Raw genomic sequence first — 288,358 nt, 5'->3', positions numbered from 1 at the left:
CAGGACCAGAGCTGAGCGTCATTTCTGGGCCATGTTGCTGGCCTTGGGGAAACACAACCAAGTCTGACTTTCAGGGGCTGAGGCTGCCCTGCTTGCCCTGGACCCTGAGGTTGTGTGGCTAGAGCAGGAAGGAAGCGGCTCAAGGAAGCCCACACAGGCGACAGGCTCCAGTGAGCAAGCCCGTGGGGGATGTCCAAAGTGGGTGTCCAGATGGTCATGGAATGGGAGTGATTTCCTCGGGGAACGCAGGCATGGAGAGGGGTGTGGAGGGAGCACCTGGAAGCAGCCTTGCCGCTGGAACTCAGCAAGCGGGTGGGTCCTGTGTACCCTGTATTGTATCCACAGCCTGAGGTTGGAGGAGGGGCCTGCAGGTCAAGTTCTATGTGTGTGTGAACAGCCAGAAGCTGGGAGAGCAGGGAAGCAGTTGTGTTGTCAAACAGGGAACTTGGCACGTCCCTTGGAAAGTTCTGTAAATCTCAAACTTCTTGTCCCTCTGGCCAAGGGAACTGAATACTTATCCCCCCATCTTCCTTTCGTCAAAATCAGAGGAGCTTATTAAATTCCTGGGACTTTTTTGGGACAGTGGAAATGTGCTACATCTTGATTTGGATATCGGCTACAAGGAGGCATATAATTGTCAAAACTTATCAAACTATTCACTTAAGATTGGTAATTTTTTGTTATATGAAAATTATACCAATTTTTTAAAAAAGAGAGGCAAATAAATTTAAAGATATTTAGTAGTCGCTCCTAAGGATATGCCATCATGATTGCAAGAGCTAGATGTTGGTATACACAAGCCTTTAAAGATTGTTTTTACAAAGAAATAGTGGAAAGTGAATAGTAGGATGTAGGTAGTGGGGTTACAGGTGTTCGTGGTGAGATTCAGCTTGACTACATGTTGGAATTTTTTCATAATGTTGGAAAAATACTAAATTACATTGTGGACATCACTCACAGATATGTTCTTAAAGGATGAGTGGAAAAATAAAATAAAACGAAATAAAGAACAGCACGTCGAGCCGGCACCGTGGCTTAGTGGTTGAGTGCACGCACTCTGCTACTGGCGGCCCGGGTTCGGATCCCGGGCGCGCACCGACGCACTGCTTGTCCGGCGATGCTTAGGCCACGTCCCACATACAGCAACTGGAGGGATGTTTGGCTATGACATGCAGCTACCTACTGGGGCTTTGGGGAAGAAAAAGGAGGAGGATTGGCAATAGATGTTGGCTCGGAGCCGGTCTTCCTCAGCAAAAAGAGGAGGATTAGCATGGATGTTAGCACAGGGCTGATCTTCCTCACAAAAAAAAAAGAAAAAAAAGAACAGCACGTGAATGGTTATATGCAACAAGGCATCACGTTTCTAGTGAAGTTGTGTTAGTTTCCTAGAGCAGCTGTAACAGTACTACAAACCAGGTGGCTTAAAACAACAGAGATTTAGTCTCTCACAGTTTTAAAGGCTAGAAGTCTAAAATCAAGGTGTCAGCAGGGTTAGTTCCTTCTGAAGGCTCTGAGGGAGAGTCTGTTCTTGCCTCTTTCCTAGCTTCTGGTGGGGCCGGCAGCCCTTGGTGTTCGTGGCTTGTAGATATGTCACTCCGGTCTCTGCCTCCATCTGCACAAAGGCATTCTTCTCTGTGTCTCCAAATTTCCCCTCCTCTTCTGAGGACACCAGTCATATTGGATTTAGAGCCTACCCTAATCCTCATCTCAACTTGATTAAAGCAAAGACACTATTTCCAAATAAAGTCACATTCACAGCTTCTGGGTGGACATGAGTTTGGCTGGGGTCAGCAGTGGGAGATGCTATTCCTCCCAATCCAGATATCATTAAACAACTTCTGCCACTCGAACAACCTAGATGGAAGTGAATATAATGTGCACTGGAGAACTTTGTTATACTTCAGAAAAATGACTCTAGTAGCGACAGAGAATCCAATATTTAAGATTCGTGTGAAAAGTTTGATATTTCATTTAAGTGAAAAAAAACACATGTAACTAAATTAAAGAATTAATTAGCATAAAGATATACATATATATATATCCGTATTCTTGGACCATTCCCCAAATCTACAAAATCAGAATCTCCAGAGGCAAGCCCCCAGAAATCTGTATTTTTAATGAGCACTCTTTATGGCTCAGAAGCACCATCAAGTTTGCAACCCACTGTCCTAGAAGAGCTAAGGGCAGAGGTAAAATGGAGATGGAGAAACCAGGGGCACTAAAAGTGGCTCAGTGGGCAGATCTCTTGGCATTACTAGAGAACCAGCATCCCCAAGATCCCAGCGTGGAGCTTAACACAGAGCAGTCACGCAGTGGGCGTTGAATGGGCAGCCCACTCTGTTGCCTTCAGGGAGAGAGGAGGAGCCTGGGATCTGCAGCCCGAGACCCACGCTCTGGGTCTAGCTCTGTGTCTCATTGGCTATGTGACACTGAGTGGGTCATTTAACCTCTCCCAGTCTTGGTTTCCTTATTCCCTGCATCACTACAAGACTTGGCGTGGCTGCAATGAGATCATGTGAGATCTGTAAAACAGAACATGTAGATTACACTGAAGCAGGATGACTATAGGCCCCTTCAGCCCCACCGTCTGCTAAGAAAAGGTAGACTCCTATTAGGTGATGAGGGATGGATGTTTTCAGAACCTGAGTTGCAGGTGCTCAGACTCTCTTGGGCAAGACCACTCACCCCCTGGAGGAGCTGGAGAGTGGTGCCCTTCTGGTCTCAGAGTTGCCACTTGCCCTGGCTAGGCTGTGTAGTGTCTGTACCAACCTGCTGCCCTCATTCTGTCTTCACCTGGACAAGGGCAATGCTGGGAGCACTCACCCTGGTCAGGAACAGACAGTCTCCGAAGTTGAGGTGGGCAAAAGCCCCAAGTAGTCCCAGGGGGTTGCAGGGCTGCCTTCTTCTTCACACCATTCCTTCCTCTATTCAACCACAAACACAGTGGACGTCTCTTCATGCTGGGACTTGGTGCTTGGTGCTGGGGATAAAAAGATGACTGGCCGTTGCCTTTGTGAGGTGTAGCTGCCAGTGGAGGAAGGGAGACAGGACAATTACAGGTAGCAACAACAGAATATATCTTTTATATATATGCATATATATTTAAAACAGTCTGTGTATATATATTATATGTAGTATAATAGATAATGTATTTCAGAATGGTGCTGCAACAGAGGGGCAGCTGCAGCTTTTGGTGAGGATGGTCAGAGAAGGCTTCTCTGAGGAGCTGACATCTGATGGATGAAAAGGAACTGTCATAAGAAGAATGGGGTGAAAAAAAAAAACAGTCTAGGCAGAGGGAACAGCACATGCGAAGGCCCTGGGCTATGACAGGTCTTGGTGACATCAGGAATCCAAAAAGAGGCTCTGGTGTTGCTGGAGCATTGTGGATGTGGGGAGCATGGTGTGGGGTAAAGCGGGGAGGTAAACAGAAGCCCTGTCTCAGTAGGGATGACGGGTCGTCGTAGGGGGTTTAGGTCTTATTGTGAGAACAATGGGCAGCCACTGGAGAGTTTTAAGCAGAAGACTGACAAAGTTGGTCTATGTTTTATTAGATCATTCTGGTTGCCATGTGGAGGACAAATTGAAGAGCGTCAAGAGTGGAAGCAGGAAGAGAGTTAAGAGGCCATCCCTGTTGTCCAGGTGACAGAGGGATGTGGCCTGGACTAGGTGGCCACTGGGATGGAAAGAAGTGGATGAAAATTGGAAATGTCTTGGCGGTAGAACCACTAGCACTTGCTGATGGTCTAGATGTTTAGAGTTAGGGAAAGAGGAGTTGAGAATGATGCCAAGGTTTTTGACTTGAGCAACTGGGTGGTTTTATTTATGGAAATGATGAATACTGAGGTGGGGGCCCAGGTTTGCAATGGCACAGAGTTTTCTGGGGCCACATTAAGTTTCAGATGCCAAGGAAACATCCAGGTAGAGATTTCAAATAGTGGTTGAATATATGAGTCCAGAGCGGGGCTGTCCAAAGTGGTAGTCACTAGCCACATGCCACTACTTAATTTTAAATTAATTCAAGTTAAATAAAATAAAAATTCAGTTCCTCAGTCACACTAGCCACATTTCAAGTGCTCAGTAGACACATGACAAGTGGCTACTATATTGGACAGCATAGATATAGAACGTTTCCATCATGGCAGAAAGTCCTATTGGGCAGTGTTGGTCTAGAGCTGTGGCCCAGAGTCACAAGACATTTCTTTTCATTTCATTAAGGATAATGGCATCTTAATCTGGTAATTCTGACCCAGGAAGCTGATGTGTTGTTCACAAATGGCTCCCTCTTGCCCTCTCTGCTTGCCATACCAGATCGTCTATTCAGTAATGTCCCTGACCTGTGGCAATGTTAGAGAGGCACGGACCACCCAGAAGGACAACTTGCCTTGGGGTTGTTCAAGGACGTCATTCCCTGGTTCTGAAGCACCGTTATGGTGACAAATATAAGACATGGTGTTTAAAAAGCATAAAAGATGGAGTATAGGCTCACGAGGAGACTTCAGTTCTAGAGCTTACTGTGTGAACTTTGCTAGTTTAAGAAATGAGAGTGGAAAAGAACACACAGGCTTAGAGTCCAACAGTCTTGTGTTCTAGAACTAACCATACTACTGGAGACAAGCCAGTCAACTTCTCTGAACATAAACACCCTCAACTATAAATGGGAGAAGATTGCAGGGAGAGAGGGAATTGTTTGAATCAGTAAAAAGATGTAGTAGGTGTAAGGCAGGTTTTTTTTTTTGTTATTGTTTTGTTTTGTATATAAAACAGTTCAGTGCCTTTTATTGTTTTCAGCAGTGTAATCATTTGCCATTTTGTAAACAATGATGAGAACAATTATTTCTCTTTATTAAATTATTAGATTGTAAAAGGAAAATTTAGGAATATTGTTTCTGAAATAATGATATATGAGGTTATTTGTAAATCAATGCTCGTTTTTCCTTTAAAAAAACAGCAAAATACAGTATTTTGAGGATAATCCTTACAAATTGGAGGGTTACATGATAGATGTGAAATTTGTTTTATTATAGAAGTTGGATCAATGAGGAGATAATATATTTTAGATGGCTTAAGTGTATTTTCCTTGTAGATAGCACATTCTATAAGCCTACCTGAGGTGCCTTGAGGTCTAAGTCTTGATAGACTATGGTCTAGAAATGTCTCATCAAATCTACAAAAGGGTAAATCTTGAAGAACTCATTTCCTGCAGGCTACTGATACTCTTCATCAGAGTTGAAACTCCGATCCCACCCATCCTACCACTGCAGCGCAAGGCAGGATTTTCTAAGGCGGGACCCAAGAGGTGATCCTCAGAGAGCTGCCCCTGTCCACTCAGGTCCCGCTCCCAACCCCGGGCTCCCAGCTGGGATTTTCCCTTTGGGCTGCTCCAAATCCCCGAGTCAGGCTTTCATTGGGAAAAACCACATGTCCACTTACTCTTGGTGCCTTCCTGGCAACGGTGCCCTAATCTGAGGTTGGAGGCTAGAGAGGAAAAGATCCATGTGGATGCAAACCGTTCGTGGCAGGATCTGGTAGAGAATCAAGTCAATAGCCTGAAAACTGGTGAGCACACTCTGGTGAGTTTTGAGCGATAATTTAGTACTTTCAATCCACTGGCCCCCTTTTCTGATGTCCTGGATTGCCTAGCTATGCTGGCTTCTGCTTCTGGTGACAAGGTTGCTGGTGATGTCACCCAAGGGGGATCATTTCATGAATAGACGCAGTGCCAGGCCCATGGCGGACTGATGTCAAGGTCCCAGGAAGCTGGGACTGTCTTGTCCGGATCCCCACGTGTCCAGAGCAGGAGAAGGTGCTCACACCTCAGGCACAGGGATCTCGTTTTCTCATTTCCTTTCCTCTTCCTACCGTGAACACTGGTGTGGCCTGCCCAGCTGATTGCCTTGCAGAGACTGTGGGCCGGCGAGAAGTGAGTGTGCTTTTGGGGTTCTGTGGCTTGTCACTTGCCAGGTATGATTTTTGTTTTGTTGTTTGTTTTGTTTTGTTTTTGCACATAAAGGGTTTATTTTAAATGTTTTAAGGATAGGCGAGGCCGCTGGGCCTGGCTTCTGATTTGGACCTAGTCAGGCAGAGGGCAGCTTATTAGAAATGGAAGCAAGCAGATCCTGCTGCTTTCATTTTAGCCCAAAATTTCTGGCTACTGAAAACCACCAGCTCTGAGGAGACTGCTCCCCGGGGGCCTCGGGGATGGGCTTGTTAACACAGAAGGCTTCCTCCCAAAGAAGACACTTGGTGCAGCTGTGGCTCTGGCACCATCCTCTTCCTCCCTGGGCCTGCCCCTTCCTACCTGCCCAGGGCCCGGTGCTCCCAGGCCTGCTGAGGCACCTGGAGCCCCCGCCTTCCTGTGGGCCTCCATGGTATGGGGGCAGCTGGACACAGGGCCTGGGCTACCATCTCATTTCAGAAAAGGGGTTTTCAGGCCAAACCCAGGCTGCAGGATAAAAGGCCATCTGTCCGTCCCTCGGTGCCCAGCCCCGGCTTTCTCGAACAACATTCCTTTATGCCGGCTCCCCCGCCTCCTGCAGCCCCCGCCCCTCAGCACACTGCCTCCTTTCACTGCCTCTGTGGTCGGCTTGTTTGTTTGTTGTGCAGAGTGCAGGCTTTCTGTTGTTCTTCTCTTTTCTCCCCCTCCTGCACTCTCCAAGCAAACCCTTTCTGGGGACGACAGGGTCGGGGGCACTGGAGGAGGGCTGGTGGCTAAGGCAGAGTCCACGCCAGGGGCTTGCGAGCATCCCAGTGAGTCCTCTGAGAGGGGCAGCGGAGGGCGCATGAAGAATCTTAGCAGGGACAGCACTGGAAGTGGGTTCCTGCCCAGCTTGCCCAGCAATCATTTGAGAGTTCTCGAATCAGTGACTTGGTCCCCCTGTGCCTCAGTTTCCCCCATCTATGCAATACCTCCTGCCAGTCTCTCAGAGGGAATTGTGTTGATACCAATGAGGTGCCAGCCACAAATGCGGGGTGGTAATGGTGCTCACAGTGGAGGTGGCATGGCTGTCCCAGGAGCCACATGGCCGGGGATGGGGAGAGGTGCGAAATAGGCCAAGGTTTGTGCTAAAGAGGGCTGCGATTTGCCTCGCCCACCCTCCCACCCCCGCCCCAGTTCAGCCTGCCACCCACACGCAGCACTTCCATGTGGGGAAAACTGGGGAGTGACTTCTCAGACCCTGAGGAAGGGGAACAAGGCCACCCCTGGTTGGTAGACAGGAGACGGTGGGCCAGGAAGGGGGGGTACTTGAATCCCCCCCCAACTATCTATGTGGGCTCCCACAAGGGGCCTGGTAGGAGGGCTGTTAAGTACAAGACTCTGGTTTCTGCTGCCTCATCAGTGCAAGATGAGAGGCAGAATCTTGTCTCCACATCTCCTTGGGTGCCTCCCTCGATTGTTCTCTCTCCTTGTTGAATTCCTTCTCCCTCTGTGGCCCCATCTTGATCCCAGGGGAACTGGTTCAGGCCTTGTGTTAGTTTGCTGGGGCTGCTGTCACAAAGTCCCACAAACTGGGTTGCTTAGACAACAGAAATTTGTTGTGTCACAATTCTGGAGGCTAGAAGTCTGAGATCAAGCAGTCGGCAGGGTTGGTTCCTTCTGAGGCTGTGAGGAAGGATCTGATTCAGGCCTCTCCCTAGCTTCTGGTGGTTTGTTGGCAATCTTTGGCATATCTTGGCTTGTAGATGTGCCACCCCGGTCTCTGCCTTCATATTTACATGGAGTCGTCCCTGCGTGTCTCTGTGTGCCTGCATCCCTGTGTGTCTCTGTGTACAAATATACCCTTTTGATAAGGACACCAGTTGTATTGGATTAGGACCCACCCTAATGACCTTGTCTTAACTAATTACATCTGCAGCAACCCTCTTTCAAAATAAAGTCACATTCTGAGGTCGTGGGGTTAGGACTTCAACATAGGAATTTGGGGGTGGTAGGGACACAATTCAGCCCATAAAAGACCTCTATTCTGGGAAATGAGACCCAGGAGGTAACATCCTTGGTGCAAGTCCTCCGTCTCCACTGTGATTCCTGACCCTTCACAGATTTTGTCTCCTTTCCAGATAACTACAAGGGGAAGAGAACCAGTACAATCAGCATCCACCACCCACTTCTGCTCCCCGACCCCCTGCTTCCTCTTAAAGTCAATCCTCTTGGCAAAACTGGAGGGAGGAGGAGGCTCTGTATCACTCATCATTGAACTTCGCTGGGTGAACTTCGCTGGGGGTCTGATCCCCCTGGTGCCAGCCTGTCACCACCCCAATCCAGGGCCTTGGTACAGCTGACCCTGCAGGCCTGCCCAATGGGAGTGCAGCCTGGATGGGGGCTCCCATCTGGATTCCTTGTTCTAGGAATTGTGTAGGGGAGCATAACCCATGCTCTTGCCTGTCTGTGCCCGTCCTTCTCTGCGGCTGTACCTGGGGCAGGAGGCTGCAGCTCACCCAGATGTTTCAAACCGGCCGACCAAGGGCTGTGTTTGTATTCAGACTGGTTGGTTTGACCCCCATCATTTGTTTGTTTTAAATGCAAGTCAAATTTTAACATCTGGAGATTTCACCATAGAAATCTAGTTTTCCAGCTTTTGTTAGAAATCAGAAGGTCTGACAACACTGGGCCCCTCCTTACCTCACCCTGGACCTAAGTCAGGGCTGCCCCCTGTTAACATTGACTGTTTTTCTCAAGTCCAGTTGTGAGATTTCAAAAGGTCTAAAAACCTTCTCCACGTGCAGACAGGACAAAGACCCCCCTGAAGAAGGTCTACCATTCCTATTCGGGGGGCTGCTCCCATCTGAACCCTGACCCCTCTACTTCACTGCAGTCCGCTCCGTGCCCCACAGCCTCCTTGATATCAAGACCAAGTGACAATGACCGTTGATTACTGAACTCATTGCATTTCTTTTTTTCTCTGTGCCAACGTCTCTAGCTAAAGGGTGCCTCATGGGTTTGTTTTTCTGTTTCTTCGTGCCTCATGTTTTAAGAAAAATGAGAGTGAACATCTTTCCTTGTAGGAGTGAAGAGTACTCTCATATGTTTAATGTGCAAACAAAATGTGTCTGTTTTATGAACCACACCCTGCCTGCTTCACTCATTGATGTCACCTGCCCAACCTGTGAGGACAGAGCAGGAACTCGGGGTGCCCCTGCCAGAGAGAAGCAACTTCTTGTTTCAAGAGGAGGGTCCTCAGGTCACACAGCAAGTTGATAATGGAGTCTAGTAGAGAACTATGTCCCTTAGCCTGGAGTTGAATCTGCAGCGTCTAGAATTAGATGGCTGGCCCTGGATTCTTCCCCCTGCCCACTGAGGGCTGCCTCCCTGAGGGACAGGTGTGTTGGGGACTGGCTGGGAACCTCGGGGAGCTGGCAGGGAACAACTCCTGGGTCCTCTGTGAGTTTGGATCTGAGGATGCTGAACTCAGTGTGAGGGAGGTGGGTGGAGGAGGGAGGGCAGCAGAAGGGACAGTGGTGTCAGCAGAACCATCTCCTTGAGAGGAGAGCTGTGGCTTGGGCTGACCTGAGAGGAAGTAATGCTTCATGAGCAGCCAGAAATTGGCACTCTGCTGGGAGAAGCTAGGGTTGACCCTGCTATCTCACTGGCTTCTTTGCCTGCAGCCGTGGATTGTGGCTAGGAGGATCTAAGGGCATCCAAATGCCCTCCTCGCTGCCCCCACCATATCGCCCAGCATGTCCAGTGGTTCTCAGCTCAGAACTGGCAGGGCTTGCCTACCCCATCTCCTTGGCGGAGCACGTTGGCCTTCTCTCTCTAAGAACAGACAGCCTTTGGAAGGCACTGGAGCAGCTTTCTTCCTGCCTGCCCTGCCCACACTTTGGTGGCCTCCCCAGACCTGGGCCCCAGAGCCTAAAGAGGCCACCATCTATTCATGAATGTATCATTCAGTAAGTATTTGAGTGCTGACCCTGTGCCAGCTACTGGGAACCTAGTGGTGAGCAACAGCAGGGTCTCTACCCTCATGGAACTTAGGTTCCAGCTTGACAGACAATCACAGGCAAATGCATGAGGAGCATGAGATGCTTTCAGCCCTCGTGCTACCCTGCCAGACTCACCGGGCTCCTCCCCAAACAGCCTTGGGCCTGCCCACAAAAGTGCTTCCAGCCAGCCAGTCTCCTGCCTGCCTGCCCAAGGTGGAGAGGTCAGGAGGGGCCAGGATGAGGGGTTGAGTCTTCAGCTCCATTCTTGTTGCCCCAGGATAGTCTTGTATCCCTCAGGTGGACTCTCTAAGAAAATATCACCTGACACCGGAGGGTTGGGCACCCCACATCCAGCCACATCCATTAATACTTGGGCTGACCGTTCTTGTGAAAGCCCGTATGAGTCTGACTACAGAATTACTCACTTCCCTTACAAATACGGAAACTTATCCAGCCCGAAGGCATCCCTCAGAACAATTTTCACATACTGGAAAAGAGCACACATATTCTTCATTTTCTGATGCCTTTTGATTTTTAAAACTCCCTTTGGCTTCCTTTCAGGATCAGGAGAGTATTTTTACGAATTGTAGAAGTTTCCAAGAAACTTTTTTAACAAGTGTTTTAAAGTTTGAGTTGTACCCTAGTTCCCAGGAATGACCTTTATACACTTCTGATTCATGGATGGTATTTGCCTGTGGAATTCAAGGGTGAGCCCAGTGCAACTATAAAATAAACACTGGGGCGTGGAAGTCTGGAAAACGTGGCCCAGATCAGTGTGTGTGGTGCAGCGGCTCCCAGCAGGACTCAGTTTGTGGAACCTCCCGCCCCCCTAGGTTCAGATGGGAGCAGGCCCAGATAGGAATGGGAGACCTTCTTCAGGGGGTTCTTTGTGCTATCTGCATGTGGAGAAGGTTTTTAGACCTTTTGAAATCTCACAACTGGACTCGAGAAAAACAGTCAGTGAAAGACGTGCTAGAGGACACTTTCTTGTACCTGAGGGACTTTCTGCTCCTGGCGGCACCAACGTGCCACTTGCTCTGGCTCTCCTTGAAGTCTCCTCCCGGATTGGAGGTGTGTACAGTCTTCTGACTAATAACCTGGGCTTCTGCCAGCGAGAGGTGTGGTCCTGATGAGGCCACCCAGAAAGCACCTTGCTTATATGGTCAGTCTGGGATTTATTTGCCAAAAGCATATCACCCACGACATTACTGCCTGTTGGCTCCAGGACTCTCAAGTTGCAATTAAGCTGGGGCAGCAGAAGGAGAGTGAAGGACAGGAGGAAACACGAGCCAGCCTTGATGACCTAGTGGTTAAAGTTTGGCGCACTCCGCTTCAGAGGTCTGGGTTCAGTTCCCTGGCACGGAGCCACACCACCCGTCTGTCATACCCCCGAAGCCGTGATGTAGCAGTGGCTCACACAGAAGAACTAGAAGGGCTTACAACTAGGACATACAACCATGTACCGGGGCTTTGGGGAGGGAAAAAAAGAAAGCGAGAGGAAGATTGGCAACAGATGTTAGCTCAGGGGGATTCTTTCCCAGCAAAAAAAAAAAAAGAGAGAGGAGGAAATGGTACCTACTCCTTTCTCTTCCTCATCCTCCATAGACGGTGTGCCCCCAGTGCCAGGCCTCAGACCGGCACTGGTCCATGGGTCAAGGGAGCTACCTTGAGAGAATCCCTGACTGCTCCGTGCTAGGGGTGCCAGCCAGTGAGCTAGGCCCTGGGTGTGAGCCGTTCTCCTTCCTCCTGGCTCTCAGGAGGGAGGCAGAGAGCCACGGGGCTCCTCCACTTCCCTCATTTCACCTGGAAGATTTCCAGTTGAACGAAAAAACTTTAAAAATTCTGTTTCCATTTTTAGCCAACATCTCTGCAAAAGTGGATTTTTTAGTAATATTTTTAAGAAAACTTCAGAATTGGAACAAAGTGAACATTTGATCTACTTCCTGTTACACATAGATTTTAGAGCCCCACATCCACCACTTTGAACCAAGAAAACAATTATGTACGATTAATGCTCACAGAAAATTTTAAGTTGTAATTTTTCTGCGTTAATAAACATTTTTAAATAGAACATATTTTTTTTTAAATGTCAGTGTAAAGTTGCCAGATGCCCTTCCTTGGGAAGAACTGCCTTTTATTCTGAAAGTATGTGTTTCCTACCTATTTGGTATTGAAGTGTCCTTTCATTTATGAAATGCTGCTGATGGTAATTTTTTTTTTTTTTTTTTTGTGAGGAGGACCAGCCCTGAGCTAACATCCAATGCCAATCCTCCTCTTTTTTGCTGAGGAAGACTGGCCCTGGGCTAACATCCATGCCAATCTTCCTCTACTTTATATGGGACGCCGCCACAGCATGGCCTAACAAGCGGTGCGTCGGTGCGCACCCGGGATCCGAACCTGCGAACCCCGGGCCGCCGCAGCAGAACGTGCGCACTTAACCGCTTGCGCCACCGGGCTGGCCCCTGATGGTAATTTTTTTTAAGTATTTTTATTTGGCAAAATAAAATGCTGCCACTCTGGTATCGGTCTCACGTACTTTCAGTTCTGCTCATGCCTGTCCTGTGTGTGGCCAAAGGGCACTGAGAATCTATGGCCCAGATTATTGCAGTTTTGAACCTTGTATCTGAGCACTGTCCTGTGCAGCCCAGAGTGGCCTTCTAAGATGGTGTGTTCAGTATCCTGGGCCACCCCGCTCGTCTAAGCAGACGTGTCCACCCCTTTTGTTTTACATTCCCAAGGAGCATGAACCCTGCAGAGCTTCAGAGCTCTGTCCCCAGCAGCCAAGCCCACGGCGCTGCAGGAGTCTCAGGGGACCCTGGCTGTTTTGCAAAGATCCAACATTGAAAATGGTCCACTCAAGAAATATGAGTGGAGCATCTAATATTTTCAACAGCCAGTCCTAGGCCCCCTGAGAAAGAGGAAACAGTGGTTACCTGCCCTACTGGAATCTATAATACCATTGGACAAACGAGATAATTGCCCAAACATACAAAAAGAAGAGGCAAGAAATTATAAATACCGACTGAGGCAGTGGGACACATGGAATGTATGATTTGCTTTAAAGTTGGAAAATGAAGAGATCATTTCTGGCTAGAATGGTTAGGGAAGAAGTACATGGTAGTCAAGAGAATATTCTGGAGTCCAGCTGCTGGCTCCACCCCTTGCTAGCTGTGGGGCTGCTCCATGCCTAGGTTCTCTCATCTGTCAAGTGGGAATAATGATTGTGCCTACTTCATACAGTTGTTATGATGATTAAAGGGTTGGGCACATAGTAAGCATTTGTGAATATTAACCTCTGTTGTCATCCTGGACAGGATGACATTATGAAGGAAAATGCAAGGAATGTTTGGAAAATGGCAAGTCCATGCTGACTAGAGGGAAAAATTAGGGTTAATCCAAATGTATAACAGGAGAGGAGTTTGGGAATACAGGATATGGGGGAAAGACTTAAAATATAGTCATACGTCAGAAGTCAAGGCTAAGCTGATCTGCAGAGGACCATAGTAAGTTCACTTTTAGGAATGTGATATCAGAGGGGACAGCAGGGCTTTTGGGTCAGTCTATGATGTGGGCAGTTGGAAATATTCTCCAGGGGCAAGGAGTAGGGCCAGTGTCAGAGAGAGAGATGTTGGAGAGTCTTCTGAGCTGTTGCTCTGACACACTGCAGATGTTCAAACATGTATGGCAGTGGTTGAGTGATGAAAGCAGTAACTATGGATGAGATCCTTGTAGGAAGGAAGAATTGAGAGACAAGAGAGGGGACCATAGTGATACTTCACTGGGACCACCAGCTCCTGAAGAGGAGGCTGATATGGAGCCAGGGCTCCCCATCCCTGCAAACTTCTCTTTAATATCCCTTTTCTCAGGCTTTCTCTGGTTTCCACTGCCTACTGCTCTCCCATTCATCACCCCTCTGGGCATCCCAGTCTTCATCACACATCTTTTGTGACCCTCCAATGAACAGGTCTGCAGGTCCAAATCACCTCCTGGACCACACCAGCTCTCCTCACTACACCAGCAGCAGTAGTCCACAAAAAAGGCTTCAGGTGGCTATAAGCTAAGTGAATGAGCTGGGTAGGATGGCAGCCAGCAGGGCCAATGGGGGCTCAGTTCCCATGACCTGAAATATGACATTCCCTACGAGGGAGGCATGAGCCTTGCAGGGTTCTGCCCTGGTTCCATCACACCTGCCTTGGAAAAGGAACATGGACCAACTGTTGTACTTAGGGACCCTGTTGTGTCCTAAGAGGGTCTTGGGGAAGAGCAGACAGCAGGGGGTGGGGGTACTGGTTGTCCACATATATGTATAAGTCTTCCACGTGAAAAAGAAAGAGCCTGTATAGTCCTAGAGGGGAAGAACCAGGAGTGATCTCTGGAAACTGAGGCAGCCAGCTGAGCAGAAAGGAGGCTTTCCCAAGGACTGGAGCTCTCAGGAAACAGTCCAGACGAGTGAGCAGAAGAGTGGGTTGAATAGATGAGTGCTTTATGCCCAGTGCCGAGAGGCAATGACCCTTTCCTCTGCTTCCGGTGGTTGTTCCAGCAGATGTGCCCAAAACAGATCTGTGTCTGCCACTGAGGGGTGTCTAAAAAGTGTAGCATAGACAAAAACATTAAATAATAATACATGATAGGGATAGGCCCGGTGGTGTAGTGATTGAGTTTGGCATGCTCCGCTTCAGCGGCCTGGGTTCACAGGTTCAGATCCCAGGCGCGGACTTACACCGCTCATCAAGCCATACTGTGGCGGTGTCCCACATGCAAAATAGAGGGAGATGGGTGCAGATGTTAGCTCAGGGCCACTCTTCCTCACCAAATAATAATAATAATAATAATAATAATAATAATAATAATAATAATAATACATGATAACTCCTTCTCTGCTTGGGATGAGCGGGCTCCAAGATGAGCCTTTTTCTGAGCGAGATGGGTAGAGTTGCAAGGAGAGGGGTTGGGAGTGCAGAGAAGGATTAGATCACCCTCCTTAAGAAAGGACTTTGGGTGACCAGGAGAAAAGAACTGTCCAGGGGGGAAGGAGACTCAATAGCTCAGTGACGGGGGCACTCTGGAGTATTTTGAGGTTAGAACAGAATTGGAAAGAACAAGATTATTATATGATGTTTACACTGGATATTTAGGGCGTTTCATTGTATGATATGCTATAAAATCCGCTCTTCTTTGTCCTTAAGAGATCATCAGAGATCCTGTTTTAGGAATTCAGACTGAAAATACTGAGATACTTGGGGCCAGCCCTGTGGCATAGTGCTTAAAGTTCAGCACGCTCTGCTTTGGCGGCCCAGGTTTGTGGGTTTGGATCCCAGGCACAGACCTACACCACTCGTCAGCCATGCTGTGGTGGCGACCCACATACAAAATAGAGGAAGACTGGCACAGACGTTAGCTCAGGGCTAATCTTCCTCAAGCAAAAAGAGGAAGATTGGCAACAGATGTTAGCTTGGGGCCAGTCTTCCTCAGAAAAAAAAAAAAACTGAGGTACCCAGACCAAGACAGGAAGGACTCTGAAAGCTTCCTTTTATTTGGGTTACATATGGGTTTTCCCAGAAACTGCCAGCATCACTGTTACCATCAGGTTCTCTTGGTTCATTTGGAAGCAAAAATGTAAGAATCGTGACAATAGAAACCCCAGCTGACTGCTCAGTCCCCTCAGGCTCTCGCCAATGCCCAGCTTCCAAGGGCACCTCCGTGGCCGCCAGCACCACGGTTTCCTTTAGTCACAGGGATGCAGAGGGCAGGCCCCTCGTTGGCAGGTGCTCTCCCCACCCTTCCTGCAGGGAAGCCTGAGTTTTACTTACGTGCTGGCCTGCCCTCTCCGGCCTCACCCCATGTGACGTCAGGGCCGGCTGAGGCCATGTGATTTTCCCTGCACATTCCATTTCCTTCTGACTCTGCCTCTTTGCTCTTCGATTTAACCTTGAGCCCATTTGGGCTCTCCTCTGCCAGTTCTGCCCCAAGTGTGGCTGCTGACCCACACTGGGAGTTCCTGGAGGGACCATCTCCCTCACTCTCTGCTGCCTTTCTTTCTTGTGGGCACGTGGACGTCAATGCCCCAGCCTGTGACCCACAGGCTCTGTTGAATTACCAGGGAGGGAGGGAGGTGGGGTAGTCATCGGGCATGCCACAGTGAGCCCGCCAGGTGACTCCCTGTGACTCCGTCTGCCTGACACCTGCCAGGGACCTGGGGGAGGCTGGCAGGGCCCAGAGCAGTCCCACTAACAGCTCTCATTTCCTTGCAGTCTCTGCCAGCTTCTTTTCTCTCCCAAATCTTTCTGCCTCTTGTTTTTGCAGAAATTATTTTTTTAAGGGAGAAGAAAAGTTCAGAGACTAATACCACCCACATCAGTGTCTGCCTGTTTTCAATGTGCTCAGTCCCCTTGATTTCTGCCCACCCTGCCCCACCATGGGGCCCTCACCACTCCTGGCTGCCTCATCGCAGGACGGCTGGGGGCTATCTTCCCTCATTCACTGTAGCTAATCACCTTGTATCTTCTCTCTCCAGGGTTCCGTGGAGAATGGGGCTGTAGCCTCTGTGAACACTCAGGAGACAGACCCTGCAATGGAGCCAAAGCTCAAAGTGGTGGACTGGGACAAGGTAGCTGGCACAGGACAGGGTGGGATGATGAGAGGGGGTTCCCGGGGCCGAGGAGAGGGTGCGTGGAGGCAAAGGCTGTGGTTCTTCATGACATTTGCCCAGGGAAGATAAGGACAGGGAAGGAGGTGCCCACAGCTCACAGACGTGACATGGGGCAGCAAACCTGGGCTGAGGTTGTAGTGAGTGCGAGAGAACTGCACAGGGAGTGGTCTGTGCAGGGCCAGGCCCCAAACATCCCAGAGAAGAAGAGGGAGGTCTCCCACAAGGACCCCTGGAGCTGAGGAGGGCACAATGACAGGGCCAGCTGGCCCAGACATGTCCCGCTTGACCGGTGTACAAGGCAGAGGTGCCCCAGGCACCAGCAGTCCCTCGCAAGAGTCACCGGCTGATCTGGGCCTAGAGGGCCTGCTGAGGCCAGGCGGAGACGGGGCTGGGCCATCTGCAGCAGATTGTCTGCTGAGCCCAAGGACAAACTTCTCTTGGTGCTCAGAGGCCGGCATCTTGCTCTGAATAAGCAGACCCTATTTGATGGGTAGGGGAGTCCTGGAGTTACTGAGTCGTCACAGGTAGAAGTGGAACCCTCAGTGGGGAGGGGGAGAAGCAGCGTGGCCCGGGGCTCTGGAGGGAACTAGACTTGGGTGACATTTCCCTCCAACCTGGGCCTATCCCAACGTCGTGTTGCCATTTCCTCCTGGAATAGACACAAGTGTGTATGTCCATGAATGTCCCCTACCTATGCTGGACACTGGCGACAAGAGGCAAACAGGTCAGGCCCCTGCCCCCAGGGAGCTCACAACCTGGTGGGGAGGACAGACTCCCCCCATTAACAGTTATTACAACAGGGGGAGATGCAGGAAGCACACTCAGGGAACACAGGTGACCAGAGGAGAGGTGGGGACTGACTATCTACTGGGCCCGTGTAGCCAGGACTCCTGAGGCCCTGACCCCAGGAACTCAGAAATGGCAACTGTCACATGGGAATTGCCACTGCCTCTGGGGGAGCCCGTCAGCCATGGCAAAGATGCCTTTGGGTGCTGTACTAGAGAGGCCGGGATGGGTTTTCCGTGCCCCGTCCTCTTCAGGGAGGCACATAACTAAAACAGAAACAGAAAGCCAGGGAGGGGAAAGGCTTGCTCAGGCCAGACAGTGTCCGAGCTCCAGAGGGCTTGCTGGAACCTGGTCTCCTGACCTTGACCCCCTAGGCTCGGCCACGACTGCTCATTGTGCAGGCCAGGGGCCGAGGGTGGGGGGTCTTGGTACAAATGGCAACTTCTCTGGAAGTTCTGGGGACTTAGGCTTGTTCTGCACGTGGACAGGACAGAGGGGGAGACAGCCAGCTTGAGGACAAGGACCCTGGAAGCTGGTGAAGTCAAGACCTTGTCCTGAAAAAGGAGGAGCTGCCGTGGGAGGCAAGGAGGGGGTGGGGATGAGGCAGGACCAGAGAGTGAGCTGCGGTCCCTCTGGCTCAGGGCTCAGTGGCCAATGGATGGTACTGAAAGGGGCCGAGAAGAGGGGTCCTTGGGGCCAGCCTCTGTGGGCCTGCCTTAGGTGTTGAATGTTAGAAAGAAAATACTCTCAAGAGAGAGGTGAGCAGGGCTGGATAGAGGCAGCCCTCAGGGTGGAGTGGCAAGAAGGAATCGTCCTGGAGGGGAGGGGGCTGTCGTCTGAGGCTGGCTGGGGACAGGCAGATCCCACATTGCCAGCCCTGCTCTGGGGAAGGGTCCTGCTAGTCTCCCTGGGCTGCAGGTTCAAGTCTCCCTGACCCTGGCCCTGTCACTGCAGGAGACAAGGGGATCAAGTTCCGCCAATCTGTTCTGCCTCCCTTCCCCCCCTTCCCCGAGGGCCGGCTCCTGGCTCCTTGTCAGCACATCAGGCAGCTCAGGCCTGACTCAGCTTCCCCGCCTCTGTGTCATTCTCTCTTCCACACACACTTTCTCTCTTCCTCCTCCCCTCCTCCTGTGTCCCTGGGCTGAGAGAGGGAGGGTGTGGAGATCCCCTCTGGCAAGGAGCCCCCAGCCGCACCGGGGGCGATGCAGCGTGGGCTTCATTCCTCCGCCAGCGCCCTGAGAAGACCCAGCACGGGGAGCTGGCCTTCCCAGGGAGAGTGGACAGTGGTTTGCTTGCTTTTTTTTAATTCCTCCACTACATGGTCAATCCCGGCTCCTTTGCAGGGAGCAGAGAGGCTGGGAGAGCCCTTGCCTAAATTTAAGCCCTGCGTCTGTTTCTGACTCAGGCCAGGGGCCTGGGTGGGTCCGCTGGGTCTGGACCTTGAGGAGCTGTGGAGAGAGGCCAAGTGGGCAGCAGTTTTGTCTCGGCCGAGGGTCCCTGGGCCTGGGGTGGATTTGCACACCGGGTCCTGGGACAAAGGAACATGCCAAAGTTAACCCTTTGAGTTCTGCATTCAAGGGGAGCCCCTCTGGGTGCTGCTGAGAAGGGGAGTGTTGGGCTCTCATGGCCCAGCCTCTCCAGCCATAGAAGCTGGGGACAGAGTGGGCCATGCTGGAATGAGTGAGGGGAAACGGGGATGGGGAGCTGGGGCAGAGGGTAGAAGGTTCTGAAAAGATAGCAGAAGGGTCCAGGAAGCAAGCTGTGGGTGCCCTGCCCTGCTTAGAGGTGCGGTATGGTCTGATTTTTTGGCTCTGCCTAGAATTTTACTGGAACAATTTCTGAATCATCCCTAGCGGGTTGTAGCTCCTCACCCCACACCACACCCTACATGTCTCTCTCTTTCCTGGAACCCAGCCGGCCTGGAGCTTGCCCCAGTAGAGGTGGCAGGAGCTACCCACTGCTCCTGGTTTCTGGGCACACCTATCCCATTTGTCCCACGGCCTCTTTTCGCTGCTTCACTGTGTCCTTTTCAGAGTGCTGGCAGCCACCTCCAACCTTCCCACTTTGGGGGCCAGCATCCCGGAACCGGACTGAACTGGTGTGATTTGAGGGGTTTGCAGAATTCCCTGCCCAGATCCCCCTGGTCAGCAGCCTTAGCACCGAATTAACACTTCTTTTATTCAGCTCTTGCCATGTGCCAGACACTGCGGGCCAAGCACTTTAACTATAGTATCTATTGTGTGATTTAATCATTACAACAACAGGAAGAGATGAGGGTTATAATGAGCCCGATTTAACTAATGAGGGAGAGCATTAAGTCTCCTGCCTAAAGTCCAAGTCACTCTGCTAGTTAGCTTAGCAGCTTACTTAGCAGTTGCTGCCGAGCCCCTCTCCCCTGCCCTGCCCCTTCTGTGTGTCCCAGGGCTTCCACCCTGACTGCTGGCCAAGAATAAGACCCTAAGGCCTGTGACTGGGAGAGGGAGTAGCAGAAGGGGAGGAGGAGGCCCAGCAGCTACCAGGAGGTATCTCCCAAGCGTTGCCAAATCCTCTCCCTATCCTGCCCTGGGCTAAGCCAGACTCCAGCAGAACCTGCTCCCTCCAGCTCCTGGAGGCACCAGTGGGTGTGGGCTGCTCTCTTCCCTTAAGAGACAGGTAGAATTATCCAGCCAGATGTGTCACAAAGCAAAATGCAGCTCTCCAAACCCCCTGGCCTCCATCCATCCAGACACACACACACACACACACACACACACACACACGCATACACGCATAAACATACACACATATATGCATACTCAACCCTTGGCATCAGAGGCTGCTCCGAGGGTCCCCAGGTCCTGGCAAAGATGTTGATCTTGGCCACATGGGTTTTAACCTTTCAGAACCCTCAGATACATCCCTGAGAACTTTGGAAAGTAGCACCTGGGTGAGAACAAGGACCCTTTGGATAGCCTACCTCTGGGGAAGGGCCAGCCTCGGTGCTGTAGGTACTGGCTTGGCACTTCCCAGCACTCTGCCCCCAGTCGCCTGGGGCCACCTTAGGCCTCGTTTCTCCCCTTGACCCGCCCCAGAACAGGAATCTGGAGGGTCTGGCTGCCCGGAGGGATCTATAGAGATCTCCCCAGGACAGTCCTCGGCAGCCCAGAGCCTCTTGAGTCTCCACCCTGCTTGTCCCCTTTCCCGGAACTCCTGGTCCCTCTTCCAAAGAGCTCAGCAGTGCTCAGAAAATACTCACCCCCCAGAGAAACCAGGCAAGTGGGCTGGGCACTGTCCTTTTTGTCCCTGCGAGGGCAGGGGACAAGGCAGGCTAGGGGGCAGGAGATGCCCCTGGGTGACCACAGATAGCTCCCATCTGTTTCTCCATCAATAAGATGGAGGAAGTTACTCCTGCCCCATGTTGTGTGGGGTTCTCGGGAGCATCTGATAGAACGTACAAACGGGTATCAGAAAGTGAGCTGCCAGTGAAAGACCAGCCCACCTTGCCTTAGGATGAGGGGACAGGCAGGCCCCCTGCTGTTTACAGTCCGAGGACTGAAGTCAGGCTGGCTTTCTGCCTGGCATGGCCATCCTTCCTCTTTCCCTGGGCCTCAGGCCCTTCGCCTTCTCCCTGTCCACTCTCATCTCCCTGAACCCTCGCAGCGGGGAGCCTGCGGCCACCTCCTCTGGGTGCGGGGAGGGTCACAGGGCATAGGGGGAGGACGCAGATGGTCCAGAACTGTCTCTGTGGACTTGAGCTTGTCCAGGTGGGAGCTCCGGTTAGACTGCACAGGACAGGCCTGCAGCCATCCCTGCAGGGCCACTAAGAGTCCCCCCCGGACTGCCACACCAGACACCCCACCAGACTCCCCTGCTGGGTCCCTCACAGCCTCTGTGCTAGAGAACTTGTAGCCATGAGGGTCCTAGCCAGCTGATAGGAGACCTCCTGGCCCTTGGTTAAGACTCTGGGCTTTGGAGCTGGACGGCTCAGGGGCAGGTCCTACCTGCAGCATATATAGCTGAGCCTCTGACCTCAGTCTCCTTGTCTGTAAATGAGGTCATCAAGGGCCCTATCTCTCAAGATACGGCTTACGAAGGATAACGGATGTGAAGTCTGCACCCAGGGGCCTGTGACCAGGATGCAGAAACAGTGCCTGGGATTCTTGCCAGCTTCTTGTCCTTACTCCCCTCTCTGCTGGTCCCTGGTGGTTGCAAGCCCATCCCCCGCCTCCCTGCTCAGAAAGCTGCCCTGGAGCTGTGAGTTCTGGAGTTTGGGTGCACATTTCTTTAAACAATTGCCTTGGCTCAGGGCTGTGGTGGTGGGAGGAGCTGCTGGCACAGAGCAGCTGCCCCTTCTCCCCACAGTTGCCTTTTGCCTTGCCTAGGAGAAGCATATTTCCAGCTCACCGCTCCTGAGCTGGGGCGGTCCCTGGAGAGAGTTCTGTGCCACCTGGCCCCTGTGCTGCCCAGGAGGAGGGGGACCTGAAGAGTGGGTGGGGAAGCAGAGGAGGCCCCCTCCCCACCCTGGCAGCACACCCTTCCACCCACCCTCTGAACAACAGGCTGCCCTTTCTCCCTGCTGGCCCTGCTGCAGCTGCATTCCTGGCATAGCCCGGGAGAAGCCCTCCTCCTCCCTCCCGTTGGGGCAGGAGCAGAGCTGGGTGAGGGAGGGGAATGGGACACACAAGGTTCTTTGGCCAAACTTTCCCTAACTTGCAAGTGCTTTCTGGGACCCAGCCTGTTGCACAGGGTCTTTGAGTTTACCCAAGGACCCCCCATCTCCAACAAGCCTACTCCAGAGCAGTTTCTGGCTGTATCCTCATCCTTATGCACGCAGTACAGCTTTAGCTGGGCAGCCCTGAGTGAATCACTTGCCCTCTCTGAGCATCAGGTTCCATAGCTGTAAAAGGAGGATTTGCTATTGTGAGGGTAGCTATGGAAGCCCCCAGATGCCTGGGAACCGAAGGCATGATCAGTGGCCTGTTACGCCCTCCTTCCCTCCACCCAACCTCTTACAGAGGCCAGCAGGCCCTTGCCGATGCCTTCCCTGTGTCCCCCGAGCCTTAGGAAGTAGGGATGGGAAGGGGCCAGGACCAGGCACCAGCTTGGGAGGAAGAGAGCCATTTGTGGGGAGGGTTAAGGAGCCAAGGGGTCCTCGGCCAGGGAAAGTAGGAAGTGAAATTTATCCTGAGTCCCTTCTCACCTCGTTGGATCCCGAGCCATCATCTCTTGCCATCCTCCCTTCTCAAACCAGTTCCCAGCTGGCTGCCATGTTGCAAATGACCAGCAAGAGAGAAGTGTTGAATGTATTAGCACCTAGCTGAGACTTTCTCGTCAGTGATCAGGACTGGAAGAGAACTGAGAAAAGACACCCTGTAGGTGTATGTACCATCTAACTGAAGATGGAGCGTACGGTGAATGTCCCAGCTCCTGGGAGATTGTGTGGAGGGTGCTACGGCTGGGGGGAGGGCAGGAGGGAGACTCCCACTTCAGGACCAACCGACCCCATCTCAAGAGTTACTTAACACCTCTGGACCTCAGTGTCCTCGTCTATAAAATGGGGAGGAAGTTAGCAGGCCTGGATTTCTGTACTTATGTGGAAGGCTCACTATACTTCCCCTGGAGTAGCAGGACTGAGGGTCCACTGGTAGAAGTGTAGGTCTCGGCCTTTGAGTACTGAGGGGAATGTTTGCAGAGGGTAGAGTGAGGCTTCTTGAGATTCCTCCAGAGTGGTCCTTCAGCCCCCAGGGAGAAGTGGCCCTCCCTGGGCACCAAGGCGGGCTACCTCACAGAAATGCTCTGTGGGCTCAACACAGAGCCTGGGTTCGAGGCCCTCCAAGGCCGGAGAGCAGATCAGAGGACCCTTGGGACTGACTCTAGACAGCAAGTCCACCATTTGTACAGTGGCCAGCGCCCACTAGTTTACCCAGGGAGGAACCAAATTCATGTCCAAAGATCAAATGGGCAACAAGACGTTGAATGAGAGACCTCTGTGTTGGAGGGGGGCTGGCTCTGTTCCCACCATATCTGTAAACAAACACCTCTTCAGCAGTCTAGTTCCAGCTTTCCACACCTCTTCTGTCCTTTTGTTCTCTTCTCTTCACAATAGGGTGTAAGATATAGGCTGGAATCCCTGCTTGCTGCTCACCTAGACATTTATTCCTGGGTCTTCACTGAATTAATTATGGATCCTATGCTATTTTCTACTCACTTTAAAAAATAAGGGCAAATGGATGAACAGGTAAAAATTTGCCCAAACCACTGCTTGGCTGAGAGAGAGCCCCACATAGCCACACCCCCACACTATAGTTGGAAATGTTCATTGTATAAGGTAGCTAATTCCAAATTAAGTGTACAAATGAAAAAGGGTCATAGAGTGTCATGTATAACATGCAAAAGTAGAACATGTAAAAACCAGAGGAAGTTTCATTTGAGATATATGGTGATAAGTTAAGGATGAATATATAGCAAGATGGTAGAACTACCCCAACATTAAATGTAAATGGACTAAACACTCCGATTAAAAGGCAGAGATTGTCTGACTAGATAGAAAAGCAAGACCCAACCATAAATGTCTGCAAAAGATGCACTTTAAATGTAAAGACATACACAGGTGGAAAGTAAGAGGATGGCAAAAGATAGACCATGCAAACACCAAGCATAAAGAAGCCCAGTGTGGCACTATTAAAGTCAGTCAACATGGGTGTCAGGGCAAGGAGTATTGCCAGGGACCAAGATGGCTATTTCCCAATGATAAAGGGGCCAATTCATCAAAAAGATGTAACTGGGCAGCCTCGGGCAATTTACTCAGCTTTAATTTCCCCATCTGCAAGATGGCAATAATAGTAGGACCTGCCTAGTTAGGGGTATGGTGAGGATCAAATGATTGAATTCACGTAAAGTTTTTAGAACTATGCTTGGCACACAACTAATTCTCTATGAGCGTTAGCTCCCAAGGTTGTTGTAATTGGGACAAAGCCTTAAGCTCTCACTGTGACCCTGGCCTAGCTTCTTCTAAGATGGGGCTCTGCCGGCTGCGGCAAGATAAGATGTAAACACAGGCCACTAGCTGGTTCCTCTAGTTTTTTTCCTGGTGGTGGTGGTATGGGGTGTGTGTGTATGGGGGAGTGTGTGTGTGTGTGTGTGTGTGTGTGTGTGTGTGTGTGTGTGTGTGTATAGAGACCTAAGGCAGAGGAATGTAAGGAATGAGTCAGCATGCACCCAATGAATCCGTTTGCTACTAGATCCAAGGGATGAAGTCAAGGAGGCATGGGGACTGGGGCCAGGAAGAGAGCAGTGACCAGGTGTGGTTTGGATGATTGTCTGGTTTAACCAGTATTGGATGGGATGGCTCCAGGCTGACCTGGGTCATCTTCCAGCCTGAGAAACAGGAAGGCAGCCAGCACCTGGGATCTGCCAAGTTCACATGGCGGGAACCACAGCCATCTTCGGGCCTTTCCCCTGGTTGCAGACACAGAGAGAATGCTTCCCTGCTTGCCCCGAGACCCCCAGGGCAGGCCCTGCTCCAAAGCTTGATGGTGGGGCTAGCTTCACTTCTAGCAGGGCTGAAAGACCTGCTGGGGCCAACCCAGCTTTGGTGTGGAGGCCTGTGCAAGGATGAGATTCAAGCCAGGGATGCGGGAAGGCAGGTTTCTGAATTACTGTGGACTCTTTCCACATACATCTCTTTCTCCTCTCCTGTGTTTTCCTGACACCACCTCCCTTCTCACCTGCAGTGGCTGACTAACTCCTGGTATTGGAGATTTATTGACACCCACCATGCACCAGACACTGAGCACATCACTCCCTCTCTCCTATCATGGGTGGTGGGTCCAGGCACACCCGGCTTTATGGATGAGAGAGCTGAGGGGATCTGAGAGGTAAAGAATTGCCCAGGATCCCACAGCTGATAAATGGCAGGGCCAGACTTTGAAAGTCGTCCCCTGACTCCAAGGTCATTGTTCCTTACTGGTTTTGGTTTGCTGATTTTGGTCTAGATTAATCTTCTTCACTACACTGACTCATCAGAAATCTTCAAGGGCTTCCCATTGCCTAGACCTGCAGCCTCCAAGCTTTCTTGACCTTGTATCCTTATAAGCAAAATGTTTTGAACACATTCTCCATTATATGTCCATTTTAATTATTTATAAATTATTTGCATGTGCTAATATGCTCTTGTATTATGTGTATTAGAAAACATTCAAATATGGTTTATAGATGCAATGAATATGTCAAAAATACAGTCTCTAATATTTTCTCCCCACCTCTGGGAATCAGCCTGTGAACACCCCTGGAGTATACATACATCCCTACCTTGGAGACAACTGGCCTGAAGAGTGAAGTGCCAGCTCCGGGGGCTGGTACTGGGTGTTCTGTCATCTAAAGCCCTCAGCAGATTTCTCCCTGCTGCCCTGCAGATAAGTGTCAGGGTACCAAATAGGCCACAATCATTCTCAATTCCACATCTACGTCCACACTCCCTCCCCACCTCCTTTCCCCTCTCCCTCTTGCCAAGTGCTCCATGTTGTGTGAGCTCCAGCCCAAACCCTAGCTTCTCTGCAAAGCCTTCCTCGCCTACCCTGGACCCAGGCATTTGTATCCATCATTCTACCTCCTGATCTCAACCTGCCTACATCACCATTAAACTGTCTTGCCTGGCACGTCTCATCTTGCTGAGGACTTTGTGCAGGTACCCTTATTATTACTTCTGTTTCATAGCTGGTGAAACTGAGGCTTGGAGAATTCAAGTAATTTGCCCAAGGTTACACAGTAAGTGACGGAGCCAAGATTTGTACCCAGCCTGACTCCAGAGTCTGAACTCTGGTTAAGCACTAAGCTGTGTGAAGCAAAGATGGTCTCTTACATTCCTGTTTATTCTTCCCAGCACCTAGCATATAAATATAAATGTGTATATGTATATTATGTCAAGCAAAGTGTTGAATGAATGAATGTTTGGATGAATGAATGAATTTCCCAGGTCAACACTAAAAAGAAAGCCTGTGGTGGAGGGGAAAGGGCCTGCTTCATTCCTAGTACAGAATGTATTGGCTCCCATACGTAAAGAGTCCCAGTGAAGACTTCAAGCTTCAGGCTGGCTGAATCTGGGTGCTCAGATGTTATCACCAGGATTTGGTGTCTCTAGTTCCTAGTCTGGCCGTCCTCTATGTTGACTGAGTCCTCAGGCAGGCTCTGCTGGCAACTCCAGGGTCATGTCCTGCCAACTTAGCAACTCCAGCAGGAAGAAAGGGTGTCTGACAGCTCATTGCATCAGCTTAGGTGCGTGGGCCTGTCCTGGATCCCATTTCTGTGGCCAGGAGGCTGCGATGAGTGGTTTGGTCAGTTCTGGATCATTGAAGCAGGAGGATGGGTAGCTCCATACAGACCACATGAGCTGAGGGGGGTGGGGGGAAGACTGGGATACTGTAACCAGGAGATGGAAGAATGAATGTGCACAGGTGTGAATATCAACTGTCCACTTGACTTTGTCTCTTGCAGGACCTGGTGGACTGGCGGAAGCCCCTACTGTGGCAGGTAGGCCACTTGGGAGAGAAGTACGATGAGTGGGTCCACCAGCCGGTGACCAGGCCCATCCGCCTCTTCCAGTCAGACTTCATCGAGTCCCTCACCAAGACTGTCTGGTGAGCCCTGCTCTGAGCCCATGGTGGGCTGTCCCTCTCTCCTGATGGTGCCATCCAGATACCAAGGGGAAGGGATAATTCAGTCCCTCTCTTGAGCCCAGAGGTGTACTGTAAGCTCTTGGGGATAGTGGAACATGCCATAGGCATAATCCCTTCGTGTGCATGGTTTTGTCCACTGAGTGAGTGACTACCCAACATGTAGCCAGAAACCACTTTGAGTGTCACTCTTCTATTTCACATACCTATGAGGGATTCCCAGCCTCCAACACTCATGGGAACAATTCTGCCTGCAAATAGTGCCTCTGCCACAGAGCTCAGTATCCATCAAGCTGCACAGAGTCAGTAGCCACAGGAACACCTTTCTTTTCTGCCGATAACTCATCTCAGAGACTGGGGCAGATGGACTCACAGCCTCTCTCTTCTTTTCTCCTCCTCCCCTCCCCACCCCCCGCAGCAGTGTCCCTTTATCCCCAGGTCTCCATATGCTTTCTGCACATGCTTTGGTATCATGTCATCCCCACTTTAGTTGAGAGGTGTTTTCTCTAGGGAAGCTGAACCCTGCTGAGCCCCTGTGCGTGTATCTTTCTCACTCTGATGGCCCTCCTGCAGGTACAGCGTCCCCATCATCTGGATGCCCCTGATACTGTACCTCAGTTGGTCCTACTACCGAACCCTCGCCCAGGGCAACATCCGACTCTTCACGTCCTTCACCACAGGTAATGTGGGTTCCTTCCTGAATTGTTCCCGAGGCTCCTGGAGGTGGGAGACCTCAGTACTCACCTTGGTCCTGAGTTTCTGAGAACACAGAACTGCAAACCACATCACAAACATTTTAAAATGAAGCCCATCTATAGAAATAGTCTTCCAAAGAAAAATGTCAGACCCTCCCCCCACAGAGTGGATAAAAAACCCAGCAACACATTAGCAGAAACTAAATGAAATCATTTCATCAGGTGGCGTAGCAATAAAGAAGGGCAGTTTCTCTCTGAGTCTAATACCAGAAAATGTATGACCTGGGATTGTTTGTCAAGAAACTAAATGAAATCCTTTCAGCAGGTGGTATAGCTGAGAGCTGGACCCAGAATGGTCCAAGAACATAGCACAGACTAGAACCTGGAGAGGAACATCTGGGAGTGTCCTACAGTGTTTCCTAGGCAAAGGCCCATGGGGCAGAAGCCCTGACTCGGAGTAGCCACCCCATTGACCTCTACTGAGCACTTACCACATGCCTTGTGCTTTCCAGGGACCATCTCTTTAACGCCTCCCAACAGCCCCACGAGATGGGGGCTGTCATCATGCCCTTTTAGAGATGAGGAAACGGAGCCTCAGAGAAGTCAAGCAAGCGACTCAGGGTCATGTGGCTAGGATGTGGATGCCAGGTGCCCCTCAGCTTCAGGGGACAGAGACAGGGGCTGACATGGGGTGACTTCCAAAGAGCCTGTGGGACTGAGTCTCTCAGGGCAGCCATGGGCTTGGGTGTGGCCTCCTCTGCCAGTCTGCCTCCCAAGCTCAGCGCCTACGTTGGGCCTCCAGGTTCATGCCACCTGCCCGGGTAGTCTGTCCGTCCTGGCAGAGCTGGCCTCGAGGAGGTGCTGGCCCATGGCAGGTGGCTCATATAGAGGCCAGGTGAGGGGACAGGCAGGAGAGGGCTGCTGAGAGTAGCTCAGGTGGGCTCTCCTCTCCTGATCACACACCATGTTCCTGGCTGGAGCCTTCTGAACCCCCCTCTCTCTGCCAGGCGCAGGTTCCTTCTCCTCATGCTCTGAGGCTTTCTCCTACCTGCCTCTTCCGGGAGCAGCAAGTCGAGGGCTGAATGGTTTAGATGAGAGGGGCCACGGCCACAGCGATGGGGCCCGAATTTTCCCACCTGGCCCAGGATGGGGCAGGGATGAGCAAACTGCAGGAAGTCCCCCAGAGCACAGAGTTGCTCCCGGTCACCAAGGGTTAATGTGTGCACCCTGCGAGCCAAGGTTACCCTTTTCTGCCCACACTGAATAGCTCAGGCACAGCACAGGGCTTGTTGCTCAGAAGGCCTGCTCACTGAATCGCCCACTGTCTGCCCGGTGCTCCCCTAACAATTACCAACAGAGGCAGGGCCGCCAGGCCGGCGGCTGGAGGGGGAAGGGGGTGAGGGAGCTTTGGCCCAGGTCCCTCTGCATCTCCTCCAGAGATGCCACTCGGTACCAGCTCTAGCCTTATGGGCCGACAGGGGTGATGCTGGGGTGAGGGGGTGGGCAGAGACTTGACCTATAGGAGGGGACTCTTCTGCGCGGCAGGGAGGGTGATTTGAGGGCTTGGTCAGAACCGCAGGCCTCTGCAGAGAGCTGACATGTGCTGTCCAATAAAGGTCGAGTGTAGAGGGTTAATGGGCCTGTGACATGATGCCAGCGATGGTGGCATGAGAGATATGCACAGGCCTCCCTCACCCCCAGCACGTCAGGCAAAGCACTGGCAACAGGCAGAGAAAATAAGAGACACAAAGCAAGATGAGGGGACTCAGCAGGGTCCCAGTGGAGCTGCTGGACAAAGGGCACACTGGAGTAAATGCAGAAGAGTCAGAGTGCCAAGAAGCAATGGAAGCTGAATGGAGACGCTAGTTCAAGGCTGAAACTCCTAGACGCATGTGTGAAAATGGTTGGAAAAGCAGAGGGGTTCTGCACATTCAGAATGGCCCCAGAGCAGTTCCTGGGAGCCGGTTAGAGTGACTCCTGAGCTGGAACTATTGCCAAGCAGCATCCTAGGTGAGGATGCAGGCCTCCACCGGGATTGTGCTGTGGGAGCCCCAGAAAAGGTCAAGCCCAAAGTCTGTGGCCAGGGAATGCTGCTGGGTGTCCAGTCCTTTCCCTGCTGCCAAGAGAGCTAAGCAGCAAGGAAGGACTCCTTCCCTCTGGGCAGTGGGGAGGCAGGGGGCTGGGAAACTCCTTCTCCCCAAGACAGGGACCCTCCAGAGCTCCACAAGGAGAAATGAGAGAAGGTGGGCAAAAGGAGGACCGCAGGTAGGAACATAGATATATTTGATTCATTATATTTAAAAATTATAGTAGCTACTTGTTATACATGAGGATTATTATATTATTATGATAGGTATTAATATATAATAATATATTATTCTTATCATATAATATATATACTTATATGATCAAATGTTATATTCCCTCCATCCTAACAACAGCCCTTCAGAATGGGTAGGATACTTGACTGTTGAGAAAACACGTAGATGCTGCAGAGCCAGGATTTGAACCCCAGTCTGTAAATCCAAAGCCCATGCTCTCTGCACTTCGCTAGAGTGTTTTAAAGGACCCCAGATGTGTCAAATCTTCCCTGGAAGGAGGGCCTCTGGCCAACCAGAGCAGCCCAGCCAAGGCCGAATGGCCACTCGCAGACAATGCTGTTAGGCAAGCATCTGCACCAAATGTGGACACAGCAGGCCCCACTGATGAGAGATGTCAGACCAACTTAACAGCTGATTTGAGAGAAATGGGCATTTTAGGGATTGAATCTTAGCCTCATCACATGTTAGTTTCCAGGAGAGGCGTGAAAAATCTTTCCATTGCGTGGAGACTCATTGGGAACGATTTGTCAGAATGGCACTGGGCTTGGAATCTGGTCCGAATAGCTGCAAGGTCACCTCCCCACCTTCCTGAGCTTTCTTCCTTCCTCAGCAGCCACCTGTGGTCTTCCACATTGGGCACACCCCTTCAGAAGTGCTTCCTTAAACAGACCCAGAAGCTGCCTCCCTCTGGGTCTGGTTCTGCCCAGAATAGCACCAGTCAAACGTCATCCTTGTACAGCCCTTCAGAGAAGCTCATGTTCGCCCATTAATCTCCCAACACGTGTCTGAGCACCTGCTGTGTTAAGCACTGGAGATATAAAATGAATTCTGCCCATAAAATGCTCATAACCTAGTGGGGATGAATGAGTAAAACAGCAGCCACAGTTCAATGTGACAAAGGTGATGTGGAGGGCGGGGCGGGAGCCTCCAACCCAGCCCAGGTAGGGCCAAAGGGCATCTGCAGAGGCTTCTCATGGGAGGAGACACATGGGCTGAATCTCCAATAATAAGGAGGGCAGGGAGGGAATTCCAATGAAGAAAAGCATAAGCAAGATTAGGAATATACAGGGGAGGGGTGAGGAACATGGTGCATCTAACGAGCCACAAGTGGTTCAGTTTGGCCCCAGTACAGGGTGATGGGGAGATGAGGCAGGGATGTGGCTGGCAGGGCTGGGTCTCGAGGGACCTTGAGTGCTGTGCTAGGGGTTTGGTCTTTGCCTGAGGGTAATGAGGCATCATAGAAGAGTTTAAATAGCGTGTGGAGGCAGGGAGTTGGGGTGGGAGGCTGAAGCAGTCATTGGGCCAGAGATGATAAGGCAGTGGGGGATTAAGAGCAGTGAACTGATCCGATAGATAGATAGATAGAGGGATAGATAGATAGATAGATAGATAGATAGATAGATAGATAGAGGGATAGATAGATAGATAGATAGATAGATAGATAGATAGATAGATAGAGGGATAGATAGATAGATAGATAGATAGATAGATAGATAGATAGATAGATAGATAGATAGAGGGATAGATAGATAGATAGATAGATAGATAGATAGAGGGATAGATAGATAGATAGATAGATAGATAGATAGATAGATAGATAGATAGACAGACAGATAGATAGACTTTTTTTAATTGAGGTGAGATACATATAACGTAAAATTAACCATTTTAAAGTGAACATACAGTGGCATTTAGTGCATTCACGATGTTGTGTAATCACCACCTCTGTCTAGTTCCAAAACGTTTTCATCACCCCAAAGGGAAACCACATACCCATTGAGCAGTCACTCTCCATTTCCTCCTTCCTCAGTTGCTGGCAACCACCAATCTACTTTCTGTCTCTATACATTTGCCTGTTCTGGACATTCCATATAAACGGAATCATACAATATGTGGTCTTTTGTGTCTGGTGCCTTTTACTTTGCCAACAGATATTAAGGAGGGGAGCTGACAGAGCTTGGTGACTGGTTGGACGCGGGAGAGGGGGATAAGTTAAGTCTTGTGTAATGTGTGGATGTCGATACTCCTCATTGAGGAAGGAACTCAAGAGGAACAGCCTGGGGTAATGGAGTGGGTAGGAAGAAAGAGGAAGAGGATTGGCCTCATCTGGAATCTGTTGACTTTGGGAGGCCTGTGGACAGCTACGTGGAGATGCCTAGTAGCAAATGGCTGTCGAGGGCTGGGTTGGAGGTGTAGATCTGGGGTTCATCAGCACGTGGGTGTGGCTGACATCCTGGACGGAGCAGAGAGCATGTGAGAGTGGAGGGTCAAGTCTTTGACCCTGGGAGAGAGGCAGAGTTTCCACAGTGGAGCCTGACACAGGGCATCTAGAGAAGAGGAGAGAAGCCAAGTGTCCCAGCAGGCAGGGAGTGGAGATGTGTATTCTTACCTTATTGGTCTCTGATCCTTTGAGAATCTGAAAAGTTGTGGACTAGCTTCCCATAAAAATACACACAGATGTAGTTTGGGATATCATTTTAGCAGGTTCACAGACACCCTGAAATCCAACTGAGCACCCTCTGGGTGTTCATAAACCTCACGTTAGGAACCTATGCAGTTGCAGATTCAAGAAGAGTGTGGTCACCAATGTCATATGCCACAGCCAATTTAGAGATGAATTGAAAAAATTACTTAGATCTGAAGGTTTGCAAGAAATGCATCATGAATGGCTTTCACAGTTCTTCTTTGCAGAAGACAGGCTTTAGGGGCTTCAGGAGTGAATGGGAAGCAGTGAAGTAGAGATTTAAGACTAGCCTACATTTTTAGTAGGCTTGGCTGTGAAGGGACAGAGTCTATGATAGGAACATTTTAAAGATGAGCAGAAGAGCCAGTGGATAAGAAGTTGAAGATGCCCAGAGGGGTTGGTTGGGACGGAGGGGCTTTCGGGGAGGCAGGCTGAGGGCTGTGCACTGCCTAGCAGGGTGAGCCAGGCAAGTAAGGTAAGTTGTCTGTACCTTCACATCCTCACTCATATGGGCAATGCTCGTGCTTCTCTCGTAAGGTTGGAGTGAGATAAAATATGGAGGAATCCATGTAAAGCACTTGAACAGTGCCTGGCATGTAGGTACTGATCAATACACATCTGCAATGATTATTATTGTTACTACCACCACCTTCCAGTGCCCAGGTGCCTGGGTGCACACCTCTTCCCTGAGGAGCAAGAAGGAAGTTCCAGGGTGGGGGCAGAATTTGATGTGGTTGAAGGTGAAAGGGAGGTTGTGAAGGGGGTCATTCTCCCTCTCCCTCTCTTCCTCCCAAGGCCTCTTTTCTCTGTGAAATAGGAGGCTGGGTGGAAGGAGAGGGTGATATTTGAGGGCAGTGGGGAGGGAGCTGGATCTGGAGAGAGAAAATGATCACCAGGCAGTGTTTGAAGTCTAGCTGAGGCTGAAGGTGCCAGACCCATGCATACATGACTCTCCTTCCATGCTCAGTACTGATCAAGGTTTGGGGGTTCATGGGGGCAGGTGAGGGAGATGGAGTAAAGGTCAAAATAGAATGGCTAGCTTTGGAAAACAGTATGGTGGTTCCTCAAAAGGTTAAACATAGTTATAATATGACCCAACAATTCCACTCCTAGACATATACCCGACAACTGAAAACATATGTCCACACAAAAACTTGCATGTGAATGTTCATAGCAGCATTATTCATAATAGTCAAAAAGTAGAAACAACCCAGATGTCCATCAACTGATGAAGGGATAAATATAATGTGTAATATCCATGCAGTGGAATATTATTCATCCCTAAAAAGGAATGAAGTTCAGATACATGCTACAACATGGATGAACCTTAAAAATATTGTAATTAAAAGAAGCCAGTCATAAAAGACCACATATTGCATGATTCCATTGATATGAAATATCCAGAATAAGCAAATGCAATAGACAGAAAGTAGATTAGTGGTTTCCTGGGTCTGGGAAATGGCAGGGGTCAGAGAAAATGGGGAGTGATGGCTCATGGGTACAGAGAGATAAAATATTCTAAAATTGTGGTGATGGTTGCATAACTCTGTACTAAAAACCATTGAATTGTACACTTGAAATGGGTGAATTGTATGATATGTGTTATATTTCAATGAAGCCATTATTTTTAAAAAGAAAAAGTATGGCTGAAGCAATGGCTTGTGGAGAAAAGAAGTCAAGGTAAGAGGGTGAAGATGGCCATGGAGTAAACAGTGACAAGAGCTGAAGTCCCATGAAGTCAAAGATGAATGAAGTGGAGAACAGAACTCGGATCCCCAAGGACTGCAGGCTGTTGCCAGAGGGTTGGGTGTTGGGAAACTCGCACCTGTTGTAATTCCGTTTTTTCACATCTTCCTCATAGGCTATGATTTCAAGTCTTGTCCATTGAGATTTCTCAAGTAGGGGTTTCCTGTTCCTTCTGCCCCCAGTTCCTGGCTGTTAACGTCTTCCATCAATAACCCCCTGGCTTTACTGGCGTAATCGGGGTCACCTCTCCCTCTCTCCCATGCCACTGAGGCAAGGTCACCCTTCCCCAGTGTCTTAGTCCGTTCAGGCTGCTATAACAAAACACCACAGACTGGGTGCTTATAAACCGCAGAAATTGATGTCTCACAGTTCTGGAGGCCAGAAGTCCGAGATCAGGGCACCAGCATGGTCGGGTGAGGGCCCTCTTCCCGGTCGCAGACTCCTTGTTGTGTCCTCACGTGGCAGAAAGGGGAGGGAGCTCTCTCAGGCCTCTTCTATAAAAAGGGCACTGACCCTATTCACCTCAGGACCCAATCACTCCCATCACCTTGGAGGTTACGTTTCAACACATGGATTTGGAGGGACACATTCAGACCATAGCATTGGACAACGGTCCAGCACCAGCCACAGCGCTCCTCTTATGGTCCCTCTCAGGAAGGTCTCAGATCTCTGGCCAGTGGCCCCATTCTCTGGAGGACCCCTCCAAGCCCAGCACAGACCCTCACAGCCTCCTTCCCATTTTGACTCAGGGCCAGAACAGTGAGGCCTGGCCCCATAGCTGCTGGACGGAGGGCAGCAGCTCCCAAGGTGACCGGGGCGGTGAGATGTCTGGAGCCCCCAGGCGTAGCCACACAGCCGGCCGTCCACCCTGACCTCACCTCTCTCCTGCCTCCTGCAGAGCACTCAGTGGCCATGCCTGAGTCCGTGTTCCCGGGCCTCTTCGTGCTGGGGATATTCCTCTGGAGCCTGGTGGAGTACCTCCTCCACCGCTTCCTGTTCCACATGAAGCCCCCCAGCAACAGCTATTACCTCATCACGCTGCACTTCGTCTTGCACGGCCAGCACCACAAGGTGAGTGGGGCGGCTCCCACCTGGGGCCTTGCAGCTCTAACAGACTCGTAGGAGCTGCCCATCTTTGTGGGAGTCAGGTTGGGAGTGAGGGGAAATCAAGGGTATTTGATGTTGCTCAGAGGGGTCACTGGGTCCTAGTTTGAACCGGGTGCGGACAGAGTGAGCTTGTGTGTCTGCATGCCATCATGTTAATACCAGGCACTCTGAAGGTACGTTTCATGTATCATTAATCCTCACAACAACTTGTTCATTCCTTCCTTCCTTCCTTCCTTCCTTCCTTCATTCAACAAATGTTCACTGAGTGCTATGTGCCAGGCATAGTTCTAGACACCACTGATCAAAACAGTCAAAAATCACTGCCCTTGTGGAGCTTTCTTCTGAAGATGCTGCTGCAGTTCTCCCCATTCCACAGAGCAGCAAACTGAGGCTTGGGGGAATTAAGGAACTGGCCCAAGGTCACACCTGGCACAGCCAGGATGTTGTGCCCTGTTCTGTGGACTCCAGAGTCTGTGCTCTCAACCACCCACCACCCTAGGGCTCTTCAAGGGCGACATGACAGTTCTGGTGGCTGTGACTGGAAGCCAGGTCTGCCCAGAGGAAGCTGCATCCCCCTGGCTGCTTCTCTGTCCCTGCACCATGCTGTTCTCAGCCTGTCCCAGGGCATCCCTCCTCTCTCCCTCCCTCCCTACCTTCTTTTTCCAAGATCCAGTTTCCTGTCACACCACTAGTCCAGTTGCTCCTGGTCTGAGAGGAGGGAGGCCCACATCAGCATATCACTCTATGACTGTCACCTGCTTTCTCTCTCTCTTCTCTTCCAGCCCAAAGAGGGTCTCTCTCTTCTCAGAATACTCACCAAGCAGTGTCTAAAATCTTACCTCTATACCAGGTCTTTGGCTTTTTTTTTTTTTGCTGAGAAAGATTCGCCCTGAGCTAACATCTGTTGCCAATCTTCTATTTTGTACGTGAGCCGCCATCACAGCATGGCCACTGATAGACAAGTGGTGTAGTTCCACACCTGAGAACTGAACCTGGGACCGGAGTGTGCCGAACTTAACCACTGGGCCACCAGGGCTGGCCCCAGGTCCTTGGCTTTTAAAGCTCCAGAGCCAGTCTTGGCTCTTTTGTTCTCTGGTTCACTGTGACAACATCCCCTTGGAACAAAGAATGGCTCCTGTTAGGACGTGGGGGTGGGGAGAACGTATCTGTTAACACTCCCAGTATCATCCCACCATGTGAATCTGCATTACGCTCAGCTTGCTGCTGTGTTGCCCTCCCAGACAATACCAGGCCTTGGTCTAGGTACCCGCATGGTATTTAGTGATGGGGCTCCCCTCTAGCACCTAACAAGATCCAGAGCCAAAGTGGCCTCTTGTATCTACAGCAGGACTCTGAACCAGGAGCATCCTGCCCATATCACATCCACCCTCGTGTTCTTGGACAGTTTTCCAGGTCCCGTCCTGGCTTGGAAATTGGGAGCGGGACAGTCTCTCTAAGCCTTGCAAGCATGGCGGTTTGCCCTCCCCAAAGCCACTGAAAGTGCCAAGCTTACCCACGACAAGTCACTGCCCCCTCACTGGCATGTCTGGGCTGCTCTGCCCCACCCTCCATGGGGAGCGTCTCTGGCTTGGCACGCTGTGACTACAGACGGGCCCTGGGGACCTGGGCTGTGTTCTGACTCATGAGCCTCTCCATCCACAGGCACCCTTCGATGAGTCCCGCCTGGTCTTCCCCCCTGTACCAGCTTCTCTGGTGATTGCCACCTTCTACGTGGTCTTACAGCTCCTCCTGCCCGAGGCGGTGGGGGGCACTGTGTTTGCTGGGGGCCTCCTGGGCTATGTCCTCTACGACATGACCCATTACTACTTGCACTTCGGCTCGCCGCGCAAGGGCTCCTACCTGTACAACATGAAGGCCCATCACGTCAAGCATCACTTTGCACATCAGAAGTCAGGTGAGGACCGGCTGGCAGCTCCCAGCCACTCTTATTTGTTCGTTTACTTATTTGACAGCTACAACTGAGCCCCTACCAAGGACCAGGCACTGTTCTGAGTACTGGGGATACACAGACAGCAAGGCAAGCCTGGGCCTCCCATCCTACTCACTGGTGCAGGGGGCTGTGCAGACACAGACAAATAAGGAAATCCATAAATAGCAAAGATAACAGCAGACAGTGATATGTGCCACAAAGAAAATAAAGCAAGATGATGTTAGAGGAAGCATGTAAGTGGGGGGAGGGGTACAGCACTGTCTAATTAAATATAATGTGAGTCACAGATGTGATTTTAAATTTTCTAGTAGCCACATTAACAAGTAAAAATAAACAGATGAAATTAATTTTAATAATGTAGTTTATTAGGCCAAATATAAACAAAATATTATCATTTCAACATGTAATCAATGTAAAAAATCGCCAGTGAGGTATTTTCCATTCTTTATCTTATACTAAGTCTTCGACATCCAGTACATATTTTGGACTTAGAGCACATCTGTATTCAAGTGCTAAATTTTCATTGGAAAATACTTGATCTGTATTTAGAGTTTATAACATTTACAATCAAAAAAGTAGATTCACATACGTGAGTTGCTCCAAATGTGCTTAAAAGTTTTCTAGTAACTGAATGGAGTATACATTTTTTAATTGAAATTTAAGTTAATTAAAATTAAGTGAATTAGGGATTTAGCCCCTCTGTAGCTCTAGCCACATTCTCAGTGCTCAGTGGTCACATGGGCTAGTGGCTACTGTGTTGAACGGCAGAGTGCTAGGAAAAAAAGTGGTCCAGGAAGGTGTGCTGCAGACCTGTCATTAGAGCTGAGACCTAAATTAAAAGAAGCCAGCATCCAGTGTCTGGGGAAGGAGCATCCCAGGAGCAACAGGTCAAAGCCTTGAAGCAGGAATGAACTTGATGTCCTTGAAGAGGAGGAAGAGTCTGAAGTGTGAGAGAGAGGGAAGAAGAGGCAGGCAGGGGCCAGGATCTCCCAGGAACTCAGGCCCAATAAGGAATTTGGGTTTATTCCAATGACATTCTTGGAAGACTAGAAACACAGGTGCCCTGCTCTTGACTTCTACCGGGATGGCCCTGAGAGTTGGGAAGGCCAGCGGGGACAGATGTTGAAATCTTCCCCACATGCTAGGCTTCTCCACCCAGACTCCCTTCCCAAGCAAATTTCCCCCACTCCTTCAACAGTGCCTCATCTTCTCCCCATTTGTCTCTCTCTCTAGGATTTGGCATCAGCACTAAACTTTGGGATTACTTTTTCCACACCCTTATGCCGGAAGAACCCCACCCGAAGATGCAGTGACAACTCCCAGCCCTGCTGTAGCCCCTGCCCCACCCCCAGCCCCATCCAGACCCTGCAAAGAAGATTTGCTTGGCCAGGCAGGACGGGCTTTGTCCGGCCTTCGGGCTTGCTGGGGGCTGCTGAGAAGACCCTGAAGATTGAGACTGACCCTGCGACTGCCCTCCTGACCCACCACAGGAAGGTCACGTCCACTTGGTGACCAAATGGCCCTCAGGGACTAGCTCTTTCCTGGAGCATCCCAGCTTCTCCACCAGCATCCCTGCCCAGAGTCTTAGCCCACAGGACTGCTTTAGGACCCGGCTAATGGGGAATTTCCCAGGGGAATGAAGGAAACTGACCCCTAGAGCCAGGCCTGTGTCCCACCTGTGTCTTAGCACCTCGGGCTCTCGAGCCAGCCCCCACAGTGGAGCTGCCAATGTTCACAGCAAAGAGTGGGGTCTGCGAGGCCGGTGGCCCTCATCTTCCCCACCTTCCTGGGGAGGATTTGGTGGCTCTGGCTGTTCTCCTAATGAATGGAAAACACTGAGGTGGATGAAGGGCTCTCACAAGAAGAGACAGCATGATACCTCCCACAGGCCACCCCGAGATCCCAGGGCAGAGCCTTTGTCCCCTGCCAATCACGAATGCCAGCTGTACCACCAGGTGCCTCAGGCTGTGACACATCCTGGACCCACACGCCCGGCCCTCACCTGCCTGTGCCAATGGGCCCAGAGTAGCTGGCGTCACCTCAACACTGGCAGGAGCCCAGGCCCCTTTCTTTAGGAACCACCAGCTGCTCTAGCCATGTCTTGCCTGCCTCTAGAATCACAAAGTCTTTCTCCAAGGGAGGCTAAAGAGGCCTCTCCATGGGTGGGAGCCCCACCCCATCCCCAGCCATTCTGACCTCCACCTGGTATAGGTGGGTCCCTGTGCCCCCACTGAGGACCCTTCCAGCCAGTGCCACCTTAAGCCAAGAAGGGGTTTTCATGCAGTGCCTTATCTTTCTTCCCCTTTGCTTCCCCCACCCCAAGCAGATGAGGTTCCAGCCCCTTCTTCCTTGTAACCAAAACTCTCACTGCTCATAAGAGGGTCTTATTTATGAACTGTATAAATGCCCTTAGTCTGACCCCAGACCAAGTGGCTGCTCTGATTGTCCTTTCTAATTCTACATGTGGAGCTTCCGTAAAAAAATTTTATCCTGTTTTTGTTCCCTTCTTACCCACAAACCGTTACTACTTGAAAGTTTTAAAAAACTCGATGTGCGTAAAGGCTAAAGAGAAGCAGTTTGACGGATCCTATGATTTGTACTGTTTACTGCAGAGTTATTTAAAGATTTTGGAATAAATATAAAAACTACAGTTGTGAAATAAAAGTGTAAATAAATTGTATATTTTGAAAAATAAAAACAGTGAAAAAGAAACCAACAAACATTAATTGGCTACTTGTTGATGGTGACTCACCAGACTTCACCATGACTGGGGAGGGGCAGTGGGGGGGGCGGTGGTCGGACCAGCAGGGAGGAGTGTTTATTCTATCACTGACCAGGTTGTGTAGACTTGCTGTGGCATGGTGATGATAAAAAGCTGACCAACTCTTATCCTCTTACTTGGTTTTATTACTGTTTTAAAATCCTCTGCAGACAGCACCTCCCCTCACTGCCAGCACCTGGTGGGGGGCATGTCACTCCCACCAACCGCCTTTGTACACCACTGGGAAGATGTTTCTTCTGGAATTTATCAGACCCCAACTGAGATTCCAGGTGACTTTCCTAAAACAAGCGGGGAAGACTCGAGCAGTAAATGCCCAGAGTGGGAACTAGAACTTCAGGCCAGCTTAGTCCAGGTGAGACAGTTTCTCAGGATGTCTTCTCAGTCACCACATCAGAATCACCTGGGTAACCTGTCAAACTACAGATCCAAGTCCTCAACACTCAGAGTCTAATTCAGTAGGCCCGGCAGAGGTGAGCTCTGGATTAGGCTGCCCAAGGATGCAGAAGCGGAAGCGGAAGCAGACGCAGACTCGGAGGCAGAAGCGAGCAAATGTTGGTGAGACTCTGGCATCATGAGGGAGCCCCCACCGCTGCTGCCTCTCCCTGCTCCAGCAGCCATCCAGTGGCCTTATTCCTGCAACTCTCAGCCTAAAGATACATGCGACTTGTCTGAGCCACCCATCCCCCAAGCTCCTGGAACCTGTCCCTGGAATTGGGCCCATCGAAGCAGCAGAAATCACAACCTCCATTTCCTAGACAGTACTGGAAATCTGACCACGGAGCATCACACCCCAGGAGAAGGAGGAAACAAAAAAGAGGAACAAAGGAAGAGATCAACTACATATGTTGTACATATGCAAGTCCACCAGAGAAAAGTTTGAGATGAGCAAGTTGGAGCAAAAAATTAATTTAAAAAAAGACTTTGGGCTGCCCCATGGCTTAGCGGTTAAGTGCGCGGGCTCCGCTGCTGGCGGCCAGGTTCGGATCCTGGGCGCCCACGGTCGCACCGCTTGTCAGGCCATGCTGTGGGGGCGTCCCACATAAAGTGGAGGAAGATGGGCACGGATGTTAGCCCAGGACCGGTCTTCCTCAGCAAAAAGAGGAGGATTGGCATGGATGTTAGCTCAGTGCTGATCTTCCTCACAAACAAACAAACAAACAAACAAAAACTTTAAAAAGATTGAAACACAGCTAGTAAGAAACACCAAAATCTAAGTTTGTAGCATGGTAATGAGAAGATTTAGGGGAAAAAAAATAGTAGGAAAAAATCCCACAAAACCATGTCAACCTATTGATGAAAAGGTCCACTCAGTGAACTTTGGACAGTTTCCCCCAGAGCTTCCAGCTGTGTCCACTATAACTTTCCAAGGGGTCAAGAATTTCCACAAGGCCTTTGGAAGAGAGCGAGTGAGCCCCACTGTACAGAAGAGAAGAATATAGGAGGTGCCAGGAGGCCCTTAACCTCAAACTCATGGTGCAGTCCCTACTCAGTGACCATCTGGTTGAGTCAGAGAATTTTACAATCAAGTGCAAGAGAGGTAAGTAAGAGTCAAAGATTAGATGCTAAAGCAAGCATGGAACATTATCAAAATGCCGCCACACCTACCACGAGGGGAAAGCCTGGAACTTATGGCACGTGATTATGTTTTTTTCTGTAGTGGAAGAAGACACAAAAATCATCAGGAAAATTTAATGTTTGCTCAGGCGAAGGGCCATTTAAATTCTGATCAGTGTAAAGTAAATATGCAGGTTGACTGACTCTCAATGATCCTAGTAACTGACCTCACCTGATTCTCTAGCAACATCTCAGCTGCCCTTAGCAGACCCATAGCCCTTATATTTATTTCTGGCGTTGTGCTTGTCCTTCCAGACTAGCTGTCTTTGGGCATTTCCTGGCTGACCTGAAGAACTGCCCTCTTAACTAGGCTCCGTTCCACTCCTCCATTGGCTCTGGCCTCCCATCTCTGCCTTTGAGACTTGTACGATTTCTTATCGTGCCCGGCACAATGCCCAACTTGTAACAGGCCCCAATAAATATTATTCCTGTCTCTATCGGATCTCTGGCAGGTTCCGTCATTTGGGCCTCACTTCTCCACCTGTTCCCTGGCCTCTGCTGCCCTCTGGTGACAGCACGAGGCCCTGCCCCCTTATGACTGACTTCAGAGTGACTTGGAATCAGATGTCTGCGATTGTAAATTCCAGCACTTTTCCACCTTACCTGTCCTCTTGACTTACTGTTTTGTCTCATCTACTTTTTTGAGAGGAAGATAGAACAATGTATATGAACTTTCCAGTTATAAATTTCTATAAAGATATGATGGCTGCAAAAATTCGACTGGAGCTTTCTTTACAGTTAGATGATACAGCACAATGAATAAATTTTATCTATTAAGGATGCTACAGGATGAATGTTAAACTTGGAAAATACCAGAACTCTCATCTTCACTCCATCCCAGATACTTTATAAGCTTGTAGCAGGGAAAAAGAAGAAATGATACGGAAACGAACAAATCTTGTTTTGACAAAAGCATAAAGGTGGGATTCCGACTTCATTTAGGTTCCCTAAAAAGCAAAACCTAAAACAAGAACACGGATGCAGTAGTTTACTTGGGAGTCAATTGCAGAAATAAGGAGTGAAAGATTGGGGAGGATTAGGAAGGGAAAGTGGGGAGCCACAGACGGATGAATATGTGAAGTTCTCATATGAATTCTGCAGGGGCATCTTGAGAAACAGAATACCGGCCAGAATTGTTCGCTTATAGGACGAGAGGCTGGAACACTTATCCACCAGCTTCCCCTCCTGTTGGTTGAGGATTGTCTTCAATGGCGTCAATTTCCTCCTCATTTATGGACTGCCCTGGCATGCAAGCCAGACAGATTCATTGGATTTGACAAAGGTCGTGGAGCAAAAGCAGAAAGATAGATGTGTGCACTTGAAGTGGGATGCAGTCAGTACAAGTTGAGTGTGAGCTTGCTAGGAACTATCTGCCAGAACTGTGGCTGAAATCAAAGCTGAGACAGTGTTCACACAGAACTTTCCACCACAGCTGAGGGTAAGACCAGAGGTGGACAGAAGGGATATAACAAGGCTTACCAGATATGTCTCCTACAGACCCCAAAGGGCTATATTCTCAATGTAAGAGTGAACCGGAAATAAGCCCACCTTTCCTGGGCACTGCAAGTAAAATTGCCGGCATGGAGTGGAGAAAGGCTCTTTTGAGAATATAGATCCACAAGCATAGCCCTCATGGAGGTCCGAAGCCTGAATTCATACAAACTGGATGGTCTGAAACACCTTAAGTCAAAAATTTAGTGTAAAACAGACCTGATTGGTGGAACCACAAGGCTCTCCAAAGGAGCACTCACAAACTTCTGTGGAGAAATGCAACTTCAATCCAGACCTCAAAAAGTTCCCACAGATAAAATTCTGAGGACTATAAGCTCACAATAAAAACAAAACAAAACACACAAGGGAAGAAGGCACCATGAGTAAAAGCTGATAGAAACAACATGCAACAGAAATCCAGCCACAAAGACCACACACTGGAATGAGATGTGCTGGATATCTTCCATTAGCTCTCCAGATTCACTCTCCATCTTTCCCCATCCCACTTGGTACCCTGAGGGACTGATCTGTGTGAACTGCATCAGAGTGTTCTTTTGCTCACTGGCTGCCAGTTGTTCTGCAAATACAGACACTGGCAAGAGATTGGCATGATGGAGGAGAGTGAGATCCAGGTGTTTATTCCCACAGCTCTTTAATTTCATTCAGCAATGTTTTGTAATTGTCAGCGTACCGGTCTTTTCACCTACTTGGTTACATTTATTCCTAAATATTTTATTCTTTCAGATGCTGTTGTAAATTGAATTGTTTTCTTAATTTCCTTTTTGTATTTTCATTGCTGATGCATAGAAACACAATTGATTTTTGTGTGTTAATCTTGTATCCTGCAATTCTGCTGAATTCATTTAGTAGCTCCAGGAAAAATTTTTTATAGATTCTTTGAGTTTTCCGCATACAAGATTATATCATCTGTGAACAGAGTTAGTTTTGCTTCTCCTTATCCAGTTCAGATGCCTTTATTTTTTTCTTGACCAACTGCTCTGGCTATAACTTCCAGTAAAATCTTGAACAGCAGTGGTAAAAATGAGCATCCTTGTCTTGATCCTGATCTTAGGGGGAAAGCTTTCCATCTTTCACCATTAGGTATGATGTTAGCTGTGGGTTTTTCATAAATATCCTTTTTCATGTTGAGGAAGTTCCCTTCTACTCCATGCTGAGTGTTTTCATCATGAAAGGGTGTTGAATTTTGACAAATTTCTTTTTCTGCATCAAGGGAGATAATCATGTGGGTTTTTTCCTTTGTTCTATGAATGTGGTGTATTACATTGATTTCATATGTTGAACCACTTTTGCATTCCTGGAATAAACCCCATTTGGTCATGGTGTATAATCCTTTAATATGCTCTAAGATTCAGTTTTCTGGTATTTTGTTGAGGATTTTTGCATCTATGTTCATCAATGATATTGGTTTGTAGTTTTCTTTCTTGTGGTGTGTTTGTCTGGCTTTGGTATCAGGCTAATGCTGGCCTCATAAAATAGGTTAGGAAGTGTTCTTTTCTATTTTTGGAAGAGTTTGAGAAGGATTGGTGTTAATTAATTTTTAAATGTTTGGTAGAATTTACCAGTGAAGCCATCAGTCTGAGCTTCTCTTTATTGGGAGGGTTTTGATTACTGATTCAATCTCTTTACTTGTTGTAGATCTGTTCAGGTTTTCTTGAGTCAATTAGATAATTTGTGTGTGTCTAAGAAATTTGTCTCATCTAGGCTATGTAATTGGTTGGTGTACAATTGTTCATAGTATTTTCTTATAACTTTTTATTTCTTTTTTTTTATTTTGGAAATAACATTTAATATGAGATCTACCCTCTTGACAAGTTTTTGAATGTATCATATATTATTGTTGACTGTAGGTACAATGTAGTACAGCAAATCTCTAGAGTTTATTCATCTTGCTTGACTGAAACTTTATGCCCATTGTTTAGTAACTCCCCATTTTCTCTTCTCCCCAGCCCCTGTCAACCATCGTTGCACTTTTTGATTCTATGAATTTGACTATTTTAAATACCTCATATAAGTGGAGTCGTGCAGTATTGTCTTTCTGTGACTGGCTTATTTCACTTAGCCTAATGTCCTCAAGGTTCATCCATGTTGTTGCATATTGCAGAATTTCCTTATTTTGTAAGGCTGAATAGTATTCCATTGTATGTATATACCACATTTTCTTTGTCCATTCATCTGTCAATGGACGTTTAGGTTGTTTTCACATCTTGGCTATTGTGAATATTACTGCAATGAACATAAGAGTGCTATCTCTTTGGATCCTGACTTCAATTCTTTTGGATAAATATCCAGAAGTGGGATTGCTGTATCATATAGTAGTTCTACTTTTAATTTTTTGAGAAAGCGCCATACTGTTTCCAGAGTGAGTGCACCATTTTGCGTTCCCACCAACAGTGTGCAAGGGTTCCAATTTCCCCAAATGTTCGCCAACATTTGTTGTCTATTGTTTTTGTGATAACAGCCATCCTGACAGGTCTGAAATGATATCTCATTGCGGTTTTGATTCGCGTTTCCCTGATGATTAGTGATGTCGAGCATTTTTTCATACCTGTTGGCCATTTGTATGTCTTCTTTGGATAAATATCTATTCAGACCCTGAGCCCGTTTTTTTCATGAGGCTATTGGGTTTTTTTTACTATTGAGTTTTAGGAGTTCCTTATATGTTTCAGAGATTAACCCCTAATCAAATACATGATTTGAAAATACTTTCTCCCATTCCACAGGCTGCCTTTTCACTCTGTTGATTGTTTCTTTTGCTGTGCGGAAGCTTTTCAGTTTGATATAATCCTACTTGTTTATTTTTGTTACCTGTGCTCTTGGTGCCATATCCATGAAATCATTGCCCTCTGTCCTGAGGGCCTTCCTTCAATAAATCACAATGCCACAGAGCTTTTCCTCTATGTCTTCTTTTGGAAGTTTTATAGTTTCAGGTCTCATGCTTAAGTGTTTTATCCATTTTGAGTTGATTTTTGTGTGTGATGTAAGATAAGCATCCAATTTAATCCTTTCACATGTGAATATCCAGTTTTCCCAGCACCATTTGTTGAAGAGACTATCCTTTCCCCGTTGTGTATACTTGGCACCCTTGTCGAAGATCAGTTGACTGTTCATGTGTAGATTCATTTCTGGGCTCTCTATTCTGTTCCATTGTTGGCCTTCCATTCCATATGTTGGCCTTTATGCTTTGATTACTGTAGCTTTATAACATATTTTGAAATCAGAAAGTGTGATACCTCCAGTTTTTTTCTTCTTTCTCAAGAATGATTTGGCTATTCACGGTCTTTTGTGGTTCCATATTAATTTTAGAATTGTTTTTCTATTTCTCTAAAAAAATGGCATGGGGATTTTGATAAAGATTGCATTGAATCTGTAGATTGCTTTGGGAAGTATAGACATTTTAACAGTATTAAGTCTTCTAATTCATGAACACAGGATGTCTTTGCATTTGTTTGTGTCTTTAATTCCTTCATCAATATTTTGTAGTTTTATTTATTTATTTATTTGTTTATTTATTTATTTTTGTGAGGAAGATCAGCCCTGAGCTAACATCCATGCTAATCCTCCTTTTTTTGCTGAGGAAGACCAGCTCTGAGCTAACATCTATTGCCAATTCTCCTCCTTTTTCTTTTTTTCCCCCAAAGCCCCAGTAGATAGTTGTATGTCATAGTTGCACATCCTTCTACTTGCTGTATGTGGGACGTGGCCTCAGCAAGGCCGGAGAAGTGGTACGTTGGTGTGCGCCCGGGATCCGAACCCGGGCCGCCAGTAGCGGAGCCCGCACACTCAACCGCTAAGCCACGGGGCCGGCCCCAATATTTTGTAGTTTTAAATGTATGTCTTTCACTCCCTTAGTTAATTTATTCTTAGGTATTTTATTCTTTTTGGTGCTATTATAAGTGGGATTGTTTTCCTAATTTCCTTTCCAGATAGTTTGCTGTTAGTATACAGAAACATAACTGATTTTTGTATGTTGATTTTGTAAACTGTAACTTCACTGAATTTGTTTATTAGTTCTAACAGTTTTTTTTATGGAGTCTTTAGGGTTTTCTATATATAAGATCATGCCGTCTGCAAGCAAGGACAACTTGACTTCCTCCTCTCCCATTTGGATGCGTTTCATTTCTTTTTCTTGCCTAATTGCTCTGGCTAGGACTTCCAGTACCATGTTGAATAGAAGTGATGAGAGTGGGCATCCTTGCTTTATTCCTGATCTTGGAGAGAAAGCTTTCAGTTTTTCACCGTTGAATATGATATTAGTTGTGGGCTTGTCATATATGGTCTTTATTATGTTGAGACAATTTCCTTCTATGGCTAGTTTGTTGAGAGCTTTTACTGTGAAAGAGTGTTGAATTTTGTGGAATACTTTTTCTGCATCTATTGAGATGATCAAGTGTTTTTATGCTTTATTCTGTTAATGTGGTGTATCATATTAATTGATTTTCATATGTTGAACCATTCGTGCACCTCAGGAATAAATCCCACTTGGTCATAGTGTATGATCCTTTTAATGTGCTGTTGGGTTTGGTTTGTTAGTATTTTGTTGAGGATTTTTGCACCTGTATTCATCGGGGATATTGGTCTGTAGCTTTCTTTTCTTGTGCTATCTTTGTCAGGCTTTGGTATCAGGGTAATGCTGGCCTCATACAATGAGTTTATAAGTATTCTCTCTTCTTCAATTTTTTGCAAGAGCTTGAGAAGGATTGGTGTTAATTCTCCTTTAAATGTTTGGTAGAATTTTCCAGTGAAGCCATTTGGCCCTGGGTTTTTCTTTGTTGGGACTCTTTTATTACTAATTCAGTCTTCATACTTGTTATACAGCTGTTCAGACTTTCTATTTCTTCATAAGTTAGTCTTGGTAGGTTGTATGTTTCTAGGAATTTATCCATTTCTTCTAGGTTATCCAGTTTGTTGCCATATAATTATTCATCATAGTCTCTTATGATCCTTTTTATTTCTGTGACATCAATCGTAATGTCTTTCATTTATGATTTTATTTATTTGAATCTTCTTTTTTTTCTTAGTCTGGCTAAGGGTTTGTTGATTTTGTTTATCTTTTAAAAAAACTTAGTTTCATTAGTTTTTTCCTACTATTTTTCTATTTCATTTATTTCTGCTCTAATATTTGTTATTTCCTTCCTTCTAACTTTGGGCTTAATTTGTTCTTTTTCTAGTTCCTTAAAGTTTAAAGTTAGGTCATTTATTTAAGATTTTTCTTCTTTTTAATGTATTTATCACTATGAACTACCCTCTTAGCACTGCTTTTGCTGCATCCCATAAGTTGTGGTATGTTGTGTTTCATTTTCATTTGTCTTGAGGTATTTTCTAATTTTCTTTTGATTTCTTCTTTGACACAATGGTTGTTCAAGAGTTGTTTAATTTCCACATATTTGTTAATTTTTCAGTTTTCTTTCTGCTGATTTCTCATTTCATCTCACTGTCATCAGAAAAGGTACTTGGTATGATTTCAATCTTCTTAAATTTGTTAAGATTTTTTTGTGATCTAACATGTGATCTATCCTGGGCAGAATGGAAGCTGCCTGTTGCTCCAGAGCTTCATGCTCCAGACCTCCCCACGGAATCTGGCTGAAGCTAGTCTCCACTGAGACCACATCCTTACTTAGCTGTTTTTTCCCCACTGCCCTATCCTACCCTCTGTCCTGAGGGCCTCCCTTCAATAAATCACATGTATCTGAATCTGTTTCTCAGACTCTGCTTCTAGAGAACCTGACATAAGATAAGAAGAAAACTAATGATGCAATAGATGGGGAACAATAGCAACGGCAAATAAATGAAAAAACAAACACCCTAGACATCCTCGACCCCTGCCTTCCCAATCCAAAAGTTCTTTTCATACAATCCAATTCCGTCCTTTCAGAGGAAAATAGTCTGATGAGAAAATGAATGACGTCACTTGGACTTTCTAGCTAGGGACACAGTTAACTTTAATAAAACATAGCTCATACTATAACAGAAAATGCTGCAATGATGTTAGAGGAGGAAGTGCTCTTTTTCCCACTCAGGCGTGTCTCTTTCCCCACAACCCCCCATTCTCAAGTACAGAGAAGCAGGCACAACAACCTTCTCTCTGGCTCCCACAGCTTTTTGCTCATCCAATCCTTCCCACACTATGCCCTGGTTCTAGTTTCCTGGGACCTTATTCCTTTCTGAATCCCTGGCCCCAAGCAGAGAGCCTGGCACCCATGAGTACTCTATAAATAGTTACTGAATGAATTTAGGAAGGTGGGGAGAGAGTGTAAAGGACAGGAGGAGAATACCAGGAGGAAGGAAGGAACCTGAGCTCTGAACTGCCTAAAAAGTGGTTCTTCTAGGGAGCCAGGCATCGTGAGCCTGGCAGTTGGCAGCAAGAACTACTTGGAAGACTCCAAAGAGGCACGTCTGACTTCCCTGCCCAAGTCCCAGCCCTGGGGCGGTGGCCTTTGGAGGGTGCGGGATTGACAGCCGCCGGAAGGCTGATTGGAGGGACACGTGTAGGGGCTGGACTTAGGCACAGCGTGCTGACCCGGCTTTCACTTCGAAAGGAAGCTGGACTGCACTGTCGCGCTTCCAGTCCCGCGCCGCCATCAGGAGTGCAGAGCGCCCGGCGCACGAGGGAAGGAGGCTCAGGGAACCCGCCCCTCGCACCTGCAGATTTCTCCCCTGGGCAGAAGGCAGCCGTCGGAGAAGTTGGAGGTGTCTTCCTGGAACTGTGAGCGGGACAGTTGGACGCCTTCGGTAGGGACGAGGGTGAGTCTGGGGGGCGTTCCGGGGCGCTCGCGGTCCCCAGAGACGGCGGGGCAGAGGGGCTGCAGCGGGATTCCTGGGCAGTGATGGGAGAACCCGTGGTAGGGGTGGGGGGGGTGACCCATAGTCCGATTTCCGGGAACGCGGGACCGAGTTGGTTTCATTTCCTCCGCTCTGATAGTGAAGCTGCCTGCTCGGGTCTCTGCCTCCTGCCAAAGAACAAGCGGAATGGGGTAGGGATCGGGGTGGCGATCGCAGAGGGGCCTCGGGAACCTGGCTCAGAAGAATTGTCCAAGCAGCCCTAGGCAGACGAACTCCCGCTTGTCAGTGGGGAAACGATCAAGATGGATGATTCCAGTTCTTTATGATTAATGCCTTCTTCCTTTCCTGGGACCCATTTTAGGCACAGGGAGAGTGACCTGATGTAAAATGTCTCTTCAGAAAAGGGATGCTTGATAACCATTTTTTTGTAGGGGAGGAGGAAATGGCACTGGAGTTCTTTTTGGATTTATATCGTTACTACCATTTAAAATTTTTCACTTTTAAAATTAATGACTTTTCCCCCCTCATTATTTTACTACAAGCAACATATGAACATATTCTTATTAGGGTTTTTAGCAGTTTTACATGTTATAAATAGCACTGCAGTGAACATCTTAGTATCCATCTATCTAGACACATGCAAACTTTTCTACAGCGTAAGTTCCTAGAGATTCACAGTGTTGAGTCAAAGTATATGTATTTATATTCCCTTTCTGCCTTTCCGTATCTTTATCATATACTTATAAGCCCCAAACGATTTTAGTTAATACAATTTTTAATATTTTAATATCTTAGAAGTAAGTCCCCTTATTTATATATATATTTTAAATCTTGGTTATCTCTACTAATTTCCTCTTTCAAATGAACTTCAAGATCATTTGGTTTCAATACCAAAATATATCATTGGGAATTTTATTGGAACTGCCTTAAATTGGGTTTATATTTGGGAAGGATTCCCAGGTTTGTCATTTTTAATCTTCCCAACAAGAAATGTAACAGTTGTCTGCATTTCTTCAAGCTTTGTTTTGTGTGGTTTTCTTCATAACATCCGATCACGTTTCCTGTAAAATTTGTTTTAAATTGTCACTTTTATGCGTGAAACATTTTTCCCATTATCTTTTGTGATTAGTTATTGCTGAGATATGGCTTTTTGATGAGGCTGCTGATAAGGTAATTGGAGCTTGGAGCTATGAGGCTGAAATCCGCAAGATTCCCTGAGCAATACTGAGCAATACTTTCACATCTGCTTCTGTCTCCAGAGGACCAGAGAAAGAAGTAAAGGCCATCGTCCTCGTGAGTCCCAAGAAACAGCCTTGAAGGCATCTGCTTAGCAACTGGGAATCGATATGTAGCCTGAGATCCACTGAGTCTTTTTAGTCATTCCCTAATACCTGTTACTTCCCTTCCCAGATCAATGTAACTCGAAGGCAACAAAAACAAAAGCCTATCAATTGGTTGCTTATTTGATTTCACTTCTGCTAGTTTCTTGCTCATATTTTAAAGCCAGATTTGGATTCCAGGCCAATTATCTTCTCCAAACTGTTATCTGATCTGTAAAATGGTGATAATAGGTGGCCTACCTGTTTCATTGAGCTGTTGAGATTAACTTTGTTTAAAAGTACTTTGGGAACTGTGTCCATGGCCTTGTACTTTTTTAAATGCAACCTCCTTGAACTTCAGTATTTTCATCTATAAAATGAAGCTAACTACAGTGAGCTCATGATTCCAAAGCACTTAGCATGTGGTAGGTCAATAGAGAGATTTGTGATCATCGTTATTATGATCATTCATTACTGAACCTAGTTGCCTTTAGTTGCAAGTACAGCAAACATGATTCAAACTGGCTTAAACAATGAGGAAGGTTATTGGTTCATGAAACCTGTAATTGAGGAATGGGGTAGACTGCAGGGTCAGTTCAAACCAGTGGCTCAGTGTTGTCACCAAGGACTCAGATTTTTCTTTTCTTTCCATTCTGCCATCCATAGGTTAGCCTCATTCCAAGGCTTCAGGATCAGGGATCTATGCTTTCTCACTCATATTCAGAGAAGAGAGAGTGAGATTTAGAGTTACAAGCTGGCTTCCCGGGCTGTCTTAGGGAAGCTCCCCAGCAAACATTCTCCTCCACTCAAATTAACCCAGGTGCCCAGTTTTGAACCAATCACTGTGATAGGCTATTAGGAATTGTCTGATGGCTTAGATCAAGGTTTCTCAACCCCTGAACTATTGACATTTTGGGCTGGATAATTCTTTGTTACGGGGGGGCTGTCCCATACATTGTAGCACCCCGACCTCTACCTGCTAGATTTCCAGTTGTGGCAACCAGAAATGTCTCCAGACATTGCCAAAAGTCTCCTGAGGGGCAAAATCACCTTTGATTGAAAACCGCTGGCTTAGACAAATCACGTCTCACCCCTGGAACCTGGGATGGGACCAGCTCCCCCAAAACTCATTGCTGAGTGGAGGAGGAGCACATAGCCACTGAAAATCTGGGTGGTAATGGGAAGTAGAGAAATGGATACTGTGCAAGGGAACACAGAGGTCCACCAGAATTCCTCTGGATCTGGAAAATCTCAGAGTCTTTAGTGCAAATGCCTCTCGGGGGGCAGCACTTACAACATCAACTCTTATTGATTTTAGGCCACTGGGGAGGCTGGAACAAATTTGCAGCTTGCTAAAAACACAACAGAGAGGGCTTGGGGTGAGGACTAGGGAGACAGGGATGCTCAAGCATTGGGAAAAGAGACATAAAGGAAAATTCGAGCTTGACAGAAGCCAATTTCTATTACAATCCTGAATATCATTGGCCAGCTGTGGCCAAGGTTGCAAATTGGGGCTTCATGGGCAATATCCAGTTGGCAAACATGTTTTATTTGACCCACACAGTGTTGGACTGCACAAGTTTTAAAACATTTTTTGACTTGGTTGCAAGATTTTAAATTGAAAGATTTAACATAAAAATCAAGATTTCTGACTATTCTTTAAAAACTGGAAGATCTTCCGCCACTGGGCCTTTTATCCTTGAAGGGCAACGGTTGGTGACTTGCTGGGTAACATTTGCCTAATTTAGACAGGGCCTGAGCTTTCCGACCCACCATCCTATTGTCCTTGCTATCCTTTGGCAGGATATATTTGTTAGAATAGGCTAAACTGATATAACAAATAGACCCCCCAAAAATAGCTCAGATGCAATAGAATTTTATTCCTCACTCCCTTAACAGTCCATGGCAGATATTCCAGGTCTGTGAGCCACTCTCCTCCAAGCAATGATTCAGGTATCCAGGATTCCTCCTTCCTGGGACTGCGCCTTCTTCTTGGGGCTCCACCACACCTCGGGCTGCATCATCCTAGCGTCCAGCTGACAGTGTATAACGGAGACAAACTAGCCTCAGCCCAAGGTAGCACATATCACATCCACTCTTGCCCCATTGGTGAGAACTAGTCACGTGGCCACATCAAGTCGCAAGGAAAACTGAGAGATATAGTCCTAGCTGGGTCAACACTTCCCAGCTTCAACTCTGTTACTATGGAAGGGCAGAACAGATTTCGGTGGACATCAAACTATCTCTACCTTACGTGAAAATAGCGGGGAGACCTCTTCAGCCATTTAAATCACAGACACCTTTGATGTTCCCTTAGCCCAGTAGTAAATATGTAGAAGATTCTGAGACTTAAACAAATTCCATCAGTTTCTTCCAGACATGGATACAGTGGGGCAGATCATCTCCTTAGGCCTGTATATCTACAAACAGTGTGAAGAGATGAAATACTGCCAGAAACAGTGCCAGCGTCTAGGGAGCCGTGTTCATGGCCTGCTGCAGCCTCTGCGAAAGCTCCAGGCCCAAGGAGAGGGGAACCTGCCCACTGAGATAACCACTGCCCTGAACCGTTTCCATGCTGTCCTCAAGGAAGCTCGGAGGCAGATAGATGAGTTCAGCAATAAATCCAATATCCGGAAGTTTCTAACAGCAGGACATGAGAAAATACTCTTCAGTGAAGTGAACGAAAGGCTGAGAGATGTTGGGGAGGAGCTCTCGCTGCTGCTTCAGGTGGATCAATGGATGCATCTTTCAAGCATCAACCAAAAAGCGTCCTGGCAACAGGAAGATCAGCAGGATGCAGAGGAAGACATGCAAGTCTTCCAAACACCAAGAAGTGGTAAGGTTTTTTGGGGGGTAGAGGGGAGTGCAAATGGGGGCATATTAATCTCATTTTGATTTACCAAAGGAGCAGGCAGGCTGAAGAGGTTTGAGCAGGTGTTTATTCATGTGACTCAGAACTCCTAACATCCCTGGGCCCTCATATGGTGGGGGCTGGTGAAATGTGGGCAAGCCAATGGGCGAAGTGGAGGGGAGATAATACTGATGAGTCTTCTTTGCCTTTCCATTCTCTTTTTGATGTGATACCTGGAATTCCAGAAGCTAATTCCTTCAGCCTTAGTTTTTCCAGGACCTTCAGTTAATATGTAAATTATCCAGGAGGAAGAATTAACTAAGCAACTAAGCAAACACGAATTGAGAAAATACTGTGTGCCAGACACTGTTCTTTTTTTTTTTTTTTAATTTTTTGTTTATTGCAGTAACATTGGTTTATAACATTGTAAAAATATCAGGTGTACATCATTGTACTTCTATTTCTGCATAGATTACATCATGTTCACCACCAAAATACTAATTACAACCCATCACCACACACATGTACCGAATTATCCCTTTCACCCTCCTCCCTCCCCCCTTCCCCTCTGGTAACCACCAATCCAATCTCTGTCCCTATGTGTTTGTTTATTGTTCTTATTATCTACTACTTAATGAAGGAAATCATACGGTATTTGACCTTCTTCCTCTGACTTATTTCACTTTGCATTATACCCTCAATGTCCATCCACGTTGTCACAAATGGCTGGATTTCATCGTTTCTTATGGCTGAGTAGTATTCCATCGTGTATATATACCACATCTTCTTTATCCATTCGTCCCTTGATAGGCACTTAGGTTGCTTCCAAGTGTTGGCTATTGTGAATAACGCTGCAATGAACACAGGCATGTACCTTTGCAAATTGGTGTTTTCAAGTTCTTTGGATAAATACCCAACAGTGGAATAGCTGGATCATATGGTAGTTCTATCCTTGCTTTTTTGAGGAATCTCCATACTGTTTTCCATAGTGGCTGCACCAGTTTGCACTCCCACCAGCAGTGTATGAGAGTTCCCTCCAGACATTGTTCTAAATGTTGGAGATACAGCACAGAGCAAAATAGATGAGATCTCTGCCCTTATGGAACATAAAATCTGCATATAGAGGGCTAAGTAAATTGTTTTATTGAAAGGCAATGAAAGTCATAAGCAGGGTGATGAGATGGAAATCAACAGTGGGTGCAGAGAGAGTGGTCAGGGAAAGCCTCTCTGACAAGGTGACATTTGAATGGACACCTTGAATAATGAGAAGGAACAAGCGATGTGAAGATGAAGGAGAGGAGCATTCCAGGCAGAGACAACAGTGAGTGCAAAGGCCCTGAGGTGGGAATAAGATGGCATGTACAAGGAACAGCCAGAGGGCCAGGATAGCTTCGGTGTGGTCAGCAAGGGAGAGAGAGTGGTATCAGATGAAAGTGGGGAAGTAGGTCAAAAGATACAGGAGAGAGGTCATGCAGGGCTGTGTAGGCATGATAAGAATTTTAGATTTTATTCTAAGAGTCATAGGAAGCCAGTGAAGGGAGGTCCTTAAATGTGGGCCTGTCATGATTTGATTTGTATTAAAAGAAAATCACTCAGGCTGCCATGTAGCAAATGGACCATACTGATGTGTATTAGCCAATTATTGCTGCGCTGATACTGCATAACAAACCATAGCAAAACTCAGAGGCTTAAAACAACATTAATTCTCCTGCTCATGAATCTGTGGATCCGTTGGTGTTCTCCTGATCTCATGTGGGCTTGTCTGGGCTTGGCCGCAAGCACCAGGTCCAATTTGGGTCTGTTCCACATGTCTCATTCTGGAGCCAAGGCTGAAGAAGCAGTGAGTACCTGGAGAATGTTCTCGTTGTGGCAGAATTGCAAAAAGGCAAGCCCAACTGTACCAGCATGTTTCAAGCCTCTACTTGTATCACATCCGCTAACACCCAAAGCAAGGCCGTGTAAGAGATAACAGTGGCTTGAACTAGAGTGGCCCTAGTTTGACTTAGTGGAGGGCAAGGTTCTCAGGGGATGAGACATGGGCTAGATTCGAGTGTGGGATGACAATGGAGCCAGGGCCAGCAGAAAACGGAAGAGAATGGAGGATGGAAAAAATGCATCCTCTTTACACTTTTGTAGATCCTGGTGATATGAATTCCAAATCCTTCCCTCTTGTAAGGATTGTGGGTGGAGAAAGAGGAAGTGAGGAGAGGGTGAGGACACTTGGATGAACCTTCTGGGCACCAGAGCCCAGAAGAATAACTGTCCTGCCACCTTGATGTGGAGGGCGGTCTATCCTCAATCAGGTCAGCGGGAGACACTCAAACAGAACAAACAAGACCTGGAGGAGACCTGCGGGCAAAATGAGTCATTTTCTGGAGGAGGGAAAGTGAGACATTTGTAATTCCCCAACCAAACACCTGCCTCCAGGGAGAAAGAAAGTCAGGGATTGGGTTGGAGTGAGGTTGGGGCAGTGCAGAGGCTGACGCACCTAAAGGGCAGGATTGGTCCCCGGCCTTCACAATCTTCGGAGTTCATTGGTCCATTTCCTGGTGGAGGTAGGAGGCATATTGGTGTCATAACTTGGAGGAAAAGATTTACTTCCTGCTCTAGCTTTTAAATTTTGTAAAAACATTTTTATTAGGTAATTCATTCACATGGTACAAAGTTCAAAAGGTACAAAAAGGACCCAGCATGAGAAGTAAATCTCCCACTCACCCTTGACATCAAGGTTCCCTCCCCAGACACACTCTCTCTTATCAGTTTCTTGAATAGCCTCCTGGAGATTTAAGCATATATATTTTGTTGTTGTCACTACACAATCAGTAGCACACTAACACACTGTTCTGCTTCTTGCTTTTCTCATTAAATAATCTTGAATATTCTTCCATGTAAATGTCCATAGAATTGTCTAGTATTCTTTGGTATACATGGACCAGATATATTTAAGCAGCTCCCTATTGATGGACATTTTTGGCCTATTTTTCATTATTGTAAATAATCCTGCAATGTGCACCTTTGTATATATTTCAAGATCTCTTTAGGAAAATTCCTAGAAGTGGAATTATTAGGTCTAATTGCTGGGTCAAAGAGTATGAGCATTTAAAATTTTGATAGAGGTTGCCAGATTACCCTCCACAGAGGTTATACAAATTTCACTCCTACCAACAATGTACGAGATTGTCTGTTTCTCCATATTTTTTCCATTAGAGACTTCCTGGTTTTAGCACTGAAGGTCTCATGTCCTTAGAACTCCTTGGTCCTGGGAAAACCAGGATGGTTGGCCGCTCTATATAGTGTGTTATCAATTTTTAAGCATATTTCTGAGTATATAAATCAGGATAGGTTAGATTATGCTGTTGTTTAAAAAAAAAAAACTCAGCTTGTTAAGGAAACAAAAGTTTCTCTTTTTTTTTTGTGAGGAAGATCAGCCCTGAGCTAACATCCATGCTAATCCTCCTCTTGTTGCTGAGGAAGACCGGCTCTGAGCTAACATCTATTGCCAATCCTCCTCTTTTTTTTTTCCCCAAAGCCCCAGTAGATAGTTGTATGTCATAGTTGCACATCTTTCTAGTTGCTGTATGTGGAACACTGCCTCAGCATGGCCGGAGAAGCGGGGCGTCGTTGCGCGCCCGGGATCCGAACCCGGGCCGCCAGCAGCGGAGCGCACGCACTTAACCACTAAGCCACGGGGCCGGCCCCCAAAAGTTTATTTCTCATTCAAGCAAAGTCCAGGAGACTCTCCGAGGTCGCTGTCCTCCTTCCAGGATGTTTCAATATTATGGCACTTTTATGTTGACACAAACTTCCCTGACATCTCTTTCACTTCATTTCTTGGCCAAAGCAAGTCGTGCAGCCAGGCTTCAAGGCACTTCCTGTGTGCTTAGACATAGAAAGATGAATACTCGTGAGTGGCAGCATTTCCCACTGCAATGAATATGACAGGTGGAAAATGGCATCTTAGTGTGCTTTTAATTAGCATTTCCATTTTTGAGTATTTGCTGTTCTTTTTCCTGCAGGAAGTGAAATTATAGAAGCTTCATTGAGAAAATTGGAAATCGACATGAAAGAAACCACCAAAATCGTGAGGCAGTGTGAGTTATCATGTGCCCTGCTGCTTCTGACCATCCCCAAACTACAAGTCATTTATTTATTAGGAACTCCAGCCCGCCCCCACCCCCACGCTTCTTCATTTTTTGGGCAGGATGGCTGGAAGCAGCTCACAGGTTTTGAGATGTGCTCATGGCTAGCCCAGGCTTTGTTCATAGAGTAGCATTTGAAGGGAGCTTCTTGACCAGCAAGATATCTTCTAGCACCTGTCAAAGTGCTGAAAACTTCCTTTAGATAGCATCAAAGCTTCAATCCATTTGCTGAATTTCTAACAAGAAATTCAAATCCAATTTAAAATGCTCATTCATTCATTCAACAAAACTGTGAGTATCTGCTTTATGCTAGAACCTGTACGTAGAGGAAACTAAGATGCAGAGAATGACCCTGCCTTCCAGGAGCTCACAGCCATGGGGTGGAGGAAGGGAGCGGGAAGAGATACATGTGAACACATAACAGCGGTGGAGTTACTGAGCCTGAACTATGTATCTAACTATTAGAATTGAAATGACTAGACAGGAACTATACGCTCAAGCGCCAAGTGAAAGAGATAGATGGAGATGGGGATTTCAGCTGGAGAGACAGGCAGGATTTGAAGAGTAGGGAAAGGAAGTGCATGACAGGTTTCTGTTAACCATCCAGCTGTGTCTTTACCAGTCACTCAGAGGCATTGGCACCTCTTCCCCGGCTGAGTCAATCAGAAGATCCAGCCAGCGCCAGCTTTGCTTTATGGTGTAAGGGCTTCCCCCTCACATGTTACTAAGACACCTCTTCCCTTGGGACACCTTCCTCAGCTCATTGACTGTATTTCCTTTTCTCCTTGGCTGAGGTCAGACCTACAGAAACCCGTGAAGGAGATCCCACATGATCAAATCAAGGAGATTAAGAAGGAGGAGCTTTCAGGATACGACTGGATCCTACTAAGGAAAAACGAATTCAGTGCACTTTATAAGGGAGAATACCACAAATCTCCAGTGGCCATAAAAGTATTCAATAAACCCCAGGCCAGAAGCATTGGGTAAGTCTTTTTGTATAGTTCTCTCCTGGTTCGTTTCAATTCCTCTCTGTAACTCCCCAAGGAGAGAGGCATATTGTTTCCATTTTAGGTGGGGAAACTGAGGCCCCAAAGGGTTAAATGACTTGCCCTCTACTATTAAGGAGCAGAGCCTAGACTTAAACGCATGTCTTCCAACCTTGATTCTAGAAACTTCTCTCTTTTATTCATGTATTTAGATATTTCTAAAAATTTATTCCCTTTCATTTCTGTTTCTCGGTTCCTCATCCCCCACCACAGACAATAAACTGTGTTTTGTTTGTATGTGTTTATGTGAAATGTATGTTGTTATTATATGTGTGTACATTTTTAGTTTTCGAAAATGGTAGTGTTATCTGTCTGTTGCCTACTTTTCTTACCTTTCGCACTCAGCATCATGGACTTATAGTCCTTTTCTTCTGATTGCTGTCCATGGTGTAGATCCACATTTTACCTATTTTTCCAGCGATGCAACCCAATCTGTTTCCAACTTTCCACCACCAGAAATAACATGACATGTCCCTTTATGGACCTCTGTGGGAATTTCTTTGGGCTAGATTGCCAGGAGAGAAATTGATGGATCATAGGGTTTGTATATATGAAATTGACTAAGTACTACCAGGTAACTTTTCAGAATGGGCTGTATACGCCTACATTTCCACCAGCAATGCCTGAGAGCTCTACAGTTATACATCTCCACCATCCCTTGGTATTGTCCAGCTTTCTAATTTGATTCATCCCTATAGTTATAAAGTAATATCTTATAGTTATTTTAGTTTGCATTTGTCTGTTTACTAACGAATTTGAACATTTATTTATATGGCTTAGCTGTTTGGGTTTCCACTTCTGTATATTGCCTATTCATATCCTCTGCCCTTTTTTCTGTCATAGTTGCTGTTTTTTGTCTTGTCAGTTTGTAGGAGATCCTTGTATGTTGTGGAAATTAATCACTTGTCAGCTTTAGATATTGCAAAGGCCTTCTCTGACCACATTACCTATATTTTAATTTTGTCCATGGTGTCCATCATCAAATAGACCTCTTAAATTTTGATATAATCAAATCCACCAATATTTTACCTTGTTATCTGTGCTCTTGAGATGCCCTTCCCCACCCTTGGATGGCAAAGTTATTCTAGATTTTCTTCTATTAACTTTACAGTTTTATTTTTCACATTTAGGCTTTAAGGCTCCAGGAATCCACCTTTGTATGTGATATTATATAGGGCCTAGTTTTATTTTTATCCACACAGTGGGTCCATTTTCTCTATACCGTCTATTAAATGTCCTTCCCCATTAATTTGTGGTGCCACATTTATTGTATGTGAAGTTTCTATTTAGACATGGATGTGGCTCTGATCTCTCTAATCTGTTCCACTGGTCCACTTGTCTGTCTTTCTACCAATAACACACTGTGTTTTGTTTTGTTTTATTTTATTTTTTATTATGACTTTGTAGTAATTCTCAATATCTAGTAAGGCATCTCCTTCCTCTTGACCCTTCTTTCTCAGGTTGACTTAGCTGAATAAGTATCAGAGAAAGTTTATCACTTTCCTCAAAATATACATTGAGATTTTGATTGAGATTGTACTTTTCAACATCTTTATTAAGATATCATTTACATACCATAAGATTCATTCATTTAAAGCCTACCATTTAATGGCTTTTAATATGTTGACAGAGTTGCACAACAATTGCCATAATATAATTATAGAACATTTTCATCATCCCCCAAAGAAACTCTATACCCATTGCAGTCACCCCCTATTTGCTCCCACCCCCACCATCTCTAGCTCTAGGCAACCACTAATCTACTTTCTGTTTTTCATAGATTTGCCTGCTTTGGACATTTCACATAAATGGAATAATACAATATGTGGCCTTTTGTGCCAGGCTTCTTTCACTTAGCATGATATTTTTAAGGTAAATCTGTGTTGTAGCATGTATAGTACATGCTAATTCTGCTGCCAAATACATCTGAGGGGGTCCATACACTGCCATCATCAGAGCACCATTTCTCACCCCAGGAGATGCTGACAATCCCTCCCACCCCACACATATACAGACGGTCACTACACTAAATGTTCTCTGAGTTCTCAGAGAGCTACACTAAACAGTTCTCTGTTCCTGAAGTCCTAATTTCCCCTTTTATCCTCATAGAATAGTGAGGCATACTTTCAATAATGAGATCAGAGCCATGAAGAAATTTGATTCTCCCAACATCCTGCGTATATTTGGGATTTGCATTGATGAAACAGGTAAGGGTGCTTCTAGGGTAGGTCAATCTCTTGCTGGTCTGTCATATATCTTCTGTGTTATAGTGCATTGCATTTTTAATGAACAGCTAAAAGGGTAGAATCTACACAGTGTTATTATTATCAACATTATTATTATTTTTTTTTTTGCCTCCTAAGATACAGGTTCCCATCCTCTTTTGGGAGAGGAGGGCTTGAAGTTGGCTTCAGCCCGAGGGCTGGTTTGCACTAATGGGGCCATGTCTCCGCTTGCCAGCCCACTGGGAACCAAGAGGATACTTGTTCAAATGCTGCCCTGGATGATGGGTGCATTTTGTTGCTGTCAATTATAAAGCTGATTGATCTGAACAAGGAATCTACCCTTGATCATCACTGGTGTAGATTAAACCTAAAAACTAAACCTGCCTCTTTACCAAGAATCTCATATGTCAGGTTCCTTTTATTTATTTTTATTTATTTATTTATTTATTTTTTGGTGAGGAAGATTGGCTGTGAGCTAACATCTGTTGCCAATCTTCCTCTTTTTGCTTGAGGAAGATTGTCCCTGAGCTAACGTATGTGCAAGTCTTCCTCTATTTTGTATGTGGGATGCCACCACGGCATGGCTTGATGAGCAGTGTGTAGGTCTGCGCCCAGGATCTGAACTCGCAAACCCTGAGCCGCTGAAGCAGAGCACGTGAACTTAACCACTACGCCACTGGGCTGGCCCCTAATTTTTATTTTTTAACGTGGCTGCATTTTCTCTCATAGCATGGCTTTTCCTGCTGGTTATGTTTTGCTGCTCTTGCCTACAGAGAGGACAGAGCAACTCCTATTTTATCCCCTCTGGGAGTTTCTCCACAGTCTCAGGTGACCTGATTTCAGGGCATAAAGTCCCAGCCTAAAGGAAAACTTCCAGTGATGTTTATTCTCCTGGGTGACAGCTGAGGTGACTGATATTCTGTGTGTCAGTTCTTGCATCTCGGGCCCGTGACTTGAGACCTCGGCTTCCTGTCTGAGTTTTCTTCACCAGCCTCTGAAGTCTGTGCATTGTTCATTCCCTCCACACATATTTACTAAGCTCCTTATGAGCTCTGTATGAACAAAATAGATTCCACCCTCTTGGGGCTTACAATTGAGTTGAGGGGGACGTTACTCAAGTAACTAAGAGAAATGTAGAATTATGACATGCCAAATACCATGAAGAAGAGGTATGGAAACTCTGGGGGTATTCGACCTATTCAAGGAGGTCAGGGAGCAAACTGAGATGGGGATGGAGGATGGGGGAGAAATGGGATTCTTAGCAGAGCTGAGTCTGTCTCTGTAGAGAGGGGGAGATGGACTGCAGAGAGTAGGAGCTCTGAGTGGGGCAGCATCTTCATAGTGTTTGGCTCCTTTCCATCAGTGACCCCGCCTCAATTCTCCATCGTCATGGAGTACTGTGAGCTCGGGACCCTGCGGGAACTGCTGGACAGGGAAAAGGAGCTCATGTTTGCTGTGCGCATCGTCCTGGTCCTGGGGGCAGCCACAGGCTTGTACAGGTACCAGATGGGGTGAAAGGGCACCAAGAAGAATGGAATGAGTCTGTCTTCCCTACTGATAATCCCAGAGATGATGAGAGAACAGGCCGGAAGCCCTAATAGATCTCCCCTTCCTTAAGTTGTTTTCTACTTACTCTGATTAGAACACCTTAGACAGGAGGGAAAAGAAAGCTTCACCCAGTGAGCACCAGCTCACAGAAGTAAGGGTGGAATTTAATGTCCAGTCTGCTCTTGTAGAGCTGGACAGGTCTTAATCTTTTTTTTTTAAATTTTTTGTTTATTGCAGTAACATTGGTTTATAAGATTGTATAAATTTCGGGTGTACATCATTATACTTCTATTTCTGCATAGATTACATCATGTTCACCACCCAAATACTAATTACAACCCATCACCACACACACGTGCCTAATTATCCCTTTTGCCCTCCTCCCTCCCCCCTTCCCCTCTGGTAACCACCAATCCAATCTCTGTCTCTGTGTGTTTGTTTATTGTTGTTATTATCTACTACTTAATGAAGGAAATCATACAGTATTTGACCTTCTCCCTCTGAGGTCTTACTCTTAAGGTTGCCAGATTTAGCAAACAAAAATACAAGATGCCCAGTTAAATTTGAATTTCAGATAAGCAATGAATAATTTTTTAACATAAGTATACCCCAAATATTACATGAGACATATTTTTACTAAAAATTCAGATATACAGAATTTCAGATAAACAATAAATAATTTTTTAGAAGTATGTCACATGTAATTTTGGGACATACTTATACTAAAAAAAATTCATTGATTATCCAAAATTCAAAATCAACTGGGTGTCCTGTATTTTATCTGGCAACTCTACCTACTCTCATTTGCTAAAGTCTCTGGTTCCTTTAGCCCAAGGGTCCCCAAAGGTCAGTCACTCACAGGCCGCTTCCATGGTTTTTACCAAATCCACAATACTGCCATTATTATTTACTTCATACTTTTCTTTAAATTAGCTCATTTTTTAAAAACCTAAATAAAGTAAAATAAAAGGACACTTTCTATTACTACCATAAATTAGAAACCAGAATCACTTGTCATAACTAGGTGACCACAAATGAAACTAAAAGAATGTTATTAAATTCTGGCTGGATGATGCTGCCTGCCAAAGGTCCATAATTCAGACGCACATTCTCTTTGCACAAAGGAGATATTAGCAGATTTAGAGAGGTGTTAAAGGCACCTGACACCAACTGAGACTTTCTCCTTGATGTGATTAGAAAGACTGGAATAAATTGAAGGGAGAATAACTTTCTCACTATGTCATCTTGCATACCACTTATCCCATACTTTTGGAAATACTGCCTTAGCTAATTATTTGAAATCATAAAGTTTATTTCTTCTTGACTCCCTACACCAGTGGGTTTTATAAGAAGTAATTTCGGATTGTAGGGGACTGGGGCTGTTACTGCCCCATCCAGACAGTCTCTTTACCAGCTCTGCATACTCATCCCCCGCTCAGTATGCTTTGCTGCTAACCCCTCATGGCTACCATCTACAGAGGAATATCCATGGGCACTGGAGCCCCTTGGCCCTTATAGATAGCTGAAAGTGCCCAGGAGTTTTATATCCACCGTCCCTGTCCCAATCCCCCTTGCCCCCAGTCCATTGCCATTGAACAACTAGTGTGAATACAAAAGTCCAGCTTCTTTGCTTCATGCAGAACAAACCCCGAGGGTTTTATCCTCTAGAGATCTCCATGGGGTCAAGCTGACGCTGGAACTTCAACTGAAATCACACCCTTGCTTGATTTCTTCTCCTCCTCTGTCCTGCTTCCTCCACTCCCTTACCAGTTTTGCCTGGGAATACCTTCTTAATAAATCACTTTGTACCCAAATCCTTGGCTCATGATCTGCTACTGGAAGAACTCAACCTAAGGCAGATACTATGATAACAACCAAGCTGGAATCCAGGGGCTCCATTAATCTGAAGCACTTACCACTTACTAAGTTGGAGGAAACCCCGGCTTCTCATTCTGTTTCAACCAGAAGAGTCCTAGGCATGGTCCAACCATCCAGCCATGCCTCTTGCACTTTGATCTGCCCATCACTTCCCAGGCAGAGCACCACAGAAGCACCTTCCTCCTTCTCTGCCTAAAGTGACCTCTAGTACCAGATTGCACACGCTTCACAAGGGCTGTTACACTCACTTGTCCAATGGACACTTGGGGTTGCATCTTAGCTCTGCTCTATACTCACAGCACACAATTGTTAAATCTCACCTCTGCCTCCTGGTTTCCCCACCTATCCATGGATAGCTACTCATCAAGAAGGCATGATGCTGACCAGCCTCATTATCCCAGTAATGACTGTCAAGCCCCCTAAAGAAAGTCTGTGCAAAGGTGACTAATTCTCCTTGCTGTTGGTCCGTGTCAGGCTGCACCATTCTGAAGCATCCACAGAACTCCACAGGAACATCAGCAGCACGAGCTTCCTAGTGGCTGAAGGCTATAAAGTGAAGGTGAGAGTGGCCCTCCAGGGGGATCTTTGGATTTGACCTGTGTGACTGTTTGGGGGCAGGAGAGGGACACATGTTCCCTAGAGAGGCTGTGCCTGCTTGTTTCTCCGCCTTAAACTTAGAACTGAGCTCAACTCTTCCCCTGCCTGGACAGCTTTCCATGTGCCCACCACAGGCCAGACTCAGTCCCTGCCTGCTATTCTGATGCCCGTCTTCCCGCCCACTTAGCAGGGATCGGCTAAGAGTCATTTCCCCCTTAGATGCCTGGACACCAGCTCTACATCGCTCCCACACCCACAAGGGGATCTTTTTTGTGTGTGTGAGGAAGATTACCCCTGAGCTAACATTTGTTGCCAATCCTCCTCTTTTTGCTGAGGAAGATTGGCCCTGGGCTAACATCTGTGCCCATCTTCCTCTACTTTATATGTGGGACGCCTGCCACAGCACGGCTTGATAAGTGGTGCATAAGTCTGCGCCTGGGATCTGAACCTGCAAACCCTGGGCCACCAAAGCAAAGCACATGAACTTAAACCACTACGCCACCAGGCCAGCCTCTACACAAGGGGATCTTTTTGGATCCAACTAGGCATTCAGACTCACAGGACTGCCATAGGCCACACTGGCATTTGGAGTCACTTAGAAGGGTATCAGACAGGAAACACAGCTTGCCAGCAAGGCAGCATCAAATCCTCTCCAGTGGGAGTCCCCACAGTCATCAAGGAGATATTCTCTTTGCCCTTGCCCCAGGTGTTAGAGAAAGAGGCTCCCCTCAGGTGGGTACAGGGCCATCCAGGGTAGAAGCCTCATGACCCACAGGAGTCAATATTCTCTTTTTTTTTTTTTTGTGAGGAAGATCAGCCCTGAGCTAATATCCATACTAATCCTCCTCTTTTTACTGAAGAAGACCGGCTCTGAGCTAACATCTATTGCCAATCCTCCTCCTTTTTTTCCCCAAAGCCCCGGTAGATAGTTGTATGTCATAGTTGCACATCCTGCTAGTTGCTGTATGTGGGACACGGCCTCAGCATAGCCGGAGAAGCTGTGCGTTGGTGCGCGCCCAGGATCCAAACCCAGGCCACCAGTAGCGGAGCATGCGCACTTAACCGCTAAGCCACGGGGTCGGCCCCGAGGAGTCAATATTCTCTTATAACAACTCCACAGACACACCTTCAGGTGTCCCCATAAGGGTCATGCCAGTTATAAGAGTCTCCACGGGCTGGCCCCGTGGCTTAGCGGTTAAGTACGTGTGCTCCACTACTGGCGGCCCGGGTTCAGATCCCGGGCGCACACCGAAGCACTGCGTCTCCAGCCATGCTGAGGCTGCGTCCCACATACAGCAACTAGAAGGATGTGCAACTATGACATACAACTATCTACTGGGGCTTTGGGGGAAAAAAAAAAATTAAAAAAAAAAAAAAGAGTCTCCACAATGTCCAGCATTCCTATCAGCTTTTTATAGACCCTATGGGCCCTGACCCCCTGCCCGTAAGCAATTTACCAATCAACAGTCATTTTTTATCATCAGCAGTATTACTTAGGAGCATAGGTGACAGTGTGCCTTTATCAGATTCCCAGGGGAATGGAGCCAAAAAGTTAACTGAAAGTCAGATTCTCAAACGGAAGAGGAAAATGTTTTGTTAACTCGATGTCCACAATTCCCAAATGCTAAAAGAATATTTTCTTTGTCCTCCATAGATGGCTTTCTTTCTTCCAATCTTTTGGAAAAAGCCAAGCTTTTTTTGTGTGTGTGTGTGAGATCAGTCCTGTGCTAACATCTGCCGAGCCTCCTCTTTTTTTTTTTTTTTTTTTTGCTGAGGAAGACTGGCCCTGGGCTAACATCCGTGCCCATCTTCCTCCATTTTATATGGGACGCCGCCACAGCATGGCTTGCCAAGTAGTGCATGGGTGCGCACCCAGATCCAAACCCCGGGCCGCCGTAGCAGAGCGCGCGCACTTAACCGCTTGCGCCACCAGGCCAGTCCCCACTTTCTTCCAATATTATGAGTGTCAGGAACAGCTCTCAAATAACAGAAGACAGGTCTTTTCCGCCTTTCGGATACCTTTCCCCCTCACTGACGTGATATAAGTGCTCCCAAAGCACCATGTCTACACCACTCTCGTGGTCCTCATCTCGCCTGACTGTAACATGTGTTATTAAACCTTTCATCCCTGGTATCTGGCATGGTGCCAGATGTCAGAGGATGTCAGTGCTCAGGAAACATGTGAATGAAAGGGGGATGAGCCATCTAAATATCTAATCCTTTTCCTGACCTTGCCCCTAGATTTGGGTATCTAGCTGAGTTTGGGGCTGGCAGTCCTCTGCACACTGATGGTGCTAATGACAGGTGTGCATGGAGCGAGGAGAACATACACTGCCATTAACTGTGCTGTGGCTTAAGAGAACAGGGTGTTGGCCATGCAGGGTCAATGGGGTAACTTACAGTTATATAAAATCCAAAGGAACAGGCTGGCCATCTTAAGGGTCAGAAAGAACAGAGGAGATGCTCCCATGTCATTTTTTCATCTGCTTCTGAGAGAAAGCAAGCTATGTGGTGGCTCCATTCTTACAGGTGCTTTATAACCACTATCTCAAGTAATCCTCATTGCCCCATTTTATGTAGAAGAACCCTCTTTGTGTATCTCTTGGTCGATGCACTATAAGTTGAACCCGTAATGCCAGTGGTAGAGTAGCCACACAGGCAGAAGACACCACTGGAAATACATCCCAAAGGTAAAAGACCATCCCTTGACAATCTTGTGTAGCATCAACTCCCTGCCCTCTACCCCACTCCCAAGATTGTGCTGTTTCTTTCTATTGCTAAGTCACCTCTCTGTCTAGCTTGCAGGATTTGAGTTGAGCAAAACACAGACTTCCATCAGTCGAGAAACTAAGGGAAAAGAAGCAGAGAGAGTCAGGTCTGCAGCATACATCTCACCTCAGAGACTGGAAAATGTGTTTGATAGATATGACATAAAAGCTGAGATATACAGGTATGTTCATGTTCTTGTGCAGATTCTAACTCCGATGAACAAGACAGGAAAGCCTAAGTCAAACCCCACCTTCGAGGACCATTATACCTCAACTCTGTTGAGTGGGACGGGGTGGTAATCAGAAAATTCACTGAGTTTTCTGGAAATGGCTAGAGGTGTGTGAGAAAAGGGAAATGTTATGGTGGTTCAGTTTCTTGGTTTTCTTTTAGCTTTGGAATCGTCCTCTGGGAAATCGCCACTGGGAAGATCCCATTTGAAGGTAACGAGTGTGAAGGCTGGCTCAGATGGTGCTGGGATTGGGTCTCCTTCCAACAGACTAGAAATTCCCATCAGTGCTGTCCTGGGTGCTTTTTCGTCCAATGTGGGCACTGCCTGGGCTGTTCAGCGGGGTCATTGGAAGCTCCTGTTTCTTTAGTACTCAAAGTCCCAAGTTCTGATGCCAGCCATCAGCATCCAGGGAGATGCGTGAGTGCCAAAGCAAATTTTTAAGCCTCCCATCCTATTGTTTCCATGCCAGGCTTTGATTCCAAGAAGATCTACCAGCTAGTGGCTGTGGACCGGTACCTGGAGCCTCTGGGTGAAGACTGCCCTTCACAGTTGCAGGAGATTATTGATGATTGCCGGGCATATGAGCCCTCCAGGCGGCCTTCTGCTAAAGGTAGACCTTTCTGGTCTAAAGAGCCTGAGCCACACGTGTTATTTCACATTTGTGAAAGATTTCCTTTGTGTTTCACTACCAGGGGTGGTTTTGCCTCTAGGGGGACATTTGGCAATGTCTAAAGACATTTTGGGTTGTCACAGCTCAGGAGAGATGGGGTGGGGTGGAGCATGCTACTGGCATCTACTGGATAGATGCTACTCAACATCCTACAATGCACAGGACAGCCGCCTACAGCAAAGAATTATCCAGCCCACATATCAATACTACAGGACTTCAGAAACCCTGCCCTAAGGGTGTGGTTTAGTCTAAAGTGTATTGAGAAGGCAGAGTACTTTACTCCAGCCTATATTCTTTCTCTCTCTCTTTCTTCCTCCCTCCCTCCCTCATTTCCTAACTTCTTTCTTCCTTCCTTCTCTCCTTCTTTCCTTCTTTTCTTTTTTCAAGGGGATAAAAGTAGGGGATAATTTCCCCTACTCAGACTTTTATCTCACCATGTTATCAGCTGCTTCTCCATAGTTTCCTTACACTGTCTCCCTCCCCTGGAATGTCTCCCTCTCTCACTCTAGATGCAGATCTCTCAAACTTTCCACAAAGCACCAGACACGAGAGAGTGGTTCACATGCAGCATCCTTGGATTGGGGAAGTATTTCCACTGAAGTCGCTACACAGTTCAAAGACACAAATAATTTTTTTTCTTATCTTTATTGTAATAGGTATCATACTACAGCAGTGTATAAAATATATCTGTGCAGTTTTTTAAAAATCAAAGTACAGGGGCTGGCCTGGTGGCGCAAGCAGTTAAGTGCGCACGCTCCGCTGTGGTGGCCCGGGGTTCACCGGTTCGGATCCCGGGCGTGCACCGATGCACCACTACTGGGTAAGCCACGCTGTGGTGGCGTCCCATATAAAGTGGAGGAAGATGGGCACAGATGTTAGCCCAGGGCCAGTCTTCCTCTGCAAAAAAAGAGGAGGATTGGCAGATGTTAGCACAGGGCTGATCTTCCTCACACACACAAAAAAATCAAAGTACATCACACACCCACCCCTTGGTAAAGGAATAGAACATTGCCACTGACTCAGAATCCTCTTAGGAGTCCCTGCCTTTCGCATTCTTCTCCCTTCCTCCAGAGGAAACCACTGTTTTAACTTTTGTGGTCAAAATTTATTTATAGTTTTACAACTAGGTACACTATATTATTTGGTTTCTCATGTATGAGGACAAAAATGATATACTATATTCTACCATAACTTGCTCAACATCATGATTTGAAATTCATCCGTGCTAATGGAATGTGGTCGTTTCAACTCATTCATTTTCACTGCTGTGTAGTAGACCATTAGATGACCATGCATCTTCCTTACCCTTACCTTACCTTCCTTATTCCACTATTGATGGATATTTTAGCTGTTCCGGTACTTTGTTCTTAGGAACCATGCCCCTTTAAACATTCTTATGCATATATCCTGGGGCACACATGTGAGAGTACCTTGGAGTGGAGCACACTGATTATTGAAGATGAAATGCCTTGAAAGAGGAACTGCCTTGAGGCAGTTCCCCAAGGACATTGTCACTATTTACAGAAGTCTCTGTCACGAGGACTGTTCTTTAAGGCCTTCTCATAAGTGGTCCATTGGGAATCACTCTAACAGACGCCTGAGAGGGTATCTCATCCCTCATCCTTCCCCTCCCTTCACCCCCATGCCTACCTTTCGGAGTGAAAAATCAAAATTGTGGCCCAGCTTCTATCTGAAGCCACCACAGAACAGAAGAGCAGACTCAACAGTGCTTCCTGAAGAATTAGACTTCGGGATGGATGAGAAGCTGACAATGTTTTGCATAGTACCTTCCTCTCCTTCAAACTCTCCCTTGTCTTCTTCCTCCCTCTTCCAGGCTCTCTTACAACCCAGGGTCCTCCTGGTATTAGAGAATCTGATAGCTGAGACTAATTCACACTTTGATGTGAGTTTATCCTTCCCACAAGCTACTTGTATTTAAAAGTTGGCCGAGTAAGAGGGAACCTCATATCACAAAGGCATGAATGCAGATGGTGGTGTAGGCTCCAGCCAGACCCCGGGGGAATGCAGTTTCTATACTGTTGTGCAGTGTAGAAACATCTCTGTGTTTCTAGCTTGGTTGTCAGCTCCCTACTCTTGTCTCACTTTCTGTTCATTCATTTACAGAAATCTTAGAGAAACTGTCGGCCTTTCACTAAGCTGTGTATTGAAACTGAAACTAAGGGGTCCCTGGACAAGAAGCTGGAAGAGGCACAAGCTGGGCATCTTTCTCAAATCCTTTGGCATGAAGTTATTTATGGGTGTAGGTTGGCAGCACTTTTCTGTTACAAATAGAAAACAATTCCAGTCATATAAAACATATCCCACTCCAAATGATATTGTCAAAAATATACCTCTAGAGGCCAGCCTGGTGGCATAGTGGTCAAGAGCGTGCGCTCTGCTTCGGCGGCCCAGGGTTCGCAGGTTCAGATCCCGGGCGCGCACCAACACACCGCTTGTCAAGCCATGCTGAGGTGGTGTCCCATATAAAGTAGAGGAAGATGGGCATGGGTATTAGCCCACGGCTAGCCTCCCCAGCAAAAAAGAGGAGGATTGGCATCAGACGTTAGCTCACGGCTAATCTTCCTCGCAAAAAAAAAAAGGAAGAAAAATACACCTCTGATAGTAACTATGATAGACTTTTTGCAAAAACATATCTCTCCCCGGCCAGCCCCGAGGCTTAGCGGTTAAGTGCGCGCGCTCCGCTGCTGGCGGCCCGGGTTGGGATCCCGGGCGCGCACCAACGCACCGCTCCTCCGGCCATGCTGAGGCCTGGTCCCACATACGGCAACTAGAAGGATGTGCAACTATGACATGCAGCTGTCTACTGGGACTTTGGGGAAAAAAAAGGAGGAGGATTGGCCATAGATGTTAGCTCAGAGCCAGTCTTCCTCAGCAAAAAGAGGAGGATTGGCACTGATGTTAGCTCAGGGCTGATCTTCCTCACACACACACAAAAAAACATATCTCTTTCTGTATGCACATCTCTTGGCAATGTGACTTTACAGCTCCTCCCATTAAGAAGTGGAGTCTGCTTCCCCACCATTTGAATCTGGGCTGGCATTGTGACTTGCTTTGGCCAACAGAATGTAGAAGAAGTGATGGTGTGCCAGTTCCAAGCCTAGGTTTCAAGAGGCCTTACAAACTTCCACTTCCTCTCTTGAAACCCTACCCAGCCATGAATAAGCTGGGCTAGTTGCTGAAGGATGAGAGACCACCTGTCCCAGCTGAGCTCATACTAGACCAGCTAGCCCAGCACCTGACCCAGTCACATGACTGAGTCCAGTCAAGACCAGAAGAACCATACAGCTGTGTCGGCCCAAACTGCCCATTCACATAATCACGAGTTTAATAAATTATTGTTGTCTTAAGCCACTAAATTTTGGGGTGATTTGTTACACAATGATAGTAACTGAGCAAACACTGTCCAATCCTTCCTCTGGCCCATTGAACTAAGTACAAACTTCCCATTTGGATACCCTTGTATCTCTGACCCCACCCAGCCTGACTTCCAGTATCAAGTGCCAGAGTTCTACCAGAGACTGCAAACTCCAATGCCTACAGAGTCTAGGAGGGAATCTAAATGAGTGAGTTGAGGGGATTTCTGTGAACAGATGAGCTTTGTTAAGAACAGCCTCCACTCAGCTCCAGCCTATTTTTATCATGTAGGAATGGGATCCCAGTGGTCCCAGAGCTTTCCATTTTGTCGAAAGAAGCTGGAAATTCAGATTTTTCTGTAAATTGTCCTTATTTTTAAAGGTTGGCATTTCATCAAAAATTATTTTAATCCCATATAGGAAAAACAAAATACATTAGCCTAGGAACTCCCAGATTTTAATCTCTGCCAGACTCAAACCTGTGTGTCCTGCATGTGGCCCATTTGTTACAAATTTTTACACATTTGCTCACGGTGTATGCTTTACCTAAGATACACTAGCACTTACTTCTACATGTTGCTTTTTTTTTTCTGTCCAGAACTCCTCCCAAATCATTCAACAGCCAATGTTCTGGGCATTGTTCCAATAACTGAGGAGACAACAATAAACAAAATACATTTGGAGCTTATATTCTAGTAATCATCTCTGGGGAATAAAATTATGGCTGATTTCTATTCTTTTTTATCTTTTAGTTATTCTTGATTTCTTTTTTTTAAATCTATAACATTTTCTTCCTATAAATAAAAAAATGTAGAAGAATAAACATGGACAGGTTGAACATTGAAAATGATTCTTTTCTAGAATCAAGTAGTACTTATCATCAAGTACTGCTATTTTCTTCTTTAAAATCCTTTGTTCTCTTTGCTGTAGGAGTTAGAGTGAAAATTCTCCCTTGTAGATTAGTTATTCACATTCTGACAGACCCATAGGCAGAGGTGGATTTACTGTGAAACTATTAAGCTTAATCTTAGGGCCCCTCACTTGCACAGGATATCCTCCAAGGCCCTGCATCTAATTTTTCTCAACATTCATTCATGAAAATTTTCAAATACACAGAAGAGTTAGTAGAATTATATTCTGAACACTTATATACTCACCACCTAAATTCTACAACTAACAGTTTACTATATTTATTTTATCACATACTTATACTTATCCACTTGTCCATGCTTCTTTCTATCCATTAAGCCATCCTAATTTTTTACATTTAAAACATTTATTACAGGGCCGGCCCCGTGGCTTAGCGGTTAAGTGCGCGCGCTCCGCTGCTGGCGGCCCGGGTTCGGATCCCGGGCGCCCACCGACGCACCGCCTCTCTGGCCATGCTGAGGCCACGTCCCACATACAGCAACTAGAAGGCTGTGCAGCTATGACATACAACTATCTACTGGGGCTTTGAGGGGGAAAAATAAATAAATAAATATTAAAAAAAAAAGAAATTATAAAAAAAACATTTATTACATTTAAAGCATTTAAAACAAAATTTCAGACATCAATACTATGATAAAAAAAAGAAATAAATCAAGCAAATCATCATGGATATATATCTGAAAAGAGTGACATCTCTTCAAGAAGAGCCTCAGACAGGCCCTTCAGCAGATAGTCCAGAAGAAGGCATTGTTATTATAGGAAATGACAGCTCCATGTGTGTTACTGCCCCTGAAGACCCTCCAGTGGGACAAGATGTGGAGGTAGAAGACAGTGATATTGATGATCCTGACCCCATGTAGGCCTAGGCTAATGTGTGTGTTTGTGTCTTAGTTTTTAACAAAAAAGGTTAAAAAGTAAAAAAAAATTTAAAAACTTTTAAAAAACAGCTTACAGAATAAAGATATAAAGAAAGAAAATATTTTTGTACAGCTGTACAATGTGTTTGTGTTTTAAGCTATGTGTTATTACAAAAGTCAAAAAGTTAACAAATTTAAAAAGTTTATAAAGAAGTTACAGTAAGCTAAAGTTAATTTATTATTGAAGAAAGAAAATTATTTTTTATAAATTCAGGGTAGCCTAAGTGTACAGTGTTTATAAGGTCTACAGTAGTGTATAGTAGTGCCCTAGGCCTTCACATTCACTCACCGCTCACTCGCTGACTCACCCAGAGCAACTTCCAGTTCTGCAAGCTCCATTCATGGTTAAGTGCCCTATACAGGTATACCACTTTTTATCTTTTATGCCATATTTTTACTGTAGCTTTTCTATGTTTAGATACACAAATATCATTGTGTTACAATTGTCTACCGTATTCAGTACAGTAACATGCTGTATAGGTTTGTAGCGTAGGAGCAATAGGCTATACCAAATAGCCTAGGCTTGTAGTAGGTTATAGCATCTAGGTTTGTGTAAATACACTCTATGATGTTCACACAAGGACGAAATCACCTAACAACTCAGAACATATCCCCGTTGTTAAGTGACACATGACTGTATTTAGATGGATGTAGATTTTAAACAAAGTTAACAATGACTTCTCTGGATAGAGACAATTTTTCTTTTCTGCTTCTCTGCATTGTCTAATTTCTCTGCATTGAACATACAGTACTTATATAACAGGGAGAGTCACTCAAAACGTTTTTCATTCTACTCCATATTGTTTGTTTAAAGAAAAAATTCCTTTCTCCTCATGTTAGCCATTCTATAACTAAGCAGCAGCTTCCTTAGATGGCAGGAAATGGAAAAAAAATACAAACGCTAATACTGGTTTTGGTGACAGGTTTGGAGGAGGAAAATATTGAAAAGTCAATATTCGGATTGTTTATGACATTCACTCATTTATGCTCTCCTCCGCTACTGATTCCACTGAAAATTGGTAGCTGAATAAATAAAATTTTGACAATGTGCAGCCTGTGCCTGAGGTTTATATTTTTAGGTCTTCTTCCTAAAAGTGAGATTTTGTCTTTCGGCGAGATGACTGAAAAACGTTTGCTGTTAAGTGATGTGACGATAGTTATAGTAGCAGGCAATATATTGCAATGGTTTGAGATTGAAGAGGTTGTATAAGCAAGTTCTTTTGCATGATCTCTCCAACCCCAAAAAGGATATATATGAACGGGATTGTCCCCCGCCTCTTTACAGGCTCCAGAATTCTGGCGGCAGTATTTTGAAATTATTGGATTAGCTGCCAGCTTTTGGACAAAGATAGCTCCTTCACTAAAGAGTTAGGGAGAAGCAGCAGGAGCCACAGTTTTAATATTTTCGTCTTCTTTTCAAAATGGACCGAGAAATCTTTTCCTTGCAATTTTCTCCCGCCAGAAAGTTCAAATAAAGAGCGGTCAAACCCTGTTTCTGCTCTTCTCCTTGGGAACGGGGCGCGAGGAGACGGACGTAGATTTCTACCAATTGTACGAGGCCTCCTCGCGCGTGGTCCCGCCTAGTCAGTTTAACGAAGGACCAGCCAATGAGAGCGCCGCTGTTTCAGCCCGCGGCGACCAAAGGAAGAAGAAGAGAGGGTATTGGCCGCCGGATGGGACTGCTGCCCAATAGGAGCAGGCTACGTCCGCGGCTCAGGCGGGCAGCTTGAGCAGCCCAGGAAGTGGTGGTTGGCGGTGGTGTTGTGAGACTTCTGCGAAAGAACGGTCTGCTGCTGAGGTCCTTTCGCGAGCCCGACCGCGTCTTTCCTGCTTCAGGTGAGGAGGGCGCTTGCCCTTCCCCAGGCCTTGAGCCTCGGGCCTCCGGGATAACGCCCCGGGCTTGGTCCCTGGACGCGGAGCCTGGGGACGTCCCACGAGGTGGGCTGCGGGCAGGCATGGAACCCGGCGGCCTGAGGAGGTTCGGTCGCTTTGGGCGGCCCCAACGGTTGGGGCTGAGCTCCCGAACCCCAGCTCTTTCGAGGTTGCTGGGGGGGTGGGGGTGGGGGCGCCCGAGGTCGGGAGGTACGGGGGGCGGGGAAGGCAGGAATTTCGGACTGTCCGGGACCGAGCCGAGTTCGCGGCGGGCGGGAGTCCGAGGTCTCCTGGCCGCTCTCTCGGGAGCCAAGCCTCAAACTCTTCCTCTGCAAATAATTGCTCTCCCATTGAGCGCCCGTTCCTTGCATCACTTTCAAGTTAACTGAGGAACCTAATTGTTAGTTTCATCCAACTTGACCTTCCAGCAATACTGTGGCGTAAATACTTTATTATCCCCATTTTACAGTTTAACAGAGGCTAGTAAGGTAGTAAGTGGCAGAGCAGGGCTTTGTCCCAGTGGGCCCGCCTTCCCGCTGCTGCCTCTTATCCTGTTAATTTGGGGCCAGCATCCTGCCTGTTGTGGACATTGAAATCTGAGTAACCAAGCTGGGTAAGTTGGCAAGTTGGAGGTTAACATTTTAAGCACCAACTCTCGCGGCACACATAGAAAATAGCATTTGTGTGGCATGCGGAGCTCAAAGACAGGCTGCTTGAGGCTTGAGATGACCAGCCGACGGTCTTTCGCTCTAGACACCCCTGGTTACCCCAAGGGCTGGAGGGGTCATATTTCCCCACATTGTCTGGGAAGCTTTGCTCCAGAACAGCGCTGTTCTGTAGAACTTTCTGCCAGGATGAAAACGTTCTATATCTGTGCTCTATCTGTATCTCTCTATATCAGGTCCTGATATTCTCTTAGTTGTTGGGTTTTTTTTGGTTGGTTTTGTTTTTTTTAGGTGTATGGTGGTTTAGCATCTACTATGTACTCGATACTGTGGATATAGTAATGAATCAGACTAGGATTCAGCTCTCTGGTTTCCTGTTCTTACCTGAACGGATGGCTCTCTGTAATCAGAACTGGCATATGATGGGAAGATATTTCATTTTTTTAATATTTAACCATACTGAAAAGTACAGAGAATAATAATAATTTAAAAAAGGACTTGTGTACTCACCACCCAGATCTAACAAATCTTGACTCTGACCTTTTAATATAATTGCTTCCAATTTCTTTTTTAAGAAATAAAAATACTCTATATATAGGTGAAGCCTCCTGTGTACCCCTGCACTCTCCGTCTCCTGCATTTGCTGTTTTTCATGCCCAGGCTTGTTTTATACTACTATCATATATTTATAGGTCCAGATAGTAGCATGGTTTTGCGTCTTTTTAAATGTCCTAAAAATGGAATTATGGTGGATTTGTTTGTAACCTACTCTTTTCTATTGGATATGTTTGGGGTTTTTTTGTTTGTTTGTTTGTTTTTGCTGAGGAAGATTTGCCCTGAGCTAACATCCATTACCAGTCTTCCTCTTTTTTTTTTTTGCTTGAGAAAGATCAGCCCTGAGCTAACATCTGTGCCAATCTTCCAGTATTTTGTATGTGGGACGCCACCACAGCATGGCTGATGAGTGGTGTAGGTCCACGCCCGGGACCGAACCCACGAACCCAGGTCGCTTACTGAAGTGAAGCACACCGAACTTACCCACTAGGCCACGGGACCAGCCCCTGGATATGTTTTTTGAGGAAAATTTACCATGTTGAGGTTCTTAGGAAGAGAGCTTATGGTTCCGTCTTGACCAGAGGTTTTGCTTTACTTTATTTTTTTTTATTTATTTTCCCCCCCAAAGCCCCAGTAGATAGTTGTATGTCATAGCTGCACATCCTAGTTGCTGTATGTGGGATGCGGCCTCAGCATGGCCGGAGAAGCAGTGTGTTGGTGTGCGCCTGGGATCCGAACTCGGGCAGCCAGCAGCGGAGCGCAAGCACTTAACCGCTGAGCCACGGGGCTGGCCCCGTTTTGCTTTACTTTCTTCTCCATTTTCTGAGTTCTATTTTTCTGGTACTTCAATTAATCAGATATCCTGACTTGATCTTTTAATTTTATTATTGTCTTAGTTGGCTGTCTTTTTATTCTACTTTCTGAAAGAGTTCCTTGACTTTATCTTACAATCCTTCTATTAAATCCTTTATTTTGACTGTCATTTTTTATTTCCAAGAGCTCTTTATTGTTTTCTGATTTGTCCTTTTTTCCCCTGGCATTCTTTTCTTGTAAGTTTGGATTTTTAATTTTTTTTGTTTGTTTTTACTGTTTTTTCCTTTGTCTTCCTTTCTTCCTCCAAGTTTTTTCTGTTTGTCTAGTTTGGTCTCTTTCTGTCATGTTGGAGGCGTTCCTTAAATGTCGCTTGATCTTTGGCTATTTTTCATTATAAGGAGAGACCCCTGCTCTGGAAAGCTGATTGGAAGCTCTGTATGAGTGGCTGAACCTTATCAACCAGTGGGCTTTTACTGTTAGGTTTGTGGACAGAGACCCAGCCATTTTCCTGGGGGATTCACAACTGTCAGTATTTATAGATCTTTTTTCTTGAGCTGATTTTCTCTAGGGAACAATCCTCGAATCTGCTTTGGGGCGTAGAGAATGTATATAAACCAGAATATTGTGTCCTGGATTTGTACAGGGGAAAAAAGCTAGGGAGAAAGGTTGGAAATGTCTCACCCTGTTCAGTTTGTAGACTTTCACTTACCTCTTTATTTTCACATCTGTGCCACCTTCCATGCTGGTCCTAAGCCTGTCTGGTTCACACCTTCAGTTTCCTACAGGAGAGGGGGAAAGAGGTTTTTCTTTGTTTGGCTAGCTGGCTAGTTTTTAGTCTATTTCTTTGTTTGAGTGGGAGACAGGCTAACTACTTTTACAGGCTTTCAACCAACCCTCCTTTGTAGCTCCATCTTTCAACACTGTCTTCGGTGGTACCTGGTTTCTACCATTCCCTTAATGGGGAACTAGCTTGCTTCTCAATAGCACACATTTCCTTCTTTTACAGGCATGTGAGTTTCATCTTTTCAGCTCTACTAAGTAGTTACCAGTCATCAGTCTCTTTTATGACCTCGGGAAAGTGATTTGCATATCTTATATCCTGTTTGCATTTGCTTTGCTGTTGTGGTTTATCCTTTTTTTTTTTTTGAGGAAGATCGGCCCTGAGCTAACATCTGCCAATTCTCCACTTTTCTTGCTGAGGAAGACTGGCCCTGAGCTAACATCCATGCCCATCTTCCTTACTTTATATAGGACGCCGCCACAGCATGGCTTGCCAAGTGGTGTGTGCCCGGGATCCGAACTGGCGAACCCCGGGCCACTGCAGCGGAGCACACGCACTTAACCGTTTGCGCCACCGGGCCAGCCCCTGGTTTATCCTTTTTTTAATGACTCTTTTATTGTTATGTTCATAGGTTTTCAGGAATGACTAGAAAGATGTTTGTGCTTCATCCATCGAGTTTATTGGAATTTCCTCCATTTACTCTGCCCACTCCAATCTGGCCTCTGACTCCATCACTTCAGTGAAATTACTCTTTTCTAGATTACCTGTCATCTCCACATTGCTAAGTCTCGTGGGCATTCTTCCCTTCAGTAGCACTTGACACACCTGACCATTCCATCCTTGAAACATTCTTCCAAAACACCACACTCCCCCAGGTTTCCTCCTACTCATAGTCTTCCTTACTGGCTTCTCTTCCTGTAACTGTTGTGCTTTTAGTGTTAGTGTCTCTGGTTTTAGTCGTTGACCCACTTTTCTTCTATCTCTGTTCCTTCTTAGGTAGTTTAATCTATCCCATGATTTTTAAGTAGCATGACTATGCTGAGGATTCTTAAAGCTGTCTACTCCTTTCCATCTCCACTGCTACCAATCTTACCCAAGCCTCTGTGACCACTAGTTTACACTCCCACAGTAGCCTATAAACTGGTCACCTTGCTTGCACTCTGCTCCCCTACAGTCCATTGCTGACAGAGAAGAAACCCTTTAGTAAGGCCCTTGAGGCATTTAGTGATAGCTTCCTGTCTCATCACCCTCATCCCATACTGTCTGCTCTTCCTTACAGTGCTTTGTTCTCAAAAGTGCCAAATCCGTGCTCACCAGTACACAGTACCTGTGTACTGATTTCCTTCTGAAATTTCCTTGGCTCTTCATATGAGCAGCTTTTCTTTTTGCTGAGGAAGATTCGCCCTGAGCTAACATCTATTGAGAATCTTCCTCTTTTTGCTGAGGAAGATTTTCCCTGAGCTAACATCTCTTGCCAATCTTCCTCTTTTTGTCTGTGAGCTGCCATGACAGCATGGCCACTGACAGACGAATGGTGTAGGCCCGCGCCTGGAAATCGAACCCAGGCCACTGAAGCAGAGCGTGCCAAACTTCACCACTAGGCCACTGGGGCTGGCCCTGAGCAGCTTCTTTTAATCCTTCACACCTTGGCTCAATTTTCATCCTTACTGAGAGGCCTTTTCTCCTATTGTGTCTAAAATGGTGCTCCTTGCCTCCCATTCCCAAAACCAAATATCACAATCTATAGTTTTCACATTTATTTGTTTGTTTATTCTCCCATTTGCTAGAATGTGAAAGCTTACACAAGGTATTATCTGTCTGGGCTTCTGTGGGGTGTCTGACTACATAACAGGTGCTTAATAAATATTTCTTGAATAGACTAATGTAATGGAGTTAGAAATGGGAAACAATGAAAGAGACATAACAGGTGCTTAATAAATATTTGTTGAATAGCATTATATGCATTTGTTTTGGTAAATGTCCATATTCAGGTCACGACAAAGAACTGCAAGAGGTCTGGGAGGTTACTTTCAGACCCAATAGTTCAATCTCTGTATTTTATAGATCTTTCTATTTTAGAAGACAGTGCTATGATCACATGACTTTCTGTTTTCAAAGGGCAAAGTGGAAAACTGGTTATAAGTGGTTGTTATGGAGGAAAAAGTTGATGATTACCAAAACACTTCTGACTTAAAATAAGTAACTAAAATCTTCTCTTTAAGCTTCTCAGTTTTGCCAGTGATGATTTTAAACAGAAATTCTACAAGACTAGATATGATTATATCAGGTACATGATATGTTTTCTGTTTTGCTAATACTTTTTACAACTGTTGCTTTCCCAGTAATGGCTCATGAAGCAATGGAATATGATCTTCAGGTGCAGTTAGATCATCATGCTGCAGAACAGCCTGCTCTTGCTGAAGTGGTCAGCAGCCAAGGGGGACCACCCCTGCTCCAGCCTGCTCCTGTTGCAGTGGTCAGCAGCCAAGGGGGACCACCCCTGCTCCAGCCTGCTCCTGTTGCAGTGGTCAGCAGCCAAGGGGGACCACCCCTGCTCCAGCCTGCTCCACAGGTGTCCATTGACCTGACAGAGGAAGTGGAGCCCTTGGGAGAAGAGAGTGTGGAGAACATCGATCCAGGAGCTTCAGAGGAACATAGGCAGGGATCTGGTGCTAACCACACCCTCGGAGTATCTTCATTGGATTCAGTGAGCAGCTTCATCAGTGGGCTGCAGAGGCTTCATGGCATGATGGAATTCCTAAGACCATCTTCAGACCGCAGTGTGGGGCCAGTGAGAGCGAGGAGGAGGAGGTCTGCCTCACACAGGGCAAGAGCCGGAGGGTCTCAGAGGACAGACAGTGCCAGGTAAATTTGCATATGAATCGTGAGATTAGTGCCAGATTGGGAATTATGAACCTTAGGCTCTGGTCATACTCCCAGTGTTGCTGAGTGTTGGCATTGTGACTTTTGGCAAGTCAGGTAAACTTTCTGAACCCCTATTTCCTCGTGAGTCAGATGAAAATAAAGGTGCTTGTCTCATTTACTTCACAAAGTAATTGAGGGAGTATGTTATACTGATACACTCTGAAAACTAGGTGGTAGCTTGTTGGCAACAATTTCTGTCGAGGCTGGCTCTTCTTTAGATCATTTGTATCTTGTACATCAAGACAGAATTTCTTCCCCACCCCCCCAAAGCCCCAGTAGATAGTTGTATGTCATACTTGCGCATCCCTCTAGTTGCTGTATGTGGGACACTGCCTCAGCATGGCCGGACAAGTGGTGCGTCAGTGCATGCCCGGGATCCGAACCCCGGGCCGCCAGTAGCCAAGCGCGCACACTTAACCGCTAAGCCACGGGGCTGGTCCCTAGACAGAATTTCTTAATTTGCAAGTCCACTCCATTCCCCCAAGATATGTTGTTCATTGGCACTTCACTTAGTCTTGCAGTAGTCTTTGGAAGACAGGCAGGATGGATTTAGAGAAGCCCTGTGAAAAGTAGAACATGAATTAATTTAGAGCTTATCTGACTAAGTGGGAAACGTTCCAGTCTTCCTCACCTGAGAATGTGTTGCCCTGGAAAATAATTTTCTTTCTTAGTTTTTTGGTTTGGAGTTGCCTCTTGAAGGGCTTAGCTGTCAAGTCTTGACAGGGTTATTATAAAGAATAACAATTGTCTATGCCTTGTCTGTTTTTTAACTTCCTCCTGCTTTGTTTGAAATACTTTATTTCACATTTGGCCTTCTAAATGTTTTCATAATATTTAAAGAGATTGGATTCAACCTCTTCATTTTACATGAGAAGGAAACTTGGACCCCGAGAGGGTATTTTGTTCAGCCACAGCCACAGGGGAGGTGAGAGCTGGTATTGGAACCGGATTTGACTTGTTTTCTAACACTATGAAAATAGTGAGATGATACTAAAAAGTGGTAGCTGGGCTATCTACTTTAACAAATGAGGAAGCCAATGGGATAATTTGTGATTTGACTGGGGTAACTCTGGAATTGGGATTGTGCCTTCTGCTTCTGGGTTCAGCATCTTTTTTCCATGGATTCTGCTGATTACTGTATTAGGGCCTGCTATTACTGTGGCTTCTGTCTCTCTAGTGCCTGGTCACTTCTGGGGGTGACCCGTCAAGGATGACGAGTGCCTAATTCTGTGTTGACAAGAGTTGCAAATGCATGTTACTCTGTTATTTTAGGGTGTCATTCCCTTGGATTATGAAGACAAGGTAAGACTTCTTACATTTGTGTGATAGGTGAAGGCACCTTATAGTGCAATTTGGGGACCCTGTCGAAGTGATTAAGTGCTGAGTTGAGAATGCTGTCCCCAGGAGCTGGCTGACTGCCAAGAGGCCTCTTGCAGTAGTCCTCAGCCTTGGTTGTTCATACATTCACTCTTGTCAGGGGGAGAGTTGATTGCTCTTGGTAGGGGACACTAATTTTTGTTAACCAACTCATGGGAGATACCAATTTACAGAGACAAATAGAAACACCACAGAGATCAAATTCTCTTGTTGGCATGGTCAGCATGATTCTCCCAGAAGATATTTACACAAAGCCAAACTCCAATCAGAAAATGGCTTGATGTATGTAGACTCTGTGCTCAAGGACTCAGTTACAAAATTTAGGTATTGAAAGATGTCTGTCAAGTTATTTGACTGACAGTCGCGTGTCTGTCTCCACAAAGGGAATAAACCTAAAGGGCCAGGGACTGTGCGGTTCAGTGGAGAGAATATGGATTCTGGAGCAAGATAAATGTGGTATTAAAACTTTTTCGGGCCGGCCCCGTGGCTTAGTGGTGAAGTGCGCACGCTCCGCTCCTGGTGGCCCGGGTTCGGATCCGGGCGTGCACCGACCCACCGCTTCTCCGGCCATGCTGAGGCCGCATCCCACATACAGCAACTATAAGGGTGTGCAACTATGACATACAACTATCTACTGGGGCTTTGTGGAACAAAAAAGGAGGAGGATTGGCAATAGATGTTAGCTCAGAGCCGGTCTTCCTCAGCAAAAAGAGGAGGATTAGCATGCATGTTAGTTCAGGGCTGATCTTCCTCACACACACACACACAAAACCTTTTTTTCCCTGAATATTGTGTTATAAGCAAATTTCATGTGAAAGTGTGAGCTTTCTCAGGATTGATGGTTTACTCCTTCTAAATTTCTTGAGATGAATTTCTCATTATGGTGTTTGGCATTTACTCCACCTGACGGACTATCCTGGGGCCAGGTGTTGAGAGCCTGGTCCAAGGTGAGCAGCTTTTGCCTCAGACCAAGAAACCAAAGTTGGAGAAAGCTGTGTAGTGAGGTGTTTTTCCCAACAGGCTTCTCAGCCAAGGTCACAAACTCCTTTCCTGTTTCTTTGTTTGAGGCTACTTGATTCTGGCTGCCAGCGTCATCACCCATTCATCAAATATTTATAACCCTCCGTTATATGAGAGACTGAACTTTGCCTTGGAGATGCATTGGTGAACAGGACAGATCAGGGTATGTTCTTATGGAGCTAATGGAATCTAGGACTACAGAGGGTAAGCAAGGGGCAAGAACTTATTATACTATTATTTAGTTCAGAGATAAGAGCAGGATTTCTTGGGTTTCAAGGCTGCACTCCCAAAAAGAAACCCTAGCACTGCCTCCTGTTGCTCTTCATAGCTCCCCTTTCCTATGTCCCTAGCTGACCTTGGAAGTGCCTGTTTTGCTATATTAAAGCAGTATTAAAGAGCAATTTTTAAATAGTTGATACTTAATTTTTTCCTGGTTTCTATGCAGAATGCTATTGATATGCATGTCAGTAGCCTAACTTTAGTATGTATTTCATTTCATTAAAATGATCTTAAGAAATGCTATTATGTACTTTTTCTCGTGGTAGCGATAGCTGCTCTTCACACACAGTTCTGAAAATAAGTTGGTAAACTTGCTTAGCATTTTTTAAAAAAGAAAACTTGAGTGATGTCAGCAAAGATGGCAGAGTAAGGATCTCAGAAAATTCTCTCCATGAAAGCAGTGAAACAACTGGCAAAATTTAACAGAATCAACTTCTTCAGGACTCTGGAAATTTACCAGATGCTTGGAGCAATTCAGGGAGTGATTATTAAAAAGAAACAGCTGAATCTCAGTAAGAACAATGGACTTTGTGGCATTTCCTATTCCCATCCCCCTTTTCAATTCCATGGTAGCCTTGGAAACCAAGTGCCTGCAATCACAGTGAAAACCCGTGACCCGGCAGACACTAGAGGGAGTAAAATGAGTTGGAGATCCTTCAAAGCCTCATTCTCAGAGAATTCTCTTTCTTTGACCTGTCTGGTGGTTTCCTGGAAGATCCCACTTACAAGACTGTCCCTAACTTAGAGCTTGCCAAGTCTAAAAGGCCTAAAGCCTTTTCCCCAGCAGCTGCCTGAGGCAGTAGATAACCACTGGGGGAAACTATAGACTAACCAAAAGCTTAAAAGGAAAAGCTGGGGAATGAGAACTTCATAGGAGTTTAGAAAAGCTCTGACATATATCTGGGAATCTAGAAGGCCACGCACATGACCAGGGCTGTGTGCAGCTGTGCCCATGCTCAGGAAAGACCTAAGAAGGCACTAAGCTCTCAACTCTGGCTGACCTTGAGGCTCTGCACAAGCAGGAAGTAAAGGCCAAGGCAGAGTTGTCACCTGCCTAGCTGATTATGGAAGGATGCCCCAACACATACACACACAGTCCCTCAGCAAAGACTGGGAGACTTGCTGGTTCTAGGTGTCTAAGGAAGTCTCTGTCCAGTCATGAATTGACCACTAAGCTAACCAAACAAACTTCAGTAGCCACACACAATAAAGAATACAAACTTTTCAGATTAAGAAAAGTCACTAAACAAACAGTAACAACTGTAAGAAATAGCAGCAACAACAAACCATGGGAATGGGGATATTTGATTTCAAGAGTTACTACATTATATTATTTGAAATGTCCAGTTTTCAAGAAAAAATTACAAGACATACAGAGAAAGTATGTCCAGTTTTCAAGAAGAAATTACAAGACATACAGAGAAAGTAAGTACACAAGAAAAAAAAGGAAAAAAGGAAACTATATGTGAAGAAGCCAAGATGTTAGACTTACTAGACAGACTTCACTTCTGCTATTTAAATGTATTCAGAGAACTTAAGGAAAGTGTAAAACAATGTGTCACCAAATAGACAATTTCAATAAAGAGATTAAAGTTATAAAAATATACAAAATAGAAATGCTGACATTAACAAGAACCATAATGAAAAAAATCACTAGAGGGCTCAACAACAGGTTTGAGCAGTCAAGAAGGGAATTTGAAGATAGATCAGTTGAGGTTATCCTGTCTAGATACAGAAAGAAAAAGGAATGAAGAATAATGAACAGAGTCTCAGAGACCTGTGGGACATCGTCAAATATACCAACATATCCATAATGGGAATCCCTGAAGGAAAGGAGAGAAAGGGGCAGAAAGAATATTTGAGGAAATAATGACCAAATACTTGGCAAATTTGATGTAAAACATTAATCTACAAAAAGCTCAACAAACTCTTAAGTAGAATAAACTCGAAAGGGATCCACACCTAGATACATCAAACTGTCAAAGCCAAAGAAAAGAGATAATCTTGAAATCAGCAAGAGAGAAATGACTCATCATGTGCGAAGAATACTCAATAAAATTAGCAGCTGATTTCTCATCACCATGGAAGTCAGAAGGCAGTTGGATGGCCTATTTCGAGTATTGAAAGAAAAAACTCAACTAAGAATTCTTTGTCAAGCAAACTGTCCTTAAAAAATGAAAGAGCAATAAGGCATTTCAGGATTTTTTTTATTTTTTTTTATTTTTTTTTTTGAGGAAGATCAGCCCTGAGCTAATATCCATGCTAATCCTCCTCTTTTTGCTGAGGAAGACCGGCTCTGAGCTAACATCTATTGCCAATCCTCCTCCTTTTTTTTTCCCCCAAAGCCCCAATAGGTAGTTGTGTGTCATAGTTGCACATCCTTCTAATTGTATGTCAGGATTTTTTTAAAAAAACAATTTCTTCAGAGGAAGCCTGCCCCAGAAGAGTTAGTAAAGAGAGTCCTTAAGGCTGAAATTAATACCAGGCATAAATCGAATCCATATGAAGAAACAAAGAACACCAGCAAAGATAACTACATAGGTAAATATAAAAGACAATACATATATATTTCTTATTTATAACTCTTCTTTTCTCCTATATTATTTAGAAGACAACAGCATAAATAAATAACTTTGGGTACATAATCATCAGATGCAATTTATATAACAACAGCAAAAGTGAGAAAAGAATGGAGCTGTATAGGAGCAAAGTTTTTGTATACTATTGAAATAAGATGGTATGACTCTGAACCAGATTGCTATAAATTAAGGTGTTAATTATAATCCCGAGGGCAACCACTAAGAAAATAACTCAAAAACTAGTAGGAGAAATGACAAGAGTATTAAAATGGTTTGCTAGAAAATATTTAACACAAAAGAAGGCAACGATGGAGGGATAGAGGAACAGAAAAGACATAAGCCATAGAAAACAAGTAGGAGGGCCGGCCCCATGGCTTAGCGGTTAAGTGCGCGCGCTCTGCTACTCGCAGCCCGGGTTCGGATCCCAGGCGCGCACCGACACACCACACCGCTTATCCGGCCATGCTGAGGCTGCGTCCCACATACAGCAACTAGAAGGGTGTGCAACTATGACACAACTATCTACTGGGGGCTTTGGGGGGAAAAAAAAAAGGAGGATTGGCAATAGATGTTAGCTCAGAGCCGGCCTTCCTCAGCAAAAAAGAGGAGGATTCAGCAGGATGTTAGCTCAGGGCTGATCTTCCTCACCAAAAAAAAAAAAAAGGAAAAGAAAACAAGTAGCAGACATAAATCCTACCTTATTAGTAATTACATTAAATGCAAATGGATTAAACACTCTAATCAAAAGGCATAGATCAGCAGCATGGATTTTTAAAAATCTAACTATATGCTGTCTATAAGACACACACTTCATATTCAAAGACACTAATAGGTTGAAAGTAAAAGGGTGGAATAAGGTATACCATGCAAACGGTAACCACACAAGAGTTGGAGTTGCTAGGCTGATATCAGACAAAACAGACTTTTAAGACAAAAATTGTTATAGGAGTCAAAGAAGGACATTTTATAATGATAAAAGGATCAATCCATCCAGAAGATATAACAATTATAAGCCTGTATGCACCTAACAACAGAGCCCCCACCTACATGAAGCAAAAACTGACAGAATTGGTGAGAGAAATAGGTAATTCACCAATAATAGTAGATGTTAGTACCTATAGTGTAAGCCCTGACAGTGGCCTTTCTTTTGTAATGCAAGTACCTAACTTAAGGTTTGATTGCTGAAGCATCCACTTCAGAGAGGCATCTGCTTCAATGAAGGCTATCTCCAGTAAATACATTGTCAGCCACACAACTAGATAAGTGCCTACCATCACCACCATGACCGTGAGGCTCCTGGTTGATTTAGGTAACTGGCCCTTTGGGCTGCTTGGTTTTTTTGTTTTCTTTTCCTTTTTCCCCCCTCGCACTTAAATTCCTGCTCTTATGTTTTAAATTTGCCAATAAAGAGCAAGCCTGCGAAACCCTAGATCCCCACCCTCAGCCCCAACAAAAGCAGAACCCCAGGCCCATGCTTGCTCGCTCACTCTCTCTACCTGCAACCTCACTGTGTGCTCCCTGGTGTGCCTGTACACTCCAGGGCCTATAAGTAATAAACTTTTTTTTTTCTTCAGAGTTTTCTAATGGTTATTGCTGAAGGGCATCTTGTAATCATAATAAGAACTACAAGGTTCGGTCCAGTCATAACATTGGTTTGGAAAGGGGAATGGGAAACTCACTGGGGCCCAGGTGAGCGCTCCTAGGCATTTCTAGCTGGTAGCATTACTATCATATAGGCTGAGACTGGCACCAAACAGCCCACTTTCAGTACTGAGTAGAGCAGCTGGACAGAAGATCAGCAAGGAACTAGAAGATTTGAACAACACTATAAATCTACTAGACCTAAGAGATATTTATAGAACATTCCACTTAACAACAGAATACTTATTCAAGTGCACATGGAACATTTTCCAGGATAGATCATATATTAGGCTATAAAACAAGCCTCAATAAGGGGTTGAAATCATACAGAGTATGTTCTCTGACTACAATAGAATGAAACCAGATATCAGTAGCAGGAAGAGTTTCGGGAAATTCACAGATATGTAGAAATTACACAGCTCACTGCTAAACAACCAATAGGTCAAAGAAGAAATTCAAAGAAAAATTAAAAAATACTTTGAGATTAATGAAAAGAAAAACATAGCATACTAAAACTTATGCAGCTAAAGCAGTGCTTAGAGGGAAATTTATAGCTGTTAAAGGCTATACTAAAAAATACTCAAATCAATAACCTAACCAGAGAAACTAGAAAAAGAAAAGCAAACAAAATCCAAAGCAGGCAGAAGGAAGGAAATAATGACCAGTAGAGCAGAAATAGAAAATAGAAAAGCAAGAGAGAAAATCAACTAATCCAAAAGTTGGTTCTTTTAAAAGAGCAACAAAATTGACAAACTTCTAGCTGGACTGACCAAGAAATAGAAGACTCAAAGTATTAAAATCAGGAATGAAAGAAGCAACCTTACTATGAACCTTGCAGAAGAAAGCACTATTATAAGGGAGTACTGTGAACAATTTTATACCAACAAATTAGATATCCTAGGTGAAATTGACAGGTTTCTAGAAAGACATAAGCTACTCTTTCAAGAAGAGAAAGAAAATCTGAATAGACCAATAACAAGTAGAGATTGAATTAGTAATTTTTTTAAAAATTTACCACAAAGAAGAGCCCACAACTAGATGGCTTCCCTGGTGAATTCTACCAAACGCTTGAAGATGAAATAAATAACACCAATACTTCATTAACTCTTTGGAAAAATAGAAGAGGAGGGAACACTTCCCAACTGATTCTGTAAGGCCAGTATTACCTTGATACCAAAACCATACAAAGACATCATAAGAAAATTATAGACCAATATCCTTTATGAATATAGATGCAAGAATTCTCAACAAAATACTGGCAAACTGAACCCAACAATGTATAAAAAGGATTATACACCATAACCAAATAGAATTTGTTCCAAGAAAGCAAGATTGATTCAACATATAAAAAACAATGAGAATACACCATATTAATACAGTAAAGGGAGAAAACGTGAATATCTCAGTAGATGCAGAAACAGCATTTGACAAAATTCTGTCATCATAAAAACAACAACAACTAGGAATGGAAGGAATCTTCTTCAACCTAATAAAGGGCGTCGGTGAAAAACCCACAACTAACATCATACCTAATGGACAGAGACTGAAAGCTTTACCCCGAAGATCAGGAACAAGACAAGGATGTCTGCTTTTGCCGCTTCTATTCACCATTGTACTGGAGGTTCTAGCCAGGGCAGTTAGGCAAGAAAGAGAAATAAAAGGCATTCCAATTGAAAAAGAAGAAATAAAACTATAGCTGTTTGCAGATGATGTGATCTTTGCATATATCAAGTTGTGAAAGAAGCCAGACACAAAAGGCCACATATTGTATAATTCCATTTATATGAAATGTTCAGAATAGGCAAATCCATAGAGACAAAAAGTAGATTAGTGGTTACCAGACACGGGGAGGGGGAGAAGGAGGAGTGACTGCTTATGGGTACAGGGCTCCTTTTAGGTGTGATAAAAGTGTTTTAGAATCGGATAGTGGTGATGGTTGCATAACCTTGTGGTTATGCTAAAAACCACTGAATTGTACACTTTTAAACTGTAAATCAAAAAGAAGAAAACACTTGATTGCTACTTCTTATTTCAATTCATTCACATTTGTTTTTTTTTTACAAAGGGAAATCTTTTATCTATTGAATTGGTTACCAAATAATGTTTGTTCCATTAAACCATCCATTTTTTAATAGAAAGCCCTAATTTGTCATAAATTACAGCCAAACTGAGGAATCAAAATTTTTTTGTGTGAGCAGTATCTGACAATGTTTCTGGGTAATAATGTATCTTAATGTCATAAAGACAGTTATTAAAACTTAAAGTAGGCTACATTTCAATAATACTTTGTAATTATTAACTATGTAGTATGGTCTAAAGTTCAGAACACCTTTTTTGTTTTTAATATCGAATTTCATTAATTCTGTGCCATACTGGGGTATGGTAGTGGTTATGGTTAATACTCAGCCAGCCAGAATAGTTTGGAGTGTTAAGTCTGCTCCTAGCTCTTCTCACTTTGAGTTATTTTTTGATATCATACTGTTTTTAATCTTAACCTGACATTATTTAAACTTGAGAAGAAAAATATATTAAAATAAGGAGTGAAACAATGATGACTGAAGCTAGACTTCATACTATACTCCCAAAGACCTTGGTCTGCGGAGCTGCAGCAGCAGAATCCCACGAGGCCTTATTTGATCAACAGGGCCCTTTTTCTTCTTGCCCAGTCTCTCGTTTCAACTCTCTGATACCAGCAGACAAATTGCTAAGTCATGTCCTTTAAAAGATATTGACACGTGGCCAAAGGCCAGTAAAGTGGAATTAGCTTTTTGCAGAATGGTCAAGCTCCATTGTGGGCTAATGTAATAATTGAGTGGAAAAGAGAATGTCCAGGTCAGCCAGCATCTGCTTAAATCTGCTATTCTTGCTTCAGTGTTCAAAGGCAGCATTTAATAGTCCGGAGATGGGTTGAAATGACTAGGAATTTACCTTCAAATTTCTGTGGATTATTCTTGTGATGATGGTCCATTGTACTATAATTCTGTTGTCTTTCTGCATACATAGGTCAAGAGCACCATTGGATGCTTACTTTCAAGTGAGCAGGACCCAGCCTCATTTGCCAACTGCCTCTTATGATTCAGAGACTAGGAATCCTGTCTCTGAAGACTTGCAGGTATCAAGTAGTTCCGATTCTGACAGTGACAACTCCACAGAGAATGAAGAGGTGGTTGTCCTGGCAGAGGAACCTGGAGCTGCCGTTTTAGAAGGTGTGTATTCAGGTTTGGATTCACAAGGCTAACATACAGAAAGCTTAGACTTCAGAAGGCTAGAAACTCTAGATTTGTGTTTTTTTTTTTTTTTTTTTTTTTAATTTTTATTTATTTTTTTTCCCCCAAAGCCCCAGTAGATAGTTGTATGTTATAGCTGCACATCCTTCTAGTTGGTGTACGTGGGACCAGGCCTCAGCATGGCTGGAGAAGCGGTGCGTCGGTGCGCGCCCGGGATCCGAACCCGGGCCGCCAGTAGCGGAGCGCGCGCACTTAACCGCTAAGCCACGGGGCCGGCCCTAGATTTGTGTTTTGATACTCCCCCCACCTCCCCCAATGTCATAGATTCCTGCTTTATTAGCTTTCACTGGCCATAATTATATAGAGAGGATTTGATCTGGCTTACAGGTTTTTTGTTTGTTTTTTTTTTTAAAGATTTTTATTTATTCCCCCAAAGCCCCAGTAGATAGTTGTATGTCATAGCTGCACATCCTTCTAGTTGCCGTATGTGGGACGCGGCCTCAGCATGGCCGGAGAAGTGGTGCGTCGGTGCGCACCCAGGATCCGAACCCGGGCCGCCAGCAGCAGAGCGCACACACTTAACCGCTAAGCCACGGGGCCGGCCCTGGCTTACAGTTTAATGTGCTTTGTGACCCAGTGAGTCAGTCACTTTGTAATGACATTTTACATTCCCCTTCATTTTCTTAGACATCTGAGAAAGAAGTAGATTTTTTTTTCTTTTTCCTTTTTTTTTTTTTTTTAAATATGAGACGCCACCACAGCGTGGCCACTGACGGACGAGTGGTGTGGTTCCACACCTGGGAACTGATTCTGGGCTGCCAGAGCGGTGAGCGCTAAACTTTAACCACTAGGCCATCAGAGCTGGCCCAGTAGATTGCTTATTTAAAAGCTTTGTAAATTCAGCACCCTGTCTAGTCTGCCACTTTTTAAGTCCTACTCTAATGTTATGTATTGTGCAAGTGGAGCTTTATTTAGCGATAGGTGGACAGAGACCCCTAAAGCATATGTCCTGCTTACATTAAAAACCTTCTGATACCCCACATTATGGTCTTTTCCCACTAAAAAGAACCAGAGCTTCTTGAGAAATAGCTTTCCGGGTCTGGGATGGGAAGAAGAAAAGATTTTTAGGGCATTTTATTGTGCTAGAAAGCAAGGAAGCCATCTAAGTTTCATAGAGTTATGTCGTCAGTAGACACAGGAGCAACCTTGGAAGAAATCCTGGTGACCTAAGATGGGACAATATGAGCATCAAAAAGAATAATGAATATATTCTTGGATAGTGGATTGAAAAGACTTCATTTTTTTTAGAGTAGTTTAAGGTCATGACAAAATTGAGTGGAAGGTTCAGAGATTTCCCATATATCCCCTGTTCCCCGCACATGCATCGCTGCCTCCTCATCAGCATCACTCACCAGAATGGTACATTTGTTACACACCATAATCACCCAAAGTCCATAGTTTACATTAGGGTTCACTCTTGGTGTTGTACATTCTGTGGGTTTGGACGAATGTCTGGTGACATATATCCATCATTATAATATCATACAGAGTCTTTTCACTGCCCTAAAAATTCTCTATGCTCTGCCTATTCATCCCTCTCACCTACCCCCAAGGAAGTTTTTTTAAATAGAAAAATTCGAGCTAATAATTGGAGCATAAATGATAGAAAAAAATCATCATTTTATGACTCCTAATGAAATGATGTATCTAGGCAAAGATCATCAGTGGATCCTAAAACCATTGGGTTGAAAGGTTGGTGGGATTCTTTTTAATGGAGGGACCAGAACCCATTGATCAATCTTAACATCTCAAAATGTAAAACCGGGCTGGCCTGGTGGTGTAGTAGTAAAGTTCAGTGTGCTGTGCCTTGACGGCCCAGCTTTGCGGGTTTGGATCCCAGGTGCAGACCTACACCACTCATCAAACCATGCTGTGGTGGCAACCCACATACAAAATAGAGGAAGATTGGTACAGATGTTAGCTCAGGGCAAATCTTCCTCAGCAAAAACATAATAATAATAATAAAAATAAATAATAATTTTGGGAAAAAAAATAAAAACCACTAGACCTTGTGTGCCTCTTGGTGTGTTGCGATTAGAGATACCCACACCACCTAGGAAGTACTGTTGCTGCCCAAAAAAACCTTGAGTCTACTTAAGACTCTAGATATGATAACCATTTTGCACAGTTTATAGGAAGGAGGTTGAGGAAAAAGATGAACAATACTTCGAAGATGTAATCATTCAAATCTAAAATGTAGGATATTCTACAAATGGAATATCTAGAAAAGGACCTTAAATGTGTATGAAAATCTAATGTATTGTAAAGAGAATATCTCAAATCACTGGAGAAAAGGTAGACTTTTAAATTAGTGTTGTTAAAACTAGATAGCTAACTAGAAAACAGTAAAATTGAATTCATTCCTCGTACTATAATTCAGTATATATTATAAGTGGATCAGAGAGTGTAAAAATGAAACCATTCTAGTATTTAGAAGAACACATGAGTGATAAAACCCAGGAGTAAGGAGTACTTCAAAATCTAGAAGCAGTATAAGAAAATTACAAGCCAGCATAGATATTTTATGATTCCACGTATATAAAATGTTTAGAAAAGGCGGATCTATAGAGACAAAGTAGATTAGTTGTTGCGTAAGGCTGCTGGTGCAAAACGATTCTAAATTGGCATGAGGGGTCTTTTTGGAGTGATGGAAATGTTTTAAGTTGGATTATGGTGATGGTTGTACAACTCTGTAACTTTACTGTAAGTAAAAGTTAAGCAGTACCATGAGGAAGCAATCATCCAATACAGGATATAGGACATTTTACAGGACAAAGGACCAGATTTCTCTAGCAAATCACTAACAAAACAGGTGGATTTTAATTTAGAACTTAGGTTCATCACAAGCCATTATTGAGAGAGTGAAATGGCAACCCCTGACTGGAAAAGACATTCATAATATATATATCTGAAAAACGGCTTGTATCTAGGATATATAAATAACTTCTACAACCTAACAGAAAAATGGGCAAAAGATTTGAACAGGTACCTCCAAAAGAGGATCACCAAATGGCCAATAAATATATAAAAAGACCTCATTAGTATCAGGGAAATACAAAATAAAACCACAGTGTGGTAACCAATATGCACCCACCACAAGAGCTAAAATTAAAAAGATTGACAACATCAAGTATTGGAAAGGATATAAAGCAACGAGACCTCTCATACACGGCTGGTAGGAGTGTAAATTGGTACACACATTTTGGTAGTATCTTTAAAACTTGCTATATGTATAACCATATGGCTCAGCAATTCCACTTTTGTTTATATACAAAAACAGGCAAAATCAATTGATGGTGTTAGAATTTAGTATAGAGGTTACCTTTGGTGTAAGCGAGTTGACCCCCACCCCCCCAGATATAAGGAGGACATAAGGGTATAAGAGGCCCTCTTGTGGTTGTTGGCAATGTTCTGGTTTATAGTAGTTTGTGAAAATTCACTGAACTGAATACTTATGATATACTTTTCTGTATGTATATTACACTTCAATAAAAGTTTCCTTTTTTTTTTTTAAAGAAGAAGAGCCAATTTGAAGGGGCTCCCACTGGCCTATGATGGGACAATGAGCCTCAAAAAGACAAGTGACTAAAAATTAAAAATCATCTTCTTGATCATTAATGGAGATTGTGAAAGCTTGATGAGGAACCTGATAGTCTAGGGGCTGGACTGACACCAACTGAACCCAACATGAGCCTTCTCATGTGCTGCAGTCAGAAGCACACAACCTAAGAAGTATTCTTGCTGCCCCTCCTCTTACCAACCAACAATCAAATCCACTGAAGCCTCTAGATCTAACTGCCAATTTATAGGAAATGTAGGCAATAGAACAACAAGGAAGCAATCAGCCAAATCCAGGAGGCAGGGCATTCATAAGACAAAAGGCCATGTCTCCCGCCAACAAATCAGTGACAAGGAGGGGATAAAAATGAGTGAAGGAGAACTGTCATAGAATGAAAGAGTCTTAAGATTCATAACTGTCAAGCTCATTGTGGAGACCTTGGTTGGATCCTGATTGGAATAAATCCACTGTAAAGAGGAACTTTAAAACAATGGGAAAATTTTGAATTTGAACTGGGTGTCTGAGTATTAGATGGTATTAAAGGATCTTTGTTAATTTTGTTAGGTATAAAGATAGTGCTTATGTAAAAAAAATTCCGTATCACTTAGTGTTACAAAAGTTTTTACAAGTGAAATGACATTTAGGGTTTGTTATTAAGTATTCCAAAAGAAAGTAATGGGAATGAGGGCTTTGACAGAACAAGATTGGGAAAGTATTGATTATTTTTTAAATTGGGTGATGGGTACTTGTGGGTTAATTATACTGTTCTGTCTACTTTTATGTATGTTTGAAGATACCCAAAATAAGTTTTAAAAAAATAAATTTACTGATGCCTCTTGGGAAAATTGTCATCCCTTTTACAACAACACTACCAATTAGAAATGGAAAGCTGTGGTGAGTCAGACTCTCTCCTGCTAGCCTCTCATACCTGACTCATGTCTTCTTTTGTATATTACCTATCCTATCATTTCTGGCAATGGCTTGGCAGAGCAAGTAGGAGGTGTCTCAGCAGAGCAAGATGTTACATGTATCCGTGGAGAAGACACCCTCCCCAAGCAGGTAATATGAGCATCGTTTTAAATGAAAGGCTTGGATTTTCATTTAAAAAGGAGGTTGCAGGCTAAAATGGAAAGCTTCCAGGCTTTGTAGGCAGGAGGTCTAATTGTGAATTCTATCCATGTTACTTATTTATGTGACTGCTTCCTCTTAGGTTTAAGAAGTGGGAGGGTGGGGGGAATGAGGATAACTTGTCCTGCCTACCTAACAAGGTTAAGTATCAATTAAAATAATAGATAGGAGTACAGTTTGTGAAGTAGCTGGCAGAATATGATTGTTATGTGGTATGTTTTAATTTTTAAAAATAACACACATCATTGTTCTTAATATGAGAGTTATTTACGTCAATTGTGGACTCTGCCAATCCCAAAACATCATTGATGTACTTTTTGCATGTTTCTATATGGCCTCTATGTTTTTATTTCTTTCTTCTAAAAAAATTTTATGTACATTTAAGTTTATTTATGTGTATTAATGTTCTATTTTTAAATTTACACGAAAGGAATTATATCATACCTTGTTCTGAGCCTGGTTCCTTTTTCCCCTGATTTATTACATCTTGTAGAGCTTTCTATTATCAGTACATAAAGTTGAATCTCATTCTTCGCGGGCCCCCCCCAACCCAAAGCCCCAGTAGATAGTTGTATGTCATAGCTGCACATCCTTCTAGTTGCTATATGTGGGACGCGGCCTCAGCATGGCCGGAGAAGCAGTGCATCGGTGCGCACCCAGGATCCGAACCCGGGCTGCCTGCAGTGGAGTGCGCGCACCCAACCGCCAAGCCATGGGGCCGGCCTCATTCTTTTTTTTTTTTTTTTTTCCTGAGGAAGATCAGCCCTGAGCTAACATCCATGCCAATCCTTCTCTTTTTTGCTGAGGAAGACTGGCCCTGGTCTAACATCTGTGCCCATCTTCCTCTACTTGATATGGGACACGGCCACAGCATGGCCTGACAAGCAGTGCATCCGTGCGCACCCGGGATCCGAACCCGGGCCGCCACCAGCAGAGCACGCGCACTTAACTGCTGTGCCACAGGGCTGGCCCCATCTCATTTTTATTATAGCTGTATAGTGTTCTATCGTATGAATAAATTTTTAATTAACTCTTCCTTTGTCAGGTACACTGTGATTGTTCCCTTTTCCTTCCTTCTTTCCTTCCTTTCTTCCTCCCTCCCTCCCTTCCTACTTCCCTCCTTCTTCCCACCCCCCCATACAAATCATACTGGACTGAGTATCCTTGTACAATTGTCTTGACAAATATTTGTGACTATATTCATGGGATATTTATAGCAGAGAGAGTGCTATGTCAAAGGAAAGATATGTGTATTTTAGTTTTGATAGATAATGCCAAGTTGCCCTCTGGAAAATTTGTGCCGCTTTCTACTTGCAGCAACGGTGTGTAAGCATGCCCATATCTCCCTCACCCTCAAAGTGCTTGGTGTCATCAGACATCAGTTTATACCATCTAATAGTTAAAAAAAAAAAATGGTCTCTTTAATTTGCATTTCTTAACTAACTAAGTGAACACTTGTTGATTGTTTGTATTTTTTTGTAAGCTGTTTATATCCTTTCTTTGTTTTCTTGGTTTTTTTCCTTTGATTCACTTGATGAGCCAAGTATATTATAGCTACTTGAATTGATTATGAACCTAATTTTGAGTGTATAACAAACCTACTACTCCCTGTTATTGGTTATCTGGGCAACTGCTAGGTTTTTTTGTTTTTTTTTTTTTTTAAATCTTTGTAAAGATAGCTCCTTTTCTTCATTTGAATGAAAAAAAAATCCAAGAATTTTAAGTTCAAAGGGTAGTAATATTTTCATGGCTTGTGTTACATTTGACCAGATTGCGTTCCAGAAAGAATGACAAGTGATTCATAGGTGTTGCAATTTTTCTACAGCGTTTTCAATTGGGTTTTGTTAGTTTGATAGAGTTGCACGTCTTCAAGAGGGCATTTCTTTTAAGTTGAATGTATTCCGGTTTCCATCCAGCAGTCTCCCCAGAAGTCCAACCCCCTTGTACCTTGTGCTTCTATGGATGAGGAAGAAGGGGACACTTGCACAATATGTTTGGAACAGTGGACCAATGTTGGGGATCACCGGCTCTCAGCATTACGCTGTGGACACCTCTTTGGGTACGGGTGCATTTCTAAGTGGCTTAAAGGGCAGGCACGAAAATGTCCCCAGGTAAGGACCATAGGCAAGTACTATGCATGTGCACAGTCAATGTATTAAGTCAGGAGGATTCCTAGAACTACACTAATTGTGTCCTCTTGGGCTCTTTAGTGCAACAAGAAAGCCAAGCACAGTGACATCGTTGTCCTTTATGCCCGAACCGTGAGAGCTTTGGACACAAGTGAACATGAGCGCATGAAAAGGTAGGTGGCAAGAGTGCCTAGCTGGAATGTTCCTTTTTGGTTCCTTGTAGGCACATATGAAAAAGGAGGTATAAGTCACTCTTAGTGTTTTTCTGAGGCTACTTGGGCAGTGACTGGGGATCTCTGGGGATCGTTGGCCATCTGTCTCACATTGTGATTTATAATACATGTCTGATCATCTTCTGAAGGAGGTCTACATGGTTTATTCTCCATACAGCATTAAAAATGAGGATCTGGAATAACAAATAATTGTGACATCAGCTGGCTCAATGAGTGTAGGCTCCAGGACTTTTACTCGAACCCTTGAGAAAGAATAAAAGGTAGTCCCAGAACTCCCAAGTGCCTTCTCAGCCCTGCCTGACAATGAAGTCGGTGCCCCAGAAAGCAGAGCTGAGAAGTGGAGGAGGATAGATTTCTGACCCTTGAATCCGCCATGCTTGAAGTTAGACTCCAGTGAATTTCTCAGTTACACAAGTCAATAAACTGGTTTTCAATTTTAGTTTGCCGGTTTAAATAAAGTTTTTATCCCTGTAATATAAGGAGTACTAACCAATGCTGCATCACATGACACATCCGTCCTGGGGAGGCTGACACCTGGGTCATGAAACTCGCCTTCCTTGAAAGGGAGGAAGGTGAAAGAAGTGCGACAAGTAGTTGGTAGACTGTGCCACCTTCTCCTTCTGTGTGCTCAGCACCTCTTGTAAACCTCTGCTTTCAGAGCCTTAGTGTTGCATGCTGATCGAAACAGATAGATTCGGAAGGAATGGAGGAGCTGTTCCTTCTGCAGGAGCACTTAGGCATTCCCATGAACTTGGAATCAGCTCTCAGACTTAAGCCTTTGGTAATATGACCTGGGAAGGCCAAGAACACGATGTCTTAAGCCTTCCTGAAATCCAAAAGCCATAGAGAAACCTGCAGCTCTACAATAATACCTCACACTTGGCCTGGGCAGCAGACTCAAGCCAAAAGATATCCTGGATTTTTTGTAGCCTGTCTAGATTCTTCCCTAAGGATTACATTTACAACCTGCCTCTGCTACTAAATACCATGAAGACTGAATCAGGGTTTCCCTGCCTTACTCTGTGGAGCCCATTCATGGCCATCTGAACACTCTCCAAGTCTTAGTCTCCTCGTTGCTAGAATAGGCCTAATGATATTTAAAAAAAGAGGATCTGGCATATTACTTAAATGTTGCCATTTTTGCTTCTTGGGTCCCTAAGCCCTCCTACAACAGCACTCTACACAGAAGACTCCTGGGTGAAGCTTTGCAGTGCAATGCAAGAAATTATCAGGGTTTTAAAAGCCCAAGAACAGTTGCTAGTAACACTACTTAAAATTGCTTGAAGAACATTAAATAATAAAAATACCCACCACTGAGAGAGTGCATGGGACATGGGTTCTCTCATGCATTACTGGTAAGAATGTACATAGGCACAACTATTCAGAGAGGCCCTTGGCAATATGCTTCAAAGGCCGTTAAAAGCCTTTAATCTAGTAATTCTACTTCAGGTGTTTATTCTAAAGAAACGATTAAGGATGTATGCAAGGATCTACTTAATGAGACTTCATTTAGCATTGTTCATAATCCAAGTGGAGAGGATTAATTGGTTGAGTAAACTGGCATATCCACGTGATGGGATATTACACACTCATTAAAAATGATGTTGAAATGCACATAATATATTGTCATGTGAAAGCACATTATTGGTGTGATTATATTTGTGTGAACTGGAAAAATACTACAAGTAGTCACTGAAGAATGAGATTACAGATGATTTTAATTTTCCTTATTTATTTTTGCTCATTTTCTCCAACACATTCTTAGTTGTAGCATTTTAAAATGGCAGGTGTGTGAAGAGGGAAATTTTGTTGAAAAGGCAGAACCTATAGGTATGGTTGTAATAGATGATTGTATTAAAAAATTTGCTGGTTACTGTAATCAATCAGTGTGCTCCCTAGGCTCTTTAGAAAATGTGAAAAGTTTCAAAATGTCAATAAATACAGAGATTAAAAAAATGAACATCCTTGTACTCAACTTTATCAAATCCTGATATTTTGCCATATTTGTTTTGGGCCTTTTAAGAAAGAAATAAATCATAGATACAGTAGAAGCTTCCTGCGAACTAAACTTAGTGAACTAAGTTCTCCTTAATTCCATCTCTTTCCCCAGAAGATCTATATATATAAATCATATATAATATGAGTTAGAAAGTTTTTACACTTTATTCAAATGTTATTGGATTATAATTTTCCTTCTGTAGCTTGTTTTTTTTGTCTAATATTATGTTTGGGGCACATATCCTAGTTGATACCTGTAGCTCTGTTTTATTCATTTCAATTTCTGTATGGTATTCTAGTTCTCTAATAAGAATTTACCTATATGTATTTTGTATTGGTGGACAGTTAAGGTGGTTTCTAGATTTGTTAATATAAGCCATGCTGAGAGAGATGAGTGAGAGTTTTTTTAGGTCTAGAAACCTTGTTGTAGGGTACTTGTAATTTCAACTTTACTAGATATTGTCAAATTGCTCTTCCAAGAAGTTGTTCCAGTTTATACTCCCACCAGCAACAGTGTAAGCGATTTCTCATTTTTTTCATATCCTTGCCTACTTTATATTATCACACTTAATTTTTGTCAGTCTCATGGGGTAAAATAGTATTTACCTAATTTGCATTTACTCAATTGCTAATGAGGTTGAACATACTCTTCTATGAATTGTGTTTGTCTTTTGCTCATTTATATTGTGCAAAATATATTGTTTGGTTCTTAGTGATTTATAGTTCTTTGTGTTTTCCTTATACTAATTCTTTGTTGGTTGTGTACATTGCAAATATTGTCTCCTAGTCTGTGGCTTGTCTCTTTAACTTGTTTATGATCTCTTTTATCGAGCGTGAGTTTTTAATTTTAACATAGTCATTTATCAGTCTCTTCTTTTTTTTTTTTTTTTTGTGATGAGGAAGCTCAGCCCTGAGCTAACATCCATGCTAATCCTCTTTTTGTTGAGGAAGACCGGCTCTGAGCTAACATTTATTGCCAATCCTCCTCCTTTTTTCCCCCAAAGCCCCAGTAGATAGTTGTATGTCATAGTTGCACATCCTTTTCGTTGCTGTATGTGGGGCGCGACCTCAGCATGGCCGGAGAAGCGATGCATAGGGGCGTGCCCGGGATCCGAGCCCAGGCCGCCAGTAGCGGAGCTTGCGCACTTAACCGCTAAGCCACGGGGCCGGCCCAATCAATCTCTTGTTTTGTGCTTTTTTTGTTTCTACTGCTTCAAAGTCATAAAGACATAATATCTTCTACAAGTCTTTAAAAGTTTTGCTTTTTACACAGATTTTTAATCTATCTAAAGTCTAGTTTTATGGATGGATAACAAGTTGTTGTAGCATAATTATTAAAAAGTATATTCTGGGGCTGGCCCCATGGCGTGGTGGTTGAGTTCAGCACACTCCACTTCAGCAGCCTGGGTTCGCAGGTTCGGATCCTGGGCACTGACCTACGCCACTCATCAGCCATGCTGTGGCAGCGACCCACATATAAAATAGAGGAAGATTGGCACAGATAATTAGCTCAGGACTAATCTTCCTCAGCAAAAAAAAAAAAAAGTATATTCTTTCTATGTAAATTCTCCTTGCTACCTCTATCCTAAATTAAGTTTCTACATATGAATGGACTACTCTTGTTCCATGCTCTGTTTGTTAATTCTTGCTCCAGTACTCCAAGTTATAATTTTTTGTAGCTTTTAAAATACATCTTCCCACCTCATTCTTCAAAACTGACTTTTCTGTTCTTGGCATTTTGCTCTTCTATGTTAATTTTTAAATTAACATAGAAGTTTGCTAAGTTCCATGAAAAACTCTGAGATCTTGATTGAAGTTTCATTAAATTTTTAGAGTAACTTGAGAAGTGCTGTCTTCATGATTTTGAGTCTTTCCAGCCATTAACATTATATAATATCCTTTTCACTTATTCACTGTTTTCTTGTGTCTTTTACAAGTGTACTTTGCTTCATAAAGGTCTTGCATGCCTTTCAACTTTATTCCTAGATTGCTATTGTTAGAATTGCTATTGTGAATGAATTTGTTTCTATTACATTTACTGATCAGTTGTCTGGCGTATGGCAAAAACTTATCTAATTTTCTTGATCTTGATTCAAGCACTGGTTTTTATTCTTGGTGAATGTGTCCTTTCGTTATGCATTGTTCCTCATTATGACTATTCATGCTTTTTAATTCTAATTGGCCTTTTTTTGTTAGCATTTTCCTGGTATATACTTTATCTTTTTAACTTCAGCCTCTTTTTTTGTAGTGTTATTTGAGTATCTGATGAACAATGAATAGCTTATTATTTTCTTTTAATAGAACAGATAACCTCGGTCTTTTAACATGTCATTTTACTCTTTTACAATTTGGTCCTAACTCAAGCAGTGAGTGAACTTGGCTCTGTTCCCTCATTTTCCATTTTTAGTCCCCATTCCCTAGAGGGAGCCAGACTCCTGGCTGTCACTACCTATTGTGACACCAAAGCCCAGTAGGCTCATGAGTTCAGCCCTGCATGCTACTTTTCTGTATTGTTTCTGGACTTGAGAGATTTTCCTCTTGAATATTTTATTCACTATCATGACATAGTTACAGCAAAGTGTGTGTATCATAGCATGAACTTACTGTCCCATCTTGATGGGAAGTCTTCCGTAGCCTCCTAATCTCCACCTGTTGCCGAATTTCCCTCTCTAGTTCCCTAGTAAAGGAGCAGATGCTAAGGAAGCAGGCCGAGTTAGAATCAGCACAGTGCCGGCTCCAACTTCAAGTCCTCACTGATGAGTGCACTAGGCTTCATAGTCGTGTCCAGGTAAGTTTGTCCTTTCTTTTTTGTGTGTGTGAGGAAGATCAGCCCTGAGCTAACATCCATGCCAATCCTCCTCTTTTTGCTGAGAAAGACCGGCTCTGAGCTAACATCTATTGCCAATCCTCCTCCTTTTTTTCCCCCCCAAAGCCCCAGTAGACAGTCGTACGTCATAGTTGCACATCCTTCTAGTTGCTGTATGTGGGACGCGGCCTCAGCATGGCCGGAGAAGCGGTGCGTTGGTGCGCGCCCGGGATCCGAACCCGGGCCACCAGTAGCAGAGCGCGCACACTTAACTGCTAAGCCACGGGGCCGGCCCAAGTTTGTCCTTTCTAATCCAAAGAATTTTGGGGATGAGAATTGAAAAGGAATCTAAATTTTACTTAGGTTTATCTCATAAATAGGATTTACCAAGTTTTTCAGGAAGTAAACATGGCCAGCTGTTTTATTTCTGATTAGAGTATTTGTCCGAAGCTTACACACTTTATGATGAATTCTACTGCAATCTGGATTTTTAAAAAATTAAACAGCCAGCTGATAATTCAAACTTGTTTAAAAGTTATTTATTTATTTTTTTTGTGAGGAAGATCAGCCCTGTGCTAACATCCGATGCCAATCCTCCTCTTTTTGCCAAAGAAGATAGGCCCTGGGCTAACATCTGTGCCCATCTTCCTCTACTTTGTATCGGACGCCGCCACAGCATGGCTTGACAAGTGGTGTGTCGGTGCACGCCCGGGATCCGAACTGACAAACCCTCGGCCGCTGCCCCAGAGTGTGCCGCACTTAACCGCTACACCACTGGGCTGGCCCCTAAAAGTCATTTTACCTCCCTAAATCTATCAATAAAATGAGGGTTTTAGACAAAATGACCATTAAAGACTTTTCAACCCTAATATTTTCTGATTATGTGCTCTCCTTAGTTCAGTTGCTTGTTGAAATACTGTGAAAACTGCAACAGTTCTCTGGGATTCATGTTAACATTTTCATATGTTAAATTAAATCAAGGAATTGTGCATGAGGGGAATAATCAAAAAGCTTCACGTTTACAAAATCTTTTTTATTTTAGGACTTGCAAAAACTTATTGTACAGCATCAGGATCAGATTTCACAGCAACCCAGGGGCTCCCAAGCACGTTTACTAAACTGTGTGCCCTCCAGCCAGGGCCAGCGCAAGTACCATTTCCAGAAGACCTTCACAGTGTCTCAGACAGGAAACTGCCGAATCATGACATACTGTGATGCTCTGGGCTGCCTGGTGGTGTCACAACCTTCTCCTCAGGCCTCCCTCCTTCCAGGTGAACAGTCCAGAACCTCAGCTTTTGTTCATTATTAGACTTCATTTATTTCTCTCCTCCGTTTTTGGAGAATTCAGGACTCACTAGTGGGTGAACACTGACCACAACCCACCAAATCACCTTTCCTAGTCAGTTCCCTGTTAATGCAGATACTTTAGGGTGCTGCAAAGATGTCTTTAGTGTCTATTGGCTTCATTCTGTGAATTTGTTCACCAAGAGAGCAGCAGTACTGATAACCATGATAAAGTGAGAGAAGATGAGGTGCTTGGAAGTGTGGGTTCCTGGGATAGTCCGAGGAGAAAGACATTACTCCCTGGATGTCCCATTAAAGTTATAGGTTCATATTAGACTGGGAATACTTGAAAAAACACTACCCCAAGGGCTAATTCAAGTTGAAACAAGATTTAGTACTTGTTTTCTGTAGTGTTCAAATTGACGAATTCCAAGTAAAAGAATTTGGGGATACATTGATTATTAATACTATACTAAATTTCTCATACTGTGCTTTTTAAGCTTAATTTTAGATTGTCTTAATGTTGAAAACCAAATGTCCTCACATGCCCAAGTAAATCATCCCTCAGTGTTGTAGATGTTTCTGTCTACCGTCTTCAGCATATGATTTCTGCCAACTGTCAGGTCCCTTTGCTTCAGCCTGGTTTCGTCTCTCTCCCCTCTTAGAAGTTCCATTCAAATGCTTCAGAACTATGTCTCTCAAACTTAGGATTGGGAGTCAAATCTTAGATTGTTGTATATCTTTCTATTCACTGATATCAGCTATGAGTTGAGAGATTATCAGGACGCTCCAATTGAGGGGGAAGTATGATTGTTTATAATATTCCTATTTCCCACCCAATTTTTTTTTTTTATTTTTTGTGAGGAAGATTAGCCCTGAGCTGACATCCAATGCCAATCCTCCTCTTTTTTTTGCTGAGGAAGATCGCCCTGGGCGTTAGCCCATCTTCCTCTACTTTATATGGGACGCCGCCACAGCATGGCTTGACAAGTGGTGCATTGGTGTGCGCCCGGGATCTGAACCCACGAACCTGGGCCACCGAAGCGGAGCACATGCACTTAACTGCTATGCCACCAGGCTGGCCTCCCACCCAGATTTTTAATAAAAAGATTTATCATCAAATAAAACCTCTCCACCAATTGGAAAAGTACTTATTTCTTCTAATTGTTCCCCCAACTGGGTACGATCTGTTCTTTTTTCCCTGATGTATCTATTCCACTCTGCACAGCCAGCTCTTCTTGATATCCTACTGGTGCGGATTTCCTCTTGTTGCCCTTGATGATTAACTAGGCAAATATTCATGTTCCTGTCTTGATTTAAAGCCTGTGGTTTCCCTGTTTGTCTCTCTGGCTCTTCTAATTCTGTTTCAGGAGAAAATGCAAAAAAACTTTCTCCCATTTGATTCCCTGAAGAAGTTGAAGTGTGATTCAAGCCCATTTTGAATCTAGGATTTGACAAATTCTGTTTGTATGTAACTCAGATAATAATAGATACTTAGTAAAATAAATATATTATAGCCTAGTAAGAGAACAGAGTAAGAAATAAATTAAAAAGGGCAAGTTTTGGAGTTTTTTTCCCCTCCTGGAATGATATACATTGATGGGGATACTTGAGGTGTCGTGTATTTTCATTCCGTTTCACACAAATCTAGCATATCTTGACCACCTGACATAGAAATTTATCTCCATTCCTTATTCACTGTCTCTTCTGCATCTTTTTTTGTGTGTGTGTGAGGAAGATTAGCCCTGAGCTAACATCCGTTGTCAATCCTCCTCTTTTTGCTGAAGAAGATTGGCCCTGGGCTAACATCCATGCCCATCTTCCTCTACTTTTATATGGGATGCTGCCACAGCATGGCTTGACAAGCGGTGCGTGGCTCCACGCCTAGGATCCAAACCTGCAAACCCCAGGCTGCCAAAGTGGAGTGCGTGAACTTAACCACCACGGCACCGGGCCGGCCCTTTTCTGCATCTTGAGTGTCTGTGGTTCAAGTGGAGTAGTCTCTTTCTTTGGGTCTCTTATCAGTTTTACTAAAGTAAAATTATCTTATCAGTTTTGATATTATCTTACCAGTTTTACTAAAGTATAATTGACACACAATAAATAGCATATATTTGAAGCATGCAGTTTGGTGAGTTTTAATATATGTATATACCCCTGAAATCATCATCACAATCAAGATAATGAGCATATCTATCACCCACAAAGTTTTCTCATGCCCTTTTGTAATCTGTCTCCCACCTGTCCGTCCCTCCTCTTCACCATCCCCAGGCAACCACTGATCTTTCTGTGACTACAGATTAGTTTACATTTTCTAGAATTTTACATAAATGGAATCATACAATATTACTCTTTTTTGTCTGGCTTCTTTCAGCATAAGTTTTTTGAGATACGTCCATATTACTGTGTATATCAATAGTTCATTCTCTTTTATTGCTGAGTAGTAGTCCATTGTGTATGTACAAGGGTTTATCCATTCAGCTGTCACTGGACATTTGGAATGAAACATACTTTTTAAAATAAATTTTAACCCTGGGGAATTTGTATTTTCTTTGTTTGACCAGCTGTTTTCCAGGGACTTATATGCCAAGAAAGGTGAACAAAGGAGCTACTTGAAAAGGTAGTTTGCTTTGCCCTCACTTGACTTTCAGTGTTCTATTTCACGCTCTCTTACCTTTGGCAGGCTTTGGTGTTAAGATGTTGAGTACTGCCAACATGAAAAGCAGTCAGTACATTCCCATGCATGGCAAACAGATCCGCGGACTGTCTTTCAGCAGTAGGTCTAAAGGCTTACTGCTCTCTGCTTCTCTGGACAGCACTATTAAACTGACCAGGTGAGTCCTTCATGGAGGAAGATGGGCCCTGGGCTGTTTAGTGTTGAACAGTGTGGAAATTAATATCTGTGTTATGATGGTCTTAGCTAGCTTTTTTATTTTTTTGGTCTGAGCATTGTCTTCTGAGATCCAGGTTCATTGAATTTAAAATGTATTGCTTTTAAGTAGGCACAGCAGGTTATAAAACAGTAGGTGTAGTGTCCTGTTTCTTTAAAATTATATATGTTACAAAATACATCTTAAGCCATGCAGATTAGAGTAACACCCTAGAGACAGTAGAATGACAATATGGAGAGAGCCTTGGGACCTGGCACCATGGAGTCACCATATCAGCTTGGCACTGCTTATTCCTGATCTGTTACTGGATCATTCTGCCTAACAAAAAGCTCACCAGGAACTCACTCTCCTGGGGTGCCAGGATGACTTCTCTCATCAGTAGTCCTCAGCTACTGCATTTTGTCTTTCACATGCTCTGTGAGTGCTGTGAATCAGATCTGCCTTTATCTTCTAGGAAGTAGTTCTGATCAGATGTCTGATAGTTGGCTTCCTGTTTAATTTCTGCAGCTAAATCTGAGGGACATCATGACAGCACTGTCAGGCCTGATAAGCCGTTTGACTTTTCGAGAATGCTTCCGCTTAATTTTGCCCCAAAACTCAATGTACCATTATATTTTACATGTATGTATATACTATGATTTTTTTTTTCTAGTAGTGTTAAAAAATAGGAAAAAAAGAAGAAAAGTCAGATACCAAAGTATTATTATTTTTTTTTTTTAAAGATTTTATTTATTTATTTTTTCCCCCCAAAGCCCCAGTAGATAGTTGTGTGTCATAGCTGCACATCCTTCTAGTTGCTGTATGTGGGATGCGGCCTCAGCATGGCCAGAGAAGCAGCGCGTCGGTGCGAGCCCGGGATCCGAACCCGGGTCGCCAGCAGTGGAGCGCACTCACTTAACCACTAAGCCACGGGGCCGGCCCCCAAAGTATTATTAATGACTACTTCTGGATGTTTGGATTATAATTTATTTTATTTTCCTTATATGTCTTTTCTAATTTTTCAACATCGAATATGACTACCTGTGTAATAGGGTAACTATGGAGAAGGTCATAGGGGTAGGGTGGGGAATGTGCTGTTTATATGGCCCTTTAATTCTTTTACATTTGGGCCGGCCCCGTAGCTTGGCGGTTAGGTGCGCGCACTCCGCTGCTGGCGGCCCGGGTTCGGATCCCAGGCGTGCATGGACGCACCGCTTCTCTGGCCATGCTGAGGCCACGTCCACATAGAGCAGCTAGAAGGATGTACAACTACGACATACAACTAACTACTGGGGCTTTGGGGGGAAAATAAATAAATAAATAAAATCTTTAATTCTTTTACATCCTTACAGCTCAAGGGGAAGACCTGTGTCCCCCAAAACAAATATTTTTGAATTAAAAGGAGTTATCTGGGAAGTCCCTAGAGGAAATTGGGAATCCAAATAGTTTGGGTGTGTGAATGTATTCTTTTTTTGTGTGTGTGTGTGAGGAAGATCAGCCCTGAGCTAACATCCATGCCAATCCTCCTCTTTTTGCTGAGGAAGACCGGCCCTCAGCTAACATCTATTGCCAATCCTCCTCCTTTTCTTTTTTTTTTCCCCCCCAAAGCCCCAGTAGATAGGTGTATGTCATAGTTGCATATCCTTCTAGTTGCCGTATGTGGGATGCCGCCTCAGCGTGGCCGGGCAAGCAGTGCGTCAATGCGCGCCCGGGATCCAAACCTGGGCCGCCAGTAGCGGAGTGCACGCACTTAACCGCTAAGCCACGGGGCTGGCCCCTGGGTGTATTCTTAAAAGATCATCATTGAAATGATAATCTTTACGTCTTTGTTATATATTTGATTTTCTTAATGCATAGTTGTAAAAGTCTCTTGTAACTCCACAGCCTGGAGACAAATACCGTGGTCCAGACTTATAATGCTGGCCGTCCTGTCTGGAGCTGCTGCTGGTGTCTTGATGAAAACAATTACATGTATGCTGGACTGGTCAATGGTTCGATACTGGTGTACGACCTTCGAAACACGAGCAGTCATATCCAGGAGTTAGTACCTCAGAAAGCCAGGTAGGGAGCTACTCACTTTTTTCCTGTAGGTAGCAGCTTTCTCTTGGACTGATATTTATTAATCCTCTCTTTCCAGAGTGTTTCACACCTGGTCAGAATTTCTCACAGAGGGCAGTTCTCAGAGTCCACTGATCTAGTCCCACTTCGCACTTCAGAATCAGTAAGATCCTTGGAGTTTTGTGTTCATGCTTCACATGGTGCAAAACTCTGGTACCAAGTATATAGAGTCACTTGTCACCCAACATGGCAAAATGAAGTCAGACCTGTGTTCGGGACCCAGCTCCACTATGTACGAGTTGTGTGACCTTAGTCACATTTCTTGGGCTGTTGTAGCTTCATCTGTAAACTATGGTTAGCGTAGATTTGCTTTAGTAGCTACACGTCTAACACACAGGAGGACGTCAGTAAAGAGTAGCCCAATAAAAAGTGATTTAAAACTTCCTTAATCCACAGCTAAATCAACTTGGTCTAAGGATACCATACTACTATGATTTATCATTTATAATCCAGTTACAGAGTTGGGAGGTTTATGAAGTCAGCCCAGGTTCTGAGGGTGGGTGGCCACCAGCACCACTGTGGCTTTTCAGAATGTGTTGGGTGCCATTTGGAATAATACTCTCCTAGAGGCATAAAGTTCTCAAAACAGAAGTGGGATCTGTGACCTGGGCCAAAATGAGAAGTGTCTTAGGAGAAAATTTCCATTTCCAATTTGAATATGTATTAAAAGGGGGCACAGGAATCTAAACATAAAGATATCACTATCAGTAATAATGATTTCTGAAACCTAGCCCATCACTTGGGTTTTCTGTTCATTTGGGTGGAATGGAGTCATGCTTCAGTGGTGTGGTACATGTGCCTGAAGATGATTGATGTAAACTTATACACATGTGAACACCAGGCAAACAAGGTAACTGCCCTTGATGTAGAAGCATCCACATAGAGTAGGCAGTAGAATACAGCAAGTAGCAGCAAGGAAAGAATATTTGTATGTATGGTTCCTTTTTGTATTAGTGTGCCTTGGTTAGCTTCATTGTGACACAAATGAAATAAAGCAGGCTAAGTGATCGCTTTGGCAACTTCAGCAGAAATGGGTTCATAGGAACATAGTCTGCAGGCCAGTATTTCTGAGAGAGTTCTTGGCATACAGCCCTGCTGATACGCTCGCAGAAAGAGATTTAGAAAATCTAAAGAAATGATCCTGTTTCTGAATTAAAATGTAATTGCTTTAGGCTATATTTGAATTGAGGGGTCTATCGACAACAGCTTGGAAGTTTTATTAGATGTATAAGCTGTGTTTCTTTCCTGACTTTTCTTGTATATGTGGCTAACCCCATTTCCAGAAGCTTCACACCAGTCAAGCTTCCTTGTAATTGTGGTCTTATACCATTCAATTTCCTAGTCCATTTTTTTCATTGCTTTTAGAGCATGTGATGTCTCCTCTGAAATTAGATGCAGAATATTATATGTATGCCCTTATGTTTCTACAAGTGGATAGGTAGTTTTTATCAGATAAAGGATAGTGACCCACAGAAGGTTTTTAACCTGTTCTATAGAGGTAGGAATGTACTCAAGGGCTCTTGGTGCTGGGGTCTGGAGCAGTCCAAGTATTGGAATGTAAGGCATGGTTTCCTTTCTTTCCCTTCAGATGCCCAGTGGTATCCCTGTCATACCTACCCCGAGCTGCCTCATCTACATTTCCATATGGTGGAGTGTTGGCTGGAACCTTGGAGAACGCTTCCTTCTGGGAGCTGAAAATGGGCTTTTCTCATTGGCCTCATGTGCTGCCCGTGGAGCCAGGGGGCTGCATAGACTTTCAGACAGAGAGCAGCACCCGGCACTGTCTTGTGACCTACAGGCCTGGTGAGTGTTGGGGTGTCCTCATGGGACCTCTTGTGGTTTGTCTGGGAGCAGATTGGTAGAGGGGAAGACAGGAGTTTGCCCTACCCTTCAGGTAGTACTGGAGGCCCCTCGCTACAGTGTAGCACTACAGAGTAACAGTTCTTGCTACTACAGTGAGTATGGTGGCCCCAAGTTCCTCCATAGAGCCTGCATCTCTGCTCCTCACTTGTGCGAATGGGAACATATTCTGCCAGATACTCCCTGGAAGTGAATTAGCCAGTTTAGGAACCCCTACAATTTAGAACAGTAATGGAATGAGGAGATCTGCTCTTGAGGCTGTTGAGCCACCCTTAGATCAGTTTCATGCCTTCTGCTTGGCTCTCACTTCACTTAAAGGCCCAGATGAAGGCAGCCATGTGGGGCCCAGAGTAGGGTATTAGCTGTTCCCCCTTATCTGGGGCCAGCAAAGGTAAGTGGAGAGTAGGTGGACAACCGTGGTAAGCCTAGCCAGCTGAAATTCTCACTGCCTCCAGAACCAGGGTGGAACCCCTGACAGCCAACTGTGCTTAAATTCACAGGATCTTTCTAGCCTGAAAGATGTGAATCTAAATTCCTGATGAACTATACTGATGGTCAGGCAGATGTTTTGTCAGAGATGATCATTCAAGTGCCCATACTTCTGCTAGTTGTGGGTAGATCTAATCATGTTAAGTTTTGTTTGGGCTGAAAAGCTGCATCAGCCGACTTTTCTGACCCTTTTGGTTCTTAGTCACCTCCTAGGTCCTCTCCCTCCAAGGCTGTGATTTGCTGTGACTTGTATAGAAAGTTTGGGGGTCCCATTTTGTTCTCTAGCTTTTGTTTGCCTCCCTGCAGAACCACAGGTATCTGTTTCCACTTCTGTGATGGTATGCTTTCACTGTATAAAAATGTACAATTCCAGGGGCCGGCCCCGTGGCTTAGCGGTTAAGTGCGCATGCTCGCCTGCTGGCGGCCCGAGTTCAGATCCCGGGCACGCACTGACACACCGCTTGTCAGGCCATGCTGTGGCAGTGTCCCACATAAAGTGGAGGAAGATAGGCACAGATGTTAGCCCAGCGCCAGTCTTCCTCAGCAAAAAGACGAGGATCCGCATGGATGTTAGCTCAGGGCTGATCTTCCTCACAAAAAAAATAAATTAAAAAAAAAAATGCAATTCTAGGGGCTAATGGGGTCCTCACAGGGGGAAGGAAAAAAAACTTAGAACTCTTAAGGAAGATAAAAACCCGAGCAGAGGTCTTGGCAGGTTACAGTGATTTTACTAAAAAGGATAGTTCATTCTCAGAATTATTTCCCTCATAGGCAAAAACCTATTGTAAATAACTTGCTTCATCCTAGCCTAGGGTTCTACATTTCATTTGTGCTGTATTATTTTGTTCTTGTTATTATGTTTGCTTTGTAACTATTCTTCATGGTTTAATAAATTGCAGCTTTTCCACTCAACTAGGTTGTAAGCATCTGAGGTGCAGGTACTTGGTTAATTTCTTTGGACCATCCCCATGGAGCAACACTGATTTCTCTGTCCCGTAGATAAAAATCACAATACCTTACGAAGTGTGCTGATGGAGATGTCCTACAAGCTGGATGATGCTGGAGAGCCAGTCTGTTCCTGCCATCCTGTACAAACATTCCTTGGGGGACCCGCTTGCAAACTACTGACCAAAAGTGCCGTTTTCCAAAACCCAGAGAATGATGGCAGCATCCTGGTGTGTACTGGGGATGAAGCATCAAATTCTGCCCTGGTGAGCCTATTATTTTTTATACAGAAGTATATAAAGCAAAAAGCTCAAGTTCTCCATAATTGCACATATCTGCATATGTGTGTATATCTATGGTTGCTTAGTTTATTTTTTACACGAGTCATACTTTACATACTGCTCTGTAGTTTGCTCTTTGCCCATTTAACTTCCTATCTTGGATATCTTTCCATTTCAATATCTATAGATTCACCTCATTCTTTTTACCTGAGTTATAGTGTCCCATGGGTCATACTGTGAACCTATAAAGAAAAAAGGCACTACTGAAACCCCTATAAAATAACTGAATCAGGCATCAGCTTCATCAATTCAGGATAAAACCAACAGATGAAAGGTTGATGGGGAATTTTACAGTGGAGGAGTCAGCCTGCCACCACCTGAACACATTGATCAACCTTAGCATCACTGTAAGTGGGTTAACCAGGAGTAATTTGCCTCTTGATGTTAAGGCAGTATGAAACACATGGCGCCTTTTATGAGATGTTCTTGAACCTGAATCTAATCAAGCCTTAGAGCAGCGCTGTCCAATATAGTCAACACTAGCCACATGAGCACTTAAAATGTGGCTTGTGTGAATGAAGAACTTAATTTTTTAATTTTTATTTAATTTTAATACAAATATAAATAGCCTTATGTGGCTAGTGGCCACTATATTGGATAGCACCACTCTAGAGTCTAGTGCTAACTTTCATTTACTGGAATTGCAGTGGATAGAGAACAAGTTAGATAATAGCACGGAAAGCAAGCAGACAAATCTAGGTTGTGGACGTTCTGTAGGACGGCTGACCCAGCTTCCACAACAATGGCAGAAGTCAATGGCAGAAGAAAAACAAGTGAGGAGGTTGGGATCTGCTCTAGATTAAAAGAGACTTATTAAAATTTATAGCTGCCAATGTAATGTGGACCTTATAAATCAAATGTAAAAAGTGACTATCAGAAAATTTTGATTGTGCACTAGGTGTTAGATAATACTGTGAAATTATTGTTCCTTTTGTTGGGCATGATGACATTGAGGTATAAGAAACTTTTTTTAGAGATGCGTATTTAACTATATATAAGAGTAAAATAACATGAAGTCAGCAAAGAAAAAAATAGAATCAATAAAACAGGTGTGGTAAAAGCTTAATAATCTGAATGATGCGTAGCTCATTGTACTATAAAATTATTATTACTTAAAAATTTTTTCATAATAAAAAGTGTGTAAAAAGGAAAAGAAAGCTCCAGTTAGAAGATAGGTTCCATGAAGGCAGGGACAGGGACTTTTTGTCTTGTTGACCCCTCTGTGCCTCGAAGAGTGCCTGGCACATAGATTGAAGGGATGGATGCTCGGCTTGGTTTTCAGATCCACTCACAGGTAGACTGACTGCTGCTTACAGTAAGTGAGGCCATACCTGAACCATGTCAGGTGTGCTGGCTTTGTGCAACCTTGTGAAAGTTAGGGACAGGCTGCTTTGCTCCCCAGGCAGTGCTCTCTCTGCGGCTCTTTCAAAGTTGTCTGATGATAAAGAAATCAAGTCCCCCAGCTGAACTGAATGACTCCTGACCTTTATCTCTGCTTGTCTTTAGCTGTGGGATGCTGGCAGTGGCTCTCTGCTACAGGATCTGCAGACCCATCAGCCTGTCTTGGACATCTGCCCATTTGAGGTGAACCATAACAGCTACTTGGCTACCTTAACAGAGAAGATGGTCCACGTCTATAGGTGGGAGTGACCGTGGTCTTGAAACTTACCAGGCATGCTGCTGGTTAACATTAAATGTTGTTTGCTAGCACCTTGCAGCCCTGAGCAAGATCTCTGCTATTGTCTATGGCCTAGAACTTTTGGGATCATGGTTCCTTTGGATTGGTATGATTCTAGGACTCCAAGTCGCTGAAACACTACAGTTTGTGTATTTGCTGTGTCCACCAAAAGAGTAAGTGACTGGGATCCATCTACATTATCCATTTCTTGGGTTAAAAGCTTTCGTGAATCTTTGTTGAGAATCTGTATTTTCAATCAGACTTTCTGCTGGACCTCACAGTATCCTCCCCCAGCGTTCATTTAGAGTATAAGTGTTCACCAAGCTTTTTCTGGAGGATATGACACCGTGCCTGAGTGGTCTTGTCACTTGAGCTCTATGACTTGAGAAGGCTTGTGTCCCTGAAGGAACTGAACTAACCATCTTCTTGATGCTGCATGGATGCAGAAGAGTCTTTTATTGAACACAAGAGGGCACCATAGAACTTTGTGAGAGATTTGATCTATTTCTGATCTTGTGGGCTGACCTTTTAGTAAGTTGGTCTCATCCCCACAGAAGTGTGTGGTAGGGCACATCTGGTCTGCTTTGTGGCTGCAACAGTTATGTTCCATGTGTGCAGTGCTGTGATATCGGCGAGCCCAGTGATGGAGGCAGCTGATGAGACGTAGACCTTTTGCTAATGCTGAGTGCATGAAGTTCATCACAATGTGGGAGCCAAGGAAAGAGACCTTTTGTTTGAGCAGTGGGGGATTTTTTTCTAGCCAGCTTAGGATCTCAGGATTGGTTTTATATAAGCCAAGCTTTGAAGACCACTCCTTTTCCCTCTCACTAAGAAAAGATAAGCAATATGTAAAGCTCTTGCTTAAGTCTCTCCTAGTATCAGAGACAGGAGCAAGGGGCTAACTGAGAGAGGCTTACAAAAGAGAAGCTGCTCAGATTGCTGCTAAAAACAGAGGAAGGGCTTATCTCTTCCATCCTGAAAGAGTTCCTATCTGAATAAAGCCAGCCCCTTGGAGTGAGGGCTGTTCCTGAGCATGTTTAGAATTCCCAGGTAAAGCCTTCTCCGTGTGAAACTGATGTTTGAGTCCAAGTTCCTCTGATTTGCCTCCCTTCCTAACCTTTTCTAAAAGTGTTGTTAGTAAAATATTCATTCTCAGGAAGACAATAGTGGTTGGAGACCTATGTGGATTACAGGGAGATGCCCACCAGCTTTCATTCCATCCCTGGATTGTCCATCATTGGGAGCCACACTTTTTCCAGTAGAGGATTTAGTTTATAGCTCTTTGCTTTGCCTAAGGCTACTCTGCTAAACCAGGGTCCACAGTAGAACATGCCTCAAGGTGTGGGCGGTCAGTGCCCTGTTCTTGGGAGCGGGATGGCTAACAGTGTAATTTTCTTAAATAACTGTTGTAGAAATAGTATCATTTTTATTTTAAAACACTTCTGACCTGTCAACTCCTGAGCTGTTTCCAACATTTCTCACCAGCAAAGGATTATTGCAGTTGATTTCCCCAGAGTTGCAAGTTCTAGTTGTGCCTTTTAAAGAGTGGTTTCCTTCTATTTAAGGTCATCTTTTATAAAGCCAGTTTCTGGGGCCTGGGAAAGAGCCCCCTTTTTTCACAGGAGATATATTCCTTTTGATATGTTGATGATTAAGAATGACTGCCCAGGCCTAGAGCTTCAGTGGCAGAAAGGGATTTGAGTTAAAAAGCAGAACTCATCTAGTTTCAGCAGATTGTCCCAGAGAGGATGCAGATGGTCAGGCCCTGGCTGCCTTTGTCTTTGGCAGGGGCAGAACCCAGGTAGTGTTAGGATTTGACTAGCGTTAAAGTACACTCAGCTGACGCTGATTGATTCCCCAAAGTGTAGGAACCACAGGAAGCTAGGTGAACCTCATGTCTTTCCAAGCCTTGCATTCTTCCAGTAAATTTGAATGTTTTAGAAACAAATTCATCTGACTGGCTAATTTCTCCAAAGGAAAAAACTTCACCCCTAGTCCCCCCAACACCCACCCCCTTCAACCTGGCAGGAGATTAGATCTGTAGACCCAGGCTCTGCCCCACCATGTTCACTCACCCCTGTCTGTAAAGTAGTTTTCCCATTTAAGGGTTTGGAGTTAAGCAGACTCAAAATATCCTGTCGTTGTATATATCCTTGTATTTGCTTTGAAAACAGGGCAATGGGATCTCTGTTCGTGTTCTGTGTTTTAATGTTTGTGTTTTATGTTTTTATGTTAATTTGAAAATAAAGTATTTGCCATGTGTACCGGCTCTTGGTGTCTTTTGTCTCTGACTGCCAGAGGCAGGAACGTGTCTACCTCTTGGGAGAGGGGTATAATCCCAGTCTGGTAGATTTCTCCATTTCATGCAGTATACTAGGTCTGAGTTACACAGGATGGTCCCTGGATCTGAAGTAAACATCTTATTTAATTTTATGAGGTGGTTGAGGCTTTAGCTGGCAATTCTATTTTACTGTTGCTAATGGGAAGCTATGTGTTTGCCTCTTAAGAATCCCCCTTCACTGGTTATTTGTCTGTTTACTCTCAGATCTAAGGGTCTAAATCCTGCAAACGACATTTCCCAGACTCCCTTTGCCTGCTGACTTCTTATTAGTTTCTTTGAATCCAGAAGACTAATATAGGAGGAGGAGAGGACTTATCCTTTTATTTCTTTTAGTCTTTGGCAGCACTTCTGATGGTGGCAGCAGCATTGGGCAAGTATGGGCTCCTGGGTTCCTGCTCAGCACCATTCTGGCCACTTGGCTCTGTTTCTTTGTTCTATTTAGTTCAGGAATTTCTGTTGCCGTAAATCATGGTGTTCTGAGATTAGACTGGAAAGGCTGAAAATGTTTTCCAGCTGAACTGCAAATGGAGTCTGTATACTAGATTCCGGGAGGACTGAATCCATAGGTATAAACTTACTATTGTCATGGAGCCTGGTGCTCCAACAGAAAATGACAGAGGTCCTGGGGTAGAAGTAAACCCCAGATTACTAAGAAACCCAACACCATTGTTTTCTTGTCCACAGTACTCTTCATTTTCTTTCTCATCTTAGTGATTGGCTGTAAGTGAAATTCTGAAAATAGATGTTTGTGTGTCCTTGTCCTTGAATCAGTCAACTTCTGTTTGTTGGTAATGAGCTCTTCTGTTTATTTGTCCCTTTATAGTTCACAAAGCCCCTTCCTAATATATTTTTAAACAATGTTGTGGAATAAGTATTGTTATTCCAATTTACAGGGGAAGAAACAGGTTTAAAATTCTATTAAAGGAAAATGGCATTTAGGTGGTATTCAGTTAAGTTTTACTTAGACTAGTCTTTACGTTCTATACTTTCCAGTACTGACAGCTAAGCAGGAGTTGAGAAACCTGAGTGAAAGCTGACTTGCACTCTTGATGTCTCTGTCTCCAGAACAGCCTAGGCTCATTCCCCACAACTTCTACATTTAAAATGAAGATAAAGCAGACTGTCTTGCATATTATTATGACACTTCACACTCTTCCAAATGCCCTCATTTGTCTTGGGTTTCTGGGTGCTGAGGCTGGGAACACCACTTCCAGTGGAAGAGTCCATGACATGTGGGCTAGAACCCCCAGTTCAGTGCTCATCACAGAAGTCAACTGAAGAGGGAAAGAAGGTGGTGGAGCTGCTCTGTCTTGCTCTAGAAAGCGGGGTGCAGGGCTGGCTGAATAAGGAGCCTGCTGTTGAGATGTGATGAAGGAGAGGTGCCATGAACCCTCACTTGCCCCTAAAGAGTAACAATAGGTTCATCCAGTTATGGATGCACCAAGCAGAAGGGCTCACCTAGAGGCTAGAAGTGGGTCCAAATTAACAATATCTGGATTAAAAGGAAGTGTTGCACATTGAGAGGAAAACAAAGGAAGTTCAAAACTTCATTTAGCAGATGCTTGGGTAAAAAGACCTAGAGGTTCTGTTACCTAAGCTAAGCTCTGTGTGAGCTGCCAATAGTTGGATGGACTGATGGTTAATGAAAGTGGGGGCTTGGCAGATCACTTGTTCCTGGAATAAAGAAGAGAATATCTTTTCCTGGATAGTTACTCTGCCTTCAAACTCTTCCCAATGCTGAGATCTGTATCATGCCCATAGACCCTGCCATCTGATTAAAATGCCCCCATAAGTTTAAAGCAGTTCTTCCAGAAGGGTCATGGTAAATTCCCAGGCTTGAGCCATGGTGGGAGTGTTGGGTGTTGATGTGGCTCAATCGTTTCTCTTAAACATGGTACAGAGAATTGATTGCTGGGTCGGCCCCATGGCGTTAGCGGTTAAGTGCACGTGCTCCGCTGCTGGCGGCCCGGGTTTGGATCCCCGGCGCACACCAATCCACCGCTTGTCAGGCCAGGCTGTGGCAGCGTCCCACATAAAGTGGAGGAAGATGGGCACAGATGTTAGCTCAGGGCCAGTCTTTCTCAGCAAAAGAGGAGGATTGGCATGGATGTTAGCTGAGGGCTGATCTTCCTCACAAAAAAAAAGGAAAAGAAAATTGATTGTTCATCAGATTAGCCAGGAACAGATAGGAAGGAATGAGGGCCTAATGTGAGAAAGGGTAGTGGGGAGCAGCGAAGAGGAGAAATTACTGTGGAATCGGCCCAGTAAAGTTCCAACACCTGGTTTGTACCCCAGTGGAAGCTCTGGAGTTGGCTATGACCCCAGTTCCTCTCATGAAGATGGTATCCTGACTGTTGAGGTGGAGAAAGTGACAGTAGTTCACATCACCAGGCAAACACCCCTTACCTCAGATCACATGAGTCACTCGCTGCTTGAGTCAAAGAAAGGAAACAAATACGTTATCAGATGCTAACATTTGTTTCTCTGATTAAGACCCCCCCCCAAAAAAAAGACATGAAATTCCTTTAGAGTAAGGACCACAGTTTGTGCAAATTGGCAAATTTTGTAAGGAAGATAGGACATCCAAACTAGAACGCTGGGTTCCTTTCTCTGGGTCTTAGATTCTGGCAGACTAGTTCAGATCCCTTAGCTGTATAATTTGGGGGTGCCTGGAAATATGTTATTCCATTTTTTATCCCTTAAATTTTGATATTAAGTCACTGATGTCCCTCTAGCTCAGTAGTCTTATACTGTTTTTTCCTAAAAATTAAAAAATAATCAGAGTAGTTCATTTTAGATGTATTATAATAGCTTACGTTTACTGAGTATATGCCTAATGCTGTGGTACATCTTTTCTATGAGAGGAACTCTCAGAGAAGTTAAAGAATTTGCCCAGGTGGGGTGGCCATGAAAATGAACCTCTCAGACCTCCGACTGTGGGGAGCATAATTGACTGATGTTCCAGCTGCTGAGCTCCAAAATCCATTACTGCACCCACAGCAAGGCCACACTTCCCAAGGGTTGCTCCCAGCCAGTGACTGAGGATGGCAGGGATACTAAGGCAGGCCCATTTCCGGGGACACTGAACTCCTGACAGGCAACTTTAGCTTGAGGACTCTCCGATGGCCTTGGCCAAATGGCCAGTTCATTTCTTAGAATTGAACTTCAGTCTAAGTTCAGTCTAACTTGTTTCGCCCCATCCTTCCTTCCTTCCCTCTCTACTTCACAGAAGGTGAGACCTGCATCATGGTTTGATGGCTTTCTCACCCACCCAATTTTTCTTACAGGTGTTGCCCTAATAAATTTCTTGCATGGCTAATCCCCCCTTTTTTTCCCAATTCTTTTTATTGTGGTAAAATACACATAACATAAAAATTTACCATCTAAATGATTTTTAAGTGTACAGTTCAGTGGTATTAAATATATTTATAATGTGATGCAGCCATCACCACCATCCATATCCATAACTTTTCATCTTGTAAAACTGAAACTCTGTACCCATTAAACAATAACTCCCCATTCTTCCCTCCCCACAGTCCCTGGCAACCACCATTCTATTTTCTGTCTCGGTGAATTTAGCTGCTCTAAATTGCCTCACATAAGTGGCTTATTTAATTTAGCATAATGCCCTCAAGGTTCATCCATGTTATAACATATGTCAGAATATCCTTCCTTTTTAAGACTGAATAATATTCCATCGTATAGTATATACCACATTTTGCTTATCCATTTATCTGTCAGTGGACACTTCGGCTGCTTCTACATTTTAGCTGTTGTGAATAATGTTGCTATGAACATGGGTGTACAAATATCTCTTTGAGACCCTGCTTTCAATTCTTTTGGGTAATTCCAGAAGTGGAATTGCTGGATCATATGGTAATTCTGTTTTTAATTTTTTGAGGAACTGTTTTTCCACAGCAGCTATATCACTTTACATTCCCACCAACAGTGCACAAGGGTTCCAATTTCTCCACGTCCTCTCCAACTCTAGTTATTTTCTGTTTTTTTGGTAGTAGCCATTGTAGTTTTGATTTGGATTAGTGACGTGGAACATCTTTTCATGTGTTTATTGGCTGTTTGTTTATCTTCTTTGGAAAAATATTTATTCAAGTCCTTTGCCCATTTTTAATTGGGTTGTTTGTTTTTTTTTGTTGATGGCTAATCCCCTTTTGTCTGCTCTTGGTAGACCTAGACTAACACAAGTTGTGCCAGGAGTGTTCCAGAAAACAGGTGCTAAAATCAGGTTGATTGAGACCTCAGTAATAAAGCCCAGGTGGCAATGCTTAACTGCTAGAAGCCAGGAGACCACAATTACCATTGTTACAGCAAGACTGAACAGGCGACCAAGGGGTCTTGACCAGGAGGGAGTTGTGGACAGGGTTAATAAAAGATAGCATCCCTAGGGGCAAAATAGATACAGCCAACAAGGGTGCTTTTTAATATCTGTAACCAAAAAACCCACAAGAATGGAGGAGCAGAAGGCTAAGGGTGGTCACCCCCAATAAGTCATGCTGTCTTGCTCAGTTTCTGACCTGAGCCAATTGTCAGATCCTAGACCTGAGCCAATTGTCAGATCCTGAACCCATTGATGAATAAATAGCCGGGAGCCTCGGAACAAAGACCCTGTAACACCATGGCAAGTATATACCTCCACAATGATTCCCTCAGTCCTTCCCCAAAGAAACACGTGGCCATTTACTTGGGTGAGTGTACACTGGTGATAGGGAAATAACCAAATATTTTGAAGACCATTCGACACTTGGTCTGAGTTGGGTATTGATACTGAGACCAAAAACATCATCATAGGGCCGGCCCCGTGGCTTAGCGGTTAAGTGTGCACGCTCCGCTACCGGCAGCCCGGGTTTGGATCCCGGGTGCACACCGACGCACCGCTTCTCCAGCCATGCTGAGGCCGCATCCCACATACAGCAACTAGAAGGATGTGCAGCTATGACATACAACTATCTACTGGGGCTTTGGGGGAAAAAAATAAAGAAATAAAATTATTTTAAAAAAAAAAGCAATGTCTTATTGGGGGATGGAGGATGCTGGAGATTACTGCCACCATTGAAGACCTAAAGGATGCAAATATGACCCTGAAAGATGGTGGAGAGTGAAAAATATTCCCAGTGAGTGGAGCTACAAGCTCTGCCCTTAGTCTTGCCACTTTGTATGGAAGGAGAAATGGTCTAAGGTAACAATATATACAGATTCTTGGTCAGGGTCCAACAGCCTGATATGAGATAGAGGCATCTGGATGAACTATATGGGAGAAGGCACAATAAGTAAACATTTTTTATCACATGACAGTGCTCACCAGAAATCTTCTACCATGAAAGAGGTACTGAACAACAAAGTAAGCAAAATGACTCAGCCAATTGATATTAGTCAGCCTTCAGCCCCTGCAGACCTGATATGCTGGGCACAAGAACAGAGTGGCCATGGTAGCAGAGATGCAGGCTACATTTGGGCCCAAAGTCCATATGGGAGAATGGATTCCCACTTACCAAGGCTGCCTCTGAATGTCCAACCTGTCAGCAACAGAGACCAACACTGAGTCTCTAATAAGCGCTGTTCCTAGAGAAGACCAAGCAGCTACTTGGTGGCAAGTCACCTGCAATGGGCCCCTTCCCTCTGAAAAGGCAAGCAGTTCATCCTTACAGAGATAGATACCTATTCTAGGTGTGGATTTGCCTTTCTTACCTTCAGAGCCTCAGCCAGTGGAATGCCTGATTGAGACACAGCATAGCATCTGACCTAGGAGACTCACTTTACAGGAATGGAATTGCAGAAGTGGGCCCATGACCATGGGATCTGCTGGTCATATCATATGCTACACCATCCAGAAGCAGCCAGCTAATAGAATACTAGTAATGACCTTCTAAGGGCTTAGCTGCAGTACTAGCCGGGAAGCAACACTCTGAAAGAGTGGGGTGCCATTCTTTAGGATACGGTGTTAAATAAGAGACCTCTATATGGTGCTGTGTCCCCAAAAGAAAGAACACGTAGGTGCCGGATCCAGCGTGAGGAAACAGGAGTGGCCCCACTTAGCATCACTCCCAATGACCTGAGTGATTTTGTGCTTCCCATCCTAGCAATCCTAGCAACTCTGGGATCCTCATGGTTGAAAGTCCTGGGTTCCTACAGGGGGGTGTACTTTGCCAGAGGACGCAGCAAGGGTCCCACTGAACTTACAAGTTATGGCTGCTACCAGGACGCTTTGAACCTTGTGCCTAGGGACCAGCAGGTGAGAAGAGGAATCACTATACTGGCAGTGGTAACTAACCCTGATCAACAAGAGGAAGTAGGGTTGCTTGTACATAATGGAGGCAGGGGAAAATACCCAGGTGGTCCACTTGGGTGCCTTCTGGTACTCCATTGCTCCTCTGTAACTGTGAACAGACATGTGCAACAATACAACAACAGACTGAGAAGGGTATAATGACTAAGAGTTCAGACACTACCACACCACGTCAGAAATGAAGGCTTGGGTCTCATCAACAGGTAAGCCATCAAGACTTCTGAGATGCTAGCTGAGGGTAAAGGAAATTCAGAATGGAGGAAGGAGAGATGAATACCAATTGCAGCTCTGAAATGATCTGCAATGATGGATGTTCATTTATCCCACTAACTTCCCTCTTCTGAGTTTTTCCTTCAGAAAGAGAGATCCGTGGAAACTATGGAGTAGCTGCTCACCAAACTTGTGTGGAGAAATAAATCTGTGAGGCACAAAGAGTGGAATATGGTGGTCACGTAGATTTGCCTCTCAGATCTCCGATTGTGGAGAGTGTAATTGACCAATTGTACTTCCCATCCTAGCAACTCTGGGCTCCACATGGTTGAAGATCCTGGGTTCCTACAGGGAGTGCAATTTGCTAGAGGACACAGCAAGGGTCCCACTGAACTACAAGTTATGGTTGCCCCCAGGACTGCTGAAATCTATCATTGGATTCACTCTGAGGCCACACTACCCAAGGGTTTCTCCCAGCCAATGACTGAGCATGACAGAGATGCTAAAGCAGGCCCATTCCTGGGAGACTTTCATCCTGATAAGTCTCTTCCATGGCTAATTCTGTCTGGAGATTGCTTTTCATAGAACTCAGAATAACCCACCAGCAGGTAAATGGTGGAGTAGATAATGAAACCCAGTCTAGGCTGGTTCTCCTAACCACAGTGCTATCCCCAAGGCAGGAAATACATGGAAGGTGCTCAGAAAATAATTGCTGAATAACTATAAAAATGATATATTGACGGGTTAGTTTTCCCAAGGAGGCTTCAAAAACATCGCGACTTTTTTTTTTTTAATTTTATTTATTTATTTTTTCCCCCAAAGCCCCAGTAGATAGTTGTAGGTCATAGTTGCACATCCTTCCAGTTGCTGTATGTGGGACGCGGCCTCAGCATGGCCGGAGAAGCCGTGCGTCGGTGCGCGCCCGGGAGCCGAACCCCGGGCCGCCAGCAGCAGAGCGCACGCACTTAACCGCTAAGCCACCCAGCTGGCCCCTAACATCGAGACTTTTGAGATGAGCATTAAAGGATAAGAAAAAAATTTTAGGATGAAGGTGTTAGAACTGCTTGGGTCAATATTATTTCTACTTGATCTTGAAATCTTGGCAAAGGTCAGGCAGTTGCCTGAGGAAAGGGAGCCCACCAATGCCGTGCTGCACTACGGCAATAGTGGCCAAAGACCAGCAGGGACCATGCTGGCTTAGTTGTTGGGAAAGCATATTCCTGGACACCATAAACAGAAATTTTTGAAAATTTCTCTAGGTGATTTGGCTGCACAGTCAAGTTTGGGAAAGTATTCCTGTACATTGGAAGCTGCCATAGTCCTCAAATGGGAAACATGGTAAGAAGTGAGGGGGACAGAAGTGCTCTACTCATCACGTTTTTTCATCTTGCTTGCCCAAACAGTGGGTGACAGAGTTTCAGGGCTGGAGGACTAGAGGGCTTCAGGGAAGCGGGGGCCTTCCAGCCACTCAGCAGTGGGAAGAGCAGCTTGGCCAATTCAGTAAGTCTTCATTGATTGCCCTCTGTGTGCCCAACATCATGCTGAGCACTGTGAGGGTAGTTGTGAGGTGGTTAAAGACTCTACCTTTACTAGCTCTTGCTTGGTGACTAAATCACACCCCTGCTGAAAACCCTCCAATGGCTTCCCATTGCACTTAGATTTAACCTAATGCAATTGTTTTCTACTTATCCCATGTGTTTTTTGCTACTTTATTCCCACCCTTTTTGCCTTCTTTTGGATTAATCAACTGCTTTTCATTCCAGTGTTTTTTTTCTTCTATTAGCTTTACACTTACACATTCTTGTAGTATTCTTTTAGTATTTATCCTAGACTCTAGGGCCTACAGATTACAATCTGCATCCTTGGTTATATGCTATGGGAGTCATATATTTTACTGAGACGCATGTTATAAATCCCTCATTATTTTTGTGTAAAACAATGTTAACTGTCCACATATTTACTCTTCCAATGCTCTTTATTCCTTCCTGCTGTTCTTCCGTCTGGGATCATTTTCCTTCAGCCTAGAGTAGTGCATATCTGCTAGCAATGAATTATCTATCTCAGCTTTAGTTTGTTTGAAAATGTCTTTATTTCACTTTCTTTTATGGTTCCAATTGTTTTGTTTGTTTGTTTGTTTGTTTTTGTTTTTTTTTTTGTGAGGAAGATCAGCCCTGAGCTAACATCCATACTAATCCTCCTCTTTTTGCTGAGGAAGACCGGCTCTGAGCTAACATCTATCACCAATCCTCCTCCTTTTTTTTTTTTTCCCCCAAAGTCCCAGTAGATAGCTATATGTCATAGTTGCACATCCTTCTAGTTGCTGTATGTGGGACGCGGCCTGAGCATGGCCGGAGAAGCGGTGTGTTGGTGCGCGCCTGGGATCCGAACCTGGGCCACCAGTAGCAGAACACGAGCACTTAACTGCTAAGCCACGGGGCCAGCCCTCCAATCGTATTTGAAAAAAAGTTTTATTGAGATAAAATTCATACAACATAAAATTCACTATTTTAACCATTTTTAAGTGTACACTTCAGTGGTTTTTTAGTATATTCACAATGTTGTGTAACCATCACCACTATCTGATTCCAGAATATTTCCATCACTCCCAAAAGAAACCCCATACTTCTCAATTCTCCCCTTTCCTCATCTCCTGGAAACCATTAATCTACTTTCTTTCTCTATGGATTTGCCTATTCTGGATATTGCATATAAATGCAATCATATAATACGTGGCCTTTTGTCTCTGGCTTCTTTCACTTAGCATTGTTTTCAAGGTTCATCCATGTTGTAGCATGTATCAGTACTTAATTCCTTTTTATGGCTGAATAATATTCCATTGTATGGATGTATGGATATACCACATTTTATTTATTCATTCATCAATTCATGGACCTTTGGGCTGTTTCCACTTTTTGGCTATTATGAATATGGCTTCTATGAACATTTACGTACAAGTTTTTGTGTGAACATATGTTTTCAGTTCTCTTGGGTGTGTACCTAAGAATGGAATTGCTGGGTCATTTGGTAACTTTAAGTTTCATTTTTTAGGAATTGCCAAACAATTTTCCACAGTGACTGTAGTCTTGTACCTTCCCACCATCAATATATGAGGATTCTAATTTCTCCACATCCTTGTCAACACTTGTTATTCTCTGTTTTTCTTCCTTTTCTTTTATTATAGCTATCCTAGTATGTATGAAATGGCATCTCATTTTGTTTTCTGTTTTTTGTTTTTTTTTTGTGAGGAAGATCAGCCCTGAGCTAACATCCATGCCAATCCTCCTCTTTTTGCTGAGGAAGACTGGCCCTGGGCTAACATCTGTGCTCATCTTCCTCCACTTTATGTGGGACGCTGCCACAGCATGGGCTGACAAGTCGTGCATCGGTGTGTGCCCGGGATCTGAACCCAACAGCAGAGTGTGCACACTTAACCGCTACACCATGGCGCTGTCCCCTCATTTTGGTTTTGATTTACATTTTTCTAATGACTAATGATGTTGAGCATCTTTTCATGTGTTTGTTGCCCTTTGTATATCTTCTTTGGAGAAATGGCTATTCAAATCTTTTGCCCATTTTAAAATTAGATTATTTGTCTCTTTATTATTCTTATATTTTTTGGGGGAGGAGGACTGGCCCTTAGCTAACATCTGATGCCGATCGTCCGGTCCTTTTTTTTTTCCTTGAGGAATATTGGCCCTGGGCTAACATCCATGCCCATCTTCCTCTACTTTATATGGGACACCACCACAGCATGGCTTAACAAGCAGTGCGTCGGTGCGTGCCTGGGATCCGAACCTGCGAACCTCAGGCCACTGCAGCAGAGCACACGCACTTAACCGCTGCGCCACCAGGCCAGCCCATGTCTCTTTATTATTGAGTTATAAAGGTTCTATACACATTCTGGATACTAAACTCTTTTTTTTTTTTAATAATTTTTATTTATTTTTTTTCCCCCAAAGCCCCAGTAGATAGTTGTATGTCATAGCTGCACATCCTTCTAGTGCTGTATGTGGGATGCGGCCTCAGCATGGCCGGAGAAGTAGTGCATCGGTGCACGCCTGGGATCCAAACCCGGGCCGCCAGCAGCGGAGCGCGAGCACTTAACCACTAAGCCATGGGGCCGGCCCTGGATACTAAACTCTTAGCAGGTATATGATTTGCAAATATTTCCTCCCATTCTGTGGGTTGTCTTTTCACTTTCTTGACAGTGACTTTTGATGCACAAAAGTTTCCATTTTGATGAAATCCAACTTATCTATGTTTTCTTTTGTTGCTTGTGCGTTTGGTGTCATATTTAATTTTTTTTTTTCTGAGGAAGATTAGCCCTGAGTTAACATCTGTGCCAATCCTCCTCTACTTTTTATATATGGGTTGCCACCACAGCATGGCTGATAAGTGCTGTAGGTCCACGCCCAGTATCTGAACCTGCAATCCCAAGCCTCCGAAGTGAAGCGTGCTGAACTTTTAACCAGTACGCCATGGGGCCAGCCCCAGTATCATATTTAATTTACCTTCATTTTTGAAGTACATTCCCCCTGGGTGTAGAATTCTAGGTTAGCAATGTTTTTTTTTTTCCTTTCAGTATTTTTTGTGTGTGTGTGTGAGGAAGATCAGCCCTGAGCTAACATCCGTGCTAATCCTCCTCTTTTTGCTGAGGAAGACCAGCTCTGAGCTAACATCTATTGCCAATCCTCCTCCTTTTTTTCCCCAAAGCCCCAGTAGATAGTTGTATGTCATAGTTGCACATCCTTCTAGTTGCTGTATGTGGGACACGGCCTAAGCATGGCCAGAGAAGCAGTGCGCCGGTGTGCGCCCGGGATCCGAACCCGGGCCGCCAGTAGCGGAGCACACGTGCTTAACTGCTAAGCCATGGGGCCAGTCCTCTCTTTCAGTATTTAAATTGTGTCATTCCACTGTTTTCTGGCTTCCATAGTTTCTACTGAGAAGTCATATATTAGTGTTATTGCTCCTTTGGAGATAATATGTCTTTGCTTTTAAGATTTTCTCTTTCTCTTTGATGTTTAGCAGTTTTAGGATGATGTGCTAAGATGTGGTGTTCTTTGTATTTATTTGCTTGGGGTTCATGGAGCTTCTTGAATCTATAGGTTGATATCTTTCATTGGTTTTGGGCAATAGAAAGCATTGTCTCTTCATTTTTTTTTTTTGTGGTGAGGAAGACCAGCCCTAAGCTAACATCTATTGCTAATCCTCCTCCTTTTTTCCCCTTTTTCTCCCCAAAGCCCCAGTAGATAGTTGTATGTCATAGTTGCACATCCTTCTAGTTGCTGTATGTGGGACGCGGCCTCAGCATGGCCAGAGAAGCGGTGCGTCGGTGCGTGCCTGGAATCCGAACCCAGGCTGCCAGTAGCAGAGTGCGTGCACTTAACTGCTAAGCCACAGGGCCGGCCCTATCTTTTATTTTCTATAACATATTAGTCACAGTTATTTTAAAGTCCCCATCTGATAAGTCCAATATCTCAATCATGGAGTTTGTTTTTTATTGACTTATTTTTTTCTTTTGTGTTTTGGTTATTTAGTTCAGTTTTGTTTTGTTTTTAGCATGCCTCAATTTTTGATTCAAAGCTGGACCATGAAAATTAAAAGTTGTAGAGGCTCTGGATATGTTATCTTTCTCTAAAAACGTTAAGTTTTCTTCTTGTAGACAGAGTACTGGTGAGTCACCTTGATCCCATTGAGGCATATTTTAAGCTTTATAGAGTTAGCCTACTATAGTTTTGCCCTTTGCCCTCTCGGGCAAGGTCCTTACTCTTAGGGTGCTGTACTTTCTCCTGGGGTGTGGCCTTTATTCCTAGGGTGTAACCCTTCTGAGGCCTCAGTTAAAAGCCTGGTGTGTTTGCCAAGGCCTCTGTACCTCAGCAAGGTTTAAACTGTAACTCCTATATCTCCAGACTTATGGGGCTGCTGAAATCTCTTTCAGTTTATTGCCCTCTCAGCTACTGTTTTCTCCTGGATTTGTTGGAGTTTTACCCTGTGCATGCACAGCTTAGGAGTCATCCAGTGACTTGAGAGAAGTTTGTTCACAGATTTTTGGCGCTTTCTCTATGGTTTCCTTCTCTCCAGTATTTTGACCCATAAGTCTCAGCCACTTTGGGGGCTCTGAATTCCTTTTTTTTTTTTTGTGAGAAAGATCAGCCCTGAGCTAACATCCATTGCCCATCCTCCTCTTTTTGCTGAGGAAGATCAGCCCTGAGCTAACATCTGTGCCCATCTTCCTCTACTTTATATGGGACACCATCACAGCGTGGCTTGACGAGCAGTGCCTTGGTGCGCACCTGGGATCTGAACCTGCGAACCCTGGGCTGCTGAAGCAGAGCTCTCGCAGTTAACCACTTGAGCCGCTGGGCGGGCCCCAGGGGGCTCTGAATTCCTACCTATGTATTTTTAGCCCAATAAGATTGCTGCTTTCTGCATGGGCTCAATTCTTCTGAGCCACAATTTGGACAGTACGCTCAGAAATATATCTGGGCTGGATACTTCCCTGTGTACTTCCATTTTCTCAAAGATTATAGCCCCTCATTTCATGTATTTCCTATGTCAATGCAAAATATCCAATAACCATTCTATAGATGAGAGATAAGGTGAGTTTTACTTGAGCCAGGGTGAGGATTATAACCCAGGAAGGCAGTTTCCACAAAGGAAGAAAGCGTTTTGGAGAAGCCTGGTTTTCAGTACAAACTTATACCTTTATAGAAAAAAGAACATACATTAAACATGCCCAGGATACATATTCATCAAAGTTTCAAAGAGGTATTCAGTTGCAAATTAGCAGGTCAATCTGACCCTGATGTCAGAAAAGGGACAAATAAGGGCATTGCCAATAGGACATAGGAGGGGAAGTATGCATTCTTATCTTAAGAGAGTGCATTCTTGGGGCTGGCCCCGTGTCTTAGTGGTTAAGTGTGCGCACTCCGCTGCTGGCGGCCCTGGTTCGGATCCCGGGCGCCCACTGCTTCTCCCACCATGCTAAGGCTGCGTCCCACATACAGCAACTAGAAGGATGTGCAGCTATGACATACAACTATCTACTGGGGCTTTGGGGGGAAAAATAAATAAATAAAATCTTTATAAAGAGAGTGCATACTTTAATGGTTAAAGCAGAGGTACAATGTATGATATGCCATAAGTCAGGCTTCTTTAGTTCAAGCTGAATTAGTTTTGATCCAGAAGTTACCCTATATATCTCACTATGTGAAAATCTGTTGTCACCTGACTCATTGGCTACTTTCTAATCCCCTCCAAAGATATTTTATATACTTTATCTAGCTTTCATGGTTTTATTTCAGTAGAAATACAAACTCTTAGTCATGGTTGGAATCAGAATCCTCCCCAATTACATGTATATATAGGATCTATAGACCCCTATATGATCTGACCCTCAACTAGTTCTCTGACTCCTTCTTCTGTTCCTCTTTTTCCTCATTTCAGTTTAGCCACCTGGGCCTTCATTTTGAAGGCTTAGTCCCATGTTAGGGTCTTGAACTTGTTGTTAACCTCTGCTTTTGTAACACTTTTGCTACGGTCTAAATGTTTGTTTCCCCCCTAAATTCATATGTTGAAATCCTAATGCCCAACGTGATGGTATTAGGAGACAGGGCCTTTTGGAGGTGCTTAGGTCATGAGAGTGCTGCCCTCATGAATGGGATTATGTTCTTAGAAAAGAGACCCCACAGAGCTCCCTAGCCCCTTCCACCATGTGAGGACACAGCGAGAAGTCAGCAGTGTGCAATTCAGAAGAGGGCCTTCGCCAGAACCTGACCATGTTAGCACCCTGATCTCGGACTTCCAGCCTCCAGAACTGTGAGAAATAAATTTCTGTTGTTTATAAGCAGCCTAGTCTGTGGTATTTTGTTATAGCAGCCCAAACAGACTAAGATAACTTTAGATCCAGTTTTTCACATGGTTGTCATCTCTATGCCAATTGACTCTTAGCTCATTTATCACTCAGAGAGCCTTTCCTTAGCTGCCTTTATATGAAAGCCCAGTCACCCCATACATCTTTTATTTTCTTCATTGCACCTATACTATCTGAAATTATCTTGCTCTTTGTTTATTGTTCTATTGTTTATCCCTCATCTAAGCCAGTTCTTGAGCAATGCCTGGCATGTAAATTCTAAAAAAAAAGCTCAACAGATATCTATTGAATAAATTAGGGAAGTGAGGATCAAGAAACAAAGGGTACAATAAAGAGTAAAGTGAATTCCTACCCTTTTTGTGTTTGTGATGGACATAGTCTATTTAATATTGAAAAGTCAATGAGGCCAGGAGACCCAGGTTGGGTCAACTATCTTCCCACTGGCTTGGGGGTTTGTGCTTTCTGTAAAATCTAGACTTGCCTGACACAGCCTGAGCTGGCTGGGTTCCCAGATTTCTCTTGGTTACTCGCTTCTTGGTCACTGTGATTTCAAGATAGGCGGATATACTCCTCCCTATCTCCAGAGGCAATCTGTAACAGGGTATAGAGTTTCCTGAGTGCAGGCTGAGAGATAGGCAACTGCTGGCTTCTCTTAGCAGATTATCAATTTCTAGCCTTAAACTGGCTTAAAATAATCTCCCACTGGTTGTCTGAGCACATGCAGATCCATCATTGAAAATTAATGGCCACTTATGACTTTTCAAGAACTTCTGGGGGGGCTGGTCCGGTGGCATAGTGGTTAAGTTCGTGTGTTCTGCTTTGGCGGCCTAGGGTTCGCTGGTTCGGATTCTGGGCACGGACCTACCCATCACTCATCAAGTCATGCTGAGGCGGCATCCCACATAGAAGAACTACAACTCTACAATTATGATATACAACCATGTACTAGGGCTTTGGGGAGAAAAAAGAAGAAGAGGAAGATTGGCAACAGATGTTAGCGCAAGGCCACTCTTCCTCAAAAAAAAAAAAAATGAAAGAACTTCTGGTGATGTCTCCACCCTGCCTGCCTGCAACTTACCTATGCCATATATCTGTTAACGAACATAATGCACCATTTATCTGGTCTACCCTGGGCTGCCTTAGCCTATGCTCAAGATTGGCAGCAGCTTCAGGACCATCTTATGGCAGTAGCAGGAATGAGTGTTGATGGAGGCGCCAACATGCCCTCATTCCCAGAGATAGAGGCCTGTGGTCAGCCTCTATCTGCCCAATGGGCAGAATATTCTGTCTCAGGGGTTCCTGAGCCCCGACTCAACTTCTCAGGTTCTAGTTATGTCCGATCTAGTCTACACTGCCCATCTGTGAGTCAGGACAGCAGAAGCTGCATTTTTGAACATGGATAGCCAGTTGGGATCACATTTCCCTACCTGCCCTCATTTCCCCAACATGCTGTATTGGCAGAGTGTGATAAAAGTTCACCAGGGCAGTGGGGAAGTCCAAGGGATTCCGGTACCCAGGCTAGCAGAGTTCATCCTGGGCAGGTCACTTAACCCTGCTGTGCAGAACTGTTAACCATCTCCACGCCGTTCCTCAGTTGAGATAGAACCCAACCCAGGCCTGATGCATGTTCCTCAGTTGAATTAGAACCGAACCCAGGCCTGATGCATGGCTCAAATGACACAATGGATATGAAGACACCTTGGGAAGATTTCTCTCCTAAGGAGAGGGAAGGGACACTGGGGTGAAGTGAAACAACCAATCCCTGCCAGAAGTGCTGCTGAAGATGCTGCAGGCAGGTCAGCAAGAACAGATATCCAGGCACAGACTTAACCTGAGGCCTCAAAGACGTGTTTTGTTATTTTCTTTTCTCCTTTAAACATGAATTTCAGTTCTGGCTTACAATCAAGAGTCACGCACAAAGGGCTTCACAGTTTATTTATAACATTGGCTATAACTTTTTGAGTTCTATATTGTGGGCCAGGCACTTTCCTTATTATGATTCCAATCTTCACAATTATATTTTACATTAGAGCTCCTCCTCTTCTATCTCAGACGAGAATGAGGCTCCGAGAAGTTAAAGGACTTGCCTAATCTGCCCAAGAGCAAGGATTATAACAGGTCTTTTCTTATCCCGTGGATAGGAACCGTGCTCCTAAACCTGATTCAATGCCGCCTTCTTCTCTGGGTAAGAAAGACTTCTAAGGCAGGTGGAAGGAAGCAGGGAGAGAAGCAACAAGAGGCTCTTAGATTCCCGAACACACCCGACCGTGTAAAGTTCACCTCTACACACATAAAGTTTTTTTTTTTCAAGCCATTGAACCGCCGACAGACTCTACCGGCCATCTTAGTTGTGGCAATCCCAATTCCTTTTTATTTTTCTGTGACGACAACCAAGGGAATTAGGCAAAGCCCCCATACTCAGGCTTTTTAAGGAGCACCAGCGTCTCCCCGGGCAAAGAGCGCCGCTCTCCCGCCCGCCGAGGCCCAGGGCGTGGGCCGTCCCCAGCGCGGCCTTCTCTCGGCCTCTGCTTCCAGCTCCCGGGTCGGCGCCGGCCCGGGAGAGGCTCGGGTGAGCCCGCCGGGCCCCGCCCCGCGGCCCCGCCCCCTCACTTAAATACGCGTCGCCGGCGGGCGCGTCGAGCTCGCCGCGGACCCAAGATGGCGGCGTGTGGACGTGTACGGAGGATGTTCCGCTTGTCGGCGGCGCTGCAGCTGCTGCTGCTCGCCGCGGCCGGGGCCCAGAAATACCTGAGCCAGGGCGGCCACAGCCAGGGCCAGGGCCCGGGGGCCAAAGTTATTTCCTTCGTAGGGCAGCCTGGAGGCGGCGGGGCAGGGGGTCAGCAGCCGCCTCAGGCATCTCAGCTACAGCAGCAGCAGCAGCAGCAGCAGCAACAGCAACCGCAACCGCAACCGCCTCAGCCACCGCAGCAGCTTTTCCCGGCGGGTGGGCCTCCGGCCCGGCGGGGCGGAGCGGGGCCCGGCGGGGCAGGCGGCAGCTGGAAGCTGGCAGAGGAAGAGTCCTGCAGGGAGGACGTGACCCGTGTGTGTCCCAAGCACACCTGGAGCAACAACCTGGCGGTGCTCGAGTGCCTGCAGGACGTGAGGGAGGTGAGGAGGCAGGACGGGGCCGGGAGGGCCAGGCCTGGTGCGGCCCCGAGGGTGTCGCCGGCCTTAGAAGCCGCTGACGCTGGTTTGCTGTGTCTCTTGCTTCCTCTGCTGCACTCTCTCCCTCCCTCCCTGCCCCTCGCTTCCCGGCGCGTTCCAAAAAGAGGACCCCACCCCCACCCCTCGTTCCCTCCCTGGTGCGGGGGGGTCTGGAAAGGAGACCCCGACTCCTGCCGCGATCGGCGAAGGCCCACAGCGTGTTTATGTTTGCTCGGGTCTTTTGTGTGATGTTCTAAGCACAGTGGCTCCTCGCCGAAGACCTGCTCAGGATTTTGCCATCGGTTTCGACTTGGATAATTCGTAGCAACCTTTGTAAACATGCAAAATGTTGGCGTACTTGAACTGTTAAAGAATGATCTGCTCTTTATTGGCAGTAGGTAATGTTTGTTTAGGTAACTCGGGTGCTATTCTGATGTGTATTGTAATCAGCAACCCAATTTACCGTCTTGACCGCATTCTTTTGTAACTCGCAAATTCCTGTTATCTACCGGCTGCTGAAAATAACGTGTGCCTTTTTTCCCCTTCACTTCTTTTGTTCAATTTGTAGTGAATCTCAAGTTTAAGCTATTAGTCCAAGTGATTTAGAGTTCCAAAGCTTGAAAAGTTGGGGCAGCATTTGAAGCTGTAATACATATACAGCATTTGTGTTGGGGTTGTGAGGTCTTGCTTTTCTGATGTGTGAATGATTTTAACAGTACCTCTTAATGATCTAGATTTGATGTTTGATGTGATTCGGTTAAGTGACATAGAAAATTTCTTCTCTAGATTTAATGCTGCAGACATAAGTGCGTATTGGACAATTTTCAAAGTTTTGGAGCAAATCTGGTAGCGATACTTTTTTTTAATTTAATGTTTAGATACATAGAATTAGGCCCAAAGGTTGATGAGTAGAATGAAGCTGCTGCTTGACACAGTTTTGTTTGGGAATTTGTGTCATCAGAATTGTCTAAGGTGTTCATGGTCATGGGAAGACCGCTGGTTTATAGAAAATTGCTAGTCTTAGCAGTTTTCCACCCTCATCACACTGTGATATTTGCTCTAGAACAATATCTATATTCTATACAGAGCTTTTTGGAATTTTCTAGTTGGTCTTTGGGGATATATAGTAGATGTTGTTCTCTCAAACTAGAATCCTAATATTGGTGACCAAACACTTTGTTAGTGGTTTGTCGCAGAAACAGGACATTATTAGGGAAAGTGGCAAAAAGTGGCCCATTCAAGGAGTAGATGTCTGTTTCTTTGTGTGCATTAGGGATGTTTGGAAACCTCCACTTACAGGAGCAGTCTTTCTTTGTCATACATGTAGAAGTGTGTAGCAGCATATATATCCATAAATAGCTTAGATTTGACCACTTTTGGAGTCTGTTTAATTTAATAGGTACTGTCTGTCTTGGATTACTTAGTGCAAAGAACCTGGCCTGAAAATGTAGTCCTTGCTCCATCTTTGACTGTAAGATTCTCAGGAAAGATATTGTTTCAGTACCTACATTTTCTTCCCTTTTTTTTTTTGTCTGGGAAAGGTTCGCCCTGAGCTAACCTTTGTTGCCAGTCTTCCTCTTTTTTTCCCTCCTCCCCGAAACCCCAGTACATAATTGTATATTCCAGGTATAGGTCCTCCTAGTTCTTTTATGTGAGCCGCCTCCACAGCGTGTCTACTGACAGACAAATGGTGTGGTTCCATGCCCAGAGCTGAACCAGGCCCCTGAAGCAGTGTGCTGAACTTTAACCGCTAGGCCATCTGGGGCTGGCCCTACATTTTCTTCCTTTATGGGGATGATATATAAACTCTTTGAGAATAGTTGACTAGGTCTTATATTTCCTTTGTAGCTGTCGAGAGTACCTGATTCAGTGCTGAGATGCAGTAAATGTTGTCAGATGATTGAGGATGACTAAACTAATGGAGTCAGTTTTATGCTCCAGAGGAAGAAAAGGTGTCATGTAAATTGGAGGTGGGGGTGTTTTGGGGGGCAGGGGTTTCCAAATTTCCAATTTAATTAATTTTCCTCCAATTTTGTATACGTAAAAATTGAAAGAAAAGTACCATGAACACCTGTGTATATTCTTCAGGAGGTGGGGCTATTTTTAAACTACATTTTTTTTTCTTTAAAGATAGCAAAAGGAGGGCCCACCCCGTGGCTTAGCGCGCGCGCTCCGCTACTGGCGGCAGGGTTCGGATTCCAGGTGCACACCGCCGCCCGGCTTCTCTGGCCATGCTGAGGCCGCGTCCCACATACAGCAACTAGAAGAATGTGCAACTATGACATACAACTATCTACTGGGCCTTTGGGGGAAGAAAAAGGAGGAGGATTGGCAATAGATGTTAGCTCAGAGCGGGTCTTCCTTAGCAAAAAGAGGAGGATTAGCATGGATGTTAGCTCAGGGCTGATCTTCCTCACACACACACAAAAAAAGATAGCAAAAGGAAATTTTATTCCACTTAGTTTGAGAATTAGTTAAATCTGATTTATGTATTTGAAAGAGCATAACTTAATGACAGAAGTAAAAGAGCTAGGCACATTTGAAGTGAAATTGTGGAATATGTTTTGTATTTCCTTTTTGGTAAGTAGAACTGTTTGATAGGGAAGTAGACGTGCTTGTTTATCCCTTTGGATACAAATTTGGGGAAGATTTTTCTCTGTGTAGTTGCTATTAGAATTATGAAAAGGCAAAGCGTGTAAGTATTTAAATGGCAGTATGGTAAACCACATTTTTATTTTGAAACAACATGGGAATATTTAGTGTTAGGTTAAGTCTGAAGTTCAAATATTTTAAGGTTCTCTCCAATGTAGTGTTCAAAGTTATGTAGTAATTCACTTACACAATTTATTTGAAGGTATTTATGGTTACCTTTAAATAATTTCAACTGATACTTTCATTTTATTTAATGCAGCATATGCCAACAAATTAAAAATCTACGTGTAAATTATAGTAAAACTGCATATAGACTATAGATTAGTTCACACCTTTTCCTCCCTCAGTCATTGTGGCCGTTATTTTGAAAGTGTGTGCTCTTCTTTTTTTTTTTTTAACTCTCAGATGAGTCATGGTTTTTAAAAGGTCAAATGTACCCAGTCGGCCCACTGTTAAATAGTAGGTGTAATAACAATATTGGTGGGATAGTAGTCCTGGTTATATGTATATATAACTAGTAGTAGTTGTAGTTATAAAAAATATAACTAGAAAGTATAAGGGGAAAAATACACCCTGGCTGGTTTTAACAGGTGGAGGAATAGCAATACCAAAGAAAAAGAAGATACTACACTTCTAGCTAGTATTTGATAAAGAGATAAGACATGCTTTATGTTGAGAGTGATTTTAAAATACTTCATATATTTTTGGCTAAAATTATCAGTTGTATCTTGTGTTTATAAGTTTCAGATGGAGACATTGGTTCCTTAGGAGAGGTTTATTAGTGATGTGCAGTGATGTGCATAGTTTTTCTTAGATTTAAAAAAACCAAAAAACCTTCTACTATGGAAAATTTCAAACATACACGGAAGTTGAGAGAATAGTATGATGACTCTCCATGTATGCATCACCTAGCTTCAACTATCTGTACTTTTTTTTTTTTTTGGCACATGAGTTGGGAGACTGGCATATTTTAAAGCAAATCCCTGACACTATGTCATTTCACTTATAAATACTTCAATATGTGTCTCTGATAAGGACTTAAAAAAAATAAAACTAGAACCTAAGTGTAATTTTTTAGTATTTAAAAACATAATGAAATATTTCTTCTAAATTTCATGGTACCTTCTCTTGTTATATCAGTTTAGATTCTCTTGATATATCAGTTTTAGATTATAAATTTGTGGACCACTATCTCTAGGCTATGCACATAGCGAATGCTTTGTAAATATTTACTTAAGGTGTACTATTTTATGTTTTGAACAGGAATTAACATTTCATCATTACACACTGTAAACCCACTTTCAAACTCATAAAGTGAACGTTTTCCTTACTGTATGCTTAACCTTTCACTTAACTGTATCCTAAGGTAGTGTACCACCCTATCTATATTATTTAATATTCTTGATAGTCCTGTGAGGTAGTGTTATCTTATTATCTGAGTTGAGAAATAGGCTCATAGAGATGAAGTAATTTGTCCAGTGTTACATGCTAAGTAGTAGAGCTGGTATTTAGCAAGTTTTCTTTCTTTCTTTCTGTTTTTTTGTGAGGAAGATCAGCCCTGAGCTAACATCTGATCCCAATCCTCCTCTTTTTTGCTGAGGAAGACTGGCCCTGAGCTAACATCCGTGCCCATCTTCCTCTACTTCATATGGGATGCCGCCACAGCATGGCTTGACAAGCGGTGCGTTGGTGCACACCTGGGATCCCAACCTGCGAACCCTGGGCTGCCGAAGTAGAGAGCGAGAACTTAACCACTGCGCCGCGGGGCTGGCCCCTAGCAAGTTTTCTCTGATTTCAAAGACCTTACTCTTTCAAGTCTACCCTGGATAGTTGCAGCTAGCAAAAGTAGTACGTGACTGTTGAGAATGTTAGGGGTTTATAAATGGACGCAAAATGAGAGGGGTCACCTGGAACTAGAATCCTCTTTTTCTTCACTACTGAGAACAATTGGATAGCAACAGCTCTTATACATTGGAATATTGTAGATTTTTCAGACAGACAAACCAGCATTATTAGACAAAGCTAATTTAGTTACTAGTCTGAGTCTATCAGGAGCAGAATTTCTACTTAATGAAAAGATTTTCAAATCCCATCTCACCTTAAGCGGGATTTGTACTAGTGTAATGGAAGAATTTAGATATATTTCCCGACTATTTGTATTTTTTTTTAACATTTTTTTAAAATTTTATTTATTTATTTTTGTGTGTGTGAGGAAGATCAGCCCTGAGCTAACATCCATGCTAATCCTCCTCTTTTTGCTGAGGAAGACTGGCTCTGAGCTAACATCTATTGCCAATCCTCCACCTTCCCCCCCGCCCCAAAGCCCCAGTAGATAGTTATACGTCATAGTTGCGCATCTTTCTAGTTGCTGTATGTGGGATGTGGCCTCAGCACCGAAGCGGTGCGTCGGTGCGCGTGCCAGGGATCCGAACCGGGCCGCCAGTAGTGGAGCACGAGCACTTAACCGCTAAGCCAGGGGGCTGGCCCCGACTATTTGTATTGAACCCATGGAACAGCACAGAGTGAACTAGGACTAGAGCTGGCACTGCCTAGGACTAGAGCTGGCACTGCCTGTAACTAATTGTATGACTGTGGGCAAGTCATTTTACCTCTCTGAGTCTCAGTTTCCTCATGTGTTAAATGAGAGGTTTGAGTGATAGTACAATTTCTAAGATCCCTGTCATTTAACCTAGATGAGTTGTTTCCTGTAAACATATATTCTCTATATGTATATCTTATATAGTTACTAGGATTTATATGTGTACTATCTCCTGATTCCTTATTTGTTCATGGGGGGAAAATAGTGATATGAATAAAGCAAAGAGCAATTAGTCCAAACATTGTTTGCCATTAGGATATATTATAATTGTTTTCTTTGAGCCACTGTGGAACTTCTGCCTATGCTAACTCTCAGTGGTTGGAAGCAATCTAACCACGTAATCAAGGCATTATTGATCTCCTGTTATGTGCCTATCATTATGGAAGAACACGGATACTTTAAGACACTACCATTGTTTACAGTTGGTTTGATAAATTAGATCATGAGCAAAAACAATTATATAAGAGAATGTTAATCACTTGGTGTCATATAGACAGTAAATTCTTTAGGGCAATGAAAAGAGCACAAAATTAGGATTTAGACTTAGGTGGAACCCAGCTCTGCTACTCTTAGCCTAAAAATCTTACCACGTTTTTTTTCTCCTTAAGTAGGGCCTGTCTACTTTAGCCCTGTCGTAAATGAAGATACACGTGAATTCTTGACTTGGATGTGCTAATTATATTTTTTTAATATATATTAAATGAAATATATGGTCATTAAAGTGTATTATACTAACACATACCACCTGAAATCATCTTGCTTATCACCTATAGTACATGTTTTGGAAAATACAAAGACTGGATTATCTCTTAAGATCCTTCCAGCTCTGGTACTTTGTTTGTTTGTTTGTTTTTGAGGAAGATCCGCCCAGAGCTAACATCTGCCAATCCTCCTCTCTTTTTTTGCTGAGGAAGAGTGGCCCTGGGCTAACGTCCATGCCCATCTTCCTCCACTTTATATGGGATGCTGCCACAGCATGGCTTGCCAAGCGGTGTGTCGGGGCGTGCCCGGGATCCGAACTGGCGAACCCTGGGCCGAGGCAGTGGAGCGTGCGCCCTTAACCACTTGCGCCACCGGGCCAGCCCCTCTGGTACTTTGTGATTCTGTGCTCTGTTGGAATATAAAACGTGCAAGGGAGTCATAAGCACAGGTGAAAAGGGAGATGCTTTGAGAAATTAAGGAGGCTGTACTGACTGAAGTAGAGGGTTTGAGAATTTTTTCAGTCTAGATTATAAAGGATCGTCCATGTACCACTGGCTCATTCTTCAAGTAAAGCCCAGAAATGGGATGTGTTTTATCCCAACCTGAGATAAAAATATTCCTGGAGATAAGTGAGAGTTAACTGTAAATTAGCACTGTCATTTATGGCAAACACTTTTTAAGAAATCTCTTAATCAGAGTGCTTTACAGTATATAGTTGCTTAATAATTCATTGTTCTTTGGAAGAAAATAAAATGTTTGAACAGTCCAAAAGATGAAATGGTGCTTTTCTTTTGTGTGCATTTCTCCTAATTTGTGTTCAAAACAAATTTAGTCAGCAACAATCCAAAAAAATCGTTTCCTGTTTATATGAGATATTTATATATTTTGAAAAGAAGCAGTTAAAATGGCTTATAGGATGTCATGCAAATTAATTTTTCTTCCTTCAGCAAGCATTTATTGAATACCTACTATGTGCAAGACACTGTGCTTACTGTTATAGGATACAAATATATGTTAATAGCATTTATTGAGGGCTTCTGTGTGCCCTGTCCTAAGAGACCAGGTGTTTTCTAGGCATTATATCTCATTTAATCCTATGAGAGATGTATTATTCTTATTTTTTTTAAATTATTTTTTTAATGAGGAAACTGCCTCAGGGCCAGCAAGTAGTGGAATTAAGATTTGAAAGCAAGTCTGTCCAACTGTAAAATAGCTCATTCCCTCTGCCCCATCCCTGTGGTAGTTCAGTGTGGTAGTCCCCAGCTATATGTAGCTATTGAGCAGTTGAAACCTGAGTAGTCTGAATTGAGATGTGATGTAAGTGTAAAATACACACTTGATTTTGAAGACTTAGTGCAAAAAAAGTAAAATATCTCATTAATTTTCTTATTGATTACATGTTTAAATGACAATGTTTTGGATATTTGGGGTTAAATACATTATTAAAGTCAACGTTACTTTTTATTTTTTAATGAAATAGAAAACATAAAGTAGAAAACATAAAATAATGTGTATGGCTCATATTCTATTTCTGTTGGACAGCACTGATCTAGGAGAAGAAAAAGATGTCTTCACTAAAACCATAATACAAGTTATAAAGTAGTAAATACCATAAGAGAAGGATAAATTAAATGCTATCGGCATACGGTAGAGGAAATAGTTGGGAAGATCAGGAAAAAGCTCTTCAGTACTTTTCATTCTTCTTAAGTTGATTGTTCATATCTTGAAATTCTTAATTTAGCTACCTTAAAATGCCTCGTGATCTGGTTAATAGATGGGATCTCATCTTCCCCTTGCCTGATTTATGAGTTGTAAGGGCTGCTGTAGCTCCTTCAACTTGAAAGGAACAATATTTATAAAACTGGAAATCAGTAAGTGACTCATCTTTATTTGGTTGAGTTAGATCAGTTTGAAACTTAAGAATCTCAAGTGATGGCCCTCAGAGCTGTGCCAGTACTAACCCTTGTATCTGCATTAAAATAGAGTGTGGAGGAACAAGAAGCGTGGACTGGAATCTAAAAACAATGCGTTAAGAGAATCAGGCTTCTGTTTTCATTCAGCTTTAATAATTTTACTGAAATTAGAAAATTATGTTAGATTGAATGCATGGTATTTTCAGTATCTATAAATTCTCCTGTTGAAGGCTTAAATAACATGTATAACTCTTTGTAGGAGGAGTCATAGTGAAAATGGGTGCCGACTTGAATTCCTGGATCTGTACACTTGTAAAATAGAACATACTCTTAAACGTTTTTGTGTTCCTTTAAAAAGTAACAGATGTGATGTATATTTAAAATCATAAATAAGATAAACAGTTAAGTGAAATGATATGCAAGAAAAATTAACCAGGAGAATGTGCATATAAATTGTAAATTCAAATGCAAAGTTACAAAAAAAAAAAGAATGAAAGAAAACGAAATCATGTTTAAAGAAAGTACTCTGGTATCTAGCAAGGTTTCATTTGTAGTTTAAGTTTAAACTAGAAGGACAGCCTGCAAGTCACTTAACAGAATTCCCAAAGTTCCTACATTGCCCAAATCAGCTGTGTAATGTGATCAACAACATGAAGTGGACAGAAACTTCAAGGAGGGAGAAGGGGATGTAATGGAGAGTTTTATTCATGAACAAAATCTGCCATCTGTTAATTAGTGCCTATTACACGCCTATTACATCTGAAATAAAAATCGAAAGAGATAAGGTCCTATAGTCATGTGGAGCTAGTGAAAGGAGAAGCAATGTGGTGAATGGCGAAACAGAATGGGCTTTGGAACTAGAGTCCTGGATTCAAATCCCAGCTCACTTACTACTTACTGGGACCTTGGACGAATTAATCTCTTCAACTTTCAGTTTTCTTATCTATAAAACTGAGGTAATGAAATGTACTCCCACAGGGTTATGGTGAGGATGAAGATATTTTAAATATGTAGACCATGCATCAAATTACATTCGCCCATAAATGATCTTTCCCTTCCCTTTCTCTTGGTTGTTGCGGGTGAAATCACTCAAGATAAGGCTTTCTGTTCACTGTCTTAAGAGAAATGTGAAGTGAACTGTAATGCGCCACACCTTTTATATAATCCTTCCGAGGCTCCTTCAAGAAAACGTAGATTGAACTTGAAGAGTTAGGTCAAGGACATTTATAGAGTCTTTTCTGGGTATTTAAAATGTGTACACATTGAGATTATGGAGTGCAAAGGGATGAATTCTCTTGGTAAAGGAATTCAGTTCTACCAGATGTTCTTTAGTTCTCTGCCTAAATGATGCCTAAATTTGAAATATGCTGCCTGTCAAACAAAGGAAAACTTCATTCTCTCAGATAAGAGGAAAAAAATTAGTTCTTTTTTTTTGAGGAAGATCAGCCCTGAGCTAACATCCATGCCAATCCTCCTCTTTTTGCTGAGGAAGACCAACCCTGAGCTAACATCTATTGCCAATCCTCGTCCTTTTTTTCCCTTTTTCTCCCCAAAGCCCCAGTAGATAGTTGTATGTCATAGTTGCACATCCTTCTAGTTGCTGTATGTGGGACGCTGCCTCAGCATGGCCGGACAAGCAGTGCGTCGGTGCGTGCCTGGGTCCGAACCTGGGCCGCCAGTAGCAGAGCACACACACTTAACTGCTAAGCCGTGGGGCTGGCCCCAAAATTAGTTATTATATTCTGGAGACTGGATTACTCCCTCTGTCGAATGGAATAACTAAGAACATAGCTATTGTATCAGCTGAGAAACAGGCATTGATTTTATCTTTTGCCCTTTGTAAGACCAGATAAATATAAAAATCACTGATATTTTCTCAAAGGTGACAACTTTTAAGAGGGAAAGTAATATGTAACGATTTTTTTTTTTCATGAGGAAGACCAGCCCTGAGCTAACATCCATGCCAATCCTCCTCTTTTTGCTGAGGGAGACCAGCCCTGACCTAACATCTATTGCCAATCCTCCTCCTTTTTTTCCTTTTTTTCTCCCCAAAGCCCCGGTAGATAGTTGTATGTCGTAGTTACACATCCTGCTAGTTGCTGTATGTGGGACGCCGCCTCAGCGTGGCCGGACAAGCGGTGCCTCAGTGCGCGCCCAGGATCCGAACCCAGGCCACCAGTAGCGGAGCGCGCGCACGGAGCGAGCGCCCTTAACCGCTAAGCCATGGGGCCGGCCCCTGTAATGGTTTTTATATTGCTACGATTGGAACATTCTCTGGCCTATGAAACCGTCTATATTAAAGTATAAATATATAAATTAATCATATATTGAGGACAGTGCAAAAATATTTTTAGTAGGTAATTCTTCTTTCTGAGGTTAATTAGGTAGCAGAGTTAGTTTTGAAACAGTTAGAATTCCACAATCTCATATTAAAACTCTGATTTGGTAGATTTATTAGGACCTGGCTGTTTGTTATGTGCATAGATGAAAAAGCTTTTGTGTGTCTGGTGGTGGTTGTTTTTTATTATTATAAAAAATTTCAAGGATTTATACTATTGTATATTGATTTTCAACTTGAAAATCAAGTCTGAAGTAGGAGAAATTAGGGCAGTGAAAGCAGAAGTCAGAAGAGGTTGGTTTGGTTCCTTTCCTCTTATGGAAACAAATTCATATTCTTTAGCTGGATGATCTCAGCCTACTTCTCCAGCTCTACTTCTCACTAGCTCCCTACACAACATCCTGCTGTCCCACATCCACATAGTGGTGTGGGCTTCCAGAGAGTACCAAGTTACAGTTTTTGAGTTCATAAGGTTTATATATAAATCTTAGTTGTTGGTAAAGATTTTATATTCAGTGATTGGGGAATTTTCTGCACCAAAATATTGCTCAATATCTTTCCTTTTGCACAGCCCACTGCCCCTTTCCCCTCTCCCAGCTCTCCTTTAAGCATTGTTTTCTGGCCTCATTGTTTTTATTAGATTGAACCATAAGAAATTACCAATATTTGATCATATTTGACTTATGCATCCATGTACCACATAATGATGTTCGGTCAGTGACAGACTGCGTAGATGATGGTGGTCCCATCTAGCCTAGGTGTGTAGTAGGCTTTACCATCTAGGTTTGTTTAAGTACACTCCATGATGTTCATACAATGATGAAATCGTCTAATGTTGCATTTCTCAGAATGTATCCCGCATAACTGTAAAAGCAGCAGTTTCATATGGTTCAACCTAATTGTTCTTCTTGTTCAGATTTTGAGTAAATAGTATTTCTTTTCCAGCAGTTTCATTGTTTCCTTTGGTTTCATCTTTTTTTTTTTGTGAGGAAGATTAGCCTGGAGCTAACATCTGTCACCAATCCTCCTGTTTTTGCTGAGGAGGACTGGCCCTGGGCTAACATCTGTGCCCATCTTCCTCCACTTTATATGAGACACCACCACAGCATGGCTTGACAAGCGGTGCGTCACTGCGCGCCCGGGATCCGAACCTGTGAACCCCGGGCCACCACAGCGGAGCGCGTGCACTTAACCAGTGCACCGCTGAGCCGGCCCTCCTTGTTTCATCTTGAAGTGTACAGTTAAGAGCAAAGAGATAGGAGGAATTAGTCATTTTAGTTTAGGATTCTCACCTTGGGGAGCCTTCCTGAAATTTTTTTTCTCCGGCTTCTCATTTGGCTTATCTGTCCCCAGGACCAAAAGAAGAGAACCAATTATTTTATCTTATACTTTTGTCTTAAGCTTTTTACTCATTCATTTGTAAAATATTTACTGAGCATTTACTGTATGGGTTAATTAATAAGCAGGATTATTATTTGGCATGAAAAAGATGACTTGAGAGTTTTGTTTCATATAAAATGTGTTCTGAAAAACTTTTCTTAGCTTTCTTACAATAGGGGAAATGTGGAACCACGTATAAATGTCAGAGAGGAACTCACCATATATTCTTGCTTTTTAAAAACTGATGATTGGAGCCAGCCCTGGTGGCCTAGTGGTTACGTTCGGCCTGCTCCACTTACGCGGCCTGGGTTCGGTTCCTGGGCACAGACCTACCCCACTTGTCTATCAGTGGCCATGCTGTGGCAGCGGCCCACATACAGAATAGAGGAAGATTGGCAGCAGATGTTAGCTCAGAGCAAATCTTCCTCAGCAAAAAAAAAAAAGGAGAAAGATTGGCAATAGATGTTAGCTCAGGGTGAATCTTCCTCAGCAAAAAAAAATACATTAAAAAAAACCCAACCAAAAACTGATTATTGTCCTAACAACCTTCTCCCTAAATGTTTAATTATTCTGAGTCAAGTCACTGTCCAACATTTAGTTCATGGAACCCTTTTTATCTCATTTACAGCTCTTGATAATGGTGTGCAGTAGATAGGACACATATCAGCCTTATTTTACAGATTAAAAAAAATGAATCAGGTGGATTGTGTTTGCCTGAGTCACATAAGTATTAAGAAACAGAGCTTAGACTCCAACCCAAGTCTTTTTAAATTCAAAGCTTCAGTCTTTCCATCTTACCACATTGCTTTTCTAATAACTTGCACATTTACATAGATAATATATTTTCATATTATTGTTTTATATGTTTTTATAGCCCTTTCCTGTTTTTATTTATATCTATCAACAAATACTTGAACATATACTGTATACCTATTATTTCTTCAAATAGTTTTTCTGCCTCCCCTCCTCTCCTGGGCTCTAATCTTACATAAGTTAAATTGCTTGATATTGATTCACAAGTCATGAGGCTCTGTTTCTTCACCTTCCCCTCCCCCACAAAAGAATTATTTTTTCTTCTTTTTCATTTTTCATAATTACTATTGCTGTATCTTTAGGTTCACTGATCTTGTCTTCTGTAGTTTTCAGTCTGCTGTTAATGCCATCCAGTGTATTTTTTTTTTTTTTTTTGCAAGGAAGATTAGCCCTGAGCTAATGTCTGTTGCCAGTCTTCCTCCTTTTTGCTGAGGAAGATTGGCCCTGGGCTAACATCCGTGCCCATCTTCCTCTACTTTATATGTGGGACGTCTGCCACAGCATGACTTGCTAAGTGGTGTGTAGGTCTGCGACCGAGATCTGAACCTATGAACCCCAGGCCGCTATAGTGGAATGCACGAACATAACCACTGTGCCACCAGGCCAGCCCCCATCCAGTATATTTTTTATTTTGGATATTCTATTTTTCATCTGTAGAAGTTTGACTTGGGTCTTCTATATATGTATGTGTATATATATATGTATGTATATATGTGTGTGTATATATGTATGCGTATATATGTGTGTATATATGTATGCATATATATGTATATATATAATTCCATTTTTCTCTTCATTATGTTCATTTTTTCCTTTACATCCTTTTTGTTGTTGTTGTTGAGGAAGATTAGCCCTGAGCTAACATCTGTGCCAGTCTTCCTCCATTTTGTATGTGGGTCGCTGCCACAGCATGGCTGATGAGTGGTGTAGGTCCGCGCCTGGGATCCGAACCTGCGAACCTGGGCTGCCGAAGCAGAGCACACTGAACTTCACTACTACGTCACAGGGCTGGCCCTCCTTTACATCCTTAAGTGTACTTGTAACAGCTTTTTAAAGGTCCTCATCTGCTAATTCCATCATCTGTCATTTATTGGTCTTTTTCTACTGATTAATTTTTCTTCTAATGGTCACATTCCTGCTTCTTTGCATGTGTGGTAATTTTTTATTGGATGTTGGCCATTGTGAATTTTTCATGTTTGAATGCTGAATTTTGTTGAATTCCTTTAAAGAGTGTTAGATTTTGTCTGGCACACAGGTTACATGCAGATCAGTTTGATCCTTTTGATGCTTGCTTTTAACTTTTTTTAGAGCAAGTCCAGAGCCGCTTATAGTCTATGCCTAATTTAATTCTGCTGCTAAGATGTGACTCTTCTGGGACTCTACTCAATGTCCTGAGTTATATGAGGTCTTTCCATTCTGACTGGTGGAAATGAGCTACTCCCTGACTTCTGTCAGCTTCAGGAATTATTTGGCCTATTTGCTTTTCAGTGTTTTGTTTCCCACCACATGTATGTAGGACAGGCCTCAACTCAAGGGGATCCCTCTGCAGATCTCCTGGGCTCTTTGTGCAGCTCTCCTTTATAGTACTCTGTCTTGCAAATTCTAGCCCCCTTGGATCCCCTGAACTTTGATTTCTCTTCTCTGCTCAGTGAGAACACCAGATTCTGTTTGGGTTCCTCCTCCCTGTGCTGCAGCCTAGAAACCACCTCTAGCAGTAAGCTGAGGTAATCTTCAGACTCACCTTGTTTCCCTTCACTCAAGGATCATAGTCCTTTGCTGCCTGTTGTCCAATGTCTGAAAATTATTCCTTATATTTTGTCTAGTGATTAATTACTATGGGGGCAATTCCTGTAGTAATTAATCCTTCATGAGTGGAAGTAGAAGTCACCATCCCTTGAATTTTGACTTCTGTCATATCAAATGGAAATGAATGAGGAGAATTTGTTAGAAAAGGAGATTGAGAATTATTTATTAAAATTGCAAATATGGTATATATCCTTTGACCCAACATTTCTACTTCTGAAAATTTATACATAACAGTATGATGTGTTTTTTTCTTTTTCTTTTTTTTTGAGGAAGATTGGCCCTGCACTATCATCTGTTGCCCATCTTCCTCTTTTTTCTTTTTTCTCCCCAAAGCCCCAGTACATAGTTGTGTGTCGTAGTTGTAGAGTTGTAGCTCTTCTGTGTGGGACACCATTGATGAACGGTGAGTAGGTCTGCACCCAGGATCCAAACCTGCAAACCCCGGCCCACTGAAGCAGAACGCGCGAACTTAACTGCTGCGCCACTGGGCCGGCCCCTGTAGGAGGTGTTTTACTGAATCATTTTTTTGGTAATTGCAAACAGTTGGAAGCAACCCAACACCCTTCAGTAAGGGAATGATTAAATTATTGTGCATTCATACAATGAACGATTGTATTGCTGTGGAAAAGAAGCTCTTTATGTCAGGTATGGAAAGATCTCCCAGATCTGTTATTAAATGAAGGCAACAAAGTTACCACTCAGTATAGTATAATACTTTTTTTATAAGGTGGAAGAATAAGAAGAATAAAAATATTTGCTTACATTTGCATTAGACACTCTGGAAGGATACAGAAGAAACTAGGCTAATGGAGGATAAAAATTGGTGGAAACTTTCCACTATATTCTTTATATTTTTTATATAAAAAAAATATTTGAGCCGTATGTATATGTTACCTATTTAACATGTTAAAAAATTTAAGATAAATAAAGATCTTTTTTCCTTGCCCCATGTTGACAAAAGTGCTTTAGCATGAGAGAGTTTCACAAGTATCATTTCATTGTGTGTCAAGAGGGTCAGCTTGTCTTATAACTGGGTTGAGCCAACCCTTTTACCAACTTACAAGATAAAAGATTTCCTTTCAGTTCATGCATTATTTAGGGCAAAACTAACTGCCATACCAAACCCAAAAATATCAGTAGCTTAACACAAGAGAAGTTGTGGGAGACTATCAGCCATCTGGTAAACCGGAGGCCCTGGTTCCTCCCATCTTGTGGTTCCATCTTCTAGGGCTTTGGATGCTTCTGCTGTCAGGCAGGAAAGAGTCGGAAGCCTTGCCTGTTGCTGCTTTTTTTTCCCTAGGTCCTTATCACCTCTCTCTCTCTCCTTCCTTCCTTATTGAAATGTAATTTACATACCATAAAATTCAACCTTTTAACCACCTGTTCTTAAAACCCTGGCCTCAAGGTGATCAACTCGGCTTTTGTTCACATTCCACTGGCCAGAACTCTTTATATGTAGTACCTGGATACAGGGGGTTGGGTAACTCATTCCCAGTGACCACTCCACACCGAGAAGGGGAGCACAGAATGCTAGCAAACAGCTAGCAAGCTCTCTCACAATTGTCTGTACAAGTCAAGTTCATGTGCCAACCTTTGATTTGTCATATCAAGAAGTTATGTTCCTTCCCATTTTCTCCAGAAAGGTGAATGTTGTTAAGCAATCAGGTTTTTCTTTTTTTTTGCTCGAAATGTGTGGAAAGGGAGACACTTCTATTTGATCAGTTTTCAGTGTTATAATCTCTTTGGTTTGTTTGTTTGTTTGTTTATTTATTTAAGATTTTATTTATTTATCTTTCCCCCAAAGCCCCAGTAGATAGTTGTCTGTCATAGCTGCACATCCTTCTAGTCGCTGTATGTGGGACGCGGCCTCAGCATGGCCAGAGGAGCGGTGCGTTGGTGCGCACCCGGGATCCGAACCCGGGCCGCCGGCAGTGGAGCGCACACTTAACCACTAAGCCACGGGGCCGGCCCAATCTTTGGTTTAAAGTATGGAAGCAGTTTCAGCCTTATGTAGTGATCTCAGTTCCAATTTTGTACTTGCCAAGGGTCAAAACCCTGTGTTCTGTCCCTGGTCAGTAAGCCTCAAGACCTAGGTTAATGGAACAGTCTCAGGCCAGCCCCAGTGGCCTAGTGGTTAAGTTCTGTGCACTCCACTTCAGCGGCCTGGATTTGGTTACCAGGCACGGACCTATACCACTTGTCTGTCAGTGACCATGCTGTGGTGGTGGCTCACATACAAAAAGAGGAAGATTGGCACAGATGTTAGCTCAGAGTGAATCTTCCTCAGGAAAAAAAAAAAAATGGAACAGTCTCCCTTCTTCCTTTCTCCCCTTCTTGGTGCCATGGTTCTTAATCCTCCCTCCTTCCTTTGCCTGGCACCTAGGGTATTCCCCTTCCTTCTGAGTTCATCTGTGCCTTTAAAAGAATTTTGTTTATACTTCTAAGTGTTTATTGTGGAAGGCTTTTCGAGTTCTCTTCTTTGCTGAAAAGCATGTGTTGCTGGAACCTGAAGTTCTTGATTTTTGAGGCAGCCCATTTTTTGGATAACTGACATTGTTCAAAAGGGACAAGGAGATATATTAACATTTATTGGACAGCTGCTATGTGCTTGTGTACATTATCTTGTTTAGTACTACTGTCACTCTAAGAGGTAGATTTAGTTTAAGCCCTCATTTATTATGAAAAATTTCAAACATACAGAAAAGTTTTAAAAAATCATACATTGAACACCCATATACCCAACCACTGAAATTCTACCATTAACATATTACTATACTTGCTTTATCACATTAAGATGTGTTTTAAACATTTATTGTAAGCTATATGAAAAATTGTATTCCATATCAATTTTAATTCATAGCTTTTCTTGTGGTTAGTAAAAACAAAATACTTCTATTGCCAGAACTTTAAACAAACAAACAAAAATCTTGTATCTTAGGAGAAAACAACTGCATTTATCTTGTATTAGTCTTTTTTTTTTTTTTCCTCTAAGCAGGTGGGAAAACCAGTGTCTTTTCTGAAGCAAGTCTGCTTCATTCTGCTCTAATGAGCCAGTATCTTTAGATTTTACTTTTTTCCTCAGTTTCTGAAGATGTTATTTTCACACTTGTCTGTTTCTGGATCTGTCCTTTGCATTATTATAAGTATCAGTTTATGTAACCTAAAAGGAATTCCAGAAGAGTCAAGATATACCAAACTTTCTCCTGAATGGCAGACCCTGCAGCATGGCATGGCAATTCAAATTGACACATGTTGGAACTTTTGCTGTTTTTCATGAGAATTTAGCAATGCCATGTAACGTTGATTTATAGGTTGCATTGAGATAATAATAGATTTATTCTTTAAATTAATTAGAATTAGCAAGTAGAATGTAACAAGAGTGCAGAATAAATGTTAATCTGAGCCAGTATTCTCCATCACCCAAAATAATTGTTTAATAATTTAGTTATAATAATAGCCTTCATAGATATTGTCAACCTTTTGAAATGTTTAGGTTTAGTCATTTTTTAAAAAAATTTAATTATTTTGTTTTTCCATTGGGTGATTGGGAGGTCAGTGTTTTGTGATGATAAATTAATTCCGTTGACAGCCTAAAGTCTAGACATAGGTTTATTCTTGCTGTGCAATGCCTGTATTTCTTTTTTTTTTTTTAATTTTTTTTTTTGTGAGGAAGATCAGCCCTGAGCTAACATCCGTGCCAATCCTCCTCTTTTTGCTGAGGAAGACTGGCCCTGAACTAACATCTGTGCCCATCGTCCTCCACTTTATATGGGATGCCGCCACAGCATGGCCTGACAAGCGGTGCATCTGTGCACGCCTGGGATCCGAACCTGGGCCAGCAGCAGCAGAGCACGTGCACTTAACCGCTAGGCCATGGGGCCAGCCCTCTGCCTGTATTTCTTAGATTCAGAAGATGGCTGTCAGCTGGGGGTTTCTAGGAGTCAATTTAATATGATTGGATATGTATTAAATGCTATTGGTGTTGGTAATGACTGCTTTTTGCCAGAAGGGCATTTAAAACATTGGGTCCTGGTTAATTTTTTCTTTATTATGTGGTTAGGTTACAAAACAGGATACTTGTGAAATGATGCTACTTGTTGAGGCAAACAAATTCAATTGTATATATATTCAATTATATATATAATATTTATATATTATTTTCTCCCCAAATGGTTAATTTCTTTTCTTGCAACACTTTAGAATTCAGCACATTTTTAGCAGAGAAAAAGAAAGCAAATCAACCAAGGTGAATTTTTTTTTTTTTTTGATGAGGAAGATCAGCCCTGAGCTAACATCTGATCTCAATCCTCCTCTTTTATTTTTGCTGAGGAAGATTGGCCCTGGGCTAACATCCGTGCCCATCTTCCTCTGCTTTGTATGGGACGCCGCCACAGCATGGCTTGACTAGTGGTGCGTCGGTGCGCACCTGGGATCCAAGCCTGCGAGCCTCCAGCCTCCGAAGCAGAGCGCGTGCAGTTAACGCTGTGCCACCAGGCCAGCCCCGCCAAGGTGAATTTTTGTTATCTGCGTGGAAACAGATTATTCAAGAAATAGTTGTATGTATAGTTTTTGCAACAAAATTTGCTCATTTTGCACATATTCAAAGTGGTGATGCCCTACATTATTTAGTGTTTATTTGTATTATTTTTTATTTTTTCCTCCACAAATTGAATAATTGCTGAGCAAACACTTAAAGTTACTCATTGAAATGGACTCTTAATATCCAATTCTGGATGTCACGCGATCTAGTTTAGGAAAGTTAGTGCTTGTTTAGGCTGATATGCCTATTCTGCTAATGATGCTTCATTTATTGATGAAGTAAAGGAAAGTAGTTATTTTGACTAAGGATGAGCATCATATATAATTTTTTTTAAACTTTGAGTCAGAACACCGTAGATACTAAATTATTTTGTGCGAGTCAATTTGATGAGCTTCAGTTTCCTTAATTGTAAAAACGAGCAGTTGTAAGGAGTAAAGATGAAGTGAGGTATAATAGATCTGAAAGCATTTTGTAAAGTTGAAAGCTTTCTATGGGATATAAAGTACTTTACTACTGATCAGGATGTCTTGTGGGAGTTGGCAGATTATTTGATGTCAATTTAGTGTTACATGGAGGAATTATGGCTCTTTCATTCAAGGATTGGGAGAGTTTATGAACAAGTATTTAAAAATTATTTTTAGATAATTTAAAGGAATTATTCCCACTAATGTGTTATTAGATAATTTGATATTTGTGTGTAAACTTGGATTTGATTTAATACTCTGGATTAGATTGAATACATTGGATTAGACTTTACAGGCTGCTTTTTATGTTAATGATAGATTTAATAATAGAGACCTCGTGCTGTGTTGTGCCTTCAACATTTGGCTTAGCTTCAGGGCCTTGACCTCTGTATTTGCTTTCAACTTTTATCCAGGGTAATTATTCAGTACCATTTTAAAACAGGTTCTGTGTTTATGCCACCATGTCGTTCTTATACCCTTTCTTCTTCGTTTCGATTCTGGGCAAATTGTCTGATGTCTCTGGATTTAATGTAACATTGGAGATAAAATACAGAACAGTTGGAGTCCTTGTTTAGTTCCTTTTGAAAAACCAAATTGGAATTCTTTTTAAAAATTTGTGGTAAAATTCCCATTGTCTTTTTTTGAGTTTAGATATGGTGTGAGGACAGGATTATTTTATAAAGTTCAAGGAGTGTAACTGCTAAGGGTTTTTTTTTAATTGTATTTAATCATTAACTGAGGTCCATTTAATTCTCTGTAAGCACTAAATTTAGCGAGACTATTTAATAGTCTTTCCCTCCCTGCAAGATTCTTGGTCATATTTACTAGTGGTCTTCTAGTGGTGTGGTACCTGCCTGCCTGTTTGTCCACCTGTCTATTCTTTTTCTAATCCAGAAGTATTCTAACTTTAATAATAGTGCAGTTTTTCAGTTCAGGACTTTTTTTGTATTAAAACATGCATAAAATTATGCAGGCTTGAGATTAAATCATTTAGAAGTGTTATAAGTATTTTGAAAATAAAGAATCTTCTACAAGTTTAATATTTATTTCTCTGTATCTCTTACCATAAATGATGTGAATAATCTGTCTGAGGAAAAAAGCATTATACTTATAGTTAAAAAACCCAGTTTAAAATATTGAACTTTTCTTAATGAAGAGAAACTAAGCCACTTGGTTTGATTACATATTATTATATTTCATAAAGATTTTAGGGGCCAGTCCAGTGGCGCAGTGGTTAAGTTTGGCGTGCTCTGCTTTGGCAGCCCAGAGTTCGCAGGTTTGGATCCTGGGCGCAGACCTATACCACTCATCAAGCCATGCTGTGGTGGTGTCCCACATACAAAATAGAGGAAGATGGGCACAGATGTTAGCTCAGGGTCAATCTTCCTCAAGCAAAAAGAGGAAGATTCACAACAGGTGTTAACTCAGGGCCAATCTTCCTCACCAAAAAAAAAAAGATTTTAATAGCATAGTAATATTATGGTTGATAGCATAGTAACATTATGGTTGTATATTTTTCTTATTTTTAGGTATATGTTTTATAAATTTTATTTTATACAGAAACAATTCCTTGAAAAAGAAACGCAGTTTCGTTTTTTTTGTGTGTGTGTGAGGAAGATCAGCCCTGAGCTAACATCCATGCTAATCCTCCTCTTTTTGCTGAGGAAGACTGGCTCTGAGCTAACATCTATCGCCAATCTTCCTCCTTTTTTTTTTTCCCCCAAAGCCGCAGTAGATAGTTGTGTGTCATAGTTGTACATCCTTCTAGTTGCTGTATGTGGGACGCGACCTCAGCGTGGCCGGAGAAGCGGTGCGTTGGTGCGTGCCCAGGATCCAAACCCGGGCCGCCATTAGCGGAGCATGCACACTTAACTGCTAAGCCACTGGGCCGGCCCAACTTGCAGTTTCTTAATGGGGTATATTATATTAATAGATTTTTCTAGTATTAGACCAGTGTTCATTTGTTATTTTAGAAAGCTAAATTTAATTTGCCATAATTTTACTTCGAATTTTTAAATCTGTAATCATTAGAATTTAAGGACAAATTTATAAAATGAACTGTTTGAAACTGTAATTGATAAGAATGTTATAAATAATAATATTAATCATGCCTTGTAAGGAACACATCCTCAGAGATGGTTTGTAAATGTCTTGCCAACAAAACTTGGTTAATTAATGTTAGGCATTTGTGATGCAATTTGTAGTAACATTTTCAAGGTAATGTTACTGGTCTGGATCTATTCCAGAATGACATTTAAACCATTTTTTTTTTAAATAATTTTATTTGTTTATTTATTTTTCCCCCAAAGCCCCAGTAGATAGTTGTATGTCATAGTTGCACATCCTTCTAGTTGCTGCATGTGGGACGCGGCCTCAGCATGGCCTGAGAAGCGGTGCCTCGGTGCGCGCCCGGGATCCGAACCCGGGCCGCCAGCAGCGGAGTGTGCGCACTTAACCACTAAGCCACGGGGCCGGCCCTAAACCATTTTTGATCTACTTTCCTAGAGGCCACCCAGGCTTACTAAATATTATTTGTGGGGCACAAAGCTGCAAGTGTTTGGTAGCTACTGTATAGAAGACTTACAGCTTTAGGAATGCAAAATGTCGCAATCACAAACAGGGAACATTCTGGATCCAGCTAGAAGTTTTTCAATACATCATATAATGCCTAAACTTTGTCACCTGATTTTGTGTTTGTGTAAGAACACTTCACCTCTTGGGCTCTGAGTATATATACATGCTGGCAGCAACACAACATTGTATTCTCAGTTCCTAGACCAGTGCCTCTTTTGTGCTCAATAAATCCTTGATGAAAAAGAAAAGTAACTTTCTACTGGCTGTAAGTAATTAGAAACTTAATTATTTTTAAGTTTCTCTACCACTAATACAAACAAGGACTGTCTGGTTTTGTATAGTTTGTTTTCAAATTTGGCGTCTACCTAGTGTTTGTTTTATTATCATACCAGCAGCATACAAGTTCAAAAACAACCCAAAATGATGCCATCCATTTTTCCCATTCTTTTTTTTTATTGTGGTAAAATATACATAACATAGAATTTACCATTTTAGGTGTACAGTTCAGAATGAATTAAGTACATTCACACTGTCATGAAACCATCACCACCATCTGTTTCCAAAACTTTTCATCATCCCAAACTGGGACGCTATACCCATTAAACAATAATTCCCCATTCTCCCTCTCCCCAACCTCTGGCAACCACCATTCTGTTTTCTGTCTCTGAATTGACTACTCTAGTAACCCACAGAAGTGGAATCATACAATATTTGTCCTTTCATGTCTGGCTTATTTCAGTTATTTCACTTAGCACAATGTCTTCAGGGTTTATCCATGTTGTAGCATGTCTCAGAATTTCCTTCCTTTTTAAGGCTGAATAATATTCCATTGTATGTCTTTACCACATTTTGTTTATCCATTCATCCATCAAGCAACTTGAGTTGCTTCTACCTTTTGGCTATTGTGAATAATGCTGCTATGGACATGGGTGTACAAATATCTGAGACCCTTCTTTCAATTCTTTTGGGTATGTATACTCAGAAGTGGAATTGCTGGATCATATGGTAATTCTATTTTTTTGTTGCTGTTGTTGATGAAGGTTGGCCTTGAGCTAACATCTGTTGCCAATCTTCCTCTTTTTGCTTGAGGAAGATTCTCCCTAAGCTAACATCTGTGCCAGTCTTCCTCTATTTTGTATGTGGGATGCCACCACAGCATGTCTTGATGAGCGGTGTGTAGGTCCCTGCCCGGGATCTAAACCAGCAAACCCCGGGCTGCTGGACCAGAGCGTGCAAACTTAACCACTATGCCACTGGGCTGGCTCCTATTTTTAATTTTTTGAGGAATGACCATACTATTTTCCACAGTGGCTGCACCATTTTACATTCCTCCCAACAGTGCACAGAGTGCCAGTTTCTCCACCTCCTCCCCAACACTTGTTATTTTCTGCTTTAGGTTTTTTCCTTTTTAAAAATAATAACCATTCTAATGAATGTGAGGTGATATCTCATTGTGGTTTTGATTCATGTTTCCCTAATGATTAGTGATGTTGAGCATCTTCATGTGCTTATTAGCCATTTATATACTTTCTTTGAAGAAATGTCTATTCAGGTCCTTTCTCCATTTTTAAATTGGGTTGTTGTTGAGTTATAGGAGTTCTTGATGTATTCTGGGTATTAACCTCTTATCAGATAAATAGTTTGCAAATATTTTCTCCCATCCCGTGGGTTACTTTTTCACTCTAGTTGTGTCCTTTGATGCACAGAAGTTTTTAATTTTGATGTAGTGCAGTTTATCTATTTTTTTCTTTTGTTGCCTGTCCTTTTGGTGTCATATCTAAGAAATCATTGCCAAATTCAATGTAATGAAGTTTTCCCCCTATGCTTTCTTCTAAGAGTTTTATAGTTTTAGCTCCTACATTTAAGTCTTTGATCCATTTTGAGTTAATTTTGTACATGCTGTAGGGTAAGGGTCCAGCTTCATTCTTTTCCAACACCATTTGTTGAAAAGACTGTCCTTTCCCCATTGAATGGTCTTGGCACCCTTGTTGAAAATCATTTGACTATATATGCTAAAGTTTATTTCTGGGCTCTTTATTCTATTCCTTTTTTCTATATGTCTGTCTTTATGCCAGTACCACAGTTTTGATTAGTGTAGTAATCAAAAGTAATAATAAGTTTTATAATAAGTTTTGAGATCAATAAGTGTGAGACCTCAAACTTTGTTCAGGATTCTTTTGGCTATTCAGGGTCCCTTGAGATTCTCTATGATTTTAGGACGGATTTTCTACTTCTGCAAAAAACACTGTTGGTACTTTGATAGGGATTGCATTCAATCTGTAGATCTCTTTAGGTAGTATTGACAATGTTAAGTTTTCCAGTCTGTGAACGTGGGGTGTTTTTCCATTTGTTTGTTTCTTTAGTTTCTTTCAATAATGTTTTGTAGTTTTTGGTGTGTAAATTTTTCTCCTCCTTGGTTAAGTTTATTCCTATGTATTCTTTTTGATGCTATTGTAAATGAAATTGTTTACTTAATTTTCTTTTCGTATTGTTCATTCCCCTGGAGGTTTTGTTTTGTTTTGTTTTTTGGTGAGGAAGATTAGCCCTGAGCTAACATCCGTTGCCAATCTTCCTCTTTTTGCTGAGGAAGATTGGTCCTGAGCTAACATCCATGCCCATCTTCCTCTACTTTATATGTGGGTTGCCTGCCACAGCATGGCTTGACAAGCGGTGCGTAGGTCCACACCCAGGGTCTGAACCCACAAACCCGAGGCTGCTGAAGCAGAGCGTGCGGACTCAACCACTACGCCACTGGGCCACAAGTATACTTGATACTCTTTGGCACTTTGCTTTTTTTCATTTAACATTATGTCTTGGAAATCACTTTATATCAGTTCATAGAGATCTTCCTTAGTATATTCAGCCACTCTCCTATGCATGAGTATTTAAGTTATTTCCCATATTTCATGGTTATGAACAATGCTGCAGTGAACAGCCTTGTAGTTATGTAGTTTCATAATGTTGGAGGTAATACTCCTACAAGTGCAATTTTGTTGGCTTTTGTTATTGTACCAGCAGCATGTAAGTTCACAAGCAAACTAAAAACTTTTGAAGTTTTGTACAATTTATTATTCACAAACATTAGTTGATTTTTCAAAAACCTAATAATATGTGATTCCCCAAGTACTGTTACTGGGGGATGTAATGGGCAGAAAAATCGAACCTAACTGAATTACTCTAAAAATAAACATGCTCAAGTGAAACAGGAAGCATCTCCTTATCTCAGTAAGTTATATTCAAGTCAGTAACCTACTCACTTGTAAGTTACAAAACATTGTATACTTTATTATTTTTCTTAAATAGTAATCTTAGTTGGAATTTTTTGGAAAAGATTGTGTCATGTACATTTCTGCAAATAATGTGAAGCACAAGCCTGTCACTCGTTAGGAAAAAAAAAGCTAGACGTACATTAACAATACTTACAAATTTTAAAATTGGCACTTCAAAAAACAAAAACCTCATTGCATTTATTGTTAGTATGGCTTTGATTCTCAGGGACTTCCTATGATGAACTGTTATCTCCTGCCCAACCCTTGGACCTCCCATTTTCCTGATAGGCCCAGAAATGTCTCACTGGGATTTGTTCTTATCCTCCTTAAGAGCAACATTTTCAATTTAGTTCTTTGATCTAGCATCTTTAATATCTAATAGCCTTTAGGATTTAGACTTGTGTTTTAAAAAATGGTACAGCATGAGATTCAACTATTCTGGAAAAGTTATGCTAATATCTTTAAACGAAGATCTCTTGAGTTTTAAAAACAGTTATACATCTAATTTCTAAAATCCTGGTATGTTATTGCTACTCAGCATTCCTGGGGCAGCTTTGAACCCTCTGGTTGAGGATCCCAACCCATTTATGTGGATTATTAAGAGCTGGCTCTTAATAAATGCAGAACTTGCAGGACACATTTACCTATTTACAGCTAGTTAAACATTACTGAAATGCCTTGTAAGACCATGTCATCTTGGAGAAGAACATTGTTTCAAAGGTCTTTTCTTAAATCTTGTTTTAACTGGATGACTCAAGATAATCCATGCAAGTAGTATTTTGGGAGAATTAAAACAAAGCAAAACAAAACCAGTATCTCTAGACCAGATAACGTTTTTTTGTTTACTGAAGCACAGCAGAGTAGAATAGGAGTACGTCTTCAAAAAATGCTCCTATACTCACAGAGATACCATGTGTCTTAGTCTCTTCCCCTCCTTTTTTATTCAAGTAATACATACATAGTTTTAATATATAATTTTGAAAGTCAGAGTGCTACCAGGTTTATAATGGAAAGCTGTAATCTCCTATTTTAGCTTTCCCCACTTTCAACTCTTTTAGCTCTTTATTCCTGTATTTACTTGGTTTTTTAGTAGAATACTTAAGCTGTTCTCTTGTTTTTTTATTTTTTATTTTTTTTTATAATTTTATTTATTTATTTATTCCCACAGAGCCCCAGTAGACAGTTATATGTCATAGCTGCACATCCTTCTAGTTGCTGTATGTGGGACGCGGCCTCAGCATGGCTGGAGAAGCCGTGCGTCGGTGCGCGCCTGGGATATGAACCCAGGCCGCCAGCAGCAGAGCGCGAGCACTTAACCGCTAAGCCACGGGGCCGGCCCTCTCTTGTTTTTTTATATTAGACAATATTATCTATTGATTTCTTACAAATGATTTACATTTAGTCCTCATAAAACACACTCGACAGTACAGTATTTACTCTAAAATTGAACTTCATAAAGCAAGAAATCCTACAGAGCTAAAGGATAAAGTAGACTATACTGCACCACAGACAGTATTCAGACAAGTCAGTAGCTTTAGAATATGGCATTAATTGGCCTAGCTCTACAGAAAGCTTCTATCTACTTTAATGAGATCAATTTGGTCCATTTCCTTCTGGTCTCAGTCTCATTCTTATCAATCATGACTCATCAACATACTCATATAGTAAACAGTTTTTTTAAAAAGAGATCAAATTCATTGCTAGTTAGGTCTGATTAGTTTAAAAAACAAACAAACAAATGAAAAAAGCCAAAAGAAACCCCAAAGTTGTGTCTTACTAATTTTTTTAGATTTAACAGAGAACAGGGGGCAAATCTAAGTCATGCTGTAAGAATGTGTTAGTGTGAAGTCAGAATACTTAGAGCAGCATGTGATTACCCCCCTTCCTGTTTTATAATTTTCATTGTTACATTTGGGATTCTTGTTTCAGATTTCAGTCTTTTAACTATGTTACTTTTGCGTTTCTGGACCCATAGTCATGGCCCATTTTAACTTTGCAGAGTTCTTTGTTAGACTGCGTTTCTAGAGTCTACCTTTTGGTGATTTCCTTTGTGACTCAAACAATTTATCAGAATAGATTTACTTAGAATTTGTGTGAATCTGGTTTTTAAATTTGAAAATGTTTTCTTCTACATAGGAACAGTTAAGGGTCTGTGTCTGGGCAATTTGACAGAGATTCTCCTGAATTGACATGCAGTTTTTAGGTTTCTCTTAATAACTGCTGAACACATCATTTTTGTAAAACTCACCAATAAATTTATTTTCCTTTTATAAATAAGTACGTATTGGGCAGCACTCATGCAAAAGCTGTTGCCTTAGCCTTGGCTTTTCACTAGTCTTAGAGACTTTTTTTCTCTTTCTTTGTGGTTACTAGAGTCTGAATAGGTAATCTTTGCTATTAGCAAAAATGAATAGGATGATGCTCTGAAAGTTATTTTTTGTGTGTTTATGTTGAAGCCTAGAATTGTGGACGGTGGGGTTCCGTGTATAAAGTATGATAGAAGTTGTTAGAAAAAATGATTTGACCTCAATAAGGTCTCAATGTCTTTTTTTCCAAATTAGAATTGGTACATGATTTCCTCCAAGAAGTAAAAATAAAAATGTTTCTTCAACTACTCATTCAGGATCTTATTTATGAGTAAACAAAACCTTCTCAACAATTATATTTTATTTTTTTATTTTATTTTATTTTTTTTTGGTGAGGGAGATCAGCCCTGAGCTAACATCCGTGCTAATCCTTCTCTTTTTGCTGAGGAAGACCGGCTCTGAGCTAACATCTATTGCCAATCCTCCTCCGTTTTTTTTTTTTTTTCTTCCCCAAAACCCCAGTAGATAGTTGTATGTCACAGTTGCACATTCAACAATTATATTTTAAATGAAAAGAATAAAAAATAAAATTTTTCTTCAGTAAGCTTTATTGGTTTTTTTGGCTTAGTAGTTCTTGTTAAAGCATTATTAAATACCTTTTTTTTTTTTTTGTGAGGAGGACCAGCCCTGAGCTAACATCCAATGCCAATCTTCCTCTTTTTTGCTGAGGAAGACTGGCCCTGGGCTAACATCCATGCCCATCTTCCTCTACTTTATATGGGACGCCGCCACAGCGTGGCTTGACAAGCGGTGCGTCAGTGTGCGCCCGGGATCCGAACTATCAAACCCTGGGCTGCCGCAGTGGAGCGTGTGCACTTAACTGCTTGCGCCACCGGGCCGCCCCCTAAATACCTATTAATTAAAATCTAGAATAGATCTGTTCCCTAATTTCTTCAGCAATCTTGTTTTATGAAGCACCCATTTATGTCTTAGACTAGAGATTGGCAAACTGCAGTCCACGGGCCAAATCCAGCCCACAGCCTGTTCTTGTATGGCTCTGGAGGTAAGAATGGTCTTTACAGTTTTAAAACGTTGTTGAAAAGACACCACAAGATTGTAGAGATTGTATGTGGCCTGCAAAACCTAAATATTACTATATGTCCATTTACAGAACAAATTTGTCTTAGACTATAATATATAATGTACATGCACGTACATTTTATTTACTTTAAACCATTTACTTTTTTAAATGGTTTACAATCCATCTGAGTTAGCATCATCTTCAGTTAGAAAAATGTTATGCTATAGGGGCCGGCCCTGTGGCGTAGTGGTTAAGTGTGCGTGCTCCGCTGCTGGCGGCCCGGGTTCTGATCCCAGGCGCCTGCCGATGCACCGCTTGTCAGGCCATGCTGTGGCGGTGTCCCATATAAAGTAGAGGGAGATGAGCACAGATGTTAATGAGCACAGATGTTAGCCCAGGGCCAGTCTTCCTCAGCAAAAAGAAGAGGATTGGCATGGATGTTAGCCATAACAAAAAGAGAAATGTTATGCTATAATCTCTTTACATATACTGCATTTTTATGAGAATTCGCTGAATTTGTCAATTTTTATAGTCGGTATGGACTTTTATATCAGGGCCAAATGTGTATGCATGACACTCCAGACTTTAATTGAAGTAGTTTGGGTTTTTGAGACAGAGAGAGTGTGTTTGCTTGTGCTTACTCTTGTGTTTGCTCTTGGGCGTGTACATTTTTGTGATACTGCTTTAGGGGTGGTGATGAATTTGAATATTGCTGTTTCTCCATAGATGCAACATTTTCTCATTGATACCTCTCCCTATCACATAGAGAAAGTGTTATTTCTTTGAAGCTGTGTTTTGATGTTAAATTGGGATGTATGATTGGTTTGGCTAGAGTTTTCATACTGGTAGACAGCTTTTGGCAAAAATCCCCTTGTTGTCTGGTTATAATGCTTTGTCATTTATATATTTTATTGATTCTGAAACATACTTTTTATTTTTCATCTTAACGTCTTTGAAATCAGGATGCATCTTAAATTTTATGACATAATTATAATTGGCAGAGTTTTTTCTCCTAGTGGTACATAAAATAATGGCACGTCTTAAAATCATTAAGGTATGGTTCATATATTCTACTCATTTATATTATCTGTTAGGTGCATTGTTTTCTTGTTCCTTATATTGATTCCACCCCTTCTTACTTATTTTGATATTGCAGCCAAAATTCATTATTTTAGAAATCTTTCTTCCTTGAAAGGTTTGCTTTGGGGGTTATTTTAGTTCCGAGATTTGTGTATTGAATTAGATCATAAGCACCGTCATCCATATCTAGTCAACAGAGCAATTTAGGAAAATGAACAGTTAACATGGAGTGTTTTGAGTAGCACAGTGTCCTGATCTGTTACTGTTAGTTAACAGAAGGCTTGTAGCTTGGTCTTTTATATTAGTTACTATTTTGCTGAATATACTGTAGAAGAACATTAACCAGAAAACCTATTTAGCTTTAGCCTTCGCTCAGATATTCTTGGATGCTTGCAACTGGGAATACCCTGTGAATTTATAGTAATATCCAGTTGACAGGAAATAATTAGAAATTACATAGTAATTGTTTTTGAACCTTTAGTATCTCCGAAGGTGAGCCACTTTGTATTACAGAGACAGTAAGTTTTTTAAAGCTTATTTCAATGGAGAATTGCAAGCCAGTAACTTCAAAAAGGCAAGCCAAATAAAAGGTGAAGGAAGGTGGGGATTAATGCCAAGTTTATATATACAGGCATAAGTTTATTTAAGTCAGAATGGTTCTAAACCCTAGTTGCACCTAGGGTGATTTTTTAAATATCAATACCCAGGTGGCTCAGGTAAATTAAATCAGAATGTCTGGGAGTGGTCTCTTGCATTGAATTTTTTTAATCCTTTAAGGTACTATTATTACTGTATTACAAGAGCAATGTTTTTATAGATTTACCCACATATTTAGCACTTTCTTTGCTCCTCATACCTTCTTGCATCTCTGATATTCCATCTGGGACCACTCTTCTTCTGCTTACAATACATTCTTTAGAATTTCTTTTAGTGAGGGTCTCCTGGTGGCCAGCTGTTAGATTTTGTTTGTCAGGAAATGTCTTTATTCTTCTCTGTTCTTAAAAGATATTTTTGCCGGGTCTAGGTATCAATTATCTATTTCTGGGTAACAAACAATCCCAAACTTAATGACTCAAAAACAACAACAATTTCCCCCTGAATTTGTGGGTCAGCAGCTGGTCAGGGCTTAATGGGATGGCTTGTCTCTGGTCTGCATGGTGTCAGTTCAGTTCATTCATGTATCTGTAGTTACTTGTCAGGTTAGCTGGGGGCTGGACAGTCCCAGATGGCCTCACTTATATGTCGGTAGTTTGCTAGGGTGAGAGAGGCAACTGGGCAACATATCTCTCATCATCCAGCTGGCTAGCCTAAACTCCTTCACATGGTGGCTGGGTTAAGAAAGCAGTATGGAAATGGCAAGCTCCAATGTACAAGCACTTTTGCAGCCTCTACTGTGGTATTTGCTAATGTCTCATTGACCAGAGCAAGTCAGGTGGCCAAGCCCAGATTCCAAAGGGTGGAGGAATTAGACTCCATCTCTCTCTCTTTTTTTTTTTTTTAATGATTTTATTTATTTATTTTTTTCCCCCAAAGCCCCAGTAGATAGTTGTGTGTCATAACTGCACATCCTTCTAGTTGCTGTATGTGGGACCCAGCCTTAGCATGGCCAGAGAAGCGGTGCGTTGGTGCGCGCCCGGGATCCGAACCCGGGCCGCCAGCAGCGGAGCACGCGCACTTAACCGCTAAGCCACGGGGCCGGCCCAGACTCCATCTCTTGGTGGGAGGAGTGACAATGTCACTTTCAAGGGGTGTGCATAAGGAAATGGGAGGGATTTGTGACCTTAAAAAAAAATCTATCACAGTACAGAATTTTAGGTTGGAACATTTTTTCTTTCAGTGCATTTTCTTCTTTTGGCTTTCACTGTTGCTATTAAGCAGTCACTTAGCTCCTGTGGCTTCTTTTCAGATTGTCTCTTTGTGTTCTCTTGTTCACTATGATTTGTCTAGTGTAAATTTCCTTTTATTTGTCCAGTTTGAGCTTTATTGAGTTTTGTTTTTTTTTTTGATTTAGTGTCTTTCATCCTTTCTGGAAGATTCTCAGCCATTATCTGCCTCTACCCTACTCTTTCTCTTCTTATTCTAGAACTTTAAGTTAGATTTCTTGCTGTTTTTCCATGCCTTTTTTTTTCTGTAAAGGTTTTATTATGCACAGAATGGGGAAGGGGCTCAGTCTTTGGCAGCTGCTCTCCTCTTGGCAGCCGGGTGGTTGTTCAGCTCCTCTTACTTCCTCTTGGCATGGGTGTGTGTCCCCACTCTTTTCTTGATGAACTTGAGGGCTTGCTTGTCCTTGGAGACCTTGAGCAGCTCCAGGGTACTCCGCTTGTATGAGGTGAAGCTGCATACCTCTTGGATCGTGTCCCATAGGAACTTGGTGTGCTTGGTGAGGCATCCACAACAGTGGCTGTGCCTCAGCTTGCTCACGTTCTTGGTCACCTTGTGGCCATTGTTGAGGCCCATGGCCATGGGTAGCGCAGAGCCATGACTGCTGTTCTTCAGTGGTTGTGGCAGAAGCCTCCACATTTATTCACTTCTCTTCGTGCTCTGTTCTGGATAATGTCTTTTGACTTACCTTCCAGTTTACTAATTTTCTTTTCAATTATGTCCAGCTGCTTAACTCTTCTACATTTTTAAAACTAAAGTAGCATAGTTCATCATTTTTTAAAAAATTAAGGTAATTTACATGCAGTAAAATTTGGTTTTGTGTGTGTGTGCATCCTATGAGTTTTAACACTTGCATCTGTGCTTTTGCCAGTATCACACTCTTAATTACTGTTGCTTTATAATAAGTCTTGAAATCAGGTAGTATGAGTCTTCCAACTTGCTTTTTCAAAATTGTAAGATTCTTCTAGTTCTAATCTACTAGATCACTTTTTATATATTTCTTTCTGTTCCTTCAATATTTTTTTCAAGTTTGCCTCATTTCTTTTTTTTTTTTTTTTGTGAGGAAGATCAGCCCTGAGCTAACATCCATCTAATCCTCCTCTTTTTGCTGAAGAAGACCGGCTCTGAGCTAACATCTATTGCCAATCCTCCTCCTTTTTTTTAAAGCCCCAGTAGATACTTGTATGTCACAGTTGCGCATCCTTCTAGCTGCTGTATGTGGGACGCAGCCTCAGCATGGCCGGAGAAGCGGTGCGTCGATGCGCGCCCGGAATCCGAGCCCGGGCCGCCAGTAGCAGAGCGCACACACTTAACCGCTAAGCCACTGGGCTGGCCCCTGCCTCATTTCTTTAACTGTTGTTGTAGTATAAGATTCCATCTGACCCAACTTTAGTTTTTGAGGTTTTTTTTGGAAACATAATATTTGTGAAGATTGATATCTTATGACCTTTATTCTTTTTTAGAAGTCTTTTAAAGAGCAAAGAGAAAATTTACTTTCTCTCTTGTAGTTACGATATGGATGCATTGGACTTTGTTGTAATTCTAAGATACCATCTTTTTAATTTACTTTAAGCTTTCATTGAACACAGTTGAAAATTCAGAATTTTTCATGTGCTGCCCATACTGGCAAAGAGAACAACACTGACAGAAGAAAATACTTCACAATTATATGAATTAGAAGATAACTGTAAAGAGACAAATAGCAGCACTGTAGACTTATGCATTTTGGTATGAGTAGCCACCAGCCATCTGTGGCTATTGAGCACTTAAAAAGTACACTTGAGATGTGCTGTAAGTGTAAAATAAACATAGGACTTCAAAGACTTGGAAAGAGGAAAGAAATTTAAAATATCTCAAATTTTTAGGTAGATTACATGTTGAAATAACATTTTGGATATATTGGGTTAAATATATTAAAATTAATTTCACCTGTTTCTTTTGACTTTTTTAATGTGGTTACTAGGAAATCAGAATTATATATGTTGCTCATATTATATTTCTGTTGGGCAGTACTGGTCTGTACTCTAATAGTATAGAAGCAAGTTTTCAGACTGAGTCTTCAGATAATAATATCCTAGATAAATTTTCTGAAACTCGAAATTCAAGGGGTGAACAAATTATTTCTAAGGATAAAAATGAAATATTGTCTTTTTATCTAATTAGTTATTCAGCAAAAAGTTCTCTGCATCATGCAGTATTTTGTGACAAGTACCTAGAACATCTCCTTTTGCTAGGAGGATGTGTGACAATGTTGTACATCTTTTCTGATGTTTTTGCACCAAAATTTACTAGACAAGTGGACAAATGCTGAAGTCAAGTGTGTCTACAAAGGTGAATAGAAGGATATAGCAGATGTAGAAATAAAAATATTCTTTGGATTTATTATTCTAATTGGCTTTTATTGATATATAAATGAAAATGTTTTGCAATGATGGAGCAAAGAAGAGGCAGTCCTGGGGCTGGCCCGGTGGTGCAAGTGGTTAAGTGCGCGTGCTCTGCTGCGGTGGAGGTACTTGTGACAAGTACCTAGGGGTTTGCCGGTTCGGATCCCGGTCGTGCACCAACGCACCGCTTGTCAAGCCATGCTGTGGCTGTGTCCCATATAAAGTGGAGGAAGATGGGCATGGGTGTTAGCCCAGGTCCAGTCTTCCTCAGCAAGGAAAAAAAAAAGAAGATTGGCAGATGTTAGCTCAGGGCCGATCTTTCTCACAAAAAAAAAAGAAGAGGCAGTCCTGTTTCCAACAAAATTATGAGATATCAAAATTTTCAAAACCATTACATTTTGATGATGCAAGTACAGGAAGAAGCAGAAGTAATGATAAGCTAGAATCTGTTAGAGATGAATTTGAAATCTGGAATCAGTATTTATAAGATGGTTATGTTCTAGGTTTGTGATTGACAGTTGATAAGCAGCTGGGTATGCATACTTTCAAACCCAAGAAAATACAGTGTATATATCGGGTTTACTATGTTAAAATGTATATTAAGATTTCTAATAAAGTTTTTCACTTTCACTTTATTCTACTCTAAATTTTCATAAAAGATTTATAAAGTATAAAGTATTGATATAAAAATGGTAAATGATGATTATTCTGGTATTCTGAAAGTTAAGTATAGCAAATATGATTGTTCTATTATCTCTGTCTGAATTCCAATAACCAAAGTCTTTTAAGATCTGTTTCTTTGTTTTTCTGCTGATTCTCATTCATGGTGGCTTGTTTCATAGTATGTTTAGTTATTTTTACTGTATACTACCCATTTTCTTTTGGGAAATTATTTATAGGAATAATTTGGGGCCCAAGATGAAGGTGCTGTTTTTCAGAAAGGATTTTTATTTGCTTCTGTCAGGCAGTTTGGACCACTACTGGTCCAGGACCACCTTAAATCAGTTTCACAGTCTTGAGGTTTTCTGAAATGCCCAGACAGTGCAAATCTATGGAAGGGCTGGTTTACTTGTAGTTCGCCCTTGCCTTAAGGGTGTAGCCCTTTGAGATTCCAGCTTAAAGGGAGAAGCATGTCATAATGTTTTCTACCTTGGGTGGGTCTTGGGCTTGGTTTCTGCTCACATGGCCCTTCAAAAAGGAGGACCCATTTTGATGGGTTTAGCAAGTACCTTCAAGGCAAAAAGTAAGCTTTTGAGCTTTCCTATGTTTCTGGGTACTCCTTTTTCCTTCAGCTCTGGCTTGGTAATACCTACAGTATTGTTAGCTCTTAGTCGCTTTTAAGAAGATTTTTGTCTTCTAACATTTTTAGTTCTTTACAGTTTGAGGGTTGTTCCAAATCATCTAACCCACCATTACTAGAAATGGATTACCACATCTATTTTTTTTAAAGCTTCCCTATTAATTCACACGTACACCAGATTTAGGATACTACTGATTAAGCACTTTGAAAATAGAAGATACATGTAGAACTATTAAAATTAAATTAGTGGGGAGTCACATTTTACGAAGGAGAACGTAAGAGTCATTAAAGTCAATGGGTAGGGGCGGCCTGGTGGCTTAGTGGTTAAGTGCGCGCACTCCACTACTGGCGGCCCGGGTTCGGATCCCGGGCGTTCACTGACGCACCGCTTCTCCGGGCATGCTGAGGCCATGTCCCACATACAGCAACTAGAAGGATGTGCAGCTATGACATACAACTATCTACTGGGGCTTTGGGGGGAAAAAAAGGAGGAGGATTGGCAATAGATGTTAGCTCAGAGCCGGTCTTCCTCAGCAAAAAGAGTAGGATTAGCATGGATGTTAGCTCAGGGCTGATCTTCCTCACACACACACAAAAAAAGAATATGGTTTATTATGTTGCTCTGCATTACACAAGCTAGGAATTAAGGTAAGTAAGTATCATAGGAGGATCAGATATTTTGGTAATTGACAGTAGGTTGTTGCTGTGATTCCTGGGTCTTGAGGTTAGTGGTCTCAAATTAGAATTGTCTTTTCTTGAGCAAAACAAATGTTTTAGAGCGGTCTGTGAGAGACATGGCAGAAGGTGAATCAGATTGGTGTGATGGTGAATGGATGCTTAACACCTGGTACTTTTGTCCCCACTCATCAAATCTTGTAGTTGACAAAGGCAAAAGAAGAAATAAATTAATAAATGTAGTTGTGCCGTAAGGAATGAAATTTTTGCCCCTTGACAACTGTGTGTGCCTTTTGTAACATGCTCATACATAGTACTTTGGTTTATTATGCATTGAAATCAACACCGATGTTTACATTTTGCACAATGAATTATGTCTGGGATCATTGTCAGCTGGGATAGTCACTATAAAGTCAAACTGGAGTTATTCTAAGCATTGAATAATTCAAAATGCTTTGAAGTTTGAATTGCAGAATTGAGCATGTTAATATTTACCAGGTTATAAACATTTACCACGGTTTTACACCAGTGATTTAGCCCCACTGTTATGAAAACATGAGCAAGATCTCTTCCTACACTTGTCGTTTTGTTTAATATACTTTTTTTTTTTTCCCTCTTGACTCTTGCATCCTTGTAGGGGTTGTAGCAGTGACTACTACAAACCAACAGCCACAAAACCCTATTTTTTGATTGGTTTCGTTTCACAAACCTATCTCTGAGGAAACAAACATGATGACTTCTTTCCAGGGCTACTTTCAAGTCCTCAGCTTCTGGGCCTTCCAGAGAGAAAGGCGTTTTATTTTTAGTAGTTCCACAAAACTCTCATTTGATTTCTTATGCTGTGAGACTATCATTGAAATCCTCTTCGAGATTTCAGCATACTATAGTTGTAGCCAGGGATCTGTTAATAGAATTTATTTAATTTTGAGATATAAACTTAGTAGATTACCATTGCCCATTAAAAAGCTGTTGAGATTTCAAATAAGCAGGTGAAAATTTAGTAACTCTTCTAGGCCTTATTGAAAAATGTGATTTTTTTAAGGCCAACAGATCCCGTTGAGATTAGATAGTTATAGTACATGAAAGTGTGTCTTGTTACTTTTGAAAGATACTAGACAGAAGTTGCTGTTAAATGTAGTTTGGAACTAAACAGGTCCATTTGCCAGAGTATAGAATAATTAGCTTTAATGTCTTTTTTTTTTCTTTTCTTTTTTTGTGAGGAAGATTAGCTCTGAGCTAACATCCGTTGCCAATCCTCCTCTTTTTTTGCTGAGGAAGATTGGCCCTGGACTAACATCCGTGCCCGTATTCCTCTACTTTATATGTGAGATGCCTGCCACAGCATAGCTTGATAAGCGGTATGTAGGTCCGCACCCAGGATCCAAACCTGCAAACCCCGGGCCGCGGAAGCGGAGCGCGTGAACTTAACTACTGCGCCACTGGGTGGGCCCCTGCTTTAATGTCTTAAAAGTACTATGTTCCTTTTTCCCGTGTTCCCTTAAATCTGACTGGTAACTTCATTGCATTTCACATATAGTGTACATAATACCATTGGATTTCTTTAAAAGAAAAGAAACCTTTACTGTGTTGTCATTACAACTTTAAATAAACTTGGGCTAGATTAAAGAGTTGTAAAATTATTCTAATGTTTCTTTCACCTTTGTTTTATCAGAGTGAGATTTAAAAATACATGTTCCAGGGCCAGCCCGGTGGCGCAAGCGGTTAAGTGCGTGCCCTCTGCTGCAGCGGCCTGGGGTTCGCCGGTTCGGATCCCGGGCGCGCACCGATGCGATGCACCGCACCGCTTGTTAAGCCATGCTGTGGTGGCGTCCCATATAAAGTAGAGGAAGACGGGTATGGATGTTAGCCCAGGGCCAGTCTTCCTCAGCAAAAAAAACAGGAGGATTGGCATCGGATGTTATCTCAGGGCTGGTCTTCCTCACAAATAAATAAATAAATAAATAAAAGTACATGTTCCTCACTATATCAGTTAGGAGTTATGATGCTTTGTAGTAACAGGAAGTCCTATCCTAACTAGCTTAAGCAAAAAAGAGAGTTTGCTTTATATAACTTTAAAGATAAGGTGTAACGCTGGCTTCAAGCTTAACTAGATACGGGGGTTCAACCTCTTGGCTGGAATGATTTCTCTCTTACTGTCTGCTTCTGGGTTGGCTTCCTTCATAGCCTCCCCGTGCTGGCAAGGTGGCCAAAGGAGCTGTTATCCCTGTTCCTCCATCTGTGCCAGCATTATTTGCAAATGTTTTATTGTTTACCGTTGTCTGAGTCCCTGAACCACTTAGGAATGTTATATGTATAGACTTGGATTGGAGTCATTTGATCTACCCCTGTCTCTGCAATGAAGTCCACTTGAAGCACTTGGGCTAAGAGTGGGAGAGACAAACAAAAGTGCACTATATGTGTGTGTGCGTGTGCGGGGGTGGAGTTCGTACATACATGTACATGTAGGGTTTCAGTATAGGAAGCAGTGATTTTTATCTTTGGGAGTTTTACTTCTGAGGCAACCCAAATCAAGAACAGACGTATGTCCTAGGAAATGAATGTTTTGAATTCACTTCCTTCGTTAGAATAAAGAGATACCTGTCAGTTTGCTTATTTCACATTCTAAAGAGCTGGCATGGCAAACTTCGCTCAAACCACTGTGAGCCAGGCTAGAGGTAAGGGAAATGTTCACAACACAGGTAATTGAACTTACTGTGTTCCTTCCAGCAAAAAACAAAACAAAGGACACAAATAACACACACACACAGACACTCACACTCATTCACTCTTGCTGAAAGGCCAGTCCAAGAGGCCAATGCTCATATTTCATAACCTGAATTGTAGATCCCAGCTGTCAGTCAGTCATCAACAATAACCTTGAGAACTTTGTAATAATGAAGTTTTCATGTTTTGCTGATTTAAACAGTTTTCAACCTCTATGCAATCATATCTTTCTATATTAAAAAATTTTTTCAAACCTTTTCTAGTCAGAAATGTTATTAGCATTGTATAAAAGCAAAGAAAAGTAAATGACATTTGGGGAACTCATACTTTATTTCCTCAACAAAAATAAGATGTGTCCCCTCCTCCCCTGCTTTTTTTGCCGCTGTCCTACCATCCTTTATTTCATATGTTAAACAGTTGGAAAAGCTATCCACCGTATCTCCCGCTCATAGTTCAAGAGACAAGATTGGATCTCTGTGGTATAGGATAAGTAATTTTAGTCAAGATTTTCTCCTATAGAAAGTTCAAAAACACCAGATTTTGGGAGACTGTTGCAGAGTCTGAAAGATTTCCTTAGATTCTTTTTCTGGGCAAAAACACTTTCCTTTTCTTAGCTTCTTAGTTACAGGGTTTTTTTTTTTTTTTTTTTTTTTATTGAGGTCATAATAGTTTATAACGTTATGACATTTAAGTGGTACATTATTATTTGTCAGTCTTAGTTACAGTTTTGCAACACCTTAAACGTTTTCTCATCTGACGTTCACATTCTTCCTGTGATTGTATATACTTTTCATTCACACCATAGCAATATGTGTTAGGTTTAAGATAATTAACATTTAAATATTTCTGTTGTTTTTTTAATTTTCTGCAGGCTGTTTTAATTTTCCTAGCATGGAGACTAAACTGTGGTGAAGAAAAATTTTGTTGCATCTTCTACTTCCCAACAGTTATTTATTATGTGCTTTCTACGTTCTAGGTACAAATCTGTAGTCAGGAATACTCTTTCTGTCTCATGCAGTATAACTGCATGATATCAAAGGCAGATTGGAACAGAACGAGGTGTGGAGAACAAGGCAAAAAAAGAGACCTGCTCAGAGGTTAAGTCATCTAGAAAATGAGGACAGCTTAGATTAAAGTGATGACAGAAGGCAAGGAGATGGACTAAATCTGAACAATACTGAAAAAAGATGACTAGGGAGAGCTTGTTAAAAGACTAAGATAGGGGACATGCAGGAGAAAAAGGAATCAGAGGTAAACCCAAAGTTCCATTGGGTGTATGGGGATTGCTCACTTGAGGGAACGATGACACTGTGGTAGAAAAAACTGACTTGGGGACAAAAATTAATTCTGTTAAATAAATAAATGGGAGAGAAGAGACAAATCTCCTGTACAGAAGTATTATAATAATTTATGTAGATACTTCCCCTTCTAGGAGGTAGAGCTTAACTCCCCATTCTGCTTGTGAGCTTAGTGAATTGCTTCCAAAGAGTAGACTGTGGAAAGGGGGAAGGGAGTCATTTCAGAGTGGAGAAACCCAGCAAACATTCCCTCAGCCAGGTGATCAAAGTTGGCATCATCAGTGATGTCATGTTTATAGCATGTATACCCTTGATATGGTGTGTTGAGAATGGCACTTCCTCCCCAAAACCTATAACCTATGAGAAAACATCAAAACACAAACCCAAATTGAAGGACATTCTACAAAATACCTGACCAGGCTTCCTCAAAACTGTCAAAGTTGTCAGAAACACAGAGGCTAAGGAAACATAAGGACTAAATTCTGAATGGGAATAATATTTGACCAAATATCTGGGCACCCCTTAGCCCAGTCAAGTTGACATTTAATCTTGTATCACTGCCCAAAACTAAGAGAGGATAGTGTTAAAGAGGATAAAGCGTTAAGGAGGAGTGAGTTGTTTTTTATTTATTTATTTTTTGTGAGGAAGATTGGCCCTGAGCTAACATTTGCCAATCCTCCTCTTTTTGCTGAGGAAGACTTGCCCTGGGCTAACATCCATGCCCATCTTCCTCCACTTTATATGGGATGCTGCCACAGCATGGCTTGCCAAGCGGTGCATCGGTGTGCAGCTGGGATCCGAACCGGTGAACTCCGGGCTGCCGCAGTGGAGCATGCGCACTTAACCGCTTGCGCCACCGGGCAGGCCCCGTGAGTTGTTTTTTAAACATGAAAGACAGCAGAAAGCCTAAAAAGATGAGATAGAGAGGATTACTTTTAACCATAGAAGTCACATGAAGCAGGAAGTAAGGAAATGTAGTCAGACTCCTCATTTAAAAAGTGAAAGGAAGATGCATAGTCAGTGATAGAGTGGATAATAGAATCAGGTTGAAGTTTTGTTTTATTTTAAGATGAGATTAAATGTTTGAAGATGGATTAAAACATTATTTATCTGACCCTCTCTTAGGACATCCTTTTTCTAACTACTCCAGTCCCCCAATACCTGTGGGGCCAAAGTAACTAACACATAAAACTTTTCCTCAACTCGTGGGGGAAAAAACAAGTTACCCACTACCCGCCCGCCCCCCCAAAGCAGATTCTTCACATCCTCTAAAAGTGTCTTGAGATTCTCAAGTACTCAGATTTATGAATGTGTATGCATGGAAACATGGATGACTGCCATGTAGGTTAAAGTCAAACTTACATGTTATAAAGCAGGTGCTCAGTGAGTTAACAAATATTATAAAATCCTAAATTGCTCTTAACCTTTTAGGTACAGTCTTCAGTAATGCAGTTAAAGCATTTGTGCACATTTTTTTCATTTTATTATCCATCCTTTTTAATTGAGTACGTGGAGACCCGAAAGCAATCTATTAAATTTGAGATGCTTCTTTTTGCTAATATTAGCACTTGCATTTTTCCCCTAAGCCGAATAAAGTATTCTAATAATTTCACAAGATACACCTTAAGTGGTGATACTGCCGAAAGTGAAGTACGGGTGGGCAAGTAGCACCTGCAGTCAGTAGCTCAAAAGTTTGTCAGCTGGTGAACACAAAATATAAAATCAACATTTAAAAGTCTTGTGGGGGGGGTGGCGTGTGTGTAGGAGAAATGAGTGAACTGTTTTTTGTTTTTTTTAGTTAAATTGAATAAATATTTTTAAAAGTCTCTTAGGTATATAAGTATATAATGTATAAAAATCAAACTGAAAATTGAGGGCCATCTGTAAATAAAAATCCAAATACTTTAAATTCTTAACTATGCAGAGTTTCATTGTTTTACTGCTTTCTTTAAATTGGTATGTGTCTAGCATTTTAAAATGTTCTTCTTTGTTCAGCGTATGTTCTTCCCAAATAACTAGTATATCTTATATAAAAAGGACTCATTTTATTTCTCCTTTAATATAGGAGAAACTGATTAAAGGCCCAAGATCTTCAAGACAGGACAATATCTACCAAGGAACCAAGCTGGCTGTTTCTAGATAGCTGCACTAGACTTCTTTTGGATGCTTCGGGGTACGGTCTTCTGACCAGGATCTTCAGCCTTCTTTGCTTCCTGTTATTTGCTCAGTCTCAAAACTCCTCACTCAAGCGTTTGGTCTGTTTTCCATAGTCTCTGCAACTGGACTAGTGTCTGAACTAACCATGCTCAGAGTTTTGGCCTAGTATCTGCAAATGGTGTTCCCCTCCACCCAGTCACACCCTCTTAGACCAGTCTATTCTCTGGTCGCTTCCTAGACCCAAACAGAGCTCACTGCCTATTTTAGTACCTAAAAACCTCTGTGATTAAAATTTCCCTTAACTGAGAGTCTTACTGCTTTACTTCAGCTCACTTATTATACAGTAAAATGGATAACTATCCAGTAAATAAAGATCCATAAGAATAAAATGAAATTCAACTAGTCTGTAGTTGTAGAGAAGTTTGTAATATTTGAGATAAGTATTTACAAAGCTGTTGAATCAAAGGCCCTGGGTTCCTTCTAGTTTTGCTAACTCGACACCAATTTGGGAGGGAAAAATTGGTCAGTAGGAAAAGTAAAGCTTCACCGTACTGATTAAAGTGGAGAGTAAATCATCCTCCTACCAAGTTAATGTAAGTACTTTACTGTTCCTAAACCGTGAAAATCTGAATACGTTTTCTTTATGAGAATGCAATTACGTTAATTAAAGCCATATTATTAGAGTTGTTCCTAGGATTTGTTCTCCTCTGCCTATATAATGTAAACAGCCTATGTACAGTTAGACTATTAGTTTCTACTTTTACTTCCTGGCTAGAGACTTTAGGTTATTTTGTATGGAATCTGCATACTAAGATGCTCCATACAAAAGTTGGTTAAATAAAAGTGCTTGAGTTAGCCTCAAACAAAACCAAAAATTTTGTGGAAAGAAGGCCATTTCTCCTAGTAAAAAACTCTCTAGTAAAAGAACTTCTAGTAAAAGTATTTAAAGTTACATTTTATAAAATGATGAAATAATTAATAGGCTTTTTTTTTATTGATGTCTTAATAGTTTATAACATTGTGAAATTTTGGTTGTGCATTTTTGTTTGTCGGTCACCATCTATATGTCTCCCTTCACTCCTTGTGCCCACCCCCCACCCCCATTGCCCCCGGTAACCACAATACAGTTTTCTTTGTCCATGTGTAGGTTTATATTCCACATATGAGTGAGATCATACAGTGTTTGTCTTTTCCTTTCTGGCTTATTTCACTTAACATAATATCCTCCAGGTCCATCCATGTTGTTGAAAATGGGACGATTTTGTCTTTTTTTATGGCTGAGTAGTATTCCATTGTATATATATACCACATCTTCTTGATCCAATCATCAGTCTAGGGGAACTTGGGTTGCTTCTATTTCTTGGCTATAGTGAATAATGCTGCAGTGAACATAGGGGTGCATAAGCCTATTTGGATTGTTGATTTCAGGTTCATTGGATAGATTCCCAGTAGTGGGATAGCTGGATCATAGGGTAGTTCTATTTTTAATTTTTTGAGGAATCTCCATACCATTTTCCATAGAGCCTGCACCAATTTGCATTCCTACCAGCTGTGTATAAGGGTTCCCGTTTCTCCACATCCTTTCCAACATTTGTTGTTTTTTGTTTTGGTGATTATAGCCATTCTAACGGGCGTGAGGTGATATCTTAGTGTTTTTGTTTTGTTTATTTATTTACTTATTTTTTATTTTTTTAAATTGTGAGGAAGATCAGCCCTGAGCTAACATTCATGCCGATCCTCCTCTTTTTTTGCTGAGGAAGACTGGCCTTGGGCTAACATCCGTGCCCATCTTCCTCTACTTCATATAGGACGCCGCCACAGCATGGCCTGACAAGTGGTGCATCGGTGCACGCCCGGGATCCAAACCTGGGCTGCCAGCAGCAGAGCGCGTGTACTTAACCACTGTGCCACGCCACAGGGCCAGCTCTCTTAGTGTTGTTTTGATTTGCATTTGCCTGATGATTAGTGATGTTGAACATCTTTTCATATGCCTATTAACCATCTGTATATCTTCTTTGGAGAAGTGTCTGTTCATTTCCTCTGCCCCCCCCTTTTTTTTTTAAGCAGGAGAAAATAATACCAAGTTTAATAACATGTATACATGGGAGAAACTTGGGAAACTGAGTTTCTTGTCTGCCCATTTTTTGATCGGGTTGCTTTTTGTTGTTCAGCTGTGTGAGTTCTTTATATATTGTGGAGATTAACCCCTTGTCAGATATATGTTTTGCAAATATTTTGTCCCAGCTGGTGGGTTGTCTATTCATTTTGATCCTGGTTTCATTTGTCTTGTAGAAGCTCTTTAATCTGATGAGGTCGCACTTGCTTATTTTTTCTTTAGTTTCCCTTGTCTGAGTAGGCATGGCATCTGAAAAGATTCCTTTATGACCAATGTCAAATAGTGTGTTGCCTATATTTTCTTCTATGAGTTTTATAGTTTCAGGTCTCACTTTCAGGTCTTTGATCCATTTTGAGTTAATTTTTGTGAATGGCGATAGCACATGGTCCACATTCATTCTTTTGCATGTGGCTGTCCAGTTTTCCCAACACCGTTTATTGAAGAGACTTTCCTTTCTTCATTGTGTGTTCTTAGCTCTTTTGTCAAAAATTAGCTGTCTGTATATGTGTGGTTTTATTTCTGGGCTTTCAGTTCTTTTTTTTTTTATTTATTTTTCCCCCAAAGCCCCAGTAGATAGTTGTAGGTCATAGCTGCACATCCTTCTAGTTGCTGTGTGTAGGACACGGCCTCAGCATGGCCGGAGAAGCAGTGCTTCGGTGCGCACCTGGGATCCAAACCCGGGCCACCAGTAGTGGAGTGCGCGCACTTAACCGCTAAGCCATGGGGCCGGCCCCGGGCTTTCAGTTCTGTTCCATTGATCTGTGTGTCTGTTTTTGTACCAGTACCATGCTGTTTTGATTACTCTTGCTTTGTAGTATGTTTTGAAGTCAGAGATTGTGATGCCTCCAGCTTTGTTCTTTTTTCTTAGGATTGCTTTAGCTATTTGGGGTCTTTTCAATAATGTCTTGTGGTTTTCATTGTATAGGTCTTTCACCTCCTTGGTAAGGTTTATTCCTAGATATTTTATTCTTTTTGATGCAATTGTAAATGGTATTATCATTTTGAGCTCTCTTTCTGTTAGTTCGTTATTAGCATACAGAAATGCAACTGATTTCTGTAGATTGATTTTGTACCCTGTGACTTGGCTGTAGTTGTTGATTATTTCTGATAGTTTTCCAATGGATTCTTTAGGGTTTTCTATATATAAAATCACGTTGTCTGCAAATAGTGAGAGTTTTCACTTCTTTGTTGCCTATTTGGATTCCTTTTATTCCTTTTTCTTACCTAATTGCTCTGGCCAAAACCTCCAGTACTATGTTGAATAAGAGTGGCGAGAGTGGGCAGCCTTGCCTTGTTCCTGTTCTCAGAGGAATGGCTTTCAGACTTTCCCCATTGAGTATGATGTTGGCTATGGGTTTGTCATAAATAGCCTTTATTATGTTGAGGTACTTTCCTTCTATACCCATTTTGTTGAGAGTTTTTATCATAAATGGATGTTGGATCTTGTCAAATGCCTTCTCTGCGTCTATTGAGATGACCATGTGGTTTTTATTCCTTGTTTGTTGATGTGGTGTATCACGTTGATTGATTTGCAGATGTTGAACTATCCCTGTGTCCCTGGTATAAATAATAGGCTTTCAATTCAATTATTGTTGAATGTTTCCAACATCTTGCTTTTCTCCTAGAAGACTGTTTTGCTTTCCTGTAGTAAAAGCAAAAGGGATTTTTTGTGATTTAAGAATTTGGAATTAACTCTTACTATAATATAAAGTAGATGAATTATCACCAGCTTATAATTGTCCCTGTATGAGTTAGTGACTCTATTTTTTCCATATAAATTGTTTAAATCCTGGGCTAATTGTTTCTGAGCCATTGGTCAACCTGTGTTCAGGAATGGGAGCACATTTTAATAATTAGCTCAAGAAAAACATAATAAAGTTAATCTGTTGCTAAATGAAACCTTGTGATGTTCTAAAGCAAAATACAAATATAGGTTTTTATATTCCAAACCAAGTTCCTTAGTTAGTATAAATAAGTGAGAGAAAGCCCAAGAATGATCCTAGTTCTTACCATAGAAGGAAGAGCTAGCAAAAGATATTCTTTTCTACCATCCTCTGCAGTATGTGAAAATTTTGCCACTGCTACACTGTATTACAGAAACTGATTAACACACCTTAACAGTTGTCTTGATGTTTTGCATGGTTATTTTACACAGAAACATAAAAATAGTTGCAAATATTCTTTGGAGAATGGAATCACATTTTAAATGTATTGATGGAGTTGACGATTTAAAGGAAACTTGTGCAAGTTTAAGTTTTCTGTTTTTGTTTTGTATAGTGTTTCCTTTCACAACATGAGTAATTGACCTATTTTATGTTTTGTCAGTCCAGAACAAAGCCACTGGACAAAGACAGGATTATGATTTGAAGAGTTTGGTGACCTAATCTAGTTTGCAAAGAAGGAAAAATTGCAGTTTGTGAACATATTTTTAAATCTTTACAGTGATCATTTGATCGGTATGTGAGAATAGTCCATCTATTTGGTATCTCTGAGCACAGCTACAACTGATTTTTTTAAAAGATTTTGTTGATTTTTTTTTCCTTCCATTTCACCACAAAATTCCATAAAATAAACTGAAATTACATTTTTTTTAGATTAGCATCTCATCTATATTTGAGTATTAGTAAATCCACTGTTGAGCAAAGAGCTAAAGTCACAATGATGTCATTGAATTTACAAGTTGAGGAAATGAATATTAATAAGATACATCCATCAAAAGATAATTTTATTGCTAACACTTTACCAAAGTTCCTGTCTATAATATAGTTCTTTTCCTGGCTGTTTATTTTCATCATGATTTAATGAAGTCTCATCTGACTTTAAGTGACCAACTGATATTCAGCAATAATATATTGAGAAAAGTGTAGGAGTCTCAACCCATTTATTTTTATTTATTTATTTATTTATTTATTTATTTATTTATTTATTTATTTATTTATTTTCTTGAGGAAGTCTGGCCCTGGGCTAACATCCGTGCCCATCCTCCTCTACTTTATATGGGATGCTGCCACAGCATGGCTTAGCAAGTGGTGCGTCTGTGCGCACCCAGGATCCCAACTTGCGAACCCTGGGCTGCCTTAGCAGAGCACAGGCACTTAACCGCTGCACCACCAGGCCGGCCCCAACAACCCATTTATTGAAGAAATCCTGTCTTGATTAATTTTGGGACAAAGTAGACTTTAAATGAGTAATAAGGAGAAATTGTACAAATTGGGTTTTTTTAAGGGTGATTTTTTGCATCCAGAAATTTTCAAGTATCTCCTGTAGATGACTATTTTTTGTTATACCTGGTTCTTAGAGACTTCCGTCACTGAGATTTACCATGGTTGTAATCTGTGTTGCCATGCTTGAGAACGCTGGATGCATATATGCTTTGGTTGAGGATTTTTAATAATCCCATAATAAATCTAGATTGATAATTTGTATCGTTGTGTATGTGAGACCTGCTATTATCAGATGGCTACTTCAATAAAAGAGCTGTTTACCAAATTGTAGAATTTGGATGTACAGTGAAAACTCAGCTTTTAGCAGCCACAAGAAGACCAAAATAATGTGAAAGTATAAGAACTGGAGTTGAAACTACTGTGGAGTCTATACCTATTTTAAAGATGTTTCAGAAAATTGCCATTTACTTAACTAACACTGTTAAGCTAGAATCTGTCAGAATAGTCAAATTTTGAAGAAAGAGATAAAATAAGTCCTGTGACTCAACCATGAACTTCAATATAAGTTAACAGGGGAAATTTCTCTCTTACAGAAGAGGAAGTAAAAGCTGGATTTAGTGAGTTACCTGGGGAAATTCTCCCTGAATCATAGCCCACACAACCTGTACTCAGGGTGTGTCTGCTGGAGACACTGTAGAGGCAAATCCCAAAGGAAACCACTCACATTCCTCTGGGTCCCTGTTTTACCTGAAGTGACCCAGCTAATTTTCATTTTTAAAAAGGCAGTTGTACAGCATACTGAGTGACCCACCTCGTACACACCACCTTTGCACTTCCACACTGGTGAATTAGTGGCATATTTATAAGGAACCAAGTTTCCCTCCTCATTTTTCAAGAGTGTGGTATAATAAAAAATACATTCGGTCTTTGTTTCCAGTTTCTGGCACAGAGCTCCTAAAACCTTGGAATTTCCTGAGTGACAGGAATTCTTCTGTTATTCCTAAGAAGCCCCTTTCCATTACTCCTGATTTTATGCTAATGAGGTAACTTAAGGTGAGGCCCCTAGATAGCCTCACGATGGGGCTGGTCGTTAGAAAGACCAAGTGATTAGAGGGTTGGAACTTTCAGCCCCACTCACCGACGTCCAAGGAGCTGTGTGTATGTGTGTGTGTGGTCGGGTGGTGGTGGCTGGAGATTGAGCTTTATAAAAACTCTTGATCTGAAAGACCTGGATTGGTGAACACATCAAGGTACTGGGAGGGTGACATGCCCTGAGGGGACATGGAAGCCCTGTGGCTCCTCTCCCCACTTTGCCCTGTGCGTCTCTTCCATTTGACTGTTCCTGAGTTGTATCCTTTATAATAAACTGGTAAATGTAAATAAAGTGTTTTCCTGACTTCTCTAAGTTGGTATAGAGAATTATCAAACCTGAGGAGAGGGGGTCATGGGAACCCTCAAATTTGTAGCCAAGTTGGACAGCAGAAGTACAAGTGTCTTTGGGACCTGGGACTTGAGACTGGCATCTGAAGTGAGGGCAGTCTTGTGGGACTGAGCCCTCAACTTGTGGGGTCTGCACTAACTCCTGGTAGGTAGTGTCAGAATTAAATTGTTTGACACCCAGGTAGTGTAGGAGAATCTGAGAGTTGGTGTCACAAAGAGTAAGCTCTGCTTTTTTTTTTTGTATGTGTTTAGTAGATATTAAAATTTGCATTAAAAAACAATACATAAGAATAAATTATGAATAGACAAGTCATCTACTGTGATAGAAAATAGACCATTGGTTGCCTGAGGTGGGAGTAGGGACGGAAGAGATTGACTGTAGAGGGACACAAATGAATTTTGGAGGATGGAAATGTTCTGTATCTTGATTGTAGTGGTGATTACACAGACATGCGTTTGTCAAAAGTCACCAGCCTATACACTTAAAATGTGGATTTTTTTTAAGTATACCTCAAAGTTTTTTTAAAAAAAGAATTTTATTGAAAAGTGATGAATAAACAATATCTCTTTTACAAAAGGAGTTTGATTATGTCTATCTCCTGATTCAAATCCTTTAACACTTTCTCATTGCATTTCAAATAAAATCCAAACTCCTTACTGACTTCCTTTTGAATGCATTTTCTGCCACGCCACTTCTCACTGGGCTCGATCCATACCTGCTCTCTTTAGTTCGTAAAACAGCCAGACTCTTTCCAGTATAATATTCCTTCTGCCTTGAATGCTCTCCACACACCCCCACCTCCCTCATCCACTTTTTCATAGCTGTGTCCTCTCTCTTTAGATCTCAGCTTAAATGACATCTCCACAGAGAAGCTTTTCCTGTCCTCCACACCTAAAGTAAATTTTCCACTGTTATTCTTTATTCCCTAGTTTGTTTCCTTCATGACAAAATTTGCCATTATTTTAGTCATCTGCCTATTTGTTCTTTGTTTACCTCAGCACTCTTGACTGTAAGCTCCACGAGAGAGTGCCCATGGGCTGTCTCGTTCAGCACTCTATCTCCAGCACCTACCCCAGAGTAACCTATGCTTTCTGAAGGAGTGAACATTGCTCCCTATGCCTGAAATCTCTCTTCTTTCTCATCTATGGAAATTCCCTCTCATCTTTCAAGGCCCAGCTCAAATGACAACTATTTTTCAAAGTCTTCTTCCACTACCCTATATAATTCCCCTAAGAATTAAATTCCTTGATGTACAAGCTAGTGTTAATAAGATATTCAAAACTGGTGAAGGAACTTATAACCAGAGAACAGGTTGAACACTGGCTTAAGGAAAAGGACCTATAACTTAACAGAGTTCATATCTTCCAAGTCAAGACACTTGAAGGAAAAGATGATAATCCATTCCATAGAAGACAATATTGAGTCTTAGATAAATGTTGGATACATTTTTGATTGCTCAGGAGAATTTTTTTTTTTTGTGAGGAAGATCAGCTCGGAGCTAACATCCATGCCAATCCTCCTCTTTTTGCTGAGGAAGACCGGCCCTGAGCTAACATCTATTGCCGATCCTCCTCCTTGTTTTTTTTTTTTTTTCCCCTTTTTCTCCCCTAAACCCCAGTAGATAGTTGTATATTATAGTTGCACATCCTTCTAGTTGCTGTATGTGGGACACCGCCTCAGCATGGCCTGACAGGCGGTGGGTCAGTGCGTGCCCGGGATCCGAACCCGGGCCGACCAGTAGCAGAGTGCGTGCACCTAACCGCTAAGCCACGGCGCTGGCCCCAGGAGAATTTTTATATAGCCTGCTCAGGAGAATTTTTATATAGCCTGTTTTCCATATCCCCCAAACTAGGTCATAGCAGTGGCTTAAACTATATACACTTCAGACTTCTTTGGATAAAACTTAACTCTTCAGGAGGAAAGGTGAGACCAGTAGGAAAAGAAAAACTAGAAAAGTGTTTGCCATTTTCTTCTAGTTGTAATTAACTTGCTGTTCTAGACTAGTTTCTGTCTACTTAAACTAATGGGTAAGATTTTTAAGAACCTGCAGGTGAAAAAAGTATCTTAAAAGAGATGCCTTCTCCTCCTTCCTCCTCCTCTTCCTGCCCAATAATTTTGGTACATAATTCACCTGGTACATTTGAAATCACAGGCATGTACTGCATAATGACATTTCAGTCAATGAGGGACTGCATATATGATGGTGGTCGCATAAGATTATTACCATCTAGTCTAGGTGTGTAGTAGGCTATACCATCTAGACTTGTGTAAGTACACTCTATGATGTTCACACAATGACAAAATCGCCTACCGACACATTTCTCAGAATGTGTCCCCATCATTAAGTGACTCATGACTATCATATAACATCATAGCCTTTGGCATAATACCTAAAGGAAAGGCCCTCCTCACCACCCCAAACACACACCTGCACACAGGTCAATCAACTGACTCTTTAAAGTTGTATTTTCTTTTATTTTTAAAAAAGAAAAAGATATAGCACTTAAAGGAATGAGAAGATATAATTTTGTAAAACCCATAAAACATTTCTCAGTTTCTCCTGTCATAGACCTCTGGTTAATTTATAACTTCTAGGCATTAATAGTCTCAGAAAATTACAATAGAAAGCATGACAGAGCAAACCAAACTTATTATATGGCTTTTCAGCAATAATGATCTGTATTGGGCATACTTTGGCTTTCTTACATCAAAATCCAAGTACTCTTACCTCAGTAGTTCTTAAACTTGAGCATGCATCTAATCACCTGGAAGCCTGGTTAAAACACAGATTGCTGGGCCCCATCTCCAGAGTTTTTGATTCAGTATGTCTAGGTGGGGGTCCAAGAATTTGCAGATGCTGGTATTGATGCACTTTGAGAACCACAGTAGTTTGTATGAATGTTTTTACGTATTTGGGTTGGCTGGACCGAAACTCTCTTTAGTTAGTGAATGTTATTTAAGTTTACAATTCACCTTTCTCTAGATAATTTGTTTATTGTTATGAAGGGTATTAGGTGGGCAGGAAAATGGAGTGTTCATTTCTTTTTTTTTTTTTTTTAAAGATTTTATTTATTTATTTATTTTCCCCCTAAAGCCCCAGTAGATAGTTGTATGTCATAGCTGCACATCCTTCTAGTTGCTGTATGTGGGACGCGGCCTCAGCATGGCCGGAGAAGCAGTGCATTGGTGCGTGCCCGGGATCCGAACCCGGGCCGCCAGCAGTGGAACGCGTGCACTTAACCGCTAAGCCACGGGGCCAGCCCCTGGAGTGTTCACTTCTAATTTTAGATTCAACCTAGTTCTTATCTTAAAAATTTCTTGTCTTATATAAAGCGGTTCATAAAACCCATTTTGCCAGCTCAGGACAAACTAAAGGCTATTTTTATTACTTATAATTAACCTAATTTAGGAAAAAGGAGCAGACTTGGGGAAAAGGCTAGCATTGAAACAAGTATGGAAACTCAAAACTTACTTTACTGAAATTACTATTACCAGCCTCTGTATAGTATTTGAAATTGTTGATTTTAGAATCCTGGACTTTGTTGCTCAAATCTAGTGCTGAGTTTGTAAGGGTTAAATCATTAGTCAGTTGGATTTAACATGAATATTTCCAACTTGAAACATTAGATATTTCTAACTTGAAACATTAGATCAGCTTATTTGAGTAGTTGGAGGTGTGTTATTGTGTAAAAACTTGGAGAAGTGGCTAGAGAGAAATACAGATTCCATCCCATTGATGTACCATCTTTCACTTCTCACATCTACTGCCTTAGTTTGGTGTTATCAAAATGTAGTATTCCAAAAGCTGTTTCTACATATTACACTTTAATATTTATGGTATAAGTATAAAGAGGTTTTGTTTAAATCCTTAAAAAAAATTTTTTTATCAGAAAATTGCTGGGCCGGCCCCGTGGCTTGGCGGTTAAGTGCGCGCGCTCCGCTGCTGGCGGCCCGGGTTCGGATCCCGGGCGAGCACCGACGCGCCGCTTCTCCGGCCATGCTGAGGCCGTGTCCCACATACAGCAACTAGAATGGATGTGCAACTACGACATACAACTGTCTACCGGGGCTTTGGGGGAAAAATAAATAAATAAAATAAAAAAAAAAAATTGCTGCCAAGCTTATTCCCCATCTCTTGACTTTTGTTTGCATCTTTGTCTTATTTCAGACTGAAAGCTATTACCCAGTTGAGCCTCAAATTATGAAATTCCAATATTTTTGAAATCTTAAAATTAAAAAAAGGTTTTTAATTTTAAAAATTATGTTTTAAATTTGGGATTTATCACGTTTCATGGCCCAAAATAGCACATTCAATTTTTGGCAGCTTCTGTCTTGCCCATGCCAGTAAAAGCAGCACCATATGGTATGACTGCTGTTACACTAGGAAACCCACACACTGTGGAGACATTGCCTGGCATGAAGCAGAGCTGCTGCTCCCCACATGCTTATCTTTTTAAGCCAACATATTGACCAAGATATATTAAGATTCCAGGACATCATGATATCCTATCAATTGACTCTTCCAGCTCTTTTTCCTACCAGCTTTAACATTTGGCCACATTATGAAAACACATACTCAAAACTTCATGGAATCTCTTATGGAACTTCAGAAAGAAGCTTTTGAATGACCACTGCAAGAAATTATGTACTTTTTAGGATACAATCAATATTTTTGTACTCCTTAAGTGCTAGTATCCCTCCACCACTGTGTCCTCTCTTTATGATAATCTCTTCTTCTTCTACTCACCTCCCCTCCCCTGACCAAATATCCGGAAGGAAAAGAGTTGCAAATATTGATCTTAGGTGTTGGTGTAAGTGTGGGAAGATGGGCTGAAATTTGTAGTGCTATGTGATGGGAAGAGTTTAGAACGTGAGACATAGAAGGAACTAATCGCTGTTCTTCTCTCCTGTGTATTTTGTCCTTTGTTGAACAGGTGTATTGTGTTTTCCAAATGACATGCCCTCTGTCGGTTCTTGTCTGTTTTATGCTAGAGCAGTTATTTAGTTCGTTGTGACCTTCATCCAAATGCTTCTCAACCTTACAAAATTATTATTAAGGCTTTCTAGTATAAAAGTAGCTAATTCTCCTGAAAATAAAAGTTAGGTACACAGGTAGGTTTTGTTCATCATATAGGTTATGTTTATTAGTTTTCAATAATCTTGTTCAGTTATTCTTGAAAGAAATATTGAGCACCTACTACGTGCTAGCTGTACTAGAGACTGTGTGTAAAAAGATGGAATAGACCCTCAAAGAACATACAAGCAGGTTATAGTATAGTAGAATGCTTTACTAGAGAGAGATACAGAATACTGTGGTTGTATTTTGAGGCAGCTCATGAAATTACACTTTCTAAAGACTCAAAGGAAAATATTAAATTTTGGCATTACAGGGAAGTGCTTATGAATGTTCTTTGTCTGGTCTGTTAAAAAATGCTTAAAGCTCAGAGAGAAATTTGTAAGGCTGATTCAAGCTAAGTGACAAATAACTGAAAAATTAAATATCTCTTTAAAGATTTGATGTTATTTCTAAAATTTGAACATCTAATAGTCATGTGTGATTTTTCAAAGTTAAAATTTTGGAAAATTATATTTTTAATTTGAATATGGTGAAATATTTCATTAATAATGTGTATGCCTTGTATATAAACATTTTAGAATAAGAATCTACAGGTACTTTCCCTTTTGAGGTGCTAATAGGAACATGGTTTAAATCAATATTTCTTAGCAGGAATGCTTTTGGCATTTTGGAGGGACCATTCCTCATTGTGCAGCACTGTTCAGTGCATTGAAGGACGTTTAGCATACTCAGCTCCCTTTTTTATATATTTTATATTCATATAAAAAGTTGAATGCCTACTTGCAACTGTTTGACGCAATAACAGTTGGGTTAGAGGCAACTTCTAATAAGTATAAATGAATGCCAGTATGTATTCATGATTTACTATTTTTCTTTTTTTTTTTTGAGGAAGATTGGCTCTGTGCTAATATTGTTGCCAATCCTCCTCTTTTTCTTTTTTCTCCGCAAAGTACATAGTACATAGTTGTGTATCATAGTTGTAGAGTTGTAGCTCTTCTATGTGGGACACTGCCCCAGCATGGCCTGATGAGCAGTGAGTAGGTCCGCGCCCGGGATCTGAACCAGTGAACCCTGGGCCTCGGAAGCAGAATGTGCAAACTTAACTGCTACGCCAACTGGGTCGGCCCCTATGATTTACTGTTTTTGAAAACAGTAAATTATAGTCCAAACATTGCCCTCTAAACGCCAGTGTTGTCCCCCAAGTTCGTATGATAAACAAAAATGTCCCTTCACTTTTCCAAATGTACCCGGATTGGGAATTGACCATCAACTTCTACATAATACATTTGCTCTCTGTACATGTTTACCAGATTTTACTTGCTGAACTTTGAGGGTTGCCCTGAACTTGAATAAATAAAACGTCTCTCTCTCTTTTTTTTTAAATCAGAATACATATTTAGATATCTATGGGAGGGGTTTCCAGCTTGCTTCGTACAGGAACCTATAATAATTTTGGTTATTATAAATCTCATCAAACATTTTCTCACACTAGAGACAATATCCGCATCACAGTGTGGAAGATGCAATACTCAACCTGATTTATTTTTTAAAGCTTTGTTGAAGCATATTTTACATATCATAAAATCCACTCATTTCAAGTTTGCAATGATTTTTAAGTAACTTTACTGACTAGTGTAACCATCACCATAAATCAGTTTTAGAACGTTTTTATCCCCCCAGAAAGATCCTTTGTGCTCATTTGTAGTTAATCCCCATTCATTATCACACCTAGACTCCACTAATCTACTTTCTGTCTCTAAATTTGCTTTTTTGGACATTTTATATACATAAGTGGAATTATCAATATGTGATATTGATAATTTTTTTTGTGGGGAAGATCAGCCCTGAGCTAATATCCAATGCCAATCCTCTTTTTTTGTTTTGCTGAGGAAGATTGACCCTGAGCTAACATCCGTGCCCATCTTCCTCTACTTTGTCTGGGATGCCGCCACAGCACGGCTTGACAAGCAGTGTATTGGTGCATGCCTGGACCAGGATCTGAACCTGCGGACCCAGGGCCGCCTCAACAGAGCACGTGCACTTAAGCACTTGCACCACTGGGCCGGCCCCACCACTCTCTTCTTAAAACACTTCTCTGTCGCTTCCCTATCAGACTGTTCTTGCTCAATCATCTCCTCTATTGCTCAGTCATCTCCTCTATCAAGTACTTAAATGTCCTAGTTCTGTTCTCGCTTGTGTTAGCTGATTTCATTCCCATCCAAATGTGATGACTCCGTTATCTCTATCATGAGCCAAAACCTCTTTCCTGAGTTCCAGACACTTATTGCCAACTACACATCTGCAAGGGATGTCCACGGGCACCTCATTCTGAAGATCTCTGGAACTGAGCTCAGTACTTGCTACTCCAAGGCCAATGGGCCTGGCTTTCACATCTCAGTGAGGTACCACTGTCCACTTTGTCTCCCAGCGTGGAAACTAGGGCAGCCATCATCCTTCACTCCACATCCAATAAATTACCAACTTTGAAATCATTTCCTAAATATCACATACACTGATTGTAGTCAGCTTGAATCTAAGTGGTATAAGTATGTCATGTAATTTAAGTTGAGAATCTGTAGAGATTCTAAGTCAAGATCAGGTCTTAACGAGAAGTGTAAATTCTCATCCTTCCAGTAGTTTTAGGTTTTGAGATTCACAAGAATAAACTCAGCACAGTTTTAGTAACAAGATATCTTTAACAAGTTTCAGAATCAAGCTTTTCATCAGCTTTAATTTTATTATTTTTAATTTTTTTCTTTTTTTCAGTTTTATTTTTTATCAGTTTTACATACACATAATTTAAAAAGTCAACGGATTCTACAAAGTTTGTTAAGACACATAGCAATCCATATTTCTCCTTAAAATTTTTTTAAAATTAAAGCTAAAATATAGATTTTTCTGGCTCTTATCTTGTCTTCCCTTATACTGTAAGAAAAGTTTTCCGTTTTTTATAGAACAGAAGCATAATTTACAGTTTCATTGGTCACAAAACAAAATTGCTACTTGTATAGCAAAGTGAATGTCTTTTTGCAGCAGTTTGACACAATTAGGTAGAGGCAGTTTCCTGTTTAGTAAGTAAATACCACTATTTGTATTTTCCCTTTGCAAAAGAGTCAATTTCCTTTTCATTTTTTATTTAACAGCAAATTTTAGTTGGATAAAGAGCATTTTAAATTTTATCGGGAATCTTTGTTGACTTAGACTCCCAGGGTACTCAGCTGGTGAAGACTGAGTGGAATTCTTGAAGAACAGAGTGGAACAAGGAATAGAATTAGAAATGAATTGTTAGACACGTAAAGACTTGGTAGAAGCTTGCAAGAATGTCTTTTCTAAGGAATTGTTGAGGAACTAAGGAAAAGGATTTTTCTTTCTGTCTAGGAGATGGCGTTCCCATTATTTCCTCTTCCCTTTTGAATTATTTTTCCGTTTTTTCTCTTAGGGACATAATCAGTTTTTGCTCTTTAATTCTGTTTTCTTTTTCCCTCTCACTGCTCAGGTCCTCTCCCTTTCAACATTTCTTCCCTCCCAACAGGCGTAAGAAAATGCAGATCTTTTCTGCCCATTATTTGAGGTTGACTGATGCTCATCCACAGTCATTGCCGGGTACTGCACCCCCACTGCCCAGGATTCCTCGGTGTTCTAACTTTCCTAAATAGGTGCTTATAAGAAAGAAATAAAGCAGAATTTACTGAGATTTCACATGAAGCTGATTGAATTCTGAAGCGTGCATATGTTGTAACTAGTGATATAGTAGCCTAATTTTAGAAATTCTTAAAAGAATGTATTTGGGGGAAAAGTTTAAAGAAATAAAGTTGTCCTTGTGAGATAACTAGGCTTGTAACTTTGTTCAGTACTTGTCTCTTTTTTCAGATCTAATGCACTGCTGTTTATTCATATGGGATTTTTTTCTTGGTTATTTCTAAAAGCTTCATTTGAAGGATGAGCAGTTTCTCTTTGGGGAATTGGATTTAAGTAAGTAATGGTGATAATTCCTTTAGAAGTGTGCAGAGGCACTGCAGAAATGTAATTTTTTTTTTTTTTTTTTTTTTTTACTGAGGAAGATTTGCCCTGAGCTAACATCTGTGGCCAGTCTTCCTCTATTTTGTATGTGAGCTGCTGCCACAGCATAGCCCCTGACGAGTGGTATTAGTCTGTGCCTGGGAACCAAACCCAGGCCACCAAAGCGGAGCGTGCCGAACCTAACTGCTAGGCCATTGGGGCTGGCCCCAGAAATGTAATTCTTCCCCATCCTAATGCTTTTCCATCAAGAAAACAAAATAGTTGACTTAATTTTCTGAGAATAGCACTAATTCTAAAAGTGCTCTTTGATATCCTTATTTAATAATTTCTTGTTCTTTCCAGCTTGAAGCCATTACATAGTTTTGGTCTCAATTTGGGGCTATGTTAGAGAATTGATATTAAAATTGAAACGCCGGAAAAGTAAACCAGAAAGGAAAAAGTTTGAGAGAAGCTGTTTATTTCCTTTTGACCGCAGTGACTAACAGGGTTTGTCTTTGGAAGCTTAGAGGTCGGATAGAATTTCTGACACCCAAATAACAAATGTATATAGAATGCCAGTATGTGCCTAGTATTGTGGTAGGCCAAGCTGGGCTTACTCCCTTCAAGAAACTTCCTTAAATGTAAGTATGTAGACTGTTATCTTAAGAAGAAAAATTCTGCCAGAGACTGTGGAGGTTTTGTGATCAACCCAGAAGTTATTAGGATTCTAATGTTTTCAGGAAGAATTTCAAAATAGATACAACTTGGAGCCAGATTTATGCTAGCAAAATTATTTGTGCCATTGCCTGCTCCGTGATGTCATGGTTGCACAAAATAAGAATTAGAACATAGATTTGAAGTTCTTATTCAATTTTAGATTGAATAAGGTGTCCTGTGGCAGATATTTTTAGAATGGGGAGCAGCTAAAGGGCTCACTGTGAGTCAGGTTCTCATTCAGAAACAGATATTGGATATTGACTTTAAAACTTTGAATTTTTCATTCTGAATTAATTATTCTTCTCTTCTGAAAATGCAAGTTTAAGCTGTCATCAATGGATTAAATCAATACTTTATATATATCACAAGAGTACAACTCTTGGTATCAGAGACAATTTAAATGATCTATTTGGAAGTAGATATTTTTCACAGATGTAAACTGTTGTGAATTGGTAATTATACTGTCAGAATTGTCAGAGGGCTTCAGAAGGGTATGGCTCTAATTTTTAAGGGAGAAAGGTTTGAAAAAATGTGTTTTTCTCTTTTCACCATAGTTCAAATTGAAAGTCTAGTGGCAGAGGATGGGATTAATAATTGGCTTTTCCTAAATCATAGCACAAGTTAACTGGTAGAATAGGAATTGGAATTAACAATTTCATAGTCTTACCCAGTCAGTTGCTTTCCTCACTATGCAAAAAGAAAGCTAAATATGAAAAAAAATTTTGAATTTTGTCATAAATGGAAAGTGTAGCCTTAAGCCAATAGACAGATGCAAGACACTTTTGTTGTGTCTGATCTATTTTGGTGGCAATTAATTGTGTAAGCTAGATCTACTTAATCTTAAATTCTAAAGCAAATGTGATTAGTCATCTTTGGAAACGGAATCTGCCTTTTCATTTTTTCTGTTTTTGTTTTTCTGAGATTTTTAGAGAGGATACATAATTATACTAAATAAGCTATTGGTGAAACAGGGAAAAGGCTGAGGAAGTAACTTACATTGATAGGAATTTTTTTGTTTTTGTTTTTAATTGAGGTACTACCACTTCCAAGGGGGCAAGGGAACAAAATAAAACCAGAAAAACTTAGGAATTTTTAGTGGTCCCAAAATGAACTAATAAGAGACTGTTTTAAACCAAGGACGTCAGCTTCCTATTCTTATGTGCACTGTCTCTTTGTTCTGGAGGCAGCAGCAATTTTAGTAGCCAGTTGAATAAATTATGTTGGTAAATCATGGATGTTGAGATCATTTATTCAGTGTCAAGCCTTTTGGAAAGGAAGGATTAATACATTCACTTCTCGCTCTTTTCAAACTTCATTAACTTGCTCTTATGTCAAAATTATCTCATGTAATTTTATATTTTAAAATGTGTATTTGATAATTTTGAGTTAAAGTTTAAAAGTTAATATTCTGGCTAAAAGTTTTTTAGTAAGTTACTTAACTAGATAAAATATTCTAAGATATCTTAGAGTGAGTTATGTCCTAAATTTTTATTTTAAAATCTATCATGAATCACAAAAATTGGCTCATGTACATGCTTCTGGATTCTCTATGTTAATGGCATAACTATCCACCAACATTCATAATGTTGTAAGATTCTTAATCAGACAAATGACTCAGGGTAGGCATATATGTTTATACTGTACTATTTACAACTAAAGTGTGTATTTTAAATGTCTTAGAATGTTGCATTTCGTGGATTTTATTTAGTACATATTACAGAGAGGATAAGTCTCATGTAAATGCCTGAAGCTTTTCTTCGTATCTAGTGAGGTGAAAATAAGGAACATAGAGAATCTAGGTAGAAGGTTAAAAAAAAAAATCCTTGGTATCAAAATCAAGAATTTTAGACATCTTTGCCCTGAAGGAGGGGCAGGGAGGACAGGCGGTGTCAGTGGGCAGGCAAGGCCCACCAACTGGTGTGGACACACCAGTCTGGCCCTCATAACCGCCCCCAGCTGGAGGCCACCTGCATGCCACCTCCCCTCCCCTTCGCTTAATTGGAATCCCCCGTTAAGTGGAAATAATAAAGCCGCCCTGTCCCAGTGGTTATAGGGTTTAGTGAGCAGGCAGGTGAAGTCCTGATGCTGTGCTTGACACGTGGCAGGTATGCCATATGTGATGCCAGGTGTCCTGGCCATGCCCTTGATTCCTGGGACAAAGTCCACAGCCACCCCTAGCAAAGCAGTCAGTGCCTCAGGGAGGACGCCCCTCCTCCATCTCTGCATGGCGAAGACGGCACCTTCCAGGGACCAGCACCAGTTCCTTAAAAGAATTTTATTTATCAGCTTCCAAGAGGGCATGACTGACAAGCGGAGAATTGATGCGCAGAATTAAAGCTATAAAATGAATTTGGCATTTAAAAAAAAAAATCAAGAGTTTTAGAAATAGAACAATCCAAAATTGACTTTCTACTATCCGCCTCTCCCCAGTCTTTTTTTTTTGAAACTGAAACAAAAATATGTTTTGCGTTATTAGATACCACCTCTTGCTTCTGACTGTAGTTATGCTCTACCTAATGCAGAGGGCCTTTCCCCAGTCAAGGTCTGTGATGTGGATTATTTAGTAAGATTTCACTTGGGAAAATGCTTGCATGCTTCCTGTGGCTCACTTATGTTATTTGGTCTGTCCTCTTTCTGTGGTCCATGAGGCGTTTCATTTGTATCACATGTCAGAATTTAAAATATTATCTTTGAAATAGCAAACTTTCCTCCAGAAATGGATTTTTATTTACTCTTTTTTTGATATAGACTAAAGATTCAGAGGTCTTAAATTAAAACCTTATATTTTAAACATTAGATTTCCCAGTACCGTTCTGAAGAATAATTGTGATGATCAAAATTTTAAAGATACTGTTGTAAGGTCTGAGCATCTTTGAAAGAATTATGGTAGCGTAGCTGTGGACGTCTTTTGCACTGCTTTGTACTACCTGTTCACAGGTGGCTGTCAGGTGATTTAAAGTAACAAACCCAGACAAATGTATGACATTTAAACTGAATTGTCAAAGTCATTGATCTTGCTTATTAAAGTTGACCAGTTGGTGACAAGCAACATTTACTTTCACAAAATGAATCAACTTGAGTTTGATGTGATGAGAGAAGTGCATTGACTCAGGGGTGAGCTAGAAACATTTCCCACGTAAAATTTAAAAAAGCACTCTTATTTATTTATTTATTTATTTTTAAATTTTTTGTTTATTGCAGTAACATTGGTTTATAACATTGTAAAAGTTTCAGGTGTACATCATTGTACTTCTATTTCTGCATAGATTACATCATGTTCACCACCAAAATACTAATTACAACCCATCACCACACACATGTACAGAATTATCCCTTTCACCCTCCTCCCTCCCCCTCAAAAAGCACTCTTAGATGACTAATAGCCTTGGTTTGTTTGCATATTTAAAGATATCTGCATCTGAACAGTTGAACTTAAATACAAAGGTTCTTTGGAACCTTAAAACATATGAGTGAACAAAACCAAGACTATTTAATCCTCTGATGTTTACTTAGAAACAAAAACCTAAATGAAGTTCAAAATAGATATCGCATCTGGATTTGTATATGGCTATTAGATTGAGAAATTAAGGTGAGGGGCAGCCAGAAATTCCACACACCTATTTATGCTAAGCAAACTTGGTGAAGTGATTTAAAGACTCTTCTTTCCATTAGGATAAGATTTTTCTACCATACCATAATTTCCTAAATTATTTTATTCCTTTAGTTCATCCTAATGTAATTGAACTATTTAACTGGAAGTTGTCTTCCTGTAGTTAAGAATCTATAAATCTACAAACTTATTCCTGAAGTTGAGGTTTCAAAAGAAAATCTCTTTCTATTTATTTTTTCCTTATTTTTGAGATGACTTACTTTGAGGTTGGGGCAGTACAAAATTAATGCTCTTCTAGAAGTATACTATAATATTATTATTCTTATGGTAGATAATATTTATTGTATGCTTACAATGAGCACTGTGCTAGAAACTTTATATGTTTTGCCTTACTTATGCCTACGTATGTAATAAATACTCTTATTATCCCCATTTATAGATAAGAAAACTTGGGCTTACCTTGTCCAAGGTCTCGTAGCTAGTACTTAGAAGAGCCCAAATTTGATCCCAGGTCTCCCTCTCCAAAGTCTATGCTGCATAGCCAGTCTTATAGACTATACAGTAATGAGTGCTTAGAAATACTTAGGAGTGTCCTTTGTTTCCATTATTGGAGGTGAACATTCTTACTAGAGAAATAATGCATTTTTAAACCATTTGACATACTTATGAAGTGTTTTAAAACAATAATTCTAAAAGGACTTGTATCTATTCTGCCTATCTCCTTTCACTTCTCCCAATCATTTCTGTAACAATATGTGTTTCCCCTTCCTCAGAAAGGTAGTTATCTGTTTTTATAGAATCTATTAGATTTGCAACCAATTGGAGTTGTTACTGCCCAACTGTGGGGCCTTCTGCCCGCCGCAAGGCATGCCTATAGTCAAGAGGCAAGGTGGTAGGAGAAAAAGGACTTTTTTTTTTAGTTACAGCTTGCTAGCAAGTGGGAAGATGGCTGACTCATGTCCAAAAGAACCATCTTAAGGGGGCACGAAATCTTACAGCAGTTATATAGGCCATTGGGTTATTGGGGAGGGAGTTAGGAATGTTGACCTTCTGGTGTTACAGACTGGGAGTGCCACACCAGATCTTTCAGTTTTCACTGATGATGGCTATCAGCATAGATTCTCTGTTCAGCGGTCATCACATTCCTAAGGAACTCAAAAAAACGAAGTTATCATCTTATCACAGCTGGGAGGTACATGCACAAGCAGGGGTCGTAAAATCTAGAGAGCAGTTAGATCTCCTGGGGGGTGCATATCCAGCTGGGTTAGTTTGTCAGAGGTCATTCAAAGTTACAACAGAGTTTTTCTTTTCTACAATATGGCTTCCCTTATGTCAACCTTGTCTTGAGCAAGTATCAGAGTCAAAGTGTCTTGCTTTTTATTCAATTCCCTATCTATTCTAACTGAAGTGGGGAATTATGATTTATTCGAGTCATACAGTGATTATTGGCTCAGCTGGAGTACCATCAAAAATATCCTCCTGATCTTTTGTTCTTTGCACTTTGGTTTCAAAATCAATTAATTTTATAATAGAAAGTTACCACTTTGAAAGGCAGAGATGTGATTTGGAGATTATGAATAATTGTTATAAAATATTGTATCTTTATAAACATTTACTTTAATTTATCAATATTTCCCAAAATAAATGTTTAATTTTTATCATTTCAGCATTTATAGTTTGGTATATTGGTAATTATTGATGTATAATTAGTAGTACCTTTTTCTACCAACTGTAGAATGATGTTATCTAAGCAAGAAACAGTGAAATTATTTATTGATTTACAGTCTTGTCTTTCTTGGGCAAAGATTTCCTGAAACAAACAACTATGTCATGTTTAACATAGACGGTCTACAGTCTAAAGTTATGTTGAGGGCCGGCCCCGTGGCTTAGCAGTTAAGTGCGCATGCTCCACCGCTGGCGGCCCGGGTTCGGATCCTGGGCGTGCACCGACGCACCGCTTCTCCGGCCATGCTGAGGCCGCGTCCCACATATAGCAACTAGAGGGATGTGCAGCTATGACATACAACTATCTACTGGGGCTTTGGGAAAAAGAAAGAAAGAAATAAAATTATAAAGTTATGTTGACAGAGTTGGTCTTAGTTATCAGTACTCTGTTATGGTCCTTCTTCAGCCCAGATTGGAGAATGGAACATTATCATCTGGGGACACAATCAATCCAGATATAGACCACTGTCTTAAAGAATCACGATTGTATATTCAGTTTCTGGTGGTAGTCATTTCATCCACTACGTATATGTCAAGTTTTCCTGTTCTTATTGTGGGATGATCATTTATTCGTTGGATCATCTGATCTGTCATTTAAGACTCTGGAGATCATGCATTTGAACACTGCACCTCAAACAGGAGAGAGATTATGGTCAGAGTTTGCAGTCCATTTCTAAGCCAGGAATCAAGAGTGCCCAAATTAAAATAAGCGAACATCTCATCCACAGTCCAAAGAGCCAGCAGAACTATGTGTGGGGCTATCAGCCAAATCACCTAGTTTCATGGTTTCTTTGATTGTCTAGCTCTCATTTCAATCTCTGAACCATACATAGCATATAAGATTTTCCCAACTTTCTATACCTCTTGTAAAGTATGTATGAAGAGGATCGAGGACAAAAGGAAGCTGTCCAGAATTCCCGTTGAGTGGTTAAGGTTTCAGATCTCACATTGAGGCCCACTTTTATTTTTATTTTGTTGTGGTAAAATACACATAACATAAAATTTAACATTTTAAAGCATTTTAAAGTGTCTAGTTCAGTCCTGAGGCCCATTTTTTCTTGAGAGAAGTTATCTAGTCTCCTTTTCCTAGGGGATGGAGGGGGAGCGGTGGACCAGAATGGACCCTGAGTGGCATCAGGGACTATCCTGAAGGCAAGCATTCGTTTACAGAGTAACAAGTTCCTGGCCAGTTTGCTAGTAGTAACCAATAGGCTTTTGTGTCACAAATGTAGTACAAGTCATTAGGGGCTACCCAATAACCTGTTCTTGACCAAAATATCCCTATAGGGTTGCTAAATTTTAATGTATAGTTTTATTGCCATTCAAAATTAATTAGATGCCAGGTAGGAGAATATAAAGTGGAGACATCATCAAAGTAGATGAACGGTTAGATCTGATAGGGAATTAGAAGATTATGTATATAGTAAAAGGCCTGTAAATATGAGACAGGCATTAAATACACACCATCTGTTTCCTGTGACATTTTGGTTACAAACTAGCTCCAGAAAATAGTCATTAAATGTTGTTTCAGTGGAGACAGAAACCTCCTTTCCTAGGTGTGACATGATAGAAGGTTTTAGATTTGGGGTTTTAAAATGGGAGTATAGGAGAATAAAGGAAAAGGTAGAGTTTTCCCTTGAGTTTGTGTTTTGTATTGGGGTGCTGGTCATGTTTTTGATTTTTGAAGGATAACTTTAACACCTGTGTTTTCAAGTCTCTCAAAACAATGTACAGGGATGCTAGGTTTTCCAAGTTCAGTTTTCACATAGATTTTAGTTTTCTTCTGTACTCAATAGCATTTATATGGAGCCTTATGATTTTCATTTAGCCAATAATTGACTCTGTGACCTTGAGAAAATGACTTCTCCATTCTGGACTTAAGTAGGGGCAGAGTGGTACAGGGATGTTTGGAGAAATGGGTTTGGACTACCTCAGTGGTGTTCAGTCTAGGTGCCTGAGACTGTCAGGAGGAGTAAGAAGAGGGTCCCAAAAGTTTGAAAATCTCTTGGATAGATTATCTGTAAGTTACCCTTTTAGTTCTTTGACATTCTGATGATTCTGTGAGCTTCAGGACATAATATCCTTTATAGGTCTTGATCAGGATTACTTCAGGAATTTCTGTAGGTCCTGATAGTTCTATTTGTCATTATCTTCAACTATGTTCAGTTTTCCTTACATTTGTCTATTTTATATTTATCTTTCTTCATATCTACTGTTGGTCAATAGTGATTACTTTTGCCTCTTCACAATTTCTTGATGTGACTCCTTTTCAAGAAGAAACTATTTATATGATGACTGTTTACAGTTTCTCTGCCACTTTTCAAGTTCATTTAATGATACTGAAGTACCAGTACCCTTCTTCCCGCATTCCAACTTACCATTTCCCAATACTCGACTGTGCTTGATCTCGTTCATCTAACCTAAGTTTTCCCCTTCTGCCAGTTTCTGCTTCAAAACTTGCACATCCTTCAGAATTATGCAGTGTAGTTGCTGTCTTAATTCAGATGGAAGGGTACTCCCTGAATCAAAGCTGTCCTCTTAAGAGGCACCAGTCGTTTGAACTGAGTTGTGCAGAAAGGGTTCTGCACGTTCTGGCAGCTCAGGTCTATTTGCTTCTGCTTAGGCCAGTTAAAGTAAACACTGTACTCACCACTGCCCAGTATGGAAGAAATGTGGTATTTTTAGATACTTGGGTCTGGTGGGGCATGAGAAATTCTATTTCATTTCAGGACTTTTTTTTGCATCCTATAATCTTATATCCATTTTTCGTTTTTATCTTTTCAGAATTATAGAATAGAAGTAACATAGTTGGATTGGAGGTACTGAGCTACAGTGACAGAATCATTCCAGATTTGCTGGGTATAAACATTGATAGTATTGTCAGATGTCTGGAAATTTTCTATTTTAGCCTAGTTTCGTGCTTTGCATTTGGCTATAGTAATTACCGCTTTGACAAATTTGTACCTATGTTCAGCTGTTCCAAATCATCTGAGATAGCAAATAAATAAAGAATATAAAGGATGCCATATCAAAATTGACATTCTGTTCCTTATTCACACAATGCCCTTCAGAGAATTTTGTTTTCACCTCTCATTCTAAAACTCTCACATAAAAGTTGACCCACTGGGAAAACTAGACCATAAAATGGTTACTGTACTTTTCTTAGGGTAGAACTACCAATCTAGGACTCTTTAAGAGGGCCAGATTGCTACTTGCCATGTCACAGAGGATGTAGAGATCCCATTATTTCCTCCCTACCACCACCCCCTTTGATATAAACAGTGGAAGAGAAAGAAATAGAAAAATATGGACTGGGAAGAGTATATCATTTGTCATTAAACTTCCTTGGTGCCCCAACCATGAAGATGTATTCCAAATATTTTCTAAGGTGTCTGTGTATGTCTTAAACTGGAATTATCTTTATTTTTTATTTTTTTGCACATCACAAAATTCAGAAAGTGCAAAAAAGTATAAATCTTTTTATGTGTCCTTTCAGAGATAATGTGTACACATACAATCAAATATATATGTCATATGTTTTGAATTCTTATTCTTTGCCTGCAGAAGTATGGCCTACTAGAAAACAGTAATGTTGCTTTTGATGCTTAAATGATTAGATTATATACAGAGAATGAAAAGCTAATAGTATCTTATATTTGCAAGGCCATCTATAATTTTCAAAGGCCTTCTCTGTAACTGTTTTCATTCTACTCATAACAGCTTCGTGAGGTAGTAGGCAAAGCAGGATTTATCTCTGGTTTATAGATTGAAATTTGAAGCCTAAAGAAATACGTGACTTGATCAAGATTGTTATGTAATGAATATCCAGTGAAACTGAAATCATATTCAGAAGTATGGCCTTTTTGATGAATTTCCTACAAAGTAGTTTATGAATGTTAGCCGCTTTAAACTGAATGGTAATGCTCTAGGTGCCAGTCTTGTAACATGGGCACCAAAATTGACTTTATTCAGACAACTGGGCAATGAAAAACAAGGCCTTTTATCCCTCTACGGCTGTGTGCCTGCCATGGCTGGGGGCCAAGTTGATAGACCTGTCCAAGATTCTTTTTCTTGAGGCTAATGTGGAATCTGGCCAAGCATTTGATGGAGTACCTGACTCTGTTTCCTTCCCCTATAAATTAGGTAAAATTGCACACCATCAGCACCAAACTGGGTTCTAGATTTTTAAGTTATCTCCTAGGTAGAAAAAAGTGAGTGGTGGGAGGTAACTTTTCCCTTCCTGCTGATAATAGGCACTCAGGAGGATGATTTAGTCTCAAACTCATTCATTCATGATGGAGAAATGAGGCAGAGTCCTTGCAAGGCCATAATTGGATTTTAAAACACTTGTCATTACAAAACAATCCCTACATTTCTTGAATATTGGGCAGTCTCAAATGGGAAGTTGATGAAAAGGTTGACTGAGCTCTATATATGAAAAGAAATCTCTCTCAACATTCTTTTGAGGATGACGTCTCTCCTACAGTTTATAGGTACCTCTATTTCTAATTCACAATAGTAAAATAGGTAAGAAAATGGGGAAAGTTCACAATATTTCTTATAGAAGAGAAAAGTGCATGTTTTTATAATTTATATTTTTAATAAACTTTAAGATTTGTAAAACCATGATCCAATGTGTATCCCTTTGCCATAATGTAATGTGGCAGTTTTTGTTCCATAACTAGATTACTATATCCTTATTTGTTATTTGTCATTTCCTGCTCTGGGACAGAAGATGATAAATTATATTAATTTTGAGTATTTCCATTTGATCAATTTAACTAGTTTTAGACTTTTCTTAAACAAAAATAAAATGTAAAATTTAACTTCTCAAAGTAAAGTTTGGGACATAGCATCTTCTTAATGGATGTGGATCATTCTGGCAGTGAGTCAAGAGTTGCTTTTTTTTTTTGGTCAGCCATTAAGTCCAGTAATTAGCCAGATTGCTGTGTTTTCATATTTTCAGAATAAGGGTATAACCTCATTGAAGATGAATGCATTAGTACTTGACAGAGCTAAAAATCCTGCCAGGATTTATATCAATGAGTAACTATGCTATCTGAACCAGAGCAGAACCATTTTGCTAATTCCCACTGTAACACACACATATTTATACACACACACACACACACACACACACACACACACACTCTTTTATTAGAATTAAAGGACATTGGGGATATTTTTCATTTTAAAGGTACGAGGCAAGTAAGTCTTGACCTCAATGTAGCCTACACACTGCTCTGCATTTATGTGAGACTGTCCAAGAACCAGGGATAAATGGGCCCTAATTTGTTTGTGGGGGTTTCGCCTATCTATCTTTTATTCTTTTTAAAACTCAACATGTCCTATATAAGTAACTACAGTATTTACCAGCTGTTACTTCACCACCCACTAGAGAAACACGCTAGTAAAAAAAGTAAATAAAATCATCACTCTCTACAGTATGTTTAGCATAGCGTATTAATTTGGACTATGGGAAACCATTATGGGACCAGTGTTGGGATTTTATTAAAACCTTAAAGTTATCCCGCCATATGTTACGAGATGCCAAATATATAAGCCTAACAATGGTCACCATAGGGTTCCTCACTTTCTCACTCAAGTCTGCCCTCTGCACAGAATGTGCCTTTCCAACTCCTCCCACACCCTAGTGTTCTGTCCTGCACAGCCGCCATCTCATCTGCCTCAACATACACAGAGTATCACATCACCAAATCGTAACCTCCTTTTAAGGCTAACTCACATGTGCCCTCCTCCATTAGACTCTCTCTGATTTCCTTTCTGTCTTCCTACTCGTGGGGGTTGGCAGTACTTTTTTTGTTCTTTAAAATATCAGGCCCTTCTCCCCACCCCTGCAAACTCCACATTCAGCTTTGTATGATGGTTAGGTGTAGACTCATTTTTTGTCTCCTCTACCGCACTAAACTACTTGAGAGCCAGGCATCTGTAATCTATATCGCATACCTTTTTTTTTTTTTTTTTTAAATCTCCCACTGGATCTGTATAGTAAAGCCTTTTTTGAAAAAATGGATGAATGTTGAAGAATCATACGAAAGCATAACTCTTTAGTAAATCAGAGCATCGTTGAAGGGTATAAGGCCTATATTGATCACTGTCCTTTTGAAAAAATACTTAGCGGCTATCCCTGGGTACAAATAAGAAAAATTAATTCTGATTGAGCCAGACTAAGGCACTAAGAGGAACTTAGTTATGAATCTGACTGAGGGTTCAGATTCCATTTACACTTGCTCAGGGAAAGTTTATCAAGATTAAAGACTGGGTTTATCTAATCATTACCAACTACATTATATTCAGTTTGCTTTTTTGGTAGGTGGGAGGGGGGTGGTTTGGGCCAAGTTAATAAATGAATTGCTCATATGATTGGAAGTTTACTGCGTTCTTAATGAATAAAATCCCAGAAGAGGAATTTACTTACTACTGCAGCAGAATGTTTTTAATCAGGAGGCATCAGGTTGTTGCCCAGCCTTCAGATTTTTGCAAGGCCATAAAAGCACCGATACTATTGATATTTTTTTGTTTGTTTTCTCCCAGGTGATTAATAAACAGAATCTGTTGTCACTTAGTTTAGTACCCGGTGTGGTCTGATGTAACTTCAGCTTCAGTGATGTAACTGTAAAATGTTCCATATTTTAGACACAATCCAACTCCTAAGCATTTCTGTTTCAGAAACTGGGACAACTTGCAAGTTAGTTTTGTGAATCTTTTAATTTCTCCTGCCAGACTCATTAACTCAGCCTGTTCACCTTGGGGAAATCATAGTTCCAGACTTGTACTTTCTGTAAAAACCATTCTCTTAAGTGAATGTGATGGTTGATCTAATTGAGAATATTCAGACTCACGCTTTTCAGTAGTTTATTCTGAAATACATTTGTTGTGACTTTGACCAGCAGAGAATGATTAAGATGAAGCAGTAGGAAACCATAGTATGCAAATTACCTGCATTAAAAGACATTGAATTCAATAAATACGTCTGTTTTTATATTCCACATCTCAGATTTTATAGACTCATGAAACTGGAAAGAATAATCCTTTTAAACCAAGATTTCTTAATTTTTTCTTATCTTATGGATCTTTTTTTTTTTTTTTTTTGTGAGGGAGATCAGCCCTGAGCTAACATCCGTGCTAGTCCTCCTCTTTTTGCTGAGGAAGGCCAGCTCTGAGCTAACATCTATTGCCAATCCTCCTCCTTTCTTGTCTTCCCCAAAGCCCCAGTAGATAGTTGTATGTCATAGTTGCACATCCTTCTAGTTGCTGTATGTGGGACGCGGCCTGCGCATGGCCGGAGAAGCGGTGCATCGGTGCGCGCCCGGGATCCAAACCCGGGCCGCCAGCAGCGGAGCGCGTGCACTTAACCACTAAGCCACCAGGCCCTTTATGGATCTTTTTGAGAGTATAATGACAGCTGGCTGTGGATTCTCTTCTCAGGGAAATACACTTGCACACAAAAGTTTGTATTCAATTTCAAGATGATCTTGGACTCTTAAAGTCTGTTCACGGATCCTAGAAGAAGAAATCCCTATTCTAGTGCAAGGCCTGTTCTCAGTGGTCTAGAGAAGTTAAGTGACACACTGGAAGTCACACAGCTTCTATAGCTGAATCTTTCTGTTAGTCGATTGTTCTTTTTCCACCATTCTATCCCTTTCCTTAAAACCAAATCTGAATTGGTAGAATTTAGAGGAAAGGCTAGAGGTTTTAAGCCTCAGCTTTGGTTTGCCCAACTAGGAGATTAAAATACAGCAGTACCCAAAGCATCTAAATAATTGATTTAGAAGAGCTAAATGAACTAAGCAAAGTTTTTTTATAACTTGCTGTGGTGAGTCAAGAGCTAATCCAGATCCCTAGTTGATCTAATTACTTCATCAGTTTCTTATCTGGGCTGCCTACATCTAAATTCCTCATACAGCTGTCAAACAGATCTAGAGCACTAGTTCTATTTGTTCATTCTGTATACCCTTTTCTTGCACCTCCCAAAGTCCCCCATCCTTGTGCTCAACCTGACCTACCGAGCCTTTTTGGGAGGTATCGCGCTGAAAGCATCACAATAAGCATTAGTTGCCATTTATTATCATTATTTAAATCCCAGTTTTGTTGTCTCCTGGCAGTGTACCTTTGATCAGTTTCAGAGTACCATTACTCAGTTTCTCTGTATTTCAGTATTTTCATCTGAAATTATTTCATCAGCAAAAATTAACTCTAGAGAAAGCATAAAAAGAAATGCTATGGTTTAGCACTCAGCCATTTGATAAGGAACTAAAGACACAATACCATTTATCTTGCAGTGCATCATGTTGTAAGAAATAAATGTAACACTTAGCTCAGTTAGTTGTGACAACTTTCACTATTTCCTACACATTGTTTGTTTGTTTTTTTTTTAGTGAGGGAGATCAGCCCTGAGCTAACATCCGTGCTAATCCTCCTCTTTTTGCTGAGGAAGACCGGCTCTGAGCTAACATCTATTGCCAATCCTCCTCTTCCCCCCCTCCCCCAAAGCCCCAGTAGATAGTTGTATGTCATAGTTGCACAACCTTCTAGTTGCCGTATGTGGGAACGCAGCCTCAGCGTGGCAGGAGAAGCGGTGCGTCGGTGCACTCCCGGTTCCGGTTCCGAACCCGGGTCGCCAGCAGTGGAGCACGTGCACTTAACTGCTAAGCCACGGGGCTGGCCCGTCTACACATTCTTTATTGGAGTCAGGCAGATGTCTCCAAGTCCTCAGGGCTTATCTCCTTTACCTTGTTAATAGCATCATTCATTCAGCATTAACCAGTTCCTTCTCTGTTTTAGTCACTGCCGTGTTGGGTTGGGGGGATGTGTCATGTTCTCTTCTTTTTCTCTTTTCTCTATTCATAGTAGTTTCTTTATTGTTACTAATGTGTGAAACTTTAGCCGTCTCTTCTACAAAATTTGATCATTAAATTAACAGAAAGCTATTTATGAGGCTTTTCATAAATTTTTCTTCTCCCAGTTTTCCATTGTTAAGAGGACAATTATTTTATTTCCAGTGAGTGAACACTTGATGTAAGAGGCTTCTTTTTGAAGTCCACTCTCCAGAGTGATAGAGTAACTAATAATGTGGCAAAGCTCAGTTCCACAAGCTAGGAGCCAGCACTTTGCCTCTGATTTGAAGGGGTAGGGGTTGGGGTAGGACTCCTAAAGTGGTAAGAGGAAAGGTTTCAGCTGTTAATCTTCTAGCTTGATCATGTTCTTCTTATCATTTGAAAAAATTATTAAGCATACCCCCAGTAGATATATATTTATTCATAAAATATTATTCTGATATATGCATTATAAAAACATTAAAATGTAAATTAAAGGATGAGCTTTTAAAAAAAGAGAAATTCTGTTATTTCCTTCCTGAGCCCCAGGGGATCATCTAGCTGGCATCCTCTTTGAAAATCATTCTTTCTAATCCTTCAGGCGTAGCTCAAGTTCCTACTCTTGATTAATTGCTTGATTTCACCATTTTATCTCTACAGCTGGATTGTAAACTACCTGAGATTAGAGGCATTGTCTTATCTTTCTTCTGTATCCCACAATGCCTAACACAATTTTGGGTACATCATAATTATTCAGTATTTACTTGTTGATTCATCTTGGGATCATTTCAGAGTATTATTTCACTGATTTTAACAGTCAGAAAAACAGAAGGAAAAAAATCCTCGGCCTTATTCTGCCTTAGTAATTTTGGGTTTTATTTCCCATACTATTCATCTTCTAAGATTAAAGATAATCAAGCCTATCTGCATTTACAGTTTTGCAGAACTAGATATAGTATGTGTGATGAAGTGGTTTGATTGGGACATCACAAGAATGGTGCAGTCTGAGAACCAAACCTGTGTCAGCACCCTCGTCTGTTTTTGTTCCTTGAGATTTCTGTCCTTTAGTTCCTTATCAAATGGCTGAGTGCTAAACCATAGCATTTCTTTTTATACTTTCTCTATAGTTAATTTTTGCTGGCATTATTCATGTTCCCACTCTTTGGTAACTACTTTATATTTTGCAGGCCTCTATTCTGTTCCTCTGAACCATTACTATGTACTTTGATTCTAAAGACCCTTTTGAATTTCTGAAATTATTTGCAGTTACACTTAGAAATTCTTCATTGCTATTCAGTTCTATGAATCTCCATGGCTTAACATCATAACCTCATTCTTAATGGCATGCCTTTGTTATCTTGTCTTTCTGGGTAGAGAAACTAAATCTGGAAAGAAAAAACTTAAAACCAGCTTATAGTCAATTGCAAATCAAGACAACAAAAGAGATGAAAACCAAACACTGATTTCCAAACTTGTAGTTCGTTTGTCTCTCTGGGTTATGTCATTCCTTCATAAATGATACAGTACTCTGTACTTACTAATATATATAATTCACTAAATTAGATCATAGCTGTTACCAATTGTGACTTAAAGGTTTTGGAATTTTTATCGTTTCATTTGCTTGATAGGTATATTAGTCATTTTTTTCTTCGAACACCCTTAAAATTTCAAGGGCTTATAATGACAAATTTATTTTTCTTGCTCATGGCTATGCAAGTCAGTTGGGGTGATTCTGCTCAGGAGTACGGGTTCCTTTTAGGTCTGCTCCACATGTCTCTCCTCCTTGTACTAGCAGCTACCTGGACATGTTCTTTTCATGGAGAATGGCAAGAGTGTAAGAGTACAAGCCAAACCACCCAAGCACATTTAAAGCCTCTCCTCATATTATGTCTGCTAAAATCTCATTGACCAAAGCAAGTCAGTTGTCTAGCCTAACATCAGTGGAGCTGGGTGTAATACTCTCTCCACAGCAGGAGGCTGTGCAAAGTTACAGGGCAAAGGATCTGGATATCAAATCCCATTAAAGAGGAATGAAATACTGGGGCAAATAATTCAATCTAGCACTGTAGGGAAGCAAGCCATTAAAAAAATGATTAATTTGCTAATATAGATCTTGTGGACTATAAACATGACTACACTTTTTTGCCATGGGTAGCTTTTATCTTATTTGACTGCTTTATTTTGAAGATTCTCCAATGCTCTGAATTTCTTTCAAGAATGCCCCTTTAATTCAAAGTTATTGTTTAGTGGAAATGAGTATGAGTAGGGATAATAGTGATACTAATTGCTTTCTGTCCTTTGTTTGAGAAAGAACTAGAATTGCTAATTGATTGGAAAAAATTTAAGGAATAGATTAAAAGTGGATAAGGTAGAAAACTGCCTAAAAGCATTCTTGCTAACAAACTGTTAGGAGGTATAAATTAAGCACTTGGAATTGAGGTGGAGTGGAACAGAGTTAAGCTAAATTAACTCAGTATGGAGGCTGATTTCCGAGACCCAGAAAGGCATTAAAATATCTATGCTTACTAAGACAAGTAGGAGGAAAGTTCAAAAGTAGTGTATTATAATCTTACAATTACCTAGCAATCTAATTAAATTCAGTTTTAATATTTTATAAGTAAGTACGGAATGAGTTTATATTTAGTATTAATGCCTACTAAATCCTGCAGTGGAATTAATAGTTCCCTAAACACCTTTTTCTTCTTGAAGTAATGCTAGGTGTGGCTGCTTAATTTGTTAATATTGACTATTTTCTTTATTGCCTTATCTTTATCCTTGAGCAGAATCTTTTTATTTTGAAAATGGCACCATTTACAACCTAAATTGATAATTTTTCATAGAAGGCACATAGAATTCACTTCATTTGAACAGGTTGAAGTGCTATGGAAACTCAAAGGAAATAGTGCTTTATTATGATGTATATTATTACACTTATATCTACTTTAAAACTAAAGACATGTATTGCAAAGCTATGCAATATTAGGCATGACCTAGTCCACCTTTTTTCATCATGGAATTGAAAGTTCGTTTTATCTCTGGTACATGTACCTGGCTTTACAAAGCAAATGTGTTCATGGGAATATATATATAATTTCTGCTTTTTAAAAACTTTCTGTTTTTAAATACAGACTTGCAAGATTATAGACTCACAAAAAATTACAAACATAGCACATAGAGGTCCTGTGTACCCATCACCTAACTTCCCCTAATGGTGAGGCTCATGAGTCATGAGACTCATTTTTAAATCATTGACACACTTTCTTTGCCCTCTTTAATAAACTTGTTTTGTTTTGTTTTTTTTTTAGATACTTAGCTTTCTTTAAAGAAAGAACACCTGTATTGTGCCTGATCCTCTTTAGCTTGTAGAATTATGAAATGTCATATAAGGATCCTTATAACACTCTTGCTTTATCTCTTTAGAACATTCTTCTCCATTTTCCCCATTTCCAGATTGTACCATTGATTGGGAAGGGATTATGTCATATCTACTTTTCTGGTATATTTCTCCCCAGTAATCTAAAAGATATATAAACCACTTTGTACTCCTTGTATTGAAGAAACATATTCAGTTGAATATTCAGATTTCTTGTTTTGAGTTTATTTTGGTGGTGTTTGAAAACTTGAGAGGTTTTTTTTTTAACATCATCTCTTTTTGTTTTTCCTTTTAGCCTGAAAATGAAATTTCTTCAGACTGCAATCATGTAAGTATGGATTTTCCATAATTCACCATATGTGCTTTATATATATGGTGACAGACTTTGGGATGCTTTTCCTGTTGTTCTGGGAAGGATTATGTTTTCTTAGATTCTCTTGATCTTAACAAGAGGATGATAAATCTTGTTTAAGGGCCACAGTAAAATCTACAAATACCCCTCCATTGTAGAAATTGGCAGCTTCTGCCAAAGGATATTTATGCACTTAAGCTTAAATTTTTCTTCAGTTACAGCTACCATATAAAAATAATTGTTTCTCTGCTTATCAAGCTTACAACTTTAGAATTCTGTATTTTAAAGTTATTTCATTTAGTTATCATACTGTCATCTATATGCCAAACACTGTGGTAGAAACTAGAGACACTGAGACAAATAAACACCTTGAAGACAGAGACGTGTATTAGAGTTAGCAGTTAAGAACTCCAGGGATAAACTATGATTAATATGTTAAAGGTTTTATACAGAGAGATAGATAACTATAATACATTAAAAGTCATGTGTATATATCCATATTATATAAAGTCGAACATTAAAAGGAGACTGACATGAAATCAACTCTGTGCAAAAAGTGCTGGGTACTTTGATAGAAGTCTGTATGGTGACACAAAAGTGAATTTCGCCCCAGTGCCTTGATGTCAGGAAAGACTTATAGTGGAGATGATACTTGAGCTGGGTCTTAAAAAAGGAGTAGTTATATGTCTGACAGTACTGGAAGAAATCACTCAGTCACAATGTAGAAGGTAGTTTGGACTGGAGACTGCAATAACAGAGAAGCAGCTTGGCTGCTTAGGTTCACTACTTATTCTAAAGAGGATCTAGATAGACAGATTTAAAGTAAAAATAAAACCATAAGAGTACCAGAAGAAAACAGGAACAGAGGGAACGTTTTTCTAAATATGACACAACCTCAAAAAATATTAAAAAGAAAGAAGATTTATAAATGTGATTGCATTAAAAAACTCAAAAAACGATTTGAGATTTTTCCTTCAAAAAAGTTATGTAAATTATGAAAACGTATTTGCAATGCAGATGAAGATGACTACATTCTTTAATAAAAAGTGCTCTTAATAAACATAGACAACAACATGAATAGACTCTTCACAGGAAAAGAAAAAGATGTCTAGTAAACAACAACAAAGTTGATTCTCCCTCATAATTAAAAGCATGAAAATTAAAAGAAAATGAGTGCACTGTTTTTAATCCATCTGGTTAGCAAATATAAAAAACTTGATAAATACACAGTATTGATGGGAGTATGGAGATTTAAGTATTCTCTAGCTCACTGATCATCAAACTAATGCCCATTGGCCAAACCCAGAACACTGTCTGTTTTTATGCATGAAGTTTTATTGAGACACAGCCATACTTACTCATTTACATATTGCCTGTGGCTGCTTTCCATGCTATAATGGCAAGGTTGAGTACAGTCATACGCAACATTAATGACGTTTCAATCAACAATGGACTGTATATGCGATGGAGGTCCCATGAGATTAGTACCATATAGCCTAGGTGTGTAGTAGGCTGTACCATCTAGGTTTATGTAAATACACTCTATGATGTTCGCACAATGGTGAAATCACCTAACAACACCATTTCTCAGAACATATCCTCATCATTAAGTATGCATGACTGTAGTTGCAACAGTGACTGTAGGTCCCTCAAAGCCTAAAATATTTATTTTCTGGTCCTTTGCAGAAGGAATTTGCCAAACTCTACTTTAGCTTACGAATAGGTATATAAATAAGAAAAACTTCTTTATTTTATATGCAGTCAACTTAAAATGCATATATGCTTTGGCCCAGCATTTCTACTTCTAGAAATTTATGTATAGTTATACTTAAAGAATGGATAAAAATGTGTCTATAAAAGGATATTTGTTGTGGCATTATTTATAAAGCTAAAGATTAGGGGGAAAAACCCCTCAAAATCCATCAGTGGACTGAATCTGACAGAGGGGAAGCCTAGAAAGAAGCTGGTTTGTACCTTAGAACCCTCAAAGGACTGGAGAATAGGAAGGATATGACACTGCTGAAAATGGGGATAAATAGTATAAAGAAAACAGAATAGCTGTTGTTATAAGAAGAGAGGATTAGGACACGGACAGACACAGAGGGAAGACTGTGTGAACATGCAGGGAGAAGACGGCCATCTTACAAGCTGAGGAGAGTGGCCTCAGAAGAAATCAATACTGCTGACACCTTGATCTCAGACTTCTAGCCTCCAGAACTGTGAGAAAATAAATTTCTCTTATTTAAGCCATTAAATCTGTGATATTTGGTTATGGCAGCCCTAGCAAACCAGTACACTTAGGTTGGGATGGAATGCATTATAATTTTTCCCATTGAAGTTAATGGAACAAATTTTTTAACAGCTTTTCGCTTAGCAAGGTGTTCAGGAAGGAATTAAAATTGTTAAGCAGGAGATAAGGTAGTTATGAACAATTTTTAGGCAATGAATTTGAAAATGTTGGTGCAGTGCACAAATTCCTGGAAACTTACTGAAACTAACACAAGAAGTAGAAAATCTGAATAACCTATATTTATTTTAAAAGTTGAATCTGTAAATAAAAATATTCCCATAAGGAAAACTCCAGGACCAGATGGATTTATTGGTTAATTTTTACAAACATTTAAGGAAGAAATAACACTGGTCTTTCAGAGAATAAAAAAGTGGAAACATTTTCCTGTTGATTATGAGGCCAACATAACCTTGATATCACCTGACAAGAATATAACAAGAAAGGAGGCATGTAGACCAGTGTCACTCATGAGTCATAGATGAAAAAATGCTAAGCAAACTAGTAGCAAACTGAATCCAGTAAAATAGAAGGGAAATATGTCGAGACCAAATTGAGTTTATTCTAAAATTATAAGGTTCATTTAACATTTGAAAAATTAATCACAGTAAAGGAGAAAAATCATGTGATCATCTCAACAGATACATTAAAAAGCATTTGATAAAATTCAGTAGTTTTTTAAGCTTTTATTTATTTATTTATTTATTTTTTATTTTTTTAATAATTTTATTTATTTATTTATTTTCCCCCCAAAGCCCCAGTAGATAGTCGTATGTCATAGCTGCATATCCTTCTAGTTGCTGTATGTGGGACACGGCCTCAGCATGGCTGGAGAAGTGATGCATCGGTGCGTGCCAGGGATCCGAACCCGGGCCGCCAGCAACGGAGCGCACGCACTTAACCGCTAAGCCACGGGGCCGGCCCAAAAGCTTTTATTACAGGCAATTTTCTAACATTCATAATTTGAATGTTGAAAGATAGAAGATTAGTATACAAAAATCAGTTGTATTCCTATTTGATCAGCAATGAACAATCTGAAAATGAAATTAAGAAAATTATTTCATTTACAATAGAATTAAAAATAATCAAATATACTTCTTTTGTTAAATTTATTTCTAAGTAAGACTTGTACACCGAACTCGATAAGAACATTCTTGAACAAAATTAAAGAAGACTTAGATAAATGAAAAGACATCCTGTTTTCATTGATTGGAAAACTTAATATTGTTAAGATGACAGTACTCCCCAAGTTGATCTAGATTCAGTTGCAATCCCTATCAAAATTTCTGCTGATGACTGCAGAAATTGACAAGCTAATACTTAAATTTATATGGAAATGCAAGGGACTCAGAATAGCCAAAACAATCTTGAAAAAAGAAGAAGCTGGAGGACTCACAGTTCCTGATTTCAGAACTGTGTACTACAAAGCTACAGTAAATCAAGACTGTGTGATGCTGGCATAAGGATAACCATATAAGTCAATGGAATAGAATTGAGAACCCCAAAATAAATACATTTGTCTATGGTGAATTGATTTTAAACAAGAGTGCCAAGACAATTCAGTGAGGGAAAGAGTAGTCTTTTCAACAAGTGGTGCTGGGAAAACTGAATATCTATATGCCTAAGAATCAGTTTGGACCCCTACCTCGTACCATGTATAAAAATGGATCAAAGACCTAAATGTAAGAGCTAAACTATAAATCTCTTAGAAGAAAATGAGTGTAAATCTTCATGACCTTAGATTAGGCAATGGTTTTTTAGATACGACACCTAAAGCACAAGCAGCCAAAGAAAAAAAGATAAATTGAATTTCATCAAAATTTAAAACTTTGTGCTTCAAAAGACACTATCAAGAAAGTTGAAAGACAACCCACAAAATGAAAGAAAATATTAGCAAATCATGTATCTTATAATGGTCTAGTATTGAGAACATATGAAAAAACTCTCACAACTCAACAGCAAAGAAAGAACTTTAGGGGCCAGCCTGGTGGCTCAGTGATTAAGTTTTTACATTCCACTTTGGCAGCCTGGGGTTCGCCAGTTCAGGTTCTGGGTGCGGACCTGCTCACCGCTCATCAAGCTGTGCTGAGGCAGTGTCCTGTACAGAAGAACTAGAAGCACCTACAACTAGGATATGCAACTGTGTGTTGGAGACTTTGGGGAGAAAAAAGAAAAAAAAAGAGGACGATTGAGAACAGATGTTAGCTCAGGGCCAATCTTCCCGCCCCCCCCAAAAAAAGAACTTGAAAATGGATTTGAGTAGACATTTCTCCAAAGAAGATATACAAATGGGCAATAAGCACATGAAAAGATGTTCAACATCATTTGTCATTAAGAAAATGCAAATCAAAACCATGAGATACTACTTTACACCCACCAGGATGGCTGTAATCAAAAATATAGACAACAACAAATGTTGTCGAGGATATGGAGATATTGGAATCCTCATACGTTGCTGATGGAAATGTAAGATGGTGCAGCCACTGTGGAAGACAGTTTGGCAGTTCTTCAGAAAGTTAAACAGTTACAGTATGACCTATCAGTTCTATTCCTAATTGTATATCTAAGAGAGTTGAAAACATGTTAACACAAAAATGTGTACACAAATATTCATAGTATTATTTATAATAACCAAAAAGTAGAAATAACCCAAGTATGCTCAAACTGATTAATGGGTAAACAAGACGTGATTTATCCATACAGTGGAATATTATTTGGCAATAAAAAGGAATGAAGTACTGATACATGCTACATCGTGGATGAACTTGAGAACTGGATACAAAAAGCCACATATTGTATGATTCTGTTTATATGAAATGTCTAGAATAGGCAAATCGACAAAGATAGAAAGATTAGTGGTTGCCAGGGGGCTGGGAGAGTGAAGAATGAGAAGTGACTGTTACTGGGTATGGAGTTTCTTTTTGGAATGATGAAAATGTCCTAGAATTATATAGTGGTGATGATTGCACAACCTTTGAATATACGAATAACCACTAAATTGTGAATTTTATGGTATGTGAATTGTATCTCGGCAGAGTAGTATAATCAGCCCTCATGTAGTCACCACCCAGCTTCAGTTATTAGTTCCGATCAATCTTGTGCCATCTATACCCGTACCTGCTTCCCCTCTTTTTGTATTTTTGTGTGTGTGTGTGTGAGGAAGATCAGCCCTGAGCTAACATCCATGCTAATCCTCCTCTTTTTGCTGAGGAAGACCGGCTCTGAGCTAACATCTATTGCCAATCCTTCTCCTTTTTTTTCCCCCAAAGCCCCAGTAGATAGTTGTTATGTCATAGTTGCACATCCTTCTAGTTGCTGTATGTGGGACGCGCCTCAGCATGGCCGGAGAAACGGTGCGTCAGTGCATGCCTGGGATCCGAACCCGGGCCGCCAGTATTGGAGCGCACGCACTTAACTGCTAAGCCACGGGGCCGGCCCTCTTTTTGTATTTTGAAGCGGAACTCAGACATCATATCATTTTGTCTGTTAAAATTTTGGTAAATACCTGTAAAAGATAAGGGCTTAAAGAAAACATAACCACAATACTATTATATCTAAAAATACCGTAATTCCTTAGCATTATGAAATATACAATTAGTATTTGAATTTCTAATTTCAGCACCCATCCTAGAAAGAAATTTATTTTATCTGATAAAAGGTAGTTATAAAAAGACCTACAGCAAGCATGGTGAAAGATTGACAGCTTTCTACCCAAGATGGGCAACAAGACATAGTTGCTCACTATCACAGAGAGCTTAGCCAGTGCAGTAGAGTAATAAAAAAGAAAATTGGAAAGGAAAAAATAAAATTGTCATTACGTACAGATAACATAATTGTATAAGTAGAAAATCCAAAAGAACTTAGAGATGGACTTTAATAGGTGAATTTAGTAACGACCCTAGATGCACATCAGTATATAAAACTTAATTATGTTTTTATATAATAGTAAGAAGCAGATTTTTTAAAAGAGTTAGAAAGTAATAGTATCAAATACTTAATAAATCTGACAAAAATGTGTAAGACCTCTCTATAGATAACTATAAAATATTAAGAGAAATTTGAAGACCTAAAGAAATGAAGGGATATACTATGCCCATGAGTTGGAAGATTTAAGATTATAAAGATGTTAACTCTCATCAAATCATATATTCTGTGCAATCCCATATTTGTTGTTATCAAAATGGCAAGCTGATTCTAAAATTTATATGAAAACAGAAGGCCAACAATAGCCAAAACAATCTTGAAGAACCAAGCAAAGAGAATTTCACCAACTGATTGAAAACTTAATATAAAGTAGCAGTAAGTAAGGCAGTCCAATAGAGGCACAAAGGTCAACAAGTAGATCAGTGGAACAGAATGAGTCCAGAAACGGACCCATTGAATAAAGAATCTTAACCCTTACTGCACACTATTTACAGAAAAGCCATTCTAGATGCATTATAGATCTAAATGTGAAAAGTAAAACTTCTAAAAGATAGCATAGGAGAATATTTTCATGACTGTGGGATTAGCAAAGGTTTCATAAATGGGAAACAAAAAGCAGCAAGCATAAAGCAAAAGATTGATAAATTGGATTACATAAAAATTTGTTTTATTAAATGCAGTATTGAGTGTGAAAAGGTAAGCCATAGAGGAGAAAATATTTTAATACATATATCTGACAATATTTCCATAATATATAAAGAATTCATACAAAGCAATAAAAAAAAGACAACGGGAGTCAGCCTGGTGGCATAGTGGTTAAGTTTGCATGCTCTGCTTCAGCGGCCCGGGTTCGTGGGTTCGGATCCAGGGCGTGGACCTACATACCACTTATCAATCCATGCTGTGGTGGCGTCCCACATAAAATGAATAGAGGAGGGGCCGGCCCCGTGGCTTAGCTGTTAAGTGCGTGTGCTCTGCTACTGGTGGCCCGAGTTCGGATCCAGGTGTGCACCAACGTACTGCTTGTCTGGCCCTGCTGTGGCAGCGTCCCACATAAAGTGGAGGAAGATCCACACGGATGTTAGCTCAGAACCAGTCTTCCTTGGCAAAAAGAGGAGGATTGGCATGGATGTTAGCTCAGGGCTGATCTTCCTCATAAAAAAAAAAAAATAGAGGAGATTGGCACAGATGTTAGCTCATGGACGATCTTCCTCAAGCAAAAAGAGGGAGATTGGCAACAGGTGTTAGCTCAGGGCCAATCTTCCTCACCAAAAAAAAAAAAAAAAACCTGAATAGAAAGATGGGTAAGATACTTGAACACCCACATCTCAGAGATGACATCTGAATGGCCTGTAAACAAATGAAAGGATACTCAACCTCATTAGTAATCAGGAAAATGGAAATTAAAACCTTAATGAGATACCAGTACATTCACCATTAGAATTGCTAAAATTCAAAAGATTGACAGTGTCAGTACCAAGTATTGGTGTGAATATGGAATAAGGGAACTTGTATGCACTGATGGTGATAATGTAAATTAATATAACTACTTTCAAAGTCATTTGGCATTATTTACTAAAGCTGAACATAAGCACGGTATATGATACAGCCATTTCACTTCCAGGTGTTTAGCCATTAGAAATGCTTATATAGGCCGGCCTGGTGGCACAAGTGGTTAGGTGCATGTGCTCCGCTGTGGCGGCCTGGGGTTCGCCAGTTCAGATCCCGGGCGGGCACCGACGCACCGCTTGTCAGGCCATGCATGCTGTGGCGGCGTCCCATGTAAAGTCGAGGAAGATGGGCACTGGCCCAGGGCCAGTCTTTCTCAGAAAAAAGAGGAGGATTGGCAGATGTTAGCTCAGGGCTGATCTTCCTCACAAAACAAACAAAACAAAACAAAAAGGGCCGGCCCCGTGGCTTAGTGGTTAAAGTGTGCGCGCTCCGCTGCTGGCGGCCTGGGTTCGGATCCCAGGCGTGCACCGATGCACAGCTTCTCCAGCCACGCTGAGGCCGCGTCCCACATACAGCAACTAGAAGGATGTGCAACTATGACATACAACTATCTGCTGGGGCTTTGGGGGAAAAAAAGGAGGAGGATTGGGAGTGGATGTTAGCTCAGAGCCGGTCTTCCTCAGCAAAAAGAGGAGGATTAGCATGGATGTTAGCTCAGGGCTGACCTTCCTCACAAAAAAAAAAAAAAAAAAGAAATGCTTATATAGGGCCGGCCCTGTGGCTTAGCGGTTGAGTGCGCGCGCTCCGCTGCTGGCGGCCCAGGTTCGGATCTCTGGCGCACACCACCGCACCGCTTCTCTGGCCATGCTGAGGCCGCGTCCCACATACAGCAACTAGAAGGATGTGCAGCTATGACATACAACTATCTACTGGGGCTTTGGGGGAAAAATAAATAAAAATTGAAAAAAAAATGCTTATATATCTACCCATGTACAAGAATGTTTATAGTAGCTCCTAATAGCCTGGTGAGGAAAAGGTTAGCAAAATCCTTTCCCCTTCTTCGTGAGAATTTAAATTCTATTAACTTCCTAGCTCAATCAATAAGAGTAAAATGTCAACTAAGTTTCAAGTCAGTATTGCTTATGATAAAAATGACCCTATTTGATAAATTCTGTATGGACTGGGAAGAACTATAAATGAATTTTAAATATCCAATAGGAATGCCATACTTTGGGGTTCCCTGAATGTGGTGACTCTTGTACCTGGATGTGTCCCTTTCAGGGACCCTGGAAGCTATGCCCAGAGGGTTGGTACAAGAGATATTGGCTCCCAAGGGGCATAAAGCTTCTAAGCCAAGGCTCCTCCCTCACGTGCCCAGTGTGAGTGGTCTTCTCACACCTGAGCTGTTCTCTGGAGAGAAGATACCTCCAGATGGCTCTGTAGACTGCTGCCAGGACTCCCACTGAAGAGGAACAATTGATGCTGCCCTGCAGACATTTTGTGGTTTCTATCTTTTATTCAGACCTTTCCACAGAACTCTAGACTCCAGTTGCTGAATCCACATTTCTGCTTTGTCTGATAATTTCCAGAACCAAACTCTTGATTTTCTACCTCTGAACCTCTTCCTACAGTCGTCTTCATCTCTGTTGGTGGCTCCTCTATTCTTCCTGTTGCTCAAATCAAAACTTTGATTCCTCTCTTCCTCTTAGACTTCACATTCAATCTATTAGCAACCTTGCTGGCTGGCTGCTCCTTTTGAAATATATCCTGAATCTGGCCCTTTTCATTGCTATCTTCCTGGTCCTAGCCATCATCAGTTCTCTCCTGTACTTCTATAATAGGTTCCCAGGTAGTCTCCCTTCTTCTACCTTAGTCCTTCTACAGTCTATACTCCATACTGCAGCCTGAATGATTTCTCTAACACATAAGTCAGATCATATTACTTCTCTGCCCAAAAACCCCTAAAGTTTTTTTCTCACGGATTAAACTCCCACGTCCTTACCTATGGCCTATAATGCATGTAAGATGCCTGCTCTCTGACATCTTCTACCACTCTTCCCCCTTTCTAACTAACTCCACTTAAGCCAAAGAGGCCTTCTTGCTGTCTCTCAAATATTCAAAGAATGGGGAGACCAGCACCATGGCCTAGTAGTTAAGTTCAATGTGCTCCACTTCAGGGGCCCAGGTTTAGTTCCTGGGTGCAGACCTATACCACTCGTCAGCGGCCTTGCTGTGGTGGCGACCCACATACCAAAAAAAAAAATTAGAGGAAGATTGGCACGGATGTTAGCTCGGGCCAAATCTTCCTCACCAGAAAGGAAAAACAATTCAAAGAATGTGCCTGCCTCAGGTCTTGTGCATTTGCTGTTCTTCATGGAACTGTCACCATCTGTGGATTTTCCTTGTCCTTTGTTTTCTTTGTCGTTTTCTATAAAGTAGCACCCCTCTCCCAGTCACTTGCAGTTCCTTTTACCCTAGCTTAATTTTTCTTTATAGCACTTACCACCTGATGTATTTATTTGATCATTTGCATATTTCCCTCCTTCATAGAATGTAAACTCCTTGAGGGCAGAGATTTTGCTCACTTTTCCCTTGAACAGTGCCTGGCATGTACTAGACACTCAAAAAAAAAAAGCTTGGATGAAAAATGTGAGAAAATTTCCAAGAACTGAAGGATGTGAGTTTCTAGATTAAAAGTGCTCACCAAGTACCTTGCACCAAGGATGGAAAGATAACCCACACCAGGGCACATGTCAGTGAAATTTCAGAACCCTGAGAATAAACAAAAGATCCCAAAAACTTTCAGAGAGCAAAAAAAATAAAATACTGGGAATTTGAATAATAATATACTTATCATCATCATTATTGGAAGCTAGAACACAGTAGACCAGTGCCTTCAAAATTCTGAGGAAAAATGATATCCAGTCAAGATAATGTAAAATAAAGACATTTCAGATGTGATTTTGCAAAACATTTTCAACCCATGCATGTTTTCTCATACAACTACTGGAGGATGTGCTTCAAGAAAATGAGGGAATACACCAGGACAGAGAAAGATAAAGAATCTAATAATTAGTGAATCAATATAAGAGAAAAAGCAAAGGAAATTCTAAGGATGTCATCTGAGGATGACACCTGTACAGAGGCCTAGAAAACAAACCCACCCTGACTGAAGCAGGAAGGTGGAAGACTTCAAGAGGAATGTCTCACCTGAGAGATTACTGGATGCATTTGAACATTTTGAGGGATTTACCTTTCCATAAAGATATTGGGGATTAATTAGTAATGGGTACATAGAAAAATAGGCCTATGAAATAAATGACTAACTATATGACAAACTAAAAGTTGTAAGGAAAGAAATATAATAATAATATTCTATATAGCTCAGGATATATAATTTTTTACATAATGTAAATACTGAATATTTAACAACATTATGATTTAACTGTATTGGGAGGATTGGGATCAGGAAGAAGGATGTACGAGTTCATTCCTTCTATAGTATAAAGCTACTATGGGATATCTAAAACTGACAAGTCAAGAAACGATTTAGTTTAAAAATATGGAGGTAATTACCATAAGAAAAAGCCAAAAGAATTTTTAGCTCTGGGGAGTGGCTAGGAGTTTAGAAAGGGACTTGACAGAGAACTGCTTGTTTGTTTTGATTTTTTTGTGTGTATGTGTGAGGAAGATCGGCCCTTGAGCTAACATCCACTGCCAATCTTCCTCTTTTTTTCTGAGGAGCATTAGCCCTGAGCTAACATCTGTGCCCATCTCCCTCTATTTTATATATGGGATGCCGCCACAGCATGGCTTGATGAGGGGTGCGTAGGTCTGTGCCCAGGATCCGAACCCGCGAACCCCAGGCCACCAAAGTGGAGCATGTGAACTTAACCACTATGCCAAGAAGGGGGCTGGCCCCCTTCTTTTGATTTTTTTAACTACCTTTATAGAACTATTTGACTAAACAGATAGCTTTGATTTAAAAATTTTAAAGATGAATGGAAGAGTAAGTAGATAAAATAAGCTGGCTATAGACTATAGTTTCTAGGAGCTTGACTGTGAAGGAAGAATTTTACTTTGCCCCCCACACCCAAATCTTGTCATTACTCTCTTCTAAATATCTCAAATACATCCCTTCTCCCATCCACATCAATTCTTGCCTTTTAACTGGTCTACTAACCTCCCTCAATCTAGCCCTTCTCTACACTGTAACCAGAGTTGATCTTTTGAGTTCTCTGGTTAAAATTATCCCTTAGCTGGGCCGGCCCCGTGGCTTAGCGGTTGAGTGCGTGCGCTCCGCTGCTTGCGGCCCAGGTTCATATCCCGGGCGTGCACCGACGCACTGCTTCTCCAGCCATGCTGAGGCCACGTCCCACATACAGCAACTAGAAGGATGTGCAGCTATGACATACAACTATCTACTGGGGCTTTGGGGAAAAAATAAATAAAAAAAAAGTTTAAAAAAAAATTATCCCTTAGCTTCCCATTTCCTTTAAGATAAAACTCAGTTTTTTAAATATAAGCTGTAATATTCAATGTGATTTAATCCCCACCTGCCTCTGCCCCCATCTTTCATACCCTCAACTCTAGCCGTTCTGAACTCCATGTGATTCCTAGAAGCTATCATTATTCTTTCTGTCCTTTTTACCTTTGCATCCTGGAACCCCAATCTCCCTCAGTTCATCTGACAAAATTCCTTTTTATCCCTGGGGGTGGAGCCCTGTATAACTTGACCACTATCACCACCACCTGCCCCTCCTACACCCTCACTGAGTTGTGTTCTTCCTGTGTGTTCCCATAATATCCTTTGGTTATCACATTTATCACACTCTATTTTTATAGGTTATTTTCTTCCCAGTCTGACTTTTCCTTCTTTTGTCTCCTGTGGTTGAGCTTCTTGAATGCAGAAATAGCGGCTTTTTTTCCTTCACCTTTCTCAACTGTGTCACCCAGGAGAATATTCAGATTATAGTAGTTACTCAATATATGTTTGGGAGAGAGAAAGGGATGGATAGATAGATTTCATAGATGAACATCTTAAATTTAAAGAAATTGAAGCTGAAATACATCATGCAAATCAATAGCACTTATTGTCAAATTGCAGTTATTTTTCTTAGTTGATTATAACCACTCAGGAAGGGGACACCATCAAATATGGTATAAGTAATCAGCTCTCAGTGATCAAGTGTAATGTGTGTTTATCTGTTTTCTAGAGGAAAATGTATTGATGGCAACCTATGTTGAATTCCTTTTTTACTTACATTCCTGAAAGAGAATAATAATGTATTAATAGGTCGTATTAAAAATAAAAGACTAGAAAGTAGATTAATGGTTGTCAAAGGACGGAAGTAGGGAGGGTCGGGGGCAACAGAATGGGTATGGGGTTTCTGTTTGGGGTGATGAGAATGTTCTAGAATAGGCAGTGGTGGTGGTTGCACAACCTTGTAAATATAGTAAAAACCACTGAATTGTACACTTTAAAATAGTAAATTTTATGGTATGTGAATTAAATCTCAAAAAAAGAAAAAGATGAGAGGTAGAATATTTAGCATTTGACAATACTGTAATATTGGGAGGAGTTCATAAGGAAATTTATACTTATTATCAGAATAAAGTTCCAAATTAAAAGTTAAAGACATTGAAAAGATCTAAATTATCTAAATGGCCGTTGACAGAAAATCTATTTCAGCCCAATCGCAGGACATCTGAGTTTGCATTAAAGGAAGTATTCTGTGGTTTGTATTTATAATTTTACTGACATTTGTTGCTGTTTACTCTAAGTCCTAAAGCTATCAGACAGCTTTTCTTTTTCTTTCTTTCTTTCCTTTTCTTTACACAAACGAAATGGCATTGGGTCAGGTACCAGTGACTCGATAAGGAAGAAATATTTTAATCTATCTTTGGTTTGATGTACACCAAGAATTAGAATGTTCTGAATTTTGAAAGAAGAGTATTGCTTTAATTTTACAATATAAATTTTAATAACCATGTAGTACTGACTTAATTCACAGATAACAGTAAAATTTTATTTGTCTAAATTCTAACCTCATCTTTGAATCACTGGATTCATTTCTGCTTCTCAGGAGCCAGGAAGCCCGAGTGTCCTTCAATTGAACTAAGCTTCTCCTATATCCATTCTCAGTTTGGCCTCATATGTCCTATTTGTTGAATTTGTCACTCATCATGGTATAGATTTGTTTGTTGGTTCATCTGCTCAACAAATATTTATTGATGTGTATGTGTTCCATGCACTCTTCTAGGCATTGGGCATACAGTGGTGTACAAGGCAAAAGTCTCATCCTCTTAGAGCTTTCATTATAAATGGTGGCCAGATTCTACTCCTTTTTCTAAAAACTCACTTATTGGTGATAGTTGGGAGATTAGAGCTTTTTATTTATTTTTTTTTTTTTTGAGGGAGGAGAAGAAATCCTACTCATCCTTCATGGTTTATTTCTTCACAAAATCTTCCTCAGCACTCCTATACAGAATTAACTGCTTGTTTCTGTGTTGATCCTAATGCACTTTATATTATATATGTCTCTGTTCTCCTTCTAAAAAACAGATCTGGTCATGTCACCTCCTTATTTTCCCTTTACTGACTCCCCGTTATTCTTGGGTTAAAGTTCAAACTGGGCTTACAGGGGCTTTATGATCTGGCTCTAGCCTGCCTCTCCAGAGTCAACAATCCTCTATTGGACTTTTAGTTCCTCTAACACACTGTGCTTCCCATTCGAGTGAGCTTCCATGCATGCTGTTTCATTTACTTAAAACAGTCTTCTCCCTACCCCTTTAATATGACTAACTACTCCTTATCTTTAGGTTTTTGTCTTAGGTAGCGCTTTCTCTGGTAAACCTTCCTTGACCAAACCCCCCACCCCCGTCTGGGGTACTCCTCCCCTGTGTTGCTGTGGCACCTTGTGCTGCCATTAACCAAATACTTGATCACACTTAATATGGCCCTAGACAGTAGCCGCCACTGGACAGTCTTTATCTTTCTCTTCTTATTTTATCCCCCAGTTCCTAACACAGTATGTACTCAAACATTTGCTTCTGTTTCCTCTACTAGCCTGCGAAGGCCCTTGAGGTTAGACTGTGTGTGGTACATCATACTAAGCTAAGCAGATGTTGGAATGAATCAGTGAATGATTGATTGTGTTGATTGATTGTATTTTTTTCTTGGCTTTTTAATGACTAAATTCATAGCTTTAAAAAAATTGTCCTTTAGTAAAAAAAGAAAAAAGTATGTTTGAATGGTACTGTTTTTATTTTGTCTGCATATTTTTTTCCTTTTATCTATAAATTTGATGACATTTTATCTTTTCTGTTTTAACTGAGATGTGAATGTGCTTTATCTGACTCTGTAGAATGGCTTTTATCACTTATAGTAACCATTGATGATAAATTTCTTAGTATTCTAACTGGATTTTTTTGTTTGTTTTTTCTCTTCTACCTAGTTGTTGTGGAATTATAAACTGAACCTAACTACAGATCCCAAATTTGAATCTGTGGCCAGAGAGGTTTGCAAATCTACCATATCAGAGGTAAGTTGTGAAAGAATTTTGTGGGTATTGAATGGCTTAGATGAGAAAATTACATCTGTTGACCAGACCAGTCATTAAACGAGGAATGACTGACTCAGTTACTTTACTTTTCTTGGAATTCACATCTATATTGGTTGAGAGAGAGACCAAGCAGGGGATAGGGGATGTAATTCTTTTTATTAATGTTTACCTACACTTAAAGTAGGATTTGTTGATTCAGACAAGTTGGAAATTAGGCTCTGTTGGTCCCCAAACAGAGAATACAACTGCTTCTGTCATCAGTGCTGCTCTCACACATTTTACAATCTGTTTATGTCTGAGGCATATCAAAATGGTTTCTCCAGGAGGCTTATAAACATTCCTAAGTGTTTTGGCTATGCACTTGGATCAATTGAACCACAGAGGCATATGCTTCATATAGTAGGAGTTAGCAGTAAAAAGGTTTGTAAAAAGATTGTGTATAATGGTATAAATGCATATTGAGTATAAAGACAAAAATAATTAATGAAAATGTATAGCATTGTACGGATGCTAATTGGGAAAATTTTTCAATTATTTCTCTTGGCTCAATGTAAACAATAAATAATATTAGTAAAAATTGTGGTATTGAAATTTTTATTTTATTTTATTTTAATTTTTGGAATCAGTAATAGAAATTCCAAAAACCCAGAGATTTCTGTATACTGAAGTATAATAATCGCAGAGAAAATAGTAGCTATTTTTCCACCTCAAAGTTAATAATCATAGATCTTGCAACATATTGATCTGTCCTTAAACTGACTCTATTGATGACTTAAGTCAGGATCACTCTCTCCTGAGCCCTAAGGAAGACCCTACTCCACCCAGATAAGCCCTCAGCTTGTGTTCCTCACTTACGTCATCATGAGATCTTGTAGAACCTGTTTTCTTCCTCAAACCTTCTAATACTGGATCAGATATGTTTTATTCTTTTAAAGCAATGACCCTTCATATTTACCTTGGGGCTTCAGAATAGAATAGCGTATCTCTGAAAGATTGATCTTCAGCTTCTAGCTTCAATATTCTGTATCTTAAACTCCCTTAGCTAGCTATATGACTAGCTATACGTACCAGTTTGATTGCCATCTGGAAATTTAGCTCAGAGTGTATGCAGATTCACCTGAATATTTTCACTCTTTGCTGGCTTATTATATGTATATCTATATCTGTTATAAGGCTGGCTTTCTTATAATGTATATGTAATGATGGCCCTCTTGTAACCTTTTGGAGGGTTGTGGCTTTGTAAAAGATTCAAGTAACAAGGGCACTTCTCCCTCCCCAGAGAGAGAGTATAGTCGAGTCAGGAAAATTAAATATCAGGAAGAACATAGTTGCCAACAAAACATTTTATTCTACATCTCCGTCCTATCTTCTTCCTTAATTTTGGAATCCTACTTCCAAGGAGAAAAACAGCATTGCAAGAATAGCTGCAGACTGCCAACCATGCTTTTTGTTTCCTCTCCAAGACTGAGCCAAATACTGCCTTCTTTCCTCCTGTCTCATGTCGGAAACAGAGTGACTGCAACATTTTTCTAATGCACCTTGTGAATTTGCTCCCCAGCCACTTCAGAGTTTACTGCTGTTCATAAATATGTTGATGATTTAATACTGTGTTTTGCTATTAATCTTAGAAGTCTTATTAAACTTCTCTTCAATAGAATGGTTGAAGAAAAGCATAAACTTCTAATTCAAATACTACACCCCATGTAATTGGTGGTGAACTGAAGTACAAATAGGTACTACATCTCTGTATTTCAGTAAAATCTCAAGTGATTAAAGCTAAATATATGTTTAATTTTTTATTGGGTCTCCAATTCAAAATGTGCTCTTGGTTTTTCTTCAGATTTTTAAACTGTTGGTTGCCCAGTATTAGTCCTGTGTGAATTCTTCTACTTCATTAAGTTTTAAAACCCAGGTGTCTGCCACTAGTCCTATTTTTTTATACAGGGTTTTTTTTATGGTTGAATTACAAATGCTGAGACTTTCAAGCAGCTATTCCTCCTTTCACTTTTGAAACTTAACTCTGTTTTGCTCAAAAAAAAAAAAAAAGCTTTTCCTGGAAATACATTCATGGCCCTCTTTTTAGGCATCACAGAAAAAGAGCTCCAGGTTAAACTGAAAGAATTGCGTTAATCTTGACTGTTGAAGATCTATGCTGCCTCTTGAAGTCAGTGTGGGACTATTTACTTAAATTCCCAAGTTTGCATCTTTAAAAGTAAACACAGTTTTTTTGTCTTGAACTGAGTTTTTGACTTGATCTGGATTTAGACATGAAGAGACCCAGTAGTCTATAGGATAATTAGTGTGTAGTATGCCCTTCACCCAGTACCTTTTGGAAAAGGAGATTGTATTTGTTTTGTCCTATTTACATATTTACAACAGGTGGTGCAATAGTAGAGAATAGAGAATGGTCTCTTTTGATTTCAAAAAAAACCAATAAAACATTCTCTTATCATTTATGTTAAAAATAAATATTTACATTTGGCTCCTTCCTTTTTTCAGAACTGCAATTTTTGTTTGTTTTTAATTTCTCCAAGTGTGGTAGGCTTTTTCCAAACAACCTTCTCTGCTTTATAATTGAAGCTTATAACCCTATAAGTAGACTTCACTTTTTTTTTAAATTAATTAATTAATTTATTTATTTCCCCCAAAGCCCCAGTAGATAGTTGTATGTCATAGTTGCACAGCCTTCTAGTTGCTGTATGTGGGACGCGGCCTCAGCATGGCCGGAGAAGCGGTGCGTCAGTGCACGCCCGGGATCCAAACCCGGGCCGCCAGCAGCACAGCGCGTGCACTTAACTGCTAAGCCACGGGGCCGGCCCATAGACTTCACTTTTTTATGCCTAAATTTCAGCATTTTTTGGCTGGTTTGCTTTATTAGCACTTGCGGTTTGGGATGCACTTTGCAGGAACACTAACCATGTGGAATCACTCTGTGCTTGATCCACTAGATCATATGTCTGAACCACCCAAATTACATTTACTGTGGCCTTCCCCTTCCCAAACTTCTTACCAGACTACAGTGAACATCATTTTAAACATGTTTCTGTTCCAGACCACAGTGGTGAAGCTGGCATTCTGCTAAGTTCAAAAACACATGTCCAAATCCATAGTTAATTCAGAACACATTAATGTCATGTCAAGAAGTAATATTATGCCTTTCATCTTCCCTCCCATTGGCCGTTAGTTTCGCCTACCAATAATAGTTTGCAGTGTAGCTTGGCTTGGGATATGCAGCTAGACTTCAGTTCTGCACCTGTTTTCCAGACCTATTCCCCAGATTAATTTCCTCACTATCCATTGCATTTTTTGCATGGCTAAAGTGACTTCTCAGTAGAACCATTCTAAAGCTGTAGATTTTAAAAGCTCTTTTTAACTATATCAATAAAGCTGAAATTTTTTAAAAAGCTCTTTTTACTCTATTTAAACCTGAGTTCTACCTAAGCATTTGTATATGTATGTATTTTCTTGCAGAACACATTAATCAGGTATTTCCTAGAGGGCACAACAGTCTGAGAGGGCGTGGCACACTATTTCCTTTAAAACAAATGTATTTCTCTGTTTTCCTTTTTTCTTCCAAGTATAGAGATGGGAAATCAATAAGAAAATATCAGACATTCTCTCTTTTGTAAAGGCTGTTTGATGTGAGAATAGAATACTTGTATAAAACAGCCACTTTCTTTTGAGCAGATTAAAGAATGTGCTGATGAACCAGTTGGAAAAGGTTACTTGGTTTCCTGCTTGGTGGATCACCGAGGCAACATCACTGAGTACCAGTGTCACCAATACATTACCAAGATGACAGCCATCATTTTCAGTGATTACCGTCTAATCTGTGGCTTCATGGATGACTGCAAAAATGACATCAACATTCTGAAATGTGGCAGCATTCGCCTTGGAGAAAAGGTACTTACTACACTGGCTTCACCAGAGGGGTCTTAAGAACTTGATAAATGAAAAGCTTTGTATAACTGGCATGGGAAAAAATTAGGGCTAGAGGTGGCCTTAAAGTTGAGGTATAGACAGCCCCAAGATCTAAAGCTGGTTGACCAGTGAATGCATTTCATCTGTTTGTAACAAAATGTTTCAGTACTATACAGGGAAGTAGAGGAATTTATATATGCTAAGAGTAATGTTATCTTCAAAATACTAAACCAGTTGTTGGTTACGTATTATGTTCCTCTTGCAAAGCATTTTGCAGTCTTGTAAGAAAAGCAGTTGAGGGGCCAGCCCCGTGGCTTAGCGGTTAAGTGCGTGCGCTCTGCTACTGGCGGCCCAGATTCAGATCCCGGGTGCGCACTGACGCACCGCTTCTCCAGCCATGCTGAGGCCACATCCCACATACAGCAACCAGAAGGATGTGCAACTATGACATACAACTATCTACGGGGGCTTCGGGGATAAAAAAAGGAGGAGGATTGGCAATAGATGTTAGCTCAGAGCTGGGCTTCCTCAGCAAAAAGAAGATTAGCATGGATGTTAGCTCAGGGCTGATCTTCCTCACAAAAAAAAAAAAAAAGAAAGAAAAGCATTTGAGTTAGGAGAGATTTGAGTTCTCTAATCTTTCTTTGTGTATACCTCATTGTTGCCATAGAAAAATTATTTGGTAAGCACACCAGTACCAAAGAAGGTATTTAAATATTAGAAAATTTTAAGATACGTGAAGGTACTTCTAGCTTGTCAGAAGAAAGGTACTCTATAAATGTGATCTATTGTTATCTTCATCTCAGAAGAACTAGTTTTAGTAAAGACAGGAAAGAAAATAACTACCTAGCTAGTTTCTTCTTCCTTAATTATATCTGATCTTATTTTGTCCTTATTAGTCTGTTGTCCAGAAGGTCACAGTGGAGGTTTGGTCAGGTTTATCTTGAATTTGTTTGTTCAGCAAAAATGAAAGAAATTCCTAAGAGGTAACAGATGCCAGTGGGAGAGGTAGTCTGAGAGCTGTGTATGGCATCAGCTATTAATTGCCACAGCTCATTAATCTGCTGTTTAGGAAATAAGAGGGAAAATAAAATCCATTTGTCTCTTTGCCCTCTATTTGTTCATTGCACCATGGGTTTGCAGGCTTCCATCACTGACAAAGGGGGCATGGTGTTGGAATGCTGGAACTGCATAGACTAGTTCAAATGAAGGGTTTAGTGCTGAATATTGTCTGGCTATCACCAAATACCCTTTCCTTCATACCAGCACAGGGCTCTGGCCCTTTCACAGGGCACTCTGAGTTGGTCTTGAGGAGCACTGTGAACTTGGCCTACACCTTTCAGGCAGCTAAAGAAAGGCCAGTTTTAATAAAGAAGGCAGATTTTTTTCCTTTACAGCAGACTCTAGAAATGGCACAAAAGCACTAAGTCACCCTCATAATTCAAAAAGTTCCTCTGACTTTCTTTAGGGTGTTGGAGATTATATCGAATTCTAACCCTCACTCTTTTTAAAATCTTCACATAAGTGTTCCAGACAGACTTTTCAGGAATCAGTGATGACACTTTTTCATATTTGTGATTAATGGTCCACGCTGCAGAGTAGACCATTACAATTCACCTCTCTTTGTAGTAGTTCTTCCCTGTTGACCACCAAGATAATTGCTGGTTGGCTTCCCACTAGTGATATGAATTGTCAATGTAAAACCTGCTTTCAGCTGCATGTGTGAGTTACTCAGTCTGCAGTGACTGAAATCATTGCAGGAAGAAGTAGTGCTAGAGCCCAAAGACGTGACAGGAGGCTTGTTTTTTCAGCTTCGTTAAAATAACAAAAAATGTTCCTGTGGACTATCAAAACGCACATTTTTATCTTTTGCTATACCTACCAGTTAGGTGAATTTCTGTTTATACCAGCCCCTTACCCTAGGATCAAAGGCTTTCTTGTACTTTGGTGACAGTGTGATGGGCTCATGCCTGCACTTTTGAAAAAGCATATTCCCTCCTATATAATTCACTCTGGTGCTACAGCCAAGTTTAAAAATGAAGGAGGTATACCCTCAGCTCTTCTTTGCTTTTTCTAACTATAGTTTACTTCTCTGAAGCCAGTTATTTAAATATGAAAACTATCCTGAAAATTAATAAATCAGCTTCTGATCACAGAAGGGAACAAGCTCATCAGTTTCAAATTTGTTGCCACTGAAGCTTGAAAACTCCCCTGTGACTGGCTTTGAACTGACCTCCTCTGAAGGTCAGAGGCGAGGGGTCGTAGTTAATCTGTTTGTACCCTGCCTCTGCATGAACGTAAAAATGTCATGATTTCAAAACTATAACAATTTTTTTCAAAATGTTAATATATATAAATTTTAGATCAAAGATTATATACTAATAAAACCTATAGAATCCCATTTACAGTCTCAATAAAAAGAATAAAATACTAGGAATAAATTTTACCAAGGAGGTGAAAGACCTATATACTGAAAACTGTAAGACATTATTGAAAGAAATCGAATCGAAGGAGATGTAAAGAAATGGAAAGATATTTCCTGTTCATGGATTAGAAGAATTAACATAGTTAAAATGTCCGTATTACCTGAAGCAATCTACAAATTCGATGCAGTCCTAATCAGAATCCCAGTGAAATTCTTCATGAAAATGGAACAAAGAATCCTAAAATTTATATGGAACAACAAAAGATCCCGAATAGCCAAAACAATCCTGAGAAAAAAGAACAAAGCTGGAGGTATCACACTCCCTGAATTCAACAAATATTGCAAAGCTATAGTAATCAAAACAGCATGGTACTGGCAGAAAAACAGACACACAGTTCAATGGAACAGAATTGAAAGCCCAGAAGTAAAACCACACATCTATGGACAGCTGATCTTCGACAGGCGAGCCAAGAACATTCAATGGAAACAGGAAAGTCTCTTCAGTGGAAGGTGTTGGGAAAACTGGACAGCTACATGCAAAAGAATGAAAGTAGACCATTATCTTATACCATACACAAAAATTAACTCAAAATGAATTAAAGGCTTGAAGGTAAGACCTGAAACCATAAAACTATTAGAAGAAAATATAGGCAGTACACTCTTTGACATCAGTCTTAGCAGTATCTTTTTGAATACCATATCTAATCAGGCAAGGGAAACAAAAGAAAAAACAAATGGGACTACATCAAACTAAAAAGCTTCTGCACTGCAAAGGAAACCATCAACAAAACAAAAAGATAACCCACCAACTGGGAGAAAATATTTGTAAATCATATATCTGACAAGGGGTCAATTTCCAAAATATATAAAGAACTCATACAACTCAACAACAACAAAATGAACAGCCCAATCAAAAACTGGACAGAAGATCTAAATAGAGATTTTTCCAAAGAAGATACACAGATGGCCAAGAACGACATGAAAAGATGTTCAAATCACTAATTATTAGGGAAATGCAAATCAAAACTACAATGAGATATCACCTCACACCCGTCAGAATGGCTATAATTAACAAGACAAGAAATAACAAGTGTTAGAGAAGATGTAGAGAAAAGGGAACCCTCATACACTGCTGGTGGGAATGCAAACTGGTGCAGCCACTATGGAAAACAGTATGGAGATTCCTCAAAAAATTAAAAATAGAAATACCATATGATCCAGCTATCCCACTACTGGGTATTTATCTAAAGAACATGAAATCAATAATTCAAAAAGATATATGCACTCCTATGTTCATCACAGCATTATTCACAATAGCCAAGACTTGGAAACAACCTAAGTGCCCATCAACAGATGAATGGATAAAGAAGATGTGTATACTATATATACATACACAATGGTATTCCACTCAGCCATAAAAAAGACAAAATTGTGCCATTTGCGACAACAAGGATGGACCTTAAGGGTATTATGCTGAGTGAAATGAGTCAGAGAAAGACAAACACTGTATGATTTTACTCATACATGGAAGATAAACACATAGATAAGGAGAACAGATTAGTGGTTAGCAGAGGAGAAGGGAGTGGGGGGAGGGCAAAAGGGGTAAAGGGGCACATATGTATGGTGACGGATTAAAAACTGGACTATTGGTGCTGAACACAATGCAGTCTATACAGAAACATATAGTGATATACATCTGAAATTTATACAATGTCATAAGCCAGTATGACCTTAATAAAATAACTTTTTTAAAAACCTACAGAATTTTCTAAATAAATATTGTTAAAATGAAAGGACAGATCTCTAAAAGTAAAAGTGTAAATGGTTTATATCATCTGAAGAGAAAGTCAAATGTGGCTTCCAATACAGGAACTTAATAGTGGACATGTGCCATGTTATTACTGCTTTTATGCTTTTCACTCAATTTTTACATCATTTTATCATTCTCTGCTTTTAACCAACTACTTTGAATAATTCAGACATTCTTGTTCTCTCTTTATCTAGTGAGGTAGATCACAGAAGACACCAAAACGTTGAAATAGAGAGTGGTTTATAGCAGAAATAAAAACTGAATTCTTGCTTACTTTTTTGAGATTAGTGTTATCCTTCTCTGTCATTAAAAAAAAAAAGGACAAGGTATATGGGAAAGAAGAAATATTCGCAAAAAAAAAAACAACATAGCACTGGATTTTTTTTTTTAACAACTCGTACTTAATGTGAAATAACTGATGTGGGATACTGTAACTGTTTGAGGATTTTGTTTGTAACCTAACATTGAGCCATTGACATGTTCACTGTTCTGTGCCTTGGAGCAAAATGTCAATTAAAATTAAAATCTCAAAAAAAAAAAAAAAAAGAAATATTCGCTATTGAACTGCTATAAACTGATCAGGACACTAGCAGTAGTTTTAAGACAGACATTTGTCTCACCACAGTAGAATATTAAAAATTCATTGTAAGTCTATTTACAGGATCATTTGTTATTCTTATGCCAATCCTGTGTATTAATAACTTTTTTTAACCTAAGTAACTTTATTTTCTCATAGATAATGTGCCGGTGCTTCCATTCGTATTCAGTAACTAGCTAGTCTTCTTTGTCAAGTACTTGCATATATTTCAGTTACATAATCCAAATGGGCTGAACCGAAAAGCTCAGAGACTTTGGGGAACTGAGAAGGATCCCTGAAATATCTTTATTTTAAAAATTATCTATCTAAAGTTATGATGAATAAAAACATCTAATGGAGGTGATGTTATGGCCCAGTACTGATGTGTGGCGCTACAGTTGCTATAATTAAAATCAAATCTTAGCTTCCTTAGGGGATCTCAAACCATGATGATGCTCCCTTAAATCCAATAAGAAGCAAAAAGAACCGTTAGGAAATATAATAGCCCTAAATAGTTAATGTCACTGGCGGCACATTTAAAACAGTTATAAACCCTAAGTATACAGGGAAACACTTTGACTCATTACGTGGAAATCATTTCTTTACCATATGATATCAAGATTAAAGGCTGAATCTAAGTCAAGAATTGACTATTGTGCTATTGTTTTCAGTCTCTTTTATATAATTAAGACCTAATTGCTGGTGACCATCTAAGCAAGTTATGATGGGCTACTAAAAATTGGTATAGATGTTGTTTTATGACATAAAATCATGTTTATAATAATCTCTCGTATACTGTAAATAGTATATGACAAGTATGTTTCTGTCCAAATCTTTGTTACAGATTTGTTTTTCCTTTGGGAAGTAGAAATGGGTAGGCCTTGCCTAGGTGGGCCGTAGTCAGACAAACTTGAGTGTCACTCATAAATTAGGAAGAAAAAATAAGCCTCACTCCGATTTCTGGGATTTATGTCCACTTTTCTCTCTGTCCTTATCCTTTTGTCACTTGTCCCTCAGAATTTTGTTTATCTGTTCAGAATTACTCTCCAGAAAAACGTTTCTGGTCATCTCAGGTTTCTAAGCATTGGTTAGAATCATACAGCTAGTGAGAAATGTTAAGGTGCAGATAGAAAATGGGAAGGCATGAGAATCTGCTAGGAGAGTGTGCTTCCTAATCTTTTTTGGGTCAGCAGATCTTTTGCAAATTTAACAAAAGCTATGAACCGTCAGGAAAAATATAAAACGCACACACAAATTTTAGGAGTTTCTTAGAACCCCAAGGTCTAGAAAAATAAACGATGGACTGTTGGCTGGGCCCCTTACGTGCTGCAACTCAAATGAGTTCATCAACTCCTCTAGGCCTCTGTTTACTCATCTGCACGATAGATACCACAATTTCTATCCTTTCTTCACAGATATATTAGGAGCGAACATGAAAATTCTCATGGAAATACTTAGAAATTAATGTACTATAGAACAAAACCTATTACAACAAAATAGAAAAAAACTATATACATTTTTTTGTTGAATTCAAATTTTGCTTAAAGTAGATGTTTCCCTACCTGGTTTTAGGAATCTTTTTTCTTATATACAGATGATTTTATAGACATGGTATTTTACTATAACAAGATTTTTTATGCACACGTGTGTAAATAAATGATAGCACTGTACTTTCTGCTGCTTTGGTTTGCTATATTAATGGATATACCTCTCAAGTTATTGAAGCATATCTTCTGAGGATAGAAGATTAGGATTCTTGAATACAAAATATTTAGGGGAAATTTCTCATATTTTGAATGAATGAATGCTTGTGGTTGCTGTGGGAATGATGCAATGTACAATTAAAGATAATTGGATGGTTTCAGGAAAGTTCTCAAAAGCAGTTTGTATAAAACGGTGGTAATCTCGTTAAATCGCATTAAGAGAAATCCAAATCTTCGAAGTGAGTAGTACACTACAGATTGTACATATTGGGGTCATTGTGGACAGTATAGAGTAGTAACGAGAGAGAGAGTCTCTAACATCTTTTCGCAATGGATTTTGTGGTCTGTTGTTGCTTTAACTTGACGAAAAGCACTGTTATTTGGGAAATACCTAGCCCTTAGAAGTGAATGAGCAGAGATTTCTGCAATGTTATTTCAGCATTGACATGAACTGTGATCAGAGCATTAGGCTGATGTAATTTCTTTAAATTTTTCTGACATTTTAAACTTTAAGAAGTCAAGTTCCTATTTCTAATGCAAACTAAACTATACTTAAATTTCCCAGGATCTCTATTTCCATTTGTAGCATGCAAGTGTTATATTCTAACTGAAGATTTTTGAGAGTGTTTTCTGTAACTTCCACAGTGTGGTTGGTTCCCACTTTATTTCTTAATAGAACATCCATACATTAACTGTGTTGAGTTGGGTTTTTTTTTTAACCAAATGATGTTTATTTAAAACTCATTATGGTGAGAGTTTTTAAATGTTAGTATCCTTGCTATTTTAGGATGCACATTCACAAGGTGAGGTGGTATCATGCTTGGAGAAAGGCCTGGTGAAGGAAGCAGAAGAAAGAGATCCCAAGATTCAAGTCTCCGAACTCTGCAAGAAAGCCATTCTCCGGGTGGCTGAGCTGTCTTCAGATGACTTTCATTTAGACCGGCATTTATATTTTGCTTGCCGAGATGATCGGGAGCGTTTTTGTGAAAATGTGAGTCAGCTCAGAAGCTGTTCCTCTTTTCTTCTTAAATATTTTTTAATATTCTATTCCAAAATAAAATAAACCAGCACAAGCCCTCATATGTAGAAAAGCCACTGAAATGGAAGGTGGAGTTGGTCCCAGAATAACAGAAAGTGCTATTGGGTGCTCAGCCTTGATGGCTTCACATCTAGTTAACAGTTGGCTTCTGACAACCTCCACACATTAGTTTTCCTACTTTATCCCACGTCTCAATTTCAGTTCTTGGAATTCTGTTTTATCTATAGGAATCCTATTTTACCAAGGAATCCCATTCACATCTCTTCCATGGCTAAAACTTGGCCATATTACATATTTATATGTTTTTGGCTAAGACAAAGAAAACAACAGGTGACTAACTTTAAAAATCAAATCCTTGATTACTATCTGCAGACTCTTTAGAACAACTTTCTAACACTTTAAATAGAGTGATCTCCATCTTTATAACAAAGGACTGCGAGTGACCTGTGTATACTCCCAACTCTGCCTGCTGTTTTGAATTAACAGCTTTAACCATCAGAGCCACTGATGATGAGTTTTATTGACTCTAGCATAAAGTTGTAAGAAGAGAGACTGACATTTCTCTCACTTCTGTAATTAACAGTATATCTCGGAACAAGTGACAATAGCCAAACATCCTGGGAAAAATTTTCTCATCTTTACTGCAATCACTATTTTCTTTCAAAGCCTGCTAAATTTTATAAATGGCTGAGCTGGTTGTTCAAAGGTACTCATCATTACAGTAATTTAACACAAGTTCTATATAAGATTGTGGATAATGCCCAGCATAACTACTTAGCTAATAATACTGATGATGAGGAGGATGTTCCCTCTTACAGACACAAGCTGGTGAAGGCAGAGTGTATAAGTGCCTCTTCAACCATAAATTTGAAGAATCCATGAGTGAAAAGGTAAGCATTACTTCGAAACAAACCAATAATTTATTCATTTCTTAAAAACTTTCTCAGATCCTCTCAAACAGTAGTCTTACAAACTCATATCAAAATATAAATGACTGATAAAACTTATCCTTTTCAGAGTTGAGATACTTGGCTTTTAGTAGGGAACCGAAGCATTATTTTACTTAAACCAAGAAAATGAAGCTTTTTGTGATATCTAGACATTGAGAAGCTAAGTGGAAATCAGTTTTGGGGGTAAAATTGGAGAATTTTATATCAGAATCACACTGAAGCCATCCCTATATATTCAGGAAGTTTAGACTGACCAAACCAATGTACTTCATAGATAATTAGCGATTTAATTTTTCAGCAGCTGTCTCATTAAGCATTCTCATTATTGTTAGTCCTCTGTCCCTGGATGAATGCAGTAATCTTTTATGACTTTAAAAGTAATTATTTTTACTTTGCTATCCTGTCGTTTACTTTCCTGTGCTGAGGAAATGTTTTTCATTTCAGTTCCTTATATCATTTACTATTGAATAATTATATTTAAAAAATGTAGAATGGAATTTGCAGAGTGTTATGTCACTTGCCACTTTGATTCTGGTGAAATTTATTTTAAGGGTATTGCTGAAGAGGAAAAGAATACTTTGTCAAGTTAATGTATTAGAATCTACCAAATATTTATGTGTTTAGGACAGCTGCTATTGCTGCAACAATCAGCAAATCACTATAGTATTCCAGGATTCCCCACCTCTTTACCCCTACCTCTTGCCACCTAGTTTAGCCTGCTTGTGCTCAATTTTAATCAAACTTAAAGATAGACATTTTGGTAACAACCATAGTTGTTGACTGTACTTGGCTATGAGCCTCTGCTTGTCTTAGAGGTATATGTGAACAGCTGAGCCACCTGGATGGTCTTACAACTCTCTTGCTGCACCCTTTCCTTAGTGTCGAGAAGCACTAACAACCCGCCAAAAGCTGATTGCCCAGGATTATAAAGTCAGTTATTCATTGGCCAAATCCTGTAAGAGTGACTTGAAGAAATATCGATGTAATGTGGAAAACCTTCCTCGGTCCCGGGAAGCCAGGCTCTCCTACCTTCTGATGTGTCTGGAGTCAGCTGTGCATAGAGGTAACAGTTCATTTCTTTTTATCCATTTCATTCCTTTTTGGATATTTTCCTCCTATATTTACTCTTTTGAGTGCACCTGTGCTTTGTGACGCAGGAGTCTTTCTTTGTGAGCATAACTCTAGGCTGAAGGCTTAGGATCCCTAAGCATGATTGAAGCCCCTTCCTCTTAGCTCAACAATCCCAATTTTGTTTTTCTTTACATCCCATCTTGCTTTTTAAAAAGTAAGTTATATTTCTCAAACCCAAATATTTTAATTTTAAAATGCATCTCACACAGCATTTTTAGGAGAGTCAGGGCAGCATGATGATTTAGCACATGAGCTTTGAGTCAGAGAGACACAGCTTCAAATTATGGCTCTATCACCAAATTAACTAGCTGGGTGACCATTGCTTATGTTTCTTAATTTCTCCAAACCTCATTTTTCTTATCTATAAAACAAAAGTAATGTTACTTATGTTAAGGAGTTCTTGTGAAGACTGAAGGAGGTAATTTGGCATAGCACTTAACACACAATAAGTGATAGGTACTATTATTATAACAGTGATGATATCAAGAAATTAAATAGTTAAAGAATAAAATACTACCCCTATAAGGTCAGACTCATGGTCTGTTTAGTCTGAAAGTCAGTCTCTGACAAAGGAACCAAGAAGGATGTATAGAAGGTCTGGATTTTCTTTCTTAATATTGGCAATAGGCTGTAAAAATGAAATTCATAGCTGTTATTGAATAAATGGTGCTGGGACAATTGGTTAGTGATTAAAAAGTTAAGTGGAAAAAAATCAAGCATTAGATAAAACTCAGAACTTTTTGGTGAAATTTTTTTTTCATATCTCGATGATGAAAGACTCCTAAGCTTAAAAGCAATGGATTGAGTACCAAACAAAGGACATTTTGCAGGCAATTGGAGAATTTTGATTATAGTCTAGGTTTTAGATGAAATTTTCCTGAAATGAAAAGGTGGAGATTATTGACTAGTAAAAGCATATTATAAAATAGTATGCATAATGTAATCTAATCTTGGTATTTAAAAAATAGAAAGTTAATGTCCTTAAACTGCAAATTAACAAGAAAAACAAAAAGGCTCAGTAAATAAATGGCCAAACAATATGAACACATAATTCAGAAAACTTATACAGATTGCTAGTATTAAAAAGACTGACCATATTAAGTGTTGCTGAGGATGTAGAAGAACTGGAACTATTGTATACTGCTGATGGTATTTTAAAATGGTACTACCATTTTGGAACATAATTTACCAGTTTCTTACAAAGTTAAACATACATCTACCATATGACCAAGCCATGTAACTCCTAGATATTTACCCAAGAGATATGAAAGCATATGTCCATATAAACTCTTATACATGAATATTCATAACAGCTTTATTTGTGATAGCCCAAAACTGAAAATAACCAAAATTTCCATCAATGGTTAAAGGAATAAACAAATTATAGTATACCTACATAATGGAATAATATTACTTAGCAATGAATAGGAATGAACTGTTGATACATGAATGCATCTCAAAATAATTAGGCTGAGTAAAAGAAGTCAGACAAAAAAAGAGTCCATACTGTTTGATTCCATTTATATAAACTTCTAAAAAATGCAAACTAGTAAACTAATCTTTAGTCACAGAAAGCAGATCAGTGGTTGACTGAGGGTGGGATTGGTGGGGTAGAAAGGAGAGGAAGGGAGGGATTCTCAGGGAGCATGAGATAACTTTTGGAGTTGATGGTTGTAGTGTTCAATAGCTTGATTGTGGTGATGGTTTCATCGATGTATATATATGTCAAACTTATCCAATTGTATGTTTTAAAAGTGCAGTTTATTATATGTCAAGTAAACTGCAGTACAGCTGCTTTTTAAAAAATTTCTTACGTTTTCCCAGTTGGCATTTATAGCTCAAGGAAGGAAGGGAGCTGTAGTGAATATTTGAAGTGCAGTCTTTTCTACAAGTTTTAACTGTGTAGGCCACTAGGGATTGTTCTTGGCTTTCATTTTTACCCCAATAGTTATCTTATTGATAAGACTTCTCTTGACAAAACATTTTCATTATTAGTTCAGTAGTATAAAATCTGTATAATGCACAACACTGACAAGATAAACCCTAGTTTCTGGAGTCTTAAACTCATTTTATGCTGATAAAGTTTTTGCTAAATTTGGTATATTATATTCTAGGGAAAAACATGTACTTTTAATATGTGGTACTATCTGATCCTAATGTTCACCATCCATAATGTTATGACTTAAATCCTAACTTAGGGCGACAAGTGAGCAGTGAGTGCCAGGGGGAGATGTTAGATTACCGACGCATGTTGATGGAAGACTTTTCCTTGAGCCCTGAGATCATCCTGAGCTGTCGGGGGGAGATTGAACACCACTGTTCTGGATTACATCGAAAAGGGCGAACCCTGCATTGTCTGATGAAAGTAGTTCGAGGGGAGAAAGGGAACGTTGGCATGAACTGCCAACAAGCGGTAAGGAAAAAATTTCTGCTGCCATTTTGAATGTCATATTTTATCAGCTGAGGAGCCTCTTCCTGACAGTGTCCCAGCTTACTTTATCTGGATCATTTGTGACATCACAGTAAACATTAAGTACTAAGAACCAGGCACAGAATATTGTTTCTTCAGGCATATCTTAGTAAGAATGTAGAATTTGCTGCAGAGCAGAAGTTTGAGCTCACAATCAGTAAAAAGAGCTATACACTTACAGCAATAGATAAAATGCATTGTTTGCTGGAATTTTTAAAGAAAAGATAACTTGCTAGATTGAATTTACTAAGTGCAGAATCAAGGCAAACCAGGTTCTGGTAAATCAGAGAAGTTCCTCCACCAAAAGAGCATTTGCCTGTCTAAATAGGTTTGATTGAGTTGAGGCTGAAAGAGAGCTGAAATGAATTGAAATTTTCGAAGAGTTTTTTTTTTATTACTGTTGTGCAACATGGCATGAATTCTTGGCCTGAGGATCAAGAAAGCATGTCATTTTCAAAATCACACCATTTTTTCTTGTTAGAGTAGAGCAACTATACACGGAAGGGTCTTTCTCTACCTCCAAACTCAAGTCATTTCTATAAAGACAGTTGGAAAAAATTAGCATACTTTGCTTGAGAAGATAAAGTTATTCTTGATCCAGGGTTCATAAACAGTTGAATAACTACAGATCAGGTACATAATATAAATTTAACAAAATATTATAGATACAGTGCATCTATTTCATTGTCCATGTTTATTACTTTTTATTGAATAAGAATCTTTGAACAATTTACAATACTAAATGCAACAGTGGTATCCTATGCAATGTACTCCATACTTTCCAATACTTTTATTTAGGAAGCGCAAAAGATAAAGTTTAGCTGTATATCCTAAATTAGAAAGTTGAGGCCCTCTCCTCAGTGAAACTTTAGAAAACCACTATTCATTAGTCTTCTATTTTGTTGTTGGCGTTTTTGTTAAAAATTGACTATTACTTATTTTATTTTACTGCTAATCATGTAGAATCAGAATTTTATAGTCTGAAACACACAATTTTCACAGAATTTTGATGTGGAGTAAAATTTCATTTTAGCTTCTATTACCTTGACCCAGAGTAGATAGTAATTTTTACATCCTGTGTTGGGAAAAATAGACAAATGTAGTGTAGCCTCTTCTCCAAAGTACTGAGCCTACCTAGAAGGAGGCTTCTGGGTGTAGTTGCTTGGGAGCAGTCCTTCCTGGTGATTGTTCTAGGAAACCTCTGTGACAATGTATGTGCCTGGTCCCCAGACCAAGAATGAATCAAGACATCCTGTATTTGCATTTCATCCTTAATGCAGCATGGAAAGGGGAGGGGGGTGGTCAGGAAGAAACCTATCTTTTTACTGAGGCTACACTTGTACTAAGGTGTGTAGAAAAAAGAAGATAAGTTGGTTTGACTTTATTTTGAGGCATCAAGTTTACCTCCAGGGCTTTTTGAAATTTAGCTTGTTAAAAGAGCTAGTGACTCAACCTGAAAGATAAATAAGTACCCCCTACCTCATCCTTTGTGCATAGAAGATAAGTGCTTTCCAAACCTAGGGGTTAGCCTCGTATAGTGACATATGTGGTTTTGCCCACATTAAGTTTAGCCAAGTGGAAACACTTTATTTTGGTGTTTTTGTTGTTGTTGATTTTTGTTTTGTGAGGAAGATTAGCCCTGAGCTAACATCCAATGCCAATCCTCCCCTTTTTTTTGCTGTGGAAGATTGGCCTGAGCTAACATCCGTGCCCATCTTCCTCTACTTTATATGGGACGCCGCCACAGTATGGCTTGACAAGCAGTGCGTCAGTGCACGCCCGGAATCCGAACCTGAGAACCCCGGGCCGCTGAAGTGGAGCGCACGCACTTACCACTTGTGCCACCGGGCTGGCCCCTATTTTGTTTTTCATGGACCCGTGGTTTTTATAGTCTTTGCTCACGAAAACAGAAGGAATAAGGAGAAAATCTTCCTTAGTCTTCTGCTACATTATCCATCCTTAAATGGAGGAATATTTTGAAATAATTTATTTTGAGTGAGTTTCTTTTTCAGTTTTCTTCCTTGATACAGTAGACTTTCATACCTGTCTGTGGTTGACCATTAATTTTCCCTATTCTCTGCTTGGTGATGCTTTGATTTAGTGATCACTCAACAAATAGTGAACTGTGAAGCATAATGATAATTGTTATCTTCATCTTATCTGCCAAATGCACTGTAATCATGAACTTATTAAATTCTCTTCAGTTATGGCTGAACGAGTCTGGGCCCAGTCTCTCCCAGGCCAAAGATGACTGCTCAGTCTATTCTTTAAACTAATCATTTCTTGGAAGCGTTTTCCCAGGTTTTTCTTAAGCAGTCAGGGCTGGAATAGATGTATAATCATGTAGCCATTCACGTTCTTAGTGTCTATTTCTCACACTGCTGTCACTGGATTCAAGAGTGACAATGATCCCCTGAGCCGTTAGCCTACTAGAGTCTATAGGGCATTCATTGTCTCCTTTTAGGACCTATAGTCTGGTGCATTCATTGAGAATTCTCACAGTTCGCCTGTCAATCATGGATCTTTAACTGATAACAGTTCTTGCAGCGACTTCCAGACTCCCCATGATGCTTATAACTTTCTCAGAAAAAGGTGTAAATATTTTAGTCTTTGTCAGCAAACGTCATAACTAAAATTGGTAGTCGTTTGATGGTAATCTTTCTACTAAGTAAGCACAGCATTTTGTAGCTTCTCCAAATTGCCACCAAGAATTGGTATAAATAACTTCCATCCCAGAATACTGGAAATCTTTCGTGCTTCTCTCATCTTAATTGCTGACTTCTTTTGAGATAGACACAGTTGGAGTTGTCTTTCTCCATTTCCTTTTGATCTGTGTTCTCTGATCAATATGTGATGGGGTCAGTGTTTTCATATGAGCCCCTGTGGGATCATAGGTCAAATGTGTGAGGATCAGAGAAGGCTTCTTCAGAGGCTAAATCCATGACACAAGAAGGGCTCCAATTTTTTTAACTTGGTAAAAAAGGAACCCAAACCAGAAGGATTGCAGTTTTCACATTTGCTTTCTGTTATTTAAGATCCCCACCCCAAAACACCATCTGCTACCCATCTGTAGTAATAATGATCTTTTGCATCTATAAAATACTTTGCGATTTATACAACCTTCTCATGCATATTACTCCTTCTTATAATCCTCTGCAGTTAAAGAAACTGAGACTTAAAGGTTATCAACTTGCCCATATTCTCAATGCTAATTATCTGTCTGGCAGAGCTGGAACTATTAATAGAACTCAGGTCTTCTGCTTCTTAATTTAGAGCTTTTCCCTCTGTGCCTCCACTGCTTTCTCCTCAAAGACAAGAAAAAAGAGTCTGAGACACATTTTATCATGCTTTCAGTTTATTCCATGACAAAGGATGTCCCAAGCAAAAGTAAATCTTAAAGAATATATTCTCATTTTCAACTGCATAATGATAAGTATTTTTCTGTATACTCATAATGGGCAGATTCTGGTTTACCTCTTGGTTGTATAAAAGATAATTGAGGAAAAATAGGAAATTATAAGTATTGTATTCTTGTTTTTTGTAATTGATGTTTCTTGCAAGTTAAATGAAATCTGACATCTGTTTTTAATAAAGCGGAGTATGCTTGTTGTAATGCCAGTGCCTTTGCAGGAAAATTCAAATTCTGGATACTTACTACCTAATTAGGTCTCCAACTAGAAATGTCTTCTCTTTACTCTTCTCCCTCAGTTCTGGCTTGGCCCTGAGTGTCAGATTTAGTAGTCTGATTGAATATGAGGAAGGACACAAGCTTTATATTGTAAAGGCCTTTTGTTTTGCAAATGTCCAGGGATGGTTCAGACAGGTAGGCAAGCAATCCCCACTTTGACTTAAACAGAAAAACTTGCAATCAAGGCAGAGAAACCATTTGGAAAGTATTTGGCAACAGCTCTTGAGCTTGGCCAGTGACGATTGTAGTACCTTGTTAGGAAAGAGTACATTGTGATATACCAGACTGAGTAACTGATTGTATGAAGAGATGACTTTGCTCTTCCCTGATGTGTAAGTGACTTTGTTTCTTAATTTTTTTTATATCCAGCTTCAAACATTGATTCAGGAGACTGACCCTGGTGCAGATTACCGCATTGACAGAGCTTTGAATGAAGCTTGTGAATCTGTAATACAGACAGCCTGCAAACACATAAGATCGGGAGACCCAATGTAGGTTATCTTGTTTGTGATATTTATCCATATTATATTGTATTTGGCAGTGCAGCACAGGGAACGTTCCCTCAAATGACTTTTGATTGGTTTAACATCTTAACTGAAATTTTGTTGAATAGGAACACATCCATGATATAGAGATACCTAGACTGAGCACTGTGATGATATTTGTTGACAATGACTGAGCATATATGGGCCTGTACATTAGGTCACTGAATAGTTCCATTTAATGGTCAAATAAAAATGAGAGAGAGAAACTCTCAGGATAAAGAATGATGCATGCTTTGGCTCTGTATTTTTCATCCTGTTTGTATATTGACTTGTATACATTGGCTACTTGATAATCATTAGAAAGTAATTAATTATTATTGTAATAAAAAACAAAATGTGGTGGTTGGAGGGGGTAATCCTGGACAAAATGAGCTCTGAACTTGCATCCAAGATCCAGGAAAGCTGTAAAATGCTATAATAAAGTATTTGAATCTCATGCATTAGTTTTATTCCATATGATGTGCAAACAGCTCTTAAAACTAGGTTGCAAGTAAGAACAGGTTTCCAATTCTGCAAAAATCTTTATAGCCTGCAGCTGGCAGTACCTAACAATAAAAGAAATGCAGTCATCTTTATCATCATTCTGCTATTCATACACTTCTACTGTTCATGCTGTGGTAGGGGATTATGAAAAGGTATTCTTCCTTAAAGCTCTTTGTGTAGTTGGAGGAGATAGACAAACACTCTTAAGACTAATTAAGAATATTTACCAATATAAAAGTAACTGCATCAACCATGAAGGGGCCAGGGGAGAGGGAGGAAGAAGGGAACTGCTACGGATTAAATAGATTTGAGATGCTATCAATTGAATGCAGTATGTGGACCTTTTCTGGGTCCTGATTTGAACAAACGTTTAAAAAGGCATGAAATAATTGGAAAAATTTGAAAACTGACAAGATATTTCATGATATTAAGGATTTTTTCATTAATTTCTTTTAGTGGATAATGGTATTACTTTCTCATATCATAGAGAAATATGCTGAAGTATTTATGAATGAAATGATATGGTATCTGGGATTTGCTTTAAAATATCAGCAAGGGGATATAGAGTTAAAATAAACTTGGCCATATGTTGATAAAGCTATGGGGAGGGAAGGTGGATAATATATGATTCTCTACTTTTGTGTGTGTTGGAAAATTTCCATAATAAACTGTTAAAAATAAAGCAGCTGCATGCAGATCTTGTGCAAGCTGAGTCCTAAGTGCTAAGTGGCTCTGAAGTTGATAGAAGGCATAATCACTGTCAGGTTGAGTTAATTTGAGTGATTCTCAGAAAAGTAAATCCCTGATTGCCCTAGGAAAATAGCTAAATGGCTTTTTCTACAGACCAGGGAAATACTGATGCGAGAGTTCTGAACCTATTGTCAGAGCTCTTCTTTCTTTTGTTACAATTTCTCCCCTGTTTTATGCCCAGGATCCTCTCATGCCTGATGGAACATTTATACACAGAGAAAATGGTGGAAGATTGTGAACACCGTCTCTTAGAGCTGCAATATTTCATCTCCCGAGATTGGAAGTGAGTATTTTGAAGCCAGAGTAAGTGTCAGCCTCAGCCTGTTCTCCTGTGTAGTCAGTATCTCTTGTATTTTTTTAAATAATCAGTAGGAATTTGTTTTTGTTAAGTTCTAGGATAGCTGACACACTCTAGTCCCCTGAAAAACCTCGTTTTAGTTTTCATAACAGTATTTAAAAGCAGAGACTTCCCCTGCAGGTCTGTCCCCAAGTGTCCACATTCACTACTAATTTGGAAGTCAGGGTCAGATGTGTCTGATACAACAAACATCTATTTAGAAAGAACTTGGGCGCCTGTGGGGCAGCAGAAGCATCTTCAGATATGTCTCTAGGAAGATAATAGTGCATTTCTATTCTTACTGATTTGCACTGGGTATGGGAATTTGCTTTTATTTCTTTAACTATTCAAAGTTATTGAATTTATTCTATCTTAAGAGGCTCTTACCAATAAGTGACAACTTGATTCTCTTCTCATCCTGTTAGCCAGAAAAAAGGGGGGAAATGAAATAGAAGTATCTATATTACAGTCAGAATCTCTATAATTTATTGGCTTCAATCCCCTCCTCTTTCCATGTCTTATTTTCCCTTCCTACCTCCAAAGCAGCCAGTACCAGATCAGGCTGCTCCTCCTGTGTCCCAAGTTCAGCTGCTTCCTGATTCAGTTGTTTAAGCCACTGTACTTTGGTCATTAACTTTTTCTGGTAATTACTGTATGTTTTAGCCACATACTTTACTGGAAAGAATACTTGTCAGTGTGTTTCTATTTCTGTTCCCTCAAATTAGCTCTGGAAAGGACTGCAGAAGCTGTGTAGGAATTTCTCTGTGCTTACTCAGGCCATCTAAACTGAAATAGTAGAGAGTTTACTACCTTAAAAAAATCATGTTTTTTCCTCTTCTGTAATTCCTTCACCCATGACCAAAAGAAGCTTCACAGTCTTAAAAGCTACTCGCTAAATATTAGCTTTTCTCCTCCCATTAAATGGCCCTTCCCAAAGTTGACATTATAAAGTGGACAGAATTAAGCATCCGTTGCCTAACTTTGCAGAAGCAGCAGGCTCATTGCCTAATCCGCTGTTTCCAGAGTCAAAGTTAAATGTCAAGTTTTTTAAATTGATAAGCATATTCAGGTAAATTGAAAATATAACTGCCTTACCTTGCGTGGGGAAAAGAAGAGCAACAATTTTACTAGAAAGGAAGTTGAGTGGGAGATTCTGTTTATCTTGCCATTTCCTGATTTTGTTGAATCTGATATATCAGGTAGGATTGAACTTTATTTGTACTTAGAAAAAAAATATTGAATGAAAAGTGAATTGCCTGATGATAGCTAAAACCTTGTTTTCTTATTTCAGCCAGGACATGTTAGTGCAGAGTCTATTATTGTACTGTTGTGTGCCTTACGTAGCCAAGATAATGTCTTTGAGGTAGAGCTTAAATCTTCTGTATTGAGGTTAACAAACATCTATAGATTGACCATTGTGTCTTCATGAAGAACAAAATTCAGGAATGTACTTTTGCTTGCCTGCTGTCTCCACTACCCTTTAGGTGATTATCAGTGAGTACACAAGCAAGCACCTTTTAAAAACCCTTAGCATGTCTTAGAAGGAAAAGTATAGTAAGACTGGTTGTCTTTTCACTCTTAACCTTACAGGCTGGACCCTGTCTTATACCGCAAGTGCCAGGGGGATGCATCTCGTCTTTGCCACACCCACGGTTGGAATGAAACCAGTGAACTTATGCCTCCCGGAGCTGTGTTCTCTTGCTTATATAGACATGCCTACCGCACCGAGGAACAGGGCCGGAGGGTATGCACTCAATATTGACTTCATTTCTTCATGTTGTCATTTGGTTTTTAATTAGTTTGCTATATATTGTTGTGATTTCTGTCATCCTAGGAAGACTTAGTATATCGGGCAGGGAGAGTTGCTGCACTGCTAGAAACTTCTTCATTCAGTGAGTGTACGTAGTTGTTCTCCAGCTTCTTTCCGTCTGATTTTACGTTTTTAACAAAGTGAGTCAGGGGACATTTCTAGTTTTTTCTTTAAATTACCAAAATCTAAATCACGAATAGACAGTTAAATTCTGCTCCCCTACCTTTATTTAGCTTTGAAGATCCATTAGAAGCTCTTAACCAGGATACAAATGATCTTTAGGCTTCTGCCCTTGGCAGCAGAACACATAGTGCCTATGTGAATGAGGCCTCTCTGACAGTACTCTAGTTGGAGCAAAAACCTCCATACCCCAGTCTCTTGCTACTTCTTGTCGGGATATTTTTGTGTGCTCGGCTCTCCGGCAACATTTGCTGCCTTCCGGTGCCACGTTGACGTGCTGCTTGCTCTCCGGGATGGCCTTTTTATGCCTTCTGAGGTACTGTTATTGCATTTCAGTCCTGCATTTGTACAGAAAATAGACAGGGTATTATTTCGCATGCATGTTTACAAATACCCCTTCTGAGTTTAATGCCAAAGTCTGACTGTTTAGGATTCAGAATGAGGAGACCCAAATAGAAAGAAACGTCATACTTCAGTTACTACAGTCTTAATCCAGTTTTTATAGTACCGTGTAAGAAAATATGAGAATTTGTTGTTACTTTTTTCTCCATATAATGAGCCTCTCATTAATCACAGGAGCTCCTAAATCCTAGCATCTTGATAGTCACTATAGTAGGAGGTTCCTTCTCTTGTAAATGAAGAAAGGGTTGGAATCTAGTATACCGTCTTTTTAAAAAATATACTTCTTTTATAAATTGAGTTGAAATTCACATAACATAAATTTAACCATTTTAAAGAGAAAAATCCAGTGGCATTTAGTACATTCGCAAAGTTGTGCAACCACCACCTCTACTTCCAAAACATTTCCATGTCTCTGAAAGGAAACCCCATGCCCATTAAGCAGTTGCTCTCCCTCCCCCTACCTCAGGTGTGTTGGCTTTTTAGGAAAAGAGACTGACTGAGCTGTCAATGACAGCTTTCTCACAACCCTTCCAAAAATATTAGTTTTCATCTGTTTCACCCTCTGCTAACTCTCCCTAACTCATCTAGAAGAGTCTGGTCCTGACCTATAGTAACTGTTGCCTGCTTCTTCTGAGTTTAGGTAAATTTGAACTCCGTTCTCCTAACCCCAGTGTGTATTCTCTCATGAATTGGATCAAGCATTCTACTCGACATTCATAGAGTAGTGGCAAATTAATTTTGCTAAACAAAACCCTCTCGAACCTAATCAGAACGAATCCAGTTCACTTTGTATCAGGATACCCTGAGAAAAGGATGTTGTTTCATATAGTATATTAGAAAGTGCTGTGTGTATAATCTCATTCCTAGAGGTACGGGTTTTTAGAAGCCTCCTAAAACATTTAATTCTTATTTTAGAAGAGATTCGAGGTATAAAGTTTGGTTCAAATAGCTATAAAGTTATTTGTTAGTTTCCTGGCAACAGATTTGCTTTGTTTAATGTCTTTTTCTTTTGGTTTTGGTACCTTTAAAGTATTTTGCTATTCGTTCTCATGTAGCTCTCACGGGAGTGCCGAGCTGAAGTCCAAAGGATCCTACACCAACGTGCCATGGATGTTAAGCTGGATCCTGCCCTCCAGGATAAGTGCCTGATTGATCTGGGAAAATGGTGCAGTGAAAAAACAGAGACCGGACAGGTAGGTGACATAGCTACCTGTTTATCTTACAGTGAAATAATAATAATGTTCATGGTTAACATTTTATACTGAGTACAGACACCATAAAAATCCACCTCTGTTTACTTCACAGATGTGATTTGTTATATTCAATATTCCATCTATAAAAAATCCTCAGGAAAACTTTCTCTTTTGTTTCTATGTTAGGAATAATTGTACTTTTCCAAAGCAATTAATTTGTTTTTATATTATGGTTACTGTATTTTATAATTGATTATTTTTTCTCTGTGTTGCCTCTTAAAAAGTGTGGAGCCAAAGATATGGCCTGCTTCTAACAAGTATATAAGATTTCATGGTAGGCATTTTGTGTACCAAGCTTACTGCTGGCTTCATTCCACTTTTTTTACCATATTTTCCTTTTCTTTCCTTTTTTTTACTCATTTTTAATTCATTTTATCTTGCCTTTTTTTTTCTTTTCTCTCTTTTATAAGACACATTAAGTCCTTTTGAGGGAAGGCAGGGTATAAATATACACACATATATATGTGAATACTGACATACATAAATAAAAGTACATGCTGGGGGGCTGGCCCGGTGGCGCAAGCGGTTAAGTGCGCGCGCTCCGCTGCAGCGGCCTGGAGTTCGCCAGTTCAGATCCCGGGCATGCACTGACACACGGCTTGGTAAGCCATGCTGTGGCGGCGTCCCATATAAAGTGGAGGAAGATGGGCACAGATGTTAGCCCAGGGCCAGTCTTCCTCAGCAAAAAGAGGAAGATTGGCAGATGTTAGCTCAGGGCCGATCTTCCTCACAAAAAAAAAAAAGTACATGCCCCACAACAGTGCTGCAAGGTGTGTAGGAATGGAATTATTTTTTCCATCTAGTACTTGACAAAACTGAGGCTCAGAGAAGTGAAGTGTATTGACTTCCTTATCTAAAACTCAGGTTTAATCCTAGCCAGGCATTTGTTCCCTTATAATGTAACTTTTCCATATAGGAAAATGTAGGGAAGGAGCAGCCCCCAAGAATTACAAGCATGCTGTGACTAGTTTCTAAAGATTTTGTGCATAGTTTTTTTTTTTTATGTCTTTTATTTTTTTATGTCTTTTATTTTTTTATTTTTTGTGAGGAAGATCAGCCCTGAGCTAACATCCATGCTAATCCTCCTCTTTTTGCTGAGGAAGACCGGCTCTGAGCTAACATCTATTGCCAATCCTCCTCCTTTTTTTTTTTTGCCCCCAAAGCCCCAGTAGATAGTTGTATGTCATAGTTGCACATCCTTCTAGTTGCTGTATGTGGGACGCAGCCTCAGCATGGCCGGAGAAGCGGTGCGTCGGTGCGCGCCCGGGATCCAAACCTGGGCCGCCAGTAGCAGAGCGTGCACACTTAACCACTAAGCCACGGGGCCGGCCCTGTGCGTAGTTTTAAAAAAGAAAAAGAAAAGGTGTATTACAGCATTCTAACAGATTAAGGGGGAAGGTAGCTTGTCTTCTATCTTAAGGCAGGGGAACCAAGCAGTGAGGAATAGCTACTTGGTTAAAGCCCCATTAACACTAGAATAAGATGTGAACTCAGGTTTCCAGGTTCCATTTGTACCACTCCAAAACACCCTCTGGGACTAAACTATTAAAAAGTCACATGTACAGGACTTTGCCATTTTTAAGAAGCAACATGGCTGCCTACTCAGATCTGTTGGGCCTGGGAATATCATTTTCAGCAGTCTGCTTCCTGGGCCTTCTACAGTTCTGTTAAGTTTATTGTTACAAGATGCCTATAGTTTAGCTTTCTGCTGCCTCTGTCTAATGCCACAGAGATATCGTGATATAGAATCCCAGGAAACAGTTTGCTTTCATACCCCCTGTAAAGTAACATTGAGAAAGCTGCACTACATTGCAGCCCATCACTGTGAAGCTAAACTGAGGAAAGGATTCCATGAATAGGATTTTTCCCTTAGCCATTTATCTTACTCCCAAAAGTTTTATGCATTTTCTGCCCACGCCCCACCCCCCCACACCACCATCAATTCTGGCTGTTGTATAATACCTACAACCCTCGTCATCCCTTCCCATTCTAATTCTGAACAGAGAGGTTCTTGCAGAATAGTCAGTAAGTTAAACTTGAGTGCTTTGCTGAGAAATAGCTGTCGATATGCTTTGGGAAAGTGAGCTGATATTAAACTTAAAACCTCTAAATCTCTAAAAGGAATAGTGATAGACTAGTGCTACAGGGTAGCTCCAGCTGTTTCCAAAAGCCCAGACAAGACAGCTTATAGACCCCCAAACCCTAGTGTGCTCACTTGTTTTGGGATTTCCCTCCGAGGATCAGGAGCTATTGGCTCTGTGCTTGTTTCAGACCCTGAGTCTCAACTTACTTTGCCCATCAAGAGTCTTAAAATATTCCATGTCTTTCCCTGTGAATTTGTTGTCCAGTGATCATTCTCAAAATGCAGATTTAAAATGAGAGGCAAAGATTATCGAAACACAGGTAAAAAAAAAAAAAGGAATGGCAGGGTGTTAATGAGTGGAATAAAAGCCTGATAAGATTATTTTAGACTCTGAGGACACTCAAACCTTGCTTCTTGTTGGACTTACCTATTTGGCCTTCTAGAGGATTTGCATGGCTGTTGGATCTCCTTAACCCTCTTAACCACCCTGTTACATCAAGTAATTATCTTTTCAACAATCCCAGTTTAGAGAATCAGATAAAGCTTTAATGTTCTGTTCCATGAAGTAGTTTTAAAAAGAAAAGAAAAGGAGGACCTCTGAAAAGGAAGTAGACACTGGTATCTCAGCTTCCCTTGATCATTTATGTAATTGACAAATGCCAAGGGATTGCCTTTTGATTTGCAGGAGCTTGAGTGCCTCCAGGATCATCTCGATGACTTGGCTGTAGAGTGCAGAGATATAGTCGGCAACCTCACCGAGTTAGAATCCGAGGTAAGCATTTGCAGCTCACAGAAGGAGAGTGCCCTGTTAGCAGCCTTTCTTCTTTTCTTAGTTCTACTGTTTCTAGACTCTTGAGAGTGCAGATTCTCTGTAAAACAAGAGAAGCCTTGTCAGATTCTCTCCATTTGCTTTATAAAGAAGTATATTGTGTTGCTTCCTGAACCCCTCTCCTCATTTCTCTAGAAGAACACTCTGTACATTTAGCCCTTTGGTTTTCTTCATAAATTAAAATTATCACAGTGATTAGATCTATCCTTTTTCCCCCTCTTTTAGAAAATATAGCAGCTATACTTCAAATTTCTTAATCACATTCAGGAGTAGTCCAAGCTTTCCTATTCTCTTATCCTTAGCTCTTTCAATTAAGTCATTTGGTAATGTTTGTGAGTTTAATGAAATAAAAACCTAGGACTTCCAGTTAAACATGGAAGATTAAATACATGTGTTTATCCCTCTTCCATCCTGAAACCCACTAGAATGTAAAAAATGGGATTAAAAAACCTCATAAGCATAGGCATATTATTTAGAAATACAGAGATTATTATGGGGCGGAGGGCGCAGCTAAAAATGTTGCAGTTGCCTTGTGCAGAAATCAGGGTAACAGGGAATTGCTATTTTTTTTTAATCTAAGGCTTTTAGGACTATTTGAATTGTCAAAATTGGCAATACATAAAATTACATTTCTCCACATCTTTTTTTGCTTTCTATTTTTCAAAAGTTTATTGCCTTCTTTCATCTTCTGTCATCTCCTCTCCCATTCTCATGTCCTTCTGGGCTAATGAGGACGTTCTGGGTGTGTAACTCTTGAAAGGAAGATGTTATTTCAGCAGCGCACAGCGGGTACTTGGCTTAAAGGCGTTTAGTGTGTGTTCCCTAGACACAGTGGTTTGACATCTGATTTGAGGACAGTGATCTCGTTTAGGAGCTTATAAACTAAAGATAGATGTCAGTTACTCGTATTTTCTTTTTGAACTGCTTAGATTTTTGGAAAAACTCCAAAAGCTTTACATACTCTAATATTATTTTTAAATGTTTTTTTCTCCCCACCATTCTTAATTCTGCCTTCTCCTTTGTTCAGGCATAAGGGGAATCGGCCTCTAGAAAACTTGCCTTTTGAAGTATACTGGAGGAGCAGTTCTGTCTATGCTGGGGCTGTCTAACTTAAATACTAGAATAGTTTCCAAATGTATATTTTAGATTATTTACCCATCAGATGCTACTGATTCAGAAAAAGAAACTGCTCCTACCCCCGTCCCTGGCTCTTTCTAAAGCAGAATTAGTAATATATTTAATTTTCTACAGGATATTCAAATAGAAGCCTTGCTGATGAGAGCCTGTGAACCCATAATTCAGAACTTTTGCCACGTAAGTGATGTCTGGAAAAACAGGGGTTAGAAATAGAACCAGATTCGTTGGGACTCTGGCCCCCAAGTGTGTTGGACTCATCTCTGTCTCTGGCATACATTTCTCCTGAGTGATAGCCAACTTTGACAAGGTAAAGTTGAAAACGTAAACAACATCAAGAGAGAAGAGCCACCATCCTGGGAAACCTTGTTTGGTTATCCCTTGTAGGTACCCAGGTATGTGGTTAGCAGCACTTGTTGAGATGCCCTTTGTAAGAAGAGAGAAAAGGAGGAAGCCCCCATTAGCATGACTGAGTTGCTTCGGATACATCAGCCCAGGATTTGTTAGCAGTAATAGAGGCTTCTTCTTCCAGCTGTCTCCTTGTACCTTGATACTGAGGGAAGTCTGTTACTTTATTCATTTATTGAACTACCCAAATTGTGTGAGTGAAGCACACCGAGAACCCATGAGGATCTGACACCCAGGAGGCGATATTAGATGTTATCCTGAAAGCCTGCTGCCGGCAGCAGAAGGAAAAGAGTCAAGGCCCTGCATAGTGCATATTCTTGTTGGTGCTTCATGCGGGGCAACATTTGTAAATTTTATTCCCCTGAGTGTTTATTCCTTGTAATTTCTCAGGCTTATTTTGACATGATTTGTGATGTATCTTGTTTGTGAAGGCTCTAGAATCAGTCTTGTTTGCACTTTTCGTGGACTGAGGGGCAAGGTTTGTTCATTAGTGGTTACAATTGAAGTGTAAATGTGCACTGCCTTCCCCAGGATGTGGCAGATAACCAGATAGACTCTGGGGACTTGATGGAGTGTCTGATACAGAACAAGCACCAGAAGGATATGAATGAGAAGTGCGCCATTGGAGTCACCCACTTCCAACTGGTCAGTAACACCTGGCAGATCCTTCTTGTCTTGGCTGTTTTGATGGTTACTGAATCCCTTCCTCTTTCAGAACGTCAGAGCACTTCTTCTGTGAAAAATCATTTTTTCCAAATATATGTCCTATTTCGATTTATTCTCAATAAATGTGATTTTTATCTGCTAGGACCAGGCACTTTGTTAGGCTCTGGGATAAGACAAGATCCATACCCTTAGGGATCATGCAGTTCAGTGGGGATAGGGACAAGTAAATAGACATTTCCTGCTTCAGTAACTGCTTGCTTTCATAAGATATTTTAGCTTTTCCTTTAACAATTAGCATCAGTGGCATCTGCTGTTTTGTGTCACTGTTCAGTGCCACAGCCCAAATGTGTATCAATGCTCTGGACTCTAAGCCTTTTTTTCTTTTAAATCATACTACCCAGGTCTGGCAGTTGAATAAGAAGGTTAAACCATGCTCTTCATCGTTACCACATGTCAAAAGGAAGTGTTTCTGGTAAAGCAAGCACTTCCCTCCCAGGAGGATGAAATCCAGTAATCTGTGTAAAATTGATCTCTTCTCCGGTCCTATTGCCTGTAACAAATGGTATTGAGGGCCTCTGAATGCAGGCACTGGGAGACAGAGGTGGAACGACAAACCCTGCCCTTGTCGATTCTGTGTTCTAGTAGAGAAAGACACAGAAACATATTTACAGAAAAATACATAGTCTCAGCTGGGCCTATGAGGAAAAATAAAGCAGTCTAAGGGCCGGAGTGTGAAGGAGAAAAGAGACTTCAGAAAGAGGTATTTGGATGGAAACATCAAGGAAGTGACAGAGCAAACCACAGGGAGATCTGGGAAAAGAGCCCTTTTGGCAGAGGGAGCAACACGTGTGTGATTGGAATGGCCAGGAGGCCCCTGTGCCTGTAGCAGAGGGAGTAATGGGGTGGTTGCAGCTCATGAAGTCTGAGAGAGACAGAGCAGATCGTGCAGGGCTGGGAAAGCAGGCTTCTGCAAACTCTGTGAACATGGTGTCACCCAGCACTGCTGATTAGAACTTGCCACAGAGCTTCTGATTTTCTTTCTCATCATCTTTTTCAGGTGCAGATGAAGGATTTTCGGTTCTCTTACAAATTTAAAATGGCCTGCAAGGAGGATGTGTTGAAACTTTGCCCCAACATAAAGAAGAAGTATGTAACTTTTGATTGATTCCTTCTGCTTCCCCAAAGTCCCTCTTAGCTACTGAATGAATACCCAAGATGTCAGGCAGCCTCCTGCTGTCTGACAGATTAGCCCTGGAGACCTCCTGCACGCTCCTTTGGTAGTATGGCCAAACACTTGGGTTGTCTGAACAGATCATCTTTATAGCTGCCTAGGTGGTGGTAGTTCTGGTATGGAGAGCCTATAGCCTAAAGGAGCATTTTCAGTTTTTCCAGGTTCAGGCCATCTAACTGATGAAGCAGATACAGATTGTTTACTTAGAGGAGCAAGTTGCACTGTGTATAAAAGAGGTTAATTGACTTTCTTCTGACATCGTTCCATTATGTCATCTCTTCAGGGAAGCAGCAGAGGCTTTTACTGAGTTAGAGATCTAGTGAAGAAACAAAACCTTTATTCATTTAAGAATTAGGTCTTAAGGAGGAGAGTGATGAGCTTTTACCGCATGGCTACCCAAATTCTTCCATGTTGCTCTTTGAAAAGGCACATTTCTAGAATACATTTGCCCTCAAATAAACCAAGTTCCCATTTTGCTCAGGTTTCTGTATCTTTTAGGAATGAGTTTCACAGTACATCAAAGACACAGTTCAGAGTTAAGAGCAGCATTCTTCTCTGATCACATTTTTAACAAAACAAGTGTTGAAGTGTCCTTGTACACATGTCCCCTCTCTGGCCTCCCCAGCAGTCAGCAATGTAGTCAGCATTCGGGCTGTGGCCCAACTTTTATGACATACGTAGTCACATTGCTGCGTTTAGCGCTCTAAAAACACAGTGCGACTTACAGGAAAGGCATTCAGAAACATGAAAAAGGGGGTCATGGATTCTGGGGAGGTGGTGTGGCCCCTGCCCCAGTCCAGTTCTCAGCTGTCTGCCCTTGTGTGGCTCCTGCCAGTCTCAGGCCCTCCTGCTAGTCTCAGGCCTTCTCTTGTCGTTTGCAGAGTGGACGTGGTGATCTGCCTGAGTACCACCGTGCGCAATGACACTCTACAGGAAGCCAAGGAACACAGGGTGTCCCTGAAGTGCCGCAAGCAGCTGCGGGTGGAGGAGCTGGAGATGGTAATGCCTCGTAGCACAGCCTCTGGTCCCAGAAGCCACAGGGGCAGGACTTAGAAAGTTGGGTGAGAGGCGAGGGCAAATTGGAAGATTTTATTAGCCACTATATAACAATAGTCTTAACCATAACAGGTTAAGACTTGGAGCCCTGTGCTAAAATTTTACCGTATGGCAGCTTCTTGCTTTACGTTTCTTTTTTTGAACGATAAAATATTTTTATAATTTATGTGCGAATGAAATACCGCACATAACTGGAAGTCCAGCTGCAAGACAAGCTGTAAGCATGTCATGCGGTCATCGCGTCAATAATGTCCTCAGGGATCCAGGGTCTCTCCCTCTCCGCTCTGCTGTCCCTGGCACTAGCTTTATCGTAAGGCTGGTTTCCCTCATGGCTGCACAATGGCTGCTCACTCCAATATCCATCTCCAGCAGGAAAATAAAAACGAGAGAAAACTACCCCCAGCATGAAATAAAGATCCTTCCTGTCAATTTGATTATGTCAGCTTGAGATCTGTGCTCACTTGAGACTGTGCCTGAGCAACAGTCTCCAGGGGAATGCCACACACTGGTGAGCTTACTCATCATCGAGGTGAAATGGATATTGGAAAGTCAACCACAGCGTGCACTGTAAGAGGAAACTTCTTACTTTTCTTTTGAGGTTAAGCCCAAACCATGTTAAGCAGACAGCTAAAAATATTTTATAATATGTTTTATATTGTGAATCATACTTATTTCACCTCAATCTAAGCAAAAACTAGTAATAGACACCAAACACCATTAATATTGCAAAAGTTGCATTACCAGATTTTCACATATAGTGGTAGTGATTCAGTGATAATTATGTTTAAGTGGAGCTAGCCTAAATGCCCTATTGTAATTGGGACTTTGGGTCCCTAGCTTTGAACCTAGCTCTTTCAGTAAAATAATAATGATAAAAGTAGGACCCTACAGTTATATAATGGTTTTAACTTTCCAAAGTGGTTTTTACATCATATTAATCTTATTTCATCTCACAGCAATCCTGTGAAAGGGTCAGGGTAGATGGTAGCATTTTGTTTTGCAAAGAAAGTCCAAGGCCATGTAGCTAGTTAGTGGAGAACTGAAACTAAATCCCACTTGTCCTTTTACTGCACTGGCCACACTGCTGCCACTTTGGTGTGTAAAAGTTGTGGTCATTATACAAGACCTAATCAACAAATAAGTATGTGGAACATCTGACATTTCCAGCTTAAAGTAAGCTCACTTTTCCATGCTGGTTCCCTCTCACGCAGACAGAAGACATCCGTCTGGAACCAGACCTGTATGAAGCCTGTAAGAGTGACATCAAGAACTACTGTTCCACTGTGCAGTATGGCAATGCTCAGGTAACTTTTTGTGTTTATTATTATTTTTTTAATACACACAATCATTTTTTTTTTAATATTATTTATTTATTTATTTTCCCCCCAAAGCCCCAGTAGATAGTTGTACGTCATAGTTGCACATCCTTCTAGTTGCTGTATGTGGGACGCGGCCTCAGCATGGCTGGAGAAGCGGTGCGTTGGTGCGCGCCCGGGATCCAAACCCGGGCCGCCAGCAGCGGAGCGCACGCACTTAACCGCTAAGCCACGGGGCCAGCCCTTGTGTTTATTTTTTAATTGTGAAAGTAATATGAAGGTAACATTTTAATAATTAATTCTTCACTGGTGAGATAGGCCCCATCACATCCTTTCCAGCCTGGTTGTCCCCTCTGAAGCTATGCCAGACTACTTTTCCCCAACGAACTTCCTCACCTGCATTCCTCTTTGTCTCCTCTTCATTCTCTTCCCTTTTCAGGTTACCCTGTCCCTCCCCACCTTGTCTGCCCAATAAGTTCCTAATGATCCTTCAAATGCCTCCTCCTCTCTATAGCTTTCCCAACACTCTGCACTTCTAGAATTAATTTATTCCCTTATATGTTTCCATTGCACAGAAGTTCTTAACTAGAGGTCACATAAGAATCTCCTAGGGAACTTTTTTTTTAATACACAGAACAGAGCCCTACCCAGAATCCTCAGGAGTGAAGTGCAAGCAAGTGATTTTTGTTGTTGTTGTTCTTCCATGGACTCACCTACCTCTTCTAGCTCGGGTGCTTTAGCCTCTGAGATAATGGCTTCATTATCTTCCTGTATCTGCTATTGCTGATGCCAAGTCTGATGTCAGTCTGATTCTCATTTCCATATAGTTAATCTAGTTCTGAGTTTTCTCTTTATCTTTAATGATCTGTAATTTCACTGTGATGTAATTAGGAATGGTTTTTTGTTTTCTTTATCCTGGTTAGTTCCTTCAGTCTCAGAATTCACGTCATTCTTCAGTTCTAGGAAATTCTCAATCATTGTTCTTTTGAATATTGCCTTCCTTTTCCTTCCTTCTGAACTCCTGATAGACAGTTGGAGCATTTGAATCTGTCCTCCATGTCTAACTTTTTCTTTCATGCTTTCCATTTTTTTGTCTCTTTGTACTACATTGAAGTAATTCCTCAGTTCCGTTTCCCAGCTTAATAATTCATTCTTCAGCTCTGTCCATTCTGCTCTTAGACCACCAATTGGATTTTATTTTTCATTTCCAAGATCTGTAATTGGTTCTTTTCCTAACTACTTGTTTTTGATTCTTGTTTACCATTTCTTTCTGTATTGCTCTGAGGATATTAAATATATTTTTTAATTGCTTTTGTACCTTGTTCCCTCAGTTATTTGGTGATTCTTGATTGTGCCTTGAGGATTTCATAGAAATCTCATGACTTCATGCTACCTCCCTAGCTATTGCAGCTTCCCATCTGCTTCTCTTCTTTATCTTTTTTTTTAATAATATCTATAAGTTTGGTGTAGAGAAGGGGAGATTTCAGGATATACTTAATTATTATCTTAAAATCCATCCCGTGGCACTTTATGCTTTTATATTAACCCACTCATCTTTTCTATTGTAGTTATTTGTTTATATAAGTTTGCCCTGAGAGATTTTATATTTGTCAGGGGTAAGGATTTACTGTCTAGTCAGGATTATTGCTCCAGGGAAATGCAAAGAGCCTAATGTATGCTCCAGAAGGAATCTTGACAAGGAACAGCTCTAGAAGGCAGAAGAAACTAGGAATCCTGAATGGGTTTCCTTCCCTTTAGACTCCAGTGCAGCCTGCTGTTCATCTGTAATTTCATGCAGTTTTATTTGCTATTAGCCCTGAGGTTGTAAATCTATAAATATAATTCTCCTTGGTGAGGAAATCCTGATTCTTAATAACCTAGGAATTAGAAATGGAAGGTAGTTGGATAGAAAAATATGGGGCACACTAAGAACTGAATGCTTCGGTCAGAATACATGGATTATCAATCCTTCATACACCCCTTAACTTGACCATAACTCTTATGCCCTAGATTATTGAATGTCTGAAAGAAAACAAGAAGCAGCTAAGTACCCGTTGCCACCAGAAGGTTTTTAAGCTGCAGGAGACAGAGATGATGGACCCAGAACTAGACTACACGCTCATGAGAGTCTGCAAGCAGATGATAAAGGTAAGGGATCCAAAACCAAGGGCTAAGCAGAGGGTAAGTAAAAATGACAACAACATATAAACTTCTTTAAATTTCAGAGCAAATTCATATACGCTTTCCATTTCAATGTGTTTTATGCAGCTAAGATGGTGGTTCTCAAAGTCTGGTCCCTAGAGCAGCAGCAGCAGCGTCACCTGGGAACTTACAAATTCTCAGGCCGCACCCCAGATCTACTGAATCAGAAACTCTGGGAGTGGAGAGTCTGTTTTAACAAGCCCTTCAGGGGATTCTGGTGCACGTTCAAGTTTGAAAACCACTGAGCTAAGATTCACTTTGACCTGAGGCACAAGTAAAGAGATGTGCAATAATATATGATTGATTTTGAGGGTAGAGTGGTAGGTATACTATGAATGCCACCATCGAATGTCCTGATCATCCATCTACCACAATAAAAAGGCTTTGCTGCTGTACAAATTCTTCTGCTTCATTGCTTCTTCAGTGAACGTTCTCTGCAGCAGGACTGACTTGACAGTCTAGATGTGAGTTCTTGGATCTACCCACGTATACAAGAGATTAAACTTCAGGTTCTAACCCCTTATTTCAGCTTCCCTTTAAAATAAAATGCAGGGCCGGCCCCGTGGCTTAGCGGTTGGGTGCTCGTGCTCTGCTGCTGGCGGCCCGGGGTTCGGATCCCAGGCGCGCGCCGACGAACCGCTTCTCGGGCCACGCTGAGGCTGTGTCCCACATGCAGCGACTGGAAGGATGTGCAGCTATGACATACGGCTATCTGCTGGGGCTTTGGGGGAAAAAAAAATAAAATTATAAAATTATAAAATAAAATGCAACTTTTCACCCTATCAAATAAATTCCAAAGAGAATTGTGCAAGTTAGAAGTCTCTTTAGGGGCCGGCCCCGTGGCTTGGCAGTTAAGTGCGCGCGCTCCGCTGCTGGCGGCCTGGGTTCGGATCCCGGGCGCGCACTGGCATACTGCTTGTCCAGCTATGCTGAGGCCGCGTCCCACATACAGCAACTAGAAGGATGTGCAGCTATGACATACAACTATCTACTGGGGCTTTGGGAGAAAAAATAAATAAATAAAATTATTTAAAAAAAATTTAAAAAAAAGAAGTCTCTTGAGCTGGGCCTGGTAGAATTGAGTCCTTTGTAAAAGTGGAAATGTTGGGGTCTGATTTGAAGGAGCTTAATGAGATAACTTTTTTTTGTGTGTGTGAAATTTTTGTTGTACTTTATTGTTTATCAGTCACCGTATAAGAGCATCCCTCCACCCCTTGTGCCTACCCCCCACCCCCCTAGCCCCTGGTAACCACCAAGCAGTTCTATCTGTCTGTGCGTTGGTGTATCTTCCACAGATGAGTGAAATCACGCACTGTCTGTCTTTCTCTTTCTGGCTTATTTCACTGAACATAATACCCTCCAGGTCCATCCATGTTGTTGCAAATGGGATGATTTTGTCTTTTTTTATGGCTGAGTAGTATTCCATGGTATATATATACCACATCTTCTTTATCCAGTCGTCAGTCGAGGGACACTTGGGTTGCTTCCATGTCTTGGCTATAGTGAATAATGCTGCAATGAACATAGGGGTGGCATAAGCCTCTCTGGATTGTTGATTTCAGATTCTTGGGGTAGATACCCCGTAGTGGGATAGCTGGATCATAAGGTATTTCTATTTTTAATTTTTTTGAGGAATTTCCATACTGTTTTCCATAGAGGCTGTACCAGTTTGCATTCCCACCAGCAGTGGATTAGGGTTCCCATTTCTCCACACCCTCGCCAGCATTTGTTGCTTTTTGTCTTGGTGATTATAGCCATTCTGATGGGTGTAAAATGATATCTTAGTGTTGTTTTGATTTGCATTTCCCTGATGATTAGTGATGTTGAGCATCTTTTCATGTGCCTATTGGCCATCTGTATATCTTCTTTGGAGAAGTGTCTGTTCATTTCCTCTGCCCATTTTTTGATTGGGTTGTTTGTTTTTTTGTTATTCAATTGTGTGAGTTCTTTATATATTATGGAGATTAATCCCTTGTCAGATATATGGTTTGCAAATATTTTCTCCCAGCTGGTGGGTTCCCTATTCATTTTGATCCTGGTTTCATTTGCCTTGTAGAAGCTCTTTAATCTGATGAAGTCCAACTTGTTTATTTTTTCTTCTGTTTCCCTTGTCTGAGTAGACATGGAATTCAAAAAGATCCCTTTATGGCTGATGACGAGTAATGTATTACCTATATTTTCCTCCAGGAGTTTCAGGATTGCTTTAGCTATACGGGGTCTTTTGTTGCCCCATATGAATGTTAGTATTCTTTGTTCTATTTCTGTGAAGAATGTCCTTGGGATTCTGATTGGGATTGCATTGAATCTGTAGATTGCTTTAGATAGTATGGACATTTTAACAATGTTTATTCTTCCAATCCAAGTGCATGGAATATTTTTCCATTTCTTTATGTCATCATTGATTTCACTCAGTAATATAGTTTGCATTGTATAGGTCTTTCACTTCCTTGGTTAAATTCACTCCTAGATATTTTATTCTTTTTGTTGCAATTGTATATGGGATTGTCTTCTTGAGTTCTCTTTCTGTTAGTTCATTGTTGGTATATAGAAATGCAACTGATTTCTGTAAGTTGATTTTGTACCCTGCCTCTTGGCTGTAGTTGTTGATTATTTCTAGTATTTTTCCAGTGGATTCTTTGGGGTTTTCTATAAGATCATGTCATCTGCAGACAGCGAGAGTTTCACTTCTTCGTTGCCTATTTGGATTCCTTTTATTCCTTTTTCTTGCCTAATTGCTCTGGCCAGAACCTCCAGTACTGTGTTGAATAAGAGTGGCAAGAGTGGGCACCTTTGTCTTGTCCCTGTTTTCAGAGGGATGGCTTTCAGTTTTCCCCATTGAGTATGATGTTGGCTGTGGGTTTGTCATATATGGCCTTTGTTATGTTAAGATACTTTCCTTCTATACCCATTTTGTTGAGAATTTTTATCATAAATGGATGTTGGATCTTGTCAAAAGCCTTCTCTGCATCTATTGAGATGATCATATGGTTTTTATTCCTCGTTTTGTTAATATGGTGTATCACATTGATTGATTTTCGGATGTTGAACCATCCCTGTGTCCCTGGTATAAATCCCACTTGATCATGGTGTATGATCTTTTTAATGTATTGCTGTATTTGGTTTGCCAATATTTTGTTGAGGATTTTTGCATCTGTGTTCATCAGGGATATTGATCTGTAGTTTTCCTTCTTAGTATTGTCTTTGCCTGGCTTTGGTATCAGGGTGATGTTGGCCTCATAGAATGTGTTGGGAAGTGTTCCATCTTCCTCTATTTTTTGGAATAATTTGAGAAGGATAGGTATTAAGTCTTCTTTGAATTTTTGGTAAAATTCTCCAGAGAAGCCATCTGGTCCTGGACTTTTATATTTTGGGAAGTTTTTGATTACTGTTTCAATCTCTTTACCTGTGATTGGTCTATTCAGGTTCTCTATTTCTTCTTGATTCAGTTTTGGGAGGTTGTATGAGTCTAGGAATTTATCCATTTCTTCCAGATTGTCCAATTTGTTGGCATATAGTTTTTCATAGTATTCTCTTATAATCTTTTGTATTTCTGTGGTATCTGTTATAATTTCTCCTTTTTCATTTCTAATTTTATTTATTTGAGCCTTCTCTCTTTTTTTGTTGGTGAGTCTGGCTAAGGGTTTGTCGATTTTGTTTATCTTCTCGAAGAACCAGCTCTTTGTTTCATTGATCCTTTCGACTGTTTTTTTTTTTTTTTTAATTTATTCATTTTTCTTCCCCCAAAGCCCTGGTAGATAGTTGTATGTCATAGCTGCACATCCTTCTAGTTGCTGTATATGGGACGTGGCCTCAGCATGGCCAGAGAAGTGGTGCGTCGGTGGGCGCCCGGGATCTGAACCCGGGCCGCCAGCAGCGGAGCGCGCACACTTAACCGCTAAGCCACGGGGCCGGCCCTTGACTGTTTTTTTAATTTCAATTTCATTTATTTCTGCTCTGGTTTTGATTATTTCCCTCCTTCTGCTGACTTGAGGCTTTGTTTGTTCTTCTTTTTCTAATTCTGTTAGGCGTAGTTTCAGGTTGCTTATTTGGGCTTTTTCTTGTTTGTTAAGGTGGGCCTGTATTGCTGTGAGTTTCCCTCTCAGGACCACTTTTGCTGCATCCCATATGATACGCTGTATTTTCATTTTCATTTGTCTCCAGATATGCTTTGATTTCTCCTTTAATTTCATCAATGGTCCATTTGTTGTTTAGTAGCATGTTGTTGAGTCTCCACAGCTTTGTCACTTTCCCGGTTTTTTTCCTTGTAGTTGATTTCTAACTTCATGGCATTATGGTCTGAAAAGATGCTTGTTATGATTTCAGTCTTCTTAAATTTATATAAGCATGCCTTGTTTCCCAACATATAGTCTATTCTTGAGAATGTTCCATGCACGCTTGAGAAGAATGTGTAATCTGCTGTGTTTGGATGGAGTGCTCTGTATATGTCTATTAAGTCCATCTCATCTAGTTTTTCATTTAGGTCCATTCTTTCTTTCTTTATTATCTGTCTGGATGATCTGTCCATTGATGAGAGTGGGGTGTTAAGATTCCCTACTACTATTGTGTTGTTGTTAATATCTCCTTTTAGGTTTGTTAATAGTTGCTTTATGTACCTTGGTGCTCCTGTACTGGGTGTATATATATTTAAAAGTGATATGTCTTCTTGGTGGAGTATCCCTTTTATCATTATATATTGCCCCTCTTTGTCTCTCGTTACCTGTTTTATCTTGAAGTCAATGTTGGCTGATATAAGTATGGCAACACCTGCTTTCTTTTGTTTGCCATTAGCTTGGAGTATGGTATTCCATCCTTTCACTCTGAGCCTGTGTTTGTCTTTAGAGCTGAGGTATGTTTCCTGGAGGTAGCATATTGTTGGGTCTTGTCTTTTAATCCATCCCACTACTCTGTGTCTTTTGATTGGAGAGTTCAGTCCATTTACATTTAGGGTAATTATTGATATATGGGGACTTGTTGTTATTTTGTCGCTCTTTTTCTGGTTCTTTTGTATTTCTTTTGTTTCTTGTCCCATGTGTTTTGGGTTACCAATTTAGTTTGGTAGTTCTGTATGGGGCTTCTCTTAGTTTTCTCTTTCTTTATCGTGTGTGATTCTGTTCTGATTATTTGGTTAGTGGTTACCATGAGGTTTGTATAAAAAAATCTCGTGGATGTGATAGTCCATTTTTTGATGGCCTCTTATTCCCTTAGACTAAGTCAATTCGATCCCTTTCCTCTTCCCCTTCTAAGTTGTTGTTGTCATATCTTATTCCTTCTTGTGTTGCTAGTTTGTGTTTAACATGATGAGGTTATATTTATGCTTGGTGCTTATCTTCCCTTGATCTTCGGTTTTATGTTTAAGTGTTTGCTAATCTATTTTGATAGAGGACTGCAATTTTTCTGGTTTTGTCGACCTATTTTCCTCCTTGTTCAAAACTTTGAATCCCCTTTCTTTTTTTCCTCAGGGATGAGGGCCTTCTTGAGCACTTCTTGTAGTGGGGGTCTTGTGACAATGAACTCCCTCAGCTTTTGTTTGTCTGGCATAGTTATTATTTCTCCATCATATCTGAAGGATATTTTTGCTGGATAGAGTATTCTTGCCTGAAAGTTTTTGTCCTTTAGAATTTTGAATATCTCATTCCACTCTATCCTAGCCTGTAAAGTTTCTGTTGAGAAATCAGCTGAGAGCCTGATAGGAAATGCTTTGTATGTTATTTTTTTTCGTCTAGCTGCCCTTAATATTTTTTCTTTGTCGTTGACTTTTGCCAGCTTTACTGCTATATGCCTTGGAGAGGGTCTTTTTGTGTTGATATATTTAGGAGATCTATTTATTTCATTTACTGGTATTTCCAGCTCCTTCCCCAGGTTTGGGAAGTTCTCAGATATTATTTCTTTGAGCAAGTTCTCTGCTCCTTTTTCCCTCTCTTCTCCCTCTGGAATACCTATAATCCTTATGTTGGATTTCCTAATTGAGTCGGATATTTCTTGGAGAGTTTCTTCATTTCTTTTTAGTCTTAGTTCTCTATCTTTCTCCATCTGGAGCATTTCTGCATTGCTGTCCTCAATACTGCTAATTCTTTCCTCCATGTTGTCAGCTCTGATGCTTAAGGCTTCCAGATTTGTCTTTATCTACTCCATTGTGTTTTTCATCTCTAAGATTTCTGATTGTTTTTTTTTTACAGTTTAAATCTCTTTTGTGAAGAAACTCCTGATTTCATTGAACTGTGTTTTCTTGTATTTCATTAAGGTTTTTTATGATGGCTATTTTGAATTCTCTGTCGTCAAGGCTATACACTTCTGTGCTTTCTGAGTTGACTTCTGGGTGCTCTTCATTTTCCTTTTGGTCTGGAGATTTAATATATTTTTGCATGATGCCTGTCAGTATTGGCTTACTTTTCTCATAGTGAAAATATATGGTCACAGTTTCCTCTTGCTGCCGCTGGGTGGGGGTCAAGGGCTGTGTATTCTGGCCCACCTCAATCTGCGGGCACTCTTGTCAGCCCCTTGCTGATCTGATGCATGGCTGAGTGGAGGCTGCTGGGGGGGACGTGTGGGGACAGTTGGAGCTGGAGTGTGGGAACAGCTGAGGCTGGAGTGCAGCTAGGCCGAAGCAGCTGGGGCTCGGGTGCGGTTGGGTTGAAGCAGCTGCAGATGAAGTGCCACTGGGCCAAAGAAGCAGGGGCTGGAGCGCTGCTGGGCCAAAGAAGCTGGAACTGAGTGCACTGGGCTGAAGAAGGAAGAGCTGGAGCACCGCTGGGCCAAAGAAGCTGGAGCTGGAGTGCACTGGGCTGAAGGAGGGGGAGCTGGAGCACAGCTGGGCCAAAGAAGGTGGAACTGGAGTGCTCTGAGCCGAGGAAGGAAGAGCTGGAGCACCGCTGGGCCAAAGAAGCTGGAACTGGAGTGCGCTGGGCCGAAGTTGCTGGTGCCAAGTCACTGGAGCCTGAGCACAGGCCAAGCCGAAGCTGCTGGAGCCGGTTCTGGGGGGTGCGGTCAAGCCGAAGGAGCTGGGGTCGGGGCACGGTCCAGCCGAAGGAGCTGGGGCCGTGGCACAGGGAAGCTGGGGAAGCTAGGCCTGTGGCTTGGTCCAGCCAGAGCAGCTGGGGCTGTGGTGTGGTGCGGCCTGAGCTGCCGCTGCCTCTGTGCGAGAGCACAAGCTCACCTCACTGCTGGTCGGGCCCGGGCACCTGGGGGCCGCTGCCTATGGGGATTGGGCACGGTCACATTGCCCCTGCTGGTGGGGCCCGGGCGCCTGGGGGCCACTGCCTCTGGGGACAGGGCTGAGCTGAAGTGCCGCTGTGCTGAAGTGCCAGTTGGGCGGGCCGGGTACTTTCACCTCCCTGATCTCAGAGGTTTCTCACCTCTCTGTCACTCTCTGCTCTCCTGAGGGGCTAGCTTGTTGAAACTACCCTTGCAACTGTTCTACTCCCTCCATAGGGGGATCCCCTCGGGCCATGAGGGGTCTTGGAGAGCGCTGGTTTTCACGTGGCGAGCCACCCATCCCCCTCCTCTGAGAGCCTCATGGTCTCAGTCTCTGGGTCACAGTCCTTGGGGAAGGACTCCTCTTACCTCCTTTCACTTCCCCTGAGGATTCCAGCACCTCCATCCTTGGGTGTATGGCTGCCTGGGTGCCTCAGATGTCCCCTGTGTTGTGTGAATAGCTTCTGTTGGAATATGAATGTCCTTTTTGTTGTGTCTTAGAGGGGGAGAGTTCAATGGGGGAAGCTCATTCTGCCATGATGCTCACGTCACTCCCTATAAGATAACTTATAAAAATCAATCAGCAATCCATGTCCCCATATTAAGATATCAGTAGGGCCGGCCCCGTGGCTTAGCGGTTAAGTGCGCATGCTCCGCTGCTGGCCGCCCGGGTTCGGATCCCGGGCGAGCACCGACGTACCGCTTCTCCGGCCATGCTGAGGCCACGTCCCACATACAGCAACTAGAATGGATGTGCAACTATGACATACAACTATCTACCGGGGCTTTGGGGGAAAAATAAATAAATAAAATCTTTAAAAAAAAAAAAAAGATATCAGTAGATTATAATTAGCAGATAGAGTTTATTAGTAGTCCAAAATGTATCTTTGACTTCAAGGACACTAACAAGTATACAGGGGCTAGCCCCACAGGGTTTGGTAGAATTATAGCCCCTATAGTTAACAGATGAACCAGATGGATCCTTTCCTCACATCTCTGTTCACAGTGGTTGGTGAGTAATTGCTAAGTTTCCCATTGGGATTGGGTAGATTCGGCTTGAGGACTATGTGCCACTTGGTACAACATTATATTCGTGCTTAAACAGGATTTAAGCTCATGAGATGCCATGTAATGTAACATAGCCATGTAGGTAGGGAATCAATCCTACACAGAGTAGGAAACAGTGAGGTGGTAGAAAGAAATGTGAGAAATATAATAGAGACTAGGTAAAGAAAGGGGGACTTGAGACTGAGTGCTTTTTCAGGCTTAGCCAGTTGTCTTGTACCACATGATGCCTTCTGGCTGCTTGTCATAAGCTCCTCAATAGATGTAAGAGTGATACAGATGATGTTAATTGTTGTATTTGAATAGCTCTTTTTATAAAACTTTGTTTCTTTGCAGAGGTTCTGTCCAGAAGCAGATTCCAAAAACATGTTGCAGTGCTTGAAGCAAAATAAAAACAGTGAATTGATGGATCCCAAATGCAAACAGATGATAACCAAGCGCCAGATCACCCAAAACACAGGTAAAATCTTGGCTTGGCTGTCCTGGTTCCATTAAGTACAGCATAAATGGAATTAAGTGGGCAATATACTTGCATAGTTAAACTATAGGTGGTTTGTTGATCGTGAATTTTTAAGGGAAGAGTCTGAATGTAAGCAAAACGACTTACTCCTTCCTTAAAGAGTGTCCGGAAGAAGAGAATGAAAGTCATGTGCAAGAGGAGTCTGAAAAAATAGAAAACTGCCTTTGAAGCGCTTACAAAAGGAATCGGGGCTAGCATTCCATGAAACATCTAGAGATTTAATAAAACTTCATGCATGTGGTAGGAGAATATATGGGTAATCTGTTTTAGAACAGAGAAATTTCACCTCTGCATTGCAAGACCTTGTAATTTAATGGACAAGGTGAGTTGCAGATTCTGTTTTCAAAAATATATTATGGGGAAAGTTGCTGATGTCTGCTTGATTTTTGTGAGGACTGCTTAAAATCTTGGTCTGAATAAACCCTGCAGAGTTGCTGCAGAGTAGGATTCCTGGGGGTCTCCACATCCACTCTTGCACTGAATTCTATTGCTGATTAAAAACACTGTAGTGTGAGCTCACTAAACATTTATTAAATAAACAAATCAGTGGTTTATTCATGGTCATTGCCATAATATGCCCCCTCTTGGAAGGTGAATCTCAAAATTTGAGAATCCAGGTGGAATATTTTGTCATGTACTTATCACTTTCTGCTCTAGATTACCGCTTAAACCCTGTGCTGAGGAAAGCCTGTAAAGCTGACATTCCTAAATTCTGTCATGGTATCCTGACTAAGGCCAAGGATGATTCGGAGCTAGAAGGTCAAGTCATCTCTTGCCTCAAGCTGAGATATGCTGACCAGGTAAAGTGGCCTGGGTTTTCCACAGAGGTGTATTCATGGAGCCACCACTATTCCTGGCAGTTTTTTTCTTTGAAATTCTTAGCTTGCTCCTACTTCCCCAAGACCTTTTTCATACCTTCCGCAGGCCAGGGCGAAATAAAAAGCTGAAGTTGTCTAATAGGGTGACTTTTTCTCCCCTTGTCACATGTAGCGCCTCTCTTCAGACTGTGAAGACCAGATCCGGATTATCATCCAGGAGTCTGCTCTAGATTACCGACTTGATCCTCAGCTCCAGCTACACTGCTCAGATGAGGTAGGATTTGAGTATGAAACTGGTTGAGAACAGAGAAGTTTTTTGGTTTTTTTGCTGAGGAAGATTCACCTGAGCTAACGTCTGTTGCCAATCTTCCTCTTTTTTTTCTATGTGAGCCACTGCCACAGCATGGCCACTGAGAAATGAACGGTGTAGGTCCATGCCTGGGAACCAAACCCAGGCCACTGAACTTAACTGCTCGGCCACCGGGGCTGGCCCTCAGAGAAGTTTTTACTGGAGAAAAGTTCTTTATTCTACTCTCTTTCCCTTCAGCTCTGAATCCAGGGTTAGTTGAAGGCCCATCTTCTCGGCTCTCCATTGTCTGAGTTCCTGGTTCTTTGTAACACTGAGTTAGACTTGGCATTAGTCCTGTCACTGTACAATGTTGGTTCCATAATTCTCTATGGAACAAGAGTATTCTTTTATTGTATCTATCTACATATAGTTTGTTCTTCCCTTCTCCTTATTCTGATGGTCAACCAGAACACCCTCAAGACTTGCCAGAAAGATAGAAGTGCTCCTATAAAGAAGTGCCTATCCTAGGGCCAACCCAGTAGCATAGTGGTTAAGTTCGGTGCCCTATGCTTCGGCGGCCCAGGTTCGCAGGTTCGAATCCCAGGCGTGGACCTGCACCACTCATCAAGCCATGTTGTGGCAGCAACCCATATACAAAATAGAGGATGATTGGCACAGGTGTTAGCTCAAGACCAATCTTCTTCACCAAAAAAAAAAAGAAGTGCCTATCCTTGGAAGTGACTTCCTAGCTAAAAAAGGCCATGTGAAAAACGTTGTTCAATATATGTCAATTTTAGGGGATCATAGCTAAAGCTGTTTCAAAGAAGCTTACTCATAAAGCTGTCCAAAGAAGGTTATGTTTTTAATCTGTGCTGCAGGCTATGTTTCAGGACCTGTGTTTGTGTTTCCAAGTTGTGAGTCTGAGTTGACTGAACCTCTGTAAATGTCAAGCATTTGCTTCTGGTATTTTACTTGGCTATATAAACTTCATGTGGAATCAGGGAGTAGTCTTCTTTGTGACCAGTCCTGGGACAATACGACTGAAATCTCAGGGTTGACAACATAAAGATATGTGCATTAACTGTTTTTGACTCTGTGTGCCAGTCCTTGTGAAGGAGAACGGGGCCTAGCATCCCATACAGGAGAGAGGGGAGAGAAATCCACCAGGAATCTGTTTGAGAAGAGCCCTGGGCACAGGTGTGGGAGGATCACCAAATCAACACATTTCAGAAACAAGGTTTCTGGTGAAAACAGGGGTGGGCTTATTTTTGGTGTGTCCCCTAAACAGATCTCCAATCTGTGTGCTGAAGAAGCAGCAGCCCAGGAGCAGACAGGTCAAGTAGAGGAGTGCCTCAAAGTTAACCTGCTCAAAATCAAAACGGAAATGTGTAAAAAGGTAACCACCATCAATCACCATTTTTCCCTCACTTGCTTTTCTCTTCTCTTTCTCTTGTTCCTTATAATACTATAGTCTGCGTGTCTTTTTTTTTTTTCTTTTGTGAGGAAGATTAGCCCTGAGCGAACATCTGTTGCCAATCCTCCTCTTTTTGCTGAGGAAGATTGGCCCGGGGCTAACATCCATGCCCAACTTCCTCTACTTTATATGGGATGCCGCCACAGCATGGCTTGACTAGTGGTGTGTCAGTGCGCGCCCAGGATCCGAACCTGTGAACCCTGGGCTGCCGCAGCGGAGTGCATGCACTTAACCACTATGCCACCGGGCTGGCCCCAGTCTGCACTCCTCAGTAATAAAATCTAAACCTTTCTTTTCAGCATTCTGCTCTGTTTCCTCTTACCAAACTTTAATTTGGTTCTTGAACATTAATTGCCTATAACTTAAATATTCTTTTACACTTGCTAATTATTTGTGAGTATGTCTCATCCCCATGACTAGACCATTATTTAAGGGCACTGTGAGTGCTATACCAAAGCAAAATATCAATTCCAATATTTGACATTATATGCATTATATCACATTTAGCAGATATTTTCATCTGCTAAAAATGTTTCTGATTCTACATGGTCTGAGAAATGGTAGGAGCTAGCTAAAAGCTAAATCCAGATATTTTCCTTAGACTACTTTGTCATCAAATGATCCCATCTAACTTTGAGAAGGACTTTTTGAACCATATTTGAGTTTTGTTTTTTTGGTTTTTTGTTTTTATTGTTGTTTTACGGGGATTACAGTCTTTCTATTGAGGGCAAACTAATTTTTATTTAAGAAAGCGTTTCTGGCCTGTCTTTACGTCCTGTAATTTCATCATGTATAAATGGAGAGTCTGCAGAGCTGATTTAAGTTCTATCCTGTTCATATTCGTCTCATTCAGAACATCTTTAAACTCAGATGAGAATCATTCTTAGAGTGGAAGTTACCCTCTGTCAATTCATTTTTTCCTTTTGATGGTAATGGAGGTAAAGTGAAACATTTTGCAAGCAAATAGACTTTTGATTGGGAATTTTAATATAGCATATTACTCTGATTTTCAGATTTCACATTTTCATACTTCTTAAAGTAACAAAGTAACTGTATTAAACAAATATAAAAACTAACATTTAGTATTTAATAATATGGCATACCAGAATGCCAAAAACCGAAATCTGATCTTACAGTCCCCTGCTTTGCTTAGCACACAGCTTTGCATACGAAATGTATGCAAGTCTGTTTATTGAATTAAATTGGATGCTAAAAATCTGCGGGTTTTTTTTGCATCATCATCATGTTGCCGCCTATCTCACAGTAGGGTCTATTGACTCAACCTTCCCTCCTTAACTTTTTGCTTGTATATAAAGTATTTATAGACAACAGATCTGATGCATTTTCTCTACAAAAGCTCTCTCTACAATAATGTTCTCTTCCTAGGAAGTATTAAACATGCTGAAGGAAAGCAAAGCAGACATCTTTGTGGACCCAGTTCTTCATACAGCTTGTGCCCTGGACATTAAACACCACTGTGCAGCCATCACCCCTGGCCGAGGGCGTCGTAAGTCACTGTGTTCCCGTTGACCCTGTCTGAACTATCTTGGGGGGAGCAAAGACTCCCTGTGAGACATCAGTTGCTGCTACTCTGTTCTGTAGCTTCAGTTCAACCATAGACAACATCCCCTGGGGGCCTGACTGATGCTGGGAATAAGCCTTTGTGGCAAAATGAATTTAGGAATAATCCTGCAGGTTTGAACTGACCTAGCCGTGACCAGAGGTAAAGATTCGATGAGAAGGGAAAGTTGAGTTATTTGTCAAGGAAGCGAAAGTTAAGACATCATCATGGCCCTTTTTACCCCTTGTCCAAACTAGACCAGCTTCTTCAGCTTCCCCAGTGGCCACACTGGGCTCAACAGATAAGTCTATGTGAAGTGCAACCTGGGTAGGTGTAAAGTTGTTTCTGAGCCATGCGTGCCCAATAAAAAAGAGAGATTTTGAGAGAGGCTCTGGACAGCCATCCTTGAAAGTTAAATATTCTTCTCCGTGTTAGATCTTGGGTTCAGTTTCCTAGAATGGATTGAACTTTGTGTAGCCTACAGATCTGAATTCTCTGGTAGTTAGGTACCCTTCTCCCCAACCTTACAGAAATTTCTCTTCTGTACTGTTTCAGACTCTTCTTCTTATCTCTTTCCTTCCACAGAAATGTCCTGCCTCATGGAGGCCTTGGAGGATAAGCGAGTGAGGTTACAACCTGAGTGCAAAAAACGCCTCAATGACCGGATTGAAATGTGGAGTTATGCAGCAAAGGTAATGACCAAGAGAATCTCCCGAAGTGGCCATCTCTCCTATCAATTTTCTAGTCTCTGTGAGATACTTCACTGGTCTCCTTGTCTTTGTTGTGAGACTGGCAGTAAGTGTATTTGAAAAATCTGTCAGCGCACCTATAAGACCCTTGGCTATCTGCGAGCCTGGAGCCATCATCTCCCTTTGCATTGAGTTGTGTGTGCAAGGCTTTGCCAAGGCCACTACTTTCTGCCCTCAGTTGCCCACAGTCCACCACTGAAAAGTGAGTCACCCAAAGGAAGGAGATGACTTAAGCCAACCATGCAAAGAGAAATGAGACAGCATGCCCATGGGAAAAGAAAGAAATCCAGCCTGTCTGTCGTAAAGCTTGTTTTTCTAATTTTATAGTTTTTGGGGGAAGAATATGTATGTGAGACTAGCCCTCAGCTAGCCGGGAACATGGAGAATAATAGGATAATGAAAGACTTCAGGACACTAGTGAATATTTATGGTACCCAGGCAGACCTGGGCTGGAGGAAATTTTTCCTACAAAAATTCAGCCTCAGTGAGAAGAACAATAACACTTCTTCTCATGTATACATTGCTTTGTAGTTTATAAAACACTTTGATGGATATATTACCTCATTTGAATCTTGAAACCCTTCGAGGTGAGTGGAATGATCATTTCTTTACTTTCTCGTGGAGGAAACTGTGACTTCAGAGATTATGACTTGCTCAAGGTCCCTTGGTGAAAAAGTCGTTTCTAGATCCATGCTCTTTGTATCACCCCACACTGAGATGGACCTTCCCAGTTACCTTAGATCAAGAGAGTGACCACGAGAACTCCCCTCCTTCTTGCCCAATTCCTCCTGTCACCCATTTGCTTAAAAGTCAAGGGTAACAGGCAAGCGGGAAAGACCACAGAAAGTCTTCATACCTAGGTGTAAGAGAGATGAGAGGAAGAAATCATTGCTGTCCACATAGCAAGCATGCCCCTTACCCCTTCAAAGGAAGCAAAGTCAGCTTTGAAGCCCTTGGTCAGATGAGCAATGACACTAAATTAATCTCTTCTCTCCTCACTGGTTTCCACTTTCGAGTTGCTAAGCATTGCTTCAGAGTAACTCCACTGCTTGTTTTGTGTTGGCAAATGTTGGTGCTCAAATTGCCTTAATCTGAAGCCTCCCTGCTCTGTTCTGTGTACGTGGAATGAGCATAGAAGCAGCCCAGACCCCTCCCAGGCACCCAGGCTAAGGTGAGACTCAAAAGAACAGGTTCGTGTGAGCCTGGCAAACCTTTCAGTCCTGATTCTGCCATAGCAGGCTACCATAGAGGTCCATCTGAGAAAGCAGTGAGGGAAACTGAGGATGAAAACTGGTTAGACTATCAATGTCCACAACTGGGGGAGTGGTTAAGTAGATTCAGTCAGTATAAGTCATGTTTGCACATTGGTTTTGATAGGGGGAATGCTTATGACATAATGGTGAGTGAAAACAAGTCAACATACAGAATTAGCCCCCAACGCCATCTCAGCTTTTCTCTTTGTTTTTAAAAAGGTAGCACACACGATGAAGAAAATAAATCAGAATACCTAAGAACCTGTGACCTTGTGCAAGTCACTTAGCCACCTCCTACCTTCAGGCCTCAGGGTCTTCATCTGAAATATGGGAGTAGTAAAATCTATTTGCAAGGATTGCCATGAGGACTAAATGGTTGAAAACACATCTAGCCCTTTGCCAGGGCCCAACACGTCATCAAGTCCTCGGTGTGAAGGCTATTATTATGTTGGCTATGATGAACTGTATGAGACTCCACCTCTTTGTATTTGTCTGTATCTTCTAATCTTGGGCGGTAGATATATACAGTATTATGGTCAGGAAAAAGACTTTTAGCTCTATGTTTGATTTTCTTGTCCTTGCCCTCTCTCCGTGAAACAAATGACATAAATTAAACTAGGAATCGAGGGGGGCAAGTTAGAGCTAGCAGGGGCCACACCCAAATCTCTCAGAGGATGATGCTGACATGTGTCGTTCCAGGTGGCCCCAGCGGATGGCTTCTCTGACCTCGCCATGCAAGTGATGACATCCCCGTCAAAGAACTACATTCTCTCTGTGATCAGTGGTAGCATCTGTATATTGTTCCTGATTGGCCTGATGTGTGGACGTATCACTAAGCGAGTGACACGAGAGCTCAAGGACAGGTAGAGCCACCTTGACCACCAAAGGAACTACCCGTCCAGTGCCCAGTTTGTACAGCCCTCCTGTATAGTGTACCCACTCACCTCGTTCTTCTAAGAGGTGACACCAACACCCATGTTAGAGCAGCAGCAGGTATCCACTGCATTGTCCCATCTCAGACTTCGCCCATGTCCATGGTGTCCTCCTCCTTCTCGACCATTTGTGCAGCATCAGCAGCTGGCCGCTTTGGTTCTTGCCTTTGTTGGCAAACTTGGGTTTACCTGCCTGTAGACAATTCTCTTTCATACCAATGGAACTACCAATACTTCCAGAACCAACTCACCTGACCTGCAACTCAAGTGATTTTAAAAAAAAAAAAAACACAAAAAAAGCCCCGGAATTTTTAGAGAAAGAAAAAAAATGTATATAGTAACACATCTCCAGGCTTGATTTGGGCATTGGGGTTATTTCTTCTGTGTGACTCTGTAAAATGAAGGCAGGACTTTAGAGGGGAAACGCACCACCCAATATGCTATAACTGGGATGTCTTGCTCATTTCTCAAAAGCACTTTTGGGCCATGGACTTCACCGAGTAGTGGGAAACCACTAACTATCCTGGTTTGGGTCTTATTTTCTTCTGCTGAAACAGTGATGCCTTCCAGTTCCCACCCTAATAGAACCACTGCTGATCAAGACTCCAGGGCCATGATCTGCCCACCTCAGTGACGTAAAGCACGAGCTTCCCTAGGCCAAGGGAAAGTGGTTGGGGAAGGGGTCAAAAGTGTGTGAAGCTGGTCAGTCCACTGATCTGCACTGAGAGGCTGGCCCCTGAGTCCAGGCAGCAGGAGCCCAGTAATATTCTTCCTCCAGGCTAGTGCAGGTCTCAGTCACATTCGGATTGACCCTGCCGGGGGTAGCAGTTACTCCAGAAATCCTCCACTTTGCTAGAGGCAGTGACTGAGGGGGCAGGGGGCTTGGGGCAGGGGTCTCAGGGCAAGAAGAAGGAGTGGGGGATTGATTCACTTTGCTTTATTTTTCAGGCAACAATGTAGGTCAGAGACAATGGCTTATAAAGCTTTAGCGTGGTCTCAGGGTGTGACTGGCGGTCCAACCTGACCTTTCTGCAGGCTCAAGGCTGCCTTCCCAGACAAGGTCCTTTATGGCTCTATGTGGAGAGGGTGTGGAAAGTTATTACATTAAGAGATGGAGGCTTTTGTCCATTTTATTTTTCCTTTCTGTCCATTTGCTGCATACACCCACTGTAGTAGGCATTGGCTATATGTTGTACTTTGATGATTCATCAGTCTTTCCAGAATCGGAGCTTTACAGTAGCAATATTCCTGGCCGTCCTCCCTCATCCCTCCAGTGTGGAGATGACAGGTTTGGAGTATAAAGAGGGAGACATGCAGGCATCACGGTTCGACCTGGCACACCTTGGCTTGAGTTTGGGTCTTGAAGTCACAGTGGCTGCACAAGAGGACGGCATGTACAGTAGGAGATATATTTATATAATATATATTTTATTAACCTGTTAGACGTCCACAAAGTGTTATAAATCACGTGCCTAAAACTGTCCACATAAACCATGGCACCCTTTCTTGCCCTGCCCCTCCTTTGCCACTGTCCACATGTGCTGCGAGATCTACACAATGTCTTCCCCGAAATGTGTTCAATACGAAGTGGGTCAATTTGTGGATCAGTCGATCCAAATTACTCCTTGTCTAACCTGACTGACATACATTTGAATACTGTGGTTTTCTTCTTTTTCTTTCTTTTTTCTTTTTGCTACCCTTCCTGGAGGCAGTGGGTTCCAGAAGCCATCTGTATATCCCCCCTGCCTAGGGTACTGCAGGTCTCCAAAGGGAGCTGCTAAGCTGCTTGGTCCACTCAGTCCTGCTCTTAGGGTCTTCCTGATTCTCAGCAACTGTCCTGGGATTCTTCAGTCTCATAAAACTTGAAACTCTTGGAGTCTGAGCAACAACCCCCTACTGCCACCACTGTTGTACTGAATTGAGCTGGTACAGATATCCACCTCCAGGGGTTCCCACCTGGGTGGTGGGGGCTTGGGTTCAAGCACTGGGGATGTCATCTAAATGTAGGCCCCGCACTGACATGTCTGGTGTGATTTACAAGATAGGATAAATGTTCACCATTTGATGAGAAGGGGGGTATTTCTCCATCTCTGCAGTCTCCATCCCAGTATATGTAAAACATCTCCATAGTTGAATGTGTCTCGGTGTTTCTGTTCTTTTTGAACTGAGAGACAATCTCAGTCGTTGTCTGCAGCAGATCTGGAAGTTTGAAAATGAGTTTGATTCTTGAAACATTTGTCATGTTTAGAAATGGTCAGAATAGAAGGGATAACTGCTGGTATCTTCAATTGCTGGTTGCTAGGAAGCATTTCACCATCGTACTTGGAATAGTTTCATATGACTGGTTCTTGAGGGTCCCAGTTAGTGTTCCTGAGCAGTTTTCTACATCTCAGGGGCCCAGCACCATCTGAACATGCAGCCCAACTGTATTCTATACCCCATTTGGTATAACAAAACCAGTTCTGGGGCACCTCTGATTACTGGCCTCATAGGTCAGTCATGGTTGAATGTGTCAGGCTGTGTTGGCCTGACACATTCAACTAGTCAAAGTTGATTAGTTGACACAAATCAACTAGTCAGGAAGAGGAAACCATGGCCCTAGTGGAGGGGCTAATGCCGGACCTTGGTCTTTATCTCGTCTCCTGATGTCTAGCCAGTGAACAATAACGTAAGCAAGGCTCTAGACACTTGCTGAAAATTATAGTAGCTAGATAACTCATGTGGCCTTGTCAGCTCACTCCAGTGTGTCAGGGACTCATACTTAGTGTGCTCCACAACACTCCAGAGGCACCAGCAGATCAGTCTCCTGGGCTGGAGGCTCCGCGATACAGGAAATCAGAAATCTGGGGAAAACATCAAGAACAAGACCGACTGCTCCCTCTAACGGAGCTACCCACAAAAGGGTATCTCCAGGAGTGAGACCTTTATCCTGGTGCATCCCTGCCCTCCCTCTGCTGTTGCTGCTGTCACAAGAGAAGTCTGCTAGTGAGATGTGCCAATATGGAAGCCATAGCAAAGGCTTGGGTTCACTCCAGCAGGAAAGCCCCCGTTCTCTGCATTCCCTAGAGACCTCTGGCTTCCACTACCAGTCCCAGTTCTGTGGATCTGGTCAGCTTGTTCTGAGCCAGTGCGTCCTTAGAAGCTAGGGGAATTCTAGTATTTAGTGAGCAAGTGTTGACTTGAGTTCATTGCAGGCCTTTGGCTTTCTCACATCCTCCACTAACTCTTCTTGGGGACAGCGAGCAGCTCTGCTGGTGGGGAAGGAGGGAGATTCTGCTTTCCTAGAAGATGCAACAAAAAATTACTACCAGATTTCATTTCTTCCCATTTCCTGAGGTCACATAATAGAAGAATCCAATGGTAAAGAGGTCGGAGGCATCCATTTACATTTTATCAGACAAAGAGGAAAGGGAGTTATGTGCTGACTTCCCTCTACCTTCCCAAGAAAAGATTTACTCTCCTATGTGAGTGTGACTTCTGGAAATGGCTCCCGTCCTCCCCACCTCCAGGCTTGTGGTACTGCCTCTAGCCCAAAGATCCCCACTGTAGTGAGTCATCCGGGGAGGGGTGGATTGCTTCCTGGGACCTCCTTAGCTGGTCTCAAGTTCCTTTGAGAAAAGGCCTTCACTTTCCATTTCTTCTCCTCCCCAACCAAAAAATAAACGTTCTCCACATATAACTTATTCTAAGTAAGCAGATATGGAGAAGGAAGCTGAAGTAGGGACCCTTGGAAGCCAGCTAACCCAGCCTGACACATTCAACCTAAATTTTGGCCTTAGAACAAAAGGAATATGGCTTTTTGAATCATGTGAATTTTGATACGTTTACTCGCATTTCAGATTCTTAGGAATTTGAGAAACCTCAAAGATCAAATTTGAAAAACCTCAGAGATCCCTTTTATTTCTCACCATTTGGGCAGAACCTAAGTAATTTTATAAAATAAGCATTCTAGTGCCCTGAGTTTCTCCTGGTCCTTTAGGGACACTTCTCTCCTGATTCACCTCTCCCCCACTGGTCTTGAGCTGATCTTCTGGGCTTCCTCTCTCTCTCTTTTGTCTTTGGTTGGCTGTCTCTCTAACTATACTCCTCTTCTCCACTGGGACCAGGGTCACATGTTAGGGTGGTCAAGTTTGAAGTCAAATCCCCCTTCCTGCCCAGACCTCAGATAATAGATAAGTCATTAGCAAACCCAGACTGACTCTTCAGAGTGACAGGCTCCCCCAGGCCATCTGGTGAGATCAGTGTGGAAGCCCAGTGACTGTTTGTCATCTGGAGCACAAAGCTGGGACTGTCTGCTCGGGCTGGTGGTCACAGGGTCCTGATGGTGATTTCCTCTCGTTCCCCCTTCCCAAGATCCACCACAATGCACAGGTAGGGATGTTGGGATATGTGCAGTGGAGAAATCTCCCTGGGCAAGGAGGAAATTCAGGTAGTGCCTCTGTATTCTGTTTTTGCCTTCCCTCCAACATAGAATTGACACCTGGACCCCAGAGCTCCGCAGGCCCTATGCCAGACATGCTAGGGTGGTTTGCACAGGTCCCTGGATAGACTGCAGTGCACTGATGGAATGGCCGACAGGAGAGCTGGCAGCAGGAGGCTTCCTGAGCGGCTTCTCCCAGCACAATGTTCCCAGGTCAGTCCCCGCAGGAAAACAGACCGTACAGCAAATGCTGTGTGAGATCTTAGGCCTTTAACTTTTTTTTTTTTTAAGAAAAAAAGGAAAGTAAAATTAACAAGCTTCTTTTGTAAATGGTTTTCCTTTCTATGTATAAAATCCCAGCAGTTCCTTGTTTTTACATGTTCATGCTGTGTAATTTTGAGATGTTACTGAGAATCTGAACATAATGTGCATTTTTTTCTGTACAGATGAAATGGGAGAATTTAATAAAGAGTTTGCAGGTTTTTACTTGTTAAATCTTCTCTGTGGTGACTGGGAGGACTCTTCAACCACCTGCTCTGCTAGTAGAAGTCTACGGAGCTCTGAGCACTGACTGTGAACGTGCCACTGATGCTCACAAAACTTACTGTTAGGTTTTTAGCATTCTTGGCTGATTAGGTCAAGCAGATTGGGATCATAGGACTTTTATTTTTTGTGTGTGTGTGTGTGAGGAAGATCAGCCAGCCCTGAGCTAACATCTATTGCCAATCCTCCTCCTTCCCCCCCCCCCCCAACCCCCAAAGCCCCAGTAGATAGTTGTATGTCATAGTTGCACATCCTTCTAGTTGCTGCATGTGGGACGCGGCCTCAGCATGGCCGGAGAAGCAGTGCGTCAGTGCGCGTCCGGGATCCGAACCTGGGCCGCCAGTAACGGAGCGCGCGCACTTAACCGCTAAGCCACAGGGCCGGCCCCATAGGACTTTTAGAGGAGAGCTGGAAGTCAGATCTGGGGTTTTCTGACCCTCAGGCTGATGTGTCCAGAATTATTCATTCAACTGATGTGTTTAAGCTATGTCATAAGGCTCCTTCGTGGGGAGAGCACATACCCAGAACCTCTTATAGACACAACACGTGGATGGCACCTGCTATCTAGTAGCCGCCTTCCCATTCAGCCCCAGAACTAGGTCGCATTTATTTCCTGTGCCCTGACATGTCCCCTTTTAATCAGTCCTCGCCTCCCCATTCCAATAGCCCAGTCCTGGCATCGGTGACCTCTGTGACACCCTTCCTGAGCCTTTTCTTCTACCTCCTCCACTCTCAGCAAAGCTAATTTGCATCTGGGTTTGAAAAAGTAATAGTTTAAGGAATTTGCATGTAGCAAGGATCTCTTGAAGTAGTAATGTCCGTACTAGGATTCAAGTAATGGGATGTCCAGTGAGATGGAAGGGACTCAGGGACTCAGGGTTTCTTCTCAGAACTCCTCAAATCCATTTTTGACAGTGGTCACTTAGGAGATGGTGGGCCTGAGAGTAGAGTGGAGACCTAGGAGAAGGTGATGAGTAGGAGAAGAAAGGAGGAAGAGCTTTTGGGGGCCTTTTGAGTCCCCACTGCAAATATTCCTCTATCTAGGGAGCTCTGGGCAGCCGTCAGCCCTGAATGGGAGGAGTCTGGTACCAGATGCTCTTGAGTGTCCTGGAGAGGCTGCCCTGCTTTGGTGTAAATGTGGGAAATGAGGCGCTGGGTTCAGGCTTCTCATCTCTGGTATCCCTGCAAGGAAAAGGGGCTTACCCCACCCAGCTGTTCTCAGCCCTCGAGGGGATGCCACAGCAGTGATGGGGAACGTGCTGCCCAGCTGAAGCCTTAGCAGTCTCTGAATGAATCGCCCCACCTCCAGATTTTGTGTGTGAAGATTTTTCTGGTAAAACATTCTTGGCCAACTTCAATCCTCAGAGGCATTGGGCATTTGTTCTCAAAGGGGCTAAGAATGACATGATTTTAGCCAAAAAAGGGGAGAACCTTAGACCATCCAACTCTCTCTCTTGGATGAAGAAGTGAGGTGTAGAGATGGGGAGGGTCCTTGCTTTCACAGACAGCTAATTAGCAGCAAAATGAGAATGTCTGCCCCTGCCATATGCTTTTTCCTGTGACTGCCAGATTGGCTTTGGGACCTGTATGACCACACTAAAACCCCCGCCCCCATTAGACTCTGGGTGGGGGCGGCTGACCTGACCCTGGAGTCTGCAGACACCTGACAGGCCTCCCCTGGGAGCTACTGGCCTTGGTCCTGGGTTCCCACCTCCCTTGCCCAAAACAACCCACAGCACAGCAGTGTCTTCTCAGATTCCATGTATTTGTGGAGAGATTTGGACAGTCTGGGACAGAAAAGAGGGAGCCAAGCGGTAATGAAAGGCAGCAGACTAAGAGGAAGCTGGCTGGAGCAAGGAGGGAGGGGCTGGTGCGCAGGCAGCTCCTCAGAGGACGTGGAAGCTACTGGGGCTCGGCCACTCACACCTCAGGGCCCTGACAGGAGTGTGCTTCTGCCCGCCTGTGTCCTGGAACCAGTGACTGCTCTTTGACCCTCTTAGGTGAGGGGCTCCGTAGGGTGGGCCCAACAGCAGCGATTCCTCCAGAGAGCAGCCAGGATGAGGCCATAGACCAGAGCTGCGCCCAGTAGCCCCAGATAGTAGTAGGTGATGGCAGTGAGGGTCTTTTCCAGCTCCACTGCAGGGAAAACAGGCACAGGGTGAAAGTTGAGCCCACCCAGCCTTCTGACAATGCATTTTCATGGTCTTCTCCCTGCCACTGCCTCCTTCCAAAGAGCTTTCTCTGGCTCACTTTATCCTCCTAAAGGTTGTATTACTCCCCATTTACAGGTGAAGAAGTTAGACTTAAGGTCTGTAAAGGCAGAGATGGTTTGGACTGGGTGTGGTAGGTAGGTGAGTGCATCTGAGGCCAAGAGAGGGTAAAAGACTCACCCAAGGGGTCACAGAGTTGGGGGCGAACCAGGACTAGATGCAGGTGCTCTTGCGTGGGTCTACACACTTTCCTAGACATAAGCTCAGGGCTCAGCTCTGACTCTGCATTGTCCACATGAACTTCCCAGATCCTCCAGGGGGATGTCTCCTCTCCTCTCTGAGCTCCTGAATGTATTCTGTGTTCCTATCCTACGACCCTTAGCGTAGTCTTCCTTGCATTCTAAACATCGGTTCAGTGTCTGACCTAGCTTTCTAGACTCCCTAATGTCCAGACTGTGTTCCAGTCATCCCTCTGCTGTGGCAGATACTTAGTACTCATAACTATTTGTTGAGTGGGTCAGTTTGACAGTGAAAAGTCGTGGCTTCGCCACCTAGAGGGTCCCAGCTCAGTATGTGGAGGTCCATACCAAGGAGAATGTCTCCACTATTCTCATGAATCTCATTCTAGTTCTCCAGCCTTCTCCTGCACCCTAGAACAGAGCAGATCCCTTCAAATAGCTTCCCTCTGCGGTATCCCCCAAAGGAAAGCAACAGGCATTCACCACCAGGGAACACAGAAGCCAAGGGTGAGAGAGTGGGTGTTAGGACCTCATGGGTAGCTGGTTCCACAGCGTCATTGCACAGGCTCCAAAGCCCAAGTCCAGGTTCACCTGGAGGCAGAGGGAGAGCCAGTGCTGCTTTGCCACACACAGCAGTGGCCATCTTGACCTTCTGGGTAGCCAGGGGGTAATCTGGGTGTCTAGGGTCCAGGCGGTTGCATTGGGAAGACTGGAGCACAACTCCTGGGTCCTCGGTACTTACCTTGGCCCCAGGGCAGGGGCAGCACAACTTCTGAGGCCCCACTCTGGTGCAGACCTTGGCAGGTCGCAGACATCCCTGCCATCTCCTGAGGCAGCTGCAGCCAGCTGACTATGGGATCCCCAGCTTCCCCAGTGAAGTCGTCCTCCTCCTGGTGTTGGCCTCTCAGGACTCAGGAGACCCTCAGAGGGTCAGGGTAGTCTCCTAGGGCCACACAAAGTGCATGGAAGGGAGGGCCAGAGGCTAGGAGGAACAGGCTGAGCTGGGGTGGCTGGAGAGCCGGGGATTGCATCTCAGCTGTGGAGATTGACAGGAAGAAGGATGTCACCCAACACCACCCACCTCTCTCAAACCCATAGTCCTACTGCATCCCCTTTCTTCCCAGGGCCTCTGGGGACTCTCTTCCCTTCCTCCATGGCCTTCCCTTGCCTTTCCCAGAATCTGCTTTTCCCCACAGTTAGTCTTTTAGCCTGTTCAGCAGAATATGAGCTCTGAGCTTGTCTCTGCCACGTGTACCTTCCCTCCTCTGGGCCTCCAGTATCCTCCCTACAGAGCAAGGGAAGGGAATGGATTTAATGTTCTTGATTAAGCTTCCTCTTGCAGGCCTAAAATTCTGAGTCTAAGGCATCTGTGTCCATCCTCAAATGCTTCCGGTCAGTTCTCTCACCGAGAAGCTTAACCCTCTTCCCTGCTGACAGTCCACTCTTCTGAGCCTTTTCTTCCCCTCATCACTACCAACCAAGGCTTCCTCCAAGGGGGATCCACCATCTACACCCTTTCTTCCCAAGCCCGCTGCCATGCGCTCCATTG

The 288,358-nt window shown here is 41.8% G+C and overlaps 4 protein-coding genes across 7 annotated transcripts in view; all 4 read left to right on the top strand.

The window, feature by feature from the left end:
* Positions 1 to 40,001, top strand: part of FA2H (fatty acid 2-hydroxylase) — a 52,712-nt gene extending 12,711 nt beyond the window's left edge. The window contains exons 2-7 of the mRNA XM_058528277.1: positions 16,436 to 16,528; positions 26,828 to 26,970; positions 27,580 to 27,686; positions 35,131 to 35,303; positions 37,002 to 37,254; positions 38,524 to 40,001. Of these exons, the coding sequence (XP_058384260.1) occupies positions 16,436 to 16,528; positions 26,828 to 26,970; positions 27,580 to 27,686; positions 35,131 to 35,303; positions 37,002 to 37,254; positions 38,524 to 38,603 (849 nt within the window). The 3' untranslated portion in view covers positions 38,604 to 40,001. The remainder of the gene's footprint in view (positions 1 to 16,435; positions 16,529 to 26,827; positions 26,971 to 27,579; positions 27,687 to 35,130; positions 35,304 to 37,001; positions 37,255 to 38,523) is intronic.
* A 9,770-nt stretch (positions 40,002 to 49,771) lies between these two features.
* MLKL (mixed lineage kinase domain like pseudokinase) lies at positions 49,772 to 72,658 on the top strand. 2 transcript variants are annotated; one of them, XM_058528274.1, is made up of 11 exons: positions 49,772 to 49,927; positions 53,665 to 54,133; positions 58,165 to 58,239; positions 59,087 to 59,270; positions 61,443 to 61,540; positions 62,922 to 63,057; positions 65,459 to 65,543; positions 68,380 to 68,531; positions 68,741 to 68,790; positions 69,049 to 69,189; positions 71,374 to 72,658. In XM_058528274.1, the coding sequence occupies exons 2-11, from the start codon at positions 53,677 to 53,679 to the stop codon at positions 71,403 to 71,405; spliced, it is 1,410 nt and encodes a 469-aa protein (XP_058384257.1). In that variant the 5' UTR covers positions 49,772 to 49,927; positions 53,665 to 53,676; the 3' UTR covers positions 71,406 to 72,658. The 2 variants fall into 2 exon arrangements, with proteins under 2 accessions (XP_058384257.1, XP_058384256.1); XM_058528273.1 differs by having other exon boundaries at positions 49,772 to 49,939.
* A 3,553-nt stretch (positions 72,659 to 76,211) lies between these two features.
* Positions 76,212 to 117,964, top strand: RFWD3 (ring finger and WD repeat domain 3). Of its 2 annotated transcripts, none has more exons than XM_058528272.1 (13): positions 76,212 to 76,306; positions 81,499 to 82,021; positions 91,981 to 92,183; positions 96,812 to 96,882; positions 98,871 to 99,062; positions 99,162 to 99,253; positions 103,985 to 104,099; positions 105,160 to 105,388; positions 108,085 to 108,235; positions 110,156 to 110,332; positions 111,978 to 112,192; positions 113,738 to 113,949; positions 115,531 to 117,964. In XM_058528272.1, the coding sequence occupies exons 2-13, from the start codon at positions 81,501 to 81,503 to the stop codon at positions 115,672 to 115,674; spliced, it is 2,322 nt and encodes a 773-aa protein (XP_058384255.1). In that variant the 5' UTR covers positions 76,212 to 76,306; positions 81,499 to 81,500; the 3' UTR covers positions 115,675 to 117,964. The 2 variants fall into 2 exon arrangements, with proteins under 2 accessions (XP_058384255.1, XP_058384254.1); XM_058528271.1 differs by having other exon boundaries at positions 98,868 to 99,062.
* Positions 117,965 to 135,070: 17,106 nt separating this feature from the next.
* Positions 135,071 to 284,312, top strand: GLG1 (golgi glycoprotein 1). 2 transcript variants are annotated; one of them, XM_058528270.1, is made up of 27 exons: positions 135,071 to 135,535; positions 211,862 to 211,894; positions 227,039 to 227,125; positions 230,834 to 231,049; positions 238,370 to 238,573; positions 239,440 to 239,511; positions 240,451 to 240,634; positions 242,901 to 243,115; positions 247,230 to 247,351; positions 248,820 to 248,921; positions 250,566 to 250,719; positions 252,423 to 252,560; positions 255,389 to 255,475; positions 256,784 to 256,846; positions 257,606 to 257,719; positions 258,798 to 258,886; positions 259,853 to 259,970; positions 261,239 to 261,331; positions 263,354 to 263,491; positions 272,138 to 272,261; positions 272,979 to 273,121; positions 273,312 to 273,413; positions 274,717 to 274,824; positions 276,289 to 276,409; positions 277,049 to 277,155; positions 279,165 to 279,328; positions 280,346 to 284,312. In XM_058528270.1, the coding sequence occupies exons 1-27, from the start codon at positions 135,086 to 135,088 to the stop codon at positions 280,419 to 280,421; spliced, it is 3,624 nt and encodes a 1,207-aa protein (XP_058384253.1). In that variant the 5' UTR covers positions 135,071 to 135,085; the 3' UTR covers positions 280,422 to 284,312. The 2 variants fall into 2 exon arrangements, with proteins under 2 accessions (XP_058384253.1, XP_058384252.1); XM_058528269.1 differs by lacking the exon at positions 280,346 to 284,312 and having other exon boundaries at positions 279,165 to 280,291.
* Positions 284,313 to 288,358: the final 4,046 nt, after the last annotated feature.

The sequence above is a fragment of the Diceros bicornis genome, chromosome 32 (assembly GCF_020826845.1).
Source record: "Diceros bicornis minor isolate mBicDic1 chromosome 32, mDicBic1.mat.cur, whole genome shotgun sequence".
In the NCBI taxonomy this organism is placed as follows: Eukaryota; Metazoa; Chordata; class Mammalia; order Perissodactyla; family Rhinocerotidae; genus Diceros; species Diceros bicornis.
The sequence above is the reverse complement of the archived record's forward strand: the minus strand, read 5'-3'. Positions and strand labels throughout refer to the sequence as shown.

What these genes read in the sequence shown, in the direction of transcription:
- MLKL (XM_058528274.1), top strand. Translation starts at nt 53,677, where the DNA reads ATGGATACAGTGGGGCAGATCATCTCCTTAGGCCTGTATATCTACAAA. An exon ending in CACCAAAATCGTGAGGCAGT is followed by an intron (nt 58,240 to 59,086) that starts GTGAGTTATCAT and finishes GGCTGAGGTCAG; the next exon opens with ACCTACAGAAACCCGTGAAG. An exon ending in GATTTGCATTGATGAAACAG is followed by an intron (nt 61,541 to 62,921) that starts GTAAGGGTGCTT and finishes CCTTTCCATCAG; the next exon opens with TGACCCCGCCTCAATTCTCC.
- RFWD3 (XM_058528271.1), top strand. Translation starts at nt 81,501, where the DNA reads ATGGCTCATGAAGCAATGGAATATGATCTTCAGGTGCAGTTAGATCAT. An exon ending in AAGACACCCTCCCCAAGCAG is followed by an intron (nt 96,883 to 98,867) that starts GTAATATGAGCA and finishes GTTTCCATCCAG; the next exon opens with CAGTCTCCCCAGAAGTCCAA. An exon ending in AAGCATCAAATTCTGCCCTG is followed by an intron (nt 113,950 to 115,530) that starts GTGAGCCTATTA and finishes GCTTGTCTTTAG; the next exon opens with CTGTGGGATGCTGGCAGTGG.
- GLG1 (XM_058528270.1), top strand. Translation starts at nt 135,086, where the DNA reads ATGGCGGCGTGTGGACGTGTACGGAGGATGTTCCGCTTGTCGGCGGCG. An exon ending in GCATTCGCCTTGGAGAAAAG is followed by an intron (nt 231,050 to 238,369) that starts GTACTTACTACA and finishes TTGCTATTTTAG; the next exon opens with GATGCACATTCACAAGGTGA. An exon ending in GGGAGCGTTTTTGTGAAAAT is followed by an intron (nt 238,574 to 239,439) that starts GTGAGTCAGCTC and finishes TCCCTCTTACAG; the next exon opens with ACACAAGCTGGTGAAGGCAG.